The 288358-nt window shown below is 41.8% G+C and overlaps 2 protein-coding genes across 2 annotated transcripts; both read right to left on the minus strand.

The window, feature by feature from the left end:
• Positions 1-3024: 3024 nt before the first annotated feature.
• On the minus strand, positions 3025-131558 carry PPM1H (protein phosphatase, Mg2+/Mn2+ dependent 1H). Its single transcript, XM_072361525.1, has 10 exons — positions 131184-131558; positions 73854-74016; positions 63912-64256; positions 56282-56394; positions 41879-41963; positions 35233-35351; positions 22203-22266; positions 20325-20432; positions 14167-14318; positions 3025-7997 (listed from the first exon to the last, which is right to left on the minus strand). The coding sequence occupies exons 1-10, from the start codon at positions 131417-131419 to the stop codon at positions 7850-7852; spliced, it is 1533 nt and encodes a 510-aa protein (XP_072217626.1). The 5' UTR covers positions 131420-131558; the 3' UTR covers positions 3025-7849.
• Positions 131559-203010: 71452 nt separating this feature from the next.
• On the minus strand, positions 203011-208475 carry AVPR1A (arginine vasopressin receptor 1A). The gene is made up of 2 exons (XM_072338820.1): positions 207463-208475; positions 203011-206081 (listed from the first exon to the last, which is right to left on the minus strand). Exons 1-2 carry the CDS (start codon positions 208439-208441, stop codon positions 205798-205800), a joined length of 1263 nt encoding a protein of 420 aa, XP_072194921.1. The 5' UTR covers positions 208442-208475; the 3' UTR covers positions 203011-205797.
• Between the last annotated feature and the right edge of the window lie 79883 nt (positions 208476-288358).

Genomic DNA, 288358 nt, shown 5'->3' on the forward strand with positions numbered 1-288358 from the left:
TTATATTTGTTTTCCATTCCTAAAGAGAAAGCAGAAGTTCAGGGTTTTGTGTGGTTTTTTTTTGCATAGTCCCTGAAAAGTTTTGGCAATAACTAAAGAAAAAAAGTGATGTCAAATCCGATGCTGCATCTGAGCTCCTGGGGTCACCTCTGGCTCTTCCAGACAGCTTTGTGGTTACTGAGCATGGAGAACTGGGCCAAGAAGGAGGTCAACAAGGCTCAGAAGTAGAACCCTATAAAGTCAACCTGAAGCTGTAGAATTTTCTCCTTTCCAATAGAAGAATTCACATGTTATGTGTAGGTATGAGTTCATTCCGAAGTAAGGAGCCACACAGGGTAAAAGTCATAAAATCATCATCTCCTTTTCCGCTGGTTCCCCTGGCACTGCTGGTGATGCCATACACATTGGTGCCCACCAGAGCTGAGATGTGGGGAGGGCTGGGCACCAATGGGCTGCATGGAACTCCTGAGCCAGCACCGAGCCCCCACAGAGTGTGTTAAACCAAAGAGGAGCAGGGCAATGAGAAAGGAGGGAAAAATACCACCCGCAGGATGATAAATGAACCGGACAGCTGCTGTGCTGGGTACAGCCTGTTGGGAAGGGCCTCGATCTGCCCCAGACAACAAAAAAGCCTCACTGACTGGTAATTCCAGGGAGAACTTAAATGTAGGGATGATACCAAATCATTGCAGCCGGCTGTAGCCCTGTCTTTGTAGAAGAGCAAATAAAGGATCACCTCCTATTGCTTAAGGCAATAAACGCTCAGGAGTAAAGGTCGGGGACATTTTGACTTTTTAGAGCCTGCAAAATTATGCACTGAAATGTCCAAGAAAGACGATGTAATTCTGATCTTATGCAGCCTAAAATTCATGAGTTCAGAGTTCTCATTTGTCAGTGCATCTAAACAATCTATCTCGAGTTAGCTGCAGTAAAGATCTAATTATCTTTTCTATTGCAGCTTCCTCCTCTCCCTTCGTATTACACGGCATCGCTGCAGACCATTCCCGCAGCCTCAAATTTATGATTAATTGTTCGTAAATTATTAAACGTGGCTCTCTGAGTCATCTGTTCTTTATCTACCTGCAGACACGTTTCGTCTGCCTCGATCGCACAGCTTTCATTAACCTTGTCCTCAAAGCAGAATTCCTCCCTCAAATCATTCCCCGTCCCTAAAAAGTTATGGCATCCTTTGTTTTGCAAAGTGGAAGGACTTCAAAAAAGAAATCCCTCGTCTTTCCTCGTAACAAGAACAGGATGTGCAGTAACTCTGGTTTACATAAGCCTTCCTGGAAAGCAGAGCATGACTCTGGAATCAATAAAGGCTGCAGTGCAATACTATAAAGAAGTGAAGTTTTTGTGAAGGTGCGTTGTTGTACAAGGGTACATTAAGAAGATGAAACATCAGGTCTCCGTCTTACAGTAACTATACAAAACACAAGAAATTCTTTTGTATTGCTTTAGTTAACCGAGTGTGTTCAGTATAAGGGCATGAACGTGCCATCACACTTATTGCAAGAGGAATTCTAGACAGAAGTCCACATCTGAACATCTATTATATATATGTATGTATATATACATATATGTATGTATGTATATAAAGGAAATAAGCTTTACTTGACCTGCAACCTCAGAGGACGCAGGGCATAAGAGATGCAAAGCAATAGCGTGATGTGAACCGTGCTCCATTAGGGTCACCTGACACTGCTGGCGCTGACTTACTTGGCTTACACTGAGGAGACAAAGTCGTGCTGAAGAGTATTTACACTGTAACTTTAAACTTGGTCAGTGGCCTGACTGCAGCAATACACTGCAGGGCTTACGGGAGAGTAAGGAAAGCCAGAGTGAGTGCAGCAGATCGTTCATCTGTGCATGCTGTGTGCTGAGAATGCCAGGCGCATACACAGCATAGAGGAGCAGCGTAGAACAACTTTTTCGACTGAATTTGAAGTAAAATAAGAATGGGGACAACTAGCTGTGCCACAACACAACATTTGAAGATGGTAGTAAGCACCTGGCTCTAGATTTGCCAGCCCTGTGGCTGGGTACTGCTGGGGTGTCAGGTCCTGGTATCTGCAGGTATTGCCTCTTTGGTTACTGAACCAGCCACGACAACTTCCTTCAGTGGAATCAATGAATTCACCCTTGGCTATACTCTAACATAAACTGAAAGGGGAATTTCAGACAGGGGTTCCTAAGAAACCGAGGAGAATGGAAAGCATACCGCAGCTACACTGTCAATGCAAAACTTGCACCCAGTTTTTCATACCACAGAGATGATGCCCAATCACTTTGCATAGCAATTTGTTGCATCAGAACGTGGCAGCTGGCAGCCTGAGCAGTGAAGTCTTACAGCAGCACACAGCTTGGATTTCTCCAAGAGCTCTTCCTCTGAGCAACAACACCTCATGGGGACTCACTTTGCTGCATTAAGAAAGCGTGAGACATCCCCTCCTCTCGCTACAAGGATGACATCGAGGCTCCAGAGCTTGTCTAGGGAAGGGCAATGAAGGTCTGGAGCGCAAGTCTTAATGGAGAGTAGCTGAGGAAGATGGAATTGTTCAGTCTGGAGGAGGCTTAGGGGAGACATTATCACTCTCTGTAATTGCCTGATGGAGGTTGTGTTGAGGTGGAGCTCAGTCTCTTCTCCTGTACAACTAGTGACAGGACGAAAGGGAATGACTTAAACTTGCGCCAGGGGAGGTTCAAGTTGGATATTAAGAAAAAGGTTTTCTCAGAAAGAGTGTCGATACATTGACACGGGCTGCCCAGGGAGGTGCTGGAGTCACTGTCCAGGGCAATAATGAATAACCGTGTAGATGTGGCACTGAGGGACACGGTTAGTGGGTGTGCTGATGGTGCGCTGATGGTTGGACTCGATGATCTCAGCGGTCTCTCCCAACCTTAATAATTCTATGACTCCACGATCCTAAAACAGTGCTCTACTGGTCTGTATTGCGTGATTAATACACAGAGACTCGGGTACTCTCCATGACACAAATAATAATGGTTAGAGATATAGATGTGTATATATATATAATTTAAAATTTTATTTAAAATTTTGCGCATACACTTCTTCAGCATCCTCCTCTTTTTTGTTTTGTTTTTTTTTTCATTGCACTGAAAAGTTTCAAAAAACACAAAATAGATCCCTTTACCAAACATTTTTTTGTTCTTAGGTTACAAAAAGATTAACATTTCACAGTCACAAAACGTAAGTACATTGGTCCAAAACACCTTCCTCCAGCAGCTCTGTTCTTCAAGACATACAGAACAGGGGCAGTTCTATGGGTCTCCAAATAAGATGACTCGTCCAATGAGGGAAAGAAAAAAAAAAGTGGCAGCTATTAAAAACCAAACCAAACCCAAATGAGATATTTATGAACCAACATCACCAGCAACAGTCAAAAAAAAGACAAGATAATAATGAGAGTGGAGGCAGACAAGGGCATCCTCCTTCAAGTACATCACAGGCAGAAATACAGCAGCACAGTCACAGCATCGTTTGGCCGCTCCATCTACGGCAGCCACATCACTGTATCTTCATCTCAGACACATGGAGGAAAACTATTTACACACCAAGGATGTTGGAGGAACAACAATTCTGTATGGTTTGCAACTCATGTTTGATACAAGCCTTGAAATCATTTGCACAAAACGCTTTAAAATATAAAAGGAAGCGGGATGCTGAGGCAGGAAGGAGCGTGGTGGATTTGCTTGGAGCACGTAGTGTTCTTTAAAACATAAAAGCTCAAAGCCAAAACATCGAGTGTAGTTCTCACTTCTTCAAAACTATCCGGGAGGCGCAGTGCCTAACACACCTCACAGACCTCCCTGATGTACTTTAACGTGGAAGCAACTCCAACATGGAAAATCGCTGCTGATAGCAAACTAGGCCTGCTTTTCCTTTAGTCGTCAGCCCTGTTGCTCTTTCAAATTCCTTGTATTAAAACCAATTTCTCTCTCCAGCATGAGGACATCATTGAAAATTAGCCCTCTTAGACAGCAGGCTTCTGTGTTCACAAAGGAAGCATCATTGCATTAATTTAGCAAGAGACAGTTGTGTGCCTCACTTTAGATGTGGCTGAAATTTCCAACTACTGTCTTCATCAAATTAAGCAAAGATGACTTCAGGCTGTAGTGTGAAAGGAAAGCTGTGACACAGCTGTACTACCCTCTGCAACAGCATTCACAGGAGAAGGGCAGAAGCTGCTCCTTTTGAATGTCTATAAATTGGACTGGATCAGGCATCAGATCTCAGAGGTCTTTTCCAACCTTAATGATTCTGTGGATCTGTGTGGATCTGCAGAAGGCAGCGTTAATGGCACTGCCCACTGATCTGAGCTACGAGGCGTGCTGCTTCCTTTTCTCACTCTTGTCCAAGAAATGATAACCTACCAACGAACCGGCACGGCGAGCACTACCTACTAAGACAGAGGTAACCAGGACTGAGGCTCCTTGCTGCTAATGCTGAGACAACATTGGGTGCTAACAGAACTTCACTAGATGAAAAGCCACACTGCCGCCAGGATCGAGCAGTGACTAAGGTGATGTGCCCGGCATCTAAACTTGGGAGTTGGTGCTGAGTGGCCTGCTCCTAACCAAGGGGCTGCAGGGAGCAGCGGAGCAGCTGCAAGCCTGAATGGTGACATCCATCCTATGCCCAACCGAAAGGTGCGCTGTGCACTGTGGGTCACAACTCCTCTCTGTCACCAGTGATTTCTAATGCCATGACTGCTCAAATAATGCACGTTATGCAGAGAATAGGAAATGCTTTGTTATCCTTGCTTCACACGTGGTATCTCCCCAATACACAGCTCCTGCTTCCTGTCTGTACCGCGCCTTGGTGTGTGTATGCACCACGCCATGAAGCAGAGCACAGTGCAGGCATGTAAGAAGCTCTGAATGAAAGCGGACAGAAGTGAAAGCCCAGGCACCAAAGCAGTGAACCACAGACATACGTACCAGAGCCACTCACAGTAGGTAAGCCTGTAAACGTGTAACAGATACTTTGTAAACAAGCAAAACAAAAAACACCACAGCACGGTTTCAGTCACATACAGCTGAGTAGGAAGCTTTTTATTACTCTTGAAAATGTTCAGAGTTGATGCTAATTGATATTAATTGTTGATGCTGCACCTCTGCCCTTTCCAGAAGGGCTCACAGCTGACACAGCGTGACCTGGGTGGGCACAGCAGTTGCCGGGAAGCAGGCTGACTGATGGCAGTACCTCAGATGAACAACAGATGCTGGAGGCTGATGCACAGAGCTGTACCATTGCACGCCAGGTTCTGCTCCCATAACTTATCAGTGAGTTTGGTCCCACCAAGTCGCTCTGCTGCTCCAGCTCTCTTCAGGAGTGTTTAAAAACACCGCACAAAGAGGGCATTTCCATTGCCTTGACATTTCACTTTTATATTTTGGCAAATACCGCACTGGAAATTCATTCAACCCCATTGAACTCAGTGGGTTCATAGTGACTGGTCTGTCTGCTGACCCCATGACACTAAATAATGAAGACTAACAATGCGTGGGCACAAAAATATTTGACTCGGGATTGAAGATGGTCACAGCGAGCACCAGCTTTGTTGCTGTTCATGTGACTTCAGAGGAATTGCCATTAGTTTCCCCATTAAAAAAAAAGGACTACACAACTGCATTTGCAAAGAGACACCAGGAGTTACAAAGAGCACAAAAAGCATCTTGACAAGTTTATTAGGCAAAATAATAATAATTAAAAAAAAAAAAAGAAAAGAAAAAAAGAGCACAAAAAGATCTCTTGGTTGAACTCTGAAACATACGTGAAAAATACTCCAGGCTTCAAACCTGCCAACCTCTTCACCCAGGTGCACAAAGAAGGAGAAAGGGGAGAAAAACAAAAAGGAACAAACAGATAAAGCATGGCAACACCTAATTAGATATGACTGATACCGGAGCACTAGAACATAAAACACCAGTGTTCTGCACTGCTCCATCACATGCAGGCACTGGGGAATGCGTGGAACAGTTCTCAGACTGAAATCACTCAGCTGGATGCATGTCTGAGCCATTACACACTCTGTTGGCTCATCTCAATTTGAAACTCCTACTGGGTCTAGAAATTAAAGAAAGGGCATTTAAAACCCACTGAGAATGTTGCACATGTACTTTGTATGCAGTCAAATAAAGCAACTGGGCTGCTACACCGAACAGCACTGTACTTTGTTTCTATACCACGTTATAAATCACAGACCTGGCAAGCTCTAGGCCACTCTTGTTCAGGAGAAAGCCTGTGCATCTCCAGGAACACCAAGGACACAGCATCCTCCTCTTAGAGCTGGCAGTTTCTCCTTTAGAAAGGACAAAACATCTGTGAGATGCCTAGTCGGTGCTCCACAGTTAGCCCAGCTCCCTGTCTTCTGGCTATCCAAGAAGTAGCTTTTACATACAAGTCAGATTAGCAGCTCCAAAAGGATGAGGTCTGGGACAATAGAGGCTGAATCTAACTCCCCAGCTGACATATCTGCCTATAAATGAGAACCTTGGGATTTATTTAGTTTTTAATTGCGGCCAGTGAAGTGAAGAGCTCTCAGTCCACAGAACAGGCAGTCAAGTCAAGCTGTGGATTTGCTCAGTTGTTACCCTCTTGGACTATTGCTTGCACTCTGATAACGTCCTTGGGCTTTCTTTATTTAAACTGACTGCTAAGAAAAAGCTGACCAAGCTAGCCAAGGGCTTGTAACTATCACAGTGATCTCCTGATCCTCAGCCGCAGTCCTCAACAACCAAGAGGATGTGAAGTTATTAACTGTCACCTTCTAATCACCAAGACAAGCAGGAAAACCAGGAAGTGAAATCACTCTTAAATAGATCACCATCTGAGTATCCAAACTGGTAACCAGAACAATGCCATCACTTCAAGTAGAAATCCAGCTGAAAATACACTCAGGAGCCCAAATAAATGTAGAGTTTTTCCTCAGTTGAGGTTCAGTGTGCTCGGGGATCCTTCCAACAGGACAAGGCAGACAGAACCATTCAAAGAATGAAAATCTCTGATCCCAAAGGAACCAGAACCTCCAGGTAAACATCACACAGTGCCGAGCTTGCTTGCTTTGTGTAAGCATGGTATACACACAACAGGGAGTCTTGACAAATAATTCTTCATACCTGAACAGATCTCGCAATACAGGACTGTGACCTATTTCTCCTGAACAGTTTTGCAGGTGGCTGTTTTAGCTGCAGTAAACAGGCATAGTCACACGAAAAACAATTTCAGTTTTCCTACTAAAATACAGGAGTATAATCTACTGAGAAAGAGACCAGAGAAATGGGGATTCAAAGGACTGTATCAGTTTGCAGTTGTCCGTAGGCAAGTCACGAAAGCAACTTTTTGGAAGGAAAACTCTTGAGTCTCATTTATATGTATAAAAGTATTTTTAAATGAGATATGATCCAAGTCTGAGTATTTCGGGTTAGGCTTCAGGAGCCTCCTTGGCTTCTGATACCCACTTCTACTTTCACAACAGAAATGGCTCTTCCAAGCTACATGGCAAACTGAAAAGAATATTTCTTACTTCAGGTCTTTACCTGGAGGGATGACAGAATCCACAATATGCTAGCAGCATTTTGATCTCATACCCCTTAAGCACCAAAACCTTTACTACAGGGGAGTTGTAATCTTAAGGGTTATCTGTAATCATATATAGTCTATGTGCGGAGCCCTATCTTTCGGGCAGAAAAATACCCCTCCAGCATTAGCTATGAATAGACTACATCAATTGGAGACGTCTTGGTCAGATCATCCAAAACACATTGTCTCTTAAAGGCCCTTCCCCAACAGATCCCCTTTCAATAACCACTCTCAATGCTACTTTCACGACTGCTTGTTCCCATGTATTAAAGGAATGACGTAGACAGAAATGTCGTCTCCAGAGCCCAGCCTGTCGTTGGATATTCGCCAGCCCCGGTCCTTCAGCACTCCCCGGGCTCGCATCACCAGGTCCTGCGCCGCCAGTGTGTACCTGGGGGAAGGCAGAAGACAGCTGGTACCATGCGCTATCCTTGTGAGGAAAGCCTGTGAGATGGACATTTGTGAGGTACAAGGACAAGTCACTCAGCATTTTGGAAGCAGATAAATGTTAACAACCACCTCCCCACGAAGCAATTGTTTGTCATTCCCTAACAGCTTTTATCCCAGAATCTCGAGGTACTTCATAGCAACCGTTGGTCAAAAGGTGGCCGGTCATTTTGGGTGCTCAACTTCACCAGTTTTCAGAAAATATTTTATACTTCTATTTATACTTCTTTTAGCAAATTAAGTTTCTAGGAGTGGTTTGAAGAATCAAGGACACAGAATAACACCACTCATTTACTGAGACCTATATGGCCGTGGGCTGAAACACCTGGAGGTAAATACGGGCCGACTCACTTTGGAGTGACACTGTAATGAAGCAAGTGATTAGAAAACAAGCAATAGTTAGAAATAAAATCCAAACTGTGCTTTAAGCCGAGCAGATAAGCTGTCTATAACCCTGTTTGAAAGAAGGATTTTCAAATCTCTTTTATAGTGAAACTGGAAAAGGAAAGTTACAGCTAAAACAGCCCAATTAACAGAATACTGAGTTCCCTTCTCATTAATTTAGTGAAATACTGACAGTTGCTTCAAAACTGTGCCAGGCTGACTGGCATTACACATTTTCTCTGCCCTTAGAAAAGATGAGATGCCGCCTGGGGGCACAGAAAGTGGTGTAGAAGTAGTGCTCTGCCCTGCACCATCCAGAACACAGAACCAGTTGTTTACAGCTGGATTATTTCTACAAGAAGTCCTAATTCAGCAATCCTTCCAATCCTGACACTCTATTGATCAGATATGTTCTCCCATATCCCTTTACCTGCTGTTACTCGATCAAAACATCTGTGTGCCAATTCAGAAGTTTCTGCTGTAAGAAATCTCATTATGGATGAACAGCTACTCCAGTCAATTCTCAACCCAACACCTGCCTGAGTTGTTTCGAATTTAGCTGGGTGTACATCTGGAGTAAAGTGTAAAGCTGGAGTACAGCTCTTCTATTGGTTCGCTAATCAAAAAATAATCAAACAGTTAAGAGACTCACAAAGAAAATAAAACAACAGTTCAATATCGTGCCTGCCTGCATTTTATTTAAAGCTTAATTATCAGCCTCTAATAGGATGAAGGGCTCTCTATAAAGCCCTCTGTAAAGCTCAGATAATCGAAAGCAGGAAGGACAAGAAAGTTTGGCATTTCAAGACCCCCTTTTCTAGGGAGGATCTTGGGCAAGAAGTGATCGGCCCAGATCTGCCTGAGGCACAGGGCAGAACAGTATCTCCATTCATCAGAAGAAGTGGACAGAAAAAAGGTGTTTATTATTTGAGTATCCAAGGATTGTTCTAATCCCAGAAAATTTCACCAAAGAATGAGTTATTAAATGTATCTGCTAAACAAACTTTATTTGCTCTCCTAGGTGAAAAATACCCATTTCATTATGTTCCATTGCTACAGTTTTGGTTCCCTAAGCCTAAAAGCCTCCTTTGAATCAGGAACAGAGAGATTTACTTTCTCTACTAAGAAGTAACATTCACTGCAAATAAAGTAACATCTCGCTGCAAAGAAGGTTTGATGTTAAGTCCAAATAATGTTCTGCAGAGGTAACGCACTACCTGCTCCCAATGGTACAGACAGAGTGGTAAACTTTCCAGACCCTTCTAGCTCTGACATGAGATTTACTTTTAGTGACTGGAGAAGGGCCAGAGGGTCATTCTGCACCACTCAGGGCGCCGACTTGAACAGATACACTTGTGCACATGTGTGCATGCTCTCTGCAGGTTCTAAGATCATCTGCACCAAAGATCTCGAGGTATAACAGCAGGAGGTGATAACAGCTGGTCATATTGTCCTAACTGCAACACAAAACTTGGTTTCCTAAGGGAAAAAAAAACAAACACACTTGCATTCCTCAGTTCCCAAATCCCCAAATCAGACGCAGGGCTAAAGAATACAAAGACTCCACATGGTAAGCGAGAAACTGAAGCATTCATTCACAGCATGAATGCAAAGAGAATTTTGGCTAAAAACATCTTTTTCAAGGGCTTCTCAGCTACCGTCAGAACTTAAGAGAAGCAAACACCCACCATCCTGGCAGAAAACTTTGCCTTGCTTCTTTTCTAATTAACGAGAGCTCCCCACATCTAAAGCGTACAAAGGCATACGTATTGCTCTTTATTGCATAAAGATTTGCTGCTTAATGTTTGGATAGGGCAAGATTAAAACAGAAGTCTAATAAACCAGAAGTCTCTTGTAGGCAGACTGAAATACACAAGAGAAGCGGCACATTGAAGCAGAGAAGAAGGAACAGGTGAAGGCAGCAGCGAGGTAACACTTTCCTCTCCTAGCATGGAGTCGAATTGGAGCAATGCCATTCAACTTGGCACTAAGGAGAGGGGGTGAGTTTCGTGTACCTGGAGATGAATAGCAGCAGCAGTCCATTATCGAGTGCTTTTATTCTCCAGCGCTGTGAACTAGGGATTCAGCTGTCAAGACAGCATTAGAGAACTGCTGAAGTAGTTTTAAAGTACCCACTTCCTCCTAATGAACAGTCTTGCTGGAATACAACTTCTGTGTTTTAAGAATATATATATATATATATATATAATTTTTTTTTTCTCCTGCTCAAGCTTTCAGTATTGATCAGTGGAAGTACTGCAGGAGAAATGGTGACAGCACGGGCAACTTGCTGCTGTTTGAGCAGCTTCTTATCCCCTCACACTCAGCAGAGGCAAAGCAGCTCCCCAGCACCCTTGTAAATCTCCACAAGGGTGAAGGAGAGTGTAAGGGGATGAAAAAGGATGGGAAGGAGGAGGAGAAGCAGAAGACTCCCAAGGCTGGTGTGTAAGCCTGTGCAGGTGCAGCTGAAGGAAATGCTGAAAATTCACACTTTTTTTCATCTTCATACTTCTGCAGTCAGATGTATCAAAAAAAGCAGTGTGTCATTACCACCCTCTCTGTGCTCAGGGTCCCCTTCATGCTCCTGTCTGAACTGAGCTAGTAAAGAAATCCAACTCAAGCTCAGCTTCTTCACTCTGTCACTGAATTGTCCGGCCCTCGCAGAGAAACCGCTCTCTCATCACGTCTGTTCTCATCACTCATTGCCCAGATCCCCTGGGGTTGTGTCTGCATGGCTGGCTGAAGACAGAACCAGCTTCGCTCCCTCTGCACTTGGAGATGGCCAGGCACACGTTACATTTGACAGGATTCAAAGATGTTTTTCTGTGGGTAACAAACACTCATAGTTCTGACAGTAAATATCAGCAGGAAAGAGTCCCGGGGGCTTTCCCAAGGGCTATGAGCTCTTATCCATCAGGCTGTAAAACGACTCCTAATTCAAATGGGAGAGATGTTGTTCCCTCAAAGAGCTGATTACACAACAGATAAGTGCTCTGCAGCTCTAAAATCTTCCTATTTATTTCTTTTTCCCCCCCAAGTATGCTGCTGTCAGGGAATAAGTAGGCTACCGGGTCAGACAGATGCAGGGTCCACTCCAACAGGTAGGTTCTTCAGAACACAGCAGAATTATGAAGCCTAGGGGGCAACTCTCTTCCATTTTGACAAGTTTTCTACATCCCTGGAGATTTTACATTTCCAGCTGCTCACCTCACCACAGACTCCAGATGCACCCATCACAGAACCTGACACTCCGTGGGATAACATTTCTTCTAAATGCAACACTGATAACACTGCAAACACAATTCTCCTGTCACCGACTAGTAAGAGGAATGAACACAACTCCACAGTCTGAGGTGCTATGCTATTATGAATTCATTAGTTATACCTCATTTGGACCACTGAAGTAATTACATAAAACCTCTCACATAGTACTTTAAACCCTTTAAATATTCTTCATAAAACAGCAAGAGCAATTCCACAAAGGTAATTTTCATAAATATCACCGTAAACTATACAAGGGACTGTTCTAATTACCTTTTCCAAGCTGGCATGAGAAATGTCTTGGTGCCACTACTTGGAAGCCTCTAGATGACCTGGCACAAAGTTACTTAAAAGAACAAATTAATTTTCAATTCAGATGTCCATTCACAGACCTGGAGGTCACACACTAATAAATGTGTTTGCTCTAACTCATAATGCAGCAGGCTCAATTCTAGAGTGCGTTATACTCACACTGCTACAAACAGGACTAATCTCCCACAGTTACTGGGACTAAACTAGCACAAATAAATCTACATCCAAGAAAATATTATTTTACTCTAGTCTCTGATTTCTTGATGTTTTACTTATAATGGATGAAAGATCACTCACCTAGCAGGTAAAAATGATTGAATAAATAATTCCTATTTCTACTGCCACAAAAGCATTACCAACAGTGCTGGGAACACCAGAAGGAACAAGACCGATGCAGTGCACTCACACTGTATTCATAATGAACAGGTAGGACCAGGCTGGATGGTAGGAAGAGCCAACCTTTCCTAATTACTAGATGAGAATGGAGACAGAGTGAGGCAGAGGCTTTACACTATACCAGCCGTCTTTGCAGGAGGACAGTCAGGGGTGCAGAATTCAGAGAAAAATCTCCCTACCACCTCTGAGTGGTACTAGGGTATAACGGGAAGTTGATTGGGTGGGTCCCCTCCTACTGAACAACCCATCTGCAGAGCACAGTGCCAGGTGCCCTGGAAGTGCCCCTTCCTAACCCTGCCTGATCTCCCTCACATGGAAGGCAGAGGAACTTTCATGCCTTGCTGAATCAGAGATGGCCCTGGTTGCCATTAGTGCCCCATCTGCTCTTCAGGGCAAGGAGGAAGGAAGGTCAAAGTACTGCAGTTGCAGCTTCATGCTCATCACCCATTCACCTGACAACTGAGTGCTTGCAGCAAAATGTTATTTTGCATTCCACGCTTCTGAGTAAGTGTCCGGATAAGAACATACTGATTGTGATTTGCTTTGGTGTGCCTGTCACTGTCAATCCCAAGTGGCTGCCAGGGTGTCTGTATCCACTCGTTGTCTGCCTTGTTTGCTGATGGAGAACAGAGCTGACCTCATGAAAATGGCCGCTCAGAAATACTAAAAACACAAAGCATTTTGCCACTGGTTTACCCTCAAGAGCTGCTGCACCTGAACAACTGACACTGGAACATTCATTCAAGTGAGTGAAACAGCCCTGCATGTTCTCAATTGGCTGCTGAGATATCCCAGTGCTGAGTTGGGAGATCCCAAACTCCACTTTCTATGGGCCACCTGGGATGGTCTGAGGGCTCTCTTTCCCTACTCTCAGCCCGCTGAGATGGCAGAAGACAACCATGGCCATCCAAACCTGCATTCTGAAAGGCTTTTCCTTTCGGAACACTCTCTAGAGAAGGATAAAGCTATTTCCACTTTCATCATTCTCTGTCTTAGAAGCAAGAGACTTCTGATCTCTAGCACGATGCTTTAATACACAGTGACACTGAACTCAGCAGCAGACAGGCAGACCAACCCACTCCAGTGCTCTGGTTAGTTGTTTGGGAAGATTTTGTTTGCTTGATGGTGTGTTATAAAGAGAGAAGCTGACCAAGTAAGAGGAGATAAATGTGGGAAAATACAAAGGATCCTTCTGAAATAAACAGAATCCATCAACTTGAAACAGAATCAAGCTCTGCAGCTGTTTTGTTACCACACCTGTTTGGCAGCTGGCAGGCACTGAGCATCCACTATTGTACACAGTTTCAAAGGCCACAGAGTGACTTGCAATGAGTAGCACCCACATTGTGCTGTATTTATTCATACACATAGACGGAGAGAGATGTTGATAAGGTCCCAGCAAGAAACAACTCTTTAGTGTTAAAAGACCACCCAGGGGAGAGCTAGGTGGAATCCTGTGACTGCTGGAGACCGGCTGTCATGTTCTTCTGAGATTTCAACCTCCTGTGATTTCTACAGAATCTACTACATCACACAAAATGGATCCTGTGCCAAGGCACCATGATCCCACAGCTTTCCTCTGAAGGCAGGCATTTCTGAGTTATAACAGAAAAAAACCCACTTGCTATAGAGACTCCCTGCTGAATAAAAACATGCACGTTTGCTGAATGTTACCCAGATCATGTGTTCTACACAAATATGTTACCAAAAAACCTTTCTTAATTCCAGAGAAGCTGGGGAGCCAAGGGATGAACACAAACCTGTGGGGATCATCAGGGTCACAGTTTGGCAGGAAGTTAGTGACAGCTTCTGCCACTTCTTCATTTAACAGCACATCCCAGAGTCCATCTGTAGCTAGGATCAGAACATCATCCGGCCCATGCTCATACTGCAGTAGGTCATAGACTCTTACCTAAAACACACAAAAAAGCATTCATGAAGGAGGAAACTGACAAATCTCTTTGTGAATTATTGCTGAGATGGATCTGAGATAATGGGTTGGCCAGGGCACTGAAACCCATCTCCTGCAGCCCTGCTCAGCTCTCCAGCCTGCAGCTCCTCCGGGCCCAGCTCAGCCCTGAGCTGACCCAGTTGGGACGGATGTAAGCGTTGCTGAGCTGGGCTGCATGGCTCTGTGCTGCCAGCAGTGATCAAAGCCAGCCTGGTTCTGCATGCAAAGCTCTTCCCTCTTGCTGGCATGGCTAGTCAAATGGAAGCTAAATAATTTATTTGATGAATTTTTGATATTTTCTAATAAAGTATTCAAAAATAATTGTTTTCATCATTTGTCCAGATCCATTTAACTCTGCCAAATAAATTGTACACGTTTGGAAACGTCTACATAGGAGAAGGTATCTCATTTGCTTCTCTAGACCCAAAGTATGTACTGCACTTAAAAATAATGCTCGAGCAAGTAAACAGTCCAACGAAATGGAGAGAAACTCTTTACCTGCTTTATTATAAGTATCTTTAAGATGGGTAGAGACCCATTCTATATTGGCACAGAAGTGAACCCCCAAGCGTATTCTCACAATGTTGTTTTGTTGCAATGCCTGCTGGCTTTACCACCACAGCCAGGCCAACCATGGCTGTCAGCATGGTGTGCACTCTCTCCTCAGGAGCAGGAAATTCACATAAAATGCCCAGACCTTTTAATGTAATTATGATTTTATGGGACTGCAGGCAGCTCCGAAGAAACAATCATCTCTACCTCACTGCTAATCCTCACTTGTTCGCCTTTCACTCAAAAGCACAAGAAGGTCATTTGTAAAATGTAACCTCACTTCATTATCTAAGGTAGCGGCTGAGAAAGGACTTTGGAGAAGATTAAAGTTAAGGCAAGATACTCTCTTAATTAGAGCACATTGCCTTATTCAGATTGAGAGGGAATACCATTACAGAAGAGATCCTTATATGCAGCACAGAACTCCTCAGGTCTGCTACACAAAAGGCAGCAGGTGCCAATGCTCCCATCTCCCAGAGTTCTACTGTAAGAGCCCAGAGTTGCAACTGGAAAATCGGTGGGTAAAGGGAGCAAGCTGGCCACCACGGTGACCAGAAATGCACTGCACACTCTGGTCAGCTCTCCTAGGTGCAGGCAAGTATTTCAGACAGAATCACAGCTAAAGCTCAGGCATCTGCTTTGCAGCAAGCTCCTCATACAAACAAGCTTCTAACATTGTCACTAGAAAAAATACACCCACCATGGCTCACCCACCCAGGCAAAGCATACGTTAAGCCACAAGAGCCTTTTTCCTCAGCACTGGTGTAGCACCACTCTAGGCCAACACCAGAAGCAGATTATGTTGCCAAGAGTACATAATCTCCCCAGAAATCTGAAAACAACACAAAACAAAACCTCCACACCCCACAAAAACTGCTCTTACAGGTAATTTGAGTACAAGCTAGGGTTTCCTAATGGTAAAAGCTTTGTGAACTGAGAATATCTAGGAAGGAGTGCCAGTGAGAAAAAGGTAGAGCAGGGTGAGCAATAATGGATGGCAGGCTGGTACTCAGGAAAACAGAATGCCAAGGTGACAGAAAACAATGTGGGTCAGCTTCAGGTAAGACTCCTGTCTACTGAAGGTTCAGGTTACACTTACAGGTGCAGAAGCAAGGCAGCTTCTACTCTTCACAAAGCTTTGCCACCAGCTCCCTAGGATTCTCCCAGTCCCTTTCAAACCAGTCCAGCTTTAACATCTGTGGAGCAACAGGACACCCCTTGGAAGCTTCCAGTGTGGTCACCATACTTGTACTACCGTCTGACTTGATGTTAAGCAGCTGACCTGTAAACTCATTCATTCTGGCCTAGTATTAAATATGGAGGTTGGCAGCCCTGCCTGTGGAGGCGTTGAGGTCTCTTCCAACCCAAGTCATCCTATGATTCTATGATTTGACGTCAGCAATCAGAAAATAGGAAGCAGTACCACCCTGACGGCAGAAACACCCATGACATTAAGAACTGGGTTACACTATATGTTTCTTGACTGGTCCTTACAGATCTCTGCTGAAATTCAGTGCCAGATGCACACCACCAAGGCCCACAGTCACCCATGAAACCTTTCTGAACATGCATCAAGCAGTTTGCCACTTAATGCCTTTCTTCATTTTGGATATTTCTTTCTAATATTGTTCATCTACATGAAGTCAGAAGCACTGAGGAAAATGCCCTAGGCAAGCAGAAAAAGAACAGCTGGGCAGGTTTTATATTCATATCTCAAAGAGATCTACCCACTGGACAAAACCTCCATTTGGCTCAGGTCAAGGATGGCACCGGCTCTGCAAAGGCACTAAGACCTGCTTGCCAGCTTTGTTTCTAGGAGGCGGCCAATGTGAGTCCCTGTGGTGTGAAAAGTATTCCGAGTGAAGTGGCACCAGAGCCTGCAGCCATCTGAGGTGCTCCCAAGCTGCCTGCCAGGCAGAGTCCAAACCAAACAACAGTCCGCATTCAGTTGCCTGCACTGATCAACCCAGCCTCCTCAATAAATTAAACCCCTTCTTAATCGTATTGTCCCTTTTTATGTGCAGTGCTATCCAGCGCAGCTCTACTGGCAAACGATGAGAACTTTCAATACCACCCTCCAAGTAATTTATATGTAAATAATAAAAAGCGGGTCCCAACACTACTCCCTGCAGCACTCACCAATTAATCTCCTTTTAGCTTTTTACTGCCACCCTTTGTTTCCTGCCCCATAGCCAATTTCCAGTAGACTGTGCCAACTTTCCACTTAGTCTACAGCTTCATATCTTTTTATATTAATAACCTGTGATGCAGAACAGTTTCTCAAATGTTTTTTTTTTTCTTTTTCAGAAATCAAAGTGCTCAGGCAAGATCATCTACTGCATTTTTATTTAATTCTCTAGTAGACATACCCCTGAAGGACTTCAAGCTACTAAAGCGTGATGTTTGCTTCCTTAAACCACCTTGACTCCCTTTGATCAAACAGTGCTTCTCAAAGTCCTCGCCTTGCTCTTTCCTTTAAATGCTGTAATTCCCCAAGATTTCTCCAGAAGGCAGATGTGAATCTAAAGCAGTCCTCCTCTGACATACTTGTGAAGTTGTCAGAAAGATTTCACTAACGCACCGGAAAAGGGAAAAATTCTCCTTGGTTACTCTCTTATAGTCTTCTCTGCCGGGTGACGCTGGGTTCATTGCCAGCAAGGACCAAGTGCTTTTGTCAGAGCCACGCTGTTTCCACTGAATAGCTGAGCTGAGCTGAGCTGCTGCTTGAAAAAATTTCAGGATGAAATTCTGCTTCACAGCTGCAACAAGAAGGCCCTCGCTGAGCCTTAAAACGCAGAATTTCCTGCTGAAAGCTTTCAAATGAGCTGTTCCATTATGAAAAATAAATATTTAATTCCATGCCAGAGAGCCTCAGCCATGGCTTGCCTGCTTTGTGCTACTCCAGTTTATTATAAAAGGCTCAATTCTCTAGAGCTCACCAACCTGCAGAAGTCCTCCATATCTGGTCTCATAACAGCTGAGCCGCTGAATCCTGATTACATTTGTCAATCTTGGCTACATGACTTCTCCTCCCATAGCCTGGCACTCTATCAAAGTGTAAATTCACACCACTCCCAAATTACTTCTCTCTCTATTTTTGGACGTAGTCGCAGGGACGCTCACCTTTCCTTCAGACAGATTTTGGTGGATGTATCATACCAGAATTTTGTCACACAGCAGAACAAAAAACCAGCAACTTTCTCCCAGATTTGGAAAGGACACTGTCATCACAGCATGGAAACAGAAGCCAGACTTGGATTCTCCCCATGTCACAACTCACTGTGTGCCTTCACTTCCTGTGCTTCCCCTTTTCCAGGTCTGGAAACCAGACATTGCGCTTCCCTACCTCTACAAAGAGGATTCAAAATCCAATGCTGCACTAAAGGCCAAATGTGACTGCTGCCTGAGGCCACTGCGCTTGCTTCCAAGTGCCAGGTTTCCCAGACGGCAGCATAAAGACATTTCTTAGTGCTGGTTTCTGTGCATATATGAACAGAAGAAGACAGAGAAAAATATGAGGAGAAAAAATACCGGGGGCCTCTCTGGGAAGAGAGGGAAGAGATGGCTGAGAAGAAGAGGTTCAAGGGAAAGCAAGTCAGAGCATATGTTACTTCTTAATATAATTCAAGTCATGTGGTTCGTTCTTTTTTCTTTCCTCCTTTCCCATGTCTCTAAATCAAGGTTGTTCTCTTTGTCGTTAATCCTGCTGCCCTAGTAGATTTCTGCTGAATTTAGCCGAAAAGGGAACATGGAAACACAAACAATTTTGCTTCCTTTTAATAAAGCAGTTAAGAGATCCTGAAATGTGGACAGCATAGGAACTGAATGCCATATTCCTGAATTCAAACACGTGCGCACACACAGTACACACAAATTAGAAAAGCCCATGAGAGGCTTTGGTTTATATGCACAGACAAATACAACGGCAGCAATTGGCAGAGATGATATTGCTGAGATACTGTGCTGCAGCTATTACGTACCCCAGAAACACTGCATCTCAGCATGCCAGACAGAAAAATAAATAGGTAAAATTGCATCATTTCACTGGCGCTAAACAAAACCATCAAAGAGATGAGGGCAGAGCTGCTGCCTGCCTGGCAGGGAACAGCAGCAGGTCCTGAGTGATGGACACCACACACTTGAAGTGGGGAGAGGGAAGGGTCCAGACTGATAGCAAGGAAAAGTGAAGAAGGGGCTGTCTCTGGACCTCCTCCTTTTATTCAGGACCAGAAACTCTCAGCATTTCTTTCTAATTTTCAGGTCTCAAAGATGTTCTAAGCAAGGTCGATTAAGCAATTTTCTTCCTTCCCAACAGTGTTGTGTCATTTGTGTATTTTCATTCTCTTACATTACAGAAACACAGAATTGCAGGGGTTGGAAGGGACCTCAAGAGATCACTGAGTCTAACTCCCCTGCTAAAGCAGCTACCCTACAATAGGTCACAATGGGTTTTATTTATTGCTGTAGCAAGCAACAAATTCAAGGTCAGGTTCTGGGTATGGTTAAAACAACAGAAAGCCAGCTGACAATGGATGGCAACTGGGCTATGGCAGTAAAGCCTCCTCTTTTCATGATGGTATGTTCTTCGCTTAATATTTTATAGAAAATATGTCATCTGTTCTCTGATGTAGGAAGAGCAATAGACTCACAGAGTAAATGTTTCTTCATGCACAAAAAAACAGGCAACCCCCTTCAGAAGCCTATATATCCCTCACTGCAAGGTCTATGGTGGTTAAAAACTGTTTGCAGGTCAAAATGACGGAGGTATTTAAAACTGGTTCCCAAACAGGTAAGTAGCAAGTTCACCACCCCATCATAGTAAATATCACACCATCTTCTCTTTATGCTATCATCTAGGAATATGCAGTGCCACTTCTGTCATTATTTGGGGTTTGTACAAAACCACTATAAAGGATTATGCACAAGATGTGAAGCAGCAGCCAGATGGAACCATAAAGCACTCTTCCAATACACTCTTGGCATTTTCCTGCTTAGCAGTTGGATTTGGTACCCTCTGCCTAAAGCAGTGTGCATGCGACTGTGGAAGACATCCAATGCCCCCTTTTGGAGAAGGCAGGTTTATCTCTAGTTCTGTGAAGGCCACAAATGGAGTCGTAGCACATGAAAATGGGGAGAGATGGTCACACTGAGTGGTGAGGATATATGATAAGCCAGGTTCTGCATGGGATAAGGAGCAATCAGAGGAAGGCAAACAGCTGGGGAATTTATAACATTCCTATTCCAAAGATGTTACTAACTTCAGGTGTCACCCCACAAACACCTTTGGGAAGCGCAGCATGTTACCTGGATTGAGCTGCAATCAGAATGGAGTCAGATTTGGGAAGAACAAATAAGCACAGTAAGTACATCTGTTTCCCCTCCACAAATGAGGTGGTTGAAGCTTGGCAGTTTTACCTCAGGAGATGAGGATAGGAAAGGTTTGATGTAGATATTGGAGTCGTGAACCTTCAGGTCGTGGTCTCCCAGTCCTCGAGTCACGCCAATTGTTGCCATAACCCGAGCCTAGCAATAAAGAAATGGGATCAAAAACTGTTACAAGCACTGTGTCAAGATGGAAAAAGATAACATTCCTATTCAACAGTTGGACTACATTATCTTAGAGGTCTTTTCCAATCTTAACGATTCTCTGATACTCCATAGCTGTTGCACTTAGGAATGAATTTCCCTTATTCTCCCAGAAGCTCAAGATTTAACATAGCTAATCAACTTAAAAAATTCACACTCACACAGTATCTCCATTTCTCATTTTTCATCCACATTTCAGTCTGTATACGTCCACCTTAGAGTATGACCATCTGGGAGGTATGGAGCGATATGGAACTGATACGGGACAGTCACCTGGCTGTCCCACATCAGTGAGAGCACTCCTTCAGCAAATTACACTATTTGTACAAAGTAAGTGTTGTAAAAAGGACAAGGAGCCTAATTACTCACTTAAGAAACCTGAGGCTCCCTCCTTTTGATATACTGCCCCATATACTCTCCACCAAGGAAGAATGCCAAGGGCCAGCTGCTACATACGCAGAGCACAAGTAATGCAAGACCACACAGGTGACGGTGCCAGTGACGACCGGATCCTGTGGCTCTCTGCTATTACTTCAGATCTAATGCCTTTTTCCTTAAACATCTTCCTCTGAGACGATGGCAGTTTCTCAGGAGGTGCCAGGCTCTTCTTGAGTAATGCTCCTCCACAGATAGATCAGGCATTCTGCCTCATGGGGAACCTAGCTCTCAGGTGCTACCTGCACCTCACTTCTGCCAAATTCTGGCCTTGCCACAGCAGCTTCTGAGCAGGAATGCTCACAGCATCAGTAACAGTGCGAGACTGACTCCAAATTATTTTGCCTCACTAACCTGGCTCCATAAGGCAACAAGAGAGTAAATTAAAAAGATGTGAATGAAACATTTTGCAAATAATTACAAAAGTAACCAAATTCAGAGATAAGCTGCAGGTCTGAATCTTCAAAACTTGGGCTAATTTTGAACAGCTTGCATTTTTGCATTGAGATAAGAACCTAAAGCAGCAGGGGAGAACTATTTAGAAACACAGTGAGCATACCAATATCGGCAAACTGACACCACTGCGCCCTTGTATTGATCCAATTACAGCATCCAGCTAAGCTTGCTGGGATCAGCACTAATGATCTCACTGTTCTTAATCAAGGAATTGGAAACAAATTTCATCCAAGTGGAAGAGTTCACTTTTTCCTTTCAAGAAAAATTAACAGGAATCACATCACAAAAATTCAACGGTGAGTTCACACATAGTAGCTGAAGAAGATGTGGTTAAGGGCTGTTATAATTCCTAAATCCTGCCCTGATCCCTCTTCTTCTTAATTAGGTTTTTTACATCTCAAAGCACTGTACATTGTTATTAAATAACCCCCTGCTTCGTTTTCAGCAAGCAAGAGTTACTTTGCTGTCTTCATCCAGACTAGTTATATCTTACAATCAAACCAGAATCATTTAAAGTCATTTACGGAACAGGTCTTACTGCAGCCTGGTTATTTACAATGAAACAAAACCTAAATCAAACTGAACAACAAATGACTATGCTTGCTACAGAACTGCTTTTTAATGCTGAGCTCTTCTCTTTCCTCCATCCTAGACACGAGACTGATTTATGACAGAACCAAGATATACTCTCAAGCTGTCAAAGCAATAAAATAAAGAGATACTGAGTGGAAAACACTGGACTGCCACAGGCTAAGCTGAGTAGTAAACAGCACAAAATTCCTTCTTCTTTGCTCCGAGGAAAGTGCATGTGCCCACCTTCTTGCCTTCTCCATAGATAAGGGGAAACTTCAAGTCATCTTCCTCAATGGTTTTGTATGCCCTGTGGGGGGACAAACAACATTTATAAAGCTTGCACTCAATTAGTGACCCAGTGCCCTGAAACAAACAGCTGTGATTTCCTTATTTCTTTTCTTTTTTCTTTTGAATCATTATTTTTCTAGGGACTCTGTTTTTAATCCAAGACATACTTCCCTTTTTCTCTGGAAAGATATATATATATATTTTAAATGAAGATTTAGTTAATTTCTCCAAAAGGAAAAGCGTCAACAAAGAAGTACATAGAAAAACAACCTGCTTCTCTTGCCTGCAAGGAGAAAGGTGGACTGGAATAGCATCCTCATCAGATAAGATATTGTTGGCTATGGCCACAGCTATACCACAATACAGCGCCATTAAAAAATATTAGCAAACAAAAAGCCAAGAAACTACACAATGACTAGATTCACACAGTTAACACAGAATGATGAGCAACAACTGAGTGCATACGTGGTCACAGTGTGAAACAGCTCTCCGATAGTGTTCTCACCTTTCAAGATTGCTTAAACCAAGCAGCATTCACATGCTGAAGAGTTTTAAAAGGCTATTTAGTACTTATTTGACCTTGACTGCAACATTCAAGGTTGCCAGAGATTTTATATTTCACAGCAGTTTTCCAATGGACACGGGAAGTAAATGTTCGTGCTCTGATTCTGCTTGCCATGTGCCTGTGTACTCTGCCTTTTACACATCCAGCTGTTGACACTGATGAGGTGAGAAGGTGAGCAATTTTTCCAGTGAAAAATAAAATAAGATGGCTGTCACTTTCACAGCCACAGAGCTCCCTGCTTTTTTGCAACAAAAACTGGGGCCAAGGGGCTGAGGAGACTCTGTGATCAGGGTATGTCTCCCCACAGCTTTCCACAGGGCCACACTTCCCTTCATGCTACAAAACTGACCCTCCCCACACTATTCCCTGTATGTTGTCCTTCCTCCATTCTACGCCTGCCTCAATCCTTGGAGTGATACCAAACCCATCATTGAAAGCACAAGTCAGCACTCCTCAATGAAGCAGAAGGGATGGGACCACAGCAGGGCCCTGCCAGCCCCCACCAGCCCCTGCTGTGTGGCTCTCGAGCTGGGCTGGCTGTTTGAGCCTGAGGGAGATACATTCAATTTAAGCAATGTGACACAAACCAGCAGGAAATTAAAAATTAAGGGTGAGGTCCTACATTGTAATTGAACTGCCCCCTGCTTCAATAAAATATGGCATAGATCTGGGATCAATAGTGATGTTTTACATAGCTATGCATATTGCAGCAACCAGGCAAGCCTCAGACTTAAAAAGGAAGCAGAAATGTAGATATTTAAGACCCACCATTGGTTTTCTAGTAAACACAGGATGGGTTCTTGTTGGGGTTTGGGCAGTAAGGTAGGAAAAAACAAAAATAAACGAAAACCAAAAGAACAAACAGCAGTGGAAGTCTCCACTCCCACACTACAAAATATCACTAAACAGAACCATGAAGGGTTTGCAAAACACAGTGGGCACTCCATGGGAGGCTCGGTAGTCAAGAATATGTTGGATAACTGGGTATCTCTACAAGTGATACTGTGGAGAAAACATTTAAATGGCACAAATTGGTACACACAGCCAGCATAACAAAATTTTTTACTGACATTCAAAACTTGGAATGGTATTTTCTTGGGAAGGATGAGTCAGTCAGCCATGGGCTTTGCTCCTGTTCCTTTCTTTACATCCAGCAGGCAATAAATCAGAACTCTGCCTCACTCATCAACTTGGGTATCCTGGTTTGAACAAAGAGGAACATTTTACCAGAGCTCCATTTACTGCCTGGCTGCCCATGAACACATCCCACAGCTTCCAGCTGGACCTACAATGCTGGAAGCCTTGGGAAAACCTCCTTGAGGAGAAGTCTGAATCCTTCTCATTCCTTTGCAAAGAAGCAGTTGCTCTCCAACACCAAGACAAACGGTGTGTCAGCTGAGTCCATACTAGTCAATGGAATCAAATGACTAATGCAAACCACAAGCCCAGCAAGGCAATTCCTACTGGACTTTTAAGTTGCTAGACATATTTCTTACAAATAGCAAACATGAACAATTTGACATGACTTAACTACTTGTAACCTCCCTTTTTAAAGGAATAAGAGAATTCATTCATTACCTACAGGTAAAGGTTATTTTCAAGATAAGTAAAAATATTGAAGACTGAAGCTTTGCATACCACTTTTGCCTCCCTCCTCGATTTCTTTTTCAGCATCTCACACCAACTGTGGTTCGGAAGAAGGGGAAAAAGGAAAGAGGTGGAGGGGAAAAAACTGTCATTTGAGCCAGTGTTTTTCAAAAGAATGGTCTCCATGACTGAGTCCATCAGCTCTTATGGACTCACCATAAAGACCACCTTTCACTGTGACACAACAGTGCAAGGATGTTGGTGGAGGCTGTGTTGCAAAGGCTGAAGCTAACTTGTTTCAGAAACAGATTAGGAAGGGCATCTGGCTGGCCTATGACCTCCTGAAGCTATGTCACTCAATCTGGGAAGACCACTAGGCCAACAGTGATTTGTTTTGTGGTTTCTCACAGCAGATCACCTCTTGGGCTCAGAACTTGGGTGTCAAGATCCATCTCACACACTTCTTTTTTCTGTATTGATTTTGCTATTGCCTGATAAATTATCAACCTTTGAGAAACAATGCATAAGAACTGCGACCGCAGCAGTGGAGCTGGCATGGATACACTGAAAAGCAATCTGAGACACTCAAGAAAAGTACCTAAGTCCTGCACTACTAGTGAAACAGAATTAATAATATATGAGCTTGCGGTTTCCTGCAAAAGAATGATGAAGGACAGCTTTTCAGCTAGCAGCTCTGCAACTGCACCAGGAAGAAGGAAGGAAGGAAGCTATGAAGTTCCTGGTGATTTATGCCATGTGAAACCTCCTGTACTTTGTACATGTGTTTATTTCACACAAGCTACAACCCTCTGGACTATTTCACTTGACTTTATGCAGTAAAGTTGCATTTATACCTTCCTGTGCTCTTTAGAGAGTATGCTGTACATAAAGATATAATATGGCAATCGGTATATCAAACACAGACATATGGAGAACCTGAGGGGGTTGTTTGGCTTTTTTTAATACCAGTGCTGCCTTGTTCAGACATCTTCATAATTCAGTCTACCTCGCTGTTTTAACAAACACAAATGCAGGATTCCAATTCTCCACACTCCTCATCTCCCTTATCTGCATCCCAGGATTCAGCAGCCAGTGGGGCACGAGAAGACAGGTTATGAAGACAAGGCCACGCTGCTGCTTGTTGCTTTCAGTTAGCCTAATCCTGTCGGTACTTCTGCCACGTAAACCTCCACTTCTCCAAATGGAAAAACAGAGAAGTAGAGAGGGGGGAACAAAAAAAGGCATGCTTTTGCCCAGCTAAATCTAGCTGCATTTCTTTCAGTTAACTTCGTTTTTTCTTTTCATTTCAGAAGAATTATGAAATGGTGCTGCTGTCCAAAAATACTGAACTAGGGCTTGACATATGTACCACCCACAACGTTACATTTGGACTCAGGACCAACATTTTGAAAAACCAGGCCAAATCGCACCAGGAGCCAAAAGAGATGTCAGAACAGAAGAACTGGGACTGACATGATGTTACTCACATGCAAACTGGAATCTGCTTTAAATACACACACAAAACAAACAAGCAAACAGACAAACATCAGAAGCTGGCAAATACCAAAGACAATCTACCAAATAATTTTTTCAGTACCTGCAGTCATTAGTAGTGCTTTAAATATCTGTTAAGTAGGAGACTACCAAAGCTATACGCACATTGCTGGGCTGGAGCTTAAAACACGTCACCTTCCAAATACAGATTTCAGTGCCAAAATCCTAGAGAATTTCTTGCATTAAGCCTTCTCCTGTTCTTAAGATTAGTTTTCTGAAAGCAGGCACAAATTCATGAGTAGAAATGTATGAGTAGAAGATACAAATATACAAATAAAAGTTTTTGGTGACTAAAGAATCCACATTGTGTTCTCTTTTACAGCATATTGTACAAGTCTGCTGTTCACGAAAGGGCACTGCATCAGCATCCCTGGGCACAAAAGCTGGTAGAGAAAACACAATCTGTGCTGACCAAAAAGGCTCAGTTCTGTGAATGAGATGAGAATCCAGACTCCATGCCCACCGTGTGCCCTGCTTTTCCACAGCATTTGGCTTTAGAACACTTGCTCATTTTTCACATCTCAACTAGTGACACCTGATATTTAGGGAGGAACAGCAAAAAGAATCGCTATCAAAAGGCTTTAGCTTGAAGCACAAAGCAAAACCCACTTGTGGCAAGCACAAAGGAAAAGCACTACAGCATGAGAAATGTCTTAGTTTATATTGAATACAAGGATGAAGATTCTCCTTAGAGACATGTTTGTAGACGAGGTGTATTTCTAGCACTTTCTCTACTAACCTGTAAAAAAGAAAAGACGCACCAAACAAAAAACACAACAAAGCCTCTCCAGCAAACTAAACAACCTTCCGTCCTCCTGGTCCGTGTCACCCAAGGTCAAGCCTTCTTGGCCATAGCAATAGAAAAGGAGAGTTTTATCCTTGAGCAACACACAGTTTGATAGAAACAGGTGCTTCCCTCCTGCCCTGCCCGCCCCACAGTCCCAGCAAGGAATAAGCAGATAGAAAATACCTTTGGATAACAGAGCTTAAACCACCACGCGCAAAATGAAACCTTTGTGCTGTCTATCGAACTACACACAAAGTTTTCCAAAGGCAGAAGTGATACGTAGCACGGGTTAGGCACAGAGCCACGGAAAATTATGCAATTTATGTCTCAGTGAAACCATAATTTTTTAAAACATCCCTACGCATGTGCTTTTGCAGAGTCAGGATCTTTAAATCCAGAGAGCACTGTCTGATACTAAGTACCCTCTGGATATGTTAGCTTTAATGTTTCAATGCCTCAGTGTCTTTCCCCTATTACTCATCTGACATACAGTTTAATGAGGCAAAACAACAATATACAAATACAATAAAAGCACACAAACTTTAGTAATGTTTGTTAAGAGAAATGATGATGGCAAGCCCAGGTGGATTAAAGAAGACAGATGCACATGCATATATGCACAAGTTGTTCTTAGGGAAACATCTATTCTACATCGAGATACTCTAATAGGTTTTCATTCAGGTAAAGAGGGAAAAATACAAGTTTAAAAATACTTTTTCCTCACAAAAGGCAGGAATGCCTTCTTCTAAAACTGAAACTGTACTACGTTTTAATTTTGCAAATTCCAACTCTGTTTACACATACATCAATTACAAACAAACAGACAAAACAGTTTAAAATTGCTGTGTGGCTTCCACATAGATATGATTTCCAGCTTGGTCAACACAGACTGGCACTTGAACTCTGAACCTCCAGGGAGCCAGCGCTGTGCTGTACAATCAGTTGTAAGGCAGAGTCTGGACTGTGTTGGATCGGACACGTCCCCAGGTACCAGGTATTTCTGTGGATATAATTCCTAAGCAAAGCAAACTCCACCATCTTGGCCAGCCTGCTCTAAAGACTCAAGCATTGGCATTTTCTCTCAGACACTACTCTGAGCATGGCTGATTTTTTTAATCCATTTACCTCTAACAGAGCACTAACAGAAAGCAGTGGAGGAAAAGCTGAAGAGAGGGTGAGCAAGGACCTGGAGAGGTCCTTGTCCATAAAACAGTACATCAAGAAAAACCATAACTGAGAATAATTTATAAGCTTCTTAATCTTTTTGTACTCAGGAGGAGGGACAAAACAAATGTACCACAGGCACATTTACTCACTGTTTGCAACTGGCAGAGCTTCCATCACTTTTGAGCACCTAAACCTGTGTGCAGGCACTGCAGTTGCACATCAAAGGGGTTTGTGTTCTGCAACATCTTCACTGGGTCAAGGCCTTTTGCACAGTGATTTCGCTAACTTAAGCACTTCTTAAAATTTACTTCATCTCTTCTAAAAAGACAAACAGGAAGGTTTGTCAGCAACTTACCCTGAAGACAGAGGGGTAAGGGAAGTGGGCTGTCAACACCTTATAGGCTGAATGCACTGTGATGGACAGAAGAATCGTTTGTAAATTCACATTTTGCTGTGCTTCTTGCTAAAAGGATGTGGTGAAGCAGATGGGAGGAAGACTGCCTGTTCACCCGCAGTATCTGCTCCACACTGGCCAGCTGGGATCCTCTGGAAAGGGAGGAGATCGCTGATAAGGAGGGATCGTGCAGTAAAGATCCCTGTAGCACTGGATGGGGCAGACAAAAAAAAACAAAGCAAGCAGAGACCTTGCAATCCCAGCAGCAATAGTGGAAACTGGGAGCAAGGGGCATCTTCTCAACTGAGAGCAGAGACTTAAGTCCATCCTGGGCAGCAATGTAAAGGAGCAGAATTTCCTGAAGGCCCAGAAGAGGTCATATGGAATGTGTGCAGCTCAGGAAGCCAGAGAAAGTGTCCAGATTAGAAAGAAGAAATGGGGGGAAAATACTTCACCTAAGCCAGGATGAAGGTTTTGGTTTTCAGACTGAAGATTATTTCAGTTTAGTTTCTGTCTGATGAAACAGATTCCACAGACTGGGATCCTTGTAGGGACCGATCTTGGTGCACGGCTTCCAGAAGATGCTCCTGCAGGACACGACTCGGACCAGCCACTTTCTTACCAGGCTCACTTGGCCCCAGAGAGGCTGTTTCCAAAGAGGTTTACCCCAGCCTTACTTTCCTCCTTTGTTGCAGAACAATTATTTTTTGTTTTTGCTTTCTCCAGTCCCAAAGACTCTGGCTCAGCTCCTGTGGCAAGTGCGCACTTGGGGAAACTGGAGCCATTCATCACTGCCAGGAGATATGCTGTACGCAGCAGGTCAGCTCCCACCTCCCGCTGCTCCTGCAGCGAGGGCTGCAAATCTTAAAAAGATGCATAACATGCACATTGCAAACAGCCATTCATCATCGAGAAGCCATGCCCCAGACACCCCGGCACAGCCCAGCAAGCTGCTCTGGCTGTGTACACTGAGCTGCACCCGGCTGCCTCGCAACCAGAGGAGCACGAGGACAACAAGCCAGGCGAGCGGCTGCGGATCGCCGCTTGTGCTGCAAAGGTGACATCCTCGCTCTCCACTCTCTAGAAAGGCTTAATGCTGCTAAGGTGGCCCATAATCATTAAATTATGAAAATGTAAGTTGCTGGGAGGAAATTAATACCAGGCATGACTTGGGAAAAGGCTGCTTTCTTGTGAAGTAATTATGAAATTAAAATTTGATCTCTCCCTGGTGATTGCACAAAGGATACGGTTGAGGTCTCAAGCACAACAATACAGGCAGGGTTTCAGCAGAAGAAGCGCAGAAGGTTTCACTAGACAAAAAAGCTCAATTAAAAAATGGGGCAGGGAGGATGACTTTTTGTAAATTACATGAATTTGGCTAAAAGGCGTAATCAAGCGGGTTATGGCACAGGGTCCGCAGACTTCCAATTACTTTTTACAAGTTGGATTCAAGCTGTTAGGAAATGCAGCTTATCTGAATAAGACTAATAATGCTAAGCTAATTAGACCCACAGGCATTAGCCAGCAGATAAATTCAGGCAAAAAGAGGGACAGTGTCACTTTAAATACTGCCTTGGGATCGGAGGAAAAGCTAATGAGGAGTGTCAGTTGGGGCTGTTTTATTAGGTGGCTCTCCAGAGGATACAGCTCGAGGTTTCTGTAGCAGGGCTTCTGTGCTTGATTCAATAAATCAATTTATATTAAATGGGGGTGCAGCGCGGGCGTCTGCTTCATAAAGCTCTCTGTGGCATTTCTCAATCTGCTTATGCACTGCTCAGCCAGGCTACCTGAGCGCGCTGTCAAAGGACATGGAGCGGAGCAGTAACGAATAAGACAGCAGCCACACTGGCAATACTTGTTCAATTGGGCTTGCGCATTACCAAGCAAAACATGTACATTGGCTCTCACCGTGGTACTCTGGATCCCCAATAAGTGATTAATGAGACACTGGTTTTTGTGAGCTGGAGACCGAACCGCAGACTGCAAAGCAGGCTGTGCAATGAAAGCAAAAGGCATCCATCTCAAACAATATAAAATGGCTTGAAAAGTGAAGTTGCTTTTTCAATCAGATGTTCGGAGGCTGAAAGACATTCCCTGTTGGAAAAGAAAAGGGCGAGCACAGAATAGGCTGGCGGCTTGCCAGGAAGTGGCCAATATTGACTCTAGAATAAAATAGGTTTTGCTCAGCGCTAGCCCTAGGGCACCAGCCTCTGCCTTGGAATCAATCACACGCATAGCGCATCCCCAGGTCACGTACCGTGACAAAACACCACCAGAATGGTGCTAGTAGTGCCCTGCAGGTACCATCAATGAGCACGCTCAGGTGCAACGCAGGGCCCTCCAGCTTGCTGTGCTCTGGGGCTCCAGCCCCAACGGCATGGCTGAGGCTGCGCTGGGTCGAACCGCTCTGTATGGGTCCAGTATGACTGTGTGCAGTCCTGGAGGGCAAAGGAAGTCGGGAACATGTCAGGACTGAAAACTGATTTTTTTGCCTGGGCTCTTTCGCTGCTGAAATTTATTGAGTCGAAAAGCTAGAGCTTTGATCTGAAAACAAGCATTTAACAAACCCTGCTTTAATGCAAACATGAGAAAGGCCACTGTTTACGTTCTGAGGAGAAGCAAGAAGTTAATTTTGAAACCACAATGGCTGATGCCAGTGGGAAGTGCCTTCTGGATACCTCTGGTTAAACACAAGGCTGTAAGGATGCACGAGGCTGACAGGGCACGCTGGATAAAACATCCCCATGTGCCTGTGTGCCATAAGGGGCACGGCAAGCCAGAACAGCACCAAGCAGGTTTGGAGACAGTGTCTGAGATGCATTCGGTGCAAAGCAGAATTGTTCTCCCTGATTTAGCCACATGTAAAGAAAAGCCTGCCAACCATGTCTTAAATGCTAAATAATAGAAGGAGACAGAAAACACTCACTGTGTGCAGTCCTTAAAAGGAGCACAGTTCTCACCAGGCATGCCTCTTCCCCATTTATTTCTACCTCTTTTAGCATTGGCAGCACTTTGCTCTTGTAGCCAGAGTCCTCTCTGAAGCTCCTGTTGCCAGGACATGTCCATGTCACCAGAAGTACCCTTTCTGATTCAAGCTTAACCTCGGCCAGCCGCGGTCTGCAAACCCCAGACCAGAGATCCAGCTGTGAAAGACTGTTAGTAACACAGATGTCTGCCAGCAAATTACAGCTCGAGACAGCTTGGAGGCTTGTTCAGCAGGAGACACAGCTCTTAAGATGCTTTGCCAGCTACGGAACGCTTTCTGCAACGGCTGCTCCATCATAATGTGAGGGGGGTGAGAGTGCAGGAGGAGCAGCTCGTGACCAGCTTCAACCTAGATGGGATTCATTTCATATACATTTAATGCAGCAGATTTCTTGTCCCACTGCAGAGAAGGGAGAAAAGGCAAGGGGCGAGAGAGAAATAGAGGCAGAAGAAAAATGTCAGTGTCAGGGCAGTTACAGGCAGCCTGGACTAGCAATGTAGCATGCATTGCTGGATCAGTGGTTGTCCTAATGCTGCAGGGAAACTTGGCAGCTCTACTACCACTGTGGGCAGCTGAGACAAAGACAGTGTGGAAACTTCACAGGAAAAAAAAAAAAAAAGGGAAAAAATGAAAAGAAAAAAAAAAGAAAGGCCAAATGCATTATGACAGACCCAAAGACAATAACTTTCTGTAATCCAAATGAGCTGGGCAAGCCAATCCATTGTTGAGAATCTGAAAGGCTCCAGTGCACAAGAGAAGGGTGAAAAAAAAAATAAATAAATTAAAAATCATACAGCTTCTAATAGAAAACACAGAAAATGTCCTGAATTTTAAAGTAAAACAGTTCATTTTCTTGAGGAAACACCAGAGAGGAGTTTTACACCCTCCCACTAAAGGAGGCAGTAAGTGTAAGGCTGTTTCTTCCTGACATCACCTGCACCTCTCTTCGGGTACATGCAAATGTTAACACACAGTGAAATCACCGACCAAAAAAAGATTCAGACAATTGATCTGCATCTTAAGTGATAAAGGTTTGGCAACACTTTAGCATACCAGGCTTTGGCTGGCCAAAGCACCATCTGACGTTTTCTAGAAAAGAAATGTATATGCTAATTTATTTTCCATGATAGATATTGTCCTTAGAAACAAATGGAGAACAGATATGTCCCTGGCTGCCATGTCCTCATGCATCAATTAATTTGAAGGGCTGGAAGGGGGAGAAAACAGGAGCAAGACTCTTGAGGAGGAAAAGAATCACTGAAATGTCAGCCACCTCCGACCATCACCTCTGAGAGGCCATCAGGTGGAAATCTCACACCTTGTCCACAACCTCAGCCATGAAGAGTGACCCAGATTTTGGATAAATAGAAGCAGATTGCATTCCCTCAGCTTAAGAGATGACTGCATATAATTCGATGGAAAACAAGACTTCCTCAGGCAAGCACCCTGAGAAAAGAAATAAATCCTTATTTAAAGAGACTCTGACTTCGATAAATGCCACAACAACAGAGCAGTTCCCTCACCATTTCATTGTCCTGAAGCAAACAAAGAAAGAGGCAACATGTACACTAGCTGTGGGGTACAGAACAGCTAAGAGATTCAGATTCTTTGACTCAGGACAAAAATACAGCCCCCATTTTCCACTTCCAGCTAGAAGTCAAAAGGAACAGCAGGGAAAGGTAATATCATCACAGTCTCCACATGCATTTGCTTGGCACAAGCCACCCCTTTCTGGGAAAACACTGAGGTAAATTCAGACTTCAATTTTCATGTCACAATTTTTGTATTTGTTCCAGAACAACTACTTACAGCTAAGCATATTTGTGATAAACCAGTGGTAATCTTTGCACTGACCACATTAGAATCCGTAACCGGATCAATGTGTGTCCCACACTTCAGGAAATTCAGAGAAATCAGCAGGAAAATCAACTCATTTCTCCCCCCTGCCATATGCTAGAGTTAACAGAGTTCACACACCAGTACTGAAACACAATACATCAAAACAAATCTGCAATCAGTTTAGACTTTTCCAATATCTTATACTTGCTATTCTACATTTAAAACATGTTCCTTCCTATTTATTTCTCTTCTAAAGCCAACCTAGCTATGCAATAACCATTTTGAATAAGGTGAAGTGCTATGCGCAGATTCACAAGCAAGGAACAAACCAATATGCAGACTTATCCCTTTGTTTAATTTTTAACCATTCCAACATTGTATGCACCCAGCATCCTGCTAGTGATTTTTACTGCAAAAAAACCCTGCTGTAAGTAGAACACTCACTGTGGTTTTTGAAAGAGCTCTCGCATGCATTTGGAACCTCTACTTTCAAAAAGCAGTTATTTTTCCCACTTCATCCTTTTCTTGGTATTTATCAACACCTAATTTGATCACTATGATGCCCTTTGGTGTAAATCATTTAATCCTTCACAGTTTCTCACAGCCCTTTTTTGTTTATTAATAGAAGAGCTGCATCACCTGCAAATACTGCAACTTCACTCATTCTAACTGGATTTCCTTTCCAGACTTCAAACCAACCAGGGAAAAGCCGAACAACTCCTATGAACCTGGGGAAACTCTATCTTTCAACCAGTTAAATAACTCTGCTTCTGCCCTCCTATTGGAGATTCTTACATACCACCCCACAACATTTGTTGTGTGATTTGGCTTCCTCCCTGCCCCATCTCAAAGTTGCATCTCACATCTTGAAAAATCTCTTGGAAGTCTACATGAAAGCCATTCTTTTGTGATGCTTCATAGATCAATGTGCTTAATAAGAAAAATCTCCCTTTGCAGAAACTGGGAGGGAGTCTTTCAAATATTTTACTGTTCAACCTCAGTTGGGCCAATGTTCTCATTTTGTTCCTATTCTTTCGCTCATGCCTGTAGCCTTTTCAAAATGTGCAGCCATTATTTTCAGGAAAGGATTGCATATTTCTACTATCAGCTGCTCGAGTTGAGGGACAATTATGAGTATTCCCAGATTAATATGTTCTGTACAGTACAAACACTTCAGATTATATTAACAAACTTCGGTTATTACTGAGCCATTAAAATATCATTGTATTTATTGTCTACAAAGCATGGGACAATCAAAAGCATGCAGAGTTGTAGATGTACTTGTGCATGCAAGTCTCCAAATCTACAAGAGCTCCGGCTTTTTTGCCCTCTCCATCCCTTCCTTTCCTCAATGAACATTTTCTTAGGATGCTGAAACACAAACAGCAGAGAAGCAAAAGCCACCTGTATATATATATATATAAGACATTTGCCTTTATATGTCACACACACAGTACTCAATGACAAGGAATTGGACTTCTCTGAGTGAGAGTCACTTGAGAAGGATCCTCTTGAACTGACACAAAACAATGAAGATGTTGACAGAGACAAAGAAAGAATCATCAGGTTTGTCTAATGACAAAAAACTCATCACTCTTTCTGTTTTCACCTCATCAAGTCAACGCTGTTCATTTTAATCTTTCATTTTAGGATGACTATAACCTTTATTGATATAGACCCTCAAGGGTTACCCAAATGAGGTGCCAGCTGCAGTGGAGCATGGGAAGCAGCTCTTTCCTTCTGCAAGCATTGCATGCAAAGGGATGGTCACTCACTTATTCAGATTCTTTACGTTGTTACTTGCAAGACAGGAAAATTGTTTATCTGTCTTTCAGGAATACTCCTGACATACCTACCCTTTTGAGTGTTTTCTCTGCTTTGAGTGCTCATGTGCTAAAATGATCTGTGGTCTGGGATGTGGAGGGAAGTCAACTCATTTTAAATGCTAATTTCTGAAATAAAAATACATCTGAAAGATGAAAATATCTTTCTTTATGATACAAAGGTGTACACCACCACTTTGATGCAGTTTACTCACAGATGCATACAAAGCAGGCATATGCTGGGGAAAAGGCTGACCTCTTGCTGAGAAGAGCACATCCTTACCAGCCAGTCATGTTGAAGTCACGGTAGAGCATCCTCTTTCCAACTTCCTTGCGCTGCACCCTCCGTGGAAACTCTAAATGTGTGAACTCATTTCCCAGCAAGTGGGGCTGCATATAAGCCTGTGGGTAAAAACCAAGCCACAGATACCACATGAAGATTATAAAACATTATCTATTTTTATTGAGGCAGCACTACTATCCCTTCTCACTCCCTTCCCACACACTTTTTATTTTTTCTTTTCCTTTTTCCTCCTTTTCAAACGAGTAAGACAACAAGATTTGCTACAGCAAGGTGCACATATACCAGTTCCCACAGTACCTGGAGCCTGCTAGTGGTCTGACATGGAGCACCCCTCTCTCCCTCAGAACCTTTCATTCCTTCTCACCCATTTTCAACATTTGTGATCTCTAAAGTACTCTTCATCCACTGACCTTGAAGGAGTCTGCAGGGTTTCATAAAGCAGAACATCTCCTTTTGCAGGCTGATGACTCAAAAGAAGGGAACAGTCAAAGAACAAAGAGCATGTAAAGACTTGGAGGGGGTACATGTGTGGAGAAGAGCTCAAGTTGGCTGCACCAAGCCCAAGGCTCGACTGCATCACAGCTGACTGTGCTTGAGAACACCACGAGGCAGCTTCAGTTTTGTCCACTGCACACTTTGTACACAGATCACCTGACAGGACATCCTTAGATGTACCATATTTGTTCTTCCTTTGGAAATAAACTTCACTTGTTTTTCTTTAATAAATGCATAAACAATCCTTTCCCCCCATCGAAAGTCACACTGTGATATTTTCTGAAGATACAGACAAATTGGCTAGGGAACAAAAAGAGTTGCACTTCTTAACCTTTCTGCTGATATCTCTTTTTCCTTATCCAGCCAGTTAAGGCAATAACGTCTGTCTTATCTTCTGCAGCAGCTGCCGTCAGGGCAGATCAAATGAGCTGGCTTTAGTCGCTGGGTTTGTCATAAATCTAGTGCTCATCAAAGGTGAGCAGCAGGAAGCAGTGGAAGCCCTTATTGATCTACCTGGCAGCTATCATACAGATAGTTCACAATAAAATATTTCCTGCATTTAAGGGCTGAACCTGCTCCCACTCAATTTAACAGGAGTTGGATCAAGCTCAGTACATCACAGTGCTAACTGTCGATCAGCCTGTCCCTGCTCCCTTTGCCAGGCATCCTTTCACAAAACACCTCCGAGCTCAGCTGAGACAGGGCTGGAGGAGATGCTCTGTGCAGCTGACAAGATTGGACTCTGCTTTCAAGAGGCAGCTTTTAACCACACAAGTACAATCTTGACATTGTGATCCCTTCCTGAAATGGGAGCTCCATCAGATTCACTCTGCACAGTTCAGGGAATTACATTTTTCCTCCTGCAATCTACAGGCATCCAAGGTTCCCTTCTGCACCTAAACTTCTGTGGCCATCTAATTGGATTGCTGCTACTTGATACAGAAATGTCTGAGGAGCAGAACTGACTTCTGAGTGGCCAAGCAGTGTCAGACAAGATGAGGCTTTCCATACTTCCACAACTAAGGAGTCTTTATATAAAAATACATGTAAAGTTGTATTTATTCTTGCTCAAGTTGCAAAGAAGTTGCAACATCCCAAATGCTTTCTATATTCTACACATTGCTTTTTTTTTTTTTTTTTTTTTTTTTTGTCTTATCTGTTCTTCCTGGTCTATGATTTTATAAACTCATCTATTTAGAAAGTGCAATTCACTTCACTTTTGAAGATAAATAGCCTGTCTTGATTAAATCATTATAAAGTATTTCTAGGTATAGAATAGTGTTACCTATCTAGGAACAAGGAAGACTTACTGGAAGCAAAAACCCCCAAGACATGAAATGAAAATGGAGATATTTAACTCTTAGATTATGAGATCACTTATTAGGCTGGATCATGGGTTCAGAAGAAATAAACTTACAGGCTTTTAGCATTTTTCCTCTTGAAAACAAGAATTTCCTTTATTGAAAAGGGAAAGCAATTGGGAGAGACTGCATTTCATAAAGATTTACTCAGATGGAAAGTCTGAGGTCACAAGTGAAATAAGATTAATAAAGCTGGCAGAGTTACCACAGGACTGCTAATGTTCAAATAAGATTTCTCTTCCGCAGCCAAGCCTCAATGCTTGATTTACAATCTAGGGATCTTAACTTGATTCTAATATTTTTGGCATCACTGGAACAGGGGGAAAAGAGCAATTTGGAAGCTTCTGGTGCCGTGAGCTGAATTCTTATGTGAAGAATTTTTTTTTTCTTTTTATTCTTTTCCTTTTTTTTTGGAGGTGGTATTTTTTTTCATTTTAAAAAACAGCTATTCTTGATGCTTCGTTGTAATTCTACAGAGAAAAGAGCACAGCTATGATGTTCAGTTGAGCTTGTTGAGAACTATTCTCCATTTAGTACAAGGCAGGGTTCTTCTCCCTTTCCACCCCTCTACCAAACTACTCTGAACCAAAGAATAAATAAAAGCACCTCATCAAAAATCTACGGCTCTCTCAAGTATCTACACACACACTGAGAAATCCCTTGAATGGATTAAAAAAAACCCCATAAGCACAAGCTAAGCACCAGAATTTCAGCTGTGATGAGGCACCACATTTTAATTTTTCATTTGTTTAGTCACGATCTGTAAGAACCTCAGATTAGAAACATCATTCAGAGAACTTAAAATGTAATAAAAACAGTGACTATCAAACACTTTCTGTATCCTTATGAGGCATGTTCAGATGACATTGTTATTCTGTGTTATGAAACAGTAATATTTTCCATCATTTTTCTTTCAGAAGCTGCTACAGTTTTTTTGGCACAAATTTGGCATGGTTTGTATCATACGTTTGGTACTCAGCCATTTTATGGTGTATTTTGTGGCTGGATGTATTACATTCAACACTAGCTGTATTAAATGGAGTCTGTTCAGGGAAATATTAGTCACGTTTCTTTCAAAAGGCCATTTACTTCCTGCTGTGTTTCCCAGTGTTCAGCAAAGCAAATACGAAATTAAGATAAACCCAGACTTACGCACTACTGTGCTCGTTAATTAGGTGGCAGGGAACATCGTGCATACCTTATTGTACCTTGCAAGTGTCTTTCCTCCACTCTGTTCCCTCATCTGCTGATGTCCTGTTCAGCTCCTCCAGAGCTGCTGTGGCAACTAGCATTTCTGCTATACTGCTTGGTATTTCTGTACATGCTTTCCCACATATCAGTCATACCTTACAATAGTATTTTTACTGTATCATGTCATCTTCTCCAAGAGGATATTTTACTACCTGAGAACACCTCTCACAACAGCACGTACTGCACTATGCATCCAGGAGTTCTCTAAATTACTCGGTTGTCACCATATGGCCAGGTTCACATTTAAGCCAAATGGAGATAACTAAAGGAGGTGGTGGTAGAAGAAAGGAAGGAAGTAGGAGATGAATCCATCTCTGGACTGGTCCTCCAAAAGGTGGAGAACAATCCTTACAAAAGGACAGGACCTTTTTTACCACAGCATCATGCAGTGTAACAGATGGTCAAAGCGGTGCTACGCTGCATGAATTGTTATGAGAATTAAGTCACATCTGACTTGCAACTTAAGGACTAAACTGACATTTGGGATATCTAGGTTCACCATCTCCTCCTGTTCCCCTGTCACTCAACCCTCACCTGGACAATGAAATAAGAACAAGCTCTCTTTGAACTAGTGCCTGTCCAGTCTCTTTGTTCATGTGTTGCCATCCATGGAGCACCTACATTTTCTGAGGAAATAAGTAACAAAATCTATACAATTTACTACTGCAGGTTACACTGTCATGACTGAAATTAAGAGTCTCCTCAGAAGACTGAAGAAAAACTGTCCCTTGAAATATTTGCCCACACAACTGCCACACATGCCAGGGCAGTTCCCAGTCAATGATGTATTGGGTTCTCCCTTAGGATACACTGATACAGGAAGTCGTTACTTTACTAGATTAGGCAATGTATAAGATATCCTGCCAGAATGCTGAATAGAAAAGAAAGAAACCAAAATTCAAAACCAAAGGAGATTTGTAAAAGAGTGCTAATGGAGGCGAAACAGTGTGGGCCCTGACCTGCTTTGGGAAGCCAAAGAGTTAAGTGGATACTTCTGTAAGGCCTACAAGCCTTCAAGGATCTCTTTAAGGAGAGCCCTCGGACTGAAGGACTGCCTTTCTTTGCAACATCTTTACAACCCCCCCTAGTGCAAGGTCTGTTCCCACCTCGCCCACATTCATGTAGCCTGACTGAAGACTGAGGGAGGCCCTGTGGAGCTGTGTAATGTCCAGAATGACGGGTTAGTCAATTTGTTCTTTTGAAGGTGCCATGACCGAGGCCTGGAGGTCACTCTTGGATACATAGCAATAACTGCATTAAAATATGAGCTAAGTATAGAAAGCATTTGTTTTTCGCCTTATTTTTCAACCAGTGATATTTGGAATGCAGCTGTATCTAAGACAGGGCTGGAGGACTTCATGCAATAAATTTTACGTGGCCTAAACAGGTCCTTTTCCTGCAGATTTCTTTATATATGGAAGGTAAGGCCCTGAAGGCAGAGCATAAATGCAGAAGACACTAGTTAACCTAAACTAACTTCCTGTGTGGCCAAGGTAATCAACAGCCTCTAAAGGCAGATGAAGGCTTCCCCACTCTGACTATACTAAAAGAATCTTCACAGGTAGCCAATACTCAGTAACCTGCCTGCTGTAAATTCACACCCTCCATTTGCCTTTGCAACAGTTTCTCAGCACAGACAGCCCCGAGCTGAAACATCACCTCTGCATGTACCAGGTGAAATATTTATGCTAAAATGATTAACTGTCTTTCTTTCTATCTTTCAAGAAGAACAGTACAATATGTTTGGAACATGGAAACTTAACTTCAGCTGCAAGTAAGAAAATAAACCCAAAGCAAGTAAGTTTCAGACAGGAACAACAAAAGATATGCATAAAGCAGAAAGACAGAAGAATCAGGGGACAGTTTAAGGTGATGAGTAATTTGGGATCTAATTGACAGGGCTGATGCAAGAATGGAGTGTCATATCACTTCAGAGTGTAATGTTTATATCAGTCTTATATTGTAAAGAATTCAGTTGTTGTTGAGTTTTTGGTTTTTATTTTTTTTAATGCTAAAGAAAAAATGTTACTTATGAAATGTTATACTTGAAATTATCTCTAATTTTGTTTCACGCTCTTGCTGTCTTGCATGTATTTTCTTTGAACATGATACCCACAGCCCTGGTATTTTTGTTACATACTGAAACAAAATAAACAAACAAAGGTAAAGAAATTTCCAAAAGGAACAGAAGAAATGCTTTTCAGACCAGCTCCTGTTTTCAAATACAAGCCCGAAAGGACATCAAAAGAGAAAAAGATCCCTTGTAGGCAATGTTTTATCTCGTATTTCCTACAGAAGCACAAGACTTCCTAGATACAGAAGATACCTTTCCATTTTAAAGGCAAACAAATTATTTTAAATGTAACGGCAGTGTAAATATTTATTAGGCCTCTTTTCCATTTGGTTCTCTGAATATGAATACTCCTAAAGTAGCGTTTCCTCTGAAATTTTCAGCTTCAAGCCAGCGAACCTGACTAAAAATCAAATGTGATGGTTGTGGAAACATTTGCATTTCCTTTAAAATGCTCCACCACCACCCCTTCAACCACTGGCATTTTACTTAGTTTCAAACTACAACTCTTAAGTTAGACTAAAGAAAACAGATCCATGAAGGGAATGCCTCCAGCCTTGGCCTGTCCATCCTGCTTCAGAAAATGCAAATAGTGACACTGTCTTGTCTTATTCCTGAATTTACAGGGGAAAAAAATGCAGGAGATCAGAGGAAGCAGAAAATAAATCTCTCAGATGCATTAAGAATAGCCTTTTGATGAACGGCCAATCAACTCCAACCAACTGATCTGAAAATCAGTGAAAAACCTGAAAAACAGCATAGCCATTTGCATAAAAAAATAACATCATGCATTTATGTTTCTTGGGCAGCTTATTGGCCAGCATGACTTGATGTAAAACGCATCCCGTATCTTTTTGAGTATTTATCCTATCACAGCTGTATGGCTGTTGCTACAGTAAATAAGTCTTTCTTCACCTACCCTATGCTGCAGCTACTAACACTCACTCAGATCACCCCTAGGATGGACATCTTTTCTCCAGGCTAGCTCTACTGGCATGCTATTACAGCAAACAAATAAAGCCCAACAATATTGTTCACATGTGTGCAAAGAGCACTCTTCTGTACTTTATACTGTCACAGAGTAAACACTGGGATGTACTGAAATACCTCTGTGGCTTGTTAGCTGTGTGTCTGAGCTCTCATTATCCAGCACCAATAAGCTGCTGAAGGTCAGCAGCTGAACAAGGTACATAAGCACAGACACATGAACCAATGGCCTCTACAAAAGAGGTAATACTCCTTTCATCTGTATTTGCGTTGTCAGGCTTTTCTGCACATTTGCTGATGGCTAAAACACATACATACATGCATAATCAGTCACTGGTGTTCAGCACGTATGTGGTCCTCCACTGAGCCACAGTAACTCAACCACGTGGGTTTGAAACTCAGACGTTCCTGGGCAATGCTCATCAGCAGCAGTGCCTGATTTGGTTCTCCAGTCTCTTACCAGATACTGAAGTCTCTGGCGTTCAGTCTCTGGAGTGAATTCTGAAGACATTGGAATGACTTCACCATTTCGGATTATTATAGCCCTGCAGGAGTAATAAAGCATTGTTAGTAGAGGGGAAAAATGTAAAAACACCCAGAAAACCAGGGGTACTGTCAGACACTTATTCTCTTTGGAGTCATAGTAAAATAAAGCAATTTCTTTTCTACTGAAGTTATCAACAGACAGGATAACAATTCCTGCTGTGCATCCTTTATGCTGGATAACAAAGTATATTTGTATATGCCAAATTCATTTCAGAGCACAAAAAAACATCCAAGCAACAAAGGCAAGTGTTATTTCAGCTGATGTCTGCTGGGCATCCTTATTAGTGAAATGTAGACACCCAGAGGAGATGCTGCAGAATCAGTGACTGCAGAACTACTCTTTGCAGGCTTTAATCCCAGCTGGGGCTGACACTGTCTATACTGCTGGCTTCAAGTGACTAAAGCAGGCTCTTTCCAATTATTGATTGGTCATATGTCATGTCAGAACATTTCTTTTCCAACAGCAAATGGAAATGGCAAAGAAAATCCTGTTTAACACAAATTCAACTAGCTACCTGCCAGAAGCAGACAGGTAATGGAATGACTATAGATCAGGAGGGAGATTTCACATGCACTTCTGCAAATGGCAGAGAAGAAATGTTCTCCAGCACCTGTCTGTTGCCTCTTAAAGTGCTCCGTTGCCTGTAAAATATGGTTTGATCCTTCCCTGGTGTAATTTCCCTGCATGAAACACAGTTAAGAGGGGTAAAATTTATACAGTGTTCCTACTGCATTTATTGGTCGTGTATTAACTCACAAAATCATATTACTTTATTATTTGCACAGCTTTGTAAGCATAGTAATGCCTGGTGCTTTTGAACAGCTGGATGAACATCCCAAAGATCTTAATACTGATTTGGAGCTGTTTCTCAACCATCAGTTGATTAGTTCACTGTTCGGGTAATAGCAGCAAACCAAGCCACCTCTCCTCATGAATTTGCACAGAATTTAGCATAGATACAGCAAGTAACTGGCACTTGTATTTCGGTTTCTACACGTTTTTTCTTATTACCTTTCTGCGATCTTTTAGTCTCATTTACATGCAAGCTTTCAATAACTTGATCAATTTGCTGGTATTGCTTTTATGCCAGGTATTCTGATGGCACTACAATGCATCCAAGGATTATGCTATGCATACAAATACTGAAAACTAAAGCTGTAAAGTCAAAATGCAGCCCTGACACAAACCAGCTCTGCAAACTCAGTGGCACTGTGTAACTGTGTAACTGCCCAAGTGTTTAGGATATAATATCAGACTAACACAGTCTCTGAATGATCATCTAATATCGCTAGCATGCAAATAGAAGGAGCATTAGTGCAGAGGAAAGGAATGTCTCACACTTCTGAGATTCACGTGGTAAAGAAGAAACAGGTTCAGGTCTGAGCAGCCCTAGTAGAAGTGGAATTGATTTAACTGCTTAGTGCGTTAAGCTAATTTTTTAATTATCCCTCTGCTTCCTCTTTAATCACCATTTCATGAGAAATCTGTATTTTAAAGACCACTGAAGTCTGGGGTTCACCTTTTTCTTTGTGTACACTGACATACTTACTATATACGTTGATAGCTATCATTCTCACGTCTGTGGGTAGAATTGGGCCCTGAGGGACTAACATCATATAAAAAGCAATTCAGAGGCGAGTGGGTCAACCTTTCAAGGCTCAACTTATTTTCGCTAGAAATTGCAGCCACCTGGGATGAGAAGTACAACCCAGCACAAAAAAAAAAAAGCCTTTGCGGGGGTGGGGAGAAAACAAGGCAGTGATGTTAATAGCTCATTAGACAGAGCCTCGGTTTTATGTTTTTCATTAATGTTTTCAGCAGTTAGACTTGATTCAACTCAAAAGTTACATCTGTTCATAAGAGTCAAATGATTTGATCTGAGGAGTTAAACAGCTCTAGATATTAGCAGCGGGAGGGATGTAGATGTACATATACAGGTCAGTGGTATGAATTCATCTCTGCTGGGCTTGTTATCCTGTTAGCAGTCTCGTTAGCTTTCCACACCAGCTGCTTAGTAGTTTCATGACAGTAAGGGATATTTCTGACTGTATATATGACAGAAATGGACATATTTGTTGGCAGACTCACTAGAGACGCCAGGCATGAAAGCCCGGCCCAGGAGCTGCCACACTTGGTGGGGTTTTTGTGATTTAAGAGGTGCCGTATCAATCCCTAGTTGGACTCAGAGACTGAACTGCCCTTTCAGTGACCTGGCAACGACAGAGCTGGAGCAGCAAAGCTGTCAAGCATGGTCTGAAGGCTTTTCCCAAGGAGCAGTCTCCAGAGCCCTGCACCACTACTTGCTCCCACTGAGACAGAGCCTGGTGCAGGGAACAGCCCAGCAGCTGCTTTCCAGCAGCCTCTCTATACGGTTTGGCAGGACAATTCATTTTAGCTTTACACTTCCTAATGGACTAACAAGCAACATCACATTACGTGAGTGTTGTTGCTTCTGCCACACATGAAAGATGTATGCACATAATGAAATAGTGCTCTGAAAGCATTTAACTCCCTGCGCATTGTGGAAGTACGAGCATATTATTTTTTACCAGAATAAAGCCACCCTATTAAACTGTCAGAAACAGCTACATAGGAAGCCAGAAAACTTGGAGAGATGCAGTGCTCAGGGAGCATCGGACTGCCATGTTTAATGGTGACATTTTAATTTCAACCACAGTAGTGAAACACATTACAGTACGGCCACAGGGCAAGCCTGCCAAAGGAAGCTGCGTGATTCATGTTTGTACGGAACAAGTATGTCAACAACCAACCAAACATTTTTTGATGACAAGGTTACTTCAGAGCCACACCAACCGTTAGTTTACATCAGCGGTGAAGAAGTAATAAAAAAAGCACAAAAGTTGGTCATTTTTTATTATTATTATTTATATCTATCTATCTATCATTTTTTTGCAGGAGAGAAGGTCTGGAGTCACAGACCTGCAGCCTTGGGTGCGCTGCCATCCAAGCTGTGTGGCTCTGATGCCTTCTCCATGTAGCACCATATCAGGGTAAGCATAAACAGTGTTCATAATGGCACCCATGCCCTGAAGGCTTACGTCATGTACTTTTTGACCCCTTCTGAAAACAAACTAAGAATTTCACTATGTATGTCCCCTCCCCTCTTTTGGATCTAGCTTCTCAACCATCCCGTACAGGGTGCCCACCCACACAAACTGCAGGGCTGCACTTGCATTTCACAGACACGTGTACACTGCACAAAAGAAAGTACATTCACCAGCGTGGAGCTTGTGAATATTCACAGGAAACAGGAATTCACTGAAAAATATCCCCAAAACACAACCAAAGTAGTAGAAAGCGGACAGAACAAAATCTGATTTTCTCTTTTCTGGCCATCTCACTTTGAGGATTTAGCAAATCTCTGCCCTGAACAACCACATGTGGAGCAAGTGATGCGCTGATCTTTCCATGTGTGAGATGGGGCTGGCAGTCACAGTGCAGCCTGCAGCAGGCTACATCCACCAAGTCATATACAAATGAAAAGAAACACGAGCTCAAAAGGCTGCACGCAAATCTACACAAAATACTGCATCTACCTTTTAGATTGATATAACTTCAGAGACCACGGTGTACAATGAAGAGATCTTTTAAGTATTTCAGCACTCACACAGAACTTTTAAGTATTTGTTGATTTTCTATATTGATATTTGATACTTTAAAGCAATATCTGGTACTTGAGTAAACATCCTCTTTTAAAATACTGGTAAATGAAGCAACTAAAGGGTAAAAATCTCTCCGTGCATTGCAGTGGTGCTCTCACACTCAAGATGTAGCAACAACACACTGGCCTAGGGAAAATATCAATACATCAATTACTTTTGCATTTTTAATATGGATAAAACAGCCACCCCTCCCTAAAGGAGCAGGGCTGCTTTTCTTCTTTTTTGCTTTCTTTCTTTTGTAGAGAACACAATCAGCGGAGAATTGCACAGCACCCTTTCTGAGTTTCTTAAGAGAAACAAACAGAGGGAAATTCATGCATTTCAGAGGAAGCTATTGTTAGTTACTCTCATTTAATCATACAGAGAAAGAAACACTTTAGTGAAGAAGGTCAAAAGTGTAATTTCACTGCTGTGAAGGGTCTATTGGGATTCTGGTGTTCAAAACAAAGAGGCATCTCCTACTGTTAGGAGTATTCAGGGGACACCCTGATTCCATTACACACTTTTCCAGCCAAAAATGATTTGAAACGCAACATTAAACTGCACATTCCTACAACAGAGAATAAAAATCTGGTAAAGGTGACAAAGAGAGCCCATTTGGAAAACCCTTTTTGACAGCGTATATCAATTCCAAGCCACAGGGAGGATGTATCCACTTTGTCAAAAGGTGTTAAGCGTTGTGGATTTGGTACAGATGAAGCAGCAGTGTCTGGCCTGTCTGAGGAGGTATTAGAAATGTGTCAATGGAAAAGAAAGAGGGATTAAACTGACAGAAAGAATAAGGCAGGGTTTTATTGCATTCAAAGGAGGAACCAAGCAGTATATTTTAATTAGGTGTGTCACAAAATAACCAAGAGGAAAAAAAAATAGCAAATCCTAGAAATATGCAATTGGTCTAGATGAGTACTTGCTTACTATGATTACTAAATGAATATATTTAAAGAAGCAGCCAAGGAAGCACAGTGCTAATGCCTAGTGTTTTTAAAGCCACCTAAGTTCCATTTATTTACATTTTCCTAATTGCTATGAAATGAAATAAGAAGATTCCAAATAATGCTCACCTCATCTGTAAATTAACCAAGTAAATTAAGTAAATTAAGTTCCTCTGGAACTTAACCATTATGATCAACCATTATGATTACTGATGAGTTTTAATACTTTCAGCCCTGGCACCTTGGTTTCACTTATTGCTAACTGGATTACTCTTCTTAATCCCATGCAGACTCATTTCTCAACGTTTATTTAGAAACCAGATGAACAAACACCTCACTGCATTGGCAATAATCACGGAACTACAGTGAAAAGCCTTTAAGTGATTTCCTTAATTTTATGAATTAAGTCAGGCTGGGGATAGTAAAACAAACCATTACGTAGTGTTTAGCTGGCATTAAAACAGGTCCCAGTGATGACATATCCATCACCATAAAAACTGGAGGTGAGAGCAGCAACCCTCAGCAACACCTATGGCAAAACACACATCTGCCTACCACCTGCAATACTCATGAGAAGGCTCATAAATGTCTGGCTCCTATTTTGCATCTCAACCAAGAAAACAAGCAACAAAATGGAGAGGGCTGAGCCAATTAAAAGGGCCTCTGCCCTCATTTTCCATCTACTGCCACTCAAGAGTCCTGCCACTCTGCTTTATTGGCATTACTCAATGTAAACATCAGGCTGTCCACAAAAATGCATTCAGACTGGACATTTGGAATGAGGGTGGCTGAACTCTGGAACAGGCTTCCTACAGAGGTAGTCAATGTCCCATGACTGTCAATGTACAAAAGACATTTGGATAACGCACACCCTCACTAATATGCTTTCACTTTCAGTTAGCCCACAAGTGGTAATGCAGTTTGACTTGATGATTTTTGCAGATCCCTTCCAACCGAGCTATTCTAAGTACTGGAGCATTTTTCATTCAGTTGAACAAAGCCAACGTGTACATAACTGCACTCTCTGTGTGACAACTCAATCTGGTACTGCAGGAATAACAAGGAACCCTCTCAAGCTTTTGGGGAGGCCTTTTGCAGTCTGCCTTTGCCTTCCAAGCAGCCAACCTGGCCACCTTTGGAGCACAACTCCTGGACATAGCTATGCCACAGGACAATGCTGATGTTGGGCTTTCACAGGTAGCAGCCAAAGTATCCAAGGGCTCCTCTTCATCTCCTTGCACTAGTACTGAGTCAGCTATGTTGCATGGCTCCTGTGGGGCTATCGGCATCTCCTCATGCCCTTGCAAGGCACATGGGATGGAGTTATAAAATTTAGTTCCTGAGAGTGGTCTTTCAGAGGCATGGTACCAGCACACCAGCTGTTCCTGTAGAACACTATAGGACTTCATGACAGTGCCAGTTAACCCAGTCATTCATATTTACATTTCTACTGCTTATTTAGTGATGCCTGTGGAGAAGGCCTCTAGGCAAAATAAGGGTATTGATACACTTTTAAGCCACTATTTTAGTGGTCCGGTTTTACTAAATCATCGCTTTACTTTTAATAAATGACCACAAATGGGCAGGAAGAAGCTATTTCTCAAAGCAAAATAATATACATAGATTTCCATGGAAGTGCTTATTTCTCATTTATATTAGCTGAATCAGTCAGAATCTTCCTTACTGCACGAAGAACAAAGAAAATCTGAATTTTTTAAACAGATCTCACATTCCATCCTGTGTATTCAACTAACAGCTTAGTAAGCAGCAGTCAGTGGCATCTTCCACTCCTGGCAGCCTCCCTCTGCCCCACATACTGCATCCAATAGTGACAGGCACTAGGCCACCATCAATGCTGTTGCTAAACTGCTTCAGTTGTTTCTGTATCACTACTTGCTCCCTTTTTAAATTAAATATAACGCTAAGCCTGCAGGTTGTTAACAGAAGAGAAACCTGGAGAAGACATTGCCCAGTGACTTCCAAGCCCAGGAGCTCCACTTTGCTGTGGTGCAGCTCCATTCCCAGGAGACTCCTTGTACTACTTGAGGCTGTCCTCACATGGATTGCATCTCTGAGCCAGTCTAAGTATGGAGTTGCTATTATTAACAGTGGCTAATTATTAACAGCATTACTAACAGTGTTTCATTTTAGGGCTTATTACACTTTCTTTCTGTACTCCCTCCCCTCACTAATAGGTTACGTGATGGTGTTAGCTACCTGTACGATTGGTTTTTGTAACTTTTACTACTGAAATATACCATGTAGTGCCTCTATATGTTTACTTACAAATGTCCTAACATGTAGCATTTCCTACTCTAGTACCAGTGGTATAAACTCAAAAGCCTATCAACTAAACTAAAACACTGTGTAAGGAATCCTATGTTCTTTCCCATTGCTTTACATCTGAATGCACTGGCCTTCCTAGCCAGCAGCTAGGAAGCCATGACAAGCCAGTCTGCAGTGAGCAGATACTGCTAGAACACAAAAACTGCCAGTGGTTCCAGCCTGCTTACATTGGAGATTTGCTGCCCTCATGGGATTCGTTCCGTACATGATGATTTCAGTATATTCTTCATTTGAAAAACCACTAAGTCCAGGGTTGCAATGATGATACATCACCACATTTCTGCAACACGGCTGAACAACACGCCATCCACTATTTGGGTCATGCCACGAAGATGAACAAAGCAGCACAGTCACATCTTTGTGACCAGCTCTGAGCCACGGGACCGTTATCTCCGGAATCAAAGTCTGTTTCTCTGCTGTCCAGGATATCGCATTCATCTCCAGGACGAGTTACTATGGCAACTAAGCCTGGGCTTAGGGATGAAGGCATCACTGTGCAAGCCAACGCTTACTGTGTCAGTAATACGGCTGGGGTATGGCTAACCACAGAAGGTCAAAGAAGTGCAGATATTTTTCTCTGCTCTTCACTGATTTACCATTGAGGATGTCAGAATGATTTTAGTCCCTGCAGAATCACGTCTACTTTGATTTCAGCTTTTCTGCTTTCTCAGCTCAGCAGCAGAGCCCTTCAATACTAAGGATTTCATGAGATCAAGGTGAGCCTGGGGTGCTCCCTCTAGTTCCCCTCCCACAGCACGTAAGGCAGCTAGAGATGGAAGGTGCACAGCCTGCTTGGCATGCCGTGGCCCTGACCTGTAACACTGGAAGGAAGAATGAATCCCCCATGCTCCCTGTTTGACTAAAAAGGCACAAATTAAAGAGGTAAAATAGAGTTCATAACTGAGCTCAGTGCAGTGCACTGGAACATCTGGATTCTGCTGTACTTGCTTATATCACAGGCTGCCTACATTCAAGATCACAGACTCTTTATGCATCAGTACCAGTGGTTAAAATTATGCTTTAGCATCCTTTACTCATCTTGCCTCACACATTATGAACTCTACAGGTTAAACATGCAACATACATGTGGAGATGCTATTACAGCAGGATTTTTTTCCTTGATTAGCACTCATGTTCACCAATAAAAGAAAGCAACAGGAAAACTACTACTAGCAGTGACTGCAACCAATTTCTTTGTCTGGGTTGGTTAGTTGTCATGGTATATTTCTACCGCTCAAAATGCTGAAAAAATCTATGAGAATTGAAGTTAATAAGATCCATCACTCCTAGAACCTAATAGCAATGAACTGTGGCTTTCTAGTTTGTTAGGAGTATTCAAACAGCAAAACTCCTGTCCTTCCTCATTATCTGAAATGTAAAGACTTCATTGGTAGAAGATATTGTGTGGTTGAGACTGAAGACTTAACTCAACATACCACATGTTGAAACTGTTTGAAATGGCTTTAACACATGCTAGATTGTCATAGACATTGCAAAAGCATACTCCCTTCCAGAAAAAACAAGAGTTTGGAGAAGAGGCAGGACTTGCTTGTCTTCAAAAGTCTACGAACACTGACTGCCAAATTAATCTCTTCTGCCAAGTTAGTGCTGGATACGAGGTGCCAGTGCTTCGGAACTCATCATTCACTAGGTTGTTAGAAAGCATGCTCTTGGAGTGCAATAACTTATTTCTGATTCACCACCTTTGATAAAGTGTTTCCCAAAATGCCTCCAAAAGCTTCACTCGATACAAAATTCTGCAAGGTGATCTGAGGTAGCTGCTGCTCCTGTGAATTCTGTGCTCTTCTCCTTGGAAGGAGTCCAGGTGGTAGAAGGGAAGTAGAAGTGCTTTCGGCAGGCCCTACATGGGAAGACTTCCAAGGAATAGAAGCTGGGCAAGCAGTGAAACAAAACTTGGCTGTATCTTCTGAGTCTGACTAAGATGCCACGCTCCTTTGCAGCATTTTCTGCTAAACAGCAGAATCAGACTTCTCCACCTACCAAACTGCAATTGCTGAAGAAGAATGTATGTGGGAGACTCTCTTGGTCTCTCTTCACTTCATGGCCTCCTGGGCAGAGCAAGCACAGACCTGGAAAGTCTAAGTATATTTTATTTTATTTTTTTTGGCTTTGAGTGATGAGGAATTAATAACCATCTGAAAAAGAAGATGTGCACACAGCTTGGCCAAAATACGGTCTGTAAGTGTCATTCTTGCCTCTGGGGAGGCATTATTTGAAGATTCATAGCAAGAAGAATTTTCAGAAGACAGGGAAGGATCACCATGGATTGTGTGGCTGAAAGTGCATGGCAGATCTACAGTTCCTCTTCTCTCATCTTTAGGGGGAGACAGGAGTAAGAATGTTTCTCCAAATGCTGCAGTTTGAAGCAGCTTAGTAACTGAGTTAGTCTTTCCTCCAGAGACCACTAAGTACAAAACACAATTATTGTTGTTTATGCAGATACAGATGTAAGGAGACAAAAGAGCTTACCCAGACCACATAAAAAATAAAAAAAATAAAAAAAAAATTAAAAAAAAAACAGCCCAAACAAGCAAACAAAAATCCCACACAATTTAGATTAGAAAACAGTTAAGGAAAATTAGAAAATTAAAGTTTCTTAAAAAATACTGTAAACCAAAGACCAAAACAAACCAACTCCATAATTATAATACACTAGAGCATTGCTTGGTTTCCACCCATACAGTGTTTGGGCTTCTGGCTAAAATCGCCCTGTTGGACTGCCTTGAGGAAGAGGTCAGATACCACAAACCACAAAAATGGGTCAGAATCTTCAGTTCTGATTTCTCAAAAATTCTGTTTCAAAGACAGTGCCAGTCAGCAAATACACCGCTGTTCCTATGCCTCTCCCATTTGCTTCATGGCAATACATGATTTCCCAGATTTTTGTCCTTACAGAGAGAACTACTTATGAGATAAGCAGTTAACTAGCACCATGACAAAGTATAAATGTAGTGAAATTCAACACAGGCTGCCAATTCGAACAGAATAGAAACAGTAAACAAAGCAGAATCCAATTTTCAATGCGCAGTTATATTAGACTGCAAGAAATCAGTGTTGTACACACATATGGACAATTGAACTCCAATGACGTTGCTTAACCTGCACTCATGTGAAAGGGCCACAAATACATCCACATAAAGAGCTCCTATTAATTAATAATCCCAAGTGCCTAAGCATGAATTCCACACTTGCAAAAAGGAGTCTATCCTGGACATGAGGATATATCTTCAAGCAGAGGCTGAATATGCCCTGAAAAGAGAAACACATGGGGGCAAAAAGCAAGGAAGCAAAAAATGATATACATAATTTTTGGAAAAAAAAAAGGCTGATGAAGCAAACCAAAAAAGTCAGTGGCCCTGCAAGACTGTGAAGCCTCCAAAACATTAGGCCCCTTTCTCTCATGCTATCTTCTGCCAATAAATCAAGAAAGTCCAAGAACCCACTTGAAGATTTAGCAAGTGTTTCAGGGTCTATGGCAGAGTTAAATCAGCTCGTGATGTTCTGCATCTTACATAAGGATAAAAGCACTGCTAACCCAAATGGTTCCAAACACAGCACAAAATGGCAGTGCCTGCAGTTGCTCAGCACTTCCTCAGCCAGACAACATGAGAGCCAGAAGAACGCTTGTGCCAAAGACAGTTAATATGATCATATCGCATTAGAGTCATTGGAGTGATACTGGGTAAATGTTATGTTGCATGAGGCTATACAGTAATGGGCAGTAATCAGTAAAAACATTTTAAGTTCTTGTTTTACTACTGCTTCATCACTAGCTATAAAACAACATACTAATAAAGAACATAAAACTGGAAGAACTGAAATTAACAAGGCGTGTTATGGCAATTTAGAAGTAAAAGTCACTTTAGCAATATAAAACTGAACAATACTGCTTAAAAGAATGAGCAGAGAAGATTTACCATTACTTATTAAAAAAAATGACCCAATCAACCAACAACAAAAAGACCAAAGAAACCCCAGATGTTCAGAGTGTCTATCACAGGGTAGTAACTATGGTGTATATATCAAATTGGTAGGCAAAATATAAATGCTGTGTATCAGCCCACTACAGCACTGTCAGTCCCTACCTAGACAACCCTGCACAGACGATGCTAACCACTGAGAGGTGGCAAGAGAGAGGGTGACATTTAAAAGCTTTGGTCAATACGCAGACATCAATTCTGACTCTACAAGTAGGTGTATTTATGGCAGATTCCAAGAATGATTAGCAAGCCATTAGAAAATGAAATCAGCTCCCTCCAAGTTGTTCTTATCAGGCTCTGAAGACACCGCCTAATTTTTAGTAGGATTCTGGTATCATGTGCAGTCAATGTATAATTATTACAGAAATGCAATTGCATCGTTAGCATAAGTTTAATTGTATCATTGACATTAGTGATGCCATAACATCAAGCTCAATAATGGTTCATAACAAAACGTACAATTAGCACAATTTTTCTCCTTTTTATACCAACCAAAAGTGTTCAGCTTGAAGAAGCCTAATAGTCCCTACAGAAGTGAGCTAGGGCTGAACCTGAAAGGATTGCTGGCTGGTAATTTAGTAATATGGTAATTAAAGTCTTTTCATGATGTAATTACACATCAACTACAAAAGGACAGCTGCTATACAACAGTGCCAGGGTACGTGGCATGAAATGATTAGATTTGAGAAGCTTTAGTGGTTAAACTGAATACCACAGGCATAAGTCTGAGGTATAGCTGGCACCACACAGCACATTATTATTCAAGTCTCACACTTGCAGTTTCCTTAGTCTCATTGTGACAGTAATAGTTTGTTGTATGTACCTTGGTTCTGTGACAGCAGAAGCTGTTCAAAACCCACCTCTATAAGCTTCTGTTGTTTCTAATTCCAGGTAATTTCAAAGCCCAAGCCCTCTTTTGGGCAGAGGCTATACAGATAAGGATTGTGTAAACTCAAAATGTTCAATTACTGACACCACAGCATGAAATCTCTCATATATTAGTCTGCTGGAAATGTAGCTTGATTTAACTGCACTTGTTTTTTAGAAATTTATTCTAGTGTGGGGGCAGAGAAGGTAGAAGGAGACTGAGGACAGAAGAGGCATAAATGAGTAGGTGAACTCGAGGAAACCAGAACGCCGCTGAAGTACTGAGGGTTTTGGCAGCTACTTCCAAAAGCAACAAGCATGAGGCACATGTTTGGGGAAAAAAAACAACAACAAACCCCACTCTTCACCTAAAAAACATGTAAGCATTTTGTTTGGTAGTTTCCTCATTATATTTCTCACTTTCCTCATTTGTATCTGTACAAGACAAAAAGTTGACAGTGCAAGGCATGAGACAGTAAAAATGCACGTATTTTTCCACTAACACAAATAAGGAACTTCTTGGCTACGTGACTTGGCTCTTAAAAATACAACAATGCACTGTGTGCCCTGAAAGTGGGCAGACAAGCTCAGAGCTGCTTTTCTAGTCCTAAAATGTCGTTTTAGGAATGAGAAGCAACTTGGACGTTTTACAGTAACTGCAGGCCCCCCTCTTACCCCTTTCCTGAAACATGAGAAGCAGTGGGAGAGAAACTCAAATCAACCAGACTTCTACACTGTAAAGCTTCTCTTAAAAACATTTAATTCAGCTAGGAAAATCTATAAGCAGGCCCATGTGAAAATGAAAGGTTTTAGAAATTCAGAGAATTCTGCTCAGCGTGAGTAAGGCTTCCATGAGGTCCATTTGGAAAGCAGAAAACCAAACTGTTTTGGATCTGAAGTGACTCTGTTACTTATAGGGACCTGAGGAATGAGTAGAACTTCAGCCTCATTTCAAAGATTACCTGGCCTTGCCAGTGGCCTCCTTCTTTTCTTCTGTTTCTAAAAGACGTTCTGGATGGGTTTAATGAACATTCAAAGCCACTGAGTGGTTTTAACTAAGGTGGATACTGGGACTACCTCAAGATCATCACCAATAAAAGTTTATTCCTATGAGCATCCAAAGGACTCAATGGAGCTGAGGCTGCTCGTAGGAAGCAGGAGGAAGATCCTCGGGGAACTGCAAGCAGCCAGTCATTTAAGACTAAAGACCTCATCCCTCAGAAGCAGGCACTGCATGGCCAGTTTTGCCCTGCACAATTAAGGAACAAAGCAATTAGCTAACTCTATGGAAGAGACTCAACTGTACTTCAAAGCACAGTTTCAAAGGACAACACCATTACTTCTAATTTGATGGAAGAGAGGAAAAATGTAGCACAGTTAGTGGTTCTGAGGAGTGGGAAGATGGTCAACTTAAATATATTTCCAGGTATGCTCTGCAAAGACTCACCTGCAAGGACTCATTCATTTGCCACTGGATGGGAGAAGAAGATCTGAATATGTCACTTGTCAAGAGGAACTTGGTGAGCAATTTGCAACACATGTAGCAAAGTCAGCAAATTAAGATCACTAACATGAAAAGCAAAGCATTTTAATGCATAATGGATTTGTCTTCCTACACATTTTAATACAGTAAGATGCAATAAAAATATTTGGTTTAAGCTTCAAAATGCTTTACTCTTGAGTGCTGTCTCTGGGAACAGAGGGGGGGAGAACAGTACAAACATGAACTGTGTGCACACAAAACCCAAGCAACACAAACATCTAACTTTAGCGGTCTTCATCAAAAGACAATACAGTTCAGTATCTGTACAGACTTCAGTTACTCAGCTACTAACTGAACCCAAATGCAGTCTGTGTCACGCACAGAACTACTCTCTGCTGGCCTGTTTATGCAGAGCATTGCCAGAAGAAACATGTGAAGGTATGAAGTCTTGCAAGAACAGCCTCGTTCTCTCTGGCAGTGGTATGGGCAGAGAATGAGAGAGGGGGAAGGAATGCAAGTGAGAGGCTCCCAGCATGTTCCTAGTTTTAGCTAAGTCAGAAAAAGAAGGAGCTTTTCATCATGAGATTTAAAGCATCCAATTTCTAACTCAAGCAAAGTAACAATTTTTGAACTACAGCATTTGGTTCTGAGAAACAGGCAAGTACAAGAGTCAGAGCAGGACACAGTAAAAATCCTACCTTCTGGATAGCCACCCCCCTGCAGGAGTAGCAGATACTTACTATAATACTATTTTCAATTATATTAAAATCTGATAGCTAGGTGGTCTTCCAAGGCTAGTCCTAGGGAAAGCAGCCTCAGGATTAGCAGTTCCAGATGTAGTCCCCCATCAAACAGTGTTTAACATACAATTCTACTACACCTGTTTCAAAGGCTCTTCAGCGTCTTTTTACTTCCTGGTGATGCTACTTGCTACTAAGGAACTTGGTAATACCAGATCTTGGGAGTTCGGGTGTGGGAGTAGAAGAGACATCACACTCACTTACCTGCTATCACCAGCATTTGCCACGTAAAGCTTCCCCAGTAGATACACCACGACAAGGGCTGTGCAGCCACCAGAAATATTATACACGGTCCTCTCTCTTTCTATTTGTAAATCCTATAGGAAGAGAAAATAAAATGTATTAAGGACAGCACTGTAAATAATACTTTAGAAAATGGAGATTCCCCTAAAAAATTACAATTTTCTTCAAACACAAGTCCCATTAGCTTTCTTTACTATTGCAGTTCCGGGTACATGCTCAGAGAGAATGGAAAGTCTTGGAGTACCGACTGCTTATGATACAAAGCTGGGGATAAAACAGGGCAGCACTGTAAAACATCAGACATCATGGAATAAAGGGCAATGCTGAGAGATGCAAGAGATTTTGCTATGGAAAAAGCACAAAGAAGGCAAAGATAAATGTAGCTGAACAACAGATACACGGTGGTATAATTGGAGAGCACTTTACATAGACAGAAAATAATTAACGAGACCTAGCTATGACATGAATAACTACCTGGTCTCCAAAGTGGAGGCTAGGATTGTGGAGTGTACACCTTTACAAACAGCAGCAAGACACACTGATGCAACAGTGCTACCCTTTAGAAATGCAGAAGGGAGTGATGCTAAACTTGTTAACAAAAAAAGCCCCACCATGAAACAGAACAACATCAGTAGAACACTGAAAAAATACCAGTACAACGCATTCACAGAGTTGCCAGGATGAGCCACAATACGTAAGGCTGTATCTTGTCTCACTGGTTTTATGAGGCCCTGGAAAGAATTTGTGAATGTGCACCAATTTAGAGATGTATGAATCTACTCAAACAGTTCTTCCCATGTTAAACATCCAAGTGATTCTGAGTTTAATAAGAAATACTATTTAAAATACCATATTAATATAAAAAGCCTTCCTGCTTAATAGACATGGAGAACACAAGTCACATCTGCCACTGACAGTCAGTGAAGCCCAGCAGTATACATTATCCCAAGAAAGCTTAGAGACCACATAAAAACAAAAAGGTAAATGAGCTACTTCCCAGTACTCCATACATCTTCAACAAAACTAATTGTATCCCAGTGAACTCACTCTGCTGCCTCTTAGTTTAGCTTCTCGTAATAACCCAACACGTTAGAAGTCACCCTCCTCTCCTGAGTCTGGAGTCCAACCTAATACCAAAATGGTCTTTCCCTGCAATACTGGATTCAAACGGGGAGTGTCATCTAATGTAGCTATTGCAAGTAACTAAGGGATCTTTTCAGCTAAAACTTGCCTACTTGTATGTGCTTTTCATTAGGAATGTATTTGCCTCTCTGTGTGCTGTAGTTCATTATTTGCATTAAGCAGCAAACAGCTCAAATTGTCCATGCCTTGGGGTACGGGATTTAGAGCTTTATTTCAGAGCTTTGTTTATCCAAGTAAAAGAACCACAACAAATGCTAACTATAACAGCTGCAATTTGCTTGAAAACCTGCTGCACCAAAGCAGGCCAGGGACTGCTCTTTGTTTCCTACACATTTCTGGAGAGGGAGGTGATCCAGGATGGCAGCAGGGATGTTGGGCAGTGCTCAGCCACTGCCCTGAGCTAGCTGGGCAGGGAGGGCTTCTATTTCTAATAGTGCCTGTCACAAATAATGTGACTCCGAGCAGGCCAGAGTGCTGATCCTATTTGTGCCATCAGCACAGCAACAGGGAGGGCAGTGGGGACAGCGGAGGTGCACAGCACTACCCGACATGGCCATCATCTGCCGCACAGAGGAACTGCAAGCTGCTCTGCCGCAGACAGTGGGTTTTGTCGTGGCTCTTGCTACTCAATGCAAGTAGTTATTTATTTATTTATTTTCCCCCTTAAGTTATCTCTTTTTTTGTTTAATTTTTATTTTTGGTAGGTAGGCTGTGGTGAAGGCCAGGAGGAAAACACCTCAAAGCTCAAATCAAATCTTGCAGAGCCTTTGGTCACAGACATGGGCTTGTTGCAAACGCCACTTTATCTAATCTTGCCATAGAGAAGCTGATTTTCCTCCCCGTGGTTTCCATATATTTTTAAATTAAGCTGAAAAGAGCAGTTCAAAGGAAGCAGATGTTTCTAACCATCAAAATAATTTCAACTTACAAATACTACAGTGGATTTTCCAGGCACTGCCAGGAATTTTAAAATAGCTTCATCTCCGCTGCTCAGAATATCCTCTGAGACCTTGAAACAAAGTACAATTCCTCACCTGGTTTCAGCCCTGTCACACGTACGCTGCACGAGTGCTGGAATGCCTATATTAAAATTTATTCCCTTCAATAACAAGAACTCAGAAGCGTTTATTATGGGGTGGAGAAGATGGATAATCCTTAGGGCGTCGTTCTCAGAGTTTGCTTAACTTAAACTAGATCTTGTGCGCTGAAAGAGGTTTCCTGTATCTCAACAAAATTTGAGGGGAAAAAGGTAAAACAAAATAAAATGAAGCCCACCATTACTACTAACTCATTCTGATGCAGAGATATCGGCTTTTAATGAAACATGTTTCATCAGTGCTGCTGGGGAAGTGGCACAGCACAACACAAAGAGGGGCAGAACACCTCTGAAGCCTTTAGGGGTGTAAAGAGCTCTAGATGAAGGACAAGTACACACAAATCCTCCTTAATTTCCCACCTGGGGAAAGATTTCAGAGCCACCTTTTTTTCTCTCCCCCCCCCTCCTTTTCCGTAGGATGCAAAACATTTCTATATAGCAACCTGCTTGTAGGGGAAGAGTTAAGCAAAACTGGGCTGAATCATACTTCTAGTACTTGAGGGAAGCATATAAACAGGAGGGGGAATGGCTGTTTAAGAGGGTGGACAGTGATTGAACAAGGAAGAATGGTTGTAAACTAAGACAAGGGAGGCTTAGGTTAGATATTAGGAGGAAGTTTTTCACTCAGAGGGTGGTGACGCACTGGCACAGGTTGCCCAAGGAGGCTGTGGATGCCCCATCCCTGGAGGCATTCAAGGCCAGGCTGGATGTGGCTCTGGGCAGCCTGGTCTAGCGGTTTGTGGTCTTGCATACGGCAGGGGGTTGAAACTGGATGATCATTGTGTCCCTTTTCAACCCAGGCCATTCTATGATTCTGTGATGATGATACGATCCCTCTTTCAGTCCAAAGGGCAGCATGGGGCACACTCTCAGATCTCAACAGAGCTGGAAAACTTCACTCGACAAGTGGAAAATGAGTATGAACTGCAGGCTGGAGAATGAAGGGTGAAGAATTAGAGGGACTCATTAGTAGCTGTGATACCACCTTCCTAACAGCTGTAAAGTGGTCTTTAAAAAAAAAAAAAAAAAAAAAAAAAAGGGAGAGAGAGGGAAAAAAAAAGGATTTCTGTATCCTCTGCTGAAAAGGTGGACATTTAACGCCAGGGAGGGAAATAATCTGTGCTCTGCCCCCTACTGAGTATGGGGAATGTTGCGGCAGGCAGCAGCAGGGCACCCACAAGGGCTGCCTTCTGCCCAGCCCTCCCAGGAGATGGAGGCAGGCAGCGCCTTCACCACCGACTGCAGCACCAGCCTGAGGATGCGATGTCAGCACTAGGGCAGCTGACCTCCTGGGGGGTGCATCTGCAGCACCTGCCTCACTGAGGTTTGGACCTGAGTTTCCCTGAGCAAAAACACTCATTCGTCATACAGGCTTATTTTCTAAAAACAAAAGCCGACTACGCCATGAAGGCAGCGCTGTTTGCTCAGTCGGAGGCTCACAGCGGCTTGCTCGTGCCACCTCGTGGAGATCTGCCGCAGCAGCTCTGGTGCGTCTAAGCCCCGTATGGACAGCAGCCTGGCATGCTGCAGGGCTTCCTACCTTGACTTCCTTCCAGCGTTTTCCATCAGCATGTGCAGGGCACATCTTGGGCTGTGGGTGTGAGCCACCAGAAGCTCTGCCCAGGCTGGCTCATACATGCACGCTGCTGGCACGCTGAAGGGGCGGGGGCTGAGGGTGGGAGAGCAGCCAGCATGCTGGTGTAGAGCAGTGTGTGCCAGCTGCATCTGATGCCAAATTTTAGAAGTTCAGGTTGCAGGTAAACTGATCAAACTGCAGAATCATCATTACAACCTATCATCATACCGCACTAACAACTACAATAACTATTCTTCAGCTGTATCCATCCCCAGGGTGGGTCCTCTGGTAGCCATACCTGGCTATGACAGCAAGTAGCTTTACCTCCTACACACAAGATGTCCATTAACTTTTCCTTTTTTGTTAATTAAAAGTCATGTTTCAGAGGGCATAAAGTCCAAATTAACTCTTTAAATTGCTTTAGCTTAGTCAAAAAGGCGTCAGAATGGTTGTACCACCACTGCAAGACCCTTTATTTCTAATGGCTATTTAGCCAAAGGAAGTTTTTTCATAAAGGAAAACCATAGAACGTGTGTTGGTCTCTCAAGATTGATGCCATTTTAGTTTGAAGCATTTTGTGAAAGTATCTGTTCAGACCTGAATCAAAAGAATCTCATAAGAGAAGAAAACGCCTGATACAGCAGACACAACTATCTTTCAGTAACTCACACAGCCTAGGTATGTGCCGCTTCTTCCCATCCAAGATAAAGAGGGTTTAGAGCGAAATAGGTGCTTCCTGTCTGAGACCTTTAAATTAGATACTAAATTGCTCTCATGCACAAAAGGTTAAATTCAGGGAAAGGATTATAGTTTAATGTTTCTATCCTGTAACGAAGAGTATTTGGAAGTATCCGCTCAGCTCCTGAATCTCTACATACATTTTTTAAACTCAAGAGATGAAAATTAGAAGATTTGACCTGGGACACCTCCAAAACTTAAGCTAATTTATTTTTGTTCAAGTAATTGTGGTCCTTGACAATTATTGACATTGAGTGTTATTATTATTTTAAATAGGACGGTGAAAACACATCACAAGAACTTGCTCATCCCAGTTTCAATAGAGAGAACACTGTCTAGAAGTGCTTCAAAAAAGGGGGCATCTTAATCCCTGAAATGTCTACGCTAGGCAATGACATGACCTGTATCAGCTTCCTACAGTGTTTTAATGAACACGGCTGTAAGACAAGCAACGTCCAAAAGAAAATCACACCTGACAAAGAAGAATAATTTTTAAGAGCCATGTGATAAATAGCATTTATTTGACAACTGAGGTTAGAACAGGGAGAGCTTAACAAGAATTCGAAAGACTTTTTGGGGAAAAAAGAAAAGGTACCAAAAAAAACCCCATCTCCTGACATAAGGGATAAAACCTTCATTAGGCAAACCTGTCAGATTCAATTGTTAATTAAAAAAAAACAAACATATCTTTATCTATCCAACATTTTCACCAAGTTCAAAGGGCTCCTTTCAGTACGAGATGTCTCAGGAAACAACACCGAGATGTTTGCCTGTGTGTCCAGGAACATGAGCTTTCGCCAAGAGCTGGGTAAAATGATACACTCTGCTGGCGTGAAACCCTTGAAAATCATGCAAGTTTTAACTGCACTGAACTACCTCAACAATATCCACAGTGTTCCAATATAAAGCAGCAGCTGACAAACAACATACTGCAGAGGAGGCCCAAAGTCTTCTTACAAAGATCGCTAGGAGCATAAGCCAGCAGGAAGTCATAGGTGGGATGAATCATTGCAGGCACAGATGAGATGCATGAGCGCTGATCTTACGAACCACAGAATCCTTAGGCAGACATTTATGCAAAAGAATGCAATTTATGCAATTAGTCTTGTCCCTAGACCACATACGAACACAAGACACCACCTAGAGTTTAAGGTAGATACAATTATCTACTGCTTTCCTTAATCTCACTTGTTTATAATGCCAGGAATGTACTGCATTAAAATAGTCATACTTACAGTCATTTATATAGCCAAGTACAAGTTGGAATTAATTAATTATTCAGGGAGGAAAACAAGATACTCTTCACAGTTTGGAAACAGGGAGGACAGAGTACTATGATCCACATCCAGAATAACCAGCCATCACATCTGTAATAAGTTATCTAAGGTTTCTATATTTATCCTGTATTGCAGCCTTTCCACTGCTCTGAGAAACAAGCTTTCAGGAAAATCCCCAGCCAAATACTAGGGTACGGCAGACAGGCAGTATCACCTCTTTCTTCCTTCAGAGGTAGAGAGAACAAGCTAGTTCTTCCTTTCTGAAGAGGGAGAGCTAAACTGACAGGAGGTTTCCACACGTCCTCTTTCCTTTCAGCTAGCAGAAACTCAGCCCAGTTGCTGCAGTGCCTAAACCATGGCTGTAGATTTACTTGTGGACACCTCAGTTTGTGAGTATGTCTGCCTGTACATCCTTGGGAAGAAAGGGTAATTCGGCAAGATAATTGCTATTCTGAACTCAAAGTGAAACATCACTTTGTTATAACAACTGAAGTTCCTAATTAGATGCATGTACTAAACAAAATTCAGCTATGATTGAATCCTGCCTTTGTACTTCTTTTCAGGCAACAAATAAAACCTCTGGGAAATGTTCATTAGTTCAAAAACCTGCTCAAAAAAGAGGCTTTAAAAAAAAAGAGAGGGAGAGAGAAAAGACATCTCTCAAGACCTGATCCCAGATGTACTTGCTGACAGACCAAGTCTCTGCTTTACCTGACTAGAATTATTTTTAAGACTGAGAAAGGCTGAATGGGGAAGTGCAGAGCAACTGTATCAATTATAAAAATTCAAAGAGAAAACAGCTTCCATTGGGGAAATCTGAGAATATTCTGTTTCCACGGGACCCTGATCTGTTCCCAGATGTTCAAGCTGTACACAAATCAAGTGGGTGGCAAGAATGTCTCTCATGCCCCACTCACCCACTCCCAACCAACCTCACTCAAGAGCTGTACACACTCCCCACAGACACTGTCTTATGAGCTACCCCAATGCTAACAAGAACTGCAGGTCAGCAGATCAAGGAAGCTAGCTCTCATCCACATCCTTTAATTTTTTTTGCATATGTGGGCAATGTGAACTGGGCAATTAAGGAATGCTGAGGTGCCTTTGCTGCTGCTCTCATAGAACAAGGAGGCTTTATAAGGCACATATCATATCATAGTATCATAGTATCGTGCGAGTTGGAAGGGACCTTAGAGATCATCGAGTCCAACCCCCGGGATTCGAGCCCTCTGTGTAGCAGCGCGGCACTTGTACCACTTGCGCCACAGGGGGGATTCGAACCCGGGCCCTCGGTGTTGCAAGCGGCAGTTCTTCCACCGTGTGCCATACATACATATCTGTATATGCAGCCTGCAACAGCCAAAGTTGAAATCTGCTACTGTGAAGCAACACTGATTTATAATCTTAAAAAGAAAAAAGGAAAAAAGGGAAAAAAAGAAAGGAAAAAACAAGTTTCTAACAGTTCTTCTAGCAGAGGAAAGTGCAAATAATGCGCTCATGGCACTACCTGCGATTTAGGATCCCACTCCTGCTTGAATGCTAGTGATCCTGGCAGCAGCTTCCACAAACCAAAGCTCCCTGCCTCACGCAGACACAACAGGTAAGCTTTCGAGGCTCTTAAACACTATCTACATATAGACAGAATTATATAAGTAGGAAAAAAAAAGTGGAAAAAAATATATTCCTTACTGTTTGTTTTGCCCAGGCCATGTGACTGATGGACATATGAAATGTGGATGTCAGTAGCTAAAATATACATACCATTTCCTTGAACGCACTTTCTATAGCCCCAATAACCAGGCACTCATGTGGGATCTTCTTCTCAGTGAAGAAGCGTGTTGGAGGGGTGCTGGGTGAGCCTGGGGCCCCCACGCCGCCCCGCAGGGAGGCTGCCCGTGTCAGCGTCTTGCTGTTGGTGGCCATGTTGTCAGGTTCCTCTCCCAGGCAGGTGGGTGGGAGGACAGCTGTGTTCCTCAGGATGTCCACAATCTCCTGCAGCTGCTCCAGGATGTGGTGCTGCAGCAGTTTGGAAGCAACCACGGCAGCTCCTGACCCAGCATGTCCATCAAACAGGGACCAGTAGTACAGGTTGATCCCATCTGTGTCCTGGGAAGACAGGAGGAAAAGAAAGGAAAAAAGACTGTCACATGGTCATGCAACCACAAGTGAGGTGAAGGAGCAGCCAGTGGCTCAGCAGCAGCAGGTAAAGCACAGGTAACTCTCCGAGAGGTAACCTTCCCACTGAAATGGAGAAATACTCAGCATATCAGTACAGCCCTTGCAGAAAATAGATGTGTGCTTGTGCCTATTTTTTAAAACACTCTAACTCAGAAACCTAACAAAAGGATGAACTTGTAGCCTTTTCCACCTTCCATTCATCACAGAACACTCGGGCCAAGCAATTCTGCGATACTGAATTCATCTCCTAACGACTGTGTAAAGAAGTATTTGAGAGTCACATCATTGACATGTGATGGATCTACCACTTTAGAGAGGAAAGCTACACCAGCTGGCACCTGGTGCTTCAGTGACATATCCTTTTCTGATTGGACATTTGGCCAAGGACCTATTTAGTACCAAGGTGTGGTCCCTACCTCCGCAAGAGGTAAGTAAGGCCCACCATGCTGACAGATAAGACAGCTACGACTTTTCGTACCAGTGCCAGCTTGTAAACCAGCATAGAGGTCCTCAAGGAAGGTATACATAAGTGGGTCCAGCCACATTCCACCCATGCTAGCTTACACATTCACTGTCTAAATATTCCCAGTTTTCTGACACACTTCGTGTATTGTACTGGAGTTACATAACCCCTGATCAGAAAAGCAAGTGTTTCAGTACGGCTCTCAGAATCACAGCATCTCACACAGAATCACAGAATCATGGTTCTCTACTCAGACTTGTTCAGACAGGTGTAAGTCAGCTCTGCTCTTGCTCTGATTTGAGCAGAAACCATGCTCTTGTAGTGGTGTTCGCTATCACTAAGACAGGACCCATTAGCCATGTCAGGAAGTAGACCAAATTCTGAGCAGAATAACTTCAGACCTGCCTGAAAAAACATTAAAGAGCCACAAGTTTTCTGCAAAATTCATCACAACATCTTTAGCAAAACATTTAAGGAGTAACAATATCTGTCTTTGCACGATGACATATTTGACAGCAGGATCAGGAAATGATATCTCCAGTCTCGTTTGCCCTGTTTCTTCTTAACTCCGCACCTTCCCTCAGCTTTGCTGAAATAACTGTTTGTGGGGCTGCCCTGCAAGTCAGGCAGGAGTAGAGTAATACAGACACAGAAATAAATGATTTTGCAAGGAACTGGAATCAGGCAAGACTGCTGCAAAACACCAAATACTATGAAAGCATAACCTGTATCTCAAAACAGTTAATTATCTCAATATATATATATATATATGTATCTGTATGTTTCTGTTGTTTAATTTAGGATAGCAGACATGATGGATAGCAGGATGTGAACTGCAGCTCCTTTTACTTTCTGCTGTTTCAGTTGCTCCACAAAGGTGCCGACCACTGGCAACAGGACAGAGGAAACAGATCTAAGTACGAACACCATGAACCGTCACTCACAAATCCAAAGGAAATTATTCATTGCTGCCCTGAGCTCCAAAATCCAAAACCTAATGCAAAACGTCTCTTTTGGCAACACGTACATAGACCATCTCTACAAGTGCACGCTGTTCAAAGTGCAAAAGGTTAACTGCTGAAAAAATACTATTACTTACAACTTTCTTCGAAATGCATATTCTTATGTCTTGATTATAAAAAACTACTCTTGTTTTAAACCGATGCCATAAACACAGACAGCATACAGCGAAGTTCGAACAAATTCTTTACCATTTCAGTAAGAACATAGTCACATATACAGTGAAGTTTCTTCAAGTCCAGATCTTATCAAGGATAGGAATCCAGCAGTCTATCTTGTGCATTCTTCATTTCATTACTGAAATGCTGAGAAATGGGAGACCTGTCCTGCAGTACTGGATTAGTCACCACAGTAATTATCATACAGTGGTAGGGGAAAACAAATACAAAAAAATACCCCACTGTTCTGAATGCATCTCCTTATCCAGCCCCACTCCACTTGCCCAGTCTGATACATTCAACCATAAACGTGTTGTGAATTTTTACCCCTGAGGGCATAACTGGCAGTTGTACCAGCTCACTCCTGGCTCAGAACTGCTCCAAGTTCACCCTACAGTTGGCTGTAAAGTTCTGCTTAAACCATTTGTAACGTGTAACAGGATTACTGACCAAAAAATCTCTTTGTGAAAATAGTTGGCTTTTTGTGCAAAGTGTGAAGTAGTTTGCCAACAGAAACAAACACCCCAAACTGCAAGTGTTTTAACTAAAAACTGAAATCATTTATTTAAAGCACCAATACTGCCTCCTGGAAGTAGATGATCAAGCTACTTCTGCTTCCATTCTCTTAGGGTTTGGTTCCCTGGACAAAACACCTCACTCATGAAACACCATGGACAGATAATGCTTCCAATCTCAAACTGAAAAAGAAATACTTTACCTTCCACCTAAAGTGTGTGGGAGAGATGTGGTTCTCCAGTACGTACAGGATAATTTCTAAACTGAACAAGCCTCACATTAGTTTAGTAGTAAAAAAAAAGAGTCAGGGATCATGAAGTTTTAAACAGCTCAGAACAACATCACTTGTTTCCCCAGAGACACCGGGAAGCATGGAGTAGCACAGAAAAGTTCACATGAGCCCAACCTTCATTCTCAATCTGTCACTAACATGAGCATGACATGATCAGGTCAACCCTGATGGTTCCTGAATAGTTCACCTATTTTCTTGTTCTTTTTTGGACCAGTAACACTAAACCAAGTTGATGTTGCTACCAGTTAAGCTAAAAAACAAACAACAAACCTGCACTTTCACACCATCTTCATATAATTCTGAAGCGGTCTTATTTCTCCCTATCAACTGTAGAAATAGCCTTGATAACCAAGAGATCTGTGTTATAAGCGTATAAATTTATGGGAGATGACTACCACAACACTTTTCTTATACATGCCCTTGATGTGAGATAAAATCATAGAAAGATTTGAGTTGGAAGGGATCTTAAAGATCACCTAGCTCCAACCTCCCAGCTGCGGGTATGAACATATTCCACTAGGTTAAGCTGCACAGGACCCCATCCAGGTGCCTGGTCCTGAATACCTTCAGGGATGGTCCCATCATCCACAGCTCCTCTAGGCAGCCTGTGTCAGTGCCTCACCACTCTCACACATTTAACCTACTTTTTTTTCAGTTCGAAGCCATTACTCTTTTTCCTATCACTATGTTCGCTGATAAAGAATCCCTCTCAAGCTTTTCTGCAGCTCCCCTTTAGGTGCTAGAAGGCCTGAATGAGGTCTCTCTAGCCTTCCTTCTCCAAGCTCCCTCATTCTGTCTCCATAGAGAGGTGCTCCAGCCCTCTGATCATCCTTGTGGCTCTCCTCCGCACCTGATCCAACATCTCCATGTCCTTCTTATGTTGTGGACCTGAGTGCTGAACACAGGACTCCAGATGGGGCTGCATAAGGACAGAGCAGGAGGGGACTATGACTCCCTTCAGCTTTTTCGATACAGACCAGAATATGGTCGGCTCTCTCAGCCACACATGAATAGTCTCATGCTTTCCTCAGCCACAAGGCAAATAAAAACCCAATTAGAAGAAGCTTTACCAAGTTGTGAAAAAAACCAGTATCCGCTTAAAGAATTTATGGAATGATGTCCATCAAAATCTGAATTGGTCTGAATGCATTATACGGGGCTGCATATTCTTGAACACAAATTAAAGTCAGAGAACCAAAGCTGTCACCATAACAAATATCGTGCGACATCCCTGTTCCAGAAGTTGGTCTCCCAGAGAAGGACAAGTGAAACACACACAATTAGTGCAGAACTGACAATGAGAACAAAAAAAAATGAAGTAATCAGTATGTATTTTACTTACACTAATATTACTTGTAAATGGCAGCAATTCACAATGCTCTACTGCCTTAACTTTAGCTAGGATCTTCAGGCATTACTGTAACAAATATTAGTCTCCACAAACTTACGTGTATTTCTGTGAAACCTGATTTAACTTCTTAACTAATCAAGAGAACAAACATGAATAAAATATTAGTTGTCTAAATAAAGAAGCAGAAATAAAATTCATTTTCCCCACCCTGAAAATAAAAACAGCTCCTTTGTTTGAAAAGATGTAATTCTCCAACACCCATCCCAATTTGATAAGAATTAAATATGTGGTGTAAATAAGGCAGAAACTCAGAATGAATAAGGGCTAGCAGTTAAGTCCAAAGGCACAAGAAGATCCTTGTTTTTCTCCCATAGCTGAGATGCCCTCCGTAACCACCACACTATTACCTATTTTGGTGTGCATATGCAGAGCTTTCTCCATCTGTCCTGTTTGAGAAGCTTGGAACTTCTTTCCAACACAAAGATATTACTGTACTTCAAACAACAAGACACTAATTTCTACTAACTCTGGTGGCATTCTTTCTTTATGAATTCCTGTTCATAACTGAAAGTGAACAGACCCCTCAACTGGGAATATGATCAGTTAACACATCCTGATCTAGTTTAGATTTTCTTTCGAAACAGTCAGATTCAACATTCTGAATAGTAATCAAATACGTCAAGAGAAAACAGATCCTTCACTGTGCTGACCTTCCAATTCATTTCCCATATGCACTGGGAAATTTAATAAGCCTCAGACTCCTCAACTGCTGACTTTGCACTCAGGAAGGCTCAAGAGTCTCCTGGGTTTTGTAATCGTAAAACATAATTAAGACATGCAAATTTTTGGGTCAAGTAATGGATGAGAAATCACAACAGAAAATGCATATGGACAACTAATTGGGGTTTGGATATAGAAAAAAAGAGGGCAGCGTTAGTCATAAATAGCAATCAATTTCAGACAGTTTCCAGGTGAGCTAGACAGTGGTCCCACGCTGTAAACCTTCAGAGCATTTTTATTCGATTAATTCAAAGCAGGCAAATGAAATATGTTTCCACTCAAGATTCTGAAAAACAAACAAACAAACAAAAAAACAAACACAAAAAAAAATCTGTAATCCACTCAACTACTATTGTACCAGATATGAACTACACATAGAAAAGGTGCAAGAGCAGGTACTGGGTTCTAATACAGTCTGAACTGCATGAGCAACTGCCACCGTATCCTCAGCTAAAAGCCTCCTTATGGTACCAGCAATGTGCTCAGCTACATATAGCAGATAATTATCCTTTCACTGTACAAAACATCTTCCCATCTTTGTGACACGAAGAAAACTGCAGAACTATTAATTATGTATCTCCAGGGTACAATGACAATTAATAATGCATGACATTGCGTGACATTAAGTCCTGCCACCTGTCACTATGACAATCCCCTAGTGTTTGACTGGAGTTTCACCCACTGATGGCCTCCAGTGTTCACCATCACGGTGTCCCTCAGTTAGAGGGCGCTTCAGCTGTGTGGGCAGGCACTGCCAACATGGAGGCAGAAGGATCAAGGGGTCCCACAGGATCACCTGTCCACAGCCCATGTGGCAATGGGACAGAACTGTGATGGGAGTGGGATGGGGTGTGAGCCATGCTTCACTCCTGAGAAATATCTCTCCCCAAGCGCAACTGTGGTAAGGCAAAGCCTGGCTGTAGAGGTTTCACTCTAATATACAACTAAACTCTGCCGTAAGGGAGAGAGCTCTCATTTCCCTTCCTCAAAGGAAGAGAGGGAGAAAATATGATGAAAAAGGGCTTAAGGATTGAGATAAGTACAGTGAGATCACTCACCAAGTACTGTCACAGGCAAAACGGATTCAGCATAAGAGATATTAATGTAATTAATAACTGTCTAGATCATTGAGAAACTGAAGGCAAACCAAAATCATCTTCCCACACCCTTCTACATTCACCCCCATCTACCTACTCCCCTCAAGGCAGTGCAGGGGAATGGGGGCTCTAGTCAGCCCATAATACTTGTCTCTGCTATTCCTCCATGGTCACTCTGCCCCTGCTCCACATGGGTTCCTCCCACAGGATGCTGTCCTTCCCGAACCGATCCTCTGTGGGTTTCCCACAGGCTGTAGCTCTCCAAGCTCTGCTCCAAAATGGGCCCATACCACAGGGCCCACCATTTCAGGAACTGCTCCAGCTCTGTCCCCACGTGCAGCAGCTCCCCTGGCCCTCCTGCCCCATCACAAGCTCCTCTTCATGGGCTGCAGCTCCAGCCCAGGGCTGCTCCTGTAGTTATCCATGGGCTGTGGCCTTCAGGCCTCATCTACTGCTGCATCATGGGCTCCTCCATGTGGAGATCTGCTCCATGTGGTTGCCCAGAGATGTGGTGGATGTCCTGTCCCTGGAGACATTCAAGGTCAGGTCGGATGGGGCTCTGAGCAACCTCATCTAGCAGCAGGTGACCCTATTCATTGCAAGGCAGTTGGACTAGATGGTCTTTCAAGGTCCCTTCAACTCAAATGATTCAATGATTCTCCTGTGCTGCAGGGAGTTTCCTCTCCGTGCCAGGAGGACCTTCCACCCTCCCTTCTGTGCTCACCTTGATGCCAGCAGAGCTGTTCCTCCTCTCACATTTTTCCCTCTCCTCTCTCCCAGCTGCTTCTGCAGAGCAGTTCTTCCCTTTCTTAAATATGCTCTCCTAGAGCACACCCAGCATTGCTCACAACTCAGCTCCGCTCAGGGGCTGGTCTGTGTTGGAGCAGTAGTAGCTGCCTCTGATCTTACACGGGACTTAGCTGAGTTGCTCACCTCTGCAGCCACCCTACTATCAAAACCTTGCCACTTAAGCTCAATACATCAGCATGGCTTTGCACTGCTCCCTTGAGCTGCACTGCTGACTGAAAGGCTACAATGGGGGAGTCAGCGAGAAATAATACTAATCACACAACCAGAAATCCAGTGGCCATCTCAGTTTCATACGCTTCCCAAAAAAACAGGGCTAAACAAACATGGCATTAGGCCTTCTCAAACATTCAGTGGAAAAAGGCAAAATCTAAGGAAGATGAAGCAGACTGAATTAAATGAAGAGATGCCAAGTTTCAGACTGCATTTTCCTTGTGCACAGTGCTTTAAAGAAACTAAGCAAAAACTGAAGAAATCTCTCTCCTCTTCAGACAAATACTCAGTAAATCACTTCCCTCATCTCTCATCCAATGTTCCTACAAAGTGCTTCAGTACTCAGAGATGATTTCAGATCGTGTGTTACAGTGGGACATGATGTCCCCATGAGGCTTTTAGAGGATTCATCCCCTGGCTTTCTTAATAAACACTTGCTGGGATGATATTACACCATGCAGTGGAGTATCTCAAGTCTATATTTATACAGGGCTCGATCCCCAGAGGTCCTTTCTAACCCCTATGATTCTATCTTTTTGATACAGAGTTAACTCATCACATTTAGCACTGACTCAGACATTTTTTAGAAGTATTCACTTTCAATGCTAACTGTGCAATGTGAGGGAAAAGTACAATATTCAACTTCAACATTAAAATACAAAAACAACAACAAAAACCATTAGAAAGAGTGTGTACTATCTCCCCTCTCCCTCCCCCTCTCCTTTTTCAGTATCTTCAAGCAGCAAAAAGATTTACAAAGGAAAAAAATCCAACTAATTGCTAGTGTAAGACTGCCCTCTAGTAGAAAACTTTCTCCAGGAATATACTGCTTGTCTTGGGAAAATACATAACATAATTTAATTTCAGAGGCTGTGGTCTAATAACGTAGTAGAACAAGTTTTACACAGCTAAATTATGAGTGCTACAGCACCTTCAAGAGTCACATAAGAACAGAAGTAAATCTGTTGATAACAAGAGAAAAAACAAGGTAACAAATAGCACAGAAACGGTACTATATTATACAGATCACTTGGCTTTTCAGTTCAGACATTATGCTCTCTTCTGGTTAAAATACGTTAGAAATAGAGGAAAGTAAAGAAGATCTCAAATAAAAAGGTTTCTCTTAAGAAACTTGAAAGGAAGTGAAGGGTTTTTCCAAAGCGGAGATAAAGCACACAGAATCAAAGTAGGATATACACTGAAAAAGAAATCATTTTCTGAGCTATTTCACACAACACAGCCTCATCTAATATCCAGTCGTCCTGATGACAATTCAAATGATTTAAAAAAAAAAAAAAAAAACAACCAAAAATAGCTTACAAAAATATGCAATCAGATATAGACCCTATCATTATCGCACTGTAAAAGTATGGTGTCTGCAATGTTATGTAACATCAAGGCTAATTAAGACATCTTTCTGATAATGAAGTTTTATGGGCCTGTATTTTTAATGCAATCTACACACACTAAGCACGTAATGTTTGAAAAAGTGTACCTTCTGGTGAAGATGATTAACTGTGCAGTACGTTGTATACAATACAGTTTGACTTTACTCTCCTGGGGAGCATCTGATAGTACTCAAAACTGAAAATTAACTGGATGTGGGAAACATGGGACACCTTCCTGTGTCCCATGCACGCTCCCAGAATATGAAAACAGAGGCAAATTGAGTACTGCTACACCCATCTGCACCAGGGATGCAGAGGTACCTGATCTGTCTACCCAAAGGCTAGACCTAGAACTTAAATGGGATATCGGAGCAGAGTTAGCATCCCTATGCAGTACCAAAATGCACTCCTAGACAAGTTGGTATCTGTTTCAGTGTCCTTGCAGTGCACTGTGTGCATGACAACAGTAGCCTTGGTGTCAAACACACCTATCACATGGATTAAGCACATCGTTGCTTATTTTCATGTATTTTATATACACATGCAAGTATGCTGGACAGATACGTGCTTCATTAAAAACAATCAGTGCTTACAACAATTAAATCTGCTCAAAGAACCAAGCACTTGTAAATCAACAGCAGCCCGCTGGATGGTCTAAAAACAGACTTTTTTTTTAGTAGACTATTAAAACAAATTTTATTTTGCTTGGCTTGCGTGTATGCAAAACTCCTTAATCTAAACAAGTACAGGGAACAATTCTTTATCCTGGAGAGTGTAAATACATACTTGAAAAAAACTGTGACAGTCTGAATGTGATGGGGAATATAAGCACATAGGAACTGGTACAGATGATTTCAAGAAAGATTTGGAAAAGGAAAGGGCAATGTTATTTGTAAGATTCTAACAGAGCGTACATGGCATACATCATTGTCCCCAGATAGAGAAATAGTCAGTGATGACTGAATTCAGGATGCTGGAGGACCTTAACCTACCTTCATAAACCAAGCTTGTGATAAACAATACTGCTTCAGTAAGAAGAATACAAAAGAAGAATCCAAGTGACTAAACAAACAGTGATGCTGTTATCCTTGCAGTGACCTTCAACGGATAACTTAAACACAGCCATTAACCTCACAGTATTCTGAAGCAGTAAATTTCTCATCATTATGTTTTCAGAAATGAAAAGGAGAACTTTCCTCTGAATATTTAAACAAAAATGTCTTAGATGTAAATAGCATTTTTCAATGCAAGGAATTAAAATTGAAATAGTAGAGCTTAGAAAAATGTAGCTAAGCTAAGCATTCTGTATTTATGCAAAGGTAATTAATAGGACATATCTGGAATGCATGAAACATTTAGAGTTCTTTCATTGTCATAACATCACATCCTTCTATATTTCGTTCGTACTTCTCTACTGACAAGATTCATAAGTCTTCTTACCGAACTGTCTTTCAGCTGGAGACCTTCTCCATTTGGGAGTGATGATCTTCGTTTTGAGTTCTTGTTTGGTGTAGAATTAGCACCTCCAGTTTTCTTCTTGACAAAGAGGACTTCACAGCTGGCTTGATCTTCATTGTGCGTGCTCTTCCCAGCATTTATTACTCTAAGGGGGTGGGTGGAGGATCAAAAAAGAAAACAAAGGACATGTACAAGTTAGCAAAGCACAAAGGTCTCCACCAATACCTCATACATGACTCAATAGACATAGAGAACCATAACCCAGAAGTATAACAAAAACAAACTGAATTATAATACTTTACTTCTGAACAAACATACGTAAACACACAGATTTACATACTTGCTTGTTTCCATACACCTACCCTTAGCGTAATGAGCTTTTCTCACACAACTGTGTGAATAAGAACCAATGGAATCACAAGCATGTTTACCCTTAGGCATGACACAATTTTCCATAAAAAGAGTATTTGATGGCTACTTCTGATAACATTTATACCTTCTGCTGAAACATGAGATCCTCAGTTGCTTTTCTATAGCAGTGCCTGCTATGGTAAACAATGAATCTGTTGGCTAAGGGTGTGTATTTTGTCAAGTTCTGAGTCTTGCACAAATAAAACACTGGCTCTAAATCTAAAAGTTGTTAGTGCTAAAGACACAAAATAAACCAGACTGCTGTTAGTCTGTTTGAAGGACAGACTTTGCTTTGTACTGTAAAAGGCAACTTGCACCAAAGCAACATGGAATGATGCATTGTAGGATATCTTCAAAATAAAAACAAAAAAACCCCTAAATCCTCACACCTCTTGCTTCTTCACTAAGTTGCAACTTAGCAGTTGACTTGCACCAAGAGCTTCAGGCATGCAGAAACAAGCACAACAGCTCAGTACTGCTCTGAGCAGCCAAGGATATCCTAAGGCTTTGCACCGTGGCTGCTCACTCACCTCCATTCAATACTATAAAGCAGAAGACATTTTAGACTCCTAAACAGAAGTCTGCACGACTCAAGATACTGCTGTGCCTACCACCTGTCTCAGAACTGCCAGGTCGGAGCACATTTCCCACTTCTGCCTGAGAATCTTACCACAACCCGACCAGCACTGCAACAGTCAGTGCTCAGCAAGATGTGCACTTTGGCTTCACACAGGGAAAACCTGTGCAGGCTGGGACCGGTTCCTGTAACTCACACAAGCATGTCCTTGTCCACAGATGCTGCCTAACTGCTCCTCTTCACTGTGAGGCTTGAGGCCACAAAATATCTCTTGTTAGCAGCAGTGTTTCCACCACTGGATAAGCAATTTCATATCAGGTACAAAACAACCTTCAAAACAATCACTGCCTCCCCAGAAAGCAAAACAGCTTGAAGGCATGTCATAATCCTGATGGCAAGTTCAAGACATACCTGATCTCTAATGTTTTGATTGCAGTAAAATTTTACATAACAAAAACCATTGATAGAGGCTGTTGGGAAGAAAACAAAAACTGAAGGCAGGCCTGCAGGGGACTCAGTATCAGCCTGTCTCTTCTTGGGAGAATGCGATTCTGTGTCAGCCTTGCTTAAAGATAAAATATTCTTTTGATTTTTTAAGAGCAACGTGACACTCTGACATGCAAATGAGCACTTCTTCCTCCAAAGAGAAAAAAAAAACCATGCTCATACTTTATATGTACACCCACTACAATTAACTACTTCCAGAAACTAAGTTTCACTGCAGTGCTGATGAACATAACCCGCTGCCGTCTGACAGGAGACGGGTTTTATTTGCAGTGAACATTGGTATGCGTGATACCAGCAGTTGTTTACAAATATTTCTTGTAAAGAAACATCAACTGTGGATAAAATCAGTTTGTGAAACACACGCAGAGCAGAGATTAAGGAGCATATAGTTGCAAGGTGCCAGTGAGCAGCTTAAGCACTCGCCCTCTGCAGAGCCCAGCATTTCAACACCTGTAGATCAAACACTGATGCAATAAGCTCCTAGCTTGAAAACTCAACATACAACCAGAAAGAGAAATAAAAACAAATACCAAAGAACTTATAAGAGCTGACCAACACTTCTTTAGTTTGAAAGGCTTCCAGCACAATTAAAGCACTGCAACAGCACAGCAAGCACAGTTGGTCATGTTGGGAAGTAACAAATACTCAGTTCAGCTGCTAAGTCTCCTTGCTGATGTTGCTAGCTGTTTTCATTTCAGTCCCATGGAAAAAAGAAGAAAAAGAAGAAGGGAAAAAAAAGACAAATTGAGACAAAAGCTGCTCCTTACAAAAACCACTACATTCCTGATTGCTTCCTGTTAGAGCTGCTCTGGTTTCTGAGCTTGGCAGTGCTTCAGGGACTTGTAAAGCAGGAGATATTCGGATGTTCAACAGCATGTTAAGTTACACACAATATGGTCTCATTTTAGAAGGCTCCTACCAAGAAAATTTGTCAAGGTGCTGAATACGTGAGAAAGGCTCTGAGAACACAGAGACCTGACAAGCCAGCCTGGCAGGCAGCTGCTGTGAAACACCTGGCAGCTGTACTGTGCAACAAGCACCTCCTACCACAGGGTCTGGACAAAGGGAACCTGGGAGGACTGAATACCAGCAAGACAAGGAGGTTGCTGTGTCAGTCGGTATATTGTTGCAAGAGAGTGCTGTTTTCACTATTGTCTTTGCTCCTTGCTCTCCCAGACTAACTTATCAAGACAAACCCCACATACAAATTGCTTATACAAATAAGAAAGCAGAACTAAAAAGATGTTTATATCTCTTAAAGGAAAACAAAAACAAAAACAAAAAAACAAACAAACAAAAAAAAACCCAACTCTTAATTACACCTCTGAATTTTTTAATGGAAAACTTGCCACCCCGTTCTGTCAGTAGAGGAAATGCTTCAGCTTCCTAAGCTTTTCAGTTCTTTTTCATGTTTATCCATCCACTCCCCAAAACTGTTATCTATCCCCATTAAAGTGAACAAAGTGAGATAAAGCATTACCTTCTCACACTTAATAAAAGAAATACCCTGCCAAGACGAACCTCCGACCATGCATTTACTCCCACTTCCCTTATATCACGGGCACAGATAAAGATAAAATGTTGGAGTGAAATGGGAGGGGAAAAAAGATACAGGCCTATAATTCTCTACCTTTTACATGGACACATGTTTTCAAGGGATGTTCTTCCCTTCTCTCCTTATAAGAATTCCTCAAGGAACTATTTGGTTAGACCTGTTCGTATCATCTCCTTTCCTCCTCCCCCATATTATTCATTTATGAGTTATCCAGCTCTTTATGAAGAGCAATCCAAACAGCATACCTAATTTGGAGCAGAAGATTAGAGTACTGGCTGTCTTTATGGTGTCAAACATGAATTACTCTGATAAATAGACAATCCAAAGGTTTAACCCATAGTACGGTAGTGCAAAAATACATCCCATTTTGCAAACAGGAGCCTCATGAAGCTCACAGTACACACACAGTAAGGTGTTGGCATTTTCTCACATTTACAGAGTGTTGTGGTTTATCCCAGCAGCAGCTCAGCACCACACCGCCATTCGCTCACTGCCTCTCCTCACAAGTGGGATGAGGGAGAGAATTGGAAACAAAATAGAACTTGTAGGTTGAGATAAAAACTATTTAGTAAGATGGAAAAGGAAAATGGAAACAAACAAAATGCAGTGACAACCAAAATTTATGCCTATCCATAATGCATTTACTCACCACCCTCTGACTGATGTGATGCCCAGCTAACAGTACAACTGCCCACCAACCAGTGCCCCACTGTCAACACATCTCACCACCCACTGACTGCTGCCCAGTGAACACATGATCAATAGCTGCCCCCTGGACAACTCCCCACAGCACAATGCCATGTGGTACAGAGTAACCCTTCCCCTAATTCAGGCTAGCAGCCTGGCTCTGCCCCATCCCCTGCTGCCACGCTATGAAGACAGTAGTTCTTTCCCTGCCAGTAGACTGGCACCAGCTGTGCTCTCACCATTCAACAACCCAAGCATAGGTGTGTTATTAACACTGCCTCAGCTGAAATCAGGACACAGAGGTACTTGTGTTAACCTTGATAGATACCTCAATACTTTACAAGCAAATCTCTGGCATGTCCTCAACTGAAAGCAGATCCTCCAGATATGAGCTAGCCAGTTTGACTGGCTCACAATTAACATTCTGCCAGTATCTCATGAGACCTCAAAATGGCATCTAAGAGAACAAAGATGTAGGTCATGCTGTGCTTCTATTCTTCATTCATTCAGCAGGGCTCCAAATCCTCTTGATGATGCCACTGAACACAGAAAATCCCGAATTTATCTTAAAAGAGCAAAAACAGGCCAGTTGAGTTGAACAAACTCAGTATAGATTTCCGTAACTGGTTCCTGACATAAAAATAACTACAATATACAACTATCAACTCTTCTGAAGTATTCCCATTCAGAACTCTATATCAACACGTTTACTTTCTGGACTATCTTTGGCTGTTTTACTCCTATCTAAACCATACTTGTTAAGAATGCATTCGGTTGCATTTGCTTTAGCAAAAGTCCTAAGCCACGCTGCAGGAGTGTTTTATTCTACTTGTCTAACTCTGGGAAAGTAAGTAGTCCGGTTGCTTTGTTTTTTGTAATCTCAGAAGTCTTGCAAGGTCTTTTATGTCACATCTTGACAAAAGTTACTGGAAAGGTGGAGAGTTAGCAGAAATGCCAACTGATGCGTAGCTACAGCAATGCACACAGAAATGCTTTTTGAAATCTAAGGGCTATTAGAACGCTAAGATCTGTTCTTGCACCAGGAAACATGTGGGAACTGGTTGCACATATACTCCAGAACTGCCCCTCCTGCTCAGAAATAAAACCTGCAGCTGGGGACCTGATGATTCAGCAGTGTGCATTTCTCACTGATGCGGTGGCCTCTGTAGGTAGGAAGCTGAAAGCAAGATGGAAAGGACATAAAACCAATCTGCAAGGGTCCAAACACTTCTGATAAAGTAACAGAAATTTAAGCTTTAGACAAGACACGGAACAAACCCATACTGCACCGTCCTGTCCCCCACCAACCTCCAGCACCCAACAAGAGCTCCAGCCTCCTACCTCACTGCAGCTGGGGACTCACTTCATGCTGTCACCATCAGTGTGACAGCAGCTTGTATCCAACCTCACCAACGGTACAGAAATAGCGCAGATTAATTAATACCATAACGTAAATAGCAAACAATGTTCCCCCAGTTTTGCTGTATAATTTCAACCATCATCATTTCACCATAATGAGGATTTTTGAAGACACCATAAAAGAACGCATTTTCATAACCATTTTGCTGTCTTTTCTCTCCTCCACTCTCCAACTCCACCACCCTTTTTCCTCCCCCCCCTTTCTCTTCGCCTCTAGTGAATTAGCATTCGAGTAGATGCCACTGCCTTTTTCTGTGATATCTCATTTATAGTCTTAGATTTCCAGGTAGGTGGCTGTTTCTCTCCCTTCACCCACACAAGATTTATTTCTGCACTGGGAATTGACTTGAAAGAGATTTCATCCTATTCGTTTGAATTCTCCCACAGATGAAAGGAAGCTTTAGAAACAGACTAAACAATTTCATTCATTCATTACTGTAACTGTGATATTGCTCACATCAAAAACAAAACAAAATACCCACTAGTATTGTCTGCTACGGGCAGAAATTGAAGCTGTTCCTGAATCATTTCTCTGAATCCACTGGGCTGTATAAAATCTTCATTTCCTTAAACAAGTTGGAAGCAAATGCTGAGCTGAAAAAGACGAGTCTTGTGATGCCCCAGTGTGAAAATATGGTTTCTTATGTCAGTAATCATACTGGTATACAGGTCCAGCTCCGCTTTATGACCTAGCTAGAAGCTACCACATCTACCAAGCCAATGTGGACTAAATATGGTATTAGAATAGGCAGGACCCCAAAGTGGAATATGATTTAAGATTAATATACATCAAAGAAGTAAAAAACAATGCAAGTTTTAAACATTTCCCAAAACAATTTTAGTGTAAATGAGCACAAACTGGCAACGCACTCATGGCACACCATTCAGTTACATCTTCTACAATACCCAAAATACAAAGCAACTGCAAGCAACAAGGCAGTATTAGGTCATAGTGATGGAGCAAAGTCCATGATCACTAAACAAAAATCGATGAGCAGCAGCTCTGTCAGTGATTAGGATGCAGGTAACTACATCTGTAAAGCAACAGATGGAGAGCCTACAGCAGATGCTGAGCCATTCTGGTGGGACGCAAATGTGGTTAAGAGTGATCTCACTTCAGGGCTGAGCCATCTCAGCCATGATAAAAATGCCCAGTATTCCTTCCTCACTCCTTCTCTCCTGGCTATCAGCACCGGATAATAAGAGGCTGCCAGAGCAAAGATGAACTCAACACCATTTACTTCCCAGAAAGCATGGTGAAACAGATGGAATAAAACTAAGAGACCTGGAGGATAACGAGGACAAACTATGTCATGTTGACTAAAAAGTTAGTGTCTGAATGTATTTCTGTGGTATATAGAAAGAAGTTGCTCTTGAAGTTCTTCACTGATATTTCTTATCTGAATAACATAGTCTGGTGAAGTTGGTCTACAGGCAAACGTATCTGCACAAAAACCTTTAGACTTTTACACATTACTAGATTCATAAATATATAATGCTGCTATTTAGAAGGACAAAAAAAATGCTCATCAGCTTTGGCTATTGTGACAAGTCAGAGCTTCAAATTGAACATGGAAACACTGAACAACAAAACACACAAAAAGTAACCTTTCTATAGGAATATACATCAGCACAGTTCATCAATCTCAGAATTGCTCTTTGGCTCCATTAGGACTGACAGCTCTTGAAACAGAATCACGGAAGGGCTAAGACTGATGTGAGATGATACTGAGATCAGACAGTCCACCCCCACCTCAAGCAGGGTCACCCAGAGCAGGACGCCCAGGACTATGCCAGCTGGGTTCCAGATATCTCCATAGATGGAGTCTCTGCTACCTCTCATAGAAATGTGCCACTGTTCAACAACACTTACTGGGAAAAAAAACAACCAACAAACAATAACCCAAAGAAGAAAAAGTGTTTTCAGCTGTTGTCCTTGAAGGGTGATAAACCAGAGTTCACTGTTAAGCAACACTTGGCTTTTGGCTGCACACTGAGCATCATGTTTGTGGACAGTGGGTTTTAGCTGCATTTAAATGAGAAACCTCTTTGGCTCAGCCTTCCAGACCACATGGAAATGAGGAACCCCATTCTTTTCTTTCCTTCATTCTAATGCAGGGGAATAGCAGCTACCCTCAGGTCTGTTCCCACCAGCTGTACAAGTTCTGATGCACATGAGACTGAGAATACATTTCAACACAGCATCCCCTTACAAGGGGGACTCAGTAGAGATGCAAGCCTCATAGAAGAAAGGATGTTTGCACAGAGGGTCTACTTGTCCCAACCCAGTTACAAGAAAAATACACAACCACTGATTAAACTGATGCAAGGACAGCAGCCTGCCTCTAATCCCAATAGCAAGGGGCCTCCAGGCCTCACAAATTCTCACTTTGCCTACCAGCTCAATGCTGCTACACCCAAAACAACCGCCACCCCACAAACAAAACAAGTAACCAAATGCTCGATTTGAACTCAAAATATTTTATTGTAAACTCAAAAGTGAGTGTTTGCCCATGGCAAGTATGCTTGGAGAAAACAAAATACCTTTTCTTTTCTAACTTTATTTCCCAGAGTTTTACTTTTGAAAGCATAGCCAAAACAAACCCTTTCTTTCCAGTTAAGTAAAGTTAATGGCAGTTATACGCAAATAAAGCTCTCTCCTTAAGTTTCTAGTAAAGCAAGCTATGCATTTAAAGTAAATCTGAAAACACTGGACGGTGATGCTGTAGAGCACCATCTCGGCTCTTCCAGGGTTAAGAGAAATCATGATAAATGGTTTATACAAAACTGGCCTAAGCTTCAAAAAAATTATCTTTCCTATTTAGCATGTGTGAAAATTAACGGCAACAGTTTGGTGATGGCAGTACTAATCCCTTTTATACAGCTGTCAACTTAAATTAGCCCCAAGCTAATCTTGGCAAGTGTGACAGAAAGCATACACATTTCCAGAGATAAGTGCTAATGCTTTATTCACCATAACCCTCTACTACAGCAGGTATTGTGAAGTCCCTATGACCTGAAAGATGTCAATTTGCTCATTTATTCTTAAGAAGATATTATAGCAAATTATGTATGTATGCGAGCACACAAATGCAAGGCAAGGAAAAAAAAAAAGAGAACATAATGTACAGCTTCATTACCAAGACTCCATACGCAAAAAATGAACTCAAAGCCATCGGTAATTTTAAGAATGGCTTAGAGAAGACATATTCTGCTGCTGAAGTTTCTACATCCATCAGTTTTACTCTGGAGATCATTAAATAGCAGATCTGCAGCAGGTGGTCAGGTGAAAAACACCATACAATGATTTTTTTTGCCATAGAAGCATGCCTCAAAACTCAATCTTTACATCCTGTATTAAAGTTACTTTTTTAGACCTCATCTTTGAAGCCTTTAAAATATAAGCTAAATAGGAGACAAAAATATCGGCAGCCCGAACCTGAAAAGAAGCTGCAGAACAATGGCAGCTACCTTAATCTTGATAGATTTTGATCATCTATCAAAACATTTTCATAGTGTTCATTCACTCTGCTTGGGAGTAACAGACAACTCCAAAATCAGCATTTCTAACTTGAAGCTTAAAAAACTGTCAGTATTTAATGTGGAACAGGATTAGAAAATACTACAGTATTCTTATATTTTCTTTTAATATACTCACACACACAGTGTTAAAATTAGTACCAATAAAAAGAAGAATCATAGCAGAATGTGAAACTACTACCCAAGAGCAAGCATGCAGCAGTGAGCCAATAAGTGAATATATATGGCTTGGAGACAGGGCTGTCCGTTCCAGCCAGATACACTCTTATTACCCAGAGGGGAGGTATCCAAGCTCTGCAGTCAGCATGCCACCTATTACAATGGTATGCTATCACATTTCTTAGTGAAGTGCTGTGACCTGTCCCTCTGTGCCTCAAAGGCCACAGATGTGAGCTCTGCATGGGAACCAGGGCCAAACCTCAGGGTAAGGTGCTCCTCCAAATGGCTCCTGCCCTTATAGGATGGGGTAGCAGGATGAACAGATGTACCCCCAGCCAAGAGCAGAGGAAGCATGGGGAGGTTAGGGTCTTACAACAGGTACAAAGTCAATGCAAGAACTAAATGCGTACTGTAACTTGTATGTAGCCCTTCCCACTCTTCCCAAGCCACTGGGAAATAACAGTCTTGTCAAGATCTGTAAAAATACATATCAAGAAGCAATAAAATCTTAGTGTGCCCTTGTACATTGCTACTCCAAGGAACAACTTGTTCTCAGAAATTATCATTAGAGTTGTACAAACACGAAATATGCAGCAACTGAAACTGGAAGTCCAAGAGGAATTTACTAACCTTCTGACAAGACTGCAAATAAACACTAAACAAAGATACGAGAACTAGAAAGAAGGCCTTGCAGAATGCAACAGTTAATTCCACAAGTTAGAAGGGGAGCCAATTTGTTAGGCAAAGGTAGAAAGGTGCACTGTCACACGTCACCTCTCTTGGCTTTCCTGGTGAAAGCAAACCTCCACATGGCAGTGTGCTGCCTGCAGGTACACCTGGGCAGCAAAAATGCTGTTTTTCAAACCCCAATTCAACATACTGCCTCAGCAAAACTGAAGAGACAGCACAGAGTCGGAACGGGCTAGCAATGAAAAAGAAATGGTGCATCACAACATAGTGCATAGTTTCGCATCCACAAACATCAACCTGTAGCTTCCTCTGGAAAAAAAATCAACGTGTTCTTCACACTTTGGAGATAAACTTTTGCCAGAATGCAGCACAGGAATTCACAGGGTGAGGGGAAACACTGCTGCTCAGACATGTCTGCCCTCAGCTTAAAGAGGCCAAGTCCAGAGCATCCTCATCTCGGCACCTGCAGTTGCAATGACTGTGCACAAAGCCAAGTATTTTTAATCCTCTTAGCTGTCTACATGTGCCTACAGTCATCTCCATGTGATGACTGCTACAAGCATGTTCCACAGAGGTGAGATCTACTCAGATGTCCATGGTGCAGACAGCTAAGTCCGAGCTAATCGCCCAGACTTTATTTATAAGTAAAGAGAAAGAGGACATCTGGGGGCATGATTCATCTGACCTATTTTAGTTGTTTACATTAGCGTGAAGTGTCTGTTCCTCTTTGTGGACAATAAAGCAGAGCCTAGACACTCACACAGCAGGTTGTCAGCACACGGTCACATCATTCCCACCTTACGTGCCTGAGGGGAGTGAGAACTGAGATACCAGCTTTTCAGTCAGTAAGTTTCCTTGTTATTTGAAATGAATTTTCCCCAAAAATGCACCTTCAGTGTAGAAGTCCCACGGTGTGACTAATAATGCACCGGGGTTAAAGGAAAGGTAAAAAAAACAGAATTAAATGCAGCAGAAACACGACTTAAAATGGCCAAGGACAGGTTACCAGGTGTCTCAAATTTGGTATTATAGCTCCTGACATGGGTTTAGCATGGTGCATTGATTTAAATTCATCTAAAGCAGCTGGTGGGATTCTCAAACACAAAAAGAGATAATTGTCAACCTTGTTCATAGCAATTAAATCTGTATTGACTAAAATAGAATCTATTGTTCCCCCAGAACCCTCGGATTGGAGCCCGGAGGAACTTCAGTGGAGCAGAAAGTTGGTAGTTTCAAAGGGACAGAAAACTGTGCTACTCTCTGGCATTTAAAAAAGTACTAATAACTTAAAAAGCCAGAAAACAAAGACAAGTTCACAGATTTTATAGAAAAATACTTTCCTCTAGCAAAACTAACAGGGAGACATCAGAAATTGGTACTGAAACAGATGTCAGCACTGACTTATCTCAGTGCGTACTCCACACAAACAGAAGCATGCTCAGTAATTTCTTCTACTGACTGAAACGAAGAAAGCTAGAGATTATTATTGCTATCTTTAGACACTTGCACAGCGCTCAGATATGTTTCCTTTGGAGTCATCTGAGCACATGATATTTAGACAGACACAAAGAAGCTGGATAACCATTATTAACAGGCAATCGCTGCCACTAGAGAAACAATCATTAATCAGCTCTCAATTCAAAATGATCACGAAGAAGTGGCAAAAGATTTGGAAATCACATGCCAAGGCCAAAATACCTCCACAGCAGCATCAGGAGACAGCTGTCAGGCTGGGAAAAGCCACAAAGAAGTGGTGCCAGCTTCTTAAAAGCAATGCATAGACTGTCACATGTCGATCCACATGTCTCAAGACCAGTGTTTGTGTCAGCTGGGGTGGAGGGCAGGACAGAAATGTTTTTTTTTCAAGATAGAAAAGAAAAAAAACAACAGAACACCTCTAAACCATCTGAAAATAAGACTCTGCTGACCGAAAACTTCAGACAGAGGTGGGCCAGAGCAAATGGGGTGCGACCAAAAGTCTTCTGCTTTCTAAGCTCGTGTGCACTTATCTGCTGCTCCTGTACAGAAAGCAAATGTGAAAGTTGTGCTGACTTTAAGGGGTAAAATCCCATCTGCTAAGGACTGTGACAATCTGGTCTGACAGAAGAAAAGCAAGCTTCCCATAACCATAGACTAGAAGAGATACTTAAGTTCCCTGTGCTGTTTCACATTCACCTCCATGACCGGACCAGGCTGCAGAAGGCTATAAAGAGCAGCTTGCTGTTACGGGTGATGCTTTTGGTCCTGTTCTTGTGGTTTTGCCCCTTCTCCGCACCAGCTCTGGCCCTCCAACTTCATGCTAGCCCACCAATTCCTTGAGAAGAATTCCTTTTTTGTTGTTCTTCCAGATCCAATTCCTGATAGTTTCACAAGTTCTGTCAGCCTAGTAGAAGGTGGGGGGCCGCATGCCCAGCAAATCAGAAGCAGCAAACTCTTTACCAGCTTCACCATGCAAGCCTGCTCCCTGGTTGCACCTGTATTGCTGCACAGAGCAAGTCATTCTCCAGCCTAGGGAGCAAGGGATATGGGCTGCCACCTTTATCCTCACCCAGAACTGACTGCAATCCAACCTGCCCACAAGGAACAGCTCCTGGTTTAGCACTGCCATGCTGCTCCTGGGTACCATCTGGCTAAGCACCAGATTGCAAAGGCCACAATCATGCTGAGAAGACAAGAAACAATGTGCGCAAATGCAGGATTAGCACTTAAGCCAACGTTGGCTTCAGCACTGTTTCCTAGCACGAACATTGCCCTGGAAGATAGAATAAGTCTTGCACTGAAGGAAAGTTTACCCCATACCTACATATCTACATCCTTTCTCTTCAAGAGAAAAATTAAATGCGCTCTTATTTTGCCACATGATTCACCTGAAACATAATTCTGCAATAAAAGATGAGTACAGATAGATGCTATTATGCATCACAGACACTGTAAATAAAAATCATTAATCTTCAAAAGATCTTTCTCCAAAGCATCAGGTCTGTTGTATTATTCATTGAAAAGGCTTCGACTGCACTCAGGGAAAAATAAATATAACCATTCTTCCACAGCAACATTTCACACAGTGACTGATGTAGCGCAAGAAAAGCCCACGTAGCTTCTCATTTTTCTAACTGTGATGTTGTAAACGAGCCTCAGCAGTGAGATGGATGGTGAGTCAGCAAGTCTCAACCTTGCATGGAGACAACAGCACAGCATCACAGTGTCATGGTGATGGCAGGGTGAGAGCTGCTCCTTTCTGAATATCCCTTTTTTGGACCAAAGACTTTGGCAGAGATGCCTGAAACACCATTTGATTTTGGGCAACTCTAAGCCCTGCCTGCAATGCCGACCCAATGCAGGCACTGCCCCAGCTTCTGCTTGGTTCCTGGTGCTGTGCCCAGGCTGCCTCCTCAGGGAGCTACAGCACTGAGATGCCAACACAATTTGCAATCCAAACGGTGGTCAGGCCCTGAAACAGGCTGCCCAGGGCAGTGGTCATGGCCCCAAGTTGCCAGAGTTCAAGAAGCATTCAGACAATACTCTCAAAAATCTGGTTTAATTTTTGGGTGGTCCTGTACAGAGCTGGAGCTGGGCTCAATGACCACTGCACATCCCTCCAAAACTGGAATATTCTATGATTCTAAGATACAGCTACAATGTTATGCTGAGTCTTTTCCTTCAAGCTTGCTCTGTCTTGTGTTCCTCTGCTTCTTATGGCCAACCTCAGGATGGCATTAAGCTTTCTGACACAGTTTTTCAACCTTCTCTAGTTGTTTCTTGCCCGTCACCAAAAAACATTTCTCTCTTCTCATTGCTAGGAACTTTCTAATTCTGTGTCTGCCTTCTTGAAAGGAAGCTAAAGATGGTATTCCCTACTTTCAACCAACACTGTCTGAAGATACTAGCAAAAAAAGGGAAAGAAATAAAGACAACATCCCAGTCATATGGTTTAATAACCAGCAGTAAGCAAACTTCACAGGAAACCAACACAAAAAACACTACTTTTTGGCTGATTCTCAAAATTACTCTCTAGCTTTGCAAGACTGTCTCCTAATATAAGATATTGCATCAGCTTAAGATGATTCCTTCAAATATCTTAACACATTACACAATATCTTAGAGCGATATAACAACCAACAGGTCTTAGGTACGCAGTAAACAATATGGAAGCAACTACAAAGTAAGAACAAAAAGAAACATTTTGAGCACAAGAGGAATCAGCTTAATAAACAAATATTCTCTTTATAAAACATTGTATTTGTATATAATCAGTGTATTGTATTGTACCTTACACAAATGCACACAAAAATACTCTTTAAAACAACTAATGAAGCAGACAGAATCTCACATCAAACTCACAGGGATCATGACATTAATGTTATTTTACTCCCATTTACCCATCAACCAGCTTAGAATGTCAACCTTTTCCTATTGAAGTGTGTATGTGTGTGTAATATTCTATGATTCTATTATTTCTGTGTGTGCAATATGCCATGAAGAAAAAGGAAATCATTTACTCCATAAACTCAGACACAAAATACGATCATACCACCTCCAGAAATGGGTTTTTGTAGCCAGTTAAATGGCCACACTCTAAGCCAAATTTTTGTACACACAGACAGACACATATCTTAAGAAAAGATAAACCTATCTGGTTAGTACAGATTCTATTTACCACACAAAGACTAAGAAATCCAGTCTCTGCAGAGCTCAGTGCTGAAATCAAACACCCCACATAAGATGAGAGCAATCAGCAAAGTAATTAGAAAGAAAGATTTCTAATGCGGAGGAGTTATTCTCTACTGGGAAGAAATAGGGAAAAAGAAAGAAAGAAAAAAGTTTCCATTCTTCTGAAATATTGATTATATCAGTAAGTACAAAATTCAGTCTTAGAAAGAAAACATTTGTAAGATCCTGCTGTGTCATTATCCTTCTTCATTGAATTACCTCAGTACAGCTCTGCTGCCCCTGAAGTACCATTTTGGGTGGAGCAGGAAGAGTAATGATGCACTCTTACTAGAATTCCAGAGGAACTTTACCCTCTCACAGTAGCCCCAGGACCAGATACCTCGGAGAAAATGGCAAAGGAATTGCCCGCTTCCTTCTTGATATTCTTCTACTGCACATTATGGCTGCTACAATCTCACTTAATCACATTTCATCACTCGAGCTTAGATAAACACAGCCCCCACATATCTGGCTTCTTCCCTTCTTGTGAAAGTTTTGGCTGGCATTTCTTTCCTTTTATAAAGAAAAAAGGCTTTTCTTGGGAGTTGGATACTAAGGGGAAATTGTCTTTTTTCTATTTTTTGCAAGCAGTATTTCTGCTTAAGAAGGTATGGCTTTTCAATTATGGAAAAAAAAAAAACAAACACAAAACAAGTTTAATCCTCTTACTTCCGCATGCACAAGACTTTGCAGTCTTCTGGATTTACTGTTCTTTATAGACCATAACTAGCTGTTGAATATAAATTGCATTTCTGTCATGAAGACATCAATGGGTGGCCATGGGACTAGCATCCCATTTATCTGTACGTACAACAATTTACTGCATACTATTTTTTAAACTCCATGACAACAGCTCTGTTTTCCCCTTCCCTAATTTCTCATCTGCCTACCAGCACAAACTGAACTACACTGAAGAAAAAAACATCTAAATGTCAAATTAAAACCATCTAACATTCCTGTTGGTAGTTACATTATTGTACATCAGCATTTTTTGCATTTCCTTCATCAGATGACAGATCTTTGGTCCAATGTGCTGTGAAGTATAGCAACTAATATCCTAGAATCTTGCATATTCTCAGCATGGCCCTAACATTTAGTAGACATTTTCTCCGGGGATTAAATTTAGTGTCTGATTTACATTTCAAGTAGACTTCAAGCAAAGAACACTGGAATGATAACTGTATCCATTAGACTTCTGTGCTTCAAGTATATTTATCTGTCTTTGACTCCTCGGTGGCCTTCAACTGGGCTTTAAATATCATATTCAAAACACGAAACAAGAACATTGTTATAGTTGATGGTCAGTCAAGGATACATAGATATTTTTGAAATTCTAAGGGAAGAATGATGATTTTTGCTCTATACTGATAGATAAATCCACTGTTAAGACACAGCAATAATACTCTCCAAATTGTTTAACTATCTCAGACATCATTCTTCGCCAACTCTCTTCAAAATATCAAGAGGGGTATCTTCTGTAACAAGGTGATATCACTTTATTCACGGCACACAAAAGCAAGGAGACACAGATCACACTCAGCTTATCTGCTTAAGAATATTTCCTGAACCATCATTTCTCTGTAGGTGTTTAAGACTTACTGAATTGCAATACAGCCAAAATAACGTTCAGTTTGGGGGCTGTTTTGTGTAACATTTTTAAGTACACACTGTAAATTGAGCACTACTCAATACATTCTATTTTGGGTCTCAAAAGCATTGAGACTCTAAGCTTACCTACCTGAAGAATTGTTTGAAAAATGAGGAGCCCATTTTATGTTCATTTTATGACACCTGCTGAATCAACGAGAGGACTATTTCTGTCACTGTGTGAGGAAGGAGACTTTATATCTTGCTAAGTCAAGTGAAAGGTTGGGCATGTGTCAAGAACGAACATTTTGGTTCTAAGTTAATGGCAAAGAGGAACAGCTCAAAGATGCATACAGGGCTTGAGTCATCCACGTGCTGTGCTTATTACTCACCTTTCAGACAGTCTGATATTCATGGATTTAATGTCTTTAAAAACAAGTCAAAAACTGCACACCAGCCTGAAATGTCCTAATGGTGTGTAAAAACAAAAAACAAGCACCTGGCATAGGCAATTATATACATGAACAAAAGGTATATGAAGTCAGAAATAAAACCCTTCCTTTATCCTACAGTAGCTTATCCCATCTATCTTCCAACTATGCAACTATGATCTCCAATGTATTTCACAGCGCTTTGAGTAACGTAGCTCACAGTGACATTGGCAGGACTGATACTTGTTAGAATACATCATTTTTTCTAAATTCAGAATTTTTTCCAACAGTTTCTCTCTCGCATACATAACTACACTGCAGCTTCATTCATTGTTATCTTGGACTCCATCAGAAGAGGGCTGGCCAGCAGGGTCAGGGAGGTGATTGTCCCTCTCGACTTTGCCCTTGTGAGGCCCCATCTGGAATACTGTGTCCAGGCCTAGGGCCTCCAGCATAGGAAAGATGTAGTGCGGTTGGAGTGGGTCCCGAGGAGGGCCATTAAGATGATCAGAGGGCTGGAGCACCTCTCCTATGAAGACAGGCTGAGGGAACTGGATTTGTTCAGCCTGGAGAAGAGAAGGCTGTAAGGAGACCTCATTGCAGCCTTCCAGTATTTAAAAGGGGATTATAAAAAGGAGGGGAATAAACTTTTTACTTGGATAGACAGTGACAGGACAAGGGAGAATGGTTTTAAGCTCAAGGAGGGAAGTTTTAGATTAGATGTTAGGGGAAAGTTCTTCACAGAGAGAGTGGTGAGGTGCTGGCACAGGCTGCCCAGACAGGTTGTGGATGCTCTGTCCCTGGAGGTCTTTAAGACCAGGTTGGATAGGGCCCTGGGGAACCTGGTCTGGTACCAGATCTGGAGGTTGATGGCCCTGCCTGCGGCAGAGGAGCTGGAACTTGATGAACCATGGGGTCCCTTCCAACCTAAGCCATTCTATGATTCATTTATATCCATGTAAACAAGGTAAAGAACTTCTTTACTGTGAGGGTGATGGAGCACCGAAACAAGTTGCCCGGAGAGGTTTTAGAGCCTCTTCTGGTGATACACAAAACCCATCTGGGCATTTTCCTGTTCAATCCACTGAAGGAAACCTGCTTTAGTAGCAGGATTGGACTAGATGATCTCCAGAGGTCCCTTTCAACTCCTATGCTTGTATGAAAAGGTACAAAGGCTCACTGAAAAAATAAATGGGCTCTTGCAAGAATTCACTTCACAGGTCCCACACAACTGATGGCAGACACTGACAGGTGTTCACACAGAACAGCAATGGCCGATCCCCAGAAGTAGGACACACAGTGATAAAAATCATCCCAGTCAGCTCAAGTTCTGCAGAATGTACGTTTCCATTTTGCTACAGTAAAACGGGCATCCAAATAAAAGCTTTACAACATAAAGCCAGTGAAGTAAGGAGGATATAGTGAGGAATGCTAGAGTTTATATTGCAATCTTGCAGCTAAAAACATGCATTTTATTGTTACTTTTGAAATACATAGTATTAATCAGAAAGAATTCATTCTTTCATATCTCTCAGATGAAAGAGAACTGTAGTAACACACATTTCTTTCAAGGTCTAAGACTAACAAACTGCCTCCTTCACCTACATGAAGGTCACCTTGATTCACTTATGAGAAAAATATTTCCATATACTGAACTCCCCTGCAGAACTAGGGAAACTGATTTCCTCTGCCTGGAGTTTCCCTCGTCTGTGGTGAGATTCTGGACAGGCAATTCAGCCAAATACATGCATGCAAAAAACACACCTTTTGAGGACCACTGGCTGGTCCAAGCAAAGCCGAGCTGGGAAAGAAACATGAGGGCAATTGGGATTTGCTCCCTGGTGGTGGCTCAAGTATCTGCTCAATGGCAGCTTTCAGTGCTGCATTTTGTCAGTCTCTCAGGGCTGAGCAATGACATACACAAGTGACAAGATGATGATACTCAGCACATGGCAATTTACCAAATACTTGGTTTGCTGATTTCAGGAATGGGGAAATCAGTTCCACAGGTTGACATTAAAGAATAGTTCTGTGGATGAAATTGCTGAGGACTGGGGTTAAACTTTCAACAACCTAAAGGCCAAAAAGATGGGGGGACACAGAATATTCATATTTTAAAGGTAGGCCCCTTTCCTACATAGACCCACAAGAAAAAAAACAAAAAAAGTTTGGGTTTTTTTGTTTTTCAATAGCTGCCCACACTTAGTGGAAAATTTATTTTGACTTAGGTATGATTAAAAATAATTACATGTATGAGCATAATGTAAATGTCAGGTTGGACCACCAAATCATCTCCTTTTGTGGAGACAGTTTATCACCTCAGAAAGGTCCAATCCTGGGCACAGAAACAACTCCCTGATCTCTGAAGGTCCCTCGTGCCCAAACTGGAATTTATTTCTATGAGAAACTGGCATACCAACTTAGAGTAGACCTGAGAAAGCAGGTGCTCTTTTGTAGATGCATTTCCATGTCTCTGAAACATAAACTAAGCTGCTCCCTTTATTCCCTCTAGAGAAAGAGCTCCTCCCTCATCTGCTCCCTTGGAAGGAGGCATGGTTATCTGCACAATGCTGCTCTTCCAAATAAACTCCTCTGACACTTCTCACCTATTGCCTCCAGTTATAGTAATTAGTGAAGAAAGAATTACATGAAACGTTTCCAATATCCAACTGTATCTACCAGATGAAATCCTATGCAACAGAAAGTAATATTAAAAGTATGAGGATTGCTTAGAAAGTAAGGACATAGAATTCCTTTATGCATAAAAATTTGCATCCGTTGACATTCATCAATGCTTGCAGAGCATTTCTGGAGACCAAACAGTGGACCTGAACACAGTGAGGTGGAGGATCTCAGCACTGGTAACAGTGACTCTGGGTCACCTCCCTTGGTGTTGGTTTCGATGAGAGAGGCATGCAGGCTTTTGGTTATCACTGGCAAAAATGCATAGCTAGCAGTGGTGCCTATGTTGAAATACAGCATTTTAACGCTGAGAACTTACTCTATCAAATAGTGTTATTGTGCTCTTTGTTGTTGCAGTTTCCATGGAAATAAACAGGAGGCACTGCTTTTAGAGTGATCCATGTATTTTTTAAAAAACAAAAAAACCGGCTCCCTCTCAACGTATCACTTATTAGCAGATCAAAAATGTTCTTAACATATGCTGGCGACACATGATGAAATCAGAAAATCCCATAAGTTTCTGCAATCAATATTATATTGAAGAAAGAAACAAAATTTATGTCATACCAGTCAAGCCCACAGAGGTTTACCAATCACAACCTGCAATCACACTGAATGTATTGTCTGCCTTAGGCAACTGCCTCTTTTGCCTCAGCAGAAGAGATAATCCAGGTATTGAATCAGATAAACTGTAGTTTTTGGTCAGTAAGAGCCCGTGTGTCAGGTTTTTATCCTCCCCTCCAATCAAGAAATAGCTACGCTGAAGCAAAGGCTCAGACTCAGCTCAAGCAGCAAGCCCTTGAGAAGTTGGTGTCAAGAAGCCAAGTCTCCTGCTGCCCAAACCAGCTCTGGGTGTCTGACATCTTTCTGCCACTGCAGGCCCATATCCAGATGAATAGCAAGCCAGCACACCCAAGCCACAAACCCACATGCTATTCTGTTGGCTGTTACAAAGAGATGGTGATTGTGGCATGCATCACAGGCAGGCAGCTCAAAGTGAACAATATTCATGAGCTAAATACAGCAGTTTTCTGTTGGAACTGCTTGAAAGCCTTCGCCTCACCCCCTGGGCAAGGAATTTGCACTGTGGATCAGTGAGCATGGCACTAAACCAAGTTCAAAGACCTGCTTGCACCTCCACTGCTATTATATATTGGTTGTTAGATTTCAAGCAAGTTGTTTCCACCCTGGACAAATTTCCAACTTACACTATTTGCAAAAATGGGCAAAATCAGTATAGGTAGGCCAGAGACACAACAGCCATGTTAACAGCCTCAACTCAGCAAAGGATTCTTAAGTGTCGTCAGACCAAATATCAAAGCTTCCTTTTCATCACCAAAACATTCACACGAAGATAATGTAGCAGTTTGACATCTTGTTGTCTTTACATTGCTGGACAGCTGTGTTTGCAGGTATGACAGGAAGAGGGAATCAAGGAAGATGTGGTTTGAAACTGCTGTTCCTCCTTGAAGTTCCACCATAACATGGTTTCAGGAGGTGGAACTACAACTTCCATGTACTGTCCCCACAGCTGCACTCAGGACAAGAAAGCACCTCTGCTGTTCTGAAGAGCCTCAAGATAATATTAACTCAGTGTCTGAAGACTGTAAGAGTGGACAAAAGCTGTAAAGACAAGCCAAAGATGATACAAATTTAAAGGATGCTCCAGCTTTTGCCTTTCTCCTTTTCCTCACCCCCCCCTCTCTTTTTTTAAGGCTCTGATTAGTTGCACCTTCATCCTGGAGTCTTTCCCATCTGCTCCTTCAGAGTCCACAAAAATTAAACGTGCCAGTTCCTCAACTACCTCTGCTCACATCCAGCTCAGTAGATGGCTGATAAAGATAAATCTATGCTAAGACATTTAAGTGTAAACTAAAGCAGTTGAGGCACAGCTCTTCCCAATTTGCCAGCATTGCTTCAGGGAATTTCTTGAAGTAAACAGCTCTGCAGGCAGGTTTTTCAGCTTGCACTAAGCTGCCTGCTGCCACGAGCACCATGCACTTACCCAGTTAGCTTTCTGGCAGCTATGCTCTGTGTGCAGTCTCTGTGTATCTTGGTATGATTTTTCCACTTAGCAAAAGGTAGGCTTAAGGTCAGAACTCTACCACATAGGGGCTTTTTTGGAGCAACTGCAATACTAATCAGATTCCAAGGCATATTAAAAAACTCTAACACTTTGCAATACCCCTAAAAGAAAACATGTTTGAGAGAGAAGATATAAAAGTGGTTAGAGGGCCTTCTTAGCTTCCTCCTCCTCCCTACAAGCAGCAGCTTCTTTCAGAGGATACTTCACAATTTTTGGAGGAGGCGAATAAGGAGAGGTAACATGGTAAAAGACTTTGCCTTTTTCCAAGCTGAGGGCTTCAAACATTTCCTGTCTGTAATTCTGCATCTGTTTGGTCAGTTCTTTCAGCAGCAGAACCCAAGCAATGGTGTTTACTTCCCAAGAAGTACCTACTTATGTTTAAGAAAAATGCAAGTCCTGTGTAAAGACCAGAGTTGAAAGACACGTGGCTTCTGCTGTGTCAGATATGCTCTGATTTGTTAGATGAGTAACTTCTCCCTACCCAGTCAACATGTCCACACACCATGCAGGAACTTCCTTACTTTTGAGAACTGTCAAACTTCAATGAAAACAGCCAACAGGTTTCAGATTTAACAGGAAGACAGTTATAGACTCCTCACACAGACCTCATTCCCATAGAAAACTTAGTAAGTAACTGACAAGAACAATGCAAAGATAAAGAAGGTGTTGCTAACCTCAACAGGAACGGCAGGGTTGGGTGTTTTTCTTAGATAACAGATATAGAAACAGATAACAACACAAACAAGAATCAGACAAAGCTGAACTTTAACTCCAGCGCAGCATAATAGAACTACTGTTTGAAACACCAGGTTTCAATGCTTTGATTTTAGCTTAATGTATAAAAAGGTTTTAATCAGAAACCCAATGTCCACAAGCAGATGGACACAACCAGTACAACAACAGAGGCAACATGAAGCAGGTTTGTCTACATTCCTGGTACCCATTTGCAAACCCTAAACAGGCACAGAGTATATATTTCATCTCTCCAAAGTAGAAACACTGTCCAAACAAAAAGAAATCTGAATAACTCATTTAAGAAAAGCAGCCTGAGAGTTCCACACTTTTCCCCCTCAATACAAAGTCTATCAGTTTCAGAAAGTACTCTTAACAGTATCATCTAAGAGCCCTCCTCCTCTTTTTAAAGCCAACTCTGCAAACAGTGGGAAGACAGATTGCTTATTCTAAATACTTGATCATCCTATCTGAAGTAGCATGTTTATTTTTATAGGCATATTAAGCTGAATTTATTAAATTCAATCTTTCAATTCACTACACTCTTTTACATATTACATTTGTTAAAATGTAATGTATTATGACAAATATAAAGCGCACAATGTGCCTCCTAAGCATCTATGGTTCATCATGGGAGATGCACTAGTTAAGATACAGCAACTGTAGTCAATAGAGCTTAAGAGAGCGGAGGGAAATGACTTAATCTCTCACACCATGAGCTAACAGGCCAGAACCTAGTAAATGAGGATGGAAAAATCAGGACATTCCTTGCACATTAGGCAGGGAGAGGAAAATAACTCAGAGCAGCCATTCTGATGGGCTTTAGCAAGTGCTTTACAGAACATGTATAATATATGTATATATGTGGGGGGGGAGGGGGAGGTATATATAAACACACACACATATATATATATTCACATACATTTAGATATAAACATATAACTTCAAAAACACTCTTCCTGAAAAGAATCAAATAAACATACTTAAGTCTACCCTTTCACTTAGAACCAGCCTGACCTCCAGACACCTGGCACACCAGGCACCCTATCCCCAGGGATATGGACACATCTGGGGTGCTCGAGTCTCAGTTGGGTCCATGGAAAAATCATGCTTATTCACTGTGGGGCCACTCAGAACTGCACGTCTCATTGCAGGGATCTGGGTGGGAAACATTTGTGCAATAGCTCTAGACAGCCAATCTCTTTGATGCTCTGCAGGTTGCTATGTCACTACATCTTCAGAGTCCTCAAGGAATTCTACAAGGAACGTGAAAGTGGCATATGAGTCATCAAAACATGAAGCAGGAGCAAGTTTTTAAGCTTCATGTGAACTAACAGGATACAGGGATACTCTGGTGACTGAAGAAAATTGTGCTATGTCCCTGGCAAATACCTCAATCAGTTTTACTTTGCTTTACATTTCCAAGAGGTTGCTCTCATGGCCCAGAAATGATAGTTTTGAAAACATTAAAAAGGAGGATGGGAAACATTTATTTGCAAGATAATATCTGGAGTGTCTTGAAAGTCATCCAGGGCCCTACTAAGAAATGTGAATGTGCGCCATGTACATTGTTGAGAGGCACATGGATCTGTTTTCAGTACTGGACAATAAAATACCTGATTTCTTCTATTCCTAGGGTCCATATCACGTTTGGCAAAGAGCAAACACATTAGTGTTGACTAAATATGCTCACCACACATGAGCAGTCATGGATTAATGACAGATGATTCAAATCCCAGCTGCTGGGGAGTCAATATATCTCCAGGACAATTCCTTCAGTGCTAGTAAAAACAGTCCTGTGGTGTTTGTACGTTGATGTGCTGAAAGTCTTGTCACAGTGATCTTGAAAGTTATTACCAGCAGAGATTATAAAATCCAAAGTTAGGGCAATGTGTGTTGGATAAAAGGTGAAGATGAAGAAGAAATTAATTGTTCGTCAAGATAGGAGGGTGATAGTTGGTCATCACTGGAACAGGCTGCCCAGGGGGGTTGTGGAGTCTCCTTCTCTGGAGATATTCAAGTCCCGCTTTGATGCCTACCTGTGCGACCTGGTGTAAGGAACCTGCTTTGGCAGGTGGATTGGACTCAATGACCTCTAGAGACCCCTTCCAACCCCTACAATTCTGTGATTTGTCACTCCTTAAAACACAAAACAAAGCAAAAGAGAGAGGCATGGGCTTGGGTTGATATAAATTCTACTTGCAGAGGCTAGCGTAATTCTGTATTTTGTTTTTTGATAAAAACAATGTTGATAACACACTGATGTTCAGTTGTTGCTGAGCAGTGTTTACACAAAACTAAGGTCTTTTCAGCATTTCATGCTGTGCTGCCAGGAAGGAGCTGGGGTGCCCAAGGAGCTGGATGAGGACAGGATAGGACAGTTGATCCAGTCTGACCAAAGGGACAACCTATACTTTATGGCATCACACACGGCAATAAAAACTGGGGTAGAGAAGGAGAAAGGGAGGATGTTCAGTGGGATGGCGTTTGTCTTCTCAGGAAACCATTACATGTGATAAGCATTACTTTCCTGGAAGTAGCTGAACATCTGCCTGCTGATGGGAAGTGGGAATTAATTCCTTGCCTTGCTCTGCTTGTGCACGTGGTTTTTGCTTTACCCAGAAAACTGTCTTTACCTCAGCCCATGAGATCTCACACTTACCTTTCTGATTTCTCCCCCAGTAACAACCAGGGAGACTAAGTGTCTGTGTGGCACTGTGCTGCCCACTGGGACTAAGCCACAAACAAGGGTCTTTGTTAAAAGCAAGCCCCAGGATGAAGATAAAAGCAGTTTTTAAGATTTTTTTCGGTATGTAGAGATGTGGGAAGAATCTAGACTCGTAACCATTACTAAGTAAAATCTGACATATGAATTTCCTAGCAGCCATAAATTCCCATGAAGGTATGTCATCAAGAAGCAAAGCAATTCTTGGCAAAGGCTTGGTCTACTGAGCCCTGCAAGCAACAATAAGGCACATGAGAAAGGGCTGTCTACGTCCCATTAATTGGGTATAGATACTAAAAAAAATGTCCTTCAGAAAAATACACACCCACAACACAAGAAACCCTGGGAAGAAAAAGGAATAAACACATCTCTAAGAGCATTATATCCCAGTTTCTCTGCATTAGTAATTTTCCTCGAGACACAATAATACTCTGAAAACCTTTTTTTATAGAAGTAAGAGTATAATCCATATTTATTGGCCTCATTGCTGTATTCAACAGAATTATACAAATTACGTGTGGTAAGATACGCAAATCCTTTGCAGGAGTAACATTCAAACTAAAATTGTAAATGTTTACTTGTAAAGCAATATATGTTTCTTTTAAACCAAAGGTTTTGTTTGTACAAGAATAAAACTTGCTATAGCAACCATGCCCTGGTCAAATTTGTGGTCTTAAGGAATATGAGAATTCCAGTCAGGAAGTGTTTTATTTGGAGCCCAGGGAAGCTGTGGGTGCCCCATCTTTGGAGGTATTCAAGGCCAGGTTGGATGGGGCCCTGGGCAGCCTGAGCTGGTGGGTGACAGCCCTGCCTACGGCAGCAGGTTGGAAGTAGATGGTCTTTAAGGTCTCTTCCAACCCAAGCCATGCTACGATTCTATGAGAACGCTTCAGCAGCCTGTATCTGAAAACAGTCCTGTTAAAATAAAGTGCTTCAAATCATTAAGACACTGTATACTGCAGAATATAAACTAAAACAAATTTCACTTGCCAGAAGAAAAGCATTCACTCTTTACGCTGTACTGTAATTTTGACGTATTTATGTGGTTTTAAAATGGAGTTGATACATCTGGTACTGCAAAGGAAAAAAAAGTTTCAGCATTAAAATTCTTAAATTGTAACTCTAAATTCTAAAAATACTGATGAGATCACATCAAAGCAAATACCACCACCGTGACCACTATAACCCCATAAGACGAATAAGAAAACTATTAGCACTGTTAGATCAAGTCATAATGGATTCATCTGATGAGAAGCTAAAAACCACAGGACATCTGAAGGCAACGCAGAGCCCTGCAGCTACCAAATGATCAGAGCAACATTCTCCCAGGCAAGGATTTACAGCATCAAACAATATTGAGGCACACAGATATACTGGATGTTACCCTTCCTCATCTACAGCAAGGGAAAACAAGGTAGAAACATCACTGTGATCCAAACACAAGAAAAACTTGCTGTAAATAGAACCCTTTTCTTCTGAGAGCTCTTGGGAACTCATTTAAACTACATCCAGATTCAGAAGGGATCCACTTTAATTAACAAATGCTCCTCTACCTTCCTCCTCCTCCCCACCCTTCCCTGGTTAAATCAAGCAAGGCAAAAACAGCCATGAAGTTGCACAAAAACACCTGACTGGTAAGACACACGACAGCAGCCTGCCTTCAGCAGGCCCTACCTCACACCCAACCCGACGGGATTTTGGGTCACATCATCTCTTACGTCTCTTCTGCACTAGAAACTGTTTTAAAATAAATACATTAACTTTGAAAGCTACAGGTGGCAAAGCCAGGTCAGCGTAGAGCTAGTCCTGTCAGCAGCAGGATGGCCCTTCCCTGTAGGGAGGTGGTAAAGCCACCTCCAGCTCCAAGGTGACAGGAGACCCCTTCACAGCAGCACAGAGCACATTTTATCTCCAGTCATACAACTTCAGTATTTCAGGAGGTACAACATAGTCCCCAAACATACAAGACAGATAAAACAAAAAAATCAAACTACACAATTTAAAGATTAGTAGTAATATTGGATGACACAGTTGAAAATAGTAGGTTTCTACTTAAAAGCAGTAAGTAAACTGTATCGATATTCATTGCTTCCAGAAAGCACAGTCTACTCCTACACCACACAGCAAAAATAACTTGACAAGCTTACATAAAATCCTGCAAAAGATGATGCATGAGGCTTAGACTGTCAATGAAAAGGCTTTTTCATTGTAAAACTGAGAGCCAGACAAGACCAAATGGAGCAAAACTGACACCCCACTCAAACCTGAAGACAATGGAAACACATTACTTTGTTACTATGCAACAAGATCTGAAGTCTTTAGTTAAAAACGGAGGTGCAGAGAAAAATCAGGAAATGCACTTCCGACGTAATGTTTTTGGGCTGACAGGGTGGACAGATGGTGTTAAAGCCCACTGTTTTAAGACATGAGGATGAAGAATAAAGCAATAAGCCAACAGGACTGCAAAAGTCATCTCAGACGGTCTGGCTATGAAGCAAGCAAACTGGATTCAAGAGATAGAGGTAAAATTTATTTATTAATCAGTTGCAGATTGAGAAAGCTGGGGCTGTTCAGCCTGGAGAAGAAAAGGCTCCGAGGTGACCTTATAGCAGCCTTTCAGTATCTAATGGGGAGCTACAGGAAAGAAGGGGACAGACTCTGTAGAAGGGTCTGTGTTAACAGGACAAGGGGAAATGCTTTCAAGCTAAAAGAGGGGAGATTTAAGTTACATATAAGGAAATAGTCTTATATAGTGAGGGTGCTGAGGCATACTGGATCAGAGATGTGATGGATGCCCTGTCCCTGGGGATACTCAAGGCCAGGCTGGATCAGGCCCTGGGCAGCTTAATCAAACCGTGCATGCCTCTATCCATTGCAGGGGAGTTTGACTAGTTGACCTTTAAAGGTCTCTTCCAACTCTAAGGATTCTGTGATTTGCCATAGCAGAAAAGCAAAAGAAGTCTCCTCCTCCTCTTGGAGGTTACTTTACTTTTACACTTAGTTTCTGTTGCAAACAGTCAGCCTAAATCTGTGTTGAACAGAGGACAGGCTGCAATGGCAAGATACAAGTTTAAGCTTTTCACATCTACACCAGCAGGAAGTCTCCACATCCGTTTATAACATTTCAGCAGGAGGAGGAACCTGCCCTGATCAGCTTTTCTTTAAATTATATTAAAAAATAAAAATCCAGCTGGCATCACTTACTGACCGTGAGTTGTCAAAATCACACGGCAGGTTAATTGCTCTGCACCATTAGATGAATATTATGGGGAAAAATAAATAAATAAATAAATAAAAATCAAGCAGTGCACATATTTAGCAATCATTTAACTTCAACAGTGACGTTCCTGCATAATAACCATATTTCATTCTAAAGAATGAAACTCCTAGTCGAAGGACTGCAGGCTAAGAAGTTACCTGATATTTTGCTACAAAAAATCCTATGCTTCTCAAAGTGAATGACTCATCTCTACCAACACTCCTATGATCCAGCACTCTCCAAGGAATCATCTTTTCTTTCTTAAACCTCCTGAGAATATAACCTTTAAAAAAGGACTCATGAGGCAAGTGATGACAGAGGCATATATGCCTGCAAAGGCTGAACATGCAGACAATTAAAGCAGATTTTCCAATTCCGCACAATTACAGTCCTAAGAATGAAACAAGAATGTGAGCCTCAAGCTTTTCATGGGAGCTGTCTCTGGTGACTTTCGAGAAGATGTGAATTACTTCATTATTATTAGACTTGGTGGTTTCATTGGCTGTCTTCATTGTCTTATTACGTAAGTTTTATTTAAAAGATTCCAAATTAATGGATGCAAACATCTGAGAGGTTATTGAATTATGCTGCTACTCCAATAATTAGAATTTTCATCCTCTCTTTACAATCCAGAAGTGAACAGAATTCAAGACAGTGCCTTCTGCCTGACTGTTTGAATCCAGATTTGTTGAAAGCATGAGTAAAATCCCAACAATAGCCAAAATTTTACCCAGAGAAGTTGAGAGGTAAGAGGCTTCCATCATGAGCTACAAACAAGAAAAAAAGAGGAAAAAAAAAATAATCAAGCAAATACTCAACATGCTGAGCAGCCATTTAAGAAATCTGGAAGGAATATCGTTTCAGTACAATTGAATGTCAGATTATGCAACATGTGTTACCACTTGATTAATAGCTTAAGGATATCATCAAATATAAAACATTCAATAGAAAATGACACAACCTGGCAGTTCATTGTCAGTGCTGGTATCCAGAAATCATTATCCTTGCATCTGGTTCCTTTTCCTCTCCTGCCCCAGGGAATTTGGGATTCATAGTCCCAGCACCACTTCTGGACAGCCATCAGAGGACTAGAAAGCAATGTGGGCTGTGCCATCAAAGCCTCACTTAATAGGACAGATGTCGCACAAAGCTGCCAGATTAAACAGCTTAATAAAAAAACAAACCAAAACTTTTTCTGAAGAAATGATAGCTTTGCCAAGCTATAAAGTTCAATCACCTCATTTCACTGCTGTTGGACCATATCTAGCATGATATAAAGCATTTTCCCATCTGTAAACAGGTGTCTGATGATGAAGCTGTCTCCGGTTTACATAGTGTGAGGGTGAAAACCACACCTACTAAAAACTAATTATAAAAGGTCATAAAACATCACAAAAACTGTTCTTTTAAAGGTCCTGCAAGACTGCTGCTGCTTAAACCTGACAAATTTTTCCCACGTGAATTACTGCTTTATGATTCGCCTTAAAAATCAAAAGCCTGGAAGACATTTGGGCTGTTAAAAATTAATGAAGGCAGGCCTTTCAGTTCTTACTTTACACTCAAATATCAAGAGGTCCTCTGTCAAGAATGTCATTAATTTGAGTAGAATTGATGGAAGCTGCCCACACGGCATCTCCTTGTCCATTATAAGCATACTATAATAACTGTACGAATACCCACTCCCATTTGCGTCGCACAGAAATAATGCTCTCATATGTGACACAGAGAGAGAAGTGCCCAAATTTCTATGTACCTCCTTGCAGGTACGTCCTAGTATCTGAAGAAAAAAAAAAAGCTAAAAACCAAAAAACAAAATTCCCCTGCCCCCTCCAACACATATACACACCATGCATTTATATGTAAATGATTCTGCAATGAACTATGAATGAGGAATTGTATTTAAGATAAGCTTCCTTGCCTTTGTCAAATAATGAAGTTAGGTGAGGCATTTCAAGAAATAAATTATATGTGGTAAGCATAAATACCTAAGAGACTCATCCATGGCTAAAAGTAGATCCATGTGAAGATACTCAAGCAAGAAAGCAAAAATCACTGCGCACACACACCTCCTCCCCATGCTTAACCCAGAAGAACCCAAACAACACACACAACTCTCAGTCAGGAAAACACCTATGGATCATTCCTCATTGTTACTGCCTCCCCTCCCAGGAATATCCACACAACAGCTACAAAGAGCAAAGCAAAAGTCTGTCTGTTCCCACCCATGAGGGAAGTTAGCAAAAACATGGGCCATAAACAAAAAGAAGAGAACAAGTACTATAAAGATTATGCAGAGCAACAGTCCTTCTTTCCATCCACACTATGAACCTCAAAGCTTCAAGGTGAGGTTTTAGGACTATTTTCATTGTATCTGTCAGGGAAGATGATGAAAATAGCTGTGAGCCCCCTGGGCCACTTATGAGCCTGTGGGCCACCAGGGCACTGCCCCCTTCAGCCCACATATGGACATGGGCACAAGGCAAGTCTAGAGCTGCCACCAGGTAAAACTGGCTTAAAAATACCCTTTACCACCATACTGACTGAAGTTTAACAACTTGTTTGGAATACAGGAGTATATTGGAACAGCTAGCAACTGATATTAAATTCACTTCAACAGTGGTCATCAACATTCCTGCAAAAGGCCATGCTTCAAGAACTCATTCCTAGCATAAAACCACAAACATCTTGCAGACTCTCAGCTGCACAAGACCAGAAGTCACCAGACCTTTCTGCACAGGCAAAGGCACTGGTTAGCATGAATGACTGCACCTGCATGCTGTCTGCCATTACAGGAAAGAAGAACAAATTATTGAATGCATTTTATATTTCCATTTCTTCTCCAACTCTCCCCTTTTCCAAAATGGTATTTTTTTTTTTTCTGGAAGAGGTTTCATATAAGTAACATGGATTTTATTAAGTTCCAGATATTTCAACAAATGCTTTGAAGCTCTGTTCCTTCCTTCACCAACAGCACCACTTGCCTCGCAGGGGTGCCTGAAGAGCCTTGAAGTGAGGAGCTGTGGGGATACAGAGCGCACCACAGTAATAAACACCCTAAAGACGACATGCAAAATAAACCAAGTGCCAACTCAGAAATGCTGGGTTGAATTTCCAGATTTAGGTTAAAAATGCAACTCTGCTGCTACCTTGTTACTGAGGTGTGTGTCATGACTTAAGAGAGGTGAAAAAGGCTGTTCCATCTGAATCACTACCACTCATTTCTCATCTCAGTTTCTTTATTTCTCAAAGAAACCCCTATTTGCCTCCTAGCACAGTATGCAGATGCACCCAGAGCTTGGGTTAATACTTCTTGCAGGCATAACAATGAACTTGTAAGCAAAAGTTCATAAAGCCTCCTAGCACTCCTTCGTATTTGCAATCCCACTGCATCTCCTCTTGGACACCGATGCTGTCTCTGACCCCTGAAAAAGGAACAGTGAGAGTCTGTCACCACTTCCAGTTAACATTATGTAGAGTATGTTAGTAATATCTATCATCTTATTTTCTATTCATATACACATGAACCCCCAGCCTTAAGTTTCCTCCACACAGTACACAAGTCATAGAATTATAGAATAATTCAGGTTGGAAAAGACCTTAAGGATCATCTTCTAACCCAAAGCTCCATATACAGGTCTCTGCAAGAGATTCCCAGCTCCTAACTACTATTCATTTCTGACTTCTGGTTTCTGCCAAGATCTATCGATTTATTATGAAACAAACCCACCCAATTTGCTCTATCACACAACATCTCCTATGCCTGAACTCCAGGCCCCGTAGATCCAAGAACTGCACACATAATTCCCCATTTAATACAATTTTCTGGTTTGGGGCAGCACAGCCTCTTAGTAGAGCAGCTCTCTATGATCACTGGGAAAGGCAACACTTCAGTCAATGCATTACCATAATCTCTGCAATCTACACGACAATAACCAGTGAGCTAGCCTTCAGCATCAGCCATGTAAAAATGCATATGTGGCACTTGCTGTTTCAAGTTTGGGCTACAAAGAGCTTATCTGCTTCTCAGCACACAGCCCAACACTCAAATTCTCAGCTCTTTCATTCACCACAGAAGACACCCGGTTACAAGACAACAGCCCAACTGGCAGAGCTCACTTACAGATGCAGAAGACCCATCTCTAGAGCTGGTATGATCTGAATATGCCTCTGAGACTTCAAAGGGCTGAATGTCACTTCAAAGCTGGGAGCTTGCCAGCTGTCTCACACCAAACAGAGGAGGTGGCCTTCATGCTTAGGATGGGTTCTGTACTGGGGAAGAGTTGTCCTGAAGAACATATAAAGATTTATGACCAAAGACAAATACTGGGGGAAGAAGAGCTTTGTGGTTTTTTTCCTGGGTTTTTGAAACTGCCTCTGTTCCAACGGCAATGGTGTCAGGGTACAAAAAAATAAAGATGTGCTCAACTTCAAAGCTAGATTTGTATTACTGTACAAGCAATATAAAGCAGATAGCAATAACAAAGACCACCAGACATCAGTTAAACAAGAAAAGTGCTAACAATAAAACAAGAACCAACAGCAAAATTCCGGTTTCTGCAGAAACACAAACCAGCAAGCTGAGATACAGGTGGCCCATATTCCTGCCTGGTTCAGCACTTTACAGCAGCCATGGACTCTTCCTTCACCCAAGGCTTTCCCATTACTTTGATGAGTGTTTAACCATGCAAGTATGGTGGCCCTGACAGGCAGGGGGGTTGGAGCTTCATGATCCTCGAGGTCCCTTCCAACCTGGGTCATTCTGTGATTCTCTGACTCTGTGTTTCATAATGCAATTAAACATATAAACATATAAGTGAAGAACTCATTCAAATTTAAAATAATACTGAGCTGCCAGTGTCAACCCATGAGCTGCTACCACTTAGAGTTGTGCAGGCTGCAATACCTCTGTACCTCTACCACATAATCCTCGATACATACCTTCTAATGCCACAACGCATAGCCACGTGTGCGGTAAATGCTACAGGATAACTTCTGCAAGGTAAGTGACAGTTGCAACCAGAACTTACTGCTGTTTCTTCTTTCAGAGAACAGTTATTGAGAGTTCACAGTATTCAAGAGAGAAGAGAAGGATTGTGATTAGCAAAGTCAGCAGACAGTTGGCAGGGATGCAACTTTCCAGAATTAAAGAAAACAAAAACTTCAATTATCAGGTAAAACGTACAGTACACTGCATATGTTATAAAAAAAGATCATCAGATAATTATTGAGGTTTACTCTCACTTTTTAAATGATGTTTTTAAAAACAGCTGCTTAAAAACTACTGATATCATTTGTACCATCATCTCCCCCACCCTTCTTTCTTAAATAAGAACTAGGAGATCTCCGGGCAACACCTTTCTCCCTAGGAAACTTTATGATTATGAAATAACCATGTGTGGTGAAGAACATTCTTAAAAGCATGGAAAACAAAGGCCTACAGCCATGTTACTACAGCCAGACCTAATGTCTGTCAGCACATAAACACCACATCATCATGCTTATCATTTCAGGAGCCCCTGATTAATATTTCCATTATCAGTGTCAAACACTAATTGAGTAAGTAGATCAGTCTCAAATACCACTAAGGTCTCTGTAGCATAAGGGAAAAGAAATACACAGTTTAGAGATCCAAAGACACAGTTTAATCAATCACTACTATCAAGTCCCAGGGAAAAGAGATCAAACATTGCACGCCCAAAGAGGATATAATCTGAACCTCCTGAACAACACACATGCCTCTCAGGCTATCACCAGCTTCATTCATTCAGAGAACATGCAAGCACAGAGGCTGGACACAACCACTGGACACCCAAGGCTCCCACACAAAGGGAAAGGGAAGAGTATGAAAGAAAAAAACAAAAAGCTGCATTAAATAAATGGCTTTGTACAGAAAGGGCTATGTAAATGTATGCTTCCAACGCCCTGAAACACATTTAAAAGTTCAAATGCACATCTGTTTTGAAGCCAAGTCCTTTTCTGCGATGTATTCAAATTCTCTACCCAAGAACTAGGTCAGAAACTCTAAATACTGAAGGTACTTTGTTTTATGTGGTTATCTCCTTTACAAAAGAAGCAAGAGCTGCAACTGTTTATCACAGACAAGCATTTCAGAAAACAGGTAGGTTTATAATCGTAACAAGATTGCCATCTGTGATTAGAACACTCTGGGTTGCCTCAAATTGCAATGGGAGCTTCTGAGAAGAATGGCCAATTTGGCTCATTTGTCTGCTTTCCAAAAGGTTGATGGGCAAGTAAAATGATTTGATTAACCTAGGTCTCCTCCACTCCATGTCTACTGTTCCAGACCACACAAAGGTCTGGGCTGGAATGAATAAGGAGGAATGAAAGTTGCCCTGAAGCAAAGACAGCATTAGATAGCACTATACCTGGGATTAGGAAAATTCATCCTTAATGGAGAAGACAGCACTTCTTCCTTAGCCAACTACTATGCCAAAACACAATATAAGGCTTTACACTGAGTTATTGGTTTGGAATATAAGCATATCTGGAGGTAAGAGCCTTGTGAAGCAATGGAGAGACTGTTTCTGTAAGAAGGCTAAAAATGATAGCTGCACAGCAGGGGATGCGCTCTCAAAGCGGGAATGAAAGAAAAGACTCATTACAGGACCAGAAATGTTAAAAAACAACAACAACAAACATTTTTAACAAATCTGACTGTTTTTTAAACTGACCCCCATGTAACTTTTCTGGTTTCTCTGGGTTTTTATTTATAGAAGCCCACCCTTCCTGGGGAACACTGAGCATATTACTCTGAAGCTTTACTGATTTATTTCCTTTTGATCTCATCTCTCTGCCATTTACCAGCCCAGGTTCAGGGCTGGGAAGACAGTGACCACACTTCTCATGAACATCTCAGCCCTGAGCCATACCAGTAGCACCTCCACAGGGGACTGCAGGATGATCTGTAGCCCCCCCTGTAAGGACTGCATCTATTGTAGCCAATGTTCACATGCTTTTGACCAAGGATATGATATGACAGGACTGGTGTTACTTAGCTGCACACTGTGTGATCAGCCCTGAGAGTAGGAACTTAAACAGGAATAAAACCAACACCATTAAAGCTTTCCCCTGAATTCCCCTCTTGTTGGTCACAACAAAGCTCTAATTCAGATTTTGCCAGTTGTAGGAAGAACAAGATAGGAGATACTGCGGTAACACAAAGCCTGCTGTGTCAGCTGGCCATCACACTAATGGGCAACACACAAACTCACCGCAAGGAGGTGAGTCTCTGACAAGACCTCACTGCTTGGATTTCTGTGTTATCACTTCAAGCAATGTGCTATGTAGAACAGAGGTCTCAACTTCCTGAATACACATTACATGAGTTAAATAATAATAACTGACCCACTACTACATTTATCTATCCAATTATATATATTCACCACTGAAGTTATTTTCTTCCTGCGTTCCAACAGATCATCTCATGCATCATACTTTGAAGAAAACTGGTCAAGAACAGGGAACTTCAGAAGAAGCCTTGCCTTCAGAGGACTTCAAAAGATGTAAAATATTTACTGTGCAAATGAACCTTAACACACTCATTTTCCAGAGGTATATCATTTTCTTCACAGCTCCTACAAAGAAACACTGTTTTTCCTAAAGGTTTCCATTAGGTCTCACCATCAGGCAAATGCAGTATTTCTAATGTCACCAAAATCAGAGAATCTTTATCTCTACTGCAGTGTTCCCCAGATAGCTGGAAAATGAGTTCCCAGGCCTTATGCCCAAGATCACCGTCCTGCCTTCGGCTGGGATAATGCTAATTTTCTTCACAGCAGCCATCATGGTGCTGCATTTTAGATTTAAGATGAAAACAACGGTGACAACACACTGACATTTCAGTAGTTGCTGAGCAATGCTACACAGAGCCTAGAACATTTTAGTTTCCCACACTGCCCTGACAGCAAGGAGCTAGGGGCTACTAGGAGCTGGTAGGGGACAGAACCAGGACAGCTGGCCCAGAATGATCAAAGAGCAATCCCATGCCATATGGCATCATGCTCAGCAATAAAATGGGAAAAAAGGAGGAAGGAGGTGTTGGCAGCATTCAACAGCATTTGTCTTCTCAAGAAACTATTATGCATGAGCACTGCTTCCCTGGAAGTGGCTGAACACCTGCCTGCCAATGGCAAGTGAGAATGGATTCCTTGCTTTGCTTTCCTGGCATGCACAGCCTTTGCTTCACTGAGTGAACTGCCTTTATTTCAACCCGTGAGTTCTACCACTTCTATCTTTCCAGTTGTCTCCTCCATCCCATTGAGAGGGATAAGCATGTAGCTCAGCGGGGCTCAGCTGCCTGCCTGGTTTAATCCACAACACAAAGTAGCCTCTGCTGTCTGGAAAGAAAACAACAAAACAAATGTGCACAGAGACCACTTTTAAAGTTCTGTATCATTGTATTTATACTTTCTACACTTCTTTTTCCTGCTGGGTTTACAGACAATGATTTTGTTTTCAAATTGCATGTTCCCTTCACATGGGATTTCACTAGCTACTACTGCACTACACAATTTCTCACTGAACCATATAATTAGGCTACGTTTTTAGCTGACTATATAAACTGACCTTCAGATCTAACAACTGCATGTGCAGACTGACATCCTGGACACACACAGCTCATCTTGGCTGTACCCTGCTTCATTCTTGTCTTCATAGCTAGGTTAGGGCTGAGGCCTTACCCTTCACAGGCTGTACAGCATACCCTTTATCCCAAGCCCATGTTGTGACTGCTCTACATTTCTCTCCTTTTTTGGTTTTTACAACTATCATCTACCTGAGTGAACATGATGGCACAGAGCCTCCTGGTAGCAACTCAGCAATTCCCAAGTACCTGATGATCGATGTTGCCACACCCTACCCACAGACTTCTTTGAATGCTATATCAAATGATCTTACCACAATAATTTTCCAACAAGCAGATGTATATCGATGCCAATAGATGTAATAGATGTGTATCTACTGTATTCACTGAAACAAAAGAGATCCAAGCACAAAACAAAAATGGTAGACTTTCAGTTTGTTAAAGAGAACCATGACTGTTTCAACATGGCACATTATATTCAGACACCAAATGGGATGCTGTGCTACATGGCTCTAATGTAGCATGTACAGCAAACTTATTTCAAGTCCATGCCACAAGGTACATCATCCAAGCAACGAGAAAAACTAAAGCATCACATGAACCAGACCAGTGACACAGGATAGAGAAACATTTCAGAACAATTAACATGACACTGCTGTATATCTTTGAGAAATTAAGCTTTGATCCGATACATCCTTTCCCAATTTCATCATTAATCTCTCACTTTATAATGGCATCCATTAGGGAAAAAAATAAAAGAAACACCGAGGATTAAAGTACAGTGGTTAAGATAGCTGCTACTATATGTGCAGAACATTTCTTTAAATTTAATCTGCACTGATTTTTTCAGGTAACAAAGGAATAAAATATTTATGTCCTTGTTTCCCATTCTTGACGAAGTCATTACAGCTATGGATCAAGGTGATAAACACAGCTCCATATCTAGAGAATTACTTTCTTCTGTTTGAAAGCAAGCTACTGATATATGCACAGGAGAGGTTCATAATATCAGACGAACACTCTATCAGACTTGCATGTATTCCAAATGATTTACTTTCTCAAACAGCTTAATCCAAAGGGAAGCCATTCCGACAGACATAGAATTAAACCCTAGGGTAACAACTAAAATGAACAGTCAACATTTCACCTGGATTGAAAGCCAACACAGCTCAGTAGCTTATGACAAAAGAAGGCTACTCTCATCCTCCAACAGATCCAGGATAGGACTTCCACGTAGAGGCTAAGAATAGTAAGACAACGTAGAAAAGCACACCAACAGCTTTGCCTTAGATCCTACATCAACTCAAGTTCAGTGGTGTAAGTGAATTTTTTAAAGATAATTTCAGGCTTATAGCGTTCTCAAATTTAGAGATGCCATGAATGACAGATTCTGCTGGAGGAGATGAGGTTTAACCTCATGCCCCAGATCTCGACTTCAGAAGAACTCAAGCAACATGAAACTTTCAAATCTATTCCACTACTTTACATCAGATGATGGCTGCCACAGCCTTTGCTTAGTCTTTATATTAAGGCCAGCATGAACAGTATTTATTTTCCTTGCATACTGTGTTAGTTTACAAACATCAACAACAAAAAGAAGTTGAGGTTTGCAGTTAGGTGATACCTGAGGTCAGAACTAAGTGCTCCAAACAACATCTGGGAGCATAAAGCATCTCAGCAGAAGAAATTATAAGCAATTATCACTTGTTGTCCTACAATTTTTATTCTCAATAACTTCATTTCTTAATTTCTGATCAGGAAGGAAAGGGAAAATCACAATCTCTGCATTTTCTTAATACCATAAAACGAACTTGAGACTCAAAATAGGTATTTCTCTTTTCTCCCCATCTTGTAGTATATAAAATATCTTTTCACTTGGAACCACTGAAGTCCTGTAATCAATATTTTTAAATGCATGGTCTAGCAAGTTATAAAAAGAATTCCATTAAGAGTAGATTACACTTCAATGGAGTGCTAAAAACGCTCATTTCTGATATGTTTTATTTCTGCTCTGTGAGACAAACCAGCCTGTACTTTAACACATCAATACTTAGTAACAAGGGGCGCTGATGCTTCCTGGAAGGTCAGCAAGTGGCTTTACTGTCTCCCTCTGCATTTCACAAAACTAAAAGCTCCAAAGCCCCAAGCACCAAAGCTCCCCTATTGCTAACACTGAGATACAGTAACTCTTAACAAGAAACCAAACATTCACATAGTTCTAAATGGCAGAATATTAAAACCTCCCGCTCACAGTATAACATTTTTTTACTTCCTTCAGACAGACCCCACAGTGTAGGAAACTGAGTCATAGCAACAGGCCAGCTGAGCTGACTGCAGAAGTGCCAGGAGCCTTCACTTTCAGGAAGCTGATCTTCTGCTCTCATATGAAACAATACTTGATCTTCTAAGGTTACTTCTACCTCCTTCTATACATCCTTCCTTGCAGAGGCAGAGTCCACCTGTGTTGTATGTGACTCCCAGCTAAGGCTGTGCTGACTCACCGGCCAATGTGCCCACCCAGACCAACAGTCAGGCCTGGCTAAGGAGAGCAGATAAATTGATTTATTGCTACAACTTCCACCAGAACAGGAAAATCTAATTTGGATCTCTCTCAGCAGCCACAGTTCTTCAAGCAACTTGTGAGTAGTCAAACCAGAGATCTGCTCCTTGGACAAGATTGGCTGAAATTACCTTCAGCAAAACCTCAAGCCGTAGATTATGTGTGGGAGAAAAAGATAATCAAGCATGGTTCTGTCCTTGAAATCAGTGGGACTTCATCTAGCCCATACAGTCTTAAAACAATCCAGCTGAACTTTAAAACAGATTTGCAAATAAGCAAAGGATCCTGCACTTGGATCTTCCCACTCCACTTAAAATATTTCCAACATTATCTATAGTAAGTTAATGGGAAGAAAGACAGGAGATGAAAATCTTAGTTCTTACAATGATAGAAAGAAGGTGAGACTAAACAGCAGGTGAGTTAAAACATCAGCCCCTGTGGGCAGCTGCCCTTAAGGGCTTCTCCTCTGCTCCCAGCACACGTGAGATATCCAGTTCTCTTGATGTGTCACATCTTGATGGAAACTTAGCCTAAAATATGTGCATCTCTACATGCATAAATGTATCTGTATGAATATGTATGTGAATCTATGTGTATTTATCCTTATATATCTGGAAGGGGTGACAGACATTGTCTACTAGTCAGACATGGTTTCTCACAAGGGATCATTGCTTTCTTTACACAAGACACTAAGCAGACTTCCCTTTTTGTTGCTCATGTTACTAAATGACATGTACAAAGTAAGCTAAAATAAGGAACAAGAAATTCTATTAATACAGGCACCTCACAATTAAGTATTTATGTGGATACCACAGAAAGCTGGTGGATATTTTATAACCCCTTGGGGCTGAATAAAAAGGAAATCAAAGGGAGAAGGAAATGGGGTGACGCAAAAGCTTGCCTTTAATTAATCAGAATTAATGATAATACAAGTAAACGTTCTTCTAGCAGTCAAAGCAGGACTGGGGTAAACGTGAAAATGGAGCATTTATATTTCTACTAGGCTATTTACTACAAGTACAGGCACCCTCATTAAAATGTTTTTGAAACCATAAACTGCCAGAAATACACTTCTGAAGAACCCTTTCAGGGAGGTATTTTTCCGGCCAATGTTGAGAAACAATCTTCAAGAACCACATTTAAATCTCAGCCTTAGCTTCAGACTGTGGGCTGCCGCTCCACTGAAGTGGAACAGCCGCCACTTTGCAAGTGGTAAAACTGCAAGCATCGCTGCCACCGCATCACTCCACAACTGCTTCTCCAGGGCTTCTGCAAACGGCTGGTGACATGGGGCATGGCAACAAAGGCTGCTTCAGCTCTGTCACCAGGTGCAAGGACAACATGCACTTCAATTTTCTATGTGTATACACACAGCATTCGGAGCTTTGGCTTCTGCTCAACTAATTGCCTACCTGCTTAATTACAACCCCAGCAGAGACAGTACTTTCTAAATGAGTGAAAGCGCAAAGCAACACCACAGTTACTAATATAATCAGGGTGGTATAAACAACACTGAGTAGTTATGTGTAAAAGACCCATTTTGGCCAAGTACGATAACTGGAATAGACAAATGCTATGAAAATAGTTCCATCTATTAAAATAGGCATTCTAATTACATATATTTACAAAAGGTTTTGAAGCCAGAAGAGAGAAGCTCATTGTTCAGTCAGATCTCTAATCTACCACAGATCTTCATACAGGATTGAAATATCTCAAGATCAACATCGGTAAGTTACGTTTGCAGAAACATTGGTTTCTGGGGAGTATTCACTCCTTGGCTTAGGATGAAGACAAGAGTTTTATCAGCTTCCCCAGTAGATCCTCGATTTACCTACCAACCCACAGAAGAGTTGTACTTCATACAAATTAATTGTTTTAGCTTCCAGGCCTACGCTTTTCTTCCGTCTTTCTTCACTAGATCAAACGAGTCCCTTAATAATGCATTTTTCCCATAAATATTTTCATAACCCCAATCAGATCATTTCTCACTCTTCTTTCGCCCAGTGAGATAGTAGGAGACTGTGTAATCTATAAGGCACTTTCTCCATCTTTTGAATCACCTCATCTGTTCTCTTCTTCAATCTGCAGTTCTCTCAAAATCCTTTAAAGAATGCTAACACCAGAACACCATCCACCACCCCAGCAGCGAGATACAGAGGCAAAAATCTTGTCTACCCTATACTTCTGGGGCACACTATAAACACAACAGAGGTATGAAAGGGTCATCCATAGAATGAGAGGTGTCTTTTCATAGACACTTGAAATCCATAAGCAAGGCCCAAATTAATAAAATCTCTAAGCCCTCTGTGCTGCCTGCTTACACTGAGCAGCAACTCATTTCTGAAACTTTCTGCATTGTCTCCTCCTCTGCTCCCTGTGCCCTAGGAGGGCAGCAGCAGGATATTACCCTGTTCTTCTGATGAACTCCCCAACAGTTCAGCCCATTGAAGAGAGCTGAGAAGTCATCAATGGAAGTGATTCATTCTACCCTACAAACATTCCTATTAGGTACGTCCCTGTCGCTTTCATAATGGCTACCTCTGATTTTGTGAAGGTGGTTTAAAAATAGTCTGTGTATTCAGAACACATTATTCAGCAATAAGCACAGTGCCTGTACTCTGCAATCTGGAAATTTCAAAAAGTGAAAGAAACCCTTTCTGTACTATTTTAATAGACTTTTCTTGCTAACTGCAGTCTCTGCAGATTTATAGACCAATCTGGCAGTAACTCCAGTGACAGCACTGCTATACAACAATAATTACAACAGCAGGAAACACCCAATAATACAGAAATAACTCACTGTCATTGAAGATATGTATCTTGCACACAAAGATGGAGACGTTTCTTCTCTCCTCTCTTCACATACCCAACAGAAAAACAAGAAACCTTCACCCTAAACAAAGGTAATGCATAACAAGACAGAAACTCAGCATAGACCCCCAGCCCAGGCACCTTCAGCATGCCCTATGGGAGTACCCATCAGCCTGGTCTGGGTGTTCAGTCCCTGGAGAAAAGGCATTTCTGAAAAGGAGACACTTTGACTCTAGGGACAAAAGAGAGACAAGAGCCAAAATCAGCCCTGTAACAAAGCAGCCGCAATGCTCTTGCATTAGGAAAAGTAATGCTCTCTCAGCACTATAGATTTGTTATACATATTATTTAAAGTATTCAGTATGTTGCAACCTTCATATAAGATTACCACATAACCACTCAATTATCACAAGCACTTAAGGGAATTGTCTAGTTTATATACCATTTTTAATAACTCAGTATAAAAAAGCCCAGATTTGAACTAACTAGTAACAGTCCAACAAAAGCTCCTAAGAAGCAAGACACGATCACTTAATCTCTGTCAAAACTTTCTCATCTGCAAGAACAGCACAGAAATGAAAATACACAATAAGGAGCTTTGTCAAGAACCCAAACCAAGGAGGTCCCAGAAGATGATACAGTATATGCTTGCAGCAGGAAAATCATAATGCATCTCTATTTAGAATATGCATGTATGCCTGTTTGCTCTAGATGCATGTATAATCAGCCTTACTATAAATTAGAAAACATGAAGAATTAAACATCAATTGCCTGTCCTCCTACACTTCCCATCTCTCTGCCAGATCCTGAGAAAAAACAGAAGGTATGGCGGCAATGGCTGGAAACAGACTCTGATATCAGAATAAGAAAGGAAAATAGGCATTTTCCTTCTGTAGCATGAAGAGAACGTGTAAGGACCATTTACGTATCACTCCCAACAAATACCACCATATACTGAAGTTACAGAATTTTTATGATTTTAATGAGAATCTAAACACCCAACATGAAGAACCACTAGAATTCAGAACTGTAATTAACATGATGATGGATGCTCCGCTATTATGCAGAGTTGTTTCAATACTACAGAAACGTTTCATATTGTAACTATTTCCGGGTGACTAGGAGAGTTTTACACAAGCATAACCTTTTGCTAACTACTCCATCTGGGAGTGCACAGGCAGCACTTCATTCCATTGGCTTTTTTCCAGGGGACTTACAGTAAGTCTATGGTATGCTTCTCTTTTAACAATCAATTAGGGGTTTATTTTATTCTTTATTGTGGCTTAATATAGCTCACTATCATAATAATATTAAGGCAGATCGCATCTCCAGACAGCAATAGCATGTTTTATGAGACCCACTGATAAGAGTTGAAACTTTGATCAGTATTTCCACTCTGGTGCGCACATATTTCTTCAGAAATAAACAAATGCAGAAAATCTCAAACTAAATAAAGATTAAAAATCTGAAGGAAACAGCTTTCTGGTAGAACACACAAGTCAACAGTCTCAACAGCTTGTGAGATAACGACAGAAAGGACATACTAGAAAACAAGGGAGAAAAGCAGGAGAGAGGTATAATTGCAAGCCACATCATTAACCTGTTTTGTTTACCAAGGGATATCCCTACCATTATGTATGCAAAGTGTATCTCTACCATTACCTATTACACATGGAGTTGCAGGAGAACTGCAGCAAGTTTGATTTCTCAGGTTCTTATTTGTAGTTTTTCTTAAATTTTGTTTTCTTCTATCTGTTTGGAAAAACAAACAGATAATGGACAGGAAGACTCTAGAAATATACTAAAGATGAATTCCCACTGAAAAGATTGTGTTCCAGTCCTTTGCCAGCTGTCTACAGGAAAGTATCTGGGTGTCAGCAGCTCTTTAGAGTCACCCACACAATTGCCATGATGGCTCCTACTGCTCTAGATGCAGTCTACCATACTCAGAGCATAGTAGGTTTCAGGGATTCACAAGTAAAGTGAACAAGTGCTATTCTGACACAGTTTGGTTTCACCATTATTGTTTTTGTTCACTGGAAGTCTGTGCCTTGTGAAGGCTTCAGTAAAGCTGATGGCTGTTCTGAGGGCTCAAGGAGTGATGGCAGAAAAGAAATACGGGTTGGGGGTAATGGAAACATCCCTTCAAAGTTTGCTTTTCTGATTCTGGCTGCATAGTTAACAAAGTGGGGCTCTCCTCAGGAACATGAGTTGGACGTAACCATCTTACTGCGTGTTTGATTGCCTGCAGGCTTTGTGGAAGAAGTTTTCTTGGTCTGCAGGTTGGATGTCAGAAGCTTGGCAAGGTCAAAGGAATCAGTGTGGTAACGTATTTCCTGTCCCTTAACACTCCACTCCGCAAGTCAAATGGACAGCATAGTCATGCCGGCCATCTTAAACTGAAAGTTGACAAATAATAGTAGATAACAAACTCTCTTCCAACATAATTCTGCTCTCTTATGCTCCAGTTCGCCACACAATCAAAAAGATGAAAGGTCATAAAGAAGAGTAATTCCCAAAGTACACCAACCACATTAGGTGATCAGTCCAGCTGGGAAGCAGAGTACTCTGGCTTTTCTACTTACGCAGTACTTAAAGAGGCAGTACTTGTAGATAAGGATATAATTAGAAGTTTTCTGTTTGCAGAAAACAAACAGTGGGGAATTTCAAGTGAGTAATTTAATGGGAGGGGACAAAAGAAAGTAACGGGCAAAAGAAAACAAAACAGCCTCCAAGACCTGCTAGATGCAATCTGAATGAGGAAAGACAGACAAGACAGACTGTGAGATTGTTGTCTTTAAGAACCTCACTAAAATGGCCTCAAGACAACATAATAATTTCATCCTCAAAACATCTATCACTTAAGAGGTCACAGCCAACACATACCGATCAAATCTATCCTCTCAGATGTGGAACACATTTCCCAACTGCTACCAACAGGTAAGGCAAACGCTCACACACACGGTATGCATTTGTTATGAAGCAACAATAATAATAGCTCTCGACTGCCAGTTTTTTATTTTCAGATTTCAAAACCAAATTTCTAACGGTGGACATATTTCATTCTTGAATAAGAAACACAAATAAAGTAATAGACAGAAGTCAGCTTTGCAGACACATCACCCCTCTCTGTGGGAAGGAGATCAACAGACCTCCTACAAGATGCATAGAGAGACTGGGAGAAGCCAATGCTTTCTACAGTGAATCCCCTCTTCCCAGCTGAAGAACATAGATCCAGCCTTTCACTCCACATCCATGTTACCACCAGCTCCTTTATCCACACAAAACTCAACAGCACTGCTGCAAAATAAAAGCTTTCACAACTTTCCATCCCTTACTGCCACAGGGCAGTAAGTAAAAAGACATAGGAAAAAGAGAAGGCCTTTCTTACAAACATATCAGGTCCTGGCAGAAGAGTAATCACAACTGACACAGCAATATGGAAGTGTGTTAGGCATTTCTTATATCCCTGGTATTTGTTCAGATTTCACGCAGTTTCAGCTACAGCAAGATGAAACTTTCACTCCCAAGTTTGCAATCACAACAGGTTTACTTCCTACAACGCTCAGCTCACACACAGCTTCCCAAGTTTATTTGCAATTTAATTTACAACTTACTTTGCTGAAGAATATCATGTGAGCAATTACCTGTATATATAAAATGTTTCACTGTTTCAGATGTAAGAGAGTAATAGCTCATGAAGACATTCTAGCAGCAGCATTCCCAAACAAGCTTACTGCACGCCTGCTGTATGAAAACCCCACCATGTTTTTCCACTCCTTGAAATAACACTGCCTCCCATCTCTGCCTACACAAGCATCCTTTTAACTCCAGGTAAGATGAGCTCTCCTGCAAAATGCACTGTTGCTCCACACGCGATTTACACCCCTCATTCTCTGCCATGCCAGGTGCTTTGTACTGCAAGTGTCTCTGCCTAGAGAGCAAATCCTGCCTGCTTCGTGCTTCTTGCCAGCATAACTGTTTCTCTGGAGATAGCTCAGTTCCTTCAGGCCTTGTTAAAACACTCACATGGGAAACAATTTTCAAACTTCAGTTTCATTTTAAAAGTCAAGCCAATCTTTCTGTTCCTCCAAACAGACCTATTTGCTGAATGCTTCTGACTCACCCATTCGCTACTCACACACACCTTTGTGCTACAAGCCTTGTAACCTGCCTGTAACAATGCTCAACTGTTTACTGGAGCAGTGTGTTTATTTTTGCCAAGTCCTTTCCCTAGGGCACTCCCAGAAGGTTGGGGAGGGCAGTGTGGAAGTGCACAGCTCCGCCATGCTGCCAGAGGGCTGGGGGTCTCAACGGCAGATCCAGACAGAGAACTGAAAAAGGACAGCTGTTTGCATATGTATTTCCTCTGCTTTTTGGTTTCAGGAATGCTGGCTATAACGCTGTACAAGAACAAAGAGATGGAGAATCAGATGGCGGAGAGGTTGGAAAAAGCTCTTATTTCAGGATTCCATAAAATAAGCACATCCATCCTCAAACAAACAAAAAAAAATCTTACTCTCTGAGGTACCGTGGACATAACGACTTCCAAGCCCAACCTTACAAAGGACTTCTGTTTAAGAAAGAATTTCCTCCCGTTGCAGAAAATCTACATACTGCTTTTCAGTACAGTTTGTGCTGCTTTTTTCAGTTTCTCCTGCAGTCTCCATAGAAGAGCCTTCTCCCACACCTTGGACCGATTGTCATTCCTAACAGAAACACACCAGGGAGAGTTTTCACGGCACCCTGCTTTCAAATGCAGACTTGCAGTTCCCAGTGGAAGTTTGAGAAATGCCAGGTTAATGAAGGAATGAACCCAGCCATAGCAGAGCAATTTCTGGCAATTAATGCCTAATAGAGTCATCTGCCAAGCAGCAGAGCGTCAAAGGTTATATCTTCCTTAACATAAAGGAAGAAGAAGCCCCTGAGTTTTCATGACACCTACCTCTAGCATGAGTTTCACTGACCCATCCAAGACCTCAGGGCAGTGTGAAACAAAAGGCCCCAACCTACCGAAGTGGCCTTTCACCACTGTACATCCTCACACAATGACTTCTACCCATATACTCCAACTTGGAGAGAAGCGTCATCTTTTATTACTGCTTATGGCCCGTGATAGATGTTTCTATTCCTGTTAAAACTTCCCCCGATACAAAAATACTTAAGCTGCCTTCAGAGTGTTCTCTCCAGCTTTACTAGGCTTGATTTCTATTCCCGTTTCCCAATTCTTCTGAATTTACTAATTGTTTTTCCATAGTCATTATTTCTCCTTTTTAGTTTTGCCCATAATTAAGTACGAACTCTATTCTAAACTGTGTTTTAAATGCAGACCATTGCACCCCACTTCCTTTGCATTCTAACATTTTCTTTGGCTTTTGGACTATTCCCTGAGCAACTAATTTGGGTAGTTCCTTTAAAGGACGCTAGATGGGCAATAGTAGTTTCAAACCACATACCTACATAACAGTTGTTCACATTGTTCTAACTGACCATCCCTATGTTTCTCCATGATTAAATCCATCTAGTTAACTCACCTAGTCTTTCCAATTTCATTCTTCCCAATTAAGTTTCAAAAGCGAAGAAGAACAAAACCTTTCTCTTCAACTAACTGATAGTTCTGGTTTTTGTGGGGGTTTTTTGTTTTGTTTTGATTAAGGTCACTTGTATACATGACAGCCTAAGGAGGTTTGCTAGCAGTAGAGGGAAACGAGGGAATGCATACACAGAACCTCAGGTCTATAAGCAACTGTAAGCAAAAGCACTGTAATTAAACTATATCATAACTTTTACTTGTAAAGAAAGCAGTCTGGCACAACCTCTCCAAATACCAGCTCGACCATTTGTAGCTGGTGACTGGATGTGCATTACAGTATTTTGTTGCAGCATAAACTCTCCCGCACCTCCTACCTTCTCCAAGCCACACTCATTTTCAATCTGTCCAGCCAATGAACAAGATGTGTACAAAGCATTTTTCTGCCTGCTCCCACAGCTACCTCATACCTCATCCATCAGGTCCCCTGGAAACAAGGACAAGTCCCGGTAATGGCAGTGCTGGGAGCCCCCTGCTCCCAAAGGCCACCAGCTGACAGTAACCAACCTTCAAATGATGCAGCCTTGGAAGACCTTGATCTTAGGTTGCACTTTGCATTGTGCACAGCAAAAAGACGATCTTTACCTCCAGAGCAGCTCATTACTTGCGCTGGGGCCAACAGTATACATGCAAAGGCATTTTCTATTCTTTTTATGAAGAGCCCCACCTCTCCCTCTCCAGCAAGGTTTCTAACACCTCATACCAACCTCTCAACAGGGGTTAGCATACTCGCTCCCTTAACGCTCCCTTAACGCTAAAAGGAAAAACACATGCCCCAGTGGGAAAAAAAAATCCCCAGGCCATTCATTCACTCCAACACAAAGTTGCAGCTTTATTACCAGACAGTCCTTTCCCTTGTCTGCATTAAATAAACCAGAATACCAGTTCTGTCAGCAGCAATAACATATTAGCAAATAACAGGATCCTAATGTAAACCTTGGGGCCTACAAAACTCTAAAGAGCAATGTGTAGTTTTACCTGTAAATTGTTTCTTGCCCATATTTATACATGCATATAGGTACCTAAAAGGATTATGCTCATTTTGTGTTTCCACTTGCATCCTTTCTGTTTCAGATTCCTAAACGCAGACTGGAATCTAAGTGCTGGCTATGAGAGTTCATTTCTCTCTTGCTGCTAAGTTTGTTTGCTTGTTTTCCCCAAGCCAACCAGCTGAGTAGCAAAATCTCAGCCCCACCACAGAAACCCTATGGGTGCTCCACAGAGCTAGCTGGTGATGTAGGCACCAGGCATTTCTCTCAAACCAACCAAGAATGGGATTACAGTTAATCACATTAGCCTATAACTTTTTTTTCCTCTAAAAGCAGGATTACAGCCTGAGATAGGGAACTTCCCACATTCCTGCACGCCAGCTGCATTCTTCCTGACTTCATTTGATTAACAGCTAATAGAATTACAATCCACAGACCTGGGGTTTTAGTGGATTATGCAGGAGGGCTTGCAGAAGGCGCTTGCTCGGCTGTAATTCCCAGCTTTGCACTACTGGAGTGGGACAGAAAGACCTTAAAATGACATTGAGAAGTACACGGAGGGAGCCCCAGCCTAAAGAAGTGGTGGTCTACATTTTCTTGTCTGTCTTACTTCCTGAAAATAGCAGCCTATAGCACATGTGCTTGATTTAAATTTTCATCTTCAAAAGATACATGAAAGCAGTTGAAAATATCACTTTTTTTTTTTTGGAAAGATGAAGGAAAAGTTTGATTTATATTCTACAAAATGGAAATGGTTCACTTCAGACCAATAACTCAAGACATTATGATGTATGTGATGATTTAAGCAACACTATCCATTAAAGTTAGCTTTCTTATCACTGTTTTTCACTTCTGAACACCTACCCAAACACCTGAATCAAAAGGCATACTACATTCCCAGCAATGCCACACATGCAGCACAGGCCTCACTCTATGGCTTTTAGAACTTCTGAAGGGAAAACATTACAGGCTTGAACTAAGATCCAGTGTGTAAGCCCTTGGAAAGAAATGGGTGGAAAAAAAATAAAAGACTTATTTCCTTTTTCAGTCAAGATATCTACAAATAAGTGCAGCAAAGAGAAACAAGAACTAGTTTGAACAGAGTTTTAGAGTCAACCTCAGCAGCAAATTTTAGTATTCGCTCCTGAAACAAACACCATTAAAAGAGACTTGGAAGAAAAGGCACTTTCTCTAAAATGCTGTTCTAAAAAAAACACATTTATAAGCAGTAATTCAAGGAACCCAGTCTTAATGCACAAGCTTCTGCAAAGCATCACATCCTGCTGAACTAACAAATAAAAAACTAAGATCAAAGAGTCAGAATACCAAGACACTTGTACTGGAGGTTAACGGGTTCTCAGGGACACTAAACCCCCTGCGCAGCCACCAAAACGAACAGAGCTGCAGGGAAGTGGACTTTTGAGCATATCTGCGCTGCTCAATGAGCCCTACACATGCAGGATGTAAAGTGTTGAACACGACAGATCTCACCTCAAAATGGATCAGGAACTGCAACCGTTGGGCAGGACTTGACTCCCAGTGGTTACCCTGGGGACTGCAGTCATTTCAGGAGCGTTATTCCTCACTTGATACTACAAGGAAGGCTTCCTTACCACTCTCAGACTTCCAGCTTCTTTTTTTCTCCTCCACATGACCCATTAAAAAAGAAAAGCCCAAAACCACGGATAAACAGCAACTTCACTCAATTAAGGGGAATGGGGGTGGGGGGAGGGGTAGATAAGAAAATAAAAATCAGTGGTACTTAGAGACTAGATGACCTTCACTAAAAATGATTCTTCCAAAATCTAACAAGACTCCAAACTCAAAGAAGCAATGTCTATAGGGCTACACTTCTAAATATTACACCTACACAACAAGACAAAAGCTTAGACCCAATCACATGGTAAACTGCTGCAGCTGAAGATACTGAGATCACAGAGGAACCAAGGGGCAATTTCTTCTTTTTCTTCCTTAGACTACCCCTTAAGACAGAGCACTGTCCAAACCAAGAGCTGATGACCTATTCTCAGTCACAGTTCCAACACGAGACTCTACCAGAGACCATATCAATAGTTGTTTGATGGATATTTTACAACATTACAACAATGCACTGTAAATCACCTGCTTCCAAGGAGGCTTCTAACACATACCTAAAGACAGACAATACTTAACCTCGGTGAATCAGTGTTGGCCAAGATGATTAAAAAAAGATCTGCTTGGCTGGAACTGGATTTCTTTCACCTCTCTGCAGGGAACTCGGAGAGTAGAAATTATCATAACAGGCCATAAAGGACACAGAACAAACTGGGAAATTCACTCCCTGAAGAGTAAAGATGGTCTGATTGCACCAAGTCATGGTATCAGGGTGTTATCACAAAGAAAAGCCACAATGAAGGACAAATTCAATCCCTGCCTTTCCTGGTGAAGCTCTGGAAAGATGACTGTGGTGATGCTCAAGTCTGTGGCCACGCAGCATTTGTGCATTGCAAATACAACCTCTGGTATTTAACAAAAGATAGAGAAGGGAATGAAATGAACACAAACGATCAAATATGGATCCAAAATGAGGAGAACAGACACCTGCACCAGTTGGGTTTGGGCTGCAAGGACAGAACACGAGCTGGGTTTTCTCTTGCAGCTCTTAACAGCTTCATAGACCAAGCACTCAAAACCAAGACCTCTTGTACTCTACCTAATGAAGCAGCAGGGAAACTACAGGGGTCACTGGCATCCATTACAGGCAGCCATCCTGAACACAAAATCCACTTAGTGAGCGCAACTGGCCAAGCAGGAACCAAGTCTTACAAGCCACCTTCCTCCTCCTGCTTCACTTTCTCTTTCGTTAAGAAACAACAAAAAGCACAATTAGCATGGAGCTGGAGTTGCCCAGTAAGACTTCCCAGATTTTAGAGCACCAAATTCAATGAAGAGTCTTACTAGAGGATGTAGCACAACACAGAACTGACTGACCAGTCCTTAGACTCACAAAACATATTTGTTCCTCATATAAATCACAGGACCATCACAGGGATAGCTGTGCTTTGCAGCTCCCCTTCCTTTCAAGGTCGATATGAGCATGTTTCATCTGATCACGTTGATGCATTGAAAGAGGCCCACCCTCAGGGGCAAAGCCCTGTCACATTTCTTTATGGTATGCACCTTCCTGAGCAATGTAGCTGTATTCCAGACAAAGGAGCCAAGATGAAGTGTCCACTGAATGCTGATGGTGCACCCTCTACATTTGGGAACTGGGACCAAGTGAGCTCCTCAGACAGCACTGCTCCTCAGCTACAGGCCAATGGCACAAGGCAGCACAGTGGATGGATTGCCTACTTGCCTCTTTGGGAATCACGTGCATGCAATTCAGACAACATTAGAAACACCAGAGCACATGATTTAGCCTTTCTCCCCCCCACCTCTCCCCATTAGATCTAAGAAATCAGCGACCACATAGGAAAAGCCAAGCACAGAAAAGCAGGAAAAATCATGTCATCCAAGCACACAGCTTTGAACTCAGGATATATTTTCCACGTGCATATCACACCCCCTCACCAGCGCTCATCTTCACTGCCTCAGTTTCTTTCTCTGAGGAAGCAGAACATTTGCACAAGTACATTTTTCTCTGAGGTTATTCTGAAATTATTATTTGCAAGGCAGTTGGCAAATTAGAGGCATTACATAAATATTAAATGTTATGGTATAAGCCCTTACACAGGGAGAAGGATTTCTGAAGCTCTTACAACCACCATGAGGTTCCTGTAGGCTGTTTTTTATTGGTCCAGGTTTAACTAAGTTTGGCAATGTATATTAAAGTTAAGATTACATTATGCATAAAAGAATAATTCATTCACAGGAAGAGCATTCAGCCTACTTTAGGTACACAGATGGGATTTGAATTTTTAGCTCATCCATCAGGTCCTACCCAGCCGTGTGTTCTGAACTACAGAAAGAATAAAGGAAGATAATTTTATCCAGGCACAGAGAAGAGCAAACAAAATTTTAAGAAGTTTAAAGGAAAGTAATTCATTATTTCTGTGTGTTTAACCTGAAGAAAAAAGACAAACAGAACAAGACAAAAAAGGCATTCCTCCTTCTGAGCATGTTATGCCTCTGATATTTGTACCAAACAGAGCACAGACAAAAACCTGTTTACATGCAGAGATGAGTCATGCTCCCAGCTGACGGTTCCAAAGCAGGCTCCCAGAAAGGAGAACCTAACCTGCAACTCACGGATGCCAACCGCAGAGCTCTCGCTTGTTAACAGCCAGCAACGGGATCAGGATAAGAGATGAGGAGCAGTGAGACCTGTGCTGACCTCCAGCACTGATATACTGTCCAACTCAGGACAAGCAATTCCTCTGCTTTGGTTTATCCCACCTCCCAGCTTTCACCCACCTCGATGTTCAGGTGAAAAACTACCTCTTTGTTTTCCTAACCCTGACACTGAACAAGTTTTGGCTTGATTGTGACAACCTAAATTTAGGATGACCGAAAGACCCCTCAAACAATTTCAATAAAAAGCCTTCGCACAGTTCTCATGTACACTCATTTCCTATAAGCTAAGTAACACAGCACGAGAAAACATGATGCAACATCACCAGCCTTACAAAACAACCCATACTTAGAGTGGAAAAAAAAAATCCATAAGCTTCCTTTCTCCCTTCTTCATTTTCAACTTAAGGTATTGCTTTAACAATGTACCTTGGTTATAATGCTGCAGGACACAGCTATAATATCTCACCTACAACTCTGTATCCATTAAGGGTCAGCAGTCACTACACCACAGAGAAAATGTAATTGCTGCTGCATGCCTGCAGAGCAGGGAAACCACAGCGTTGTAAGACTTCTGAAATATAACATTATGGAAAAAAGAGCCTGGACCTTGTGGCTCATCAAGCAAAAGGCACGGCTGGAGTAAGAAATTGATTTTATAAAGCCAAGACACACACACACACCACAAAAGCCTACTTTCTGCTTACCTATTATAACTCGGAGCCGTGCAGATATCTAGAGTGTAATTCAGAGATTTAAGAAGAAAAGCTAAACAAGCCTTTGCATAAAAAGGCACAGATGACACGACTGAGACTCCTTCCACGTTTCACTTAATCCTGTGTCTAAAGTGCATTTAATAGCGTCCTTTGATATTAGCCTCCAAATGGACCTTAGGGAGGTAAGACTAGGGAACAGAGAGGAAAGCACGTGATACAGAAAAAGCAAGTTAGAGTCCACCAAAGGACTCTCAGTATTTAGAGCAGCAATTGCAGCACTGAGTTCTGGACAACCAGATATGAATGTTCACATTCAAAACAGATAAAAAAGAAATGGCTCAAGTTTTGCTTTTCTTACACAAAATGTCATTCAGTTACAGTTGCACTGTGACTTCTCCAGAACAAGGCAGACTATTTCTATGTCAACTGCCAATTTGGGATCAATCATTTTGCATGCTGTTTGTAATCAGACAGGAGGGGAAGGCTCTGCTCCACCCCATTCATGCTCTTCTTCCAAGGTAGGAACAAGATAGACAGAAAGGTGAAAAGCAATGCTTAGACATGGGTGAATGCTATCTAAGCTGCCTAATGCTACACACTCCATCCCTACTGCTGCCTCTACGCTTTCAGAGTCCAGCACTGAGGCTGATGGCAGCTTAGCAGAAGCTATGCAAGGTTGTAACACTAAGAATCGGCACATAAAGCTGCTATAGAAGTATTCCTCACGGCAGCAGGGCAATCCAAGCAGTAGCTCAGCAAGCAGCTCATGGTGCAGCCCCACAGCCCCCGAGCACAGCTGCCTGCAGAGGGCAGGGGGCAAGGAGCAAACGCAGTGTCAGACAGGATCCCCTCTCCTCAACTGAAATAAATCACTTTGCAGTGAGCTGCAAGCCTCCTTACACCCTTCCCCCCTAACCCCCAACCCCCCACCCGCCTGGATTAGAGGCAGACTTAAAGGAATGTTTGCTAACAGACTGCTCTCTCCCTTGGCCATTTCTAATACGTATCAGCTAACCACATTCAGCAGTTATGCTAGGGATGCCCTTGATTCAAAAAGTATCTCTAAGTGAAACGATACCTGTAAAGACAATCTAAAGGCTTACTAGATATAGGATACAGTGCTTAATTTGTTTCTACCCAGTTTGCTGACCGCTAGAAGAGTGCCTGTGGCATAAGAGCATCTTTCTTCGAAATATCTACCAGCAGCCTTTTGCCACTCTGTAGAATGGGATGAACTGGGCTTTGGTGTTTCAGGTCTTCCATGCGATAACAGGAGGAAGGACAGATGTTCCGACAGACAGCTTTCAGTCTGCTCACTAAGCAAAGCCAAATCCCTGTGGGATCCCTACTGAAATTTCAGGAAGTGGCGATGTTTTTATCCCAGCACCAAATATGTTTTTGAAGATTTCATTTGCCTGCCTACATGCTATGCATAATGATTATACCACTAAAAGAGGGGAAGCTAATAATATAAATTAAATGCTAATTTACATTTCACTGCTTAATACCACAAAGATAAATTATTTTTAAACTTACTTAAAATATGAAATGGATGAGCAATATTGCAAAAATATCTATTACAATGAAGTTCAGTACGAGCAAAGCAAGAAAACAGGAAGGAGGAGAAGGAGCAGGGCTTGCTCTGGTGGAACAGGGCTGGAGAATAGGCATGTGCCACAGATGCTAAAGAGGAGAAGTAAACAACAGGGTGGGTTTTTCTACATAAGGTGAGAAGGAACCCCCGTCCTTAGGATCCAAAAGTACAAAAGAAAGTCCCTGAAAAAATGACCTATTTTGTGGACACAGACTGCTTTAGTTACAGCATGGGAACCAGTTCTCACCCCGAAGCACCTGTTCTCTGGACAGAGCCTCCTTCTAAAGACAGCAAGACAAGCACCCAGTGCTGGGCATGGAGCGTAAATCCTTCACCTCCAACTCTGCTGTGTGCACAGCCCACCACAGCTGGCAAACACAAAACAAAGGCAGAACATACTCTCTCCAGGATGCAACCTCCATCTCTTAAGCCTACAACAAACCTCTCTTTAACTTCAAGGAGTCAGGAACTCACTGCCCAGAGCTCCTGCTGCAACACAGCAAACCGCTGCCTTGGGCCCATACCACAAGCCACTGGCGAGGACATCAAGCCCCTAGTTGTCCTGCAAGTGCTCATTTATGCTGCACTAAGAAGGCAATTGCTCTGCTAGTTTCCTTAATATAGATGCTAACACAATGCTAACTAGCAGTATACAAGTACTTTCTCCCCCACATTCCACTAGCAAACAAACTTAAAAATACATAAAAGAATAATTTGACCTTCCTGCTATTTTCCCTTTTCTTTTCTCTAATTCAAAGGCATTCCAAAACAAAAACAGACACTTGGAAAATATACCTCCAAGTAACTCCTGCAATTACTTTCAGACAGCCTGGGAACAGCTCGATAGGAGGGGAGGATGGAGGGAAAAAATGTCAGATCTGGGAAAACCCAATTCTGCCCTTATCTCCTTCTTATTCTTTGCATGTTACGTCTGTGGCACTGCTTTGCCTTTGGCTTATAACGTAATTTTGGCAGTACTGCTTTCTTCACTGCAGAGCAGCAAGCATTTTGACATCTTCTGGTTGCAACCAAAGCCCACATTGGAGTGCAGACAGGTGTGCCTGGGAACAGCCTGACAGTGCTTCTGAGAGCACTGAAGTCAACGCAGAAGTCAGTTACTGCAACCAGGGCTGTACAGAAGGGGATGAGGCAAGAAAAGGGAAACAACTAGGTGATAAAGGCAAAGGCTGATCTCTTGTCACACAGATAGCAATTGGAATGGTGGTCCGTAACTTAGTTATATCTCCCAATTCACTCAATTGCTCAAAGCTCAGCAGAACACTTATGCGAGAACTATCCTGGCACTCTCATGGACTCCCAGGCTGTGAACAGTGGAGCTGCACACACCTGGGCCCTCAGCCTGCAGCCACAGCCACCCACCAAGAGCCACTGCTCCATGCACAAGCTAAGAATAGCAGCACTTATTGCTTTGGTAAAGAACTGCTTTTCAGGGGCTATTACAGTAGCAGAACAATTAGAGCTTACTTTTAAACGTTTAAACTTAGAGTTCCTAGGGAATTTGCTCAGTAAAACATTCAGTTCTAATGATCTGAGGAGAACAATCCTATTTGAACTCCTGTAAGTCCCCCCTCTTATTTGGGTGTCCCCAGTGATGCAGCAACTCATACGAACCTTTTAAATAAAGCTAGCAATCACTCATCAGCACCAGTTTTTGCTGTAGCTCTGTTAGGAATTCACTTATGCCCAAAGAGACGATGCCTACACAAACCATCTTGGACAAGCTCAGCCAGCCGAACTTCGGTACGATGCCAGCTGGAGTGACACGGAGGGTCAGGAATGGTCAAGACTTGAGGACAGCAGCAGAGAGAAGCCGCATCCCTCAGCCCTGCTCTCAGCATCGGGGGCGGGGAGGGAGAGAGGGGAAGCGCCAGGTGCTGATACGGAGTCAGGTGCAAGGACGTGTGCCGCCCTGCAGCTGCTGCGCTGGTGACGAGCCACGGCCGTGTGTGCTCAGGGCTACACCTGGTCCCGACCAGCGCGGCCGAGGCTACGCGAAGGTGCCCCCCGGCCGGCCCACGCTCACGGGCAGGGGGAAGTAGTTAAACGCACACCGAGCCGAGCTGCTCCACCAACGGATTTCTGTCCCCGAGCCACGACAGAGCGCAGCCGTTCCCGGCGGTTCCCCATCTCCGCCGCAGCCCAGGTACCAAAGGTCGCCATCCCCCCAGCGCTCTCGCCGCCCTCCCGCAGCCGCCGCTCCCCCATCCCTTCCGCGCCTCCCACACGCCCAGGTACGGAGCCGCGGCCGAGACCGCGGGCGCTCCCACCGCCCCGCAGGCCCGGGACGGCTCCGCCCGGGTACGGCCGGGAAGCGCCGAGCGGGACGCCGAGCCGCGGGGCTGCGGGAGGCGGAGGAAGGGCCGAAGGGAAGGGCTCCACCTGCCCGCGGCCGTAACTCACTCCGCGTAGCCCGTGGTCCAGGGCAGGCGCCGCGTCTCCTTGCTGAGGATGAGGATGGGGCGGGCGATGTGGTCGGCGGAGCACTCGACCTCGTCCGGGGACAGTCCCAGGAACTCGGGTCTCCCGTAGGGGAAGCGCAGCGGCAGGTCCGCGCCGCCGCCGTGCTCGGCGCCCGCGCTGCCAGCCATGATGCCGCCCATGAAATTGGCCACGGCGGACTTCACCCGCGTGAGCATAGTAACGCCGCAGCGCGAGGAGCGGCGAACCGCCGGCGGCCCCGCCGCGCTTCCGCAACGGGGGCCGCGGGCCGGGCCGGGGCGCGAGGGCTCAATCAACGGGCGCGGGGCCGCGGGCTCATTGCGGCAGCGGCAGGTCCCCCCCTCCCGGCGCGGCTGAACTCAGCCCGGCGGCGGCTGCTGAGTCATGTGACAGCGCGGCGGGATGCGCCCGGGCGCTTCCTGCTCCTCCTGCGGCGCCCGCGGGCTCCGGGCGCACGCCGGGCACGGGCCGCCCCCACCCTCCGCCCGCCTCCCGCGGCGGGGGCGGCCCGCGGCAGGTGCGCGGCGGGCGGAGCCACTCCGCTGCCGGCGGCGGCGCGCAGGGGGCGGGGAGGGGAGGGCGGGCTGTTACCTGCGGGCTGCGCGCCTCCGGCCCTTCCCCAAACACGCCGAGGGGATCGTTCCGGCTGTAGGCTTGGCTACGAAAAAGAGGGGTGGGGGTGGAACGAGGCCTAAAGCGCGTCCTGATCCGCCCGCCGGCGGGTCCGCATCTCCACCCTGGGGTTCGCGCCTTCAAGGATGCTGTGCAGCCCGCAGGAATATCTCGTTCCTAGCCAGGTGCTGTCGCAAAGCAGGAGGATGCTCACAGAAGGGGCGAGCCTGGCCGTTTTCAACTGTGAGAGGACACGGAAGTTGTAAGCTTCTCTTGCTTAGCTGTGACCTATTGACCACATCGTGTTTCTTCACCAAAGCCTTGGCAGACCTCCTGCCGGGGGCGGCCACCCAAATGCATGGAAAGGTTGCAAGTTTGGGTGTGCCAAGCTTTGGGAAATGGTGACAAAAAGAAGTCAGCAAGAGCGCTCAGGAGGTCTGTCCCCTGCAGCGTGGCTGCATATGTGCCCTGTTACATCGCAGTGCTCCTGAGAGCTGTAAGTGACCCCAAGGCAGTGTGACCTGCAAGCAGACATGGGGTAGGAACAGCCGGCTGTGAGGGTGGCGCTGCAGTGGTGCTGAGCAGGGAAATGCAGGTTTGTCACAGTGGGGCTGGTGGGAGGATCAGCTGCTGCCACGTTGGCTCCTGCCAGAACCAGACAGTGCATGCCAAGTGCAGGCACAGGGTGGGGACTGAGTTCTGTGACTTGCTTCCATCTCTGGTTATTAATCAGTGTGCTGATAGCTGGGCTCCAGCGGGGTCCCTGTGCTGTGTGTGTGGACATGAGGAAAGCAGGGCTGTGCAACGGTTCCCAGCCTCAATAACAGAGCTGTCTGTGAATGAATTTAGAGAACCGGGAGGAAATCAGGTATCACCAATGTGTTCTATGATACTGAAAAGAGAGTTGGACAAATACTCCAGAATAATCCCCGAAGATACACATGTTGGTTTGGGAGGCTGGAGGTTATGATTCAGATCTCCGCTTTAACAGTTTCCAAGGCTGGGAGATATTCTGAGAAACAGTATATTACTCTTAGATAAAAAAATGCTTGACATTAATAACTCACCTGTTGGTAAAAGCACAATGGATGTCGTGTAGTTCTTCCTTTCTGTTTGTTTTGTTTCCTGATGATATTTCAGCAGTCATTACTTTAAAGAAAAGAAATAAGATAAAACAGAAAGTTTGTTAAAATGGGTTTGGGATCCTTTATCTCAGGGCTGTATCAGGCACCTCATCCATATATGACAGAGGAAGGCAACTCTGAGGTGACCAGGAGCCATTGGGCTGCTCTCCTCACCAGCCAGTGCCCAGCCCAGCTCACTGCCAGCCCCTGATGCCTGAGGATAACCCCTTTCCTGCCTGCTGGATGCTGGATGGTTTCCCTAGTGCTGTCCGGACTGCTGTCTGAGGGAGGCAGGAATGACAAGAGGAACATGAGCAGAACTGGACACGTGCCCTCAGGAGGCTCCTAATTTCTGTGTAAAAGTAGAGTTCCTCTCAGCTTATTACACGTACTCCTGGATAAGCTGTGCCCGCTGACTGAGTTGTGCAGTATGTTAACACATGACCTCAACAAATACTACTGACAAGAGCTTTGGGAGAATGAGTGTTTGTCTTCCTGCCCCACCATTTTGTGCAAAATGTGAGGGAGAAATGCAAGGGAATATATATAGGCTTGTTAGAGTTTAACTGGTTATCTCTGCAAGATGACAAGGAAAAGCTCAGGTGAGACATATGGGGAGACAGCTTAACAGCTCACTGCTCAAAACAGATCAGCATGCTGCTTGAAATTCTGTGGCTGTTTACCTCTGACACAAGAACGCCGTACGGATGAAGCAGGTACAGTGTGACCTTTTCATCCTGAGCGTGTAAAGATGCTTGGATTTCATTTCTCTTTGAGGAAAGAAGATGTCATTGCTCACTGCTGAGCCCAAGGTGAAGCCCTGCCCATGGCAGGAAGTGGGCCCAGCAGCCGGCCTGGCCGGGCCCTGCCACACCTCGGGAGCTTTCAGCATGCATGGATGCAGATAGCACAGCCCTTCTGGGCACCTTTTAAAGGACTGTGACAAACTTTGCTTTAAAAGCCAAAAACATTTGCGGTATATGAAATTTCCACATGGGCTTTGGTTCTGGCTTTGAGCATGTGGAGTGCTTGAGAAGGAGATGTATTTAGTGAAGTAACTAATGAAAGTTGAGTCAACGCATTTACTTGTTTTCTGATGATATAGAATATATTTCTTTTACAGCACATGCAGTACTTGGGGCACTGTCTTGTGAACAGCACCGGACTATGCAAGCCATTGAATATAGAATCTTAGAATTGCTCAGGTTGGAAAACACCTTAAAGATCATTGAATCCAACCACAACCCAACCATACTACCCTAACTCTAACAACCCCCTGCTAAATCATGTCCCTGAGCACCACATCCAAATGGTTTTTATACACATCCAGGGATGGTGACTCAACCACCTCCCTGGGGAGCCTATTGCAGTGCTTAACAACCCTTTCTGTAAAGAAGTTTCTCCTGGTATCCAACCTAAACCTCCCCTGACACAACTTGAGGCCATATGTTTGTGTTTCTTGTGCAGAACGGACTATGGAATTTATTCCAACAATGTGATTCCTCATTGCTTGTACATTGTTTATGCCTAATGTTGCTTGCTTGCTTTAGTTTTTGTTTACTGTGCTTTTCATGCTGTGATTAAAAACAATGGGAAAATTCCCAAGGACTTCCCAAATACTCTGAGAGCAGAAGGAGGTCTGATGTGAGATAAAGTGTTTCTGCTGGCAAGAACTAATGTATTGTTGGTATTATTGCCTGTGTACAGAGTGTCCACAGGTGTAAACTATGCTGCTGGCTTAATTAGGAGCAGGAAAAAACAGTTTTGAAGAAAGAGTTGCGTGTTTAATGATTTTATATTATTTTATTTTTTTTCAGGTAATCCACCAAATGAAAAGCACTTGAAGCTTTATTTTTGCATGTGACTCTTCTTAGGAAGATCACTGTGTCACGTATTGATAAATGAAATTATTCTTACCTCTTCAGAAGTACCATGCAACCCTTAATCAGCCTGAGGAAGCTGTTTACCCCTGGAGAACAACCCTGCAGAACCACAGTGCCTGAGGCATCACTGGTATGGAGGGGAAAATGCCTCTTAAGCTTCTTATTAAGACATCAGTCCTACTCTTGGCAGGTCACAAGCAAGAGCACCGAGTAAATTTAAAAATAAATAGCAGTACTTGGAGTGATGTATTTCCTCTGCCGTAGCTGATTTCTACTCCATCATCCTCCAGTCAATATTTATGTCACACTTGATATTTCCATTTGAGAGATGTCTGGGGCTGAAGGTCAGAGAGTCTCTCCATCAGAGCATGGTCAGTGTGATGGTCCCACGGCTTTGGGACCCAACGCAGTCCCCAGAGAGCATGATGTGGGAAGTCCTGCTGAAGGCTGAACAAATCCTTAAAATGGCTTCAGGGCCCAAACTGCAAGTACCTCATTTTTAAGCACAAAGCACAGAACAAATTCTTCATTTTCCATTGCTGTCTTAACTACAGTGTGACCAAAACCAGTACGTAATTATGCTTGCCAAGCTGCAGCAGCTGTAGCTGGGCTCACCTTTCATGACATGGTGTTTCACCTGCAGGTCCGTCTCTGAGCACCACTCATCTCAAGGGACTTGCCAAAGGTCAGAGTTGGTTGTGGGGGTGAAGAGGATGAGAAAACATCCAAAGCTTCTTTTAGACTAGAGTCAAAGTAGGGATAAAGCTGTTAAATGCATGAGTTTTCTGGTGGCAGGCAACGTCTTTGTGCCAGTGGCCCTAGCATGTAGGAATCTGAGCCAGGCAGTGTGGACCTCTGTCACTGCCCATCCCTTACTCAAAAATATGCTGTGTAGTTGTGTGGTGAAAGCATTCATGCCAGAAAACTGTCTTCATGTCTCTTCTTGTGACAGAGAACTAATAAATGCAAACTTCTGGGCTGTATGAAAGCAGCCCTGGCTTAGATATCTGGGCAAGAAAAAGGCCTTGAAGAAGGGTCTTAATTGCCAGATGATCACAGTAAGTCACAGACCTTCTAAGGGTTTATAATCTGTATAGATATAAATACATGCTTCAGTATCACTTATAAGAATTTCATGTTTGCCGAAAACTACAGAATGACTGCAAGAATCTGTGTGCAAGTATCCTGAACAATAGTCATCTAATTTCACAATAAACATCATCATCAACGTTTTTGCTCCTGCAGCCTCCCCTTACGTTCCATTACCTGCTCCTTTTTAATGTCTGTAGCTAAATGTGCTAGTAATGGGATGCACTGGGGATTAGCTTGTTTATATGCTCCCATTGTCGGTTTTTCATAGCGGAGATGGAACAAAATGATTATATCCTCTCTTGTGCTCCTTTGCCCTGATTCCTACAAAAGTACATCTGGTGCCTGTAGCGCCCACCCATCTGGCTTCTCAAATATGTGACATTCTGATATTAACGTGCTATCATTCAAATTGCTATAATACTCTGAGTCTCATCAATACCTAAAGAAACAAGAGCAAAAAAGGCGAAAGGACTTAGGATTTACTGACACCCCCGGAAGTTTTGTGAAGAGGTAGAAGTGTGTATATAAATATTTATTAAGTTGAGCTGATGTAAGAAAAGACTTTAATGTGAAAGTTCAAGTCTTCAGAGCTCTCCCGTTTCACTTGCGTAATAAGATACTATAAATTTTGTCCTTTCCTCTGCAGCATCAAAGGTCTCTTGTTATAGTATCTGCTGCTTTGTCTGCAAAGATCTGTGTCAGTAGTGGCGGCTCTGAGCCATTTTTAACTTCAGCAAGCACATTTATTTCTTTCCTCCTTACCTGTTTTATAGCTAGACCATTCTCTTTTATTAATGCTCGTGACAAGTTTGTTTAAATGGAACCTTTATCATCGTATTTATTTTGTTGGTTTTTGGTTTAGTTTTGTTTTTCATTTGACTTCTATAGATGAAGTATTCAAATAGTAATAATAGAAAAGGAGGGTTTTATGTTTTTTTTCCCATATGTCTTTCTATAATATGAAGGCATGGGAATTTCTCTTGGGTTGCACTACACTCATAGTGACAAGGCAAAGGTTGCTCTGGGATCATACAAGCTGTGACTTTTTCAGGTGTCCTCAATAAATAAATAATAAACTGGAGGCCAAAATCAGACTAGCGCTGTGTCTGGGAGGAGACAGTCCAGCGCTGGGGATGGCTAATTGGAGACAAGAGCAAACAGGATTGTCTGAACATCTCTGCTTCCACACAGCAGCAGGAAAGCCCTAAGCAAACATGCTGCCACAACAATAGGTAATCTGCACAGCCTTCTGGTGGCTTCAGCTGATGGGCCTACAAATTAAATTCACCTTTGACTTCTGTGGGTCGTAGCCTATGAACCACTGCATGGAACAACCTAGGAAACTGATAGAAGAAATGCTTTCTAACAGATTTCAAGCAATAATGGAGGCTTTATTATCTTCCACTGACTAGCTGACATAAATACACTGACCTTCTGGAAATACAATTATTTGTGACTGAATGCCTTTGTTTACAATTTTTTCTAATATGCAGTGCTTTTAAACAATCTTCAACAGTTTCTATGGAGCTGTAGCCTATAGGACGTGCGCCTCGAATACATTTAAGTAATGTGGCAAATAATTAGCACTCCACAACCTACTGCTGGTCATTGCCAATTGCTTCTCCATTTACCACTGATGATAATCCTCATCGTAGTGCATGGGCTGATGCTGCCACTTCCAAAGCTTGCCACCAAGTAGAACCCATTTTGGTCTCCCTGAAAGTGAGTATGGGACAACACCACGTCTGCTCACTGCCTTCCTGTCTGGGCATAGCATGGGGCTGACAGTCAGGGCTCTGGGCAGCTTCCAGGGCTGCTTAGGCCCATCCCAGCACCTCTTGCCCTTGGAAAACCTGCCCCATGAACCAGGATACTTGTTTACAGCTGCATCCCTTGTCCTTTGTACTTTGAACCCATGCTTCACAATCCCAGACCACAAAGTGGCTCTCTCCACAGATTCCATTGTCACACAGGTTGGGATGTCTCCATTTGCACCTTTGTAACAGGACTTACTGAGGTATGGGAGCCCACAATCTCATAGAAAGGCTCATCATTAAGAAAAAATAAAAAATAAAAGTGTACCATTTGTATTTCTGCACTATTTATTGTTAAATGATTGTGGGGTGCATGGAGAAGTTGTGACAGATAGCATGATGCAAAAGCCAGCCTGCTGTGGGCAGTCCCAGTACCCTGACCCCAGCAGCAACCAGCAAGAGAGGCAGGTCTGATGAGCAGGGTTAAAAGTTGCTTGGGGTGAGCGCAGGGAGAGACTCTGCAGCTCGAGAGGAGCCTAAAGGAAAGTGTTGACACCACAGAGATAGCAGTGGTGTTCCATTAAATCTGATGAAGCCTGAAATTCAAAGCTTGAAGGAAAGGTTGTATAAACTGCATGAGAAGCATTTAAAAACGCTGATAAACAGGTATCTTTTTGCCCCTGCTGGCAGATTTTCAAGGATGAAGTTCTTGCAGAGAAGCTTCTTGGGAACATTTGACCTGCTCATGCTTTCAGCCAGAACCAGTCCCTCCCAGGACTTTATGCAAACATGTTTGAGAAGAACGCTGCAACCACTGAACCGTGCTGCTCCCTCATTTATTTCCACGTGCTCCTCACAGGGATGTTGTGATGTGGGATTATAGCTCACACACACAATTATCTTTTTATTCTAGATGCCCTTTTCATTCTGGCTGCCATTCGGTCACTGTTTACGCACATTTTTTTAAGGAAGGACTGAAGCTGTCCTTTGGCAACGCAACATGCCTGGACTGCCAGCCTTCTCTGGGAGCACATCTATGTGCCCCAGGTTCCTCATGTGGTTCCTCTGCCCAAGATGCATCCTCCCTAAGCACACGCTTGCAAACAATCAGAAGTCCTCCTAGTGATGGATCATGCCCCTATGGCACTATGGGTCTCCACTCTTCCTGCAATAGGACTGAGATGCTCAAGACCAGGTGAGAAGCGTTTTGGGGGGTACCAGCTGCCCCACAGGAAAAAATGTTGAGATTAGTAAGGTGGGGCAACAGAGGGCAAGGTAGGAATGAGAGGTGCCTGGGAAGTGGGAAAAAAGCATCCAAAAAGTGTAATGATGTATCAGTTCGGTGGTGTGGATTAGAGCAATTACAGGCTATTGTCATAGTAATTCCATTATTACTTCCATAAAAATGTTTCAGCAAAGACTTCATACCTTGATAAAAATAAAATTTAGGAGCTATTGATGTAGTGAATAATGAGTAATTTGCTCAATCACAACAAATGCTATTGTCTGTAATTTTGTAGCCTTCTATTAAACATTGTAATTGAGACCTTGCTGCAGGAAATTCAGAGCCATTTAAAGTCGCCTTAATATTGCTGTTCTCTATGAAACGGCCATGAGAGCTTCACGGAAACTCTGGGGGTAGAATTAGTTTCCAACTGCTCCTGAGGCTGCCAAGGAAAGCAAACCTGAGATTTAGAAAGTTGTGCCACTTGGCTACTGCTGCGGCGATTATTTATCTTCAGCAGAAGTTGTGTGTCCATAGCAGCTCTCAGAAACAGCGTGCTTCTGTCAGGTGCCCAAAGCTGTGTTTGGGAGCTGGAGTTCAGCACTTCGCTTTGACAGTCTGACTGAATAGTAACTTTTATTAAAAGTCCTCATCATTGTAATTCATCACAAATGGAATCATAGAATCATTAAGGCTGGGAAAGACCACAAAGTCCAACCATCAACCCACCCCCACTGTGCCCACTAACCGTGTGCCTTAGCGCCACAACAACTCAGTTCTTGGACATCTCCAGGGATGGTGACCCCACCACCTCCCTGGGCAGCCCGTGCCAATTCCTCACCACTCCTTCTGAGAATAAATTCTTTCTAACATCCAACCTGAAACAGACAATGGGGCAGATTCTGCTGCCTTCAACGCTTTCTGTTTCCTGTTGTTCACTAATATGCACATCATCAACTGTGTCTTGGATGCTAATTTTGAAAAATAAAATTGCTGTATCACAATAGCAATACTGCAAGGATGCATAAGCCTGACAGCATTTTTATATCACAGTTTGCCAGAGTTGCTCACCCATGTAAAAGTACTGACATGCTAACGTTGTCAGGATTAGAGCATAGTCATATCTTCCATTTGGTGATGTTTGTTATAGCAAAGACAGAAGTAAGAGAGAGCTGCAGTGCATGTAGTTTTAGTTTTGATAGCTTAGGTAACAGCAAACCATCACAGGAAAATGAAATAATGCAGGTGTTGGAATGAGAAATAATGGAGGAAGAATCCATCATCCTTGATAATCTGTGCAGAAATGCAGGGCTATACTTTGCAATGAGGCCAGCCCTGTTGGAACCCATACTGTATATGGGTTTTGAAGTATATACTATATATAAGTATATGAACCCATACTGCCCATACTGTAGCACAGTCTCTGTAGCAGAGGACACCAGATCCCAGCAGCTGGAGCTCCTCAGGTCTGTAGGCTGTTAAGTTTTGTGGAAAAGATGCTGGATGCATTTCTGTATGAATCCTATATGTTCGTCAGTCTCTTCTAAACAACTTCTCACTGTTTCTCATACCATTGCAAGCTTGTCACTGTCAGGATAGTTGCACATTTTGTATAATTTAAAGTGCATATGAACTTACAATGGTCTTAATAAAATATAGATTAATTACATCATTCTATGTCAACAGCAACCAAATCTATGCAGAAAATTATTGCCTTTAAGACACAGAGAAACTTCATGTGAAAATCTCCTTCAGGGCAGTGATACGATCTGATACTTTTCATGTAAATCTCTGCAGACTGTTTTTCCTTTTCCATCCACAGAAGAAAAGAAAAAAAAATGTAAAATATCCAAAAGGCAAAAAATATTACCATGTTTTAAATGTGAACATGTTCTTCTGGTTTCTTTCATAAATACCATTAATACCAAATGGGAATTCCGCACTGACATTCCGAAGCATTAATGCACTCACATGATTCACAAAATTCAATCTAAGCAGCAGTGTTTTCACTTGGTATTGCAAACAAAATACAGCCGCAACCTGGCAGCAGCTTCTTCTTTACAGTATGGAGAAAGAAATCTCTCTGTAGGACATGGAATAAAGCTGTGCTGTATTTGTGCTCATGTACTTGCACACATAGTTTGTGCAAGATACCGTATACTTTCATTGCTTGCATGGGGCACTGTAATACAGCCACAAAAAGCTGTGGGCCAAGTGATGCTTTGCTTTCCCTTGCACTTCATTCTGTACAGTCCTGCAGGTTGCATGTGTTTGGGCCCTTTGCTGCCAAAGAGCACCTCTGTGTATATAACTGGACCAGCCCATGTGCTGCTCCTTGCACATGTCATTTTGCAGGCACCTTGCTTTTGTGTAATGACCCTATTCTCCTGCAGGAGGATGTGGTTTGCATTCAGCAATACAACGGCATTGATGCATGGGTGCACATGTACAGAGCAGGTCAGAACCAGGCGCAGTTTCTCTTTTTCCTTAGTGTTGTTGCCAGTGAGGCAGTGTGATGTGCAGAGGAAGTTACTGGCAAGTGCAGGCTACCACAGAAATGACACATTGCTGATCAAGGCCACTTACAGCTCCTTGTAGTCCCCATCCATCTTCTTCCTTTGTGATTCAAGGTTACAAGTACAACAGCATCCCCCATAGCAGCAAGGAAACAACTCTACTGTAATTACAAAGGAGACTTTTGAGATCAAAAGATGTAAACAGCTTTCTTATCACTGCTATCCCACAAATTCCCCAGCTGACTGTATGCTAACCCGTGCCCTGCTGGGCTGCAAGCAACTTGAAAGGCGAAGAGCTGAGGTCAGAGCAACCTGTCTGGCTGAGCCCTCAGTGTGCAGTGATCTGCATCTGCTCATGATGTAGCACAAGGCTCAGTGCAAGCATTGCTCACATATCTCTCTGGACCCAGAGGCACCTGTCACACCATCCTCAAGGACAAATCCTGATGCCACCAATTGCATGGCAGCAGAACGTGCTAAAGAAGGGATCTCTGCCAGGATACGGCAATGGGTCTGCTGGGTTCCACTCTGCCAAGCAGAGCCACAGCCCTGCCCTTGCAAAGGGCCCACACATGTGTGCGAGCACTGGTACCAATTTCACAAGATGCTTGCATTGATGTGCATGCAACCTTACTGTTCTAAAAATGTGTCTCAGCCGTCTGCTGAGGCTTTAAAGAGCATTGTTAACTCCATATGCGTCTTTTGGCTCCCCGCTTTTTATTTCTGTGTTTTATCTGCTGGCATCCTTAGAGTGTTAAAAGTTGCATTTAACCTTGTCAAAGGAGGACCGCTTCTATTTTAAATTGAAGCATTTTATGCACCAGTCATATTTTGCTTGCAACATTTACTTATGGCTAAATATTTGCATTGGAATTCCCAAATGATAATGTAAAATCCGGTGAACTGAGGAAGAGTGAGTTCTGCTGTGGAAGGGAGCTTACTAGTATCCTTGGTATCTTTAATTGAAACTATTTTATATCAAAGACAGTAGATGAAATAGCAGTGATTCATATATACTCATTAGATATAGCCTTTTTTTCTAACTGAATTTCTATGAGCACATCATGGTTCCCTAAAATGTATGTGATTAAATCAGTTTTATTGTGCAAACTGCTTCATTACATGGAGTGAATGACAAAGGTCCCCACACTGAAGCTTCACCTTCTCATCTGCTGCATAGCTGCAGGAACAAGATGCACACCACGGGTATGGTTCTCTGCCTGGGCTACCATGTACTTAAACTTCTTGAGTTTATCTATTACTTAATATTCCTTGAATATGTCAGCGTGCATCTCTGAGATCTACTTTAACATGGACTCAGCTGAGGGTCTTCAAAAGAAAATGTTTAATTTGCAAACTTACTGCACTGAGAGACCTAAAGTAGAACAGTTTGGTTTGGATTTCTTAATCTAATTGACAAGCTCAGTGTTTCTGGTCCTTAGAATTCATTTCGTTGTTGCCATGCAGCAGGGCATCCCTTCTGCAGAGACTCACAACCAATCCTGTCCATGACATGACCACACAGCCAGCAAACAGCTCTGCTTTTCTTAAATGCAATTGTTTGGGTGTTTTCTTCCCATAAAATTGGCTTCAATTTGATTTGAGATATAACATGAAAATATCTGAATCCTCCCAGAATGAAAATGTTGTTTGCTCAGCTCTCCTTCCTGCAAATATCTGTGCAATAATGCTTGAAATAAAATTAGTGGAAAGAGAAATAGCAGAGGGACAAGCATGACTAAGCAGATTGAAGAGAACATTTGTGTCTGCCTATGGTATTTGTCAACATTTGTTCCTAACTCTGTTTCAGTGTCTGTTGGGAATTGCTGCACCCATACAGAAGGATGACGAAGGTGGCTTGCAGCGATCTTTGCCCTCAGCCTTTGCACTGAGTGCAGCCTGGCTAGGTGAAACCTGGCCATCACCTCTCAGTGACTGTTAGGAAATAAATACATTTTTTAGGGTGCTTCAAATATATTCTTCTTTCTCTTCAGGGTATATTAGGAAATGCTACTGTCAAATGAGTATTTCAAGCCACAATAGAAGCTTTTGCAATATTATAGAATGGAATCATAGAATCACAGAATGACTTGAGTTGGAAGGGATCTCAAGGATCATCAGGTTCCAGCCCCCCTGCCACACTGTCTGTAAAAACTCATCGAAGCTATCATCTCTGCTGAAATACAGCGGTAGCAAAGGAAACTGCTGCAAATTATTTCCTTATCCCTTTGAAATAAACAACTGCTTAATAGGATAGCTGCTCTTTTATACATTTCCCTTCTGAATAGCGATACTGAATCTATCCTCATTATCTGCTCTTGCCATATTTATTCTAAGAGGAAAAATGCATAACAGTTGGGTACGATGCAAGGGAAATGTATTGCTGCACAGCTGTGATTCGGTGCACTAAGGTCATTGCTTCATTTGGGACGTAACTTGATCATGGAGAAACAACTAAAAAAAAAAGAAAAGAACTGCTCCTTTCCTTGAATGTTTTAGTGAAAAAAAACCTCCTGGATATTGCTACAGAGATAGCAATAAAATTACTTTTTCTTTTTTCCTTTTTTTCCCCTTGGAGAAAAAGTCTCAGTAAACAGCAGCCATTAATAAAACAGACCAATTTCTCTTAGGCTGAAAAAATATGACGAGGCTGAGATTGTTCAGCTGATGAACCCACTGCTGTAATCTCTTTTGGATAACGATGTTATAACAGTACTGAAAGCACACCTATATGAAAGATATTAACAATTTCTCCTGAAGCAGAATATGAAGTAAAAGAACAACTGTCTGGAAAGGATGTAATTGGTCTTGTGTTACAGGGAATTAAAGGCAGCGGTGGGGGTGTTATGAACTTTTCATTACATGAAAATGAAAATGGACATTATGGGGTTAGTGGACTGTACTTTGTACCGAAGACATCACACATTTTTCTAGTCATTGAAACTGTGCTTCTCAAATGCCTCCATTCTTTGTTAGGGCTGTCAGAACCTATTAACTCTTCTTTGAGAAATTTCAACTGATTCAGCCATACCTTTGGTTTGATCTCTATCTCACCCTGAATTTCAATGGTAAATGTGACTTTTAGAAGTTCAGATGTAATTGAAAGAAATGCTAGAAACAGGAGGCAGATTTGTCCCTCAGTTCCATATGTATTCCCTACTACAAAATACTTGCAGCTAGCCTCCAGCTTGGCAGAGAGACATGAGATTTGTCAGGGGACTCGGTTCCAGATTCTTTTGTTGTTTCCTCTGGGGAAACCTAACCTGGCTCAGAAACCCCAGAAGGTCACAAGCTGTACAGGTTTTCCTCTGTGTTTTCAATGCAGATGAAAAATTACAGCAGCCTTAGAGCTACCTGGCATTTGTGATGAAGGACTGGCCTGTTCGTGGACATCCCGCAATCCAGAAAATGCAAAGCTGAGCACTGCTGTTTCACAGAAGAATGGCTCTGTGTGCCATTCCCAGTGCTCTCTGTTCCACATCGTGCATTTAGTTACGTCCTTCTTGGCTACAGCATGTGTTGCCCCAACACACATTAGGGCAAGGACACACAAGGACTGTGTGACAAATTGGCTGTTCGTTTGTTATGGCGAGGGAGGTCATTCTCCATGGGAGGGATAAATCTTTCACTCCGAATGTAATAACACCACACTTGCTGCCAGAAGAATAAGAGTACATTTAAAAAACAAAACACAACTTGATAAGCATATTGATTGATGAACACTTGGATGCTGCAGTTAAGGACTTATCTCAAGTTTGTTGTAATTCTTATTGCTATGCACTCATACATGCTATCATAATCCACAGCAATAACCAGACTATTAGAAACACTAAGAATGAGCATACTGAAGCATCAAATGAGCCCCCAGATCACGAAGACAGAATTCATTTTTCATATTTTTCATACATTTTTCTCCAGTTTAAGGGAATGATAATTATAGGATTAAATGGATCAAAATGGGTTTGAAGGAATTTACATTCTCTTATGTCACACCAAATGGCTGACTTTCAGAGTGTCTTATTTAACCAGCTTGTCTCTCTTGCCAGATTTTAATCAGTTTCTAAACAGTTCTGCTAAAGTTTGGGGTTGAACCTTCCAAAAATTGATGGGTCTTATGGCCGGTTTTTCTCAACATCATCCCCAAACAGTATCTCAGCTGGAAGTCCAGATGCCTAAGATACCTATATAGGATGGATGAAGAGTGCTTCTGGATACAGCAAAGTGTTTGATCCAACACTGTAGGCTGGGACCTGCTCTCAGAGCCTGGAAGCTTGCAGAATGCAGGCCACAGGTCTGCCCCTGTGTCATCTACATGTAACTCTGAGTCCTGCTTGTGGGACTGACCTCAGGAAAGTACAGGTGCTAAGAGGATTCCACCAGTTGCTCATAGTCAGCAATATGCTGAACTCAGCACATGGGGCCAAAGCTGTCATGACTTTCTGTGTAATTCTGTTAATTCCTTGGTGATTTGCAAAGCTTTGTGAAAAACACTATGTTTTGACAGTGGCCATCTGTTATGAGCACATAAGACCACTTGCGCTGGTGATTAGCAGGTCAGCTGCTTGGTGATGTTTCTTATCCCTCCAGAGATGTGATTGATTTCTACAAGGAGTTTATAGTGTAGCATAGCACAGCATAACATAGCATAGAACAGAACAGAGCAGTTCAGTTGGAAGGGACCTTCAAAGATCATCAGGTCCAACTGCCTGACCATTTCAGGGCTAAACGAAAATGAAAGCATGTGAATGATAGTGTAACCCAACTGCCTCTTGAGCATTGACTGGCATGAGACATAGACCATCTCACGGGGAAGCCTGTCCCAGTGCCCAACCACTCTCACTGCACTGAAATGTTTCCTACTGCTCAGCCCAATCCTCCCCTGGCAGCGCTGTGCTGTTCCCATTCTGCCTTCGGTTCCCAGGAGCAGGGCCTGGCATCTCCCTCTGCTTCCCCTCCACAGGAGCTGCAGAGGGAAGTAAAGGTTGCCTTTTGGCCTCTTCTCCCCAAGGCTGGGCAGCCCAGCGCCCTCAGCTTCTTCTCATAAGAAGCAAAAGTTCTTCTCAGATCGCATCCAGATGTTCATTGCAGACAAGGAAATACAGACCACACGCTGGTGGCTCTTCCAACTGTTACACTTGCCCAGATGTTGTTCAAGTGTTGTATGAGAAGATATTCAAAATGGGAAGCAGTGGCTTCTCCCAGCACACCATGTGGGGGCTTTTCAGGAGACATGGCACATGTACCTTCATCTGCTGGCAGGAACATACACACAGAGCTCAGAGCTGCTGTTACTCACACACACTGCTTTGAAGCCTGTGTTTGTGCCTCTGATTCAGGATGTGACACAGACCAACTTAGGGTAAGGAGGGAAGGACAGCTAGGGGACATGCAGCTTGCCTTACATGGGTGAAAAGGTGGGGTTTGGGGTCAGTTGATGGAAATGCAGGCAAAGGAGGAAGAATGAAAGAATACAGAGTTCAGAGAAGGGTGCTCAGGTGGAGGAGATGTGAAAGAGTGGAGAAGCAGGTAGAGAGGTGTCTGGGGTCCTGACAAGACTAATTAGATTGTTATGTAAGCAGTAAGGGAAACCGACACTGACAGATTTTGTTTAGGAAGCTTGCAAACACTTAGAAGGATACCTTGCTGTCATGCACACCTGGAAGATACATTGCAGAAAACTCAGGATACTTAAGTGTCCAGTCACTGATGCACTTGAACAAAAATACATGCCTACAGCAATATGGAGTATGCCAGTTTAAATCACTTGATAACCAGAGATTACATTTCTCTGGAAGGAGAAATATTTGTCAAGAACAGAGAAAACCAACCTGTTAAAAGTTTTCATATGAACAAAGCAGAGCAGAAAAACAGAGATATCAGTCCAGTCTTATTTCTTTTCCCATGCCAACCCGCAGAGCACTTCAGGTATGACCAGCTCCAAGGATCAGCTTTTAAGAAAATACCTGAGCTCTGGAATTTGGGTTGCCTTTTTCCAAACCAGGATGATCTGGTCTACCATCATGCAGATGGTTGGAGAAGCAAGCGACTGTCCAGAAGGGCTTCTCCACCTCTGTGCTGCTGACCTTGTAAGACAGAACATGTCCAGAAAGCTTCATGCAATGACCCAATCACTTTTAATTTCTTGCAGGAAGGAAAGCTGTGGAGAAGGGACAGCCTCTTCATTGCTATGGTCTCAGGCATCCTGTATCACTGGCCTCTTGGGGCTATCATAATATGACTCATGCAAACAACAAAAGGTGCTGGTGCCTTCTGTTAACTTGGAGTTCTTGAATACCTGGTTGGAGACTTACATCCAGGCACTAGAAAGTTATTAATATGTCATTCAGTGTTATATCATACGGAGCTACAGCATTCCCATCTGGATAGTATCAGAGTTGATGATAAAAGGAAATTAGAAGCCTCTGGTTGGCCTTTGTAGTTGCTGTTATCCCCTGGAGACAAGACTTCATCCATGCAAGAACCACATGGGTGAGGCTGCAAAGAAAGGATATTCTGCTGCAGCAGAAACACTTCTGTCAGTTATTTTTTCAATAATTACTAGACAACCCTTTTTCTCGTGTTTTGTCTGAGTCTCCTGTATCCACGGGAAAGGTTTTCCTAGGTGTCAAATGTCTATTTCTAGGGCTTTAAGGGTCTGCTACACTTGGAATAAACCTGAGAACCACTTAACTGTTTTCTTTTCATATCCTAAGGGCTTTAAGCTGCTGAAAGCATGGTGTTAAAATTCCTTGCCAAGAGGGTGTACATGCGGGGGAACCATGGAAGGAGACAAGGCTCCTGGTGGCGTGGGGAAAAGCATACATGCTTCATCTTTTCAGCAGCATCCATTGGAAGGCACTGCTGGATTGGTTCCCAGCATTAATTTGCAATTATCACAATCATTTACATTCAAGCCTTAATTCATGACAATCTGGATGCATATCAGTGGGGCGATGTGAGAAGGACAAGCAAAATCTATTTCTGCCCCTTTTCATTCTGGTAACTCTGTGCATGACTCACTGCTCCTTGCTGTCTCTTGACAATGTATGAAGAGAGAGATGTACAGCAGAACAGAATGTTTCTTACTCTGATTATTTGCTTCTCAGCAGCTCGGTGCCTCCCTCACTACAGCATGATAAATGGCTTCCAAATAATTTTAAATCTTCAGAATGTTTATGTAAGGAAACAATTAAACATATGAATACATCAAGGCTATTTGTGTATCAAGCTATCATTTCATCGCTTAATGGCTGTTGGAGGGGCAGGGGATAGAAAAGCCTTTTCTGTGGGATGTGCTGCGGGGGCATCTACAACCTGCTGGTGACAGGCACTGAGGGAAGTTGCTAACAGAAAGAACGCTATGAGGTTAAGAGGCTTCATCTTATACACAGTAAGGTAATTAACCTACTAACCAGCACCCACTTCAAAGCAGCACTGCATTTTTGGAGTGCTCAGGTGCTGTCTGCTTTAACTCTCATCCCAGCCTGGCATCTGTTTAAAATCTCTGATTTGCTGACTTCTGAAGTACACCTCTATCTGTGCGCTGTCTCATATGGCCTCTGCTTCCACATGTCAGGGGGGAGCACATATCTGCACCCATCCTGCTGCACAGGGCTGTCCTCAGGTTCATGTATGCAGCAACCCCTCTGCACTCAGTGATTGCTTTGGGACAGAAATCTTGTTATACCAGTAAGGAGGACGTCATGCTGGATGGCATTAAGTCTGCCCAATGTAGACACAGCTGTTGAGAATAACGACCACTGAGCTCTGAGTACAGTTTTACTTCAATCAATGGCATGGCTCTCACAGTTGGCTTCCTTTGGAAGAATCAAACATTTATCTTATGTCCATGCAAAATTTTGCAAAAGGACTCACTGCTGATACTTGATGGGATCTTTCTTTCTTGGTTTTAATGCATTTGATACTGTTCTGGAGAAAAAACTTCAGGTGAAATCATACTTGTCTGGGTAAAGTCCACTGCCAAATGATGTCTTGTGTCTGGGGATGAAATGTAGATGTTAGCGTACCTTTTTTAGTCCCCCACAGAACTGGAAGCAGAAGTGGGGTCCTCAGGATCTCTTTCTGTTCTATTTGGTGGTCCAGTTGAACAGCACAGTGTGCTAAAGGCATCTCAGGAGCATGGGCACAGCAGAGGAAAGATGACCTGAACACGAACCACGTCTTTCCAAGATAAGAAGCGCTGGTGGGACTATGGATACACCTCAGTTACAGGATGAGCTGGATTAGAAGCAAAAGCGTTTGGGAGAAGGGTTTGATACCACCAAAGAGATGGAAGGAGTGTGGGCAGGAGCCACCCCACTACCCCTTCACCTTGTTCCACACCACTCTGGCAGTGGAAACCAGATGGGCTCTGTTTCATCAGTTGGTGAAGTGAACAGAAAGCTCTTTGGCCATCCCCAAGACTTTGCTTCCTGCTGCGAAGATCTACTTATCAGCATTAAACCCCTGCTGGATGGATGGCTGGATATGTGTGAAAAATACGTCTGGAATCTTGTCTGAACTGTAGAAACACGTTGAAATGATCCCAGGGAATAAGATCATTGAGTTACCCACTTAGAGCCTGCACACATTTCGTATGTGATAGTAGGAAAAAGCACTGTAAAAATACCCTTAAGAATGTGAATCTCTGCTCTGATTTGCACTTAAAAGGCAACATCTGATGAAGGTCTGTGTTTTATTAGCAGAAGACTGAGACGATGAAAGCGTCTCAGATATTACCTCCATTGTATCAGATACTTTTGATAGCATATTGTGGAAGAAAATGTCACATTTCATTAAAAAGGATCATCGTACCACAAAGGATTTGGCAGCGGTTTATAAACCTGGTGGTAATTTTCAGTGTTACCCATTTTTCAGTCTCTAAAGGTTATGTTAAAATGTGCTTCTGATGATCTCCGACTGGAAGTGCCAGTGCTCACCGGTCTGTGCGTGGCTGCATGCTGTTGTGCACCAGCTGTGGAGCTGCCTTGGCTATAAGCAGCACAGCTGCTGTGTCAGCAGTTAACACAGCTCAATTTTAATAGACTTGGTTGCACAGCATATTCTCAGACCTTCCAGCTGTGCCTAATGAAAATGCATACTGACACTCATTCCAGTCTCACTGTACCCCTTTGTGCCGGTGTTAACTTATTATTTTTTTATTACTCTGCATACAAGCAGCCTCAGCGCTCCAGATAGATGAGATGTCATATACGTTGAGGATAATCTCCCATCACTGCAAGGTTTCTCCTCTATTAGTTGTCTCTGTGTGCTTCATTTAATCTGTTTGCTACCCGTTAGAAGGGCTGCCAAAGCATTTGGTTCTTGAGGAGCTGAGTGCTTCACTTTATCTGACGTAACTGCATCAGCACAGCAACAATTTACAAAGAATAACTTGTTTGGCAGTCTTAGGCTTTTTTTTTTTTTCATGGATTTTCTTGGAACAAATTGTAATTTTCTTGGATTTATTAAATATTCAAAATGTTCAAGACTTTGAGGATTTGATTATGAGCAATTTTATGGCAGTATTTGGCACTGGGCACTCAGCTTCTAAGGCCATTACTTTGTTGTGTAGACAGATGAAGGCACATCTTGTCTTCTCTTTTCTGTTGACAGAAGATGCTGAAAAATGTCATGAGGAATTTGCTCAGAGGGTAAGAGCTTAGGAAGAGACAAGAAGAGAGATCCAACATTTCTCCCCAAACTACAGTTTATTTTGTGTACGTACAGAATGTTTGTTTCTCATGATAATTCCCACATAGGGGAACTGGGTGTGTGCCCATGACAGCACCACAGCTCAGGTCACGGCTGCCTTGTGCTTTGGTGAAGAGTATGTTTCTTCACACAAAATACTCTGAAAGTGCAGTCGTCATCAGTCTGCAAATTTATCTCAGGATTATTGTGGAGGCAACAGGATGCAGTTTCCAGTTCTGGAGAGCGCTGCCAGACGATTGTGCAGTTTGCTGGTCTCTGAACATTTGCTTTCTAATTCTAGTGAAGCACAAAAGGTTTTAATTTACAGTTAATGAGCTTTTTGTGGGATAACAACCTGAGCTCTTGAGCAGCAAGTGGCTTAAATACATTTGAATACTTGATTAGGCAATATTTTGTAATGAGTCCTCTGGTCTCCTCATGCCCACTTTTGCTGCAAGGAGGTGGGGAGAAAGGGAAGGCTGCTGCTGTGAGGTAAAGGTACATATTGCTTCTGTCACTTGTGTAGGTATAGATCTGAATGATGAGCACGAAAATGCTGAAAATTCATATTTTAATTACTATATCTATTTGCTATATATTGAATTGCCACACACAGTCTGGGAAATGGGTGTGTGACTGGCTGCTGCTGGCTGGAGTCTTCCTCCCACCTCTAAGCCCTGTACCTCCTCAGCGTAACTTTTTCATTGCTCTGATGAACACATCTACTTCTGGAGTTCTCTGAAAAGCAGTCTGTTACCTCAGAGCTGCACGCTGTGCTGAGGCCCTCTGTAACTGTTTAGGTGAAGAAAGAGCACTTTCATTCGTTCATATAGCTCTGCACAAGCTATATGAAGGGTGGTAAGTGAAGGGCGCAAGCACTACTGAGGACTGACAGACCAGCACAGGAGTGGATCACAGCACAGCCTGTCTGAGCACTTGAGAGGACCCACCTGCAGTTCTTTCCCAGTCATGTTCAAGATATTTTTTCAGTGAATGTCCAGTTGTTGCCTTATTTCTTTTCCCACAACCTTCCACCATCTGGCTTATGTTTAAAAGACACAGTTTAGTTCAACACATTAAATTTCAGCAATGTGGGCTGCAGCCAGCTCCTGCTCACCAGAAACTGGTAGCATATTTTGTGTCAGCACTCAGAGAAAGATAAGAGTTAGCTGGTTAGAAAGTGAGAAGAAAAGCAAAAGCTATAGACATTAAGGTTCCCACAAGCAATATAAATCTATTTTAAACTCCTTACATCTTTTAAGCTTCTTGGAGCAGGGATTTGTCTTTAAGTCCCTGTAAAATATCATGTTATATCCATTCTGCTCTATAAAATGAGTAAAACCCATAAGACTCAGCAGACATGCCAGAAATGTATAGAGCACCTGCATTTTATCTATGCAGAAACATCACCAAGCCACTCTCGATGACATCTGAAAAGCTGTGGCAGTCAGATGCAATCCCTGGTGGCTGGAAAAAAAAGCACTCATTTTTAAGAAGGATAGTTAGGATGACCCAGGGAACTACCGACCCATCAGCCTCACCTCAATGCTAGTGAAGATCAGGGAGCAGATCTCCTGGAAGCTGTACTGAGGCACATGGAAGTCAGGGAGGTGACATGGAATAAGCAGCATGGTTTCACCAAGGGCAGGTCCTGCATGACCAACCCTGTTGCTTTTTATGATAGCATAACTGTGTCAGTGGACAAGGGAAGAGCCACTGATGTCACCTGTCTGGAATTCAGTAAGACCTTTGACACAGCCCCCCACGGCATCCTTCTGTCCAAACTAGAAAGACATGTATTTGGTGGGTGGACTGCTCAGTGGATGAGGAACTGATCGGGAGATTGTACCCAGAGAGTGGTGGCCAATGACTCAATGTCCAGATGGAGATGAGTGGCAAGCAGCTTTCCTTGGGGGTCAGTACCGGGACTGATGCTCTTTAACATCTTCATCAATGACATCAATGGTGGGATTGAGTGCACCTTCAGTGAGTTTGTAGATGACACAAAGATGCGTGGTGCAGCTGACATGCCCAAGGGATGGGATGCCATTCAGAAAGACCTAGACAGGCTCCAGTAGTGGGTCCAGATTAACCTCACAAAGTTAAGTAAATCCAAGCCTTTCACCTGGATTGTGGCAACCTTCACTATCAGTACAAGATGGAGATATGAGGATGGAGCACAGCCCTGCCAAAAAGGATTTGGGGGGGATGGTAGATGGGAAGCTGGACGTGACCCAACAGTGTACCCTTCAGCACCTAAAGAAGGGCTATAGGAAGGAAATGGACAGACTCTTATCAGAGTCTGCTGTGACAGGACAAGGGGAAATGGTTTCAAACTAAAAGGGGAGATTTAGTTTGGACACAAGGAAGTTTTTTACAGTAAGGATGGTGAGGCACTGGCACAAGTTGCCTGGAGATGTGGTGGATGTCCCATCTCTGGAGACACTCAAGGTCAGGCTGGACAGGGCTCTGAGCAACCTGATCAAGCTGTAGGTGCACATGTTCACTGCAGGGGAGTAGGCTAGATGACCTTTAAGGATCCCTTCCAACACAAACATTTCTGTAATTCTGTGATTAGTAAATCCAATCTAGCTCTGCACAGTATACACTGAAATGAAAACTCATCTTCATTTAATAGTGCTTTCATGTTTCTCTGGCTGTACAGACTGAGTTGGGTACATTTTATTGCAAAAAATAATAATAATATTAATACAGAATTAATCAAATTCTGTTCAAGATTATGACTGCCAAATTCAAGCATTTGTATGTGAGTTAAAGGCATGATACAGGTCTTGATTACAGGTTTTTGCAGCATTAAGAGTTGCTCAGTGGCTCAGATGGGGTTATCTGTGAACCTCTGGACATCCAAGTCCCCATGGTGGCATAGGAAAGACAGACAGAGTAACTGAGATGCCTGAGTTTAGGCAAACTAATCAACAATTAGGTATATAATTCCTTTTATAGTCAGTGGACATTTTTTTGGGGCAGTTGAGAGCAATTTGGTCACACTGAGGAGGGCAACTTGGGACACTTTTACTCACCACATCTTAAAAGCTGCCCAGAACCACTCGTTCATGTGTCAGAGCTGGGCTGCAACTGGAAAGTTGTCCCGAGTCAGCCTGGGAGCAACAAGGTGCATCTTTGCATCTTCCTGTCCCCTATGTCCATTGCACTCACCTTTTGGTTTGACATCCTAGTCGTCAGCTCTCTACATGCCACAGAGGGTTACTAGATCTCAAATATTGCTTTTTCAAATGTTGCTATTGCAACACACAGTTTTTCTGTGTGTGGTCTTCTTTCTGTACAAAGAACAAGGTAAGAGAGCAAGAATGTTAAGTATACAAGCATAAGGACGTACATGTGACTACAGCATACAAAGACTGTAAGGATAACAGCAGTTTCTGCTGTCGTTAAAGCTGTCTATTAATTTCCATTTCCCTTTACAGATGCCTCTGGATATGAAGTTTACATGAGTTAAACCTTTGTTTGCTAATTCTGAAACAGACTCTATATTGATTTGACTTCCTGTGCTGTAAAACCCTGCTGCTTCTATGCACATGCTTCTGGGCCAACTGGCGGTCAACAGATACTTCCGAAGAAAGATCTTGATGGCTTTTCTTTTCTTCACTTGAAATGCAAAGTCCTCTCTCTTTGAACATTATAGAAAAGTGCAGTAATGGCAAAGCTACAGGGGAAATGGATACATAAATTTGAAAGTAACAGTCAGGAGTAACCTCTCTCTGTTCTGGCATGGGGCACACACAACTGGGTGACCTCTGGGTGTTTCTGGAATACCAGCAGAAGGTTGTCCTTTGTCTCCCAGTTTTAACTTGACAAGATCCTCAAGTGTATTTTTATAGTTTCCTTCCTGACTTGCTCTCAAAGATAAGTACTTTCTTGTATGGCCAAAGGACAAAGCATTTCTGGCTGATGCACTCTTGGTTGGTTACCCTGAAAGTGGTATAAAGAAATGCTATGCAGTGTAATGTTTGATCACGAACTTTTTCATGGACTTTGATGAAGAGATGTAGATTACAAAATGCGAAAGGGTTCTTCTTTGTTTCACATAGGACAGCATTTTCTGTTTCAGTTCATTACACTGAGTTTTCCTGCATGGATATTCCCAATACAGGTCTGCTGTGATCCTGGGTTCTCTTTCATATTCACATCACTGAAGATAGACACGTTTTGGATCCCAGCTATTCAGGCACATTTTAATATTATTCCTTCAACAGAAATACCTTATAAAGTAGAGTAGGAATATCCACGTGGGAAAATTCTATATACTAAAATGTAGTTTGCTATTTTATTTATCTTGGGCAATGGGGAATGATAAATAACAGTTGCTGTTTTAGAAACAGCAGAAAGCAGTAGATTCTGCAAACTCACCATGCATCTACAGCTGCATGCAGGGCTCATACACCCTTTGGAGCAGGTCTGTTTCTCTTTCTGCTCCTGACTTGCTATCCTGGTCTTGAATATACTATACACTATGTACTATACACTATAAAGTGCGTGAATGACACCAGAGATCAGTAGCTGAATTCAAGGTTTTGATGGGGCAGATGCAATACTTACAAATAGGTGATAAAGTAGCTTGGTCACGGTGTCCTAATATGTGCCCTAAACAGGGTAAATAGGAGGAGCTCTGGGAGAGGACAGCAGCAAGGGACCATTCTGTTCCTGTGCAGACAGAGGGACTGCAGCAGCCCTGGGAGGCTGCCTGGGCCCTCCAGGTCTTTGACACTTTAAGAAGCAAAGAGTAGTGCAAACTTGCGTGCACAAACTCACTGATTTCAGGAAGTTATAAGCGCTAAATGACCCAAATCATTAACCAGAGGGGACAAGGGTCGCTGAAATCAATGGGAAGGCTCACTGATCTCAGCAGCTTTTGGGTAAGGTCCCCAAAAAAAAGGATGTTGGATCACTAATCATTGAGGAAAACTAGGAGAAAAACTGCTTTAAATAGAACTTTGTAGCTTACATCTTTACTGAAGAAAGTTCTCTAACGCAAAGGACGTAGTTCCACCAGCTTTTAGCTGGTTAGCATGAAGGCTGCTTTCCTTGGATGTAAACAGCAGTGACTGTTTGGGATAATAAGAGGTACCCAGGCAGCTAAAACACACACACACACACAACACCCCCCCCCCCCCAAAAAAAAAAAAAACACCAAAAAAAAAAAAAGAAAGAAAGAAAGAAAAGAATTAGAGGAAGATAAATGAAGCAAGTCCCTGCAAGTGAGAAAGTTTCCAATATCCTTGTTACACAGAGAGCAAAAACCAGCCAACTTCGCAATTGTCAGGAGAGGCATTTGGAAACGCTCACATGGAACAACTTTCATTAAGAAGCAGGTGAGCTCTACCACTTTTTTCAGTCAGTGCAGAACTATTTTACCTTTTCCAGCCTCACTTCCAGTGTCACCTAGTACAGCAATATAACATGCAAATGAAGTTGTTGTTATGGACAATAGCCTGTTGTTTCTGATAACTGTCAGTAAAGAAACCAGAAGATTGATATTTACATCTTGTTAATGAATGGAATACTTGGAAGAGCTAAGCCTGCTGTTTAACTTGTCAAGAGGGCAGCTGTGGAGTAAGTAACCAGGGAGAAAAGCATCAGAGATCAATTTGTGTGAATGCCAATGAGCTATTAAGAACTTCCTGAAATCTGTAGAAGTGCTTTAAAAAAGAGATCCTTGAACAGTTTTAACAATTTCAACACAGGAATTGAGTATCTTAATGTATTGGGGCACTTACAGTATTGGCACTTAGGAGCAGAAATGAGTTGGTTTCTATTCTCAGACCTTACTTGTACTTTGCAATGATATATATATATATATCATAAATATATATATATATATATAACAGGCAGGACCTAAATCAGTTTCCTGGTTCTGTCTGGAGTAGAGTTAATTTTCTTCCCAGCAGCTGTCATGGTGCTGCGTTGCTGTGTTTTCGATTTAGGATGAAAATTATATTGATAACACACCGATGTTTTAGTGGTCGCTCAGCAGTGCTGCACAGAGCCAAGGACATTCCAGCTTCCCACACTGCACTGACAGTGAAGAACTGGGGGGCATAAGGAGCTGGGAGGGGACAGAACCAGGGCAGCTGGCCCAGGCTGACCAAAGGAGTATCCCATACTATATGGCATTATGCAGAGCATCAAAACTGTGTTTTGCTTCACTTGTTTTACTGATTGTTTTGGTTTTGGGTTTTTTTTCCTATTAAATTGTCTGTATCTCAGCCCACAGTATTTAGTTTTTTTTTTCCACCAGTTCTCTTCCCCATTCTATTGGGCTGGAAGTGAGCAAATGGCTGCATGATGCTGAGCTCTCTGCCAAGCTAAACCACAGCAATCAGTCAATGAAAGTCTAAAGGCGATGGCTGGGACCTTCGCACCTCTGAAGTTTTCCTACAGTGTTATTCAGAAAGTATGAATAAATAGCAAGCAGTACATAAGCCTTACATTACAGCCTCGAACAAGATGAAGTTAGTCCTGAAGTCCTATTGCCGGGCAGAAGAAGCCTCACTTCTGTAGAAGAATGTCATTATAGCAGGAAGAGACGAGATTCATCTCCACACACTTCTGTGATCTCAAAGCTGGGCACTGGGAATAAAGGCAGCAGGCAGCAGTCTCTCCAATCAAAGCAGGAAGATGTCAGCTCCCGTGACTGAGTGATTCACCCCAGTCTAAAGAAGGCAGCTGAAACAAATCAGATGAGCTACTCTCTAGAGACTTCTGTCTCTCCACTGACAATAGAGAGAAGCTGGACTACAAGAACAGACGCGGTGCTAAACTCTAAGCAGCAATAATAAAGTGACAGAAATCCTATCCTTCACAAGCACAGACAGTGTTTTAGTGTAACTCCTTTAAGACATAATGAAAACATTTAGACAAGGAGAAATCAAGCATCTTTATGCAGAGAAACAAATACTAAGAGGTAATACATTTAGACACCTGAAAATTGTGTGCTTATAGGTCATTGCTTAAATAAAGAATAAAGCTGCTTAGAGAATAAAGCATGCAATTAAGGAGTAGAGAGTACCTTCTGGTATGTTCTTTACCCCTGCTATCTTTCAGTATGACAGCAACAAATCTTACTTCCAGTGGGTGCTGCTTTCTCAGTCTACCTGGTCTCTGGCTGGAGGCCTCCATCCTGTGGATGCTTTGCTGTGGAGGTGTTCATGGACCCAGCACCTCCCTGCACTCCTGGGCTGGCAGCACGGAGAGGGGCAGCTCAGCAAGGTGCAGTTTTATGTGTAAAACTGCAAATAAAGCTACAGGTACTGTATTAGCATTTCATTAAAATTCTTTTTACCACCTGAGTGGGCAAACTCGTTTCAAAAAGGGGAAGAACACTGACATGCTGATTCAAAGGAACGTTTTCAGACATTACATAGGTGATTAGATGTTGAACACTTGTTATTCTTAATATGAATGGTTGCTTTAATCCCCCTGCTATCACACTACAAAATTACCCTTGACACGATCTTCTGCAATGTGCTGAGCACTGTTTCACAGGCTCCTAACGAACTTGCTCTGATGAGAAAAATGCCAGTGAAACTGAAAAGGTCTGCACCTCTTTCTCATGTCTGATTCCTTTTGCGTTTCTTCTTGAGGTAATGTCTGGATTGTGATCCCTTTGTTGCTAGAGCAGTACATTAAAAATCAGCTAATGTAGCATTAACTAAACACTAATAGGCCATTAAAGATGGACTTTCATGCTCGAGAAAACAAGAATGTTTCAAATGCAAGCATGAGGCAATTTCATATGCACAAAGTTTTGCTGTCTGATGCCATTTGTATTAATAATTTATACACGAATACTACCAGTCGCAGTACATATCCCAACTTTCTTGGCTTGGTGCTGCTTCTTGTCCTCACAAAAGGTGCAGGGGGCCCAGAGAAGGCTGGTCACTGCTCCACATTCCCCTGCTAGCTGCCTAGCTGGAGGACGGGCCCAGCTGGGTATGATGCTGGCAGCACTGCAGTGATCCAGGAGCAAGTAATCCTTGAGAAGAATCCCGCTGTTGTAAGCCCCTACAATTTGCATGATGATCAGCAAATGTTTTCTTGTATTTTAGGGCACAGTTATACTTGCACTAAATTTATTCAGAGTGCAGATACATACACAGCCACCCTGGGAAGCCGATAACCTTGTTAGGCACACACACACGCTTCTGCAAGTGCAAAGGAAATTTCCATTGCGGATCTGGTTGAAGCCCTTCCTGCTGTGGTGTTTATCTCCATAACACAGACCCGCAAGCCAGAAGGCCTGCTGTCATGCAGCCCCCACACAAGGCAGGGCTCTCAGCCTGTACATTTGGCTGCCTGTGGCCTGCCCATCTCTCACAAAATGTACGCTTTGGAGCCATCAGCCAGCCCTGTGCCCACCCTGTGACCCACACTGCTCACCCCATGCACCCTGAGCCCATACTGCTTCCCAGGAGGCTGCCAGCATCTTGTCACGGCTGAGAAATTAAATCCTTGTACACTGCCCACTGAAATCAATGGAAATGTTTGCTCTGCATAATCTCACAAGCCACACTTTTTAAAAGACCTGGGCTTGTGGCAGGTATAGTTCAAGAGATACCTTTGAAGCTATCTAACTACACGGCTGACATGAGGAAACAGGGAATGAGAATGGATGGTGAAGAAGGTGGCTTTCATCTCCTAGAGCTACTCTCCAGATGATTTCTTAATGAGAAGTTCTGTTTGAGTCGTTGTGACTAAATAAGCTATTGTGTTTTTCTTTAGTATAATCGTGATAATAAAACTTGCCTGTAGCAAAACGCTGCTGTGAGGCAAGGATGTGATTTCCATCTTTCTCAGCTTGCTTTAACCTTAGCAAAAAAAATTCATTTTTCGAACAGAAGTTGTTCACACGCAAACTTAAGTCCAAGACACATTTTCAGCCTCAGTCTGCTGGTAGTGATCATTCAGTCCCTTGCCTTCCCTCCACTTGGGTGGGTCTTTGTTAGAGAAAGGAATCAAGAAATTCCTGTTAGCATTTAAGTGGCAGTACGTACATATGTGCTACCTAATCAGAAAGAGGCAGAGGGGATTTCTTTTTCTTCACATGACAATTAAATAAAACACCAGAACTACTACTACTACTACTACTAATAATAATCTTGCTCTGATAGAGCCAAATATAATTTCAGTCTAAACCAAAGTATAAAAAACTGAACCAGCTCATTTCTGGTTCTTGCCCATCCCGCCTGGTCTGAGGTTGGACAGGCATGGCTCAGCATTTGGGCTTCCTCAGGTTTTTCCACCTGGGGTTTGCTTGATATGGCAGAATTAGGGTACCCACTCACTAGATTTAAAGGCCTCATCAAGCAGATGCCTTGATAGATTGTTGTCTTTTCTAATTATTGCCTACAGTTAATTGAAATGAACACTGGCGAGCCAATACTTTCAGTCTAAAAGCATGCACAGATAAATGGTGTCTGGTCTTTGAAATATCAGAGTAATAGATGCATTGTTTGTGCCTGAAATACACCAATTTTACAAGCATCCCTTTTGCAGAAAAAAATCTGTTCCTATGCCCCTGATGGCAGCATTAGATGATGTTAAGTGCTCTCATTTTTCTGCTTCTTAAGATATTTTTATCAGGATGAGTCATTAGGTATTTTGGTCACTCCTCTTAGAGATGCAGTAATGATTTTAATGGGAAAAATGTCAGTTCTGTGACACCTCTCTGCTACAACCTCTCTCTATTCAGGGAGGATTTAAGCTGTCATGGAAGTACAGAATGTGACCCAGAGGACACCTTGCCCCCTGCCCCAGGGCAAGCTCAGCATGCCTTCCCAGTGCTGCTCAACCTGCCTCCAAAGGCGGACAGGCTCTGGCACTCCCACAGCTTGAAGCTGGTGTTATTTAACCTAAATATGCTGTTCAGGCACTTTTTAGGACAATTTATTTTCCCGGCCTGCAGAACAATTTTATATCTTGCTGCTTCTGCTCTGCAAACTGACCCTGTGTTTCTTCAAGCAGAGCTGAGATGCTGCCAGCAACAAACAGGGCAGAAGGATTACTTAACACATCCTCCACACAAATCCTCTGTTTCAGCATCTTGCTGCAAATCTGAGTGCTCTCAGTAGCTCAACATCACTGACATAGGTCATGTGCCTCCCATGTACCCCACAGTCTTTACTGATACACAGGTGCTTTATTTGGCTTTTCTCATTTAATGTTGGTGCAGTAAGTTTTACTACCTACTTATTGTGCTACTTATTTTAGATCATTCCAGTTTGTCAGTATCTTTTTGAAGTCCAGCCCTGTACTGCAGTGTATGTCCCGCGCAGGAGTTTCATCGCCTTGTGTCCAAGCCCTTATATATTGTATAATACCGGACTCTCGTGAAATCCTAGCATGAATTTACTTGTCATTTTCTGTACAAATATGGATTTCCAAACAGTTTTACAATTTCACAGGAGTTTCAATAAGAGAGCTTCCTTAATTCAGTTATGAGACTCCCCTGGTAAGTAAAGTTAGAAGCTGGAGCCAATATCATAACATCTACCAAATTCTTCCCTGATCAGAAGTCCTTGTTTCCTCTCTACATGTAATATTCACCCTCTCTTCCCTTAGAAGTGAGCCTCCTTCTTCCCTGCCTACACATTTTAGCAAATGCCCTTTCATGATATTTTTCCTACTGCTTTTGCTTGTTTCATTCTGTGTTAATTCTGTTTTTTTCTATGCCTTGTCCTTTCTGATTTTGCTGTAGGTCTGTGCTAGACTTACACATACCTTCTTAGTAACTTGACCTACTTTCCACACCGAATAATTTTCAGGTCACTGAAAAACTCCTGAGGTAGCACAAGTGGTTTCTCACGATACTTCCGGTATCTCTTTCTATAAGAATAAAGTGTGATTCTCTATTCAAGGCAGTGTTTTATGGAACTTCCTTCTGAACCCCCTTTCTCCTTCATCCTAACTTACCTCACAGTTCTCCAAGTAATGAAATTTGCTTTCTTGAAATCCTATATTTTTATTTGTTTTCTTGATTGCTAAATATCAATAATTCCATTCCTTATGATCACTTGAACCAGTTTGTCTTCTTCACACTCTGAGCCAACTCATCCTTTGCTCTATAGAATCAAGACCCCAGGAAGCCTTTCCCTCTCCAAGAACCAGATGGCAAACCCAATTCAGCAGGGCTGCTTCCCAGCCTCTTGTCATGCTGAGTCTCTCTACATCTTTGCCTGTCGTAAGGGCTCTTGTAACGGCACAGGTTTTCAGTTATTTGCTTGCATCCGGGCTCTCAGGCACCAGGTCTTCTGGTTAGATCTGGAAATGTGTATCTCTGCTAATACTCTTATCCTCTTGCTCAGCAGACTGCTGGTTTCATACATCTTACAGTGATGAATGACTGTCCTCAAGCCTTACCAGTGATGAGTCCTCATCAGCTACCAAGGCAGAGTGTGGATAACTACGCATGTCACCCAGAAAAGAGTTATTAAAGCACAAAATAATAACCACACTGTATACTCCCAGTTTTCATCAGCATGAGAGTGGTCTACTGCCAAATGTCATCTCACTTCTGTATTTTCATAACAGGAGACACTTCTATGTGTGTAACTCCAAGCACAGATCAACCCAATGGAGCTATAACACCAACAATCAATATCTAAATGATGAACAGATGCCTGCTGTTCATCTGAGTCTAGTCTAATGGCAGTATGCAGACTTACTTATCTACAAAAATAATCTGTGCTACTCAATACCCTGAAAGTCAAAGGTGCGAACAAAACTGCTTTCATTACCAAGTCTGAATTTGATTCCAGCTAGCAACGTGTTGAATAGTTTCTTTTTGACTCTGTTTCAGAAATTCTGGGATTATGTGAGGCTCCAAGATTTTATTAAAAGCTGAGCAATGTGTTATGATTGCAGAGAGAAACTTGAAAATGTGCACCTTTTTCGGTTCAGCAGCAAAACAGTAAATTCTAAAGGTTGTGATTTGTTGTTAGCTTCATTTAATCCTACTATTTTAATGAGTACTCTGTGCCTAATGATTTTGAAACATTTGGGCTTGCTGCAGTGCCAGATAAGTGTGGCAAATGTTTTCAGGATTGAGACCATTAGCTGAAGTGCTCTAGTTTGACATCTTTTCCTACCTGCCTTCCTGAGAAAAAAATAGTAGTAAAGACATAAAATAATAACCTGACCAAATATCAACACTATGGAGCCAAATTTATCTTAGTGGATGAATCTGACCACTCATTATATCTGGGATGATTTTTCTTTTGTGTGCTATATTGCTTAGCTTTGTAGACTCTTTGTCCAGTGACAAATTAGTCTTCCTTGGTTTGTCACTGATAACAAAGCCACTCACACAATAGGAAATCAAGTTTATTTCTTCAAGGCTTAAGCAAGCAACATTTTCTGTGGCTTATTTCCATAGTGAAGAAACCTGCAGATAACATGGAAAATTGGCTTTCCTATTTTCCTTAATGGGAGCAGGAGAAATTCTCTGTTGTGCCAGCTCCTACTTGCAAAACATAATGGCTGGGAGGAAAAAAGTCAGCTTCCTAATATTTAGTGGGATGTCGTTCCTCAGTGTAATGCTAGCACATATATCGTATTTCTACCTTTTGTGAGAAAATCATGCTTTACACGGATTATGAAGCCACCCTGGTGTGGATCCCTTCTTTGGGCAAATTTACCTTTAGAGCAGCATGCACATATTTGGGCAGAATCGCTCAGTGGGTGTTTAAGGTAATGGTATGAGCAGAAGTAATTCAGGTTATGCATGTTGTTGGGCTAGGGCCATTATTAAGCTGTACGCAGTGCAGAAAAGCACTTCTTGTCATTACCCATTGTCATCCCCACCTGGAAAGTGTTAAGCTGTTCTATCAAGTTATTTAGAATGTTAGTCAAATAGAAAAGAGACTCTTTTATTGGCCACTGGTATTTTATCAGCCAGCAGCAGTCTCATATCTTAATCAAAGCAGAGGCCTTGCACGAGGGAAATCCACTGTGTTGAAGTGCAAGCAAATGGCTCTACTACATTCCTAAATTTTCCCAAGTCCTAGAAACTTCCAATGGGGAGGGCTACTACAATGAATTATTATTTTAATGTTTAAAAATGAGGATGATCTAATCAGAATTAGAAAATGAGTGTTAATTTTGTTTTGTTTTGTTTTGTTCCTTGTTTCACTATAATTAAATAACTGGTGCCATTCATTTGCTTCTTCCTCTGCATGGGGAAAGCTTTTGGGGCAATGAGGAGGTGTACAGCAGTTTAAATAAGATTTCATTCACTGAGGAGTGAAGGCAAAAGGAATTAGTTAGCAGGCAGAGGCATTTCTTTTTCTTTCTGTGTTAACGAATGTGAACCTCACAGACATATTTGCAGCCAAGAAACTAGATATGGGGCTCCAAGATCTGGATACCAGCAACATAAAGACCACCGCCACCTATTAAATGCAGAGGGAGGGCTGTGGATGGACAGAAACACATAGGTTCATGCTTGCACAAGAAGAAAAGAACAAAACAAATCAATACATACTGTCTCATCTTTTCTGCCTCTCTCTACTTGGCTGGACAAGGAGGGGATATGACACAAGGAGCAGCCTGGTCCCTCAGCCTCATCCCTCCAAATAACCAGAGCAGATTGCTATAGTACCTGCAGAAAAGTTGCAGTTTTTCCTGTGCCTTAGCTCATCACAAGGAGAAGCACCATCCCAGAGTGTTGGCCAACCCATATGAGGATCACTGCTCTAGGTTGGTTTCCATAGCAAGAACTGCACCAGTTTTCCTCCCCTGCCTCTCACCATGACTTAGCTTGCTGGCATCTAACAAGAGATGAGGGAACACCTCTAAAGCTCTTCAATTTCTGCCTATACTGCCTATTGCTCCCAGTGCTGGGAATTCAGCACTACTCCTTCTTCCTCATCTACCACACTCTACACAGCCAAAGCAGCGTGCAGGCCTATATGAGACGCTGAAGTGACAGCCACTTGTGTCCCCCCCAGACTGGCTGCCACAAACTGATGATAGAATTGCCAAATGCATACACATAGGATGGAACTATATATATATTGCAAGGTTACTGGGGCAAAATACTGGAAGCCAAAATTGTTCCAACCCAGCAAGTTTTTTTCAAGCCCCTGAACAGCTGCACATGCTGCTGAGCACTAGGAAATAGTTAAAATCAGCTCAGATTTTGATCCTTGTTTTAAAAGACTGTTAACATAAAGCACTCAGAAATACTGGATCATTTAGTGCAGTGACTAGCAAATTCCTGCTGGGTTGGAGTTTGGTGTTTCATCTTCCAAATAGTTTCACTAAGCACAGAAAAGCAGCTGGAGAGACTTTCCTACAGTGGGAAAGATGCTTTTTCCATACATTGATGAGAAAATAAGATTCTCACTATGGTATTACATTTGCCTGAGTATGCCGTAGTTGAACTCCAGTGCCCAGTACTGCAGGAATTAAAAGGTCTCCTCGGTTCGCTTGAAATTAAAGCTGAGACATCTTTCTCCTTCCTTATTTACAGATATCAGAGCTACCATGGCTGGACTAGCTGCTGTCTGCAGGCACAGCAGACAGTGAGGCAGTACGGCTGGCCTCCTCGCCTGGACTTCTGCAGCAGTACTGGCGTGGGCAGAGGAGGTACTGCCACAGCTGAACACACACACAGAAAGCTATGGGGAAAGATGAAGATCCTTGCTAGATTCTAAATTTAGTGTTTCTAAATAAAAAGGATTTATTCCACAGTGCCTCCTTTCTCTGCTAAGATGCTGTTCTCAACAGATGGTGAAGAGCAGCCTGGAATTAAATGTATCCTACTGCATTGCTAGATGCCTTTTTACAGTGCTACACCCTGGGTCACGTCCTCACCTCTCACAGCTATGGGGTGTAGATTTAGCTGCTCACACTGTTTTTGACAAAATGCTATTTCTTTTGGAGACCTTGTTTCGTCAGAATGGCCAGATGCACTCATTTCCACAAGGCTGCCCATTGGCAAGGAGCAAGGGGTACAGCTCAGCAGTGTCACAGCAGGCTCAGGTCTGTGATTTACCTACAGAGAAGGTAGTAGTGCTTCAGGAGTGGCGTGCCTGACAAACATTTCATTAGTAGAATGGATAAAACAACTTGAAAATTAACAGCAGGGAGTAAACTGCCTACTCAAAGGTAGCCACTCCTCAGGCTGCATGTGGTGAGTCTATGTTGTGATGCAGGATACTAATACCCATCTTTTCGCAGAATCACAGGACTGTAGGGGTTGGAAGGGACCTCTGGAAACCATCTAGTCTAACCTTCTGCTAAAGCAAGTTCCCTACAGCAGGTTGATTGGGAAAGCATCCAGGTGAGTTTTGAATATCTGCAAAGTGGGGGACTCCACAACCTCTCTGGGTTCCACTGTCACCAGAAGGTCTGGAATACCTTCTCAGTGACCCTTTGAACAGTACCTTGCATTCTGATGGTATTTAGTTATAGATTTAGGTTTTAGAGCTCCTCCTTGGGTGCAAGGATGCTTTCCCTTTCCATTTAGGATAACATGACCAAACTGTCCAGGGATTCCCAGTCATGATAATGACTAGTTGATAATGAGGAAGTTTACTGTGGACCATCAATTAAATCAATGCAAGGAAGTTGTAGTTAAAAAAAAAAAAGAAAGAGAAGGACGAAGCCAACTGGAGTATTACAGGAAAAAAAACAAGGGAGCAAATGAGTGATGGCCCCTGCTAATTTCCACCAGAACTGCATCAGGGAAAGCCTAAAGATCCAAGGCGGTACTATTTATAAGGAAAACACACATCTTACTGGGATGGATCAGTAACTTCACAACGATCGGTTAGTATTTTAAATTTCAGGTTATAAAATGTTGACAGTTAAAGCTGTATTTTTCCTGCTGGGATGTCAAATGCTCTCCTTGGAGGCCTGACTCGTTAGATAATTATTTGAACTAGTCAGCCTCAGGGAAATCACAATCTTGAAACAAGCTCAGCAGAGACCTTAGCTGGTATTGGAGCCGGACTTTTGGTGTCATTTCTCACTAACGCACTGAATGCAATGAGAAGCTGGTGGTCTCCTCCTCTGCGGCTTTTATTATGCTCCCAGTAATGGGTGACTGTGTGTGTGCCCTCTGATCAACTCAGATTCCTTTTATTGTTTATAAGCACTCTAGGAGTGTGTCTGAGAGCATCCTAAACCAGTAGCAAGGAATCTGAGCAGTGACACTCGCAGGTATAGCGCTCTGCTATATACTATGTTAAGATAACATAGGTGGTGAAGGGCTACAAAAAGGAAAACATTTATTTATTTATTTATTTATTGTGATGAAAAGAAGTACCATTTTCCTTCCGAACTGCTTTGTTAGCTCTTGCTTCATCAGAGCTGTTTTAACAGTTTCCCTCTACAGCAGGCCAAGAGACCTTCCTCCCTCAGCAGCCAGTCTGGGCTTGCTACTGACATTGTGGACACATAGGAACCTGAGCTGTTAGAGAAAACACTCTAGAATGTGTCCAACACATAGTCCAAGTTGGAGGATACAGGCTTTCACAATTAAGACATTTCTAGGAAATCAGGTTCCTTAGTTTCTGAATGCCTACAGTTCCTATGTATGTGTTTAGGTGTTATGGGCTTCCTAGGTTACAAATTCAGCCCAGACATGTCCTGACCTTTGGGGCTCTGAGCTTGTAAATATTTAATGGCAAATCCAACTTCTATTTGAGCAATGAGGTACCTGCAAACACAATAACTGCAGAGACAACACTGGAAGCCCTTTAGTTATAAGACTGTCTCCTCCATTTGGACTATCTGAAAAAAATAGTTTGCACATGTCTCTCTGTCTCAGCTTTGTGGGTAGCACATGATGCTCTTGTAAAACCATGGGGGCAAACTGTGCTGTCTGATGGCTGAGTTCACAGATATCCCCATCTCAGCAGAAAGGTGTGCTATCTGCATCTTGCTGCACCCTTGTCTTCCTTCAGGTCCACTCAGTATATAGGAAAACGTGTCCCTGTGTGAAAATGAATAAGCCCTGAGGTGTCTGGATAGCCTCGAGCTTTGAGAAAACACTGTAGTTTTCTGTAACTTTGAAAAAGCTCTCTTCCTCTTCTGCCTGGCCTGCAGGAATTTACTGAGCTGCTCTAAAAACAAGACCTAACTATGGATGTTTATTCTGCCGCCTCTTCCCTCCCTTCCTGGAAAGCACAGTGAAAGAAGGACATTCAAAAAGGAGAGCTGAAGGGAATTTTTAAAAAGTTGCCCGAGATCAACAGCTCTGTGTTACATTTAAGAAACTGGAAAGAGAAAAAAGCAATCAGCCACCCACCCCTACACACATATGCATGTAGCAATTCATTTACAATTCAAGAAGACCCTTTCTTGGTGTTATCCTACAGGATGTGGAAAACACTGTGATTTTATCCCAGTCTAGATGCTGAAGAGCAGGCAGATTGTCTTCCTCCCCATGCCAGTTGCAGCAGCTGTGCAAGTAGGCTTTCAGTAATCCTACATCAAGATAATGCACTTCTAATCTTACCCTTCAAATATGACTCCTGAAAAAGGACACTGCATCCCCTCTCTGCCACTGCATTTTGTCTGAGTGAGTTCTTCCCTTCATGCTTCAAAATTGCCGTGCTGTCCTGAAAGAGACTCGCATTCATGTGATATTAATTTTCTAATTAAAACTATCATTATTTCACAGCTGCAGAGTCAAACGCACAACTGCTTCACGCATATAATAGATTTATTGAAGCATGAGAATATCCCTCCAATCTGAAAATAAATTATAACTTCTGCATTCTCAAACACTGGCCCTTATAACCTGGCACTAGTATCATGTTACTCCTGTTAAATTGGGATTGCCTCTAAAGAATTAAGTGCCAAACCTGGTCTGCAATTCTTAATCACAGGATTAGCCACAGTGATTTAATGAATTTCTTACCTGTGTAATGCCAGTGAGATCAAGCCATTGATTTGTTTTTTTAGCCTAGGGCGACAATAGTCACATTTTAGGTATTCCAAAATCCCTTTTGCTTTTGTATCTGTACAGCTGCCCACGCCTGCAGTCCTTAAATCTGTTTTGGATGTGCTTATACTTTTGGTAAATTGTCAGTAGAGAGAATAGACTCAGTTCAAACCACAGTTACTGCTTGTAGCCACAAAAGCATAATGGATCTGGCAGGCCCTGACTCCTTGGCTTGCTCTTGTCCTGCTTAATTCCTATTAACAACCAGCATCACGCTGATATCTCTGATGGTCCTAGACCCTGAGTGAAACACAGGTGGGCAAAAGGGCTGAAGGGAAGTATTTTCAGAAAGGCCTCCTAATCCCTTGTGAGACGAGCACCAGAACAGCCTTGTTTCAGTTTTGCAAATGAAGCAAATGTGATCAGGGATCTTCATTAAAATTTGCAGAAGTGACGTCGGATTTGGAAGCCGAAGTTCCCGCTTTCATTCTTGTAATGGATCATGTCTGAAATACTGTACTCCTTTGCCAAAACCTGAAGTTGAGTTAAACTAAGAAAGAATGTGTGATATGAAAGTATAATTTGTAGGACTCCAGCAGTGAATACTGCAGAAACCAAACACGCTCAGGACTGTATTTCCTCAACACCCTTCTGTTGTCAAACAGGGCAGACAAGGTGGGTGTTTGTACAGAGGTCTGGACCCAATGTCCTGGCAGCGCTGCTACCTTCAGCTGCTTTCATATGTTGGGGGCTTCCCAAAGCACCTTTAAAAATGTATGGTAATGTTGATTCTGGAGGCCAGCAGTGTGGCAGAGCCCAGACACCAGGCCACCAGCCACGGTGCTGATGCAGCTGAAGTTCTCCCATGTAAACTTTTGTCTAGAGAGGCTGAAAGCAGCATTTTTTTTTTTAGGACTACACATTTCTGACACACAACCAAGTGCAAAGGGACATCTATGAAGCAAAATGTTCCTCAGTGGGTGGACAGGGGTGGCTGAAACCACAGGTCCCACAGATGGTATTTCCCAGCCTGCAGAGGGCTGCACAGAGGTTCATGGGGAGCACAGAGGCTGTGCTGCCACAGAAGAAGCAGGCCGGAGCCTTGCTGAGCTGCCATTACTCAGAAATCCAGCTTAATTCCTTGAACTGCCTTGTTGACATGACCTCCAGATGAGTACACACAACATTGCCATTGGAAGCAGGCCAGCTCCTCGCTGGGAGCTGAAGGAGAAGTGCAAGCCTCCTCTTGGAGGCCACTGCCTCCTGTGAGTGTGCTGCCAGATGTGCAGGCAGTGCCAGGATGATGGCGGGCAGGCCGATTGAGCATGGCACCCAGCATGGTACCTGCTGGGTGCTGACCAGGTGCCTGTGCCTGGAATGGAGCAGTCTGATGTGACTTCTGTGTGGCTTTTAGGTCTATCAGGCTGTGAACTGGGCGCTCCGTATGTGCTGTCCTTTCCCTTAACTGCTGAGATAACATGGAAGAATGCTGGAGACTCCAGGAAGCCCTGAGCAGATACATGGGAACTGGACGACCATTCAGGGTAGCAAAGAACTGGAAATTTAGCAATAAAAGGGATGCAGAAGCCTGTACAGCCAGCCAGGACTGTTGCTTGTCAGTTACAGATGTGTGCACACAGGCAAGTGAGCACATCCCTGGATTTTCCCTGGGGGATGCTTCATCCAACTGGTGTAACCACAACAAGCACTGTCAGTGAGCCTGTAGCTGAACCGGTGTGGAACCAGGCCAAAAATAATAAACAGAACACAGTGGGGATCCTGCTGAACAGACCTGGGATGCTGGGACTTTTTACAGGCTCTTTGCAGGGGATGTAACTGCAGGCACCATCCTCCTGGGCTGCGAGTAAATTCAGAAATGCCAAGGTAGCCAAAGGAATTAAAGGGAAAAGTACATAGAAAGAAGAAAACCTTTCTGGGTGCTTGTGGAGGCGAGAGCATGCAGGTAGAGAGAGGTCTGAGGTAGGAAAGAGCAGAAATACATTGACTGAGAAAGTATGCAAAGGTAAAGCTTTATAAAGGAGACAGGAAGGACTATAAAATTCTTAGAAATGGAATAAAGAGGAACAGGAAAACAACACAAGGTCCCTGAGCAAAGTGATCTCCAACCTTCTTGTGTAGGGATGTTTAGCACTGTAGTGAGTCCAGGGCCATCTGTAAAGTCTAAACCTGGGCGTTGAAAATGTGTCCCTCCTTCTTTATATAGAACAGGTCTAGAGAAAATAGGAAACAAGAAATGAAGTGAAGGAAAAGCTGCATTGACAGAACAAAGAGTCTCAGTAAAGGTAGATATTTTGACAGTTGACTGAGGCAATTGTATTTGCAAGTCATTGCTGATACAAAGGGAAGGGAATAAACAAATGGATTTAGGGGGCTGGTGGAAAAAAGGGGAGAACATTTCAAAGTTAGCACATTGTGTTACTTAAACATATAATGGAGAATCGTTCTTAAACTGTGCTGTATTTCCAAGGCAGAAATAGGCCAGAGCAACTGCAGACATGGAAGAGCAGAAGCACTTGTAAGTCAGCTGTAACACATACGTATTTGGACAATATGTATCATGGTTTCCACTCCAGTGTGAATCTTAGGGAAGGAATAAGAGGTCTAGAAAAAGATAAAATAAATAGTGGATGGATGATAAAGACTTGAAGTGTCCGAGACAGATTTTAGGTACTGAGACCTAGTATGAAGCACATCATAAATAATGAGGTAACAGTATCAAGTGGGCTACCAGGGCTCAGTCACTTAGGCTTCCTGAATCAGCCATACACATGGACTTCTTCAGTCTTCATGGACTTTCGGTACCCTAAGTGGAATAAAATGGTTACTGACAGCTGTACTGACTTTAAGTTGTAAGGATGTAGAATTTTTATTTGAGGAGATTTTTACAGGTGAGACCAATCCTATCAGCAGCTGTTTAATAGAGCTTGTTTTCCTTCGGGTTGGTCTTGCTAGAAAACAACTCGAAGTCTCTCCTAAATTTAAGATGTCACATACTATATTTGATTTTTGCTTAATGTCAAGGACTACGTTTCTTTTCTTGCCCAAAAATTCAAGTAGAGTACAATAGCTTTATCTTTACAGGTTAATTGCTTCTTTTTTAAATGATCATCAGCAATTAATCCATGAGAATATCTACTGTTTTCCTTTCATCATCCACACACTTCTTTATCTCCTCTCATTGAATTCTTAGCAAAAACCCAAGCATTCTTAATGACATAATGAGCACAGATATTGCTAATGAAAAGAGTTTATAATGGGCTTCTCAAGTGCAGATTTTGTCATCTTTTCTCTGCTGTTCTACTACTACCAAGACCATTTCTTCTATCTTGTGTTAGTACCTCAGTTTCAGCAGCTGGAGGAAAGGTGCAGGAGTAACACTTGACCAACACCTTTCTCCTTACGACCCAGGACACCTATCCTGCAGAATTTCCCACCATGCTCTTTGAGAACCGATGTTGTTTCAAAACAAATGGCAAAGCTCAAGCAGTGTTTATTCACCAGCTTTCAGTACTAGTTGGCTGATGAACAGTAGCTGAGAAGACTTTCATTACTGACTGAACATACTAATAGTATTTTAAATGCTGATGGCACTTAAAAGACTTAAATGTATGAAAGAAAAAAAGCAACAGGCAACATAGGAATATTGATACGTGATTTGAGGAAACAGACCTTTGAAAAGAAATTGAAAGAAAGTAAATCAGGTCGTGGCTAGCTCATGCCATCTTTGAGCTAAGAAACTCTTAAGATTCGGGAAACATTATTTAATGTGTGTGAAGCAAAAGATTAATTTTAGTGATCTATTTGAGGATTATTCAAATACAAAGAGGAGATTTACCTGTAGTCATGGGTGAGATAATGGCTGTATCACTCCGATTACCAAGGTCTGTCAGCACTATCACTCAAGACTTTGAGGTAAAAAACAGAGAAGATAAAAGTGATGGTCAGCAGTTACATCACTTTACAGCTCCAGAGACTATCACAGTGTACCTTGGAGCAGATCTTACCACTGCAGCATTACAAACAAGGGAGAGTGAAGAAGATTAAATGGTTGACCAAAGGTTAGATACCAAACCAGCAGCTGAATAGTATTAATAATAATAGTATTAAATTTTATTGCCTGAGTAATCTAAGTCTACTGAATCCCTCAGTCTCTCCGCAGCTGTAGAGTTTCAGCAATCAGACACTGGAAATTTCCTCCTCTCCTAGGAGAGTCCATATTGCTTGAAGTAAAATGTTTACTGTTGCCCTTTCCACGCTCAGCAGTAAGGGATGAACAAGCCAATGGCCAGCTGCAGTCCAGATGCTGTGCAGTCAGGTTAAGATGTCTTCAGAACTGAGTTGGATGTACATCAGGCACATCCATTTGGGAAGGCTGCTGTGAGTATAGCCAGTTCTTGGGCTGCCTGTTTATCTCCCTTGGCATATCCAAGCTGCTTCTTTCTCCTCTACCTCTACCTTAACAGCAGAAATGGACAAGCCAGCCTACAAGCCTATTCCAGTACTCTGGTAAAGAGCTGGTCCAGTGGAGAACTGCTTTTGAGCCAAACAAAGGGCTCTCCTTCCCTCAATACTTTATAAGTCCAGGCAGGATCTGGGGGGCCATGTTGAGCACTGGCTAGCAGCAAAGACTTTTGGCAATGTTGTATGCCTCAGGACCATCTAGAAAAGTTGCCAAATTTATTCATGTTCCAGATCTTTCTAAAACACAGCAAGAAACGTTGTGGCCATGAAGAACAGCTTCAAAACAGGGTGACACAAAGGACTCAGTTAAAGACTCAGGACCATAAGCTCTTCATTAATGTAGAGTGAACACGCATATCCAGGTCTGACAGGAGCTATCAAAATCCCCTAGGCATGACTGTGTGTCTCCTTTCTCAGATAAGCAGATCTTACTCAAGCACATAGTAGCTTTTGAATCCAAAGGAAGGTTGGGATGAATAGTGGTTTTCAGGTCTTTCTGCTAGGATCCATGCATATCACTTTGCACCAAATGATGGAACTTCTTACATTCTGGTTCAGTGAGAACCGGACACAAGCAATGTTTGAGAAGCGTTGTCTCCTATACATTCTCTGCTGTGAATCTATTCCTGAAGGGCTGCCAGCGTGCCTCAATTCACAGTGCTGGGACAAGGGCAAGGCAGTCCACATGGAAATGTCAGAAGTGGTTTGCACTGTGCCATACCTACAGCATCAGTGTGCAAGAGCATGGTACAGGGGCTAGTTCATTATTCTGTATTTACACTCTCTCCTATATAGGCTCAAATCAATATGCGTTGTTCCAGTTATGACCTTCACAGCGGTTACTGCGGCATGAAGAGCACATGACAGCTCTTACATCAATTACAAAAAAAATAAAATAAAAAAATAAAGCTTAAATAGCAGCTTTTAGCAGTAGTCATCATTTTGTATCATGGGGTTTTTCCTGAGGCTGTTTGTGTTGTTATCTCATACAATCTTCCTTGTTAGCCACTGAGCAACTTCCTATACTTAGCTGATGAAGTTTCTAGTCTAAGTGGTTGAAAACAGAACTGATTATATGTTGACATTTTAGGCTTTAAATGCGATGCACAATGTTCTGAACTGAAACAGAGGTTTTTGCTTCTGCCTGTGGTCCCTTTCCTCTTTCTCATTCTAGCCTCTATTCTTTCTATGATTCTTTTTTTGTTCTACATTTTGCCCCAGATAACACTTAGCTCAGAAGTAATATCTGATTTTAGTTCTGAATCTGTATTATTCAAGTGACTTTCCATTTCCCAGGAAGTAAAATGATTCAGTTACAGAGATCTTGGCTAGAAAAAAAAATGAAAGATCAAGTCATTTGTCATTGAATTACGACGATGATATAGGCCACGATACTTATGAAGGAGAATTACTAAAACACCGCATGCACTAAGCTGTTTATTATTTTGATGGTCTTGCAGCTCACTTCTCTATTAACACAGAACGTTGTATTATTTACATAAAAACCTACTGAAATTAACATCACTGACTTGCATAAATCAGACTGTTTCTGAGAAGAACACGATGATACTCATCTTCTACTTTTGAGGAACAAAATCTGTTCACGTGCCATCCCTGAAGGATAGGGAGTGCATGCGGGATCAGCAACCTCCTTTTCTATTCCTTGTGTCGTATCCCACTGTAGGACTGTGAGAAGTCCCTAACATTCCTTTGGCTTTCCTGAGCGTGATGCCAAAGCTTGTCCTTGTTGCACTGACGCCACAGCTGACAACATGTGGGGTAGCCCAAACTCTCCCCAGAAGGAAGGACTCCTTGCTGACACTTTTTTTTTTTTTTTACTTTTTTTTTAAGCAAAAGACTATTTCTGGATGCCACAAGACTGACTCACCAGCCTGAGTTCAAATCCCCAACCGCAGGATTCAGTTCCTTTTATTTTACTGCTTCAATTCTCCTTCTGCAGAATAAAAGAAGAAGCTTATGTATACATGCTTGAACATATTCTCAGTGTCTTTCCCTTCTGTGCTGAGCATAGGCTCGGTAAAAATAAGCTCTTTCAGTTGAGAGAAGACAGCTCCCTTTCCCCCCGTTTGTCCCAGAACTGACTGCATTTTTCAAAGCAAATACCCAAGAGTCTTACATATAGGGGTTCTTTACCCATCCAAGGTATGTTTTTTGTTGGCATAAAGAATGACCACATGATCTGCAAGCTATTCCCTCGTTTTGTCTAGTATGTAGGCTTTGGCAATCACTCACAGGCTGGAAACTGCCTGGAAACCTTACTTTCATCACCATGAGGGATTCCCATGAAATGCTGTGCAAGCACTATAAAGCTGGACTCCACTGAGCCATCCTCTGAAGACCTATTTTCAAACTACTTTTAAAAGAGGTCTGGCAACAAATGATCCTACAGGCCTGCTGATTGCCATTGCCAGTACCCTGCTGTCATGGGTAATCATGTCTTGTCATTTCCTTGATGAACACAAGCTCTACATTAAAACAAATCATCTGTTGCCTATGAGAACTGGAGGCATTTGGGAGGCCTGGAAATCCTTTTCTGAGTTCTGGCCTAAATATTTGCAGGCAATTTATACCCATCTGCTTTTGTGCTGAGAATATCCTTCACCCTGAATAGTTTGTCTCCCTCCTGTACGTTCACTCCTCAGTGTATTTATAGTCAGCTGTCAAAACTGTTTCCAACCTTTATTTTCCTAGGACAGATAAGCTGTGCTGTTTGAGCTTCTTTGCTTTTCTATTGATCACCACTGTGGCCTAGTCTGTACCCATTTGTCTTTTGGATAGTCTTCCTTGATTGTCTGACTGCAGAACTTGCAGAGGAAATCTCATTTCTTGACATCACACGATCAGCTCAATAGTCATCTTGTAACTGATTAACGGACTTGAGTCTGCCACTTTTCCTGAGGCATTCCCGTAAAGCAAGTGAGTGTAAACAATGGGATGGACTTTATCAGGCTTGCGCCTGAATTTCCTTTCTTTCAAACACAAGGTAGGTTTGCAGGTTAAGGTACACACTAGGTAATGCAGCAGGAGGCACTGCAAGACAGCTGGCAACAAGAGATGCAGCAAGGGATGCTCCTGCATGGTACAGGACATGGAGCCTCCAGATTCAAGGCTCTGACTCTCTGTGAGGCTGGTGAGGTACCAGCTCAGAGCACCTGGGAATGATAAAATACAAGGAGAAGTCCAGTAAATCTGCGTAATTGTTGGAAGTAACATATATCAAGTTAACTTCAGATAGGCCAACAGAAAATTAGAAAAATATTGGAGGAAGAAGGCTCAGGAGAGAAAGAAATCGAAGACTTTCTCTTGCAGAGGCCACAGAGTAAGCTTATTTTCAGCTGGTCAATGCATTCTACATTTAAGGTGCATCAATTAGGATCAGACATCACTAAATCATGTGCAACTACCTTATATAGACTTAGATAGCTTCCTGCTAGTGGGCATAGTATGAGAGAAATAATATAACTCTTCTGTTTCCCAGTATAGGTGTAGAAGTCAGCATTTTCTCCCACCCTGCTTGCTCTAGCATGACTGCTGAGGAGTGGGATGGCAAAATTCTCAGACCAAGAAGGTATCAGTGTACAGGAACGTGCCTCTGCAAGAGAGTGCAGTAGGTATGCACACAGGTATCAGAACAGCATCTTCCAGCTCCAGCCCCTACTCCATGGATTGTTTCAGCCGCTTGTGTTTGGCAGTCATTTGTCAAATTGTGATTGAAAAAAGGCTTACAAAAAGAACACCGATACATTCTGAAGTATGTGTACTAATTTTCAGCTAGACTCATTTCCAGCCTTACACTACGATTTGCTCGTTAGAAATCCATAACTAGACTCCATTTCACCCAGCATTTGACCCAAAATCTTCAGAAATTCTGGAACTGTCTTTGTCTTTCCCTTGTTTCTATTTTTTCAATAATTGAATGCAACAAACCAATAAATAACCTGGGATTTACTGACCTCTAACGGCTACATTAAAAACTTCAACCTTTTGTGTAACCGTGACACTAAAATGGAAAAAGGCATTCAAGATCTTCGGTCTTAATTAATTTATTTAATTATTTAATCAAGACACTCCAGCTTAGAAAGCAGGTCTCCTCTTTCTGGTGCAAGAATCACTTATTCTTTCATCTGGGTAGAATAGCATATATTTTTGGAGGTGTGTGTAAATTACCAGTCATTGCATGTATTAGCATGACAAGAAGAAGACAAGAAGCTGGGGTGCCTGGCTTAGAGGGTTTTAATCAGTTTTGCATACACTGCTAATGGGGAAGAAGCAGCTTCCCTCGGCAATTTTACACTCTTTATCTGTAGACATAATAGGTTTACCATGTAAGTACAGCACCTGGTTGATTTCACAGTATACTCATAGGGGAAATTGGGTTGGGAAGAAGCGAGTTGTGCACTGCGAGCAGCGTTTGCCTCTGGCTTACTCTGACCTCTGGTGACCAAATCTGCAAACCCAAATCCCAGGCAGCTCTGTGCTGTGCTGTCAGTCCCTGTGTCCCCCAGCTACATGCAAAGGAGGAGGCTAGTGGAGGAAAGCAGGCAATATAGATTAAAATACATTAAAAACATTTTGTTATAGGATCTAATTAGCTGCTCATATTTTGAGTGCAAGCTGCATTTCCCCCATAATTAGCAGGTTGATCCTTCCACCTCTGCTGAAAAAGAGCCACCGTGGGAACTGTGCCTTCTGATGTCCCTCAGCCCAAAGAACCTCCAGTTGCCATTTATGTTTGTGGGGATGGCAGATGAGATGCTAGCTTGTGCTAAGGAAGCTGGCAGAGAAGACTGCAAAATGGATGGATAAATTTGGCTAAAAAATGGATAACAATTTTTGTACCATATTTAGATGCTTCCTCATATGCGGCACCATTTTTTGAAGAAAAACATTTTGTTTCCTCTTGAATGTTTTACTGCAGGGTGAACAAATGAGTGACACTCTTGAATGTTTTATTGGCCAGGATGAACAAATCACATATAGATTACACTCAACTACAGACGTGTTTCTAGTGTTTTTATGACAAAGCCCTTCAAGACATTAACAACAATGGCTTATTTCCTTTCTTTTCCATTTTGTCTATGTAACATTGTCACATTGTATCAGTATAGCAATGAGTTTGAATAGGAAACTCAGTGACAAAAAATAGTTTAGCATAAGGATTTAAAATCTCTTACCTCTACCAAAATATCATTTACCATAGATCCAAGTTAGCAGTTATTTTAAGCCAACTGTTTTCCAGAGTTGGCAGTTTGCTTGTGACCTTGTAGTTTCGAAGCTCCTTTATCATCCTCATGGAGAGAAAGGAAACAAAAATCACAGTTTGTTGTTTTTTTTTCCCCTCGTTTTACCCATCTCTGAGCATCAGGATTTCACAGACTAGTGGTTTCACAGGGCTGTGCTTACCCAGGTCAGATCCCACGTGTAAACTGATACCTGCTTATTAGCGAGGGCCCTCAAGGCTGTTCACTGTTCTTCCCTTGTGAACATACGGTGATGGTCCTACAGAGATTAGAGAAACCTGTAGTACAGACCTCTGCAACTGAGTGTGTCCTTAGAACTTTTTGCAGTCAGCAAAGTTGTTTTTAAGGTGCAGCAAGCACGTATCTGTAGTGATATCATGCTAAGTCAAACACTAGATTCATCACACCAGTCAACATGTAATTTCAGGTCAGGCCGTCCCTTTTTCTTGTTGCTCAGCCATGCTTCATCATCTACATCAACGAGAAGAAGATGTTTCCTTATTTTGTCACGATTCTCATATTTTTGATGCTTATTACCTTTGGTCAATTTCAGAAATGTCCTTTTTTCTTTTATTTATTTATTTACAGCCTACAAAACCTACCAGCACTGAATTAATTTTTTGGGAAAAAGAGATATATTACTAACAAGAGCTTCTTTGGGGCTTGTTGCATGTGGCTTTAATGTTTACTCACAAAAAATTCTGCTTAGCCCTGTGTCTAAGATGCATCCTCTTTCAAACTACAACAACCCTTCTACCAGATGTATACCATCTTTCACCAGTTTACATACCGAGCTACAGCCTCCTTGACTCAAATTCAATGTGCTGCAGAGCCACCTCCAGCTAAGGTCTGCAGCTGCAGTGTCCTTGTTATTAACCCAGGCAGATGGAGGCAAGGCACACGGCAGCTCTGCACTCTGAATTAAATTATGAATTTCACTGCTCAGTTGATAACTTGTCGCTTAAAGTGAAACTAAAGAAGTAGTGGTTCCCTGAAGGGTAAGCGCTGATAATTTTGTTTTGTAGTCATCAGTTCAGCACTCTGAGGCCCAGCTGTGGAAGATACTACATAAATGTAAACAGTTGGAGCGCTTCCTTCAAGCACCGTCTGGTCTAATTTAAAATACTTTAAATTTACATTGCTTCCTTTGGGAGGCTCTATCACAATCCAAAAATATCTGCTCCAGGCCGCTCCTGGAGCACAGAGCGCATAGCCAGGCACACTTTTATGCATGCTGCTTTCTGTGTAGCTCCAGCAATTTGTCACTCACCTTGATGTTTATGCCCTACAAATATTATATGCTACAGAGATAACTTAAAAAAAAAAAGATAAAATAGTTGATGAAAACCTAATGACAGAATCACCTACAGGTTATGGGAAATGGTGAAAGAAGGGGTTTTTCCTGGCTGACTGCAGTGCTGGTGGCTTTGTAGAGCGCTTCTACCCAGGATGAAATCAGCTGCCTATGAAGTGCGACACTTCAAAAATAGTTCTTTGTAAATGAATCCCTGAAACCCCTTAATCTCTGTTGCTCTTTCCATTACTTTCAGGATACTTACATCTTTCTTCTACTTAAGTGGTTAGGGCTATAAGCAGCTTTTAAGGGCAATCTCAAGAGGGAAGAGCGGAAGGAGCTGATTCCCTGCTGACTGACGCAGTTATTCCAGACCGTAATCCAAGATCACTTTTGTTCTATTTTAGGCAGCAACAATTTTTTTGACATGAGGATTGCCCATGTAAGGAAGAAAGGGAAATTTATACAAATAAAAATACTATTATGTCAAATATTAGGGATCCTCTAGTTAACAGGAAATGGTAGGGAGAGTCTAAAAGCCCTTTTTTCCTGTTGTCAGGTCAGGCATGTGCCCTCCACTATTTTGCTCATGAGGTGGTTACTAAGCCAGGACCCTGCCAAACTCATAATATGTCAACCATATTTACTTCTATTGGCTATTACCATTTTATGAGTAAAAAGGAGCAGAAATGAATGGTAAAGAACTGCCATTTCTGACAGTTTCTTGCTGGGACCACTCTTCTGAATTTAGGTGTAGTATCTTCTGCACCAACTGCAAGCATTACCTCTATGTGAGTACAGGCAAATACAGCAGTTTGTAGATTAACCGAGAAATATCACCTAAAATTTGATTTAACCTGTTAGGGTTTGTATAAATATTTTACACATAGATGGAAATAAAAGATTACTATTAAGTCATGCAATCAACAAAATAGAATGATGTGATCAGAAATAGAAAGGGGGGAAAAACAAGTTCAACTGTATAAACTCCAAGAGGAGCAGTCTCCAGAAAGAGATGCTTCCCAAGTGGGAGTCAACCCTTAAATGGGGTCTAGGACAGGTGCAGCCAGGCTCCACCCCCTTCCAGTCACACAGCTGAATTGCCTTCACCTGTGCTCTCAGGGATGACTCATTGCTTGCCTCAGGTGGTCAATCAGAGGTTCAGGCCATGATTCAACAGTTCCCATACACAAGTCAAATGAAAACACTCACAGTGTTTAATTGCAAAGAAGCAATCCATTGAACAGTCTGGAGACAGGAAAATTGTAATTTTTTTAAGCTGAATACCACAATTTATTTTTGCTTATCATACTTTGCATATGGTTGTTCCCTGTAGCCCCCTTCAACATGTCTTTAGCACTTTGCTTCATCAATCACAACTGTTTGAACAGTTTGGAAGTAGAACAAGAACGTGAGAATGAATCAGCCCGTGTTTTCCTTGTACTTCACCGTAACTGACAGATGATTTCAGGAATGGGATTTCAGCGGAGCAGCTTTCTATCAGTACTACTGCAGTGAGCTTTAACATTTAAGTACTGTTTCAAGGACTCTTAAGGAAAAATTATGTGCTGAGAAGTTTAGCTCATTATGCCATGAGGATCCAGGATAGCACTGGAGGGCATCACTGCATGTTTGTCTGCTCCTCTGGTTTCTCCTAGTCATCTAAAACTGCTATTGCCCAGAACTGGGTGCTGGAGTGGATGGATTCTATGCATGTCTGCTTTCATGATTCTACAATGGGAGCAAGCAATGCAGCACTGAGGAGGATGGCCCATTTTATTTATTTTTGTTTAACACACCTTCTAAACCCACTTATTCTCATTAGAGTTGGCTTTCATTTTCAAAGAAGTACAGATACTTTCATGTTTCATAAATTGATTTTAAAAAGTAGCTATTTGACAATGCTGATACGTTTATCAACATACATCAAGATATCTTATTAACATAGTACTTCATCTTTCCACTTGTGAAAGGTAGAAAGAGATACCAGATTGACTGGCAAATCAGACATTACCAACTGGGGAGCACTGTTCTACTTAGAGTGCATTATTTAAATCAATATTTGGATAATATGAAGAGTAAATGGGAACTACGGGAACTGAGGTATCTTGGCCATGTAGAACATACATCAATCATTAAATCATTCCACCAGAAAGCAGTATAGCACAGATGAAAAGCAAATGTTTGGCATACCTGCAATTTCACAGAGAGGCTCCTGCAGTAATTGGTAAGATCAGCCACTGGAAAATAAAAAAACATATACATACATACATATGTATATATATATTTAACACTATGAATCATCATTAGTTGCAATATGTGATCTGGAACAGACAGTTACCATTTTTCTAAACTACAAGCAGCCAGCTGGTGTTTAATTACAGTAGACTGATACTCCTAAAACTGTTGTGAGTTTCAGTAAAGAGTAACTCCCTTTAATAAATTTAGTGGAAAAGAAAAGGCTTTAATCTTGAAAAAGGATCAAGATACGACATTTAGGAGCCTATTAATGTTCCTGTTGAGATAATGCCAATATCAGAAATCTGAGGATGACGAGACTTAGACTGGAACAGAAAGGAAATTAACAACCAACTCTCTCTTTTCAGATTTCTTGTTTGGTGGCAGTGTGCTGAGTGACATCCAGGCAATATTTACCTGTGCTGTTTGTGAGATAGATAAAGACTGCGGGGGGTTAACTGTTACTGTATGGACAGTAAAAGCCACAGTCTATTGCAGGCATGAGTGTGGTGGTGGGTGAGCACATCCTGCTCCTCTCATTGTCCCCTGCCACTGCTGCTGAGCTGCCTGCCACCTGCCAGTCCCAGGTGCCATTGGTCCACCACTGCTTTGGGAGCAGACCTCTCCTATTTTTCTTTTATCTTATCTCAAGCCAAGGTCCAAAATGTTCTACTGTGATTTATACAGAAAGATGTACGGAGAAGTCTGAGGAGTCCTGCAGTGCTCCCTCAGGCCGCGGCGTGGAGCCAGCGCCACGCGAGCCGGTTCGCTGCTTGGGGCAGCCCGGCCTGCCTCGGCTTACGAAACGCTGAGACAAGTCCTCCTCTTCGGGATGGCTAAATACGGGCACAGCTCAAAGCGTGGCTCTCTCAGAGCTCCTCTTGTCCATTACTTCGTTACATTACGTTATCTCTTCACCCGCGGGTGGCTGCGCCCTGCAACTGGCTCACCATGGCGGTGGTCACGGCCCAAGCTGAGGGAGTTCAAGGAGCATTCAGACAGTGCTCTGACTGCATGCTTCTAAACAGATTTGGTCCAACTGCCTCAGCTGGTTACCAGGTCCTACAGTGGGGTCAGCACTGCTGGAAGGCTGAGTCAGAGGCCTGTGGACAATGAAGGTATAGTATTGGTATGGATGCCATGAGGACAGGGTTATCCAAACCCTCTTGTGGTTTGAAGAGCATCCTGCCAGTGACAGACCTTAACCTAGTGATAATTAGGCCTCAGGTCAGGGAAAGCAGGTGGTGATGAGTCTGCAGCCACATGTCCTCTTCATTTTTTTTGCTAAAGGAAAGTTATATTTATCAGTGCAGAAAACCCTCTGCAGAGCAGAAAGCATGTTGATCAACACTGAGTACACTTACATAACTTAATGAAGTATCTTTTAGGGCATGGACACCTACACTGAGGGCTAGAACAAGCTGTAAATAAATGACTGGCATTTCTCATTCAAGATCACTTCAGATGTGAAGGATCTTTGCTATAGGCTCTTTGACAGTGGTTTGACAGAGCTTAACAGAGGAAAGAGGCCAAGTTTGTTCTTCTTGAGCTAATGTAACTCTCTACAGATGATATCTTAATCAATGCTAATTTATGCTAATTTCCCTTAGGAGATTCTTGCCTATGCAATTAGCAAGGGCTGACTTGCACTTCTGCCTTGCAGACCTTCAATCAATGCTGTTAATCATTGCCTACAAGACAGCTTTCAAGAGACTGTAACAACTGTAGGGTGGGTGCCCCTGTCCCAGGATTATGTAGCACTAGCCATCATGTTGCTCACTTTGTGCACTGGTGTATATTGGGAAAGGTCCTCTGTTATTCCTACAGCTGTCAGTTACATGATACATGTGTGCTTGGCTCCTGAACATATAGTGTGTTGCATTTCATTGCTAAATGTAAGCATCTGAAAAAGCCTTATGATTTTTAATGAGTATAACCCAGAAGACTGATAACCCCTCAGTACAGTGTGAAAAATGAAAGGCTTCATGACATAGATAAGTTGCAAATTCAAGAGCTGTTTATAAAAATCAAAATAAAAATTGAAAGTTGATGAGGAGTGTAGGCAGTCTGTAACATAATAAAAAGTGTTCGCATAATACATCATCACTTGTTCTGCATTTGGGAGTAAGACACTGAAAGCAGATAGCCTTAAGTTTATGAGACACAGGGGACTCACATTAATGCTTGTGGTGATGCTAAGAGATCTTATCAATTCCCAACCTACTTTGTCATTTGTCTTTGTCTTACAGAGCCTTGAATCTTCTTCCAGGGCTCATGGGGACATGTCTTGTGTCTGCAATGGAAGCCAAGCAGAGATTTTTCCCAGTGCCTCTTCTGATGACTGGAATACAAAACCAGATGCCACAGGCACACTCAATACATGACATATTAGGATGCTCAGGCAAGCTTTGTGGCATGGTCCCAAAGCACAAATCCACCTCCAGCAGCTGCAGGACTACCAGCTGCCTCTACTTCACTACAAACATTTTGATATCAAGAGTGTTACTGATGTCAGTGTCTGTTTTCTTTCACCAGATGTTCAGCACACTTACGACTTTAAACACCTCAATTTTCCTTTTTTCAGAAAGGAAAATGTGACAGTGAAAACTTGATCTCACCTTATCTGAACAAATTATGAGGTTCGTTTCCAATTGCTATGTCTTCATGCTTGCTCTTAGAAGTTCTAAGGAAGAAGGCTTATGGTAAAGCAAAAATGAGAAAACGTTCAGCTACATACTGCTGGAAGAGGGACATTATCATGTTGCAAAATGATTCCTTTTTGTATTGCATGCAATGCTCTGTTTAATTGAAGTGCAATAAAATGTTGCATTACTTGCAAGCATCATAATTCAAGTAGTTATATTTTTAATCTGAGAAGCATCAGCTATAGACATAAAGTAGATAACAATTGTTTTAAAGCTCTAAGAGAGCATGCCCACATTTTTCTGTTTCAGCCATATGTCTTTTAATAACTAGGGTCTATGTCTTGCTTACAGAAATGTCAGTGTAGTGATGAAAGCCAGTAATCTTTTGTAGGTCATCTAGGACAGATAAATCTCCCTGTAACAGGCTTCACAAGGAACACTTTTTTGCAATTATGTTTTTAAACCATTATGCATTTGGATTCTACTTGAAAAATGACAGTAAGTTAGGCTGATATGGATAACATTTCATCAGTTTATTAACAAAAAGACCTACAGAAAGTAACTGAAAGTATGGCAAGACCTAAGCCTTCAGTAAGAGCTGAAATGCATGAAACGTGTGGGGCTTCACTGGAAGAGAAAGCAAGACCTTGCATGTTTTTAATGTGAAGATGTAAATGCTGGCAATACATTTTGTTCAATTTTTTTACATTCCCAATTATGTTGAGGAGTGAATGATGAATAATGTGAGGGTTTGCAGAGGTTATCTTTCAGGCTGGAAAGTTTATAGTACTCTATTTTTTATCTTGGGTTATTTACAAGCTACTGACAATAAGTAAGATAATCACTGCAATTCTGTCAGCACTGGAGTCCTTGGAGCTTCACTATGTTCGTATGCTTTGTGCACATACATATACACTCCCACACCCTACATTCACACACACGTACACAGGAATACATCAGAGAAAGAAAACTGACTGCTGGACTTTTAATTCTGCTGTTCTAAAATATCTGGCAGTTCTACTGAACATCTCCCCAGAAAATCCACCCCCCAGTACTGCAATGGGCAAGGGGTTCAGAAAGGGAGCCAGCTATGAAAGCCTCCGCTGCTTGATTTCAGAGTGTGCGAACAAGAAACAGAGCCATGACAACTCATAAACCGCAGGAAAGTATTGTATACACTCTGTGTCAGAAGGTGCAGGGATGCCTTGCTGTGGTTTTTGCAAAATATGAAAACTGAAAGCCAGAGTAACCAAATGCCGTCCTCAATGTGTGAACATTTCCACACCTCACCCCAAGTGTGGGTACTCAGCCCAGAGAACTCCTGAGGGTGCCTTAGGACAATGCACATCGTCCTTTCTCCCTCTGTCCTGTTTCCTCTGAAACCTAAGGAATGACATCTGACTGCAGAAGAAATTGAGATGATGCATCTTAAAGAAGATACTGACTATTGTACTGGTGCTTGTAGGTTAATACTCAGGTAGACTTGAGAATCTCATTTTCATGTATCCAAATCTTTTTAATTCTCCACACAGTGAAAATATACGTGAAATGTATATGAAAATGTTACTTGGAGAGAGATGTTATTTTGTATTTATCCAGGCAGGACATAGTCATGCTCTGGTTACAAATTCAAGCACCATCTCTGTTAGAGAGCAAGATGGACAAGCTTGAACTGCTGAAGAGGTGTCCAATTTGTACACTGTATTATTAATTGTCAGGTATGTTTACATGCATGCAACTCAGGCTGCTGATGGGTAGGTTGAACTTTCTGAGTGAAAAAAACACTTTGGTGATCAAAACTTACAAATATGAGGGAAAGTGCTGTAAATAGAGTTTCATTTCATTCTGTGAACCACCACTCTCTTTTCATGTTGCAAATTAATGAATATGAGCCTAAAATACAAGCAATAAAGTTAAAAACAGTAAAACTAAGAATTGAATTCTTTTTTATTAAGACAAGTAGAGATGGAGTTCTGGAGTAAAATAACATGGAATTCTAGATACTATTGGCTATTTTGTATTGGCTAGCTCTAAATTGGGTTGGGGCAATCCCAAGCACAGATAAAGACTGGCCAGAAAATGGCTTGACAGCAGCCCTGAGGAGAAAGATTTGGGGGTGCCAGCTGATAAAAGACTCAGCATGAACCAGCAATGTGCTCCTGCAGCCCAGAAGGCCAGCTGTACCCTGGAGTGCATCAAGAGAACTGTGACCAGTGGGTCAAGGGAGGTGATTCTGCTCCTTTATTCTGCTCTCAGGAGACCCCACCTGGATTACCTTATCCAGTTCTGGAGCCCCCAACACAAGAAGGACGTGGAGATGTTAGAGCAAGTCCATGGGAGGGCCACAAGGATGATCAGAGGGCTGGAGCACCTCCCCTACAAGGACAGAGTGAGAGAGATGGGGATTTGAGGAAACATTATAGTGGCCTTCAAGTACCTGAAGGGGACCTACAGGAAAGCTGGAAAGGGACATTTTATAAGGGCAGGTAGTGACAGACTGAGGGGAAATGGCTTTAGACTGGAACAGGGTAGATTTAGACTACATATTAGGGAGAAATTCCTTACTGTGAGGGTGGTGAGACAGTGGGACAGGTTGCCCAGAGAGGTTGTGGATGCCTCCTCCCTGGAAGCATTCAAGGCCAGGCTGGATGGGGCTGTGAGCAACCTGGTCTAGTGGGAGGTGTCCCTGCCTATAGCATGTGAGGTTGGAACTAGAGGATCTTAAAGGTCCCTTCCAATCCAAACCATTCTATGGTTCTGTGATTCTAAATTGAAAAGGCAGGTGAGGAATTTAATGTTTCTTAGAAAAATGGTAAAGACAAAAGTGATCTATTTCCTTCCATCTTTGCAATGCTCCTTTGGTTAGCGCTAGCTTTGTATTAAAAACTTAAACATAGTGAAGAAATTGTTGTTATGATTTTACACAGCCATCTATTTTGTATACAAAACCAGAGCATACCATTTTGGACACTTAGAAGCTTGCTCTCCTTCCAGTCATATTGGAACTTTCTGACCAAAACTGTGCTTATGCTTGGGCTGTTTCTTTTTTTTCCACCTTCTTGGCAGTTTGAATAGAAATCTATTTTCCCATTTCACCACGGCATGGAAAATAAGGCAAGAAGAGACACATAACAGCCCAAGAGAAAAGCAGTCTGGGAACTTGGATTCACACAGTTTGTAGTGAAGGAAACTCACATTATTTAAAATCTACAACAACTGGCATTTTAAGAGGAAGCATAAATGTACATTTTTCAGGGAACAAAATAATCAATAACAGATATATGAATCTTGAAGATGAATCTTGAGAATGTTAGGACAGCCTACCAGGAGAAAAGTACCCTCAGGTGGCTCTGAGAAGAGGGTAGATCCACAGAGGAACTTTTTTGTTCATAATGTGTTTTCAAGTGCTTTGAATTCGTTGTAAGGTAAGTTAGACCAAAGTACCACCTTTGTTAATACAAATACTGAGAGGAGAGGTCCAGCAGGTCGAGGGAGGTGATCCTCCCCCTTTACTCTGCCCTGGTAAGGCCTCATCTGGAGTACTGTGTCCAGTTCTGAGGTGGGCCACAAAGATGGTGAAGGGGCATCTCCCCTATGAAGAAAGGCTAAGTGAACTGGGTCTGTTTAGCCTTGAGAAAAGACTATTGAGAGGGGATCTAATCCAGGTTTATAAATATCTGAGGTGTGGGGGCCATAGTGGCAAGGCCAGACTCTTCAGTGGTACATGGAGACAGGACAAGGGGAAATGGACATAAGCTGGAGCATAGGAAGTTCCACACAAATGTGTGCAATAACTTCTTTACGGTGAGGGTGACGGAGCACTGGAACAGGCTGCCCAGGGGGGTTGTGGAGTCTCCTTCTCTGGAGATATTCAAGTCCCACTTGGACGCCTACCTGTGTGACCTGGTGTAGGGAACCTGCTTTGGCAGGGGGGTTGGACTCAGTGATCTCTAGAGGTCCCTTCCAACCCCTACAATTCTGTGATAACTTTGAGCAAGACTTCACAAACTCGTTTTCCCCAATTTGTGAGGTTTCAGTATGCGAATTTACTGATGGTAACAGACTGTGTGTCTTGAAAGCCTGCCAAAAACTATTATTTGGCATTACAAAAATTTGAATAGGCTGTTTCACCATTGCTTAGGCTCTCGGCTGTTGCACAGGCTGTGAGAGACATCTCATCAAGCTCTGTCTTCTCTAGGATTTATATCAGCAGATCTCAGAGCAGCCCCCACAGCCCACTGAGTGGGAATGCTTGAAAGCATGACTGAAATTGCAAATTGAGAGGGATCATCATGCAAAGTGAGATGTACGGATTCCTTCAGTGTAAAGGACAAAACTGTCTGGTTCCTCAGGCTCTAGTCTGTACGACAAGAGAGCAACCCTAAAACACCCAATCATTGCCCCTAAAACTCTGGAAAATAAATAGAGGTAGCAATTGCACTTATCTCTATTTCTCAGTGTCTGGCAAGAGTAAATTAATTTAAAAAAGAAAACCAAAAGGAATGTGTAGTGATGCTGAACAACTGAAAACATAATCATGATTCTGCAGTTGTTGGCAACATCTGCATAAAGAATTTATTAGGAAACTCCAGTTTTGTGGAACACCTTGATGTTGTTTATTGCTTCCTGGAGATAAGATAAATCATGCTTTTGTAACATTTATGACTGGATTCTGCTTTTGAAAGGATAAATACTGGTAGCATTCTGCTTTTGATAGGGGTTGCTACCCCAGTGTATTATGGATCCACATCTGGATGCAGTACTCCAGGTGAGGTCTCATCAGTGCAGAGTAAAGGGGCAGGATCACCTCCCTTGCCCTGCAGGCTGCTCTGCTTGTGATGCAGCCCAGGATACAGTTGGCTTACTGGGCTGTGAGGACACAGAGCCTAGATTTAGCAGCAGGCATTTCAGACATGATTTAGCAGCAGACATTGCAGAAATAACCTCAGTACCTTAAAAGGAAGTATCCTTTAGACTAATTGCAAGTTGGGCTCCTGAAGAAATGACGTAACTCATAAAAAGCTTTAGCAAAATATGAATGCTTTCAAAAGAGAGAGACAGCTGATGAAGAGTCTGAAGAGAATTACTGGACCAGTTAAATGTTGCTCTGAACTCTGGGTTTTGGCTAAATACTAATTGAATACAAACTTCAAAAAACAAAACAAAACAAAAAAACCAAAACAAAACAAAACAAAAAAACTCCTGGTGCTGAATCATCAAATGGAGCATAAAAGGCCCTGCTCAAGAAGGGGAAAGTGCTACAGAGACTTTCCTGTTTGTTGAGGCATAAGATGCTCTGCAAGAGCCGAGTGAAAGAATCACGACAGATAAATTTTATTCCCCATGCATCAAAAAGTTATATGATGTATGAAGGAGATTAATAAAGGAAAGTGAACTCTTTCTTTCAAAAGAAAAGATCCTTCCCAAGGGCCATAGCTTTGCTTTGCTTTGCTGTCTGTACATTCTGACTGCTGTAGCAGTTATGTAGTAAGATGGGTCAGCATAGATGTATTTCTTCTCAGGATGACCACAATAATCTCCTTCTATAAAGGAGGTCCTGAATGGCTTTTTTCATTCCAAGAGAGAAGGGCATTTTGCAGATGTCAGCTTTTCTGAAGGCCACACTGCATCAGTATAATTGAAATCGAAATGAGATTTCATGTTTCCTCTTAGATTAGAAGCCCCATGTTGATTAGAATATGTCTTTTCTATCGAACAAAAAACATTCTGTCTTTCCCCTTGGCTCCTCTTGAACTTTCACATACAGAAAATCCAATGTTTCGTGACCTTTTTTTTCTGTTTGTTTTGTTTTGCTTTTCTACAGCAGTTTATGTTTATAGACAGAGTTTTTGGGAAGTACCTCCAGAGGTCTGGATGTCAATGTCCCATTGCTAGCTCCTATCAACCTACATCTCTCACTGTGGAACAAAAGTTTTCACCATGCAGGGTTTTTTTCTCTCTGCCTAGCTGTGCACCTGGTAGCTCAAAATGCACAGCCGTTTCTCCAGATGCTCAGAATTAGCTTCTCCTGCAATAGACCAAATGTGGGTTGGGCATCCTCTTTCTTGGCCTGCAGACCCATTTCTGTAAACTGAGCAATGGAACCTGCAGAGTGACTCATCCCTAAGAGTGATCCACAACATGTCCCTAAGCTGTACATTTGCAGACATAACCTTTTATTTGGAAGATATCCTAGAAAGTGAACATGCCACTTAGGTCCTCAGTAGAATAGCGCAGACATCTGTTCCGCTCTATGTTACACACACCTCATCAATAAACCACAAGTGCCTGGGATTTTCTGGAGTGGTGTTGATACCTGAGCAACAAAAAAGCCATTTTCTGATGAAAATATGTGTCACAATCTAAGTAAATCCCAAGGATTGTTCTGTGATTCTGTGATTCTGTGATTCTGTGATTGTTGTTGTTAGTGAGGATGACTGAAAATGGTTCTGAGAGGGGGCACTTTACATGCCAGTGCCTTTGAGCCTTCCCAGGCACTGTACAGAGCCTACATCCTTGATAGCCATGTGACTGGTGGAGCTCTGTGGGTGACCTGATGGGGATCTTATGGCACGCCTTCCCTACAAAGAGCTCCACTGAATCCCAGTTTGTGCAGGTGGCACAAAGTAAGGGTGAATTCTGGGTCTCAGGGCAAAATCGAATCTACAAGTCCTGGTTCTTATTACAGAATTGAGGTCAGGAGACTTCAGTTGCTGTGGTCAGTGATATAGTAATTATGCTATTATTTTTCCTATGTAGAACTAAATTATGGCTTTTATCTATGTGAAAAATTCCACTCATGCATTCTTTCTTGCTCCTTTCTAAATTTCCCACTGACTAGAACAGATGTAAATGCAGATCTCAGATAAGCTGTAGCTCTCCTGAATTCTCAAACAGCAAATGTGACACTTCCATTTTCCTTCATGAAGAAAAAATATAATGCATAACCTTACATTGACACAAATGATGATTTTCAGAGATGTCAAGAGGGCATGAAAGTAAAGAAAACCAATCCAGATTCCAAGTGTTATTTCATAGAGTGTATGTCTATTTCTATCCTTTTTTTTTCCCAAGGGAATAGAAATCAGATTGTTTATACAACAGATCAGCTATCTGCTGAGAATAGTACTCATAAGTCAGAGATGACTTCTCCCTAGGGTGAAGAGTAAAAAGAGAGCATACGTGGAGAGATTATAAAGTTCAAGCCTGTGTCCTAGCATGCGTTCTATTAACCAGTCATGACCCAAGAAATTAGGAAGATGCAGTTATTTTAATAATTACCGTAAAAGTCAAACCCACTGAAAACAATAAATAAATATAGCAGGCTGAGCTAAGAAGAACAGGGATTTTAGGCTTGCTTCTATCTCCAGCTTCAGAAGCAGTTGAAATATGGGTGGACTTATTCCCTTAAGGCTCTTCACTCCTCTGGGAACCCTGAAACGATCCTTGTCTCATATCCCAAAGGCTGCTTCTGTTAACCAGGAACCACGTAATTTTCATTTACCTCTGCAGTGAGCCACTGGCCAAGTGACCTTCTTGGGTTCACGTGGCGTATCCATTTCTTCTTGTTAACCAAAACAGCATGTAAACATAGACGGCACCAAATTCAATGTTTTACAGTGTTTTAGGCACTGTCAGTTGAGTCTCACACAACCCATTCACCACTCCCATCCCTCCCAGGCAGATAACTTCAGTACTGACTGATTTTAACTAAGGAGTATCAATTAATAACAAAACTCCCTAAAAATTCACACACATTCCTTTCCTGTTTTTTGACAAGTTCCATAAGAGCACATGCCTAATTTTTCATTTTTCCTTACCTTGATCAAGTCTGGAAGTGGACATAGTGTTCTTTTGAAAAATAGCAACTTGTTTGGGGTCATCTTAAAATTTCTACTGACTTTCAATTCCTGAGCACTTGTTTACAATCTACCATCTATATCTTCTTTCCTATGCATGTGATTTTTTATTTCTAGCTATAAATATACTTATGGCAGGGAGGATAGGAGAGCTCCCTAGTGGATTATGGCTTGCATTTGTGACACTTGTAATTTGTCAAACGCTGCTGGTTCAGCTGAGACTACTGGATTGCTATTTCTAAATAAATAAATTAATTAAATTATAAGGGAAGAAAATGCAGCCTTAGATTTGTGCTTGGAAAAAGAAACGAATGAAAATCCTGACAGAATTTATTAATTGCCAACCCAACTTTCACAACTTAAACTGAAGAGAAAGAGGAGGGAAAGAGCACTATCCTTATTGAAACTGAAAATATACAGTGGAACTGAGAGCCAGAGTTTGGACCGGAGATTGAAGGATTGAGTGTTTCTATGAAAGTGATGATCAAAATAGTCTTTTCTCTCTATCCTCACTGGATATAGGGAGCCACTGCCAGAGGAGAATAGGTATGGCACCCCCTATGGCTTTTATTGGCAGATCCTTTTGACGGTCCTAAAGGTTGTGGGAGCATGCTCCTCATCAGAGGGACTGAAAAACCCATCCCTAACACTTGTATATATGATGTTTATTGCAGTGAATGCTAAGAATAAAAAGTCCAAAAGTCTACATGCTCTGAAAGGCTTATTGTCTTCTCCTATGATCTTCCAGGTAAGAAGCATGCAGTTTCAATCTCTCTTGTCATGACATGTACAGGAGCAGGTGTGCAAAACCCTGCCTCTTCACCTGCCATCAGCAGCTGCAATCTCATGAAATGAAAAAGTGATTTTATTTTGCTGTGTCTCCAAGTTGTTTTTTAGCCATTATTGAGCTCACACACACATGCTCAAATGCACTGACATGTACGCCCAGGGTTAGCAATGAGAAGCGGATGCAGGGTTCCCTTTCCCACCCTTTAGAAGTGGATGCTGTTCAGGATCTTTCACCCAGTATGTCATCTCACCCGTCCTAAGTCTTGTTTCCTTATCTGGTTCCAGTCCTGTTCTTCATCTTTATGTCACCTTATCTTAAGATCAGATTGTTCATCCTCTTCCTTTGAATAAAATCATGCACACAGAGATATTAATCTTACCTCTCCTTTTAAGCCTTCTGCTGTTTCATCTGCTGCTTTCACGCAAGCATTTCCATTCATGATTAGCTCATAGCAATCTTAATATCTTTGGTACAAATTTCAACAAAATCACACAACTGCAGTTTGAAAGCAGAATTTGTGTAGGCAAATGACCCACAATTAAATGTAAGGCAAACAGAAAGTCATATAAAACCAGACTTGGATTCAGATGGCTGTGAAAAGCTCTGAAGTCAATTCACAGCTGCAACAGAGAAAAAGCTCATAAAAATATGTCTTGTTTGAACCAGTGGGTGAAATGTCGCAATTGACCATGCACTCTCCTTCAGTTCTTAAGCAAAGCCTGACTATAAGAGGAAGCGCAATAAAAGCTAACATTTTTATTTCTTTTTTTCAGAAGAACATCCTTTAAAAGATTCTTTCGTGTCTTTAAAAGTCAAAACCAAGGCAATGAAATCAGAAACCGGTAAGTCCCAGTAAGAAATGCTGTGCTTTTTACCACTGCCATGCTTTTATCAGGAATGTTGGGGGCAGCGGGTGAGCATGCATTTTCATGCTGTTCTCACTGTATGCACACAACATACTGGAAAGCCCTTTGGCCTTTAGTTATATATTTACTTACTGCATCACCTCAAATGACACTCATTTGAGAGTAGCTCTGAGGACAAATGAAAACAACACACTTATCACTTCCCTTGAAGTCCTTCTCTGGATTTTCAAAGCTGAGGTTGTACTTAAGCTTGAGATTACACACCACTAATGAAGCATATTTATGTCCTCTAAGAGCCAGCATTTTATAAACAAAAAGTACAATTACCACTCACTATTGGTTAGCTCTTCAGAGAGCAGATCACCTTACAGCTAAAGCAGCACACTGGGAATAGGTTGATTTGGTCCAGTTTCCAGCACTGACAGATTTCCAGCCTTCCATGGCAAGGGATTTACCTTCCCTCTGGGTGCTTCAGTCCTTCCCTAGGTGCCCCAGATGTCCACATTTGCCCTCCAGAGATACATAAGCTGCCTAAGGCAAAAGCAGCATAGGTTGAGATTCCAGGAGCACTAAGGCTGGCTCCTTGGCTCCTGCCTGCTGCAGGGAAGAGCTCCATGCAGTTCTTCCCTATACCTTGGTTTCGTGTGGAAGTGTCTGAGCTGGTGCTATTTGTCCCATGTTTCCTTTCCCACTGTTCAGGCAAGAGAACTGCAGCCATTTCCTTACATGAGAGAGGCACTTTGTGCTTTCTAATCACTGCTGTTGTCCCATTGAAGTCACATTGAGGCACATGGTGAAGGCAGACAAGCGAGACTAAGAAAGATCAGTAAAGACAGATCTGGCTCAGAAGAACTTTCTTCATTGTGCAAACACCTTCACTGGAAAGCACTGAAGACATCACTCTTGCCTGATGTTAATCATGTTTACACACAAAATAATCAAAGGTAAATAGACCAAGAGAGTAAATTAACCGAGTTTGCACAGCTAAATTCTTCTAATTGATGTTTGCAACGTGTGGAATTTTGCAATTTGAAGGACAGATAAGCATAAAGAGAATGCTCTTGGAAAATATTTCTGTAATATGATGGAAGCATTCTCTCTAGCTTAGTACATGATTTCCAGGCTGAAAAGTACTTCGAGTTAAGAAGATTAATGAAAAGACAAAGCATGAATGGTTTTAAATGTTCTTCATTTCAGATTAATTCAATTTTGAAAAATAGGTACCCTCATTATGTCATGTAGTGCCTATCAATCACATAGTATGAAGAAAGCACATTATGAAATATTTATGTTTTATAACTAATGAATCCAAATATTTGGCATATGTTATCACAGCATTTCTGCTAATTAGCAATATGTTGGTTTGTTTTGACTCTTTCACTGATATAAGAGCTGACATCTGAGCTAGAGGACTCATGTAATCGAAAATGCCAACTATTTTATCTCCATATTGTGTTAGGGCAACATTTCCAGTCTTGCTTGAAATCATGCTCACAGATCAGTTCAAAGAGATCAAGATGAAAGAAAGAGCAACTGGACTAGTAAGATGTTGTTCATCGTACTTGACTTACATTAGAGGAGAATATCAGTAAACAAAGGTTTTATATTCTTTTTCTAACAAATTATTATTTGGAAAACCATGACTCTCCATCATCAGAAAATGATGCTTTAAAATGTTACATGTAGAGTTTCATGATTAAAGCTGGTTAAAAATAGAAGATCAAAGACAAAACGTGTGTAGATACACTGAAACACTCTTAGTTAGCTCTTAATATAAGAAATAGCTTGTAGTATCACAATGCTAGGTCAAGTATGGAGCTCAGTGAGACTGAGGTGTGCTTGTACTTTGTTTTGAACTAGGCTATTTTTTTTCTCCTATAAAGTACCAGACATAAAGAGATGTGTTACAAAAAAGAAAGGAAAGCAAGGGAGAGAGAGGGAGAGAGGGAAAAAAAGAGAGAAGAGAAAGAGAAAGAGAAAGAGAAAGAGAAAGAGAAAGAGAAAGAGAAAGAGAAAGAGAAAGAGAAAGAGAAAGAGAAAGAGAAAGAGAAAGAGAAAGAGAAAGAGAAAGAGAAAGAGAAAGAGAAAGAGAAAGAGAAAGAGAAAGAGAAAGAGAAAGAGAAAGAGAAAGAGAAAGAGAAAGAGAAAGAGAAAGAGAAAGAAGGAAGGAAGCAGGAAAGGAGGAAAGAAGGAAGAAGGGAAGGAGGAAGGGAGGGAGGGAAGGAGGAAGGAAGAGCAGGAGTGAAGGAGGGAAGGAAGGGGAGAAGGAAGAGAAGGAGGGAAGGAAGGTCCCTCTAAGATGTCGTTTCCCATGGTTGAGGAAGTTCACCAGCCTTTATGCTCACTTTTGACTTTGCCTTCAGGAGGATTTAAAAATACACACAGGAAACCTTGTTATGCTAGTACATGAAGAGTTTGTGATGTAGAGGCAAAGTCTTCCAGCTGGGAGCTGTAGCAATGTGAAGAGGTTCCTGATTCAGTGCACCCAGGAAGCCAAAGAGATCCTTGTCCTCCCCACACAGACCACAGCATTTACTCAGTCATCCAACATCTTCTGAGGAATTAAAAAAAAAAAAAGGATATTTTTCATCCTAGGTCATGTCTGTTTTTTTTCCACTAACTCATTAAAGCACTGCCATTTTTCACTTAAACACTCATGATGGGAATTCATTGACCAGAACTTTCACTTCCTCTTTTATTACCACTGCTTCTGCTCATGCTGAAATCAGTTGCTTGAGGTTATCCGGTGCAAATTATTTTACACTGATTATCTTCCTAAAGTTTCTACAATTGTGCTGTTTCTTAGGAAACCAGGACATCACGTGCTATGCAAGGCAGATGTACCTAACATACTCCTCTCACTTTCCTTATTGTTGTTTTTCTCTCCACACAGCATTATGAAGAATTTTAGGCACTATACTGAAGTTTTATCCCCAGTCTTAATTCTCTATGTAATAAGATATATCTTTCTATATTGCTCATTGACCCTGAGGTATTGTATTATCTCAGCACCTCGGAGAGGTCTGCCTAATTAATTATTTTCTCCGAAATCCACCTTTAAGAACAAAGGAAATGAAACCTGAAAATGTTCAGCATGCTCAGATGGGACACATGGAGAGATTAGATGGGGAGATCATTCCTTCTTTGTAAAGCCACAAATGCCATGTGGGTGTGAGGAGATAAACTGATCTTCAGGCTCAGTTTTGTTCTGATATTTCTTCTGACATGACTAACAAAGACACCCACCTGGCAGTACCTTTGCAATATGAACCCCCCTTTCTCACCTACTGTCATAGCATTGTCAACTCCTTTTAAATTACTATTAGGTGGTAATATTTTGTGGTTGCCCTGAAATAAAATAAAACCTTGAATTAGTAACATGTAGGTCTCTGCTTAAGATCTGGTAAAACAAACAAAAAAAAATACAACAACAACATCAATAAAAAAACTTATCCAATATAGGTTCACTGCTTTCAGCTATTTGTCTGCCTACCACTACAATCAATGAGCAGACTTTTGCTCAGCATATCAATGGAGATAATTTGTCCGATCAGATGTTGACATTTCCGTATGATCCCCAGGCTCCAAAAACTAGTTTTTCCTTGTCTACCAAATGATCACTTCTGCTTAAATGGGAACACTTGCATTGCCGGTGCACTCAGGCAGATGGATTTCACTTTTGTGTCGTTCAGTTTTGATACTGAGTGGCTTGGGTAGTAAATTTATAAAGGAATGAGAATCTGTCATCAAGTTAAACTAAGCTTCTCTCAGTGATCTCTGTGAGGCAGAGAAGTGAGTGCTAGTGGCAAATCTTATCGTGCTGAAATAGTGAGTCAAGCTGGGATTCTTCATGGTGCTTTGGATCTCCTCATCTCCAGTGTGATGCATTTAAAATACACCTTCCCTGCAGAACTGCCATACTGGATGTTAAAAAAAGAAAGCGAATAAAGTCAGAGCTCTGTGCTCCTTCTCTCAACTTCTATTTAATTTATTAATGTTACTAGCTGATAAGCTTCAAATCTATCAATTAAAAATATCTGTAACCATATATTGGAACTCAGGGCTCTTGAGACCCTGAACTCCATCGTCACTGTTAGAGATACATAACTAACTCCCTGTTTGTATCTTCAGAAAAAGAAAAGCACAGCCTTGTTTGAGAATTAGGAGTATATATAGAAACACAAATGAATCCCTTCATTTTGTTTATTATTAATTGTATATAATTCTTTATTGCCCTGACCTCCCCCACAGTACTTGGAATACTGGAGACAGTGGGACTCCAGAAGGACTGAAATCCACATGAATCTCCAAGCATTTTACTGAGCTTGATCCTAGGCATTTTCTTGCCAATATCATTAATTATCTTTTTATTACTTTAGTGGTTTGTGTTACACTTGGAAGCCTTCCTTTGCTCCCATGGAAACACTGTCACATTCCACATTTAGGAAATACTACGATAGACATTTAATAATGCCTGATTCTTTTCTGGAGAGAATTACATGAATAAGTGCGTGGCAGATTGGTCTGATGATTGGATTACCGCCTTTTTCTGATCTCAGCTATTGATAGAGTAGTTTCCTATGACTGGCACCTCCAGTATTTTAGAGGATGCATTTGTCCATGGCTACTCCAGTCTGCATAGGTTTACTTCATAACACAGCCCACTTTACAGTGTGCCAAGAGAAAACACTTGCAATCCAGTTAATTACTACTTGCCACTAGCTTGTACAGTTGGTAATTCCTGTTAGAAAATCATTTGAGCTGCCAGCAGGACAGATTTTCCTTTTGGTAAAGAACGTTACAAAGTTAAATACCTCCTAATCCTTTGGGTTCCTCATCTGCTGCTCCTCACTTCCACAATATCTCCAACAAAAAGTTTTCTAAAATAGTACAAAGTCTGCTGTCTTTTAGATTGGAGACTTCGACAGCTCCTAGGACATTTAGTCTGTCTTTATCACCTCTTTCACCTCCCTGAAAACTCTATGGCTGCCCACATTTCCTATGGGGCATCTCCACATTGTGGTGGCCAAAACCCTGCAAGTCATGTGTTGAATACTTAACTTGAAGAACTCTTTGGACAGTACTTCATATGTATTTTTTATACACAACCCTGTAGCTAGCACCTCATCAGAGAGATGTTAGAGTGGAAATGAACTTCATGTAGTTACAGTTCCTGGAGATAAGAGGCTCATTTACTAAACACATTACTAATATCTCACGATTTCACAATGAAAAGCATCTTGATGCTTTCAAGTGAGCTTTATGCTGAAGTATTTTTGTGTGCTCACACATCAGTTTCTCTCTCTCACAGTATTCACAGCATCCACAATATCCACTTTCCTTCCTCCAAGAGGAGTTTAAAATGAATAGAAAGCCCATTCTGCTGCTACTCCTGAGCTTCTTATCCCCATTCCTTCTGCTGCCATCAATACAAGGGACAGGAGAGGCTGTGGCAGGATCAGTCACAGCAGCAGTGGTAGAAGAGGCCAGGGAAGCCTCTGTGCCAGCTTCTGGTTACCTCTTCTGCACCTTCCAGACCGGGCCTCATGCTCTGGAGAACTAACTGGTTTGTAACACCAGTTTTGTCATGTTTTGCTCCAAACATGTAAAAGCCAATGGGCCACATACAGTCTGTATTTCCAGAAATTCTTGAAAATGTATACCGAGTTTGTGTGTAGCACTTCTTATCCATTACCCTCAACCATAGATGGATAACTCAGGCACCAGTAAATTAGTTTGATAGGTACTGGGTAAGGTGCCACCATCACACGGAGGTACAACCCAGTGTCCTGCCAGTGCTTGCACCTTTGTAAAGGGAATAGACAGTGGTAAGCAATCATCAGTTGCTCTCTTCCTGCCATCTCTCTTGAAGAGGAGGGAGAGAGGCTGACACAAAATGGACTATCAACAGCAAGATGACTTCATCAGTAAAATAGTCCACATGATGTCATTGCTCAGGTTACTTATGCCCTAGCCTTGTTCTAGCTGTTTGGGGTTTTTTGTTTGTTTATTTGTTAGGTTTTTTCTCCTCAAACTTCGACTGAAAATTCCTTGGTTCAAAGGCCACAGCTCAATGTATTTGTGTAGCACTGTGCATGTAATAAATAATAATAAAAATCTATAACTAAGAGCATAAGTTGTGCCTACAGCAGTATAAATCTCAGCTATTATACAGTGGTGGGCAAATAAATAAAAACAATCTTGGTCTTGAAATGATGCTTACGTCAAGTGGGACAACAAAGAAGAAACACAGTCTAGTAGGTCATTAAGAAGCCGAAATGGAATTTGATTTAATGTGTGAATCCTCTTTCTTCGCCTTTGGCTGGGCAGCATTGCTTGAACCACAGCACAAGTAAACCTCATTAATCTGGTTACGATTCATGAACCTACCATATTTGTCCCAGAACATAAGATGTTAGAGTCCTAAATGTATAAAATACTGCCATGCAAGGAGGAGCGTGATGTCAACAGCACTTAATTCTACTGAAACACAATCAATTCAACAATGAACAGCCATGAAATGTAGTCCTTATTTCTGATATCAGAAAGTATTACATCCTAATTCCTGCTTATGCAGTTGTTAATAGTGTTAGTACTTTATAGAAGCCCATAATGAAACACAACTGTTCCAAACTGGTCCTGGGAATCACTTGATTTGTCATGAAATGAAAGGGAAGGTATTCTTGCATTTAGTTTGTCAGTAAAAAGAAAATCCTAAACATATAAAGAGGCAAGAAATTTGTAGATGACCTTCCACTGATCCTGACAAATTTTTTTTGAAAGCTTGGAGCTTGAAAACTCCTTTGCTTGCACAGTACTGAGAATGTTCTTCCTTCCCTTCTCAAAAAACAAACAAACAAAAGAAAAAGAAAAAGAAAAGAAAAAGAGAAAAAAGAAAAGACTCCTCTCTGTACAGGTGAGAAGAGAGCTTTGTGCTCCAGGTGTCTCCTCACAGCTTTCAGTAGTGGAGAAACCCAATGGACTGTGTCAGGAATTCAGCTAAAAATGTCCGTATGAAAACCTAAAGCTAATTAGCATGTAAACTGTCACTCCGAGCAAGTTTATACTAAGACACAACAAGAAAAGCAGTAGTACAGAGTTAATGCATCAGTTCAGTACCATTCCAGTGCTTTTTGCAGGACTGGGAGAGGCAGACCCATGCTGGCTGGCTCTGACGACGCTTGGTGGAGACCAGACATTATTGCCATTCCCTGGCTTCTTACATACCAGCAAATACCACTCTGTGTGATTTACATCACTTTTGGTAATTTCCTGCCTTTTTCAAGACTAGCTGGACCTGCTCTTGTGTGAAGGTTCACTACCTGAGCCAGCCCGGACTGTTCCCTGTGGAGCAGTGCAATCTGTTCCAGGACCTTGAAACCCATTCATTTATGCCCTGTAATTCCTCTATATGACTAGTGAGTGCACTCCTAAAGAAAATATCAAGACACCATGTAGTAACAACAACTAAAGTTCCAAACAAGTGCTGTAGCATGCTAGCTTCCTTCTGCCTTCGGTCTTCTAATGTGTTGCACAGCAGAGACTGTATGGCTGAAGCTCACACCAGCACTCTTTAGGAGAGGATGATAAATTTAATTAGTCCTTTCCATAGAGGAGGAACTGAGGCTGGGACAACTCTAGGAGTTTACCTATACAGTAACTCCATAGCTCAGCTTTAAGATCTAGGTTCACTTCCCAAGTACCTGCATCACCAGTACCTGCTCTGGGATGACAACCAGTGTGCAGCTCCTGTCCTCCTTGTACCCTGGTTTCCTCACACACTAGCTGGAAAAGAGCACATGTGCACTTCAGTGAGGTCTTTCAATAGGAACAATTAGGAATTGGCCAGGAGGTTTGCTGAAGACAAAACCTTTGCAGGACTGGGTCCACATGAACTTGTGTCTTTCTGAAGACTTTGGTCTTTATGTGGTAATGCAAAAACAAAAACAAAAACAAACAAGCAAACAAAAAACCAAAACTTTTCCATTTACCTATAATTTTTAAAAGAAATGAATTAAAAAAAAAGCATTTTGAGGCGCTTACCTTTCTTGTTTAGAAGAATAGCATCTTTTCTGTTATTTCTATCATCACATATGCTCCACATTTGACATCCAACTACTGAAATTCAGCATCTGCAGGAAGACCATAGTGTAAGCTCACCTGTTCAATATAGGTTTTCATAAGAGCTTAATGTTCTCTTCCCTGAAATTATAACAAAAATATCAAAAGTACAAGAAGATGAAAGAGTGATACTCTGTGCATTAATCATACTAGCGGACTGCATGTTCTTTCTTTGGATGTGTCCTTCCTGCCCGACGTGTAACAGAACAAGCATTTCAGATTTGCCTCCTCCTTAAAATGATGGAAATAGCCTATCAAAGTTAATGACTAAATGTTACATTTTGTAAGATATGTAGAATATCACCAAATATGTTTCAAGTCATGCAAATCTAATCAAGCGAAGGAAACAAAATATTTGTCATCAAACGTATGTGAGTTTATTAGAGCACGCTGTCATATTTTAAACGCGTGATGGTTTCACAGCTTCTTGTATCCTTCTGTTCTCATCAGTGTGCCCTCATGAGAGCCCAAAGCAGCTATTAAGAAAAGAAATAAAAGCATCTGTACTGATGAACAACTAAAAAAACCTTCCAAAGTTATAAATATGTGAAAACAAACAAAAGAACAAACCAACAAAGAAGTTGATATTTACAAAAATGCCCGGAATTCAAACAATCCAAATTTGTTTTATTGATTTAATTACAGCAACCGTAGAACGCTCACGGAGTACGCTCACATCGACATGCCCCGAGTATAAGCACAGGCTTTGTAACTTACTTGGAAGAAGCTGAAATTTATAATAGTGAGTCAGTTTACTCTTTTGATCTACTAGTCATTACCCAGCCTAGCTTAATAATCAATATTATTGTATGTTTGTTTTCTCAGTCTTCTCTGCTTGAAGAAAAAGTGTAATACAAAAACATCTCCAATCAGCAAACATGAAAATCTTGTTATTACAGCTAATTGTTTTATATTTTCTGCACAGACCATATGTGACACAAATATAAAACCAGGCAAAGAATGTTATACTTAACTTGAGATACCTGTAATTCCAGTAATTGTGAATTACCTACTTAGAAGTATAGGCAGTATATATAATGTGTACAAATACACACACAGAGCCATTGCATGCATTCTTTTTTGGGGGAATGAAGTAGAACTCCTTTGTCAGATACCTTCAACCAAAGCTGGTGAGAGTTGCAGTCATATCTGTGTCCTAATGGTGACCAAAAAGGCAGCCCACCAAATATGAGCCACTCCATCATGTTGTTCTTTGGGTTCTGATGTTTTAGTCACCACCAAGAGCAAACCAGAACAGACTGTTCCCCTGGAGTGCAGAAAATACCAAGAAAAATATAGAGAAAAGAGATACAGTTTTCTTTGGTGACAACAAAACCTCACTTATTTGTTATGTACTTCCTTATTTTTGAGGAATATTCTTCCTTTTTCACCGCCCAATGAAATAATTGGGAGCTTGTGGAGTGGATGATGGCTTCAATATGATCTTATCTGTCATCCAGTTCTACTCATTTCTGCTACCAGTACTGAGAGATGCATGGGACCAGCATCATCCTCTCTGAAAGCTACCATTGCGGCCCCATTATTTTTTCCTCCTCAAGCAAATAGGAAAACAATCTTGGTTGCCTGGGTTTGGTTAGGAAAAAAGGAATGTGTTTTGAGGTTCCTCCCTGCCAACAGAAGCACATACATCAGTGCAGACAGATGGAACCACATCAGAAGCCCCATGTGGTGCCAGGGGAACAACTGGATATCGGAATCCCCACATCTGAGGAAAGAGGAGCAGATGAGAGGAACAGAGCATCACACAGATGCTGGATGAACCACCGGGTCTCTTTTTTGTTTCACGACTGTAAATGCAGGACACACAAATGAGGTCTTCAGGATTTAGATAAAACAGCAAAAACTACTCAGGGATCTTCAAACCAGGTACAGCACACTCGCCACAGAACAGGATTATTTAGAAGCATAGGAACTACTTTTGGCTTGGGATGCACAGTAGTGGAAACAAGCTCACCTTGAGTGCTTGACAACTAGTTAATGTAGTGTGGTGACTTTACTGTAGCTTACTTCCATTTTCACAGCCCACGCTGCCATCATCTGCCACAAATAAATAACACTGGCAATTTTTACATATATTCCCAGCAAGCTTAATTCCCACAACTGCGTCTTGGAATGTACTGATTCTGCCATCATTACCAAATAGTAACATTCCCCCAAATCGAAGGGGCTATCTACTTAGGAACCAGATGTGGCTTGATACTAGCTGACTTTGTGAAGACAAAAAGAAGAGATACAACTATTTCCCACAATGCAAGTGGTTGTGGGAGTTGTGATGAGTTCTCTTCATGTACCTGTTTGCAGTACCGCTGAGCTAATCAGAACATATCGTACCAACTCCCTATCCCTCAGACTCAGGTGCCATTGCCTGCCTTACATGAGCTTGGATGCAATAGGGATTGCATCCTTTTGTCTACAACATCCTCAGTGCTCACTTTTAAGGGAAAGTGTTGGGAACTGAATTCCCTGTGGTATCATGGTGGTCATGCATTGGCAGTTGGACTTAAAGGTCTTTTCCAACCTCAATGATTCTGTGATTCTATGATACCAATATATCACAGTATTTCTTTAGTTACAAAAATTAAACACGGGCGCAACAAAACAAACAAAAATGCTGTGCAACCTCCATTAACATGGAGAGGAGATGTCAACCTAAAATTCAAACACCTCAGTCCACACACATACATGGACAGCAGCAAGGATTTTCTTTCTCAAGGCCTGTTACATTTTGTCATTAAATTGTCCTAGTCTGGTCAGTGAGGACTTTCTTCCAGCTCCTACCTGGTGGTGTTTCAGACCAAATTGCGATCCTGCTTTCTGTGTGTGAGAAGTTTTAGGCATTAAATGCTAGGGAGCAAGGTGACCCCAGTGTAGGCCAATTCTGCTATTTGTACTGCTTGGCATGAGCAAGTAGCGCATGTATTACTTCAGAAACGAAAAATAAAATAAAGATTAAATTCTATTTAGAAAAATAATTGCTTTATTATTGTCACACCTTCCTGATCAGTTGCCCAAGCCCCAAATACCTTTCACACAACAACCTACAGGCTGCAGAATAGCTCACCGAGCAAGGCAACACGTGTCAGCCCGTGGCTGTCCTAGTCCCTCCTTGCTGTCAAGGCCAGTACCCATGCCCAGCCCCAAGTGCTCAGGCCCACGTGCCTAGGGTTTCAGGTGGGCATGGGAATGAAATTGGTGAACTTGGAGTGGGGAGACTCCCGCCAGGTGTTCAGGCTGTGCGTCGGGCTCCGGTTGTTGGTGAAAGAAGTCTGTCGCCTGCTGTTGCTGTTTGAATCCTCCTTGCTCAGCGTCTGCTTTATCTTTTGGCAGCAAGGGAAGCTCTGCACACAGTCCTGTAGGAGGTGCCCGCTGAAGAACATGTAGATCCAGGGGTTGCAGCAGCTGTTCAGGCTGGCCAGGAGGGCAGTGACGGTGGTTGCAGTGTTTTCAGAGTCTGTGGGGGGAAAGAAAGAGGTTTGGCCATCAATGGAACATTCTCAGACTTCAGTCAATTGCTTTCTTAACCCTTTGATATATATATATATATATATATATATATATTTAATTTTCTGAATAATCCCTCTCCTACAAGCTATTGACTTCAGCAGCAGCATTTCAAACTAATAATGAGGGCGTAATAAGGAAAAGTTCTTACTTACGTACAGCCCCTGCTGAAGTCTATAAGAATCTGTTTGAACAGACTGCAGGAACCTGACAGCAGTACAGAGCAATCCAGTACAGCCCGCAGGCACAGGATAATGCTTTGGCCCACTTCTACCGATGATTAGCTGCGTGTTGATAAGTCTGGACTTAATACTGAACAGTTTATACTCAGATTTTGGCTTTAAAATTGGCCACCTCAGGCAAATGGCACAGTCCCCACTGATTTCCCACTGCTTTCGATTATACCAGATTTTCCCGTGCACTTTTGCATGCTGGAAATTGTCAAGTGCTCAGTAACTGGCAGCTTCCAAGTCAAATTCCTGTTTCAGAGACTGAACAGATTTTACTGAAGGAACAAATGGAAGTGAGCACCGTGTCACCAGTTATGGCCTTCTGCATCCACTCCTCACTTAAACTACCAAGCACTGTACATACATGGTCTAATCAGTTCCTCCTCCTGTAAAGACTTTTTGTAACTTTGGAAGTTAAAAAAAACCCACACAAAAGCCAAAAAACAACAACAAAACCGACACAAGCCTCTATTTCACCGCATGACCCCACATCCCTGGCGTGACTTCAGTCCCACTTGAGTGGCAATCAATGCCCTCACTACAGCAAGTGACAATTTGGGGATATTAAATAAAGAGAAATTATGACTTCAAACATTTTGATTTGCATCTTTCTCATCGTGAGGAAACAGGCTTTGCGCTCCTGGGCTGCCTGTCGCTCCCCACCTAACAGTTTTAAACTCAGCAATTATTTCCAGCTGGAATTAATAGAGGGATATCCAGCTCCAAACCTCGGAATTCCATGTTTCTCGGGCACTGGGGGGTGGCCGGCAGAGAAGCTCAGTGCTGAGCACCCCGAGGAAGGGCTCAGGATGTGCTCAGCCACATTATTAGACAGCAGAGAATGTACACGTGAGGCAGCTGCCTGGGAGCGGGCGTAGCGTGTTCCCCTCTCACACTGGCACTCGCGACGGTGTGTACATCGCAACACCCACAGCACACCCTCCTGCAGCCCCCACCCGGCTGTACAGCACCCTCCGGGAGCCCCTCGGGCCCCGAACGCCCCAGCAGAGCGGCGCCCCGGCCCCGACGTATCCGGAGGAGAGGCCGCGATCCTTCCCGAACCCCGACGGCGGCCGCGCCGCGGTCCCCGGCGGCACCTACCGAGCCAGGGGAAGTGCTGGTCCCAGACGGACCACATCTGGATGGTGAAGAAGGGCGCCCAGCAGACGACGTAGGCCGAGACGATGACGAAGGTCATCTTGACGGTGCGGATCTTGGCGCGGGAGATGGTTTTGACGCCGCTGACGCAGGGGGCGAGGAGCAGCCCCCGTCGTGGGCCGCCGCCCGCCGCCTCCCCGGGGCGAGCCCTGCCGCGGGCGCTGCGCCAGATGCGGAAGCAGATGAAGCCGTAGCAGGTGGCGAGGATGAGCACGGGCGCCACGAAGATGCCGCCGGTGATCCAGGTGACGTAGGCACGGGGCCCCCAGGGCATGATGAAGTGCGCCCAGCAGTCGTAGACCCTCGAACCGCGCTCCACCTCGCTGAGGCTGAAGATGAAGTACTGCGGGGTGCTGAGCAGCAGGCTGAGCGCCCAGGCGGCCGCGATCATCGCGTAGGAGCGCTTGGTGGGCTGCTGCAGCGTCTTCAGCGGGTGACACACGGCGATGTAGCGGTCGGCCGTCATGGCCACCAACATGTACGCCGAGGCGAACATGCCGAACACCTGCAGGTGCTTGACGACGCGGCAGAGCCCGTCGGGGCCGTGGAAGCGGTGCGTGACCTCCCAGCAGAGCTGAGGCAGCACCTGGAAGAAGGCGACCACCAGGTCGGCGAGGCTGAGGTGCCGGATGAAGAGGTGCATGCGGGACGCCTTGCGCGGGGTGCGCCGCAGCGCCAGCAGCACGCTGCCGTTCCCTAGCACCGCCACCGCGAAGGTGACGGCCAGCACGGCGATCTCCAGCTTGGCCAGCTCTTCGTCCCGCCCGAACGGGTCCCAGTCGCCCGCGCTGCCGTTGGGCGCCCGCGTCCAAGCCTCGGGGCTGGGGCTGCTGCTGCCGCCCTCCGCGGCCCCCCGCCAGCGGCTGCCGTTCCCGGGGGGCCCCGCCGCCCGCGGGCTCCCGCCGCCGCCTCCGAGCCTCATGGACGGGACTGCGCGGCGGGGCTCTGCTCGCCCGCTGCCCGCCGCGCTCCGCCGGCTCCGCGCCCGCCGCCTTTATTCCCGCGGCGGGGGGCGAGGCGGGGGGAGCTCCCGTGCCAGTGGCTGCCCGCTGCCTGACGCAGCCTTCCGCCACGCCTCGCCTCGTCCCCGGGGCCGGCAAAGGGTTGTCGACTCGGACCTCCGGACGGTACGGCAGCCCTTCGCCGGCCTACGGTGTTACTTCGGACGATGCGAACTTATCCTCTGGAATTAAGGAACCTGCCATAGTAGATAGGTCTGCAGGAGTAGCCCACGAGATTCGGTTTTCAGTTGCCGAATTCATTGTCTGGAAGTATAGAAAAGTGGTCAGGAAACTCGGAATCTTAAGATTATGACATCTTTTTTTTATAATTCCCTTCCTATCCCTTCCCTTCCTTCTCGTATTAGCTGAAATCACATCTAGATCCAAACTCTAATACTTGTTGCACTCACAACACTGCATCTGCCCATTCCTGCTGTCCCTCTCCATAGTGAGGACTGTCTGTGATGCCCGATGCAGCCCTGCAGAGCAACGCGCTCGGCTCAGAGCCACACAGAAACAGCGCACTGCCTTCCTCGCTCTCTTTGCTTCCTCGTTTCAGTCTTGCTGACCCGGCTGATGGCAATCAGCATCCCTGGGAGCAGCGAGTTCAGCTGTTTGCACAGCAGCTCCCTGTCCTGTCTGGATTTCGGGGCAGAGAAGAAAACGGGCATTTAGGAACCCAATGGGCCCTCACGTGTTTGTAACCATATGCTGGAAAATCGCAGTGCAAACACTCCCCGTTCTCCACTGCGTCAGGCTCAGCCCTTCAGCACATCCAAGGGACAATAAAAGCCATCAGAGGCAGTTTAACGAGACCCTCAGCCCTCTATCTCCCCTGTAATCTGAGGGATTGCATTCACAGGGGCATAAATCCACTGAGTCATTCAATGCTGTCGTTGGCAGAAAAGGAGAATTTAAAACGGGGTTTTCTCATGTTGCCGGAGTATCCACCTTGTGAAAGGGTACAACCTCAGCCTTTCAGACCTGAGAGGGAATTAACAGACGTACTTTCACAGGTACTGCATCAGTGTTTGTGCTCTCAGTGCACAGTCCAAGCTTTTATCTCCTAGCTCTCTTATTTCAGAGTAGTTAAAGGCTCTCACCGATGATCTCTCATGAGCCTTCAACCAGATTTTAAGTTCCTGCTCTCTGAGGTTCCATACAAACACATGCTCAGGTCTCCAGCTGGTCTGACAAATGCTTCCACATGTAACCTGCTGTATAAATCTGTGTTAACACCTACCTGGTGCCTTTTTTATGCCTTTGACAAATGTTGATAACTCTTGTGGGCAGTTTAGTAATGATTTTTGTGTTAGGAAGCACCCAGCCAAACTAATGGAAAATAGGTTATAAAGTTTGGTGACAAGACTAATCAGTAAAAGTGAAGTGAATGCTGAGGGGTATTGGTTTGGTATCCTCTCAGAAAATGGTCCATATACCCTCCTATGAAAACATATAATTCTAGTAAAAATCATCCTCAGCCATTTAAAGTAGTAGGAAGGAATACAGACAACCATGCATGACGCTGCTTCTGCAGGATGTAACTGCACTGACAATGTCACGATCTGATTCTCAAAAGGAGCCCAAAATATTTGTGTGGAAGCAGTATACAGAATTGCCTTATTGATCCCAAAACCATGCCAGCAGCTTACTGTAGCTGAAGGCAGGCAGGCAGGGTGAGTCTGAACGGGAGGGTTGGCTGCTGCTTCGTAATCTCAGTTGTAAGATGGAGACACTCAACATGGATGAGATAAATGGAATTATACTTCTGCTTGTACCAATGGATATTTTAGAAGCTCTCCTTAAACATGTTATGGAACGTTTTAAATTAACTGGTTTTGAAATGGTGTACGTCGGTAGCCTTGTGGTGATCATTCTGAAGAGGTTGCTGCTATGGGATATTGTTGGTTGATGCCAAATATGAATGCAACCATTAATGTAAAGACAACAGCGCACCAATTTTCTGTACTGCAAATATTCTGTACTGCACATCCTCACAGGCCCAGAAGTCCAAGGAGATCTGAGTTCCTTTTGGTTTTATGGATGCTTATGGGACATCCACTTTTCCAGTTTGTGCCTGACTATTCTCTATGCATTGGTCATCTCAGAAGGAAGCACAATCCTCTCTGGAGCAGAGCTAGCTATCAGGTCAGGCATGGAACTGACTCCTCGGGGCAGTGGGCTCAGCCCCAAGCTGCCACACTTCAAGGAACATTTGGACAGTGCTCTCAGTCAGAGGGTTGAATTTTGGGGTTGTCCTGTGTGGAGCTGGAGTTGAACTCGATGATCTGTGTGGGTCCCTTCTGGCTGAGGTTATTCTGTGATTCTATGATTCTGAAAAGAAATGTTAGGGAATAGGAGGAGCTAGCAAACCAGCTAGGATGGCAAGAGAGGATATACACCCCCATGAGATACAGCCAAGCTATAAGCCAGAGTGCTTAGTTTTGTGTCCAGTGGATAAACATTTTCAGTGGTTTCTTAGTATGCTTTGTCACTGCATTGCCAACTGCAGGCCTGGTAGTCCACATGAAATGATTTGTTTTGACCACATAAGATAGGTTGTACAGGGAGAAACAGAGGTAGGTGTGTGTAGCAGAATAGCCAGAGCAAAATCATGTTCAAAGAGGGGAGAAATGCAGGAAGTTTAAACCAGTTCTAGGGATAGAGGCAGCACACATAGGCATTTCTTGACATTTTCTTAGGCTTTTGGCAGGATTCATGTACAAAGGCAAAAGAGAAGAAGATTTTAGTTGCATTTGCCAGAGCCATAAATGAAATCTTCGTGTTTCTTACTGCTTGTGATTTGCTCTGAATCTTCCAGTGTGTATGAAAATCACTGTGTTCAACACTTCATTGAGGGAAGTCGAGGGAATTAACAGAGAACGAATAATGAAGAGTACAAATACGTGAACGAGTAGCAATGTCATCTAGAAGCAGCCCTCAAACACTGCACAAGTTAATGTGAGTGATATAATCTGATCTCTTTGTGCTCACGTTCATGCTGAGGTCAGAGCCTAAATAGATTGGATCATCCAAATGAGAAAAAATGAACCTTCTGGACCTCTTGTTTAAATTGGCTGCTGTTGCTTTATTTTGGTTCTTCCTGCTCTCTGCCTATCATATTGCAATAGAGCTGTAGATTTTATTTTTAACATTTATGCCTTCACTTGTTAGAATCTTGATTTTCTCTCCTTCCAACCTGAATAATATGGGTCACCTCTATCTTTCTTATCTTAAGTAAGCTGAAGGAAATGCTTGTTCCTGTTTTGAACAAATCAGCATCCTTCATCCCTTTCTGTTGTCACGGCTGCCACCACCACCATCACCATTAGGAGAGGAGATCTGGTGAAAGAGAGATGATATGATCTTCCCCAGGAGGCTGAGTCTGCTGTTCTGGGGCTGCTGGAGTTCCCTTCCACAGAACACTTCTGTTCTCCAGACTACTGCCAGTAGAGCAATTAAACTCCCTATTACATTAATAGTTTCAATTAGAATTGCAATCTGTTTCTTCTTAATATTCACAGTGGTATGTATGAAGTTACTTAGTTATTAATTCCCTGAGCTGATTGGGATGAATAGGCTGCCATTTTCAGCTCTTGGATGTGGTACAACATCCTTAGCTCCTGTAAGCTCCTGCTTGCACGTGGCTCAGTGCAGTGGCCATTTACCAGAGCCTTCCCTTCTGGTGCTTCATTATTGCCTTGTGCCTAACAACAATTCCAGAGCTACAAAACCTGGAGACACCATGACAGCAGAACTCAGCAGCTTTGTAAAGAGATTTGTTTTGTCTAACTCCCCAGGGAAGCTGGAAACTCTTAGATAGCTACATAAGATAACAAAAATCAGCAAGCAGAAAAGTTGCTTAAACGGGGTTTTCAAGAAATCTAGAAATGCCAGGCTGCCACCTTACAGACTGAAGCAATAAGATAACCGGGATCCAAATTAATTTGGTGTTTGTGTAGCAAAATAATCTGGCCCAGCAAGTGATTAAATGATTTAAGTTCATACCCTGTCGCATTAAAGATTAGTGAAGGGCTTTAGAATTATTATTAGTATTATTATTTGAGTGGGAATAGTTACAGATTTGCTCTCAAAATGAAGCCTTGGAGAGCTTTCTGCAGTTAGCTAACTGAGGAACCAACAGCTGATAAAGCAAAGTACAGATGAATTTACCAAGTAATTGAAAAACAAAAGGTTTGGCCACCCAACTCACAAGTTATTACGTACATGCAAAAGGTTCAGGAGGAATAAAAGCTCAGAGAAGCATAGTTCCAAGTTCAGGAAGACTTCCATGGTTTATAAGATGGTCTAATGTTGTCTCAGTGATTAATGTGGTCCTAAAATAGATGAAGTCCTTGGAGGATGTCTCAATGAGACTATACTGTGTAATGTCTACTTACCCATCAGGTAAGGTTCATCTATCATAGAAAGGGACATTTCCATTTGTTGTTATTTATATTTGATATTTATTATTATATATTGGTCATTTCATAAAGTAAGATTTTTTTGTAATATTTAAAGTAATTTAATGCTTGTCATTGCTGCATCGGCAACTGCTGATGTGGGTAGCTATGTGCAGTGCTAAAGGTTGTTGCTGAAGCTCCGAATGGGAATATATGCTAAGTTTACATGTACTGTTCAAGAAGAATTCTCTTTAGGAAGATGATGGGACCTTTTCATTAAAATATTCTGTGGTTTGATGTCAGACCACGGGCTATTTACTGGGAAATGTAAGCTCCTGATGTGCGTCTAACTCTCTTTTTCCCGCTATCCTGCAATAAAGTGTTCAAATGCTTGAACATTATAACTTGCACTTCATTATTTTTGATAGCTTATTTAATGCCAAGTAATTCCAAAAACTTTTATCTTTGTAGTCTACTAGAATGAGTTAAGTATCAGAAAGGTAACATTTCCTTTTCCCATAAAACTCGTTGACGTGTACACACTTTAAAATCAGCTTTTATGACACATTTTGATGTTACTTTCCATATCATACTCTTTTATGGTATGTTTAGAAAAATATATTGGTAGAGAACATTGGTTTCATAAAACTAAGGGACATCTTTATTTGCAAATGGAATCAGTCTGCAAGTAAGTAGTAAATCAGTTAAGTTTGGTTGTATTCAAGAGGTTTTCTCTGTCTTTTTTTCTTAATGAAATATAAAATGTGTTAGGAAATGAACAAATGCTTTAGAAAAGCTTTTGGCTTCTAGAAGATTGTGGGAATAGAGGATGGTTTTTTTCCAAGCTCAGAGGGATGACAGCCAGGGCTGCATGTTCGAAGGCTTTACAAACCTGGAACAGGAACAATGGTTTGCTTAAAGTGCCCTGACTTCCCTGTTACGTGGAGAAAGAAACATATCCATTAAGCCGAGTTAAAATGAAAAGTCTTGTGAATATGCAGTAACAGACTGCATGTATTCATGAGCTGAAACTACTCGTGGCCTCAGTATTATATTATGTCATTTTTTGAAGCTGGATACAGTACTGACTTAATTGGAATAATTTTTTCAATGTATCTGGGAATAAAAGGTCAAGGAGAAATGGATTTCCCTAACTGAAATGAGGTGTGGTTAGAAATGGGATGGAACAGAAATACCTACAAAGAGAAGGATTTGTAATTGTTTTGCTGTCTCTCAGGACAGTGCTCTCAATTTTTTCAGTTGTGATTTTAGATGATTTGGCACGATCTGTCCTTATAGTAAAACTACTTTAATAATATTTAAGCAAGTTCGATTTTTGCTCTGCAAGTAATCTTAAATTTACATTTTGTTTTGCTTTGCTATTGGATAATTCAAGTTTTATTATCCAATAATAATCCAGTTATTCAGATTAATGCAGTCAGACTGCCCATGGAGATACTGACAGTATAGAGATACATGGAGATACTGACCTACTGAAAGGAGGACAAAAGGTGTTTTGTTTTTTTTTTTTTTTAAAAAAAAGCTAAGATAGGTGATAAGATCAATATAAGCTTCCAGTTCCTAAAACACGGTGAGAAGAAATACTCCAGAGCTAAAAAGTGCTGAAAAGAAGTGCTAAAAGAGCTCCAAAGTGGCTCTTTGATACACTTCCTCTCCACTCAGCACGCCTCTATGAGGAAGTCAGGAGAAGCAAGGATGGCTATAAGCATCATGATGAAAGAACTACTTAGGCTGCTTCTACTTCTCTGCTCAGTTTCCAGCTAGACCGCAGCTCCTCAGACGGATGTGCTGAAACAAAGCACAGCGATCAGGTTAAAGATCTCCCTTTAATATCTGTAGAATGATATATAACTCTATAACTTAAGTGCGACTGGCAATGTCCATTAACAAAATTCTCTTTTGAAATCTGACGTGAACCAACCTCAGCAGAAATTAAATTCTTAGCAACCATTAATTTGTTGAATAAGGTTTTTGAAAGTCTCCTTCTGAATGACTGACTTAAACAGTTCCATCGATGCTTTGGAGAGCACTACTTACAACTAACAGTGTGATAGACACATCCCTGAACAGACATTCAGGGAGATCGTTAAGATTTGGTCTGTTCTGCTGCACTTCTCCGATTGCTGCTGCTGCTGCCTGTGCTGTGAACAGGATTACTCTCACTGCATTAACACCTACCCCCAGTCTGGCAGCCCTAATGCAATTCCCAGTGCAGTCAGCTCCGGATAAACTCAGAATGCTCCATAAGGACTTGTTTAGTCTTTGTAATTTTAGCTTCTTTGATTGTACTGTAGATGTTCTTTGAAGATGACAGATTGCCAAATTAGTATTGTCTTGTAGATTAATTAAACAATGTGGTATTATTATGCACTTTTCCTCCATGCAGTTCAGCTCATCAGTGTGCAAAAGCTTTGATTCTGAAGTGCATCATGTAAAAACATGGTCTGATTGCTTTGCATGCAGAGGAAGATTCTCTCTCAGGTATCTGTTGTGAGGTTTGTTCAGTAACAAAAGCATTTTTCTGAAATGATTTGGTTTATCTGCAGAATGGGGTTATTTATTAAGTAGTAAGAATAAAAATATATAAATATATGTTGGAACATACAGATATCTTTAAACTTTCTGGAACCAAATGATAAAACAATCCCCAAAGAACTGTCATCCAGCTTGCACACTGCAGTGAAGCAAGCTGATACACAAAGCCAGAAAGAAACAGAATGCTTTTTAATACGAGTTAAAGACTTGGTGATTTTGTTCCACTTTCTGGAAAGAAAAGTAATTTGGGAGGGATCTTTGGATGGTAGAAGATACAGTGCTAGGCAGACTGAGCCATCCCATGTATGTGCCATCCATATTTTCTAAGGAATGTTGCAGATTTTCTTGTGATACACTGACAACACTGAGAGTTTTGCATGGAAACTCTTGAGGATATTTACTTCCTCAAGCAAAACTTATAAATGCATCCAATCTTCCAACAATATGTCAGGCAGTGTTTTCCCTTTTCTTCTCCACCGATTTCCTACCTTCCTGGTTGTGTCAAATGACATAGGAAGACTTGGAGCAATTGCTGCCACAGGAGCAGCCTCCCCGTGTGCTGTAATTTGCAGAATCAACCAAGAGTTTGGAATTGTTTTCTCTTGTTTATCATTTCTCCCCTGAGAATGCACTGGGACTGATACCTAAATACTCCTGCAGTAACTTTCCCAAGTTAGGGACAACGACAGCAAACTCTTACATATAGGTTGTTAATTTCTAAGTTGACATTATGCAGCAAAGAAGAAGCATTGCAGAGATAAGAGATGTGAACAGTTTGCCAGAATGACACACGTCCAGCATGTTGGGGACTGAACCAAATTTAGAAATATAAAGTCCTAATTCCTTTCTTCTGCCTAAAACATTGGTTCAAATGTGAATTATATAAGCAAATGAAATCTGGCCCATTTGTAAAATACAGCCTGCAGTGTTCAAGTTTCATTTGCAAACAAAGATTTCATGGATTATGTAGGGTGGAGAATATATTCTATTGGGGTATTGAAGTTATCTAATAAGATGAGTCCGGAGACAACATGTAGCAGTGGATTTGAGACAATAGAATCTCTACTTAAGGACTTCAAATCTAAAACCTAGTTATGACATCAAGAGACAGCACGCAAGTATTTCACTGTTGATCATTTTAATAAGGGATAACAAGCTGCTTTTGATGAAGCCCATTTTAGGAAGGGAATGAAGAGTGCTGCAGTGAAGGAAATTTGGGAGTGAGAGAGGAGAGGACAAGATGTAGGCAAGAGGGAGGCAAAGAGAATAAGTAAAAAGATGGAAGATCAAACACCAACAGAGCATATTACCCATAATGATGAAATAGTTGTGCTATTGTAGCTATAATGATCAGAGGATACAAAATAGGCAAGATCTGCAGATGATATCATTACTAATGATTTATATCAGTAGCTTTAATGAAATGTATTAGTTTTGTCTATAAACATGGCTGGCCTCTAACAGCCATCCAAGGTAGAAAGTCCTCTGTAAGAAAGTTTGGCTGGTTTGGGATTTTTGTCCATTTTGTTGTTTTTTATTATTGTTAAATTGGTTTTTTTCTTTTTTTTTTCTTTTCTTTTTTTTTTCTGTTGTTGAAAGTGTATTCAGGAAATATTTGTTTCTTTTCTACCTTCCCCACTTTCCCCCCCCCACCCCCCCAAGGGTTTTGTGGCAAATAAGTGAACCTAGACCTCTCAGATTTTACATTTGTTCTGTGAAAAGCAGTGCTAGTGACAAAAAGCATCATGGAAAATTAACATTCTATTTGGCTGAGTAATACCTGCAGCTTCCCATTGAGTGTCATTGAACATGGTAAAATTTGTTAAGCAAAAAGTTGAGAAAATCAGCAATTAACTGCATTGAATCAATGGAGGTAATTTTTGCCCAAAAACGTGTCCTGGCTCACATTACCTCCTCCTTCTCCTCTTATTGCCTAATTGCTGTAATAATCTGTGACTATTTCCTCCCACCTCCCCTGAAGACAAAGAGAATGGCACAGACAAAGAGGAAGCACTTTCAACAGATCCTTCTAGCCCAGGGACTGGGATTTCACTGACAGGGGCTACGCTGCAGCTTTACAGTCACTTTTAGAAGCTACATTAGCTACATTGGATGAAGCAGCAGTTGCTGGAGAGTCTCAAACAGCAGCCAGATTCCATTAATATGCTGTCCCAAGTCCATGCAAGGAACAAGCACAGATGGGTACAGGCATCTGCCAAGGACAGCTGATCCCATTGGGAACCTCTGCTTTGCTCAGGGTTGCTCCAAACGCAGAAGGTTTCTTAACACCTCTTCTCCATTCATGGCCATGAATTTTCTAAGCCTTACATGCATTCTAATAATATCCAGAGTCAGTTATCTAGCTTCATCCTGGATGAAGATGTAGTCCCTGTGGACAACATGGCAGGCTCAGACCCTGTGGACGACATAGCAGGCTCATGGCAGGCTACTCCTTGTCAGGGAAGACAAGGCTCAGAAATGGACTTCCCTGAACCACTGTATATCACTGAGACGTTTTTTCCCCTTGAAGTACTGTTGCAAGCTTTTGCCTTGGGATAGTAAAATAAAATAAAGGTTCTGCATGGTACCAAATGTGCCTCCCTTCTCCCTTGATACATATCCTCACAAGAGCTCTCTGAAGAGGAGACCTTTTGTGGAAAGCCAGAGCCCATCTAGATGGTTTCCTGGTGCCAGAAGGAAAGAAGATGACAGGCCCTCACCTGGTGCTTGGAGCCCAGCCTCCATCCTTTTTCCAAGAAGAGTTTGTTGGACTGTGCCTGAGGCACATGGCAGCCCTACAGTGGGACAGGAAGCACAGCTCAGAAAGAGCTCTTTGGATGTGCAGTTCAGAGAGGAATCACGAGCAGTGCAGGAATTCATCAATAATGATTGGGAAGGAGTTGCTCAAATAAATTTAAAGCAAAGAGTTTAGTTGGCAAATAGAGACCCTGACTGACAGCCAGAAACCAGTTGTCAGTGTGCAATACAGTAGGGTGATGAGAGGATGGGGGGGGCTGGCAAAGGTGGCACATATCAGGGATATGGACCAATACTGACAACTGTTGTTAAGATAAGGCCTAAGGGACAGTGTGGCTTGCCTTTGCAGTGTTTATGATGACTATGACAGTCACAGACTGTTTCATTTATTTCTCGGTGGTGTCTCTTGCTGCAGCAAGTGAAGAAAACAAGGCCAGAGTAGGCACACTAGGCCTGGAAAGCATTAGTGATGCTTCTACTGAGAGGTACACAGGTTGTACTGGCAATATAGGCAACCTGTCTGTCTCCTAGCATCTGAGTCCCGTTGTCCAAATCTCCATTCCACTGTGACCTTGCAGGATACAAGGTCCAATTCCAATGTTGCATGTGGCTTGGGCTCAGAAGATTATAGGAATTTTCCTGAGTGGCTTACAAGTAGCTTAGATGCAGCCACCTTCATTTGGGAGCAGCAACTCTTATTATGTGGATACAGGCTGAGCCATGTCTCTTGGCCACACAGTCAAAAGTCACTGTCAGCTCCCTCTGGTTACAGGTATTGTGCCCTTGCAGTGAAAGAATAAGTCTTCTCTCCACCACCTGAATGATTATAGCTTTGGCAGATCCCTACACTGCTCTAGCTCTCCATACATAGGCCTCCAAGCTCATTTCTGTCATCTCCCACAAAAAGAAATGTTGTCTTGAACTTCTCGTCACCTTTGGTCCTTCTTCAGAAGTTGCAAGGAGTTAAATATATTTTAGCTTTTTCAGTGACTGCAGACTCTGTTCCATATCCCATTTGTGTCAGTATAGAGCTTGGAGAGAAAGTGACAACAGTGTATCTACAAACAGTGTTAAACTATTATAGCAACAATCATACCAGAAAGCATTGCCTTATATCACATCTCCTTTCAGATCCTAGAAAAAGCACAGGAAAATGGAGAGAAAAGGAAATACTTTGTGACCAGCAGGTGAGGGTCAGCTGTACAAGCACTCAATGTATGCCCACATACTTTCTTTCAAGTTCTTGTCCCTTCTGCTTGACACTCTGATCATGAAAATGTGTGTAGGGCTCAGCTCACAGAGAGCGACTCTGCCAGATCAGAGGGAAAGTACTTACACCAAGAACACAACATTTCATCTTCTTTCTTTGCTGTTCAAGCAGGACTATGATAGCTTCTCAACTAGCATTAAAATAAGCTGAAATACTTCAAGTCAGTGCTATTTAAATTAAATTGAATGTTATCCTCCTGCACTGTGGAATAAAATAAGTATTTGTCAGTGCTCTAGGTAGAGAAGAGCTAAGATTAAATATGCCCTTTGGGTGTAGAAACTCCTTTCCACATCAATAAATACAGCAAATTCAATAATTGCAATGTACCAAATTCTTACACTGATTCCCTCTCTTCTAGTCGTTTTCTACAGATTCACAGGTCCCCGAATGCCTTGTTATGAAGACTGATAACTGACAGAGTAATGTGAGGCAGATCCATCCATCACCCAAATAGCTCAGCAGACAAGCACTAAGTAATATTTTAATTCTCTTATCAGTATTCCACATCATCTTCATGGTCTGCATGAGCATCCGCAGTCCGAGTGAGATGCACCTGCAGTTTCTGGAACATTAACACTTATATGCAAGACTTGCAATATTTGTAGTGAAATTTTCTTTTAATAATGCCAGAAACCTCCTGGTTTGCTACTGAAAGACAGATCATTTCATGTGTAGAAACTCTAATATTTTCCTCCACTAAATTAGTAGTTTTCCTTGGTCAGATGATAATCATTTTTCTGAACTGTTTGCTGAGATCTTTGAAACAAATGATAAACGGAAGCTTAAACCCAACTTTTGTGCTTTTGGAAATAGCATTCATAAGAGCTGGCTCTCATACTGGTCCCAAAGAAAAAGAGGAGTTCAGTCTGTGCCTAGCACCATTACCAGAAGATATCTCCATGTGTCAAAGGCTAAGCACAAAATATGGTTAAATCATGGAACCCAGAGAATCTGCTGGGGGCAGAAAACGTCTGGACTCCTGTATACTTGGAGATTTTTGCACAGTGCATTTCAGATTACTGAAATCTCAGGAGCCCCTAAAGGCCCCATGCTGTACTATGGGGAGACAGCTGAGAGAGACTCTTCTCTAGACAATGTACAACATCAGAAGATCTGTTGAAGAAACTGCTCATAGGTTGCAAGGGCAACTAAGAAGAATAAAAGGAGCACAAATCCAAGTGTTCATTCAAATGCTTCTAACTTCCTTCTCATCCAGCTGGGGCCTGTACATAATGACCCTCCTTGATGTCACCTGGGGCTATGCCTGTGGCCAGCCAAGCATTTGGCAAATGTGTTTCCTGGTTGTGATTAAGGGTATTATGGGATAGATCTTTTCAGCTGATTTGGTGGGATTTACTCACTTTTTTGGGTGAAACTGAGGCTTCAGAAGATGCTTTATCACCTTCTTCTCCAGAACCAGCTTTGTCCAGTGGGTCTGTGCTCTGCCCCTTGCAGTGAAGTTTCTCTATGTGATCAGAGGCAACAGAAACACAGAATCACAGAATTTTTCAGGTTGGAAAAGACCTAGAAGATCACCTAGTCCAACCATTACCAATACTTCCCAGCTTTAAGTTTTAACAGATTTAAGTTGGACAGAATTCAAGAGAAGGTCTAGAAATGCTAAACCATTCCTCTCCTTACCACTTTTCCTTCATCCAGGATTTTATTAGAATACTCAGTTCACGTCATGTTGCCTGTCAGACCTGAAGGTTCTGCTTATATACCCAGATATCAAAAGGAAAAAGTAGAGCACTGAGCACTTGTAGTGCAGTGCTGCCTCTCTGTATTTTCAGTTTCCTTTCACTTTTGTGGGAAAACTGATTTTCTTTGTACCCTTTCCAACTGATGACACCACGAATAGTCAAAGGTCTCTCAAACCCTTCAATAAACTTGTACCGTTATTTCAAAGCCTGAGGTAAATGACAATTAGTTTTCATATTTTCATCAGAGCATTTGAGAACAAGGTCCTTGCAGCTTCTGAGAAATGAATGGGACACCAACTCCACTTTGATTCCATGGGATATTCAAACTGAAGGGTAATACATATTCTCAACATTTTTTCTGCAGATGATACCACACTTCTGGCACAAAGGACAACTTTTGTGTCTAAGGTACAATATAGCAGAATGCTCTAAGTTTCACCAGTACAGAACGACTCAAGAGAAAAGCACGTTGCTATTCCTAGGCTGAGAGTGTTTTTGTGGGAGTTCAGGGAAGAGGCTTAGAAGATAAGACCTGGCCACTGGAAGAAACAGTTATGTCTCTCTTCTGTGTGAGTTTACTGCTTGAATTTGACCTGACATTTCAGAGGAATTAATCTACCCGTACACCTCTGTACTGAGTTGGCAGTGGCAGAAGCAAAAGCAGCACATCACACCTGAATTTCTGAGGCTGTGTTTCAGAGTGGTTTAAAATTTCCTATTTCACAAGGAAGCACTTTTATATCAGTGTGAATGTTCACAGCAAACCATAAATGGCAGCAGGTTTCTATCCTCAGGGCAAAATAAGAATACTTTGCCATGAAATGATGTAATGTGAGCCTAAGCAAGAACTTAAACCATTACGCCAAGTAGTACTGCCTTGACTGTGCTGTGGGTGAAATTATCACTTTGACTTTTGTTATCAGTGCAAGGAATCTAAGACAGTAGAGTATATCATTAGTCATTTCTGCTACAATCATCACTTCTCTGTGCATTAGTTTCAGCAGTGAAGGAAACCAAAATCAAATATGACTTCATAAAATGAAAACATTCTGAGAGAAAGAAGATAAACAATTTGCTAATGTTCATGAGAATCTTGGGAGGTCCCTCCTGACTGGGAACTAGCCATTACACCCATTTATAAAAAGGGCATGAGAAAAGACCCAAGAAACTACAGAACTGTATGCATAACCTCAGTATCTAGAAAAGTTATGAACACTATCCTGGGGTTATTAAAAGTCAATTAAAGAACAAAGCTACTATCAGGCATAGTCAACATGGGCTCATCAAGGGAAAGGCCTGTCTTAGTAATTTAATCTCATTCTCTGATAAGGTTAACTACTAGGGGATGAAGGGAAGGCAATAGAAATAACCTTTTTGAATTTCAGCAAGGCCTTTGATAATGCCCTTCATGGTATTCTTCTGGACAAACTGCCCAACTGCAAGATGAACAGGTTCACACAGTCCTTGTTGATGAAGAGGCTCAACAAAACAACTCAGATGGTACATGAATACATCTGGTTGGTGGATGACCACAGTTCTAGGACTGCTTCTGTTTAACATTTTTATCAGTGATCTGGATGAAGGAGGGGGATGCATACTTAGCAGGTTCACTGATGTCACTAAACTTTCTGAAGTGTCAAGAGGCCTTGCAGAAGGACAGATTGGAGGACTGTGTGATCATCAATGACATGAACTTCAATGAAGGAAAATGCCAGGTTCTGCACCTGGGGTAGAATAATGCCAAACACATATACAGACTGGTAGATGAGTGGCTGGAGAGCATCTCAGCAGAAAGGGACCTGAAGGTGTGGATTAACAGCAGGCTCATCATGAACCAGCAGTGTGCCTGGAAGACAACAGGACAATGAATTTTGGAGTCTGTTAAACACAGCACCATCGGTCAGTCAAAAGAGGCAATACTCCAACTGTATTTAGCACTGGTACAGCCTCATCTTGAATAATGTATGCCGTTCTGGTCTCCATAATATAAAAAGTGTGATAAAATCCCTGAAATCATACAGAGCAAGGCAACAGAACAGGTAAGAGGGCTAGAAGGCATGTTCTGTGAGGAGTGGTGAAGGGCTTTTGGGTTGCCTAGTCTGGAGAAGAGAAGGTCAAGAGTTGACCTCACTACCCTCTGCACCTCATGAAGAGGGGATGCAGAGGGAGAAGCAGGCTCTGCTCCTGAAAACGGATGGCAAGACATGGAAATGAGACAAACTCATGAGGTCAGTTAGACTGAGCATTAGGAAAAATTCCTGTGAGGGTGACCAAACTGTGAGTGTGGTCAAACACTGGAACAGGCTTTCTAGTAAGGTGGTTGATGCCCCATGACTGTCATTAGTCAAGTGACATTTGGTTTATGTCCTCATTAATATGCTTTAACGTTTGGTTAGCCCTGAAGTGGTTAGGCAGTTGGACTTGATGGTCTTTGTAGATGTCTTCCAAGTGAACAATTCTATTCTATTCCATTCTATTGCTTTTTTCCTACCTAGAATACCATGCATATGTCAATCTCCAGGAAAAAAAAATGAATTATATAAGAGAACTTTGGAAATAAGGTGGTAGCCTATCCACCTAGAGTAAAAACCCCAAGAGCTTTTTCTTCAGTCTGACTACTTCCTGAGCTGTCTACCAACAGAGTAGTTGCTCACCTACTGCTGGAAGAAGCATGCAAGAGCTAAATATAGCTCAAAGTGGTCACATTTGAAACACCTGCACAACTGGTTATATATTTAAAACAAATGTTCCCCAGGAGACAGACACAAAACATACAGAGACTCATGACTAGAAGCTACTGCTGGGGGGTTTTCTGAACACAATAAAATTCTATTTTTACTGTGAGAGTGGTCATACAGAGAGGTTGTGACATCGCCTATGTTGTAGTTCAAAACCTAAACAAACACAATCCCGAGCAACCTGGGATTGTTGCAGGCAGGTTGGGCGAGATCATCTCAAAAGTCCCTTTTCACATAAGTGTTTCTGGTTAATTTGTATAACTGCTAACTCCTGCAGTTCTTTTAGGAGACTAGTGGGCTCACAGTTCATGCCAAGTCTGCTCATAGATTCCTTCTTCTCCAAAAAAGTGCAAAAAAAGGTCATGCAGATCAATAGTAAATAAGTCCTGGGTAACTCACAAATTCTCTGGCATATTATGAAAAGAGAACGAAACAACTTAGCCTTCTGCCTTTGTTTGTCTATTTTTGTTATTAATTTTTCTCCTAATTTCCTGAACTGACTGAAAAAAAAAATAAAAAAAAAAATCTTGAATATTAAAGGTAACACTTTGCAGTAATTATCATTACTGATAATGCTTCATGTGGGGAGTGCGTGCAGCTGCAGCACTGTGTGGCATGGTGGGGAAGGGCATGCTCACTAATGCTCCCAGTCAGGATGAAGGCACAGGCAATCCACAGTTTGTTAAATCTCACATTTGGTGTTAATGCTTTGGGCAAGCCGTTTGCAATTTCTTTTTACTTACAAGGAACACATCACAGAATCAGAATCACAGATTCACAGAATCGTAGGGGTTGGAAGGGACCTCCAGAGATCATCGAGTCCAACCCTCCTGCCAAAGCAGGTTCCCTACACCAGGTTGCACAGGTAGGCGTCCAGGCGGGTCTTGAATATCTCCAGAGAAGGAGACTCCACAACCCCCTGTGCAGCCTGTTCCAGTGCTCCGTCACCCTCACTGTAGAGAAGTGATTGCGCACATTTGTGCAGAGCTTCCTGTGCTCCAGTTTCTGGACATCATGTTTTCTTATCTGCCACACCAGGTTAGTTACAGAAATAATATACAGATGAAGGCTGGATGAAGCATTAATTACCATTTCTGATGCCAGACTATTAAAAAAATCTGAAAGACCCAACTCACTCTGACAGGAGATTTTCTGATAGTGGCAAAGGGATTGACTCTTATTTTTCAGGTTTGTTGGCTATGGTTCCTTCTGGTAGACTCCCCTCACTACTTACAAGGCTGGGTAGTTACAGCTAGGAGTACATTCTATAATGATCTTTTCCCAGTAACTATTTGTCATTTCCATTGTATGTGACTCAGACCTCAAACAACTTTAGGCAAAGCTTACAAGGACCTTAAACAGTAGCTATAAAATAAATCATTCTTCTCAAAATACATGACATTCTGAACATTTATCAGTACCCATAATTCCATTCTTCCACTTCAGAATGCTGAAAGTCTGAGTTTTTAATTCCTCTTCATGGCACTTCTAATGATAAATGGCTTGCTATTCACAAAACACCTTGTCATGGGTAAAAACAGCTTATGAAGTGGAGATTTCTCTCATGGTAAAAAAACAAAAAAACAAAAAACAGATTGCTGTCATCACTGAAATACAGGATCGTTCATGTAAAGAGCTCAGAAAAAGAACAAAGCCATTCTTGTTAAAGGAGATATTTCATGCCAACTTGCTTTCTTTTCTTTATTTATTCATTTATATCTAATTATTGCGTGGAGAGATGGGAGATATCTTCCCAATTTCCAGGCAGATTCACCTTTCCTGCAATGGATGTACAAAGAACCTCCACTGATTTCTCTTGAAGGATCTATTTCTCCAGGTGAGATAGCCAGTTTCCTTTTAAGGTAGCTTATCCTTCACCCTTACAGACCAAGACACCAGCATAACCTTAGGCGTTCCAAGCAGCCTCTAAAGTCCTGCTTGCTTTGTACTTTCCTCCTTACCCTTCCTCAGCTGCTCCTCACACAGACCCTCTTTGCAAACAGGCTCTTGTCAGGATGCCTCTACTGCTCTGTCACTGTTAATTGTCAACACCCAAAGAATACTAAAAATGTGTGTAACATAATTTCCAAACATTTTGCACCCTGCAGCTGTTTGAGGAATAAAGACTTGCTGACTCAGAAGTGATGAGCACATATAACGGCTCTTCCTCCATGAGTTTAGTCCAGCTGCTTTTTGAACTCTGCAAAAACCCGGAGAGTCCATGTGAGTGTGCCTGCCACTTGCTTACATGCGAATAACCAAAATATGGGACTCTCTTTTCAGTGGAATAGTTTCTTTCAGTGCCTTTCATTTTTGTAAGACAGACACTGATCAACTGTTTCTCCAATGCTACTCATGATTTCAGAAACTTCTATGGCATCTCATTCCCCTGGATAGCCTTTTTCAGGTCAGTTTGGTCATTCCTTGTACAAATTGCATTCCATATTTTTTTACTAGTCTTGTAGCCTGTCTCTGGAGCTTTTCCATGTATTTCACACATTCTGAAATAGGAGAATAAAAATGCGGTGTTTCAGATAAGAGCACACAGTCAGTTTACATGGTTGAGTTACAATTTTACTCTGTTTCTTTTCTAATCACCTCTAACATTCAAGCCTTTTCTGACTTTTCTTGACTGTTATGCTAATCATTGTCTGGAATCATTGTAACTCCCAAACCTTGTTCCAGTTCATTGCCCACAACAGTGTATGCAAATTCATTATTGTTTTTCCTGTGCACATCTGTATTGAATCCCCTCTGCCCTTTTGTCATTCACTCGCTCAGACTCATAATGTTCTTCTGGAATTCCTTACACAAAGTCTGTCTCACAAAGTTCATCTCATTACTTTCACTCTTTTCCTGGCTGAGTGTGTATATCTGGGACAATAAAGGCATCAATGGGACTGCAATGGTAATTTCCTGTGAGATGATCACTTATTCCAACCCTCTGTTTCTTATTTTTGACCAAGTACTTATACATGTGAAAAACTCCCCTTTCATCCACCAGCAGCTTAGTTTTAAATCCTTTTGGAAACACAAATCTTCACTCAGTTTCTGCCAGCCCCAGAAAGCAACGGGGTCATTCAACAGAAACAGCAAAAGAATTTTTCCCCCTGAATTTGCTTCTAGCCCCATCAAACATATGCTGATTACATATGTTCTCATGAATGTTAATGACACTGAGTGCATCCCTGTGCTGCCTTGAAATCATTTAAGACCCATAAGCATTAAACCTGGTAACAGTGACATTTGATAGCCTATGTATGAATTTGTGACTACCAAGGGAACAAGTTTATCAACAGACAGCTGTCGTTCCTGAACTGACACTGCTTGGGGCAGCGCTGCGGTGGGTGTGCAGGGAACTGGAAAGAACAGAAGCATTTCTTCTGAATATTCTTGTATCAGCTTCTTGGTCCTCTATCCAGTTATTGTGCTATTTACCATCCCAGTGACAATGCTGCCAGTTTTACATTTATTTTTCTTTTCACAACAGCTTTTCCTCCCAGCTCCACTCACTAGGCAATGATGCTAGATGTAACATTTCATGTAAGTTAGTGACATATTCTACCTAAAACCATTCTAGAGAGAACATCTATTTTTTTTATTATTTTTTATTTTTATTTTTTTCAGTATGAAGAGGACATTTGTGATAGAAAAGAATGGAGGCGGGAGCTACAGACACATAATGCTTCCCAATGAAGTGCTTCAATTATCTCAATTAGTAAAAAGAAAGTTCAGAAGATCAGCCTGAAATGTGAACGTGTTGGGGAGGGCAGGGGAGAAAGCTTTCAGTGGCTTCTGAGGGAAAATCAGTGAATTTTAAAAGCAACAATAACACATAAATAGCTCAAAGTAGATTGAAAGAAGCATAGCATTGGAAAAAAAAATCTTCGGCTAAAATCCGTCATTTGACTTTTTTTTTAATATTATTTTTTTAACTCTAATGATGGCTTGGTTTGAAGATCACCTCATTCATAAAATCATAGAATCATACATAGAACAGAAGAATAGCTTGGGTTGGATGGGACCACAAAGATCATCTAGTTCCAACCTCTTGCCTCAGGCAGGGTGGCCAAATAGTCCCAAAGGGTTATCATAATAAAGCATTTAAATCAAATTCCACTCCCCAAAATAAAGCATCAGGAAGAACGGGCAATTTTATGACTGATTATTAAACTCAATGCCTTCCTTAGCCATACTTGGAATTGTTGTCTGCCTGCTGACCTTGAACAACCCAATATATTATGCCACTTTACTCTCTGCCTGTCCAGTAACTTTTTCCTTTTGCATCAGCATTTTGTCATATCAAGCATACAGCAACAGCATGAGTATTTATCTTGTTGAGATCCAGCCAAGCCACAGAGCACTGCAGAAGTCCTCCAGTGCTATATATAAGTAACATCTTGCACTGGCAGGTGAGCTTTTCCTTGTCTGGAGTTTTGCTTTCAGCAGTCAGACTCACTGCAGTGGTTTCGGGCCAGCTTATGCGTTCTGTAAAAATGCTGGCATCAAGACAAGCATTTGCTTTCTCTGACCTATTGTAAGGAAACTGTTACATAAAGGCCAGAACTGATGGTTGTTTGAGCACCTAGTGAAGACACTGGCTGGCCCAGGGAGCACCAGAGCAAGAAATTCATCTGTGCTTCCCAGGTGATCAAAAGGAGTGGACCCTGGGCTCATTTAAGAGCTAGCCTCTCAAGAGAGAATGTTTTCTGGATGAAGGCTATTTTCTGAGAAGGAATGTTATATAGTTAGAGGCTTTCTTCACCAGTTGGGTGAGTCTGCTTTTTCCTTTATGTTGGTACTTATGATACTTTGCCTGGTATTGCAAAGAACTTATCAGAAGCAGTTTCATTGCTTTCAAGGATCAACGCCAACAGAAGTAGAAGCAGGTGAAACACCTGCAGTGATACCACTGCACTTCAGGTAACTCAGTGCTGGCTGAATCAGAAACTTCATCTTTACACAGGTGGCATTTGTTTAGCTTAAGTTCTAGGCTCAGACTCCAAAATGTTATAAAAGGGATCATCAAGATATGCATTAATGGCAAAAGGGCAGCTTTCAGGTGGAACCCAGTGAATCCTCAAAGAGAAGAGGAAAAAAAAAGAAAGGTTCTCAAAAACTGTACACGTGTTTTCCTTGCTGTTCAGGAAGCGACATGCATGAGGTCCTGTTTGGCCTCATCTGTCAAGGCAGGAGTGAGGATACTTGCTTGTTAACACATTTCCCTCCCTGTTCTAGGGAAAGCATGATACCAGAACAAACTAGGTTACTGTGATAAGGGCTGCCCATGGAGTCTCACTGTAGGAGGGAGATAATCCTGAAATCTTTTGGTGGGGTCATGGGGATGGTTTCCAAGGGCTGTTGCAGCAGGAAGAACAGGCTTACATGAATAGGACAGTTGTATTGCAGAAGGGTGCTGTCACTACAAGGTATTTTCACTTTCCCACTTTACCAGAAGCAACTAGTCTGCATAGCAGTTCAGGATGGAGTGGTTTTGGATAAGCTCAGAAACAAAGAATTAGGAGGATGCCCCTACATTTCCTACAGATGTCTCAGCTGAGGCTGCTGCAGGAACTGCTTGAAACTCAAGGAGCAGCAGAAGCTGAAAAAACACTTCAGTGTTTTCTAAAAGAGAGGAGAATGGAGGTTGCTGATGTGTAAGGCTCCTTGCTAGAGCCATTTAGAGGCATGGCTGTGTTTCTTCAGTGCTTTCACAGAGTAAAAAGGACATAACTGGATCACTCATCTGTGTCAAGAGAATGGGTATGGGTTACAGAAAGAAAACTGATTGGTGAGTGGAAAGATAAATGTAACCAAGGGTAGTGGATAAGAATCTGGCAAGACATGTTTAAAAGCGGTAAATTTCATAATTTTGGATGTCAGTTGGGCTAGAAAGTCACAATACAAGCAATCAATCACATACATCCCTCCAAGCCCCCATGTTAGGTGTTCTGTGCGCCATCAGATATGCTTTAGTATGGTGTCAAACAGTGTAGTTATAACTAGGCAGCTATGGTCATGAGGGTCATAGTGGAAGTCTATTGTAGAGTACGAACCAGGATTTCTATATTAAGAGATGAAATCCAATAGCTTTCTGGGAGACCTTGTTCTTCCTTTGGAGAGCAGACAGACCTATAGTTTCAAGTGAACAGGGTTTCCCACTTTTTAAGTTTAATACCTTTCCTAACTAAAGCAAACCAAGAAGTTTTCATAACACTGTAGTTCTTAGTTATATAAATACACATACACACACCAGCTATGTTGCTAGAAATACATTGCCATGAATTAAAGATGACACCTGCCATTTAAGCCAACTGCTCTAGTGTCTACTACCTTTCATGTGGGATTCATCATCAGTTTGAAGTTGGTTGTCTATTGGAAAAGCATTCAATCAGCAACTTAAATTCCTGAAAGAGTATTCTGTTTGTTCTCCTCAGCGCTGCTGCATTTTTCCATGCATATATAGGTGGTTGTCTATAGTGAACCATTCAATTAATTTCCCTAATCCTCCTTCAGAAAGGAGTTCAAGCCTAAATAATCCTTGTTGTATCAGGTGCCAATGTCTTTGCAGTACTGAAATTCTGTAATGTATTTTAAAGTATGCACCTCCAGCTGTGTCAGGTCATTTACAGGTTTTGCTTAAGAGGTCCCTATTTCATGAAGCCAAAATTGAAACAGATGTAAAACTACAGTTTATGATGTGCGTGTACTGTCAACCATAAATTCTGTTGGTAATAAAAAGTAATGGTGTGTCAGTTTACATGTCATAGAAGCAGGCATACCATGGATAACATGTACGTATTTATTATGTGAGAGAAAGACAAGTAGGATGAATAAATCAGACAACTCATCATCCTGTTGCCTGTAATGCTGGAGAAGTGCTGAGTGCCAGGAGAATACAAGATTCTGTCTTGATAACTCTCATCTTGGCTTATATTTTCTCAGCATCCTGCTCATACAACAGTCAGTTTACAAGATAAAGTGAATATCAGAAGATGCACAAATGCCTTATTTATTTATTTTTAATTGAGGATAAAGGTTATGCCTAGTAGTGGACAGATTTAAATTGGTGTCACTTGCGCTGCCTTTTGATCTGAGCACTCAGGGTGGACCCTCTGGTTCATGTCCTCCATCCTGATCTCCATCCCCAGGGCACTTTCCTGTATCCAGTATATAATTTGCAACCATTGGCAAGGCACTTAAGTACATAAAGTCAACAGCCAAGGGTTCCAAAACTCAAAGGAGCACTGGTCCCAGCATTGACAACTTCCAGGAGGTACAGCAATCTGTGGAAGGTTGGAAATTGATAACCGTTGAGGTCCCTTCCAATCCAAGCCATTCTATGATGATTCTGTGCAACAAGCTTTATCTACTACATTTGCAAGAAAATGCTGAATTAGTAGGAAAATATTTCTCACCTAGAGGGGTCTTCCAGTTTTATAATGTATTAAAATGTAACCCTGCCAAACATAACTTCTTACTGAAACAGGGAATTTACAGTTGGACTGTGTCACTGCAACAAGGCTTTAGCTTCAGGTTGGAACAATGCAGTGAAGTCAGCCCGCATTTAATGCAGAAGGTGTTCTGCTGCAGCATGACAGGATGGCTCCATGTGACCTGTATTGCATTTCCTGGAGATGCTGTTTTATCTTGCAAGGAGGAAGTCAGAAAGCATTCAGTCAGACTTCACATCAGACTGGATTGAAAGATTCAGGCTTAAAATGAATCGCGTGTTATTTAATCATACCTTATAAAATACTAAAAAATAAATAAAATAAAATAATTAAAAAAAAAAACACAAAAAAACTTTCCTCTTCAAGTTTTTTGATAGCTAAAATACAACTTTGCTCTCCTCTTAAAAGTTGTAGCTTTAGTCAGTTCCTTACAAAAAACAGTGGGAATTCAGCATAGTTTTGGGGAAAGTTTCAGAGTATGCAAAGTGTACAAAATACACTTAAAATGATGTCTTTTATAAGAATAGCATTTATAGGAAGATAAAGTCAAACATGTAAGCCTTCAACTGTTAGCCACATAGGCTTACATTAAGTGCTTTTACCTCTGCTAGCCAAAAAATAGTTATTTACAAATGGCAGATTTTCGCTACCCTGCTTTGCACTTCAGCTACAGATCCAGCATTTTAAATTCTGGAGTATTGATATATGTTTTTTTCTTAAAGAAAAATCAGTTTTAATTCTATTTGGCAGACACAATGTAAAAAAAAAATAATAAAACAATTCATATGATCACTCATTCTGTCTCCATCGTATAGCCATGATAGTTGGCAAAGGATATTTCAGATACAACATAAAAGTAAAAGCTGTGCTCAGAGGCAAAATAGACAACGTTAAAAATCTCTTAAGGGACATCACTAATGCATCTAATTAAACAGGAACTCCATCTGTGATAAATGGCACACAGATAAAAGAGCACTTGCCTCATGCAGAATTTTGATCAGACAAGAACCTCTGGGACAAAGACCAATGTAGCAAAATATCAAGATATTATATCAAGTGCACTTACGATAATAAAATGAAATTCTACCTGAAAGCTTGGAAAAGAAACAGAACAGAAAAGTACACATTATTTCTATGTCTGTAGAACACAATGTCAACGAAGTCTTCTCGTGCTTTGACTGTGAATGATGGTGTAAACAAAGCCAAACAAGGCAAATCTGTTCTTCCCAGTAGAGCATAGAGAAGTGATGAAACTACCCTGTCTTGAGTCATTCTGCCATAAATGAGGGCAGTTTTCCCCTTCTCAGTTCTTCTAGACATGGGCCTCCCACCTGTGCTAGCAGAGAAGTCTTAAACTAATTTAGGCCAGTTCTAAAACTGCATCTTCAAGAGTGAATTCCAAAATGTTTTCCTCTTGAGCAAACTGAGTAACTTGGCAAATTGTGTATAAATTACCTCGGTAACACAGGAGCTGCTGCAGCTAGCCAAAGTGTTTCTGAGTGTAGTAGATGACTGCAGAACCTTGCTGATCTACAAAATGTGTGATAAATGCAGTGTAAAACTGGATGTACAGTAATCACATATACAGAAGTTTGCACAATCACTGACCACTCCCCTAAATCTTTCACAAAATAGTGAAGTTGATTCAGCAAAGAAGGGAGTGTTCTTATAAAGCTGCCACTGATGGAATCAGGGCATGAAGTTATACTGAGATATTTATGAGTTCGCTATTGTAATACAGAGTAGAAGCTCCCATGTTGAAGGGTGCTCATATTTAGTCCAGTGTAGCTCATACCAGACCAGACACTGAATGTCCTCTCTACTCTTTTACTCAATCTCCCTCTGTTTGTCTTTGCATGTATTCTTCCCTGAATGCTGCTATCCTTTTTCATGCATAATTCCAGGCTTCATGCACACTCTTACCTCTGTTCACCATACTTTCAGATTACCTGGCTCAATCATCCTAGCATTGAACAGTTTATCTTAATCAAATACAGTAGCTAGCATGGCACTGTCAATTAGGTGAATTATTATCTTTCTCAGATAGCATCACTTGACGTCCCAGCTGGAACTAGGAGTAATGGACCTACTCAGAGTGCATAGTAAGCATCTTTCCATCACGTTTTCCTTTGTGATTAAGACTCTACCACTTCAGTACCATGTCCACCTTGCGGAGGTCTATGGGGTCTGAAACTAGATAGGATTGTGACCAGTGCCCTAAGGGCATGACCAAGAACAGCAACGTGTCCTGTGACTACCACAAATCCTCAGGCAAGATGTAGGAATGCAGCAAACAAAAATTGGTCTCTGTGGAGCATGTGGGACATCCCCCTGTCCATGGACAAGGCCAAGGGGCAGAAGTAAAATTAGAATGGAGACCACTGTAGGAGAAGTGGGATCCTGAGATATAAGCTATCTAAAATGGGACAAAGAACAAAGATGATATCCAGGATCAGGAAGGCAAGAAGGTTGCCACCATACAAGGGAAAAGGCTCATCTTCCTGCTTTCAGTTTTACAGCAGCAGCTGTAAGATGGCAAGTGCAGATGTGGGCAACAAACAAGTGATTTTTTTTTTTATTTTTTTTTTTTTTTCTGAAGAGAATTTAACTTAGTGAATGGGAGCCAGATGAGTTCTGTGTCTTTTATTCCAACTATTCACATCTTCAAAATCATACAGCAAAAGCTGTAATGATGAACAGCAGTTTGAGATAGTGAAGAAATGAATCCTAAGCACTTTCTGGGGCTGTACTCCATGGATACAGTCTAGGCTGCTTGTCCTCTCTAAGATCATCTACTCCCCGTTTTCTTCCCTAGAGGGAATACCTTTGGTCTGAGTGAAGATTTAACATGTGTATGTCCCATTGGATTTCTCCCTGGCGTGACAACACTAGCCAAGTCTGAGTGGAGTTGCTTAAAACATTCACCAAGATACTTGTTTCTACTCAGTTCCCACTACAGTGTGCACTAACAAGCTCGGCTGATGGACTTGCCCAGACTGCCCTGCCTGCGCTGCATTTGTGTTTTGGCTGTGGAGGCAACCGCACAGCACATATAGCACAGGGCTCCCACAACACACAGAAACATGAAGTGAAGTCAGCTCCCATAGAGCATAAGCTGTATTCACAAGGTAGAGATAAAATATTTTTTCTTCTGTCTCCGTTGCACAGCAAGCTGCCCACCGGATTTTGGCAAATGAGAGAGAATCATAGACATTTTTGAGTTAGAAGGAACCCTCAATGGACCATCTAGTCCATCTCCCCTGCAATGAACAGGGACACCCAAGGACAGATCAGGTCCTTGGATTTGTTGAACCTCATGAGGTTCACCTGGGCCCACTAGTTGAGCCTATCTCAGTCTCTCTGAATGGCAATCTGTCCCTCACATGTGTTGACCACAGCACACAGCTTGATGTAGTCCACAAACTTGCTGAGGGTGCACTCAGTTCCACTGTTGATGTCATTGATAAAGACATGAAAAATCATCAGTCCCAGTACTGACCCCTGAGGGACACCACTTATCACATCAGTCTATTGCCTTCCTTTCCTGTCTTCCTACACCTGGGTATGGAAAGCTCTCGTGCCCTAGGGAAAGCTTCCTTAAAGATCTGCCAGCTCTGCTCCTCTCCCTTGTCCTTGAGGACAGATTCCCAGGGGGTTTTGTTGACTAACTCTCTGAAAAGCTGGAAACTGGCTTTCCTAAAATGAAGACACCTCATTTTACTTTTGCTTGTCCTCTATCACTCAAGAGTGTGAACTCTACTACTGCATGGTCAGTACAGCCCAGAGCCGCCATGCGCTCCATTCTCACAGCAGTCCTTGGAAGAACACTGAAATCTGAAATGCTGATGAGGGCTCAAAGGAAGCAACACATTATTTACCTTCCTCTGCTCACACTTTCCCCATCCTTTACAGTCCTGCAAGAGCTGCACTTCACCAGTTCTCATCCTGTTACACCACGCATGGTAAAGGGCTGGCCCTGCGTTCTCGTCTCCTGGAAGGGCTGCACCTGAGGCCCCCCTTCACCTGCTCTTCAGCTTCACTCCAATCCCAAGATTCTCTCAGTAGCCTCCCAGGCTCTTTTCTCTCCTCAGTCAAAAACAAAAACATCTTGCAGAACCATAAAATTTGAAAATAAAGGTTTTATTAGAATCAGTAAAAAAATTATACCGTTTACCTTATAGGAAGCTACCGAGTAAACAAATACAAATTGAGTTATGATGGGCCACAATTAGTTTGAAATCAATGCAGTACAAGCATCAAATTCCAGTCACTGAATGAAAAAAGCTATCAAGGGCATAAAGTTTGTCTAGACATTGTCAGATGTCAGGCTATGGAGATACAAATCTATCTTTTAGCATCACAGAATATATTAATACTGAATCAGAGTCCTTTATAAAACCACAAACCACATTAAAAGTGAAAAAGCTTCACTTCAGTTAATAGATAAAACCTGTCTCTCTCTTCTATGGGACTCTGCATTACAGACTTATAAAGATTTTAAAAATCTCTTCTATGGGGCAAGTGAAATAGTTACAGCTTTGTACTGAATGTACAGACATCATTTGTCCCACATAGCACTGGCGCGCTTCAGGATGCCACAATATATTCAATTTATAGAAGAACAAGGAAGAAACCCTTCCCTTTTCCTGTATCTTCATGCCCTGAATACCTTTCTCATTCCTCATTACAGCAGATTTGTGATGTTGTTATCTTTGAAATTAAAGATTAAGATAAAAACAGCATCAGCAAGAATGTATCGGATCATCAGCTGTTGTGGGGAAATGGAAAGAAGAAACATTTATGAGTTTTAGTGAATTTTGCTGAGAATCATGCAGCATAAAAAGCTCTGTCTCAAATGCAACCACAAGGAAGACTTTATCTGCCATGGCATTAACAGCAAACAATGCCTTTCTACACCATTTCTCCCAGCTTTCAAGGCACAGCCACTTCATCCAGATAATACTCAGTGTCTTGTATGGACTTGTAAAGAGCAGGTTACTTTGAGATACACAGATAACTTGTGGGTAATTAGTTACAATTAAGGTATTAAAGTGTGTTATTTTCTACTGGTGTTGATATCCAACTTCCTTTGGTTTTCAATAATCTTTCTGCCATATTAAAAGCATTTTTCTACATTCAATGAGTGTCATTAATTTTCCATTCCTAGGGGAGGGTTGTGGTTGTCTGCAGTATTGAAAGTGCTCTGACTGAGTCTCTTAGTGGTCTGTTTTGTCATTTGCTTAGCCAGAGTGGGCCACTTTTTTTCCAAATTACTTGCTTAATTATGTGCTCTCTAGACTTCAGGGAGGAGGAATAGGAGATTTGGGTGGCAAGGGAGAGGAGAATCAAGGGAAGGACTCAGAGAAGAGGCAGCACTCCTGAGATACAAAACCTGTGGGCAAAACACATGGACACATCGCACACCTCTACTCATTTTCATCACAAGACTCAGCACCGCCACTATAAAAGACAGCCTCTGATCACGCATTCTCACACCGTCTGAACTTTGTTCTCTATCATGTCTGGAAACACAGACCTGAGAGTTTCTCATGATAGGGCTCACCCAGCAGTCCCGTCTAAACCCAACAGCCCCATTTAAACACAACAGCAGTGACTAGTATGATGTTATCCACAAAACTGCAAACCATCCTCTCTTGACAGAGGGATGCAAAAGGGCTTTCAGCCAACCATTTAAACATGGAGAGTGGGGGAAGCCAAAGGAGGTTCTGATTAGCAGCTGGGGTTCATCATCTCCTTAGCAGGGCACAGTGCGGGGTAGGAGGATGGTGGGACAGGGAGAAGAAGAGTAGATTTGGCCACCTATATGAAGATAGCCATACAGTCAATAAGAAATGGTCAGATTCAGGTATGTGAGCCAACATTAGCAGTATTCCATGACCTATCTGATATATGTCTGTACAGAGCTATTCTAATGATAGATGCTTTGGGCTTATCCCATCTAAAAATCTTGGAAAAAAATTGATTTCTTCCTCTTTTCACTCCATTAGAATTCACATTCAAAAACCCACTCCTCCTTATACCCACACATTTCTATGGAACATAGGTACATTTCTTAAGTAAAATTTGTGTATTTCAAGGTCCAGCAATTCCTGCATTTTCAACTAAAGAAGCTATGATCATAACTTTTAACACAAAAACTGTCTGCAAAGGTCATCTGCATTGCAAGGGTCTTATTAAGCAGTTGCTGTGGCTGAACCCAGCACCCTGCAGCTGTTTGCTTACCCCTCCTCTAAAGGGAATGGGGAGAGAACTGGGAAAAGGTAAAACTATAGATAGTTTAATAGGATGGAAAAGGAAAGAAAAAGAATATTAATAATAAAAATTATACACATACAGATATGTACAACACAAGTGATGAGCAATGCAATTGCTCACAGCCAGCTGATTGATGCCCAGCCAGCCCCTTAGCAGTGGCAGCTCCTCCAGACAGCTCCCCCAAATGTATTGTTCAGCATGATGCCATGTGGTTTAGGACACTCCTTTGGTCAGCCTGGACCAGCTGCCCTGGTTCTGTTCCCTCCCGGTCCCTTGTGCCCCCCAGCTCCTCACTGTCAGGGAAGTGTGGGAAACTGGAGCATTCTTGGCTCTGTGCAGCACTGCTCAGCAACTACTAAAACATTGTTGTGTTATGAACACTGTTTTTCTCCTAAATCCAAAACACAGCATCATACCAAACACTATGAAGAAAATTACCTCAGCTTTTTGTACATACCCAATGTTCCTTTGCAAGAACCAGCAATTCACCTGTTTTTGTTAAAAACATTATGAAACGTATTAGAGTTGAACAGAATACCTGCAGATGTGAAGGACTAAGAAATCTTTTATTTGTTCACTACGTGACTTTACTGCACACTGAAGTAGAGCAAGTATTTAATAGCAGTAGCGCTGTTTCTCCTGCAAGCTGCAAGACATCCAAACTAAAATAATTTCCTCACTTAAATGCAGGTGAGGACTTGTGAAATGGTGCATGCAACAAAGGAAAGATTGCAATATCCATTTAAACACAACTGAGATGTGCATGAGTCATACCTTGCATGTGTTTAGCTTGTATTCCTGTTACTAGCGGATCAGCTGTAGCAAAACCTGCAAGTACAGTCAAACACATAATAACCATGATTAAAAAAAACCTGCTGTCTGTGATGTCAATTGTTACTCAGTGCTCAGGACTGAGCGGGATACAGTAAGAGCTATCAATAAAATCTGTATAGATAAAACTTGGCTCTGAAGTGACAGTAGTTTTGAGAATACATCCCTCTCATGTGCCACCATAAAGCAGTCATTTCTGTAATGCTCTCATTCTGCATCTGCAGTCATTGAAACATTTTCTAGCTCTAGAAGAATTTGTTGGTACAGTTGCAGAAGCTCTTCACAGAATAGTGGTGATTCCTGTGGTTAATACCACAAAACGAATACACAGCACATCTCATGGCCCACAGAGTCAGTCAGTGGTTGTAACTATGCTGAAGGAAATGGTAGGCAAGTAAAATACAGGAGTAAGAGCCTGCAAGATGACACTGACAAGCAAAATGCTACAAGAGTTCACTCCACAGCAAGGAAAAGTGAAGGCTCTGTGGAAAAACAGACATTCAGATCAAAAAACGGTTATGTTGAACTTCGCCTACTTGAAAAAAAAAATCCGAGATGGTTCCTGAAATGTAATTAAACCAATGTGATTTTTCCATTAGGAAACCAATTAGGACAGCATAAAATATGCACGCTGGGGGAAGTGGAGTAAATTATTTTAACATATTGCGCTTCAGTTCACACAGAAGAGAATTTTAAATTGTTTTGAATTCTGTGCATTGAATTGTACGATGTGCCTCAGTAGACTTCTCTAACAAAGTCTTATTTATGGAGATGAATCCCAGCACTGCGGGGATATTGGATTTAGCAGCTTTCTGTACATTATTGCAGGCAATCTGGGACTTTGACGTGAAATTAATTCATAAATATATTTTGAGTACATACCTTGTGATTGAAATACATTAAGAATAAGCTTTGCAAGTTGATGGAGGAGTCACATATTACCAGACTAAATGTTGCAAGTAGCAAGCTAAAGTAGGGAAACAAATTGTCATCTCCTTGGCCTAAGATCAAGGCTTAGGGATAACTCTTAGTGCTTTTACGCTGCATGGATGCTTCATCACACGGAATGTTGTTAGAATTCTAAAATGTTTTGAAAGAACTGTGATCTTTCATTTTTAACCTGTTAGCTTTCCAAACGTAATGCTTTAAATTGACAAGTTCTGTTGTTCTGAAAGGATGCAATTTATCTGCAGAGGTGAAGTCTGAACACCCCTTTTAAAGATGCAGTTGAGTACTCCTTCACAGTGACCAAAAAATAGCCTATAAATCCTGAACAGAAACTGACATTAATCGCAGTACATCTGATTTAAGGTACTGTCTTAATTTTAGCTGGGACAAGATTGTTTTCTTCAGAATGCCTGGTATGATGTTGTGTTTTGGTTCTAGGAGAAAAGCAGAATTGATAGCACACCGCTGTTTATAATTGTTGCTCAGCAGTTTTGTACAGAGCCCAGTCATTCTCAGCAAAGGGCCCAAGGAGCTGGAAGGGAACGTAATTAGGACAGCTGACTGGCCAAAGGGATATTCCATATGACATTAATGAATTTTGAATGGAGTGGGCACTCATCTGGCTCTCTTCCACTGCTTGGGGGCCTAACTGGACATTGATCAGGGGCTGGTGAGCATTTGCTTGTGCATCACTTGTCATATGCATACATACATACATACATACATATGCAATCATAACAATTTTCCTTTATCTTAGTTAATAGTTTCCTCTCAAACCACAAGTTCTACATTGTTTTTGTTGTTTTTTTTTTCTGATTCTCTCCCTCATCCCACTGGGAAGACTGTGTGTTGCTCAGCCACATGCCAGGTTAAACCACAACAGTCAATTTGTCACTCAATGTGGGGCACAAAGGGCTGAGATAATAGCAGATCTGACCAGAATGTGTTAACGCAGGGTATTGTGCTGCCTTGATAATTGCTGGTCACTATATTTATTTTTTCCCTATTTTTGGAGCTCTTTGAGAGTCTTATCGTGGAATTGTGTTGTGTAGCATCTTGCTTGCTGTTTATTTTCCCTGGTGTAGGTTTTGTCATCTCTGGGAGTTGGATTAAGGTTTTTATTTTGCTGTAGGCTTTGGCTTATATGATGATAAAATTGGCAGCCCAGAAACAAATGAACTGCTGGCCTCTCATCGAGTGTTCCCATCTCCACCATCTGCTGGTAGCTTTATCCAGGTTTGGTCCCAGCCTTCACTGTGAGTATCACATTAACTCCCTCTGAGGCAAAACCAAGACAGGCAGCCATTTTGATTTAAACTCCCTATGCTGCATTTCTGACCAGAGTTCCATACCTATTTTCTCCAGAAAGTGTGATCTTAAACAGTCACCAGAGACTGAGGAAGTCAAACCAGACTAACCCAAGTGCACCCATTAAGTCATCCTGTCTTCCATTATCTTTTAGTGAAGATGGGGGATGATTTAGGGGTTGCATTCTAACTAACAAGATGGAGTGGCACAGAAGAGACAGCAGTATGTGGGCAATTCCCTGAGCAAGAAGTTCCTGAGGGACTCTGTGGTCCACCTAACCCAGTCATCTTCGAAGTTGTGTAATGGCTTGAATGCTTTCCCTGTGCATTAAGAATGTGTGATTCTTGGCCCCTGATCATCTTCAAGCTGCTTGGAGCTGCCAGTGACTATTTGAAGCCACAGTGCCACAAGGATTAGGCCAGACCGAGGACCTTAGCCTGTCTCCTATCATATTCTGTCTATAATAAAAGAAAGAAAAGTTGATTGAGATTATACAACTGGAGCTTTTTATCTGTCTCCTGCTAATAAGAAGCCCTATTAAACAGGAAAATTGTGAAAATCAAGCTTCTCGTGTTAATTGAGTCTACGGTTTTCAATCATTAGTTTAATGTCTGTTACATGATCCTCAGAAGAGAAATATGAGAGGCACTTTACAAATGGCAGTCAAATGGCAATCAAATTACACCCAGAAGGGTTGATTTGGTAATCAACTTCTTTTTAAGGTCTAGTCTGGGGCTACATTTATGTAAATGTTTGCATCTAATGTTTGTTAACATGGAGACAACTAATAAATAACAAAAGGCATAGAGACTAGACATTAAATGCTGCACTTTTTGTTAATATTTAGGGCAGGCGAGAGGAAGTTTTGTCTCATAAAGTCAAACCACAATTTATAAGCTGAATGAACATGACTGATATTTGGTCGGGCAAAGCAGCATTCTCACCCACTAATAAGTGATAATGTATCTGAGTTGATTTTGCCAGTCAATAGTTTAGAAGCATAGCACAAGTGCTGCATTCACTCAGGCATCCCAAGGGAGTAATGGCTGCAACCTGAGATCTGTCGGCTGAAAAAAAGATGGAATCCACATCAAGATGTGATGTTACAAAGTGATCATCACCAGAGAGCAGACTTTGGATCTGAAGATGAATTGTTTCCATTAGTTGCTCCCGGGTCCCATCAGAGCAAACCAATTAGCTGTCAGAAACATCGGATTTAGGGATCTATCAGGAACTGGTGTCTTTGAACAACACAGTCAGGATAACAGTAGTTTGGCCTCTTCCATGAAATGCAGACCTCCAAAACTTTCCCAAGGGAATCTGCATGTTCGCATGCTCCGTGAGCCCTCAAGATGTATATGTGACACATCCAAATCACACATACTCTTTGCTATCATGTAGCACGAGAACTACTCCTAGGGCCGGTTCAATCTGGCATGTAGACATCCACCCTCACTTAGGAACCCACAGTGGTCAAAACAGCTCTCCAGTCCTAGCAGTGTTGTTAAATGCAAATCTTCTACAGTGGCCACTGATGGTTACCTCTCAGTCCTCCAACCACAGCAATGACCACACTTTTTTAGGGGGAGATGGCTGTGCCTCAGGGACAGAGTCAGGCAGACTGATCCATCACTCAGTGGCTGTCAGTCATGGAAACTTCATATCATGGACAACTAGTACATGGAGAGGCAAAGCTTTTAGCACTAATATTGTGGCAGCACACCTTGTACTAGCACAGAGGCTCAGCAACAGGCTTGAAAAGTTGGTAAGATTTCTTGGGCAGAACAGCTAATAAAGATTTCTATCTGATGCAGTCAAAGGAGAAGCCTGAGCAAAGGAGACACTACTCTCAGTGTCACCAGGAGTAAGAGTTGCTCCTCAGAGAAGGTAACTCTAACTGCAGTGACAGCCCCACTGTTCTGATATTTGTTTTGTTAGCAAAACACCAAAGAACGAACCTCCTCCTCAGAAGATGATCGGGTTATGTCCATCCAACTGATTCAAGTTTTGGAAGCCAGCAGAAGGCTTTGTATCATTTCCTAACCCCTGGACAGGCAGGAACAGTCAGTTCAGGATCTGTGCATTTATATACAAAAGAATACATTTCTAGAAACCATAGTTCAGTGGAAATGCAGTAAACCATGAAAACTAAACATCAAAGGGAGAATTAAAGAGAATGATGCCTACAGCAAGCATCAGGGCCCATACTGTAGGCTCTTCAGAGTTCTGCAGGGGTCTCCAGCCATACCCTACATCTTCAATATGCTGACTGCTTTAAAGGGATAAAAGACTGCTCTTTGCCTAGGCATCAAAGAGAAAGTGTATACAAAGAATGCTAGCTGGGTTGAACTGATGTTAATACAATTTACAAAGAATTGAATCATGTTCCCAAATCCTGCTAAGATGTGTGTAGCAATTTCTCTTAATAAATTAAAATTTTGGGGGTAACCTGAACACACAAGAAAATGGGAAAGAAAGATAACTTCAGAAAAACCTCAATGCTGATGTCTTTGCCTATTCATGCAGCAAAACCTTTTCTTCTTTGCAACTTGTCATCTGAAGTTTGGATGGGATTTATTTTCAATATCTGGTGGTTCTCCTTCAACACCTTTTTAAGAATCTGGAAATCATGATGTACAACTCCTTCACACTTATAATTATTTCATTAGTTACGTATCACTTTCATGCAATCTTCACACTAAGTTAAAACCGATTTGATTGAGCTCATTGTTAACATTTTCAGCAAACTAGTTTTGCAAACCAATTCTTCCCAGCACACGGTTTCTCTGGAGTTAGGTATTTGAACACTTAAGGTTTCAAGTTCATATCAGGGGTTCAGCAAAATATTCTAGGGAAATACATTTTGTGAGAAGGAACCACTATAAACTCTGTGTTTTCCCAAAGCCTTCTGATTTCAGAAACATGGAACAGGTCAAAGCAACATTACTTCTTTGATTAACACTTAAGTGCTTAGAGTAGAGGTCACGAACTGTTAGGTGACTGACTGCAGGAAACATCTTTTCTGTCTGACTCAATTTTCCCTCACTGCTTATAGCATTGCACATTGTCTGATGTCTGGACGTAGTTGTGGTTGCCACTTTAGAGACAGCATTCAAAACTCTTAAACTGAAATAAAAGCATTTTCCTGTGCAAGACTACTCCAATTCTCAGGAAGAATAATAAGAGGAGAAAGAGGACTGCAGAGGGAGAGAGGTTCTGGGCCTATTAAATGTTCATATGTGCTATTACAAGCAGAATATTCCCAGGTAATAATGGAGAACAAACCAGGATAAGTTTTACAAGACAGAAACATACACTGATGCCTGCTTGTCTAACCTCAGGGAAAATCTCTGCCCATATCCCAAACCTTCCAATTAATTTAAACTGTAAGCTTGTGGCTAAGTCAAACAAAAAAGCATTTTTGAGACTCCAGAATCTCTTGTCACTGCATTTCTTCTTGTAGTTTCTGAGAAACTTTTGCTTCCGAAGAAGAAGAAATAATAATTCCTAGCTTCTAAGCTGTGAAACTGTCCTTTACCAGCTGATTTTTCTCCCAATTTCTACTTCCATCTGCACAAGAACTAAATGTTCCCAGCTATTCTATTGCTCCCTCCTCCACAAATTCATTCTCCTCTCTACCTGAAGCTCTTCATACATTTGGTCAGACATAATTCCTGGAGAACTCTTCCTCAGAGATCTTTCACCAGAAGTGACACTCGGGGAACAGATATCCCCAGATCTTCCTGAGATCACCTGGAGGAGCCTGGAAACAAATTTGCTGTTAAAGACTGCCTATGAGTTCAATATGATTATCTGTCTTGGTTTGATTCGCAGCAGTAAAAACTGGTCATGCCATTGGCTCCAGTGTATAAAATTCAAAGGTATTATTCAGCCCTTGTTAAGAGTTCATGTATCAGTTCTTTACCCGATATTAAATGATAGAGAATCAGAGATGAAAGAACTTTTGTGCTAGCTGATGTATGGAAGTAAAAATGTACAGTGCTTTTTAACCCGATCAAACTATTTCACACCTACTTCTAAAATCAAAAACAGGGTTGCAGCTTGAATCTTCTTAAACTGTTAAGTCATATTATGAAGACCCATGTATGTTCACAAAAAGATTCCAGAAGTATCATCAGACAAGAGCATTTTAATTATAGAATTAGTGTCTCACAAAAAAATGAGCTGTATGAGTTAAAACGATGAAGTTCTGCAATGCATAAGCTGTATTGCTCATTCTACAGCTGTAGCAGTAGTTTTGGACAATTCTGGGCTATTGAGATTGAAGTCATCAGGCTTCATTCTCCAGCATTTTCCAGCATAAAATTCAGTCCTTTTGAATGTGAAGCTTATGCAGTTATGTTCTTAAATTTCCCTTTCTCCTGACTTGCCTCCAGGTCTCTGGTCTCTAAATACTTTGCCAAATGGCGAGGGGCAGAAAAATGCTGGTTGTAAAATGACAAGCTGTTCTCATAGCAGTCACTGCACAAACGAGGAGATATTCCCATTAGCTCATCTGAGAGGAGCAAGAGCTCTCCTGAGCTCTGACCAACATCCCTACCACAATCCTCAGACAAACATCCTAATTGTACCATTTCTGCTTACTTAGATGCTCTACTCACTGTCTGGGTCCATTCACTGTTTTTTCTCCTCTTTTGCCTACTCATAGCTCAGCTGTGAAGAAATGCGGCTATCCCTGAGGGATCCTTGTTCGCTTTTTGCTTTTATGGAAAAGCCATTTCCAGTATATGACAAAAGGCTGCAATCTGCCTCACAAAGAGCATCTTTAAAATGGAAAATAATAGGGTATATGAGGTGGAGAATCTTTCTGCATCACTGCTGTACCTAATTAGAGCCTTCGGTCTCCATCACACATCAGTTTTAACCTGATTTGAATGGCACACAGGGAGGCTGCCAAAAAAGCCTGGGCCTTCTGAGTCAGAGGGTACCTGCAGTGGGTACTGAGGCTATTGTCACACTACTGCACAAAATAGATGCACAATACAGCTGTCTGTGAGTTCTATGGCCAGCTTCAGACATGGCCGGCTCAATCCATTTCATTTCACCACCAGTTTACATAGCCAGATTAAAAGAAATAATTCAAATATTAACAAAAATATCTTACAGTAATGAACTACATTAGTAGTCCAAGCTAGAACATACATCATCAAAAACCTGTTTATATCACTGTAAAAATCACCCCTGAAAAGGATATTGTGGTTATGACAAACACTTGCTTGTTTAGCTGCTATGTCCTGCCAAGGTGATATCGCGTTCCAGAGGTTCACCCTCAGCATTCTTTATTTTCTCCACATGGCCCCAACCAACCTCTCACTCCTTTATGACCATCACCGTCTCCCCAGTACTCTGCACACCTGATTCACAGTATAAACAGTAGTTTCTTATTAGGCTCTTCACCTCCAACCCGAAAGATGTGTACTTCCTTTCTTTCTGCCTCACAAGACTGAAATACCCACCCAACATCTGTTCCAGCTGTTTGAATCTTCTAATCTTCTGCTCTTCTCTTAAATTATCAGGCTAGTTTCTACACAATCAAAATCTAATAAAAATATTATCATACAACAGTCATACTTTCCTCTAGTTGTCCAGACACTGTGACATAAATCAGTCCAGAGATCTTTATATTTAATACTACAGTGGACCCTTAAGCTGACCCAAAATGTTTAACTTACCAGTAAGGCATGTAGGGTAAACAGAAGTGCTATCTTTCACTCACTTCATCATTCAAATCCTTTTCTTGCTGCCTCATTTGAAATAGAAGTGTCTGAAATAGGACTATATGTTCAGTATATGCAGTCTATTAAATATAATGTTGATAAAGTTAAAGATGAAAAACAGGAAATGACTGTCATGTTAATGAAATTTTTTTGGAATTATTAATAATCTCATTTTATCAAGGAAGAGAATAGACTGAAGGCCTTAAGTTGCACCAAGTTGGATACTGGGAAAAATTTCTACTCCAAAAGAGTCAGGCACTGGAATGGGCTGCCTAGGGAAGTGTCTGAGTCACCATCCCTGAAGGTGTCCAAGAAACATGTGGATGTTGTAATAAGGGATATGGGTAAGTGAAGGAATATTGGTGGTATGTGGACTAGATGATCTTGGAGGTCTTATCCAACCTTGCTAATTCTAGGATTCTATGATTCTATTCATCTAAAGATAGAAGGTGCTCAGAAAACTGAGTGTAGTCACAGTGAATTCTGTGAAGCTCTAAGGGAATCTAAAATCCAGAATAGACAACTTCTGTTGTTTTGCCTGGGGTACTCTGATGGGTGAGCATGAATGGGAGCCCCTTGCTTGTTTCAAGGAGCCTTGTGTGTGGTTCGGGTCTTAAATAGTTTCCACACAGATGTCAGTTCCTTTTGTATGATCTGAGAGAGGATATTCCACTCCACACCAGCTCCCATTCCAGTGTGGTCATGAACCCCAAGTGGGTTTGCAACTCCTGCACCAAGGATGTCCCCCAGGGCTACTCAGCAAAGGGGAAAAAAAGATGTCTCAGATTCCAGTCCTGGAAGAAGCTCATAAAGATTATGTCTTGTGGTACATGCCTCGCCAAAGCTACTCTCTTTATCTCTAAAGAGAGTAAGGAAATGAAGGGTAAAGGATCATGGTGCTTGTACTACTACCTGTTTATCTCCCAGATGAATTAATGGACTAATTACAGCAAGTCTGGTAGAGAAGTAGGGACCTCAAGGATACCACTTAGTCCTTCATTTCCTATCAATAGATATATCTAGGTATTTAAAGCAGACTGAGTGATAGATGGCTGAGATTCTATGTGAAGTAATCCATTCAGGAGGGAGATGCTATGAACAAGTGCAGAAAAATATTCTCTTGGACTCATTTGCAGAATACAGTGGAGAATTTGAAGATAACAGGCTCATCATAAGGAAGCTAGGCATCCTGCAGCATCACTGCTAAATCAACCATTCGCATACCAAGAGAAGAAAAAAGAGCCTGATCTCTTCTGAAACCTTGCCCAACAATTATGTTGACAATAAATAAAGCAAAACAAATCAAGATATAGAGGAGGCTAGTCTGTCAAATAGAGCTGATATAGGCATTGTCCTGACCCCTAGCAGTTTAGGAAATTCTCAGTGTCACTGTGAACAAATGCATTTCATTTCCTCTCGACCTCCATAGTAACCTGCTCTTAAGACTTCCTTCAGCAGCTTACCCCCATTCCTGCATCATTTGGGGGCTGGAGGATGCTAGGTTAAATGCTGCATCATCCTTCTAGTAGCAAGATTCTTCAGTGTTAGCTCCATATCTGGGATTTTACCGCTGAACACCAAAAGTTTTGATGCTCCTACTTGGTTAGATGATGAACCTTCATCAAAAGAAAAATGTTTCAATGCCACATTGTCTCACTGAGAACAGTCAGAGATTTTGCTGAGTTTCACGAAGCACTTCAGAAATCCCAAAAACAGCACCAAAAATTTCAAATTTTTGTGAAAAAAATATGTTTAAAGAGGAGACAAATAGAGACCATGTTTGCCTCCGCCCTCTAGGGCTGGACATGATAGAGTTACATATAATTCAAAGAGTTTGAAATGTAATGATTACAATCATCTACTTTTTTATTGCTCCCTTCCATTCATTCCTTCGTCTCCCCATCGAGCAACACTACATTAACAATACACAACATCATTTCAGGAAAACCTGTAATTATCTTGCCTCGTTGAGCTAATTATTAAGGAGACCCAAATTATGGCTTTAAGGAAAGGACTTGAAAAATTAATCTCTGCTGCATTTTCAGACAAGTTCTTCCAAATGAACCCCAACTGGCTCTGTAAAGAAAAGCTTCCACACACAAAAAAATGTAGGCTGAACCATACTTTTCCATGTAATAAATGGAGGAGAAGGAGCAATATCAGCATTCCCAACAGACCCCAAACTTGTTGATAGTTGCTTGTATTCACCAACATAGAACTGATCCTTGCTGGCTAACAGGAATGAAGTACATCCAGAAAGCAGAAAGCTTGGTAAATGCCAATGCAGTGAGTCAGCCAACATACATTTATTTCTATAAATGTTAAAGGACCAAGGAACCTTGTCAGAAAGTAAGATGATTTCAAAATAATTATATCATAAATAAAAGCAAAGATAAATATAGCAGCAATCCATTACGATAAACCGATTTGCAGCCCAGTGATGGAAAATACCTTAAACCACAGACACGGCCCTTACTGTGCTTTGCTCCTTAGGACTGTTAGTAGGAGAGGGGGAAAATTTCTGTTATTCTGTCATTCGTATTTTCTTATAGAAAACAAACTTTAAAATAATAAAAGATCTATGAGCGCTACTCCAATAGCACTGTCTTTTATGGTATATTATTATTATACTGCCCCACAACATCAGAGATGGATGTTGGTGGTACGGCAGTAGAGGTTGAACCTTCCCACCAATATTCCATTCCATTTTGTTGCCACGTGACAGATGGCAGCAGAGGGGCACTCAGATACAATGGTGTCTGACATGGAAGTGTGCAAAAGCAAAGATATGTCACTGAATTCCTCCATGCAGAAAAAAAATGACATTCATGGAACGGTTCTGGAAGCCAAACAATGGATGTGAGCAAAGTGAGGTGGTGAGTGCTGAGTTTCAGCAGTGGCAACAGGAGCAGTGGGTTCTCTTCACTGGTGCAGATTTTGACGAGCACGACATGCAGGCTCTTCCTCATTTCTGAGGAAAATGCAGATCTAATGGTGGTGACCATGTTGAAAAACAGTGTTTTGTAGATGAGAATTTGCTCTATCAAATGGAGTTGTTTCCATGAAAATAAACAGGAGGCATCGCTTTTGGAGCAACTGACATATTCATATCAAAGGTACTATGAAGGAAATGCTAACAATAACCTCTATAATTATCCTTACCCATATAATACTCTCTAAATATTTTTATCCACAGTAAGTTTTGGAAAAAGAGAAGGAAAAGGAAGAAATTAATTATCAGTAGGGCCATAAAGGTGCACTTTGATAACCAGCAGCTTGTTAGGACAGCATCTGACTGGTGTACAGAGGATGAAGGACTTTGAACACAGGCACTGCATTTGCCACAGTACAACTATATGACAAATATTCTGGGGCTGATATACCCACATTTTTTCAACACATTTAAAAATAATTTAACTGTTTGAGAGAATGAGCTGATGTAACTTTCCATCACTGTACCTGGCCTTATTCCGCTGGGGGCTGACAGCATAGTTAAGTACATTTAGTAACTTTTTAGGCCAATTAAGATATCTGCAGAAATTTTTAAATGGCCTGTAGAAAATTTCAAGATCACCCATGAAATTGAGCCAATGTGAAGAGGAGAACTGAGAACTTAAGCATACAACAAGCAAAGAAGTCTCATAGGATGACACTACCACAGAGATAAGGGAGAGCTGACAATTTGTGCAGAGAAGAAAGAGAAGGCTTTTGGAAAGCTCTATAAAAACGTGGATATCATGCAGTAATACTCAAACCAATAATAGGGAAACAAAGAAAAGTACTACCTCAAAGCCCTCTCCTTTCTTTATTTAACAGTAGAAAGTAGAAAATGCTTGGCAGTCTCACATTGCAGAAAAGTAAAGGAAGGCTTTTACAGGATTTTTAATGTGTGCATTCACTTTTTTTCCCCCCCCACAAAATCAAACAGTGAGAAATAGTTTAAGTCCTCTTAAATAGCAGCATGTATGGTTCAGATGCCTAAAGAGGGGAGAATCTGCTCTCAGCATGAGCCGATTTTATTAATAAATGTTGACACAGGAATTCTTTGCCAATATGTTTGGCAAATAAAGAAAAGTGAGTATATCAGGGTTATGTGCAGCCAGATAAAACATGATCTGTAGTTTTCTGACTTTCTGCAGAGTGCAGTAAGAAGACCCTTGGGTGATACGTAGTGTTCAGAAAAAAAAACAACCTCTCAGGGTATTTTAGACTCTATATACATGGCTACCTCCTACGTTGTTATGCACTGAGAAGAGAGTGATAAGCTGACTTTGTGGTTTAGATCCTAGATACTCAAGTCATATTGGCATATGCAGAGTAAACACCGCTCTTGCCTAAAGCAGATAAAAAATCTTTTGACCGGGAGAGCTGGCACACAAGTACATGGACTGCAGAGAAAATATCTCTCTGAAGTTATGGTAAAGATTTGTATTTCTGCCTTAACAGTTACAGAATTTCTGATTTAGAGAGGGAGAATATTTTAAATAGATTTAAGCATATAGGAAGTACCTGGCAGGTTGCTCTCTGTCCCCTTTGAGACATTTATCTAGAATCATAGAATCATTAAGTTTGGAAAAGACCTCTAAGATCATCTAGTACAACTGTCCACCTACTACCAATATCGCCCACTAAACCATAACCCTAAATACTACATCTCCAGAGTTTGCGAACATGAATCTGAATTACAGACTCTTGCCCCAGAAATATCCTAATCATTCTAACACAAGGAACAATTGTCAAGTCAGACCCAGATCATCGCTTCATGCAGACAGCTGCTACTTTTTGTACAACACTCTGTTTTCATTACCAGCAATACCCGCCTTGATAGATCTTAGCTTTAATTCAGCTTCTATTTTCATTGCAGATCCAGTGCCCAAGGAGGCTGTGGATGCCCCATCCCTGGAGGCATTCAAGGCCAAGCTGGATGTGGCTCTGGGCAGCCTGGTGTGTTGGCTGGAGACCCTGCACATAGCAGGGGGGCTGAAACTGGATGATCATTGTGGTCATTTTCAACCCAGGCCATTCTATGATTCCATGATCCCCCAGTCATGCACTCTACCCAGATTCTCTCAGATCTGGGGTTAACCAGGCAGTCTCTGGCAGGGAAATATGGTGTTTGAGGGTAAATCTGAACAAGTTTTGCTCCTACCACTTGAGGTTGTTCTCTGGCATCATCCCAGGAAGTCCTCCAGCTTACAGGTCTCCTGCCATTGGCCAGGGTATAGTAAGCATTTCTGAATTTTTTGGAAGTGAAACACGAAAAATAAATGTGTTTTATCAGTCAAAACATCACATTTTGCCCCTGCAAAATGTTCTTTTAAATTCATAAAAGATAGCAATCCAAGGAATGTCAATTCCTTCTGTGTCACCATATAAGTATTGTGCCTGACATTTTGAGAACGAGTAAGTAACCCCCCACGATGGAAAAAAACAACTGTTCTAACAGCAGTTAAGCATACTTATTCCACCCTAACTTTTCCATGCATGGGAAACAGGCACAGCTATTTTGTTGCTTTACTATTCATGAGTAATAGCCTGTGCCCCTACCACCAAGGCAGCAAATGTACAATTGATTAACTTACGGAATTGTTAGTCAAATTTATTCTGTTGATTTCATTTTTTGTAATCATTTATTCCATGGCACAGATGCTCATTAAATCCCTCTCCTGACAAGGGATGGCTACAAGCACAAGATATTATTTAATGACCCCATTTTCCCCTCCCTGTGAGTATCCCAGCCATTACCATTCCAGTCAGAGCTGGCGAGTACTTCTGACAAATTCAGTGGATTCACAAAGAGCGCATTGAATTCTGTTAAAATGACATTTGACATTAACAAAATGTGGTGCTTTTCTTTAAACAAATGTGCAGGCCAAGTTCAGTGAGAGCTGAGCTCTGATACTGCACCTATCAGACAAATGTCACCCTGCAGGAGCCTGGGAATACTGTGCTCTGCACTCAGTGCACAAAAGTCCCCATCAAGCCAAGTAGCATAACTACTTGGTTGGGACAGAGGAAGGTGATCTAACATGTCAAGAGCACTATACTGGAATGCCATGTACAGGGGTGGCTCTCAGCGTCTCTGTGCCCACATGAGCGAGACAGACAAGAGGCACAGCACGTCAGCTCAAAGATGGTACTTTTGGAGCTGCAGGTGTTCTTGCTAGCTCAGGTGAGCATGATGGTAATGCCTAATGTGCATGCATGCAATGCAGAGGTTGTGGTTTGCTTAAGACCACACTAGAGAGACAGATCACAAAGCTGAATCAGATAGCCCTTGGAAAAGGTTAATCCACCAGCCACCAGCTCATACTTCTTCTTTCAAAGCAGAATTATAACTTAGTGGGTCATAAACTGTCATGAAAGTCAGTGAGAAGAGAAGGACCTTGCAAAGACACTATTGTCTCTTTGGGACTGGTCTGTTAAAAGCAAGGACATCGTGTCACTCTGTGACACAATTCAGCAGCAGTAGGAATAAGAACAGACCAGCACTGAGCATTTAGAGAAATTTAAATTGAGATTTTTAAAGCAAAGGTTAATATCAGTCCATTCACAATCAAAGATGCTTAGAAAAAAAATAAATACAGCAATCTATACAGTGATATCTCTTCTGTTACAGACTGACTTAAGCCTCCTGGACCATGGTTTTGCCTTCTTGCATCTATGCAAATGTTATTTCATTACAAGTTTCTGTTTTCTTCTACCACCGTTTCAAGTTAAGCTTTAATGTTCACTTAAAGTGGAAATAACAGATTTGACAAAAAGCTGATCAGGTCGTTGTCTTTAGTGAAGCCATGAAGATTCCTCCCAGGTATTTTTTAACATTCCAGACTCTTCTGGCTGCTCTCAGTATCAGCACAGAAATTTCACCACCTTGCCTGGAGAACATTTAGTTCTTTTATGAGCTTCTACTCTTCCATATAGCTTGCCCAGCTCCATCTCCCCCTTTTACTGCTGCATTCTGAGGCATTCCAAATGACTGAGAAGATGGGACTAGCGGAAGGTAGTATCACATTTAGCAATTGAATAACAGATAAAAAATTCAGTAATTTTTCAGTAATTTCTTTTCAGTGAGCAAATGTTCAGGCCTTTACTTCTCAGCGAAGATTTCTTTTATCTACCACTTTAGAAATGTTCCACTTATTTCATTTAAAATCATATTTGGGCTGTGTAAAATACAGCCCTGAAAGCTTCACATAAAATAGTCGCGCTCATCTGAAGCATTTTCTTTAATCATGACCAATGGCAATAATGAAATTCGGAAAAATTTCTTTAGAAATTGACAATGAATAAAATCACGATGCCTACCAAACCAGTGCAGAGCAGCAGACCCCCTGCCCAGCGGTGTTACATCTCAGGTAGGAGATGGGAAGCATTTTTTAAACTATTCTTCACAACCGCATTAAGAGAAAGTAATAAAAACACAAAAGGCACTTTCACGATTTTGTTACTCTTGCTTCACATTCCAAGAAAGAAACCTAGAAAATTCTTCAGCCCAGGCTACATACAAATAAATAATATACATAAGATACAGCAGACGCGCCAGAAGCAAGCCAGAGCTGCTTTGTGTCAGAACATTTTTATTAACCTGATGTACAAACATTTCTCTTTCCCATCATGATCTCACATCATTCCAGTACTATAAAGCAACACATAAAAATGACTGTCAGAAAGATGCACTGGGGGAAAGAAAACCTTTTTGGGATGACATCCTACCTACTGCACCAACCTCATGTCTCTGAGTTTGGGGAGGTATGCGTGGCATGTGTGCAGAGGAATCTCTTTTCCTTGGTGCAAGCCCTGGAGGGGTGTCAGGAGGTGATAAATCTGCTCAGAGTCAGAGCAGGAGGCCCATCTCTGGCACATACCAAGGGGGAAAGAGTGTGTATCTGGGCTGGGAATCACCAGAGTCTGCTGGTTCAGAAGGACAAGGCTGCATCTGCTTCCCCTGTGGCTCCTGCTGACTGGAGTAGATCAAGGAGAAGAGCAGCCAACCCCTAAGCAGTGGCTGTGTCCCTGGCCATCTCCCCCAGTTTCATTGTTCCTCATGATGCTGTGGGATATTTCTCCAGCCAGTTTGGTACAGCTATCCTGGTTCTGTCCCCTCCCAGCTCCTTGTGTATCCCCAGCTTCTCACTGGCAAGACAGCATGAGAAGCCAAAAAGTCAAAGCATGCACTGCTCAATAACAACTAAAACTTCAGGGATATCAATATTACTTGCATCCTAAATCCAAAACAGAGCACCATATCATCTACTATGAAAAAAGTAAACTCTATTCCAGCTGAATAGGAAGTAAGTGTGGCTATTTGGTTTCTTACTCTGTTCTACAGCTTCTAGTCTTGCAAATTTATGTATACAAGCCCACCTGCCTGCTGACTGCTATGCTACAGTTGTTCCAAACTGATTCCATAGTTAAAACAGAAATAAACAATTTGGTTTATATGTGCAATAAATGTAGAAGCAGTTCCACAGTCAGTTCTGTACTTGTAAGAGGCACAGGTACGGGAAGATTCTGAGAAGCTGTCGGTGGCATCAAAATAAGTGCAGAAAAACATTAAGGTAGAACAGTAACAAGGATTTTGGTGCAGAAGAAGGTCATAAACAGGCACTTAGTTGTGTGGACTTAAGTGGTGCTATGAAAGTACTTAAATTTGGGCATATTCTTAAACATATTTCTCAGTGCGCCAGAACGGAGACTTCTATATGAACGTTAAATTTCAGACACTTATATAAAAATATTATCGCCCCTAAGCTGCTGGGAATTGTAGCTTAATGCTTTCTCTTCTCTTTGAAATACAGCAAACACACCTCTTGTCTAGACACTCTGTGGAGAACCCAGCCATCCGATGAGGACCCTGTACTGAATTTCACATCCCCGGCCCCAGCTCGCTGCTGCTGCAGAAGTCAGATGTGCTTGCTGGAATCTCTGTGCAAAGGCACAGGTGAAATGCAGGTGATCTTTTCAAAATTTAATTTTATAGCCCTGTTTTTGTAACGGGGTAGTTCCTCCTACAATCAAAACAACACCATTCTCCTTTATCTACAGTTCTGCTTGGATTATTCATAGAACAGTTTCAGAATCAACCCTGAAAGGCTTTTTGTGACTGCCCCTGCTTTCATACACAAAAATATCACATAGGACTATGTTGACCACCCACCTGAAGAAGCTTCCCAAAGGAAAAGAGCAACGGGGTATCAGTATAGTTAACAGAATGGACTAGAAGGCTCACTATTTTGAGGCCTTTTTTGACAGGTGATTTTATTAATCAAAAAATAGCAGACTGATTTGGCTAATCGAATTATACACTGTGAAAATATAAAGACAGTGCTGGAAGAACAAAGAATTGCACTAAAAAAAGAGCTTTTTTTTTTTTTTTTTAAATATATATGTTTAAATGTGTACTTAAATGTGAATCTAAAAAGTAATATCCTACAGCAACAGATTGCATTGGAAACCCCATGGGAACTGTGAGAAGGTGTCTCAACCTGAGCTGCTGCCCATCACCAGAGATCCCCAAGGGTGGTGGAGGCTAGGAGAGAAATGCTGATACTATTGGGTTGTTACAGCTTCTCCCCAGCCACCCACCCAGCCCAACCAGCGTAAAAGAAAACCATGCTGCAAAAACAACTCTTCTAGTTAGCCTCTGTCTTGCTTCACCAGCACCTTCAGTGGGCAACTCAGAGAGCTTCTCTACTGGACTTTCGTAAGCTCTGTTTGCACAGAGAGAAACATCCCTCGCTTCACAGTCACGCTTTATTCATGTCATCACTTTTTGTCAACATGTATATTTGTGAGCAACTGTTTTGAAGGATGAAGCACAGGAAAAATGAAATTTCACCAAAAAAACACCTCGAGACTTCGATTGCAGCCACTGCCACTGAACCAGCCTGATGGATTAGTATCACAAAAGCAAGATTAAATATCCCACTAGCTGTTGCTCTCTTTTATGTTCTAATAAAAGAAATATTTTAAATGAAAATGTTTTGTTATGTAAGTACATTAACTATATAAAATGTTTTATGAGGGCAGCTCTGAAAAGTAATGCCTCCTTACTATGCCAGTCCACAATGGCAGATGCTGGTGGTACAGCAGTAGAGGTTGAACCCTCCCACCAATATCCTGTTTCATGTTGCTGCTGTGCAACAGGCAGCAGCAGAGGGGCACTCTGACAGAATGACATCTGACATGGAAGTGTGTAGGAAGCAAAGGTGTGTCACTGAATTCCTCCATGTGGTAAAAAATGGCACCCATTGGCATTCATTGCTGCTTGCTGTATGGGTTTGGAGACCATGGATGGGAGCACAGTGAGGCAGTACTGATGTGATGCGTTTCAGCACTGTCAATTGCAACAGTTGCATGGTGATGGCGTGCAGACTTTTGTTCAGTGCAGAGCCACTGTGAGTGATCAGCTGCGGGAGGTTCCAGAAAGTTCCTGTATTGCACTGTCCCTGCAACAAAATACCACTAAATATTACACTACCAATAAAGAAGTTCAAAGCGCTTCTAAAGAAGGGTGGAGATATTTTTCCAGAGATATCATTAAGTTCTGTGGCTGTTTTTAGCAACAGACATTTGACATCTCACTCAATGCTATTTCATTCAGACCTCAAATACAGATTTGCTGTGTCTAAATATAAATATTTGTCATTCTGCTCTATATTTCATTAAAATAATGGTAGCAAAGACCTCCAGTGTTTAACGTGAGCTGTCTCATGTAAAACATATTCATGTCTGGTCACTTCTGTTTGTAATAAATAAGCATCTATTTCAAATTCAGATGACTCTGGTTTGTTTAGCCTAAGTGAAGTACTTGTGGGATGTTGCTGTAATTAATACCAAAGCCATAAAACTTTCCATGTCCCCTTCTTAATTTCTGTATCATCAGCCTAGTTTCACAACATGATTTCTATCAGAGTACCTTCAATTCATCCATTCAACAGACTCATAACTAACTTGAACCTCTGGCTCAGTCTCCTACAAAATGTCATGCAGTGTTATTCTTTGCTTCACAGACACGCACGAATAAACCTTCTGATGCCTCCTGCAAGAAAACCTTTTGCATTAAAACACACTAAATAGAAAAATATCAAAAGTTTTTGGAACAGTCATTCGGATCAATTGTGCCACAGTGTGATACCCAGTGAAATGAAACACTGATTACTTTTAAACAAGTCATTAAGGTTTGTTCATCCAGAAGTTGTTACAGAAAAATAGCGTGGGGACTTTCATAACCTTTTTTTTTTTTTTTTAGGTTTTTTTCCATCAAATTCTGCATTGCTGAGTGATCAATAAATTTGATTACTACATTCTGATTGCTCCTGATTTTGAAGAGGATCAATGAGGAACAGCTATTAACCTGCTGCCAATGGGGAGAAAAAAAATAACAGAGAACTTGGAGAGCTCAGCAGCAGCCAAGGAAATTATATTTCTTACTGGATATAAGCTTTCTGAATCTGCCAAGGGTCACAGCTGGTAGAACAGCTTTATGCCTGAGGTTGCACATGAGTGTGCAGCGTCAGTGTCTTACACAGGGTACTGCATTCAGCCCCCTCAGGGGTCAGCTGGCTCCTGCATCGTGGGAACCAGAGCCCACCACCCAGCAAAGCTGCAGCACAGGGACAAGTGCTGATGGCACCAGCGCAGAGCTTTATGGATTAAGGTTACTATCCACTGACACAAAAAAAAGGAGCAGTTCTGGTGAAAATCCTTTCAAAGAAACTCAGCGGAGAAGCTCATGTAGGTCATGCTGCCCCAGGAAGAGGGTAGAACCCAAACTGTGCTGCAGCAGTGGCAGTTTGTTCCCTAGCCAGCATGAAGGAGAACTTCCTTTGCATCCTTCCTCACTTGGTTTGCTTTAGCCCCTCTGATATCTCAGCTGAGTCAAGTGGCACAGAGCTCAAACATTTCCATTCTGGCAAGAGTAGTTACCTAAAAGGTGTTGCCTCCTTCATGCAAGGCAACACAACAGGGCTACATAATACCTGGCAATGAGTGGGTCCCAACAAGAGTGAAAATATTTGGGGAAACTGTCTGAAAAATTAAACTCCAGTTATTTACTTGGTATTACCAGGCTTCTCTACAGCAAAGCTACAGCTTATATTTTGATGACAAAAGTGAACAATGGAGATCATTTGTTGTTGAACCAAGGAGTGCTTGCTAAGCCAAAACATGGTGTTCAAGCACGTTCCTGAGCCACAACACTACAGACTGAGCCTGCTGCATGCCCAGACTGCTGCTGCAAGTTGCTGCTACCCTTGTCCAAAACAAGTTGACAAGAAAAGCCTGATGACAGAAATTCCTTAAACTTTGTTATTCTCTTCCTCAATCCTCTGCTGAAATAACATGTGTTGAACGGTTCCTTTGTTAACATAAATGTTATCTCCATTACTAAATATGTGTAAGGCAAAGTGGTTGACATGGTCATGCCTCTAATGACCATTAAAATATGTGTGTTTTGGAGGATTAAAAACTGGGGCATGTGTCTCTGGAAGGCTTCTATACCACAGTGTAAAGTGATACATCTACATCTTGGCCCAAATTTTTTGGAATCCAAAACCAGGTAAAAGCTTAGTATACAAATATTTCTCACGATACATTTCCTGGTTAAAATACCAAAAAATAATTTCTAAGTCTGAAGTTGAAATTTTAATTTGATCGGTGGAGTTTGCGGTCGTATCCATAACTATAATAGATGAGTTCTCTTTTTCAGTAGATTTCTGTTTGAATAAATAGATTATTTAGAAAACTAATAACCTCAGTGTAACGCTGTTAATCTTGAAGTTGGATGACTATAATGGCCTCAGCTCCAGTTCTAGAACAAAAATAGCTGTGAGCTCCTAACTATAAGTCCTTCTCCTTTATTTTCAAATTCTATTAAACCCAAGGAAAGGCTACTGTGTTTAGCTTGGAAATATTGCACCCAAAGGAGAGGCTCTAGCAGCAAGAACAAAACCAGCAGGGTGCAAGCTAAACACGGCTATACTTTAAAGCAGGTGATAGATTATTTTCCTGTGACCAAAATGTTATGCAATACCAATTTGTCTTTACAAGTAAGTTCATAGGGCAAAAATATCAATCAGGCTGTGAGTCATCCACTGAACACTGAGCACAATGACTACAAGGATTTCATCTGAATTAACTTGGATAAGTAGTTCATAGGAAACTTTCAGTTACTCTCAAGAAAACAGCAAAAATGTGATACTAAACAATTGTTTTCTTTTATCAATCCTAGAATATGTGCAGAGGGCTACAGCAAATACTCTCATCAATGAGATGCAGGAGAATAGCACAGCTGCTTGGGCTCACTGACCCCTAGAACAACACCTCCATGGTCAAATGCCTTGCTCTCCTGCTGGGGCCATGCAAGCCAAAAGTAGATTGAGCTGGCCAAGTTATCCCAAGGAACTGTCACAGACACTGTGACATACAAAGCAACTTCAGAAGATACTTAAATCTCAGAGGAAATGAAAAAAAGAAAACATTATTCTTGCTTCTGTGAAGAGAGCTTCCCTGAACAGATCGACTGCAAATGGAACTATTGACAGGTAATTTTGTTTTCATTTTCTCACCAGGAGCTTTCTTATTTTTCCTATCTGAAAACAGGTCACCGTGGTTGCTCTTCTCCAGACAGAGATTGGATGCTCTTACCATGGCCCAAGGGGAACAAATGAAAAATCAGTTTCATTGCACAGAGCCATGGAAAGTGCACTGAGATTCTTGGTGGCATGGCTGTACTGTAGATTTTGTTTGTAAACCAAAGTTCTTGGGAATTCAGTCATTAAGACAGTGGTGGTTAAAACTCTGTGGAGGTTAGTCACTGAACTGTTCCAACTAATATATTCCCATATCCAATATTATACTGAATAAAGACTTCCTGTTTTTAATTACTTATATAGATTTAATTACTGAATTCAATTGATTTAATATTTTCTTACAGTCTTATGTAGCTACTTATTTTGATGAAGGGGATGTTTCACATAGAGATATTCCAGAAAATTGATCTGAATTAGAGAATGGGTTGATTAAACTGCACCAAATCCTCTTAGGAGGCTGCGCTTTTACTGGGAAGTAAGGTGAACAGAATTAATTTGCTTTTCACTTTGGAAATAGAATATAGCTATTTCATTTCTGTATGACAGGATAAACAAGACATAATGTAATTTAAATGATCCTCTGTTAATTCGTAGTTACTTAATGCAGGGAATGTTTTCTGAGTTTCCATCCAGTGTGTAGGCCCAAAGTACCTGCTGCCTATGCCATTAATCACCAAAAGCTGTGTAGTACTAAAGCCAGCACACAGGCACTTTGTTAATATATCACCTTTTATTTTAAAACAGGCATTAAGTAGTACTAAAAATACGAACATTTTCTTTTCTCTCATTGATTTGTCTATAAACACAATAATGTATGCAACTTCTTGGACCCTTCAGAACCTGGCTTCTTTTTTCTGCTAGCTGTAACTGTAGTAGCTTAGTTTCTCATCAACTATATAAGCCACCAAGTACTGACCGCACATAGTTATTCTGTAAGAGAAATCTATACTTAGACCTCAGTGCTTTTTATAATCACTAATACATTGATCCCATTCAGTCTAGTTACCTAGCTGTAAAACATTTTTGAAGACACTGTTTTCTAATTATTTTGTGAATTAGACAGTCTGTACCTGAGTGGCCTCCTGATGTGTCTTGATGCCTGGGGTTGTTCCTCCCCATGCACAGGATTCCACTCTTCATGTTGATCTTCACAAGATTCTTGTCAGTCCACCTCTCCAGCCTGTCAAGGTCCCTCTGAATGGCAGCAGGGTCCTCTGGCGACTCAACTATTCCTCCCAGGTCTGCATCATCTGTGCATTTACTGAGGGTGTACTCTACCCCATCATCCCAATCATTAATGAAGATGCTAAAGCATAGTACCTTGTCACGATTTGAGCTGTGAAACCATGACGTATCTATTGCTACCTATACTGGTATGTCAGCCATTATGGTCGTTCTCTTATCTAATCACATAAAAAAACCAAAAGAAATATCTCACGGAGTATTTAGAAATTGTAAATATCAATGTTCAGGAAACTGATACTGTATGCCTAACCTACGGGTTTCTTAGACTGGGCTGAGCCATTTTTACAGTAAATACAAATAATGAGGTTGGCACTTCCCCCTCTCATATTGATTTAACCTATTAGTAGGTCCTTGTGGGAAGTTAAGCTGTCACCCTCTGAATGTCAGAAATAAATGCGGCAAATAACCAAATGACATACTGTCACTTCTCATCAATACTCTGACTCACTTGCTCCCAAGTTTAGATCAAATCAAACTGCAATTCGTATTCTTAATTTTGTATCCAGTGGGACTGTGCTCACAGGACAGCCATTTGACCTTTCCATTATGAATGTCAGAATGAATTATATCTCTCCGAGGTAAATAGCTGGGGAGCTCCTATAAACCACTGAGCGTTCATGGGAGTCCTCACAAACCTAAGGCGATTTCTTCCTGTGAATGTGTTTAAGAATGTTTCTGCATACATCATAGATCCTGATGTAAAATTCCATTACAGGAACAAACCATTACAAATTTTAGAAGTCTCCTATGACTGTGTGGAATTCATGCTTTAGTGTCTATGACCTTACCTAAAAAACATATTTTTTTCATTGAGTAAGTAGTTCTAGATTAATGACCTTTCTTGTAGGTGGGGAGACTGAACCAAATCAGTAAGGCAGCCCAGGAGTGTTCCTCTGGAGAAATGGTGCTCAGGTGCTGATTTTGTGGAGGGTTGTTAGGGTAGTATGCTTGGGTTGCAGTTGGATTTAAAGAACTTTAAGGTCTTTTCGAACCTGAGCAATTTTATGATTCTCTGATTCTATAGCCACAGGCAGAGACATCCAGAGCCTTCACCAGATGGAGGCAAGAATGAAAACAGTTAATAGAAAGGTGCTTGTTCTCACAGGGCACAGTTTAAGAAGTTCTGCATCACAGCAGTGTGCACTGATCTTCTCTCATCAGCCTCCACCCTATGTTTCTCTCCAGAACAACCACATACAGCAACATGCTTATGATGGGAGCAAGGTATTAGCATTCATTTTGTGATTTTAATTGGAAGTTTCTCTAAATCCCTCAGTACAGCCCACATAGAGGGCTTTAAAGAAGCATTTAACTGATTTGTTACATAAAGTAATAAGCTTTTTTTTGAATGTTCAGATCCAGTTTATTCCATACATCCTTAGTTTTCTGCAGCTGGTGAAAGGCTACAAGAGCAAGCTGCGAAGCCCCAGCAGCAAATGAGCCATTAGATGATTTTGCAGATTTTGTGGCTTTTGCTGAAATTTCCAGAACTACTGCTAGCAGTGTTATTTGGCAAGCCCAGGAATGAAGAGTGAAGTCTTTATTAAAAAATGCAGTTGGCTTTTTTAGTACTTGTTTAACAGTTTCTGGCATGGTGCATTCAGAGGTAGTTGGGAGATTTGCTGTTAGATCGGTGGCAATAGAGAACAAATATTAATGGTACAACAAGAGGCATTTTCTACCTTTCAGATTATGGATTTCTCTAAATTGTCGTCTGCCCTATGTTACATCCTATAGTGTCTGGCAGAAGCCGAGTAGGGTCACTGACAAACTGAACTTTCCAGAGTTTCCTCTGTTCCATTAAAGCAGCTTACAGATAGTTTTTGTCCTCAGAACTGCATCCAAAATAAATGTTCTTCTTTTTCTTTATCCTTTTTTCTCTAGGGGAAAAAAATTAAAAAATAAAAAATGGGTCATGACTTTAGTGTTGAGAAGGCTAAAACTTTCAGTGCTACCTACTCATATTTATTCTGCCCATGAAAAAATTCAAGGAAATTGAGCTTAAAAATAAGAAGCTTCCATTTGCTTATGACTTTTTCCCCTTTTCAAGAGGGAGATTATAAATGGATATATAAGAAAAGCCTCTACAGGTAGGAGAAAAATCCTCCCCTTAAAAACAGCAGGCCTTGAGTACAATGAAGATGAGTACTTCATGATTTCAAGATATGTTTTTCTAATTCATACTGAGAAAATTATTGGTCTCATAAAATGAGGGCCTAGAGTGGGGTCACGAAAAAAGAAAAATGGTCTTCACTATCTTTTACTGAGAATTATTTTACTTATGCCTGGTCAGTTTCTAAGATGGGAATATTAAGTACATAGCAATGGCAGAAAACCTTATATCTTGAGACAATTAAACATAGAAAACACAATTCTTCTCAAGCAATTTCTCAATATGGAGGAATCAAGCTGCCAATGCAGGTTTTTTTAAGCAGAAATTCTCAACCACCCGACTGGTTTAGAAGAGCATATTCCATCTTTGCTTTTGTCTTCCTGCTCTTGTTTTATTTATCTTGTATATCTAAAGCTTTTTGTCTCCAATTCTGATTTGCTGAGACACTTGTGAGGAAAAAAGTAGATGGTATTTCCCCAGATATTTTATGACTGTGTAACAGCAGGGAAGCCTCTGAGACTACAATGGCTATGATGCAGGTGGCAGCAGGTGGATGGGACATGATCCTAGTTCTATTCCACATCACAGGCATGGCCTTGAAGGGCCTCAAACTTTCCTTCAACTGCCACTCAGATGTTTATCATCCATCTGATAAAATGTGGCCATCGCACCTGGCCTCAAGCTTAACTTTACCAACCCTCTGCTTCTAGCTTTTCCCTTAGAGAAACAGGGCTGCCTGTCCCAGAGCTATTTGGATAGACAGACATCAAACCAACTGGTCAAATCCTTGCTTAATGAAAAAAGGCCTTTGCCAGATTTGCTGGAGAAGGAAAGCCTGTCTAGACAGCATCTAGAGCGGCTGAACACCTGGAATACCTCCTTCATGGCATGAAGATGCAAAGCCTTTCATAGAATCATAGAATCACAAGGTTGGAAGGGACCTACAAGATCATCTAGTCCAACCATCCTCCCATAACCACTGCTACCACAAGCTACTAAACCATATCTCGTAGCTCCTCATCCAGATGCCTCTTGAACACTGCCAGGGACGGAGACTCCACCACCTCCTTGGGCAGCCATTCCAGTGCCTGACCACTCTGAGAGAAGAAGTTTTTCCTTATGTAATATCTAAACCTCCTCTGGTACAACTTGCAGCCACTTCCTTGGGTCCTGTTTATTGCCTGGGAAATGAGGCTAACCTCCTCCTCATCACAACCTCCCTTCAGGAAGTTGTAAAGTGCAATGAGGCCCCCCCTGAGCCTCCTCTTCTCCAGGCTAAACAGTCCCAGCTCCCTGAGCTGCTCCTCATAAGACTTGTGCTCCAGACCCCTCACCAGCTTTGTTGCCCTTCTCTGGACCCATTCCAGGGCCTTGATGTCTTTCTTGTAGTGAGGAGCCCAAAACTGAACGCAGTACTCAAGGTTCAGCCTCACCAGAGCTGAGTACAGGGGGATGATCACCTCTCTGCTCCTGCTGGCCACACTATTTCTAATGCAGGCTAGGATGCCATTGGCCTTCTTGGCCACCTGGGCACACTGTTGACTCGTGTTCAGCCAAGCATCAACCAACACCCCCAGGTCCCTTTCCTCTTCACAGTCATCCAGCCACTCAGCTCCAAGCCTATAGCGCTGCATGGGACCCAGCACTTGGCCTTGTTGAACCTCATCCCATTACCTCAGCCCAACAGTCCAGCTTATCCAGATCCCTCTGAAGGGCCTCCCTAAGCTCAGGCAGATCAACACCACCTCCCAACTTGGTGTCATCTTCAAACTTACTCAGTCCCCTCATCTAGGTCATCAATGAAGATATTAAACAAGATGGGCCCCAGTACTGACCCTCTGTAAAGGCCCACCAGCTAGACTTAACTCCATTAACCACTACCCGTTGGGCACAGCCCTCTAGCCAGTTCCTTACCCAAGAAAGGGTATACCTGTCCAGGCCACAGGCAGCCAGTTTCCCAAGGAACTGTGAGAGTCAGTGTCAAAGGCTTTGCTGAAGTCTAAGTAGACTACATCAACAGCCTTTCGTCTACCAGTCTGGTCACCCAGTCACAGAAGGAGATGAGGTTGGTCAAGCACAACCTGCCCTTCCTCCCTTGCCTTAAGCTTTTATCAGCCTAAAACTGTCACAGGCTTTGCCAACACAAGCACCTCAAAGAAAGGAAGAGAGGACCATGGGGACAGCTTTCCAAAAATGCTCTTCAGCTTCAGAATTTGACTGAGACAAAATCTTGAACACAAGATTAATTGAAATATTAACTGAAATGTTTGTCATTTTCTTCAGAAAACATCTGTAGGTGCAGAAATTGATGAGGCTGGCAGTCACAGTGAAGGCAGGAGGCAAAGGTTCAATTACAGTGACTGCCAGATTTGGGGTTTTTTTTTGTCACAAACTGCCAAAAGGCTGAAATATCTCAATACGTGACCTTGCAGACCTTAGCACAAAACATAACTATAAGCTTTCTCATTCACTAAAATACAGCCATCTCAGCTAAAAAAGTACCTCAAACATTTATTTCTGTTGCATCTTATTTATCTTGTTGGTTTATTTCTCACTCAGAAATCAGCACTTCTTCAGCCTTGGGTAACCCCTGGAATACTCTGATAGTTGCCTTGCTGTAACATCCTTTGAGTTGTATTAGGATGATACCCCAGTGTTGGGCACTCTATCATGATGAAGATCTTTAGACACAGCAGCATTTTAAGGCCTTGGAAACACCTGAGTACTGCCTTTTCATGTGCCTCTCTATTCTGAGTTTCCTTTGTTCTTTGGAACTGTAGTACCAATGTATATGTATACAGAACAACTAAGTAAGACCTAAGGAAGTAAGGAGCATAGTAGTTTCCAGTTGTCCTTGGAAGCAAAGATTGAACAGACTTCCTGGATTTCACACCTGTATTGACTACCTGAAGAAACTCACCTCTGGTTGTGGAAATTTCTGCTTTCTGGTACTCTCTGCTTCTATTTTCCTATCTTATCCCTTTCTTGTGCTGATAATTGACAGTGTATCTGAATCTGCATCCTATTTCATCTGCTGTATAAAGAGGGTGATGGGTGAAGAAAAAGTTATGTATGAATTTCTAGCATGCAGCAAGAGTAGTTTACATGCTCATCAAGGAAGAAATGCTGTCTCATCATGTTATGTTTTCATCCTTTATAACTAACCCTGCTAACCAGACTGGGCTAACTTCAAAGAGCTACAAAATGGTCCATTAAGAATGCAAAGTATTGTCTACATTTGAGCTGTCAAAAAACTTCAAGTCCATCCAAACAGGAATGTTCTGAAGACTTTTTTTTTTCAACGTGCCTTTTTCTTTTAAATTGTTTTTCATTTAAAAAGCAAAACAAGTAAACAGAAGAAAATGGTGGAGAAAAAGGATGACAGAATGGAGGCTAAAGGATCTATTATTTTGAAGTTCAGTGCCTTTGAAGTGGCACTAAATAACACTAGTTCATGCCAGTCACTTAAAATTACAGTTATTTAACTGCTTATGTGGAATTTCACTTTCACTAGCAACAATAAGTATACAGTTTGAGTAAAGAAACATTCTTGTCAATCTGTGTTGCTAAGTATGGTTCTATATATGTTTTGTCCCATCTCCATTTTCCATAATTTCTCTTTTAAAATACGAATTATTCTTGCTTTTCCTAACAGCTTTAATCATTTCATGTGGCAAACATGTACTTTTGTTTCACTTCAAAAGAAATCCACAGAGTTCTTGTTTGCTTATTTCCTTGTTTTCTATCAATATTTTGAAGACACTGTATTCTTTACAGCCAGAATTTTCCAAGTAAACTGATATGTGTTGAGTTCTTATGAAAGTCTTTATGAACTGCTTAGAATCCTAATCTTGTACCAGAGCAGACCAAATGCTACTTATCAGATTTTTGTGGCAAAAGAGCAAATATAACTTCATAATACGCTAAACTTTTAATCACCATTAGCAAGTTTTCTTCTCACCATTACGTAAGAAGAAAAATTACAGTGGATAGACAGCTACCCTGGACTTACAGGACTTTATTCCTAGTACAAAATGCACAAAGAACAAAGAAAAAAAAAAAAAAAAGTGGATTTTAATTTTCATTCCTAAGGACTTGTTGCTGAAAGTAGCATCTTTACTCTTCCAGTAACTCCACATGGTCTTCATAAAGCCTCAGCTTTTAAAAGACCCTTTGACAAAACTACTACGACCAGAAAAGAATATAATACCAATTTTACCTTGTGAAGGCTGTATTATTTGGACAAGATAATTTGCAAATATTGCTATGTTGTACCCTATTTTCTCAGAAACCCAAGGAAACAAATTGAATCCCTCTTTTTGTTACTCTACAGCTCAGTATATTAGTCCAGTCTCAATCCACCATCAAGGAGATAGATTATATTTGTACTACATCATGGATCTTTATTCATGTCTTTTGAACCTAGTAATATACTGTTTCGTTCTGCATTAAACAAAGCATGTAGAGCTATTTCAGCTTCTTGATTTGATTAAAGTACCAGTGATGGGGAAATTTCTAGTGTTGCCCAACCCCTACGTATCCATCTGACTACAGATGTTTCTTCACCTTTCTTATCAGATCTTTTCCTTGGAGGCCACATCCCAGGCATGGAGCCCAGAATTCTGCATTTTCATCTCTCTTCTCCTTTCTCTTTTCTGTTATCCAGTTACCAGGGAGCCTTTCTGGTTTTCAGCTACAGACTAGAAATGAACTCCAGGTTTAAAAAAAAAGCTGAGCAAGTTTAGTAAACAAAAGGAATTATTTATACTGACTGAACCTTAAATGTCATTTTGAATGTCCCGGGAAAGGTCACCTAAATCTTGTAGCCCAGTGCCAGCACTGTAGTTACTTCGGATTTTACTGCATTTAATCACGGGATGCATAAAAGTTGTATTATCCTACTTTGTATGTGCAAGACATTTGTCACTGTTATTTTCCAGACCAGTCAGCATGAGACTTTCACTACTTTAAAGTCAAATTAATTTTATCATTGACCTGTAGAATAAGTTCTAACCAGTGGTTCCTCAGAGCCACTGTGTTTCCTTATCAACATTTTGCCTATCTTAGCTCTGAAACAAAGTGTAAATCATGGGTGAATCCAAGTATGTTACATGATCTCTTTAGGAGAGGCCATTTTTAAAACACACTGTAACATGGGACAGAGATTTACTCTTCAAATAAATCTGTATTACACATAGATATAAACCCAGAAAGTTCAATAAGCAATTGGTTTCTGCTGTTTGTGCCTGCAAAATGTTTCCTACAAACCTTCTGTAAGAGTTACAGAAAAATTATAAAGTTGAAGAAGTAGACTTCATGTTTCATTACTTAGGTACATCTTCAGATGTATGGAAGGTAATTTCTTTCTGCATAGTACTTTCTGGGCTAACACTGAAATATGTATGTGTAGTCCCTTCTCTATGAAGAACATACCTCTAGTCTATATACTGTCTCGTGCCTCACTGAGCCAGGACATCTGATGGAAAGAATGGTGGAAACAAAAAAAAAAGTGTATTTTGAAATGTCATGTTTACATTTTCACGTGCAGTGAATACTTCTCACATAGCCTCATTGATCATGAGATGATACAAAGAGGAATCCAAATCCAACCAAAAGGACGTGAAATAGGATGTTCGAATGGAGATGAGAAACATAATTTCAATTTATGAAAGATACTAGCAGCATATTTTATTGGGCAATAATATGATCAAACTCTTTCAGCCTCAAGCTGTTAAGCTTATGTCATTTATTTTCTAAACACATCAAAGTGGCTTCAACTGTTGCACTTGCTTCTGTTGGACCTTTTTTTTTTTCTGTCCCAGAACACCTCTACTTGCTGAATGACAATGTGATCTTTTGAAATAAATGCATGTAAACAACTCATTGCCATCCTAACAGTCAGTGAGACCTTTAGGTGTTACCTTAATAGAATAAAAATATTTATAGGATATATACAGAAATATGTCATTGTAAGAAAAATTATCTCAATAAAATATCTAAAAGGAAATGGAGGAAATAATCCCAGATATGAGATCTCAGATCTCATAGTCACTGAACTCAATAAAATGCAGGGAAAATAAAATGTACATGAAAGGTGATAAACTACCATAATCTCTACATGTGTCTATAATTCTTCATTAGACTTTTGAAGGCACAACTGGCAGAGTTTGTTATTTATGTTTCTCTCAAACCCAGAAGGTTAAACATTACAGCATATGACAAGCAAAGGAAGAGGAGAGATTTTTTCTCCTCTGTTCTTAACAGCAACCTTGCTAGATTTTCAGGCCTAAGCACATATCACCACTTTGCACATTTCTCTTCATAACACAGTTGGTGCCTGAGCAATGCTAAGAAATCAAATGAAAGTAAGGAAATCAACTTAAGTACAGCCAGTATATCAACACAATTCCTGATAACAGTGACACCAGATATACCACACTGGTTATCATCAAAAAACACTGTTCCAAACCACACCAACTAAAGCACAATAAATTAATTGTTATTTTTTTCTCATGATTAGGAAAAAAGAAAAAGAAAAAAGAAAACCAGAAAATAACATTTCCACTAAGTTAGAAGTGTTCCATAACAACGTGCGTTATTCTTCAACCTACATACTTCAGCGAGAGTTGCAAAATGTCCCATCCTCTGCACAGTATCAGGACACCAAATATACATGAGCTTGAGTTATCAATTCTATGTTCTCCAGCCTGAGACACCTGCCAGATGGAAGGATCAACTTTCATCTCAGTTTTTCCCCAACAGTCCTTTCTACTCAAGCAGTTAAAAACAGTATCTAAAAAGAAAAAGAAAAAGTAGAGCCAAAAAGAGTGCTAGAGCATTAATGTGGAATGAGAAGGAATAACACCCTGGAAGACCTGCTCTCAGAGCTTTAAATCGCACATGCACAAGCACAGATATGTTGGCAGGAGAAATCAGTGAGAGAACAGTAGCAGTAAACCTCGCAAGCTGCAAGGGAAATGACTGCCCTGATTGCTTTTCTCAGAGCTGCCCAGGCAGCCCATCTAATACAGTCTCAGCTGCAACTTCACTCAGCACAGAGAATTATCCCTGGGATGAGCCCCTCAGCCGTCCCTGAGACAAGCAGCAGCAGCTCCTGGCAGAGGCACCCAGGAAAGAGGTAGACTTGGGGGGAGAGGAAGCAAAGAGGATGGAGAAAATTGAACAGATCTTTTTTTGTAAATGTCTTCTGCCCAAATTTGTAAGAAATGAAACATTACACAGACCCTTGCTTTGATCAGAATAAATAAAAGAGACTTTTAAAAATAAGCCCATATTCAGCCAACTGTCCATCAGCACACCAAAGTCCCTTTCCATCAGGCAGCTTTCCAGCCACTCCTCCCCAAGCCTGTAGGGTTGCCTGGGGTTGTTGTGACCAAAATGCAGGACCCAACACTTGGCCCTATTGAAAGTCATACAGTTTACCTTGACCCATCGATCCAGTCTATCCAGGTCTCTCTGCAGTGCCTTTCTTCCCTCAGACAGATCAACACTCTCTTCCAGTTTGGTGTCGTCTGCCCTGTAAAAGCACTTATTTCAGGTTTTACGTTCAGTAATGGATGTAAATTAAGGTATTAGTAATTCAGAACAAGGCATGCAGGAATTTAGCCAATGAAATTCAAAATGATGAGAACATTTACTGCCCAGTACTGAAAACATACCCTCTATATCATAAAATGTGCCCATTTTCAGCATGGTCATGAGAAGAAAATCATTTTGGGGACTGGTATTTTTATGAATTTCAAATAAAGGTGGTGAAGAACTCCTCTCAGCTCATTCTAGAGATGAGCAGAAGGGCTGTTAATTGATATCAAGGGAACATCTCCTATAAGGACAGGTTTGTTCTTAGTAAATCTAGGGTAATCCAGAACACCTTATGGCTTCATATCATTACCTGAATGTGTTCATTTGAAAAGAGTTCATTGCAGCTAACTATATTAAATCCACAAGTTTCAGCCCAAAGCCATTCATTTAAATGTAACATGCAATTACTGCAAGGTAGGCACATGCTGCAGGTTTTTGTTTGTTTGGAAGTTGTTGGGATTGCAAGGGAGTTGGCAAGTTTTCTTTTTATCCTCCTTAAAAGTGATCAAACAAGGGTTAGAGGCGCTTTATAAATAGCAGCAGAAAAGCATTTGATCATGGCATCAATCAGCTGAAACACTGGTTTGTTTGTCTTGGGTGATGACAACATCATCCTTTCCACAGCACGAGCTTTAATTATTCCATCACAAAATAGTCATTTTTACTGAATTTCTCCTGACATTCTCCAAATGAATTTATGTTTTCTGAACTGCATATGTGGACCAAACCTTTCTAATTGCAACACCTTGCATTTCACAAGCCTGCTTTAAATTGTTTGACACAAATCCAGAAAACCAAAGGAGAAAGTGTCTCCTCACTTCTTACACTCCCATGATACACGTCCAGAGGGTATTTTCTTCAAAGACATTGGAGTACTAATGTATGTGATATTTCAAACATGTAATATTTGTATTTGTATTACTATATATACGATATTTCATGCACTATACATCTATCTTTAGAAAACATTTTCTTCCTTGGGGTCACATCGAAACTCAGGAGCAAGTTACTGGCAGCAATTTTGCAGGGGAAGTGCATTTTACAGGCTGCAAAGTTAAGCAAAATCATCAGATTCAAACAATTAAAGTCTTTCTCTGACACAGAAGTGGCAACTACCAATTTCTAAAATCTTTTTCACTGCAATAGATGTACCTAAGAAGAAATGGACACATTAATTAATGATGGAGAAAGATACACTGAGTTGGATGTCACAGGAGCTGGAAACCTTCATGCAATTAGGACAGTGACGTGCATTTGTTGAGTTGAAAAAGCTTCAGAAAGTGCTCATTGCCTTCACTCTCAGAAGGTCATGCTTTGTGGGTCTTGCATGTCAGCCTGACAGCATTGTAAAGCAAGCTTCCCTTTCTTTGTTTACTTTTCTATCCGTATCACAGTGGAAGCTGCCATGCAGGGAATTAGTGTGATTGAGGCACAGATTAATTTAACACCAAAGGCTGTATAACTGTCAAAGTGTACATCTGCACCCTTGTAGAGTTACCCAAACAGAACAAATCTCTTGATGGAACCTGCCAGGTCTGACATGGGATCTGTCCTTTGCCTCCTCTGCCCTGAGCTCATGCTACAGGATCAGCTGATGCCACCATCACAGCAGTGCTGCTCTGTGCTGCCCTGGCGGCCCTGAGCCCGTCTGAACCGGCATGAGAGCCGGCCAGCACCCAGCTCTTCATGTTGAGAAAATAAACCCCCCAGAAATGGAGTGAACGGTTTTCCTTCGCTTGTATTTTATTTATAAACTGTGGAGTAAGCAGTTTTCCTGTGGTTGTTTTTTACTTGGGGGGTGGGGAAGGAGTGGCAAGTTGTCTTTTTGTCTTGTTTTGGTTTGGTTTGTTGCTTACATGTATTCTGTGCAGTTAATAGATCTCCTGGATTCATTGTGTGTGTGTGTGTATACAGAGAAACACATCCCTGCCGAGACAGCAGGCTGCCGCCAAGGAGTGCAACCATGCAACTCCTGCTGAAATCAAGCAACGCAGCAACCTGCGGTTCTCCTGCACAGCACTGCAGGACCATCTCAGCCCCAGCTGCTCAATTAAGTTGCTAAGCACTGTCCTTGTTAGCAACTGACCAGCAACGCAAAGGGAGAAGCAGCACATTTCGGCAGACTTTGACACGCTGGGTAAACCAGGTGCTGAGTACACAAAGAGCTTTTAGGCTGGGCAGTGTGCTTGCTGCCAGGTTTCCCCATCTCTGTTGTCCTGCTAATGGATTATACTGCCAGTGCATGGCTAAATATAAATACCGTGTGAGCAGCAGCAGCATAAGTAGCCCAGGTCCAGAGACCAAGGCATGGGGAGGGGGACAAGGAGGCCTCCTGGCCTGGCTGCACCCTCAGGCTGTGGACTTTGTGCTGGGCCACATCCCCTTCTCCCCTTCTCCCCTCTCCCACCACCTGTCAGACACTCAGCTCCATGAGCCCCATTAGCCTTACACATAGCACTGCCAGGAGACACCTGTATAAAACTGAATGGGGTGTGCCACCCTCACCTGAGAGCAGGTGCCCATCAGTGCTGTTCCTCACTGAGCAGTCACAGTCTGCTGAGGGACTAGATAAAATCTCATCCCGTGGAAGCAGAACCTATAGGTGTTTTTCTCAAATGAAATTGAAGCAAAGCGCTACTTCTGATGTAGAAAGTGAAACTGATCATTGCCTTTGGCTGCATGGCTCCATCTCCTGGCTTTTGGAAGATATTTACAGCAAAATGAAATTGCTTATCTTCTAAGAATGTAAGAAATGAGGAAATTATTGATATCCTGGAGACATACAAATTCGCTGGGTTAAAAAAAAACACACGTTACTCTGTCTTTCTGAAGTAGTGCAAACACTGTCAAACTTTCATCACAATGTATGTTGCTGCACTTTGTATCCTAAGTTTTGTTTCTTTGAGGTGAAATGAAAATCTTTGACCACACGGTTTATTCCTGTTGACAGTGATGCAATGTGTCAAGACTGGGAGGGACTGCTCATCAGCTGTAGCCTTTGACTAGTTATTGTAGATCCCTGACTCCCTCTGCATTGAATTCAATATGCCTGGTTGGTTTTATTTCAGCCCTATCATCCTCAAAGGATATAATGAGAGTAAAACATGCCATATCTCAAAGAGGAGTTTCACTGTGTTTTCCCTTTGACAGGGCATGGTCACTGGGGACATTGCTGCCACCCAGCGGTGAGGGGTGGAACGGTTCCTTGAGGCTATGCAACTTTCCAGATCATCATCTTCCCATGTGCTCCATCCAGATGGTACTCTGTCCAGATGTGCTGAAAATTCTGGCCTTCAGCATGCCAAATGTCCTTCCTAGCATTCACTTATCAAACAATGTTGAAATACATTCTCTTTGAGGATTTATTTTTATCAAATGGAAAGAATGGGATAATCCTTTCATGCATTTATCATCCTTGTGCTACTCAGAGGCACATTAACTTCAACACATTTGGTTCGTAGACCTGAAGCACAGGGACTTGCCTTTGTACAAAGGCTGAGCAAGATCCAGCTTTAGTCCCCAGCACTGCAGTTCAAAAGCAGTTTCACAGATCCATAGAACATATCTGAATGTCAGAATGAAGGGCAAACCTTGAAGTGGTCTGCAAAAACAGTCAGTGGAGGAAACGTAGCATTAGCAGTGAAATGAATAAGACAACCTGGTATATAAGAAAAAGATAAGCTTCAAGGAGATCACTCAAGGTAAAATTCCTGCCTATTATTTTTAATAATTGATGAGAAAGATTTTTTATTTCAGGTTTTGTATTATTAATGATGACTCACAGCTCAGCATCAGAGGGGGGCACTGAGAAAAGTCAGTGCTCATCACAGTCATTATTTACAGATAATATTTGCTCATCAGTCCAAAAGGCAAAGCATGTCAAACAAACACCAGATCCCTATATCACAAACCTCGCAGTCTCACTTTCTTTCTTTTCATCTGTCATTCACACAGCTTTCAGTTCTTCCCAGACAATATTCAAAGGGGCCTCTCCTTATCTTCCCGCTCTCTTTGAAGTCAATGGAAATTTTCTGCTTTTCAGCAACGATGCATCTAGTTCCATCTCTTTAAAAATATCACTACCCAAAGGAACAATGACTGCTCTTCACAATAGAATATGCTCCACATGGATCTGACATTTTCAAAGACTGGGGAGGTAGTTTCATAGGACTTAAAAACATCTGATGCAAATCTCATTTTGCACTCTCCTTCTCACAGTCTTATTGAACATCACGCATTTTTCATACTGCCGTGGATGTGAGAAAAAAATTAGTTTTCTATTGTGAGGTATTGTTTGTACTATGCTGCCAGGCATCTATTTTCCCCAAATAATACTTTGTATGTCAATGGATGACATGAATGTAACTGATGGTGTGATTCTGAAAGGCAATTTCAATGCAAATGAGCTACATGAGAACGAGATTTCTAATGTTCCTGCATCTATAATGCATCTATAATGCGAGACAAGTTGCTCTGCCCACTGTTGTTACTGTGTGTTGAGGAATGTTGTGGCAGTTCAATATGTCCAGATTTCAGGCATTCTGCAATGTAGTAAAGGGACCATTAACAAACATTCAACAAACCCTTTGGACCAGACTCTGGTGATTTGATCAGACTATATGGTGTTTTCTTCTGCACCATTCCCATTGAAGTATTAAACAGCATTGGAATGAGCCACCGTATTGAACCTTTTAACTTTTCCTTTCTTTTTTTTTTGGAGGATAGCATTTACACACAGCCCAAGTTACAAATGCTATTTCACATCACCAATATCTGAACAAGTATTTTAATAAAGCCATCATTGCGTTAGGATAACTTAGACATAAAGGCAAATGGAGACGAGAATTTTATTGAAATCTGACTAGTCTTAGGTCTGCCTGCATTTAAAATGTCAGATGAGCCATGGGAACTGAACCTTCCCACCTTTACAATGGCAAAATTTTCATTAACTTCATCCCCTATGCAGCTTTCACATATTACCCATGGCACATTGCAGACAACTACTGTGCTGCTCTAACACCTTTAAATGTTGCCCAAGGCTCTGTTTTCTCATGTCCTTCTGGAAATTACATCAAGGCTAGCTTCAGTGAGCATATGGATGAGGGCAAGGGAACAGGGCACTGCAATGCAGGACAGCTGTGCCCTTTCCCACTATCCAGGCTGTGTCCTGTACAGGTGATGCTAATGGTAAAGTGAATAGAGTCAGCCTCTACCAGCAGTCCTTTCATTATGAATGTTAGCCAAGACCAGATCTATGATAATTGAATGGAATGGAATCGTATGGAATTTAGTGTCAACTTTTGGTCAAGGTTCCTTGTGAACTACAACTGTTGGCGTATCAAAGTGAAGCGAGTATTATGAACTGTGCAGCACCATCCATGATGAGGAAAAAGGGAAATGCTGCCAAGCAGAGAACTGGAAACTGAATTCTGAATTGAATGAGAGCAGGTGGTCCACGCTTCAAGCAAGAAGTCAAACGTTGCATGACAGGAACTCTCCAGCTTCATTCCCTAATTAAACTCATGACACATAAAGATGAATTGTGGAAGTGATGGCAGCGGTGTACGACACTTCATACTTCTGTATTCTACATAAGATTCTACACTGTTTCTTTCAGGATATTTGTTTCTTTGTTTACTTTTCTTTCCTTCTTTTTTTTTTCTTTTTTTTTTTTTTCTTTTTTTTTTTCCCTTTTCATTTTTCTGGTACACAATTTTGTATGCATTGTTTTTCTTTGAACACTTTGGAACCGCATAATGAGATGCCAAAGTGCAACTAGATCACAGAATTATAGCCTCAACTTTCCTGCTTTTATTTACTATTGAATTTCAGAATGCACATTTCCTACAGCCCTGGGAATAATGGAACTCAACAGAACTATTTAAAAAAGATGAGAAAATCTATACAGTGTTCTGGTTTGTTCTTAAGGAAAGCAGCATCTGTGAATCACTACATTTCCATTATGTCCCCAGACCAACATTACTCTACTGCGAATTATTCTCTGACCTCTTGACTATACCATAAGGATTACTACTTGTTTCCTGAAGGCAGATATGACCTTTCCTTTTATTGAAAGGGACAGTGTGTCATTCATGTCTGCATTATCCATTTCTCCAAAAGCTGAGAGGGCCTGATACCGGGATGCAGATAGCAGGTTGTGGTAGTAGAAGCCTTTGAGTAAGTCACCGAGTATTTCAAGGCAGGCACCAGGCTGCTTTCCCAGGCAGAATCCCTGAACTGTCAGGTTTTGTAAATAAGGTTTGAATCAAACTCTTTACTTCTGTTCCCCATCTCAAAAGCGGTGTCACTCTGAGAAGGAAGGAGAAAATACTGCACAGGTCACATCCTGTTTGTGTTTTGTCCTGCCTAATGTAACAGTTCAATTGTCTACAAGCAGCTAATTGCACATCTAATATGGTGACATACAGAACTCAGAGGCAAGTTCCGTGCAGCCAATTTTCCTTCATTATTGTATTTTCAAATTATCATTTTTCCTTCATTATAGAGCAGCTGTTTGCAGGCCCCTCCACTTCTCAGAGCAGCAGAAAGCACAGGGCACAGGGGTGTCACAGGTTTATTTTGAAGGTAGTGAGCAACCATTAATTTCATAGCTAACTTCTGCCATAGTGCAGTTAAAATAAGCCATACATTACTATTTTAGTTTCATGAGCCCCAAAACTTACTGCTTTAAATACAGACAATTTGGCTGTTTCATTATACCACCAAAATTTACATAACGTTTTTTGAAACTGATTGACTCACATAGAGATCTTAGGTATGCAGGTAGGCTCTTATAGCCCTTCCAGCAAAGGAAGAAATGATCATCCCAGAGTGAAGTGTAATTCTGCTCAGTGCACTGCCAGATCCGTTCAGGTGTAAAGCTGCATATAAGAAAATCATCAAATCATTATATCTTTTTCCAGTTCTGTTCCATTCTTGAAGCTTCCCAGAGCTTCCATTGCTTTGCTCAGGTAATTCAGTCTCCGGGAGAAAAGGATGCAAGGCAGCAGACAGCGGAGACACTGCAAGGACTTTTATGAGGCGAGGTGGCATCCCCTAAATGCCACAGCAGCTTTGATGAAAGGCAGAGCATAGCAAACACAAATATAATTGAGTTCCGTTCTTAGCACAGTGCATTTTTTATTCGTACAGTTTACTAAGTTGCTTACTTTTTTAATTGCTTCTCATCATTTAAGCAGGTTTTGCAGGGAGAGACATTATATTTCTTTCACAACCAGCTGATGTACTTGGAAAAAACTGGACAAACTTACTCCAAGTTCCTTCATTAGCCATGACAGGCTGCAAATCCCTGCTATTGCTTGTTCAAATTGCTTTCCTTAACAGTGAGGGGAAGAGAAAAGAAAGTGGAGAAAGAGGAAGAAGGGTCATGAAAAGACAGCAGACAGAAATACATGTCTATTTCCATTGTGCAGCCTCCTCAATTCTTTGCTAACTATCCACGAGAAACTGTCTTTTCCATTTTTTCTATGTATATATGATAATTTCAGAAGCCTCAGCAAAATATTCTCATTTGATTAGAGCTGCGGTTAGAGGAGTTACAGCAAAGTGTACAGGAGGAGTTAAAAAAAGGTATACATGGAATGTGAATGATCTCCTGGTACTCACTACTAGTTCACCTCTAACCTCAGATTTCTAGGAACATGCAGAAAATGCTGCATTTTGTTAAACACGATGTATGTCTGGATGCTCACCACTTCTCAGACTTCAGAGAAATACACCGCATCATTGCTGTCAGTCATTTTAGGGCTATAAGGTAGGTCTGAATTCATGCTCTTCCATTTAGTTTAGTTTAAATCCCTAGATTAACTCCTGCTGACTTCAGTGGGATCATGATCCAGCCACTGCAATACACATACACTCACTGCTCCCAGCACAGAGCTGTGCATGGTTCTCCAACCATAGTTACAACACAAGGCACTATTTTGGAGAAATGGGGGCAGTCTTGTCACTCCCGGGCAAATCTTCCATCAGACTCATTTTGATAATGAATAATAACTCAATAATGACTGTCACTGGCTTAAGTTTAAGTAGAGGGATCCAAGTAGTGGAGAAAATGTGGACTATTTTGAAACTGACTTCACTGAGGTTTCTTCTTATTTATTTCAGTCACACTGTGGGTACTCAGAGGAATGATTTGCCTCCAGTTATGGCATGTAAATGTAGACGTCCAGTTGTATTCCCCTGAAGGAAGTAGCAGCAGCCAGAGGGTGATTCAGTCCTGGTGCCTGACTGCTGTCAAGAAGAAGATACCTTTGTGTTTCTTTGAGATGCGCATTGCAAGGGGCTGAGACATATCCAGGCCTAGCAAGCCTAAGGCCCAACCTACGCAAGACCTATGATGCCAAGAGCGGCTGCTGGTGGACAGCCAGGCACGCTCATGCCTTGCTAGGGACAATAAATACCCACGAGAGGACATCAGTGGCTTCTTCATGGACTGGCTGACCACAAGCTACTGACTGCTGACTGGGAGCTGTGGCACTTCCTATGCCTAGGGGTATGAATCTCAAACCAAACATCACTTTGGTAGACTTTATGGAATGTTTTCTATGTCTCCCTTTGCTTGATTGCAACTCCATTCAAAGGGAGATTATCGGTTTTAATTAATTTGTTAATTATTTTTTGTTCATGGGGATTTCTGAGGTAGATCAGGTATCACTGTTACCTAAAACTTTTTATGATGGAAAATTACCAGAAAATATTCCTACTGTAGGACTTTCTCATACTGACTTGTTAATGTTTAATCCAGTGTCATCTTCAGGTCACAAAATGAGCTAAAAATATGTTGTTGTAGGAACACAAAGGCAATGGCACAGTCAGAACTAAGCTGGTAACAGGAAATACAGATATGAAGTGTGTTCTGTCATGTGGCAAAAAGCAGCAATTCAGCTGCATTTCCAAAGCTCCAAATTATAGACACAAATTAATAGCTTCATCTGCATCTTCTGCTCCCCCGCCATCCTGCTCACAGCACTGAGAAAGGATGGGGAGTCAGCTCAGAGCGCTTTCTCCTGTCATCTGCAAACACAGCTACAACATGATGCTCAAAGTGTTAGTGCTGTCTTGTAGAACAAAGTAGCTGTACTGCATGTACAACAGGGCTTTGCACTACTCATCTCTGGACATCATAGGCCATCGAAAGCTAACTCACAGAAAGGCTGCTGCGTAGAAACAGCGGTCTTGAATTGGTTGCCCAACTTCAGTGGAATATCTGTAGATTTGTTCGTGGCCAAAAGAGCACCTGGAGATTTTCAAAAGAAGAGATGAGTGTTTGGGTGAGCAATACCCATTTATAACATTGTAACTGAGGTGAGAACTTCCTACTTTTTGACAGCTGGTGACACACAAGCTCAAATCCTCATTTATGTTATAAATTGTCTTGGTTGAGCAATACGTTAAAATGAAAGGAACGTTCATAAAATACATTTATTTCTATCCTTGCTAGCTTTTAAGGCATTAGAAAAGATATTTATTACCTAATTCTGGGTACCACGTAAATTCCTGTTGGATTAAAATAGCACACGGTTTTATTAAAAAGTGGCTAGTTCTAGTTTAATAGAATGAAAAGCACCTAAATTCTTCACAAGTAAATAAAACTGAGAAGTCCAACACCATCATCGCACTTGCAGTTTGCAGCAGCTGAATAAAAACATAAATAGCGTACACCGTAATGCTCAAAATAACCCTGCTGCAGCTATCAACATCGTCAGCGCTTTCCATTTCACAAAACAACTACTGTTTTTCTTGAAGATATTTGAGGCACTTTCTTCTTTACTGTATCAACAGTGGCTAGACGTGGATTAGTTAAAATGTAAATAAACTTTCCTCACAGGCTTATTAACTTCTGTAGGAGAACATCGATGAGATCAATGCATCTCTGCGCTGAAGTATTCCACATGGTAGACTTGTGCTGTGATGGAAAGATAATCTGCAGTAGAACATGAGAACATTTCAGAATTAATGAGCAGCTCCATTTTGTCTGTATCTAAATTTTCCATGCATTAGATGTTTGCATGCAAGATTTTGTTTCCTCCGAAGAAAGGCATGCTGAGGTGTACACCTTTGCTGGATGAGTATTCAGGAGTGATGAGATTCACGTTTTGACCTCAGTCCAAGTTCATTCCACCCCTGGCTGCCAGATCTTTTTTACCAGATCAGGCATTAAAAGAGTCCAAAAGGTCACAGAGAAGCTACTTGTTTCAGTGAAGGCACGTTGTTATCGACATGGAACATGCAGAGATAAAGGTGTTTCTATCTTGACCTTATTCATGATTTTACCTCTTTCTTCTGAAGCCAGCTGAGAGAACTTCCAAGTAGCAAGCTTGGGGGGTATTCTGGTGCTGTATCACACTTAGCACTGTGCACATCTCTGGGTAAGCTGCTGTAATGATTGTATCATAAGCAAAACATTGAGTTTAAATTAGAATCAAATGATGGTTGTATCAAACATCTAATATAACTCCTCAGCATTCCTTGTCAAAGCTTGAAAATTATAACTTGTTTTCTCTTTGCATTTAAGACCTTGTAGAAAGCAAATACCCTTACTGCTACTGACTGCCTTATCTAAACAAAGGAATGGAAAAGTCTGAGATCTTTTCACAGACCTCACCATCAAAAACTCTGTTATCTTCTTCATATCATTTATAGACTAATTAGAAGACCATTAGTTCTAAGCATGTGTAAAGAAACAGTAGTTGAGATGAAGAACCTGACTGTTATATTTGAATTGAAAGAGAAAAAAAATCCATAAAGTTCTAAAAAGTTTTAAATAAAGTTCTACAAGTTCTTTTCTACACTATTTTCTCTTCTAAATCTTAATGTATTAACTTCTTTTAACATTAATCTTCAGACATGTGAGAGAAATGAGCCTTAATCAGTTTCCATGGCGTATTATCCAGCATTCATATGCAAATGTTGTCATTTGGATCACTTCACCAAATGAGATATTGTTCCTTAATCAAGCTACTGAAAACAGGAACCCTGCCTAGAAAAAGGAAAATATCCCCCCCAATAAGACAGAGATATTTTCAAATCCTTTCTCTCTCTCTCTTTTTCTTTTTTAATTTCAATGAAGAATTTTTATGAGCTATCATCAGGAGTTATTTTTGTAAGATATCATATGGCCTTTGGAATTTGTTCCTAAGGTTTCTTTTAACCTGATCATTCTTTTCTTTGGCCAGTATTTCTGAATGATCAAATAGAGTTCTCCCAGTAGTGCTCCCCACGTGACCTATGCCAAGGAAGTTAACAGAAACAACCTTATTTTGTGGCTAAATTTTATCATCATTAATTGGCTAATCAAGTTGTTGAAGAAAGCAACTGGTGGATCAACATATTTACTGTTCAGTAAAGCAAATAAATCAGAATTCTTGTTTAGTTTCCATAAAACTGAATTTATTTGCTAGACTTATCAAAATAGAAAACCAAAAATAAGAATGGAAGTGCATGAGATTTCTTTGGGATTCATCTCATCTTACCTTGGCTACCTCACAACATGAGTTTGTGGTGCAGCCTCTCTCTAGCAAGTAGCAAGAAACATGCCTTTAGGGAATGCAATATATACAGCCTATTTTATACATCTACATTCAAATGAATGAGCGATCTCCCACAAATGCTTGTTTTCATCAAATGGGTAAAGTTGCAGGCTGCATGGCTAGCTCAGCTGTAAATATTTTGAGCTATTGGGGTTACTCCCCATAGTTTTTGATTATAGCAACATATGCACGCACATGCACACAGACATAAAGAAGTCTTATATTATCCAGCACCCAAAAATTTAGATAAGTGTGGATCACAATAGCTTGAGCATCTTTAATTTGCCCATCTTACCTATATGCATGGTGATATAACCTTTAATTAAAGCACCCCTTCCTTTTTTTCCCCCAAAAGATGCATCCTTCACCCTGTTCACTATTAATATGGACACTTGTTCAGTGACTGAGAGAGGGAAGAGTGATTATAAGTCAGAATCTTTTAAACTTGGCCCTATCCAACATTCTGGTAATTAAAACAAAAGCAATGTGGTACACAGAAAATGAATTTTAAAAAGGTGTTGACAGGTCTCAAAATAAATGTGTAAACAGTGAGGCCTCATTAAGGGCATGTACTCACAAAGGCCACATTCAGGTCAGTTTTTGGCCTTTATATTTTGATTAATGATCTGGAAGAAATCAGAGAATCCTTACAGATTAAAGTTAACTGGAACGCACAAAAAGGGTGCACTGAAACAAGTGAATTTATAAGCAGCTGCAAGTAAATGTGAATCAATAGGGATAATTGTAATTAAAAAAAAAGTAGGAATTATGCACATAAGGAGATTCTATCTTGGGAACAGCGACTGAAATTATTGGGCCATCATGTCAGTCAGCTGGAGACAAATTCCTTGTGCAGGAAGTAAAGGAAAAAACAGCAAAATAAAAATTCAGTCCTGGGACAAATGAGCAAAATAACACTGAAAAGGGTTAGAAAGGTTTATGTAACTTGGTAAGTTTTCCACTGAGATGCCGAGTGCAGTCCTAGCCCACAGCTCAAGGAAGAATAAACTGGATCTCTCAGTTCAGAGATGAACCAGGTAAAAGATTAAAAAGGACAGAAAAGCATGTCTTAGTGGAAGAGTGAAGTTCAGTTTGTTTACCTTCATAAAAAGGCTAAAGTGTGCCTTGATCACAGTTTCTAATTGCCTTTAGGGGGAATAGAAATTCAATAACTGTGGGCTCTTCATCCTGAAAAGCACAAAACATAACAAGATGAAGAGTTTACAAGTTGAAAGGACCTATGACTTTGTCATTTCATTTCACTGCAGAGTGGGGGACACACATCTTATTTACTGTACATTGTTTAAAACCTGAAAGAATTATTAAAAATGTTCTTTTTTTTTTTTTTTCCATGGAATTTCTTTTACCATGTTGTCAATGCACTGCACTGTACAATTCGTACTACAGGCCAGCTGGAGATAATAGAATCATAGAATAGCCTGGGTTGAAAAGGACCACAATTATCATCCAGTTTCAACCCCTCTGCTATATGCAGGGTCACCAACCAGCAGACCAGGCTGCCCAGAGCCACATCCAGCCTGGTCTTGAATGCCTCCAGGGATGGGATTATTGGCAGTTTAGGAAGGGAGCATGATAAAGTCTGGAAGTTTCTGTTGACTGGATGTAGTTTGAAAGACTTGTACCTGATCTTCCAAAACACTTTGTATTTCTGATCACTTTACACATTCAAAACGCAGCTCTTCCTGCCATCACAGCCCTGTGGATGAGGCTGCCGAACTGATTGGCAGCACTGCGACATGGCTGGAGACACCAGGCGGCTCTGCCACCATAGCCTGACCCACCAGATATGTTCTCTTAACTTAGCTGTTTTGTTCATAGCATAACATTTCAACAGAGTCGTGGTGCCTGGGAGGAAGAGACTTCCCCTGAAGTGCGGGGAGTATACTCTGCCCTGCCTGATTTTATGGATCCCTATCAACAGAAGACTTTATCTTTGCTTACTATCCAATAAGCTATAAATCTCTGGATTTCTAAGTTTTGACTCTTGGGGACCCATATAATTTAGTTTGATGAATGATTTTGTGGTTTATGATGAAATCTGTTGGTAAGATGTAGTCTTTCATTTCCTAGTAATTAATGGGTGGCAGACAACACAGAAATTACATATTGGATAAAACAAATGCATAAATCAAGGTGAGTCAAAGCCTGTACAAGCTGCCAGTTAAGAAACAGAAAATGCCTTCGCAACAGGGCAAAATCCAACACAAGGTGTAAAACAGAATCATAAACAAACATTGCAGCAGCCTTGGTACCAAAGACCTACTGTCTGCATTATGCCCCTGAGACTGCTTCCCTTTCTTCTGTGCACAGTGTGGTAACACATACAGTCTGCATGCACCCACTTCACTTTTCCCAACCACGGTAACTTCATCTTACCACCATACAAAAAATCCTCTCGTACCCCCCGAATATTGGAATATTATAATAATGCACAGCACTCTTCCAAAAAAAATGAACTTCCAAGAGAAGGCAAAGGAGTTGAATAATGGAAACATTACCAGGCGGTATCAATTGACAGGCATTTAAAGTCCTTTAAAAGCCAAAAAAAACAAAAAACAAAAAAGATTCAATAAAGAAGCACGGTACATGTGACTACATTTATGCTTTTTAATACAACAAAAAAAGAAAACACACAAAAAAAGTCTTAAGGAGAAATATGTTAAAATCCAAGAGATCTATTGCCAGTAGTGCAGCCCTGGTCAACAGTGACCCAGAGAAGCATGGCCGTGGTGCAGAGATGTGTAGGGATGTACAAGTGCAGTTCTTCAGGTTACTTTCCTGACAGTACTGCAGGTCTGTGCCATGAAATATAAGGCTACATGCTCTTCCCCAGAAACATTTCTGTGACTTCCCATTTGGTTCCTTATGTATTCAGTACTTCTAGAAACTTGTATTTCAGTTGCCAGTTAATGAATGAATACTCTATCAGTTTATTATCAAGAGAATTTTACTCTCAACATGAAGGCTAAATGAACAACTGAATGAAAGAATGAGAAAAGAAAAAAGAGTAAAAATGTTAATTTCCATCAAAGCACCCTAATTTGACTACCTATGAGAACTACAAGATCAGTGAAATACATAGGCTAGTAATCTCCTTCTGAAGTTACGTGGCAGTAGCCATACCAAATGACCTGCTGGTCTGAAATCAGACAGCCAGGCTCCTGCAGCAAAGGTAGCCAATTTCCATTCTGCTTCTGTGTCTCTACAGAACTGCTTTTCTTTTGCAGAATGGTGGAGGTTCATATAGCACTTCAAATGCATGTTGACACTGCTGGTCACATTAGCAGTTTCTGTTGATGTGCCAGGTGAGTGTCTCTAAACAAGCATCTGAAAATGGTGTGAATATAAAGGTGAGGAGATGCCCAGAGAGGAATCATGGTAGACTCCAAGTGCCAGATTTTTTATCATTAATGATTGAACCGCACAGACTATTCCTATGAATGTATAATTTATTTATTCAGTGGCATAATGATGATTTTGTTTTGTTTTCTGTCTCTTCCCTAAAAATCTGCCGTGAGGTCTTTCTGACCTTTTCAGATCATTACATCGATTTTTTTATTGTTTTGTTTCTGGGGTTGTTGTTTTCTTGGAGTACCAGCCATGGTAATTTCAGATCTCTTTTCCTTGAATCATAACAAATTATTCAGATAATCATTATGTATCCTTACAAAAATTCTATCATTCTAACATGAACTGCGCTCACTGGCACTGAAACTCAGCTGCCATATTGCTATGCAGTGATTCAGGTGAAGCCTTCTCTATCTTAAATGAGGCATATTGCAACACATACAGCAAACAAACCAATAATATGAAACTTCATCATACAGACAAGTGAAACACAGCAGAGCCGAAGCTATAGCACAGCAGTCCCAGTTCAAATTACAGCCATTCAAAGGACTGAACTGAAATGTGGTGAAACCCAAAGAAAAAACCTCTCTTATCAACTCGTGGAATTCTCTTTCACAGAATAGTCCAGAAGAGCATCTGATATCCAAGAACCTTGCTGAATTGTATTCAGCATCACCGAAGGAAGGTTTCATACTTAACATGTCCTATACTTTTTCTATTTCTTTATATAACAATAAAACTGAAGCCTCCTCTACTCATTTTATAGTTAGAACAAGTATAGATAACATTTATTCTATACTTACTAGTAATTCTCAATAGAGTTCTCAGAAAGCTGTGTCTTATTCAAGACTAAGATAAATAGTGTTGATTATAACAGAAACGCTCAGAACATTGTTTTATTGGTTGCACAAGTTTTGTGAAGAATTGCTGTCCTGAAAACAGAAGTTTTTCCTCAACATAACTGGAAAATAAGGGAACAAGCATATAAACAATCACAGCAGTGACTGAAGGACACTATCAGCTGACCTGTTACTCTTCTGTCATATTCAGGCTGAAACTTCTGATTATGGACTACACTGTTTTCAGCCCTAGTAAGTCAATATGCACCAGATGACTTAGAGCTATCTTGCAAAATAAGAAGAGAAACAAAGCCAAACATACAAGAAGCTATCTTCTAGGATATTCTAGGTAAAAGTCAATTCTTGCAGCAATGCTTAATTGCTAATTAATCCCTGGCCGTGGGGCCCTAGCAGGTAGATCAGACTTGCAGTCATGGTGTAGGGGACCTGTTAGGTCAGGGCTTGAACTGGTTATTGAGCACTTACTGAAGGGATGTGGCTGGCCCGGGGAGTACAGGCACATTATTTGCACCTGTGCTCTTTAGGTGAGCAGCAGAGGTCTGCCCAGGGTGGAGCCACCTTGGGCTCATATAAAGGCCAGCCACGGAAAGGTGAGCATCTTTTCAACTCAGGCTGCCACTTGGAAAGGAGTGCTGTATACCTAGGGAGACACTCACCAACTGAGTGGATTTTACTCTTTTTTTCTCTATGTGGCTATTGGCCTACCTGTGAGTACTTTGCCTGGTACCACCAAAAACACGTCAGAAGCGACTTTGCTTCTTTATGAGCAGAATACCTGGGTATAGGGATAGTGACTATGTTATAGGTTTTTTGCCTTTCTGAGTGCTGTATTTAAATGTCGTTTGTTCTGCTGGGGATCTGCTGTAATGGAAACTTTTCCTTAAACTGCTAAGTATGTCGTTACCTGTGGGTGATACAAAAGATGTAGTATTAAAAAATAATAATAAAACAAAAATCAGCGTCTTCATTGTGAAAGGATAACAAAGCAGCTTGAATGAGAGGATAGATCCAGCCTTCTGCTGGAGCATGGCCCACCTGATGGACAGGAAAAGCCTCACTTCAGTTGCATTCATTTAATTGGTTCTTCTGTTTCACTGGCTTTTATAATGCCCCTTCAAAAGCTATTTTTCCCATCTGCCACGTTAAAAGAGAAACATTCTGTTCTGATCTAAATAGCTTAACTTTCCCCCCATAACTTAATCATTAGGGAACTGTGAGATTACACAAATAGATGCCATTCAGAATATAAACACTGGAATTGCTTTGATTTGTCCCCTTTGGGCAGAGTATATCTGCAAGGATGATAAGCAGAGATAGCGTATCTTGAAATTCCATCCTGGCAAACAATAAATCATCTTGCCAAAAGCAGAATTTGAAAGTACTGTTCGTGCTATTTCTCAGCCCAGCATACAGACAGATGCCTTGAAGCCAAGACTCTTTAGAAGTGGCAGTAAATGACAGGTCAAGTAAATGGACAGTGAGAATATCACACTAATCTCTGAAAACTGTAGTAAATGAAG

The sequence above is a fragment of the Excalfactoria chinensis genome, chromosome 1 (genome assembly GCF_039878825.1).
Source record: "Excalfactoria chinensis isolate bCotChi1 chromosome 1, bCotChi1.hap2, whole genome shotgun sequence".
In the NCBI taxonomy this organism is placed as follows: Eukaryota; Metazoa; Chordata; class Aves; order Galliformes; family Phasianidae; genus Excalfactoria; species Excalfactoria chinensis.

Bases quoted from the DNA above. Each gene is read 5' to 3' on its own strand.
- PPM1H (XM_072361525.1), bottom strand. From the start codon at position 131,419: ATGCTCACGCGGGTGAAGTCCGCCGTGGCCAATTTCATGGGCGGCATC. The intron at 22,267-35,232 runs GTAAGGATGTGC...GTCCCCCCACAG, and splicing joins GACTTCAACATGACTGGCTG to GGCATACAAAACCATTGAGG. The intron at 14,319-20,324 runs GTAAAACTGCCA...TGTGTGTTTTAG, and splicing joins TCCTATCCTCATCTCCTGAG to GTAAGAGTCTATGACCTACT.
- AVPR1A (XM_072338820.1), bottom strand. From the start codon at position 208,441: ATGAGGCTCGGAGGCGGCGGCGGGAGCCCGCGGGCGGCGGGGCCCCCC. The intron at 206,082-207,462 runs GTAGGTGCCGCC...TTCCCCCCACAG, and splicing joins CCAGCACTTCCCCTGGCTCG to ACTCTGAAAACACTGCAACC.